Source organism: Macrotis lagotis, chromosome 3 (genome assembly GCF_037893015.1).
Source record: "Macrotis lagotis isolate mMagLag1 chromosome 3, bilby.v1.9.chrom.fasta, whole genome shotgun sequence".
Taxonomy (NCBI): Eukaryota; Metazoa; Chordata; class Mammalia; order Peramelemorphia; family Peramelidae; genus Macrotis; species Macrotis lagotis.
In genome coordinates, this window is record NC_133660.1 from 233,650,339 (window position 1) to 233,930,017 (window position 279,679).

General features: G+C 39.7%; 6 protein-coding genes, 1 long non-coding RNA gene and 1 pseudogene across 11 annotated transcripts in view; 5 read left to right on the forward strand and 3 right to left on the reverse strand.

Annotated features, from left to right (window-relative positions):
- USH1C (USH1 protein network component harmonin) overlaps positions 1-35,753 on the forward strand; it is a 60,327-nt gene extending 24,574 nt beyond the window's left edge. The window contains exons 12-26 of one of the 3 annotated variants that reach the window (XM_074230176.1): positions 638-780; positions 2,502-2,567; positions 5,475-5,599; positions 9,140-9,216; positions 13,422-13,574; positions 14,240-14,356; positions 15,510-15,992; positions 20,322-20,441; positions 22,084-22,134; positions 26,221-26,262; positions 26,788-26,841; positions 28,518-28,617; positions 30,890-30,999; positions 32,397-32,452; positions 35,003-35,753. In XM_074230176.1, the coding sequence (XP_074086277.1) occupies positions 638-780; positions 2,502-2,567; positions 5,475-5,599; positions 9,140-9,216; positions 13,422-13,574; positions 14,240-14,356; positions 15,510-15,992; positions 20,322-20,441; positions 22,084-22,134; positions 26,221-26,262; positions 26,788-26,841; positions 28,518-28,617; positions 30,890-30,999; positions 32,397-32,452; positions 35,003-35,015 (1,710 nt within the window). In that variant the 3' untranslated portion in view covers positions 35,016-35,753. The remainder of the gene's footprint in view (positions 1-637; positions 781-2,501; positions 2,568-5,474; positions 5,600-9,139; positions 9,217-13,421; positions 13,575-14,239; positions 14,357-15,509; positions 15,993-20,321; positions 20,442-22,083; positions 22,135-26,220; positions 26,263-26,787; positions 26,842-28,517; positions 28,618-30,889; positions 31,000-32,396; positions 32,453-35,002) is intronic. The other 2 variants (XM_074230174.1, XM_074230175.1) reach the window with 2 other exon arrangements.
- Positions 35,754-53,906: 18,153 nt separating this feature from the next.
- Positions 53,907-78,274, forward strand: LOC141518295 (ATP-binding cassette sub-family C member 8-like). Its single transcript, XM_074230180.1, has 6 exons — positions 53,907-54,223; positions 59,553-59,694; positions 68,543-68,664; positions 73,477-73,643; positions 75,044-75,286; positions 77,627-78,274. The coding sequence occupies exons 1-6, from the start codon at positions 54,076-54,078 to the stop codon at positions 77,828-77,830; spliced, it is 1,026 nt and encodes a 341-aa protein (XP_074086281.1). The 5' UTR covers positions 53,907-54,075; the 3' UTR covers positions 77,831-78,274.
- A 9,655-nt stretch (positions 78,275-87,929) lies between these two features.
- Positions 87,930-144,287, forward strand: LOC141518293 (ATP-binding cassette sub-family C member 8-like). 2 transcript variants are annotated; one of them, XM_074230177.1, is made up of 29 exons: positions 87,930-88,069; positions 90,461-90,566; positions 90,824-90,931; positions 91,376-91,451; positions 92,097-92,202; positions 102,542-102,574; positions 103,265-103,300; positions 107,291-107,323; positions 108,660-108,755; positions 109,656-109,743; positions 110,775-110,855; positions 111,557-111,694; positions 115,038-115,163; positions 117,360-117,456; positions 118,231-118,472; positions 118,778-118,947; positions 119,841-119,910; positions 121,815-121,972; positions 123,772-123,864; positions 126,387-126,489; positions 127,340-127,453; positions 128,290-128,410; positions 128,833-128,963; positions 130,397-130,475; positions 130,802-130,910; positions 132,244-132,347; positions 133,382-133,515; positions 140,858-140,920; positions 142,671-144,287. In XM_074230177.1, the coding sequence occupies exons 1-29, from the start codon at positions 88,026-88,028 to the stop codon at positions 142,806-142,808; spliced, it is 2,997 nt and encodes a 998-aa protein (XP_074086278.1). In that variant the 5' UTR covers positions 87,930-88,025; the 3' UTR covers positions 142,809-144,287. The 2 variants fall into 2 exon arrangements, with proteins under 2 accessions (XP_074086278.1, XP_074086279.1); XM_074230178.1 differs by lacking the exon at positions 123,772-123,864.
- On the reverse strand, positions 121,254-129,620 carry LOC141518297 (uncharacterized). The gene is made up of 5 exons (XR_012477149.1): positions 129,198-129,620; positions 128,152-128,983; positions 127,262-127,685; positions 126,362-126,503; positions 121,254-122,114 (listed from the first exon to the last, which is right to left on the reverse strand). It is a non-coding gene; the product is annotated as an uncharacterized LOC141518297 (long non-coding RNA).
- On the reverse strand, positions 135,786-204,380 carry NCR3LG1 (natural killer cell cytotoxicity receptor 3 ligand 1). Of its 2 annotated transcripts, XM_074230181.1 has the most exons (8): positions 203,854-204,380; positions 193,146-193,463; positions 177,818-178,171; positions 171,487-171,579; positions 168,996-169,178; positions 165,657-165,980; positions 145,922-146,093; positions 135,786-142,877 (listed from the first exon to the last, which is right to left on the reverse strand). In XM_074230181.1, the coding sequence occupies exons 1-5, from the start codon at positions 203,939-203,941 to the stop codon at positions 169,090-169,092; spliced, it is 942 nt and encodes a 313-aa protein (XP_074086282.1). In that variant the 5' UTR covers positions 203,942-204,380; the 3' UTR covers positions 135,786-142,877; positions 145,922-146,093; positions 165,657-165,980; positions 168,996-169,089. The 2 variants fall into 2 exon arrangements, with proteins under 2 accessions (XP_074086282.1, XP_074086283.1); XM_074230182.1 differs by lacking the exon at positions 193,146-193,463.
- Positions 147,579-150,435, forward strand: KCNJ11 (potassium inwardly rectifying channel subfamily J member 11). The gene is made up of 2 exons (XM_074230179.1): positions 147,579-147,666; positions 148,114-150,435. The coding sequence occupies exon 2, from the start codon at positions 148,128-148,130 to the stop codon at positions 149,334-149,336; it is 1,209 nt and encodes a 402-aa protein (XP_074086280.1). The 5' UTR covers positions 147,579-147,666; positions 148,114-148,127; the 3' UTR covers positions 149,337-150,435.
- Positions 204,381-209,422: 5,042 nt separating the features above from the next.
- LOC141519334 (testis-expressed protein 10 pseudogene) lies at positions 209,423-213,959 on the forward strand (annotated as a pseudogene).
- A 7,172-nt stretch (positions 213,960-221,131) lies between these two features.
- LOC141518299 (natural cytotoxicity triggering receptor 3 ligand 1-like) lies at positions 221,132-240,990 on the reverse strand. The gene is made up of 5 exons (XM_074230183.1): positions 240,668-240,990; positions 232,331-232,684; positions 231,189-231,509; positions 228,389-228,493; positions 221,132-225,629 (listed from the first exon to the last, which is right to left on the reverse strand). The coding sequence occupies exons 1-5, from the start codon at positions 240,750-240,752 to the stop codon at positions 225,478-225,480; spliced, it is 1,017 nt and encodes a 338-aa protein (XP_074086284.1). The 5' UTR covers positions 240,753-240,990; the 3' UTR covers positions 221,132-225,477.
- Positions 240,991-279,679: the final 38,689 nt, after the last annotated feature.

A 279,679-nucleotide genomic window follows, 5' to 3' on the forward strand; every position in this document is an offset into this window, starting at 1 on the left:
CTGTGAAAGAAGATGGGTTCCTCTTTTCTTCTCTCTCCAATATTTCCCTGGGAGGATCTTACCTTTTCTCATGACTTCAATAATCACTTCTATAAAACATAATTTACATATATATATATATATATATATATATATATATATATATATTTATACCTCTACTATCCCCAGGCCTCTAGTTCAACAATCTAATTGTATATATCAACATTCATTCACTCATTCATTCATTCATCTGGAGGTCATGACAGAACTTCAAATTCAATGTGTCCCACAGCTATATGATGTCCCACAACATTTGCCCCTTAACCATTAGTAGAAATGGAGAAGTTAGGGTTAGGAGTCAAATAAGACTCCACTATTTCAAGTAACTGGAAAGATGGCAACAACATCAATAGAGATGGGGAAATTAAAAGGAGAGGGTTTTAGGAGGAAGTTGATGATGAGTCAGGGAAAAATAATATTGACAACTGCATGCTGAAAGTCTAGTCTCATGTCCCTCCCTATCCCCCTGGTTTTGCAATAATGATAACATTTTGAAGTAGGGAAGCATGGGTTGCATGAATGCCCATGGGAACTGAGAAGGCACTCCATCACAAGCTGATCACCATGGAGTTGATCTCATTTATCCTTACACTGAAAGGGCCGAGAGCTCTTCATGACCGAGCGGGAACGACAGGCAGAGGTGCGGCAGCGAGAGCTGGATCGGCAAGAGCTAATGCTACAGAAACGTCTGGCAATGGAGTCCAATAAAATCCTCCAGGAGCAGCAAGAGAAAGAGAGACAGTGAGAACAGAGGGCTCAGGGGCAAGGGCTGGGACTAGGATCCTTTGCTACCTACTTTGATCTTTTCTTTCTCCCCCACTAACCTTACTAAAAAAAAATATTCAAAATTAAGCAAAAAGAAAAAATCCACATTGGTATCGTCCAACGATGTGTGATTCATCCTGCATATTTAGTCCATTGCCTCTGTCAGAAGACCCAACTTTCTTTATTGACATCAATCACCTAGAATCATTGTGTTGATCAGCATTCTCCTGAAATGTAATGTTGTTTTTATTATTATAAATTGTACTTCTGCTTCTACTCACTTCACTCTGCATCAGTTCACATAAGTTTTTCCATGTATGTTTGGTTTTTTTTCTGAAACCATCCCCTTCTTTGTTTCTTAGAGCACAATTATGTTATTTATATTTTTATTTATTTATTTATTTAATTTTGTTTATTTATTTATTTGTTTGTTTATTTATATATCATCTCAATTGATTGTCACCCCTATTAATTCTTTGCCACCTCCAAAAGAGATGTCATAAATTTTTTGATACATATGAGTTATTTTCCATTTTCTTTGGTCTCTTTGGTGTATATACCTAGTAATAATATCGCTGTATTTAAAAGGCATGCACAATCCAATAACTTTGGGGGAATAGTTACAAATTGCTTTCCAGAATATCTGGTCCAATTCATAGTGCATCTTTGTATCTGTTTTCATCATTATTTGGTATTTTTCTTTTTTTTAACTTTGTGAATCTGAAATGACCTAATAGGTTATAAGGTGTGAGATAGAACCTCAGGGGTGCTTTAATGGGAAATTCTTGAATTATTAGTAATATATGGAGTCTTTTTTCATATGACTATAGATAGCTTGACTTTCTTTCCTTAAGAAGTAGCTGCCTGTCCATATCCTTTGGCCATTTAGATTTCAAGCAGTTCTTTTACTTTTCTATATTAACTTTCTATATTAACTTAAATTCTCCGATTACTGCACTATCCTATGCAGGTATAGAGCCAATCAAAAGTGGATCTTATTCACTTATTCACTCAATAATCAATTAATTAAGTATTTATTAGCACTTACTATATATTACTCACTATGCAAACTTCTAGAAATATGAAAGAAAGCAAAATTTTCCTCTTCCATCTTCCGACTATAATAAAAACTGAACTTGGAGACATTAGGTTTCTATGGAGAAAGGAGCTGGTGATAAGAAATAAACATTAACCCAAACCTCTCCCTAGGTTAGTGTTGGTTGTATTGCCAATGATTATGAGAGATGGTGGTCATCTAATCTATCTCTCCACCTCCAGGGGGCATAACTAACCCAGGCCATGCAAAGAAAAACATTAGTTTTGAAAGCACTATGGAAGGAGATATTATCTTCCTTATAAGAGGTTATCTCTACTTACTGCAGTCCTCAGCTGAGTTCTTTACTCCAGATTGTAGCCACAAAATTATTTCCTGTCCCTTTCCCAACACCAGATCCATAAAACCCCTCTCCTCCTTGAGTCTCAGGTGATGGGACCAAGTCCACTCATTTTTCAGCTATAACAGGTCGTTTCCCTTTCTAATTTGAAATGGTGTCTACCTTCCAGCATACCCAAAGCCTGAATCTGACCAGAGAATCCCCAGAGGAAAATTTTGAGAGGGGAGAGCTTACTACTTTTCTCATGTTAATAATTAGATCAACATAAGATATTCTAGAGCCAACTTTGCTCTTGTTTTTCAGGAGGAAGAAGGAGATTGCGCAGAAGGCTGCAGAAGAGAATGAGAGATATCGGAAAGAGATAGAGCAGTGAGTTCCTTTGACTCTTTGTACACATGTATGTGTATGTCCCTGTGTGAAGGAAAGATAAAAACTTCATTCAGATGTCTAAAGAATAGTCGCCTTGGTTTGGAGGTATAATTGGTCTTGCAGGTGCCTGTTTTCAGTTTGGAGTTGTTTGTTATTTTCTGAAAGTCCCACATTGAAAGCTGAGTCGCACTGAACCCCTTGAGTAGTAGTCAGTGTTATGTGGTGATAGGTTCAATGGATGTGAATTCAAATTCTAGTTCTATCCCATGCTACATCACCTGCCCGCTCTGGACCTTGATTTCCTCATTTGTAAAATGAAAAAGTTTGACTAGATGACCTGTGAGGTCATTTCCAGCTTTGTCTATCCCCTAGTGGAGAACCTTGTTAGCTATTCTGGTGAAATTGTTTTGGGACATGATTTACCTACAGGGTGGCCACTGGCTGCTTAATGCATCAAGTGCAGAAAATTTGTTTGGTTTAGAATCATCCCAGACTAGGGAAGCTGGAAGCAGGATCTATATATGTGTACTATCCCAGTCAGCCATTAGTCAAATATTTCCCTTGGTTCATGTTAGTTGGATTGTCAACAAACATAAGTGACATGATATAGGGTTAAACCAACAGTTGTCTGGGGAGCAGCCAGGCTTACCTGATACCCTACAAAAATATATTGGGGGAAGTTGCTACTTCCTGTCCTCTCTGGAACAATTGAAACAGAATTAATGGCCCTAACTCTGGAGAATGAAAGAAAAGAATTGCCCCTCTCAGAATAGGGAAGAAAAGTAACTGCATACTAGGGCTAGAGACACTGACCACCTCTATCTAGACTCTCCTGAGGACTGTGTGCTGGGCACCCAGTTATGAAGGAAAAGTTATGGTGGACAGCCGGTGGGGATTAAATTCAAGCACCACCCTCACCTAGTTCCCCTGTGAGCTCAGGTCCACCACTCACAAGTAGAACTGGGAACATGGTCCATACTGTACTTTGGATTTTCAAGGTATTGGGATCTCAGATTATCTCTACCATGTCTTCATTGACAGTGCTTCTGATCTGAGTTTTGAGAGAAGGAAGAAATATCCTCAAGTTAGAATGAGGGATTCTAAGAAGAAAGGATTGATTTGTTTTATCTCTTTTTGGGGAGTCACAGACATACTAACCATCATCTTATCCTCCCATAGTTTTTACTAATTTGGAAAGATGCTGATTCCAAGATGCCTTGAGCCTCAGATTTAAATTTAGAGATAGAAGTCTTGGAATTACTGTTCCCTTCCCCCCAAAAAATGTGCCACCTCCTAAGAACAGCTTATGTGATATTGTCACTTTGCAATTCTTTCCTGATGCTGTATCTCATTACCATATATTTCATTAGAATCTGCTTCAGTAGCCCAACTCCTTTGTGTACAAACCCCATATCCTTCATTAGCATGTGTCCCAAATTCAGAGCTGGAAGGAAGCTTGCAGATCTGCTAGTTAACTCTTCTATCTTGCAAATGGAGAAAATGAGACCCACATAAAGGAAATGCCCAGGGTCTTGCAAAGAATGACAAAACCAGAATTAGAGTCCAAGCCTCTCTCAATTCACAGTCCAAGACCTTTCCCACCACACCATGCCTCCCTAGTTGTCTAAATATGTTCAGTGCCAAGAAATTCCTCTAGAGCATTGAAAAACTATGGGTACCACAGGGAAGCCAATTCACTTCTATTCAACAGACTTTTATTCAAAATACCCACTATGTGCTAGACTGTGGCAGGTGATGAGTCCACAAAGACAAGATTGAACCAACTCCTGCCTTCAGAGAACTTATCTTCTGCTGAGTAGATTCCACTTGTATACACTTGATAAGCATCAGGCCAACATGCTCTTGAGACATGGCTTCTTGAATAGAACAAAACTTCTCTACCAGTAAAATGTAAATTAGTTTTATTAGGGGACAGAGTGCTAGGTCCAAAGTCAGAAAGAGTCAAGATCAAAACCTCCAGCAGACACTTAATACCTGTGTGACCCTGGACAAATCACTTACTTTCAGTGTCAGAAACTATCAGAAATGTTCTGAGAGTAACATGGTTCTGTGGTGTGGAGTCAAAGGACCTGGGACATCTATAAATTATATGTAATATATAAATTATAGTCACTATAATTTCTCTGGATTGTTGTAGGATAAAAATGAGATAATATTTGTTGTGGGGGGGTAGACAATTGCTGTTAGATGACTTACCCAAGGTCACACTAGCTAGTAAATGTCTGAGGCTGTGTTTGAACTCAGATCTTCCTGATTTCAAGGTCAGTACTCTAGGCACAGCACCATCTAACTGTCCCCATAAGATACTATTTGTAAAATGCATTGCAAATCTTAAGTTATGCAATCTACAGAAATGTTAATTATCATCATCATTATTATTATTTCTAGTCTTGGTAGTTTATATGTATCTTTGTATTCTTCTGGGCTAGCATGGTGTCTGACAGTATCCAACCCAGAAGAAAGGAGAGCTAGAGCTTTGAATTTTGGTTCCATTAGTATGAGAGCTCCCAAATTAGGGAATTCCATCTCCCAATAAAGTGCAGTACTTTATCTGAAGCTTACAATCTTGGAGGTTTGCCTTAGAGGGAACTAAAGGGTTAAGTAACCTGTCTAGCATCACAGTATGTGTCAGTGGTAGGTCTTGAAATCAAGTCTTCTGGCTCCATTGTTTTCTCTATCCATTGTTTCATTCTGCCTCTAAAGCCACATGGAAGGTGTTTTATAAATGTTGTTTGAAGTATCTAACCCAGATATAGTCAACTCGTTTTTGGTGGGGTTTGGATCACCAATATTCTCAAAAGTCAGAGCCCATAGACTAGTAGAAGATGAGGGTAAGAAGCTATTAATTTGCCCAGGTCACACAGGGTGGTTTTGTTGGTCCTTTAGGATCACAGAAGATGAAGAAAGGTTCAAGAAACAATGGGAAGAAGAATGGGGCACAAAGGGCCAGATGCTGATGCCTAAGACCATCACAGCAGAGGTGCACCCGCCACCACCACGCAAGCCAAAGTGTAAGTGATAAGGGAAATTTGGGGGCAGTGGTTTGAAGAGAACAGTGGGGAAAGAGAAAGAGGAGAGTTCATCTGGGCCAGTCATTTCCAAGAAAGGCTGGGAACAGTGATAGTTTAGTTTCCATGAATCTCTGTTGTTCTGCAGGTCTTTTCTCTTAGGTACTAAAGCAATCCTAGTGTGTAGGTAGACAGCATACCTAAAACCTCTGTGTCCCAAGCAAGAATGGATCCTATTGGGGGAGGGGGCAGCTAAGTGTAGTGTATAGAGTACTGGCCCTGGAGATAAGAGGACCTGAGCTCAAATCTGACCTCAGACACATAATAATTACCTAGCTGCAAATTGGGCAAATCCCTTAACCCCAATGCCTTGCAAAAAAAATCCCCCCCCCAAAACAAGAGTGGGTTCTATGCACCTGTCTAACCTTAAAAAGATTTTTTTATAAATCTACTCTAAGGTCATTTGCATACCAGTAAACTGTATGGAGAGCAGTGAGATGGCAGCTGAAGGCAAAGAGAGGAATAAATGCTGCCACAGGATCATAGGCTTTAGGGCACAGTGAGAAATCTTGGCTTCCTTAGTCAATGTTTTCTCTTGTACACTTTCCATCCTGGAGTAAACTAGGAATAGAACCTTAGTAGAAAGCAGAGGTTAAGTGACTTGCCCAAGGGTCACATAGCCAGAAAGTGTCTGAGGCCATATTTGAACTCAGGTCTTCTTGACTCCAGGCCCAGAACTCTACCTATTGCATCACCTAGCAACCCAGAAAGAACATTATAGAAAAGCATTGCCCTGGTGTTCTGGAATTCAAATCTGAACTCAGCCATATGAACTTGAGCAAGTCACTGTATCACACTGGGACTCAGTTTCCTCATCTGTAAAATGAGGGGGTTGAACCTGATGGCCTCTTTTATCTCTAGGTCTTTGATCTTATGCTCTCTTCTAGTTCATAGTTATCCATAGCAGTTTTTTCATGATGGAGGATGGACCTAGTATCTTAGAAAACTTTGTTCCTAAATGATTGTGTAGCTTCCTATACAAATTTGGGTCTTCCCTCCAAGTCTGTCCTTAGCCCTTAGTTTAGCTGATCTCCCTTCTGTCTTTAGAGATGAGCAGAGCTACCCATGTCCACCTCAGGCTAGACCTGGGGTCTCCTTCTATCCCTTCAGTCATTCAGAAAAACCATTCAATGGCATTCCAAACTCAAAATGGTCTTTTCAGAACTTTGGAGATTAGAAAACAAAAAAGATAGTCAAGAAGGAAAATTCAGCGTTGACTAATGTTAACTTTGTAGAAATCTTCCAAGACTGTGGGCTATGATTTTATTCTTATCCTGCAGCTGTGAATAATGTTATTTTTAGTTGGCATGGGAAAATCCCAGCCTTCTTCAGACTCAGTATCCTCCTCGGGGCATGATGTGAATTTGTCCCCAAGAGCTTTGGTTGTACATCTCTAAGACAGGGCTGCTGCCCACGTGATATGCTCAGGTCCTTGACTCTATAGTATACCCCACCCCTTCAGGGGTACATGACCATGAGGATTTAGGAGCTCACCCATTCCTGCTGCTGGATTGTAAATAACCCATAGTTCAGACCCTCCTGATAATGGGTTGGCTTCATCTCTGAAAGACAAAACCTCTATTCACAAGCCTCATGCTCAGTGGTGTTTGATATTAGTTGGGGATGTGGCCAGTGATAAATTCCAGATGAATGACTTGCTCTCAAGACTTAAAGCTAATTTGTTTTCATGAGTGAAATGAGAGCTTTAATAGAGGAGAAATCGATTTTAATTGGTTCCCAGGAAAGTAATCCTAGGTAAATTCAGTGCATTCTTCTTAGAGACAGCCATGGCTCCTGCATATATGTGCTCTGCCAGAAACAAAATGAAAATCCATTCATTGGACATTTATTTGTTTAAATTTTTAACCAAATGAAGCTTTTCTTGGGAAGGAAAGGGAAAGTAAAGTGTTGGGTTGGGTTTGATTTTTTTTTTTTTTGCTCAGGATAAATGTTTTCTAGGGCTGTAAACAAGGGTCACAGCAGCTGCTTCCTGCAGATTGCTGATATGAGCTAATATAGCAGTCCCTCTATCATCCCCAAGAATATCCCCCCACTTAATTCCAGATTGACAATAACTCAGGAAATGGAGTCACTGAACTGGACCTGCTCAGTTCATGCCTTTTTGCTTTCCAACTCATTCCGATAAGGACCCAAAATCTCCATCCTCAATCAGAATCATTGGCCCTGTTAGTGTCTGTGTGTGTGTGTGAATGTGTGTGTGTATATGCATGTGTGTTTCAAGAGAAAAGCAAAAATTGCAATGGATCTGAAGCCTCATTATTCTAGATTATAAGCACAAAATTTATACTCTTTGAAGAGAATAACTTTTATTTCTAGTTGTATCCTTAGCACCTAATAAGGTGCCATAGCACCTTGTTAGGTGCTTAATAATTGTTTATTGAATGAATGAATGATAAACCAATGAGCAAATGATAAGTTTACTCCCAAAAGGGAATTATGGATGAATATACCATTTTAGGAGCTAATGGGAAATAATATAGAACTGGAAAGGGGGCTTCCTTTCAACCTCTCTGGAGGTCTTCATGGCTCCCCTGCTGGGTATCCAACTGCTCCTTGTCTGACAGCAGGAACAAGGACATTTCTCAGGAAAATTTAGTTCCAACTTCCTTTAAGAAGTTTTCCCTTCCCATGGGGAGAAGGATATTAGGAAAGCCTGGTATCCAACCCCAGAGAGATGACTTGGTATCCTCACTCTAGAGAGATGACCATCCAAGCCATCTGAATTGGATGATGTCAGCATTCTTTCCAAAGAGCTCTCAAAATGGAGACCCACTCATTTAAGCATTCATTACAAATCCTACCACTTGGTTATTAGTGTTGCTCTCTCATTCATCCCTCCTCATTTCCATTCCCAAGATATTCTGCCTTTTCCAGACTCTGAAGTCACCCATTCTCTACCTGCAGGAAACAACTCAGAACTTCCATAGGGAAAGAGAAACCCTGGGAAAGAGAGATGAGAAAGGTCTAGAGACCCTTGGCAAGTCCCTATAAATCCTCACACTTTTAGGCTGCAGCAGATGACTTCTAAGGTCCCTTGTTCCTCTAAGTCTATGAGTCAATGTTAACTACGACTACAATCTTCAGATTGCCTCCTGTCCTCCAGCTTCCAAATTATGATCCAGATTCCCAAGATTTTCCTCACACATTTAGGGACTTTATTGTCTAAAGGCCAGTAGAGTTAGGTCCTTTTGTTCTTAAGTAGGAAAATAATTTTTGAATGATTAAAAGAACTTCCATGACCCTGCAATGATCGAGCAGATCAGCTTAGAACTAAAACCCTGGATTCTCAATTCCAGTTCCCTATCCCCTAATTCTAACCCCCCCCATTGTTCTTCTGCAAACCTTTGTTTCTAGTCTCCCCTTGGAACCAAAAATGGGTTTTCTTTGCTACACCCTCCAGGTTGCCCTGAATTATCTCAGGGGTTCATTCCTCCTCATTTCCTTCCTCCTCTGTTTCCCTAGTAGATGAAAAGACAGTGAAGTTTTCGACACATGATGACGGTGACCTGGACGGAGGGACCAAGAATCAGCGAGTGCAGGTTGGCAGCCCCTGCTTAGCTCCCCACCAGCCTGATGCTAACACTTACTGCTTCTTGCTTCCTTCTGACAGTCAGCTGGGACCCTCACCCTCAATAGGCAACATATACTAATTGATAATCCAGTTCATTGACTGCCTAGCCCTGTGGGGGAGTGTCAACAGAGCAGATGATGTGAGCCCTGCCCAGAAGAAGCTTGAAGTCCTTGTTGGGTTAGGGCTCTTGTCATCCCTCCTCCCATAACAGGGAACCAGAATACTCTACCTTTTGTAAGCCTCTTTCTCTGAGTAGCAGACAGTGACTCCATGACCTTCAAATCTCTTCAGGAAAGTATTATTGCACCCCTTGCCCTGCCCTTCACTTGATTCCACCCTAGTTGCAACTCTTGTTGGCAGCATCTCAACCAGGAACCATGTGACCAATTGGTAAATAGCTGTTTATCCCTCAAATCTAACTCTAATCATTGTCTTTTCTTTAAATTCTGAAAAATCACTGAAGGGGGAAATGGAGGTACTTTGCCCTGTGCTATGTAGGACCCGATGGTTTTCAAATGCTTTCATTGAGAGTGAGACAGTGAGAGCCATTTCTTGGATCACTGGCTCACCTGGTTGAGGACCAGGGAGGGGGTTGTTTTTCTTTAAATCTTCCTTTGTTTTTGCTGGCTGGTTCTGGGTTAGGGAAAGAAACACAAATCATCTTCCAATATTTAGTCTTTGATCTTCTGACACCTACATCTGATGCCAGCCAGATACAACTAAGTAAGGCTTTGGCTCCATAACAAAGAGCTCTTCAAGTGGTTACCCTGGACCAGGCTTGCAAACCAGATATTTTTAGGTGAGTTCAAGACCCATAGTCAGAGGCCTTGATCTGCTAATACCATGCCTGTTGTGCTTTTATATTACACATGCTTCAAGTTCCCTTGAAAATGGATTTCCAGCCGTTGCCAGTGGATGCATTCTGACCACCCTAGAAAACATTTCTCTCACTGACTTCTTCTTTGTTTCTAGCTTTTGGGTGGTTTTATCGGTATGAAGGCAAATTCCCAACCATCAGAAAGGTAGGGGAGAACTAAGGGCCAAGTTTGCTGTGGAGTTTGGGGCTTTCAAATCTCCTTTCTCTTCTCTCTCCTATAAATGGCAACACTCTATGAACCCACTGTGAACATTCTCCAGAAACCTTCTTCCTCTAAATGATTCACCAGTGATGTCAATGGATGCACATGGGATTGTGAGAATGGCATCTTTGCACAATGCCCCCTCCTCTTAATCAGTTTTATGCACAAGTATCACTTTCCTAATGCCATGTTCTTCTTTGAATTACTCACTTTTGCTCATGATGGCTGGGGCTGTCACTGAGGTTGATAGGGAGGCTTCATATGTAAGAGCACTTCACAGGGTGATTCTGAGGATCAACTGCATTAATATATCTAAAGTTCTTTGCAAGCCTAAAAGTATTATATATCTATTGACATTATTATTATTATTATTATTATTATTATTCTCCCTCAAGTTCCAGCTTCTTACCAGCCCAGCATTCTGATAAGAACAGGGACAAGGGTGGCATGTGGGACTCTAGAATTTTCCCTTAGTAGAAAAGGAATAAAAGCAGACACCAAACTGGAGATGGGTAAAGATAAATAAATAGGAAGTGATTTTAGTAAACTTTAGTGGATTCAGAACTGTGGCAGTCAACCAGATTCGGAGGCTCAGGGAACTTCTTTGCCAAAGTTGATGCCATTGGGGGCGTGGTGGCACAGTAGATAGAGCACCAGCCCTGGAGTCAGGAGTACCTGAGTTCAAATCCAGCCTCAGACACTTAATAATTGCCTAGCTGTGTGGCCTTGGGCAAGTCACTTAACCTCATTTGCCTTGCAAAAAAAAAGAACCTTAAAAAAAACTAAAGTTCATGCCATTGGAGACATCCAAAGGGAACTTCTTTATCAAAGCTGATACAATTGAAGACAATGAAGTTTTGAACCATTTGGTGATATCATCTTGAAGATCCACCCTAAGGCATCATCTCTCCTGTCATTAACTTAGCCCTATAATTTTATGTTATTGTTCAATGTCTGATTGGTAACCAAAACTCATATCCCAGTGAAAATTAGAGCATATTGTCTCAGGAAGTCTCCTTCCAGAATCAGATCTCTGGTACCTGAGTGACCCTGAACAAGTCAATATCTGTTCCCCACCCCTCATCACAGTTTTCATGTCTACAAAATGGAAATATTCCCTTGAATAATTTTCCTTAGCCTTTTTTTGGCAAAGAGACAGTAAACAAGTAACTAATATTTAAAATAAGAATTATTCCAGATTTGGATTAAGTAGGGAAAGAAAAAGAGAGTTAAAACCATAATCCTTAATTCTAGATTAAAGACTCAAAAGACTTGATGTTCTGTAGCTACCCTGTGGGTTACCCTATCTGTGGAAATTCACTGTTTTCCCCTTGGCCTGGCATGACTATAATGAATTTTCAAATGTACACATTAAAATTAAGTAATCTAAAGAGAGTAGTGGCCACTTCAAAGTAGTCTCCTCGGGGACCAGCAGTGCTGACATTGTTCAAACTATTTCTGGATGCTTCTGGAATTGCCATTAGGGCCTGCAGCACATTCTTTTAAATCTCCCTTTTGGTAACAAGCACAACCCCTTTTGAGGTGGATTTGACTTTTGGAAATAGTCAAAAATCATTCAGAGTCAACCAAGTATGATGACCCAAAATGGAATTGAGCCATTTAACATTTAAAAATTAACTTAAAGGTCCCAATGACAACAGAAATGCTTTATGATGGACACCCAGGAAAATGAAAAGGGATGATCTTATTTAGGTTATAGAACTAGGGGAGCCCGTACAGTGATGTCAGTGGGAACAGGATGATGAACCACCTACAAAAACTGAAGAAGCTCTAAAAATGTTTGTGACCCACCTGAGTGAAGTTCTTCTTAATGCAGGAAGGAGGAGGGACTAAGGCTGATTCAGACATCTGAGGGGACTCATCAGCTATTCCTTTGTCTGACTCCTCTACCTAAAAGTAGAATTTCAGCCAGTTGCATATCCTTGACTCAGAATCTAAACAAGTGCAAAGAAGGTTCTCATTTGCAGAACTAGTAAAAATCTATTACTAAAACTATTCAAACATAAGACTGAATGAGACCCTATCAGGGATACTGTTATCAGGCAGGTGGTAGAAGTAGGTGACTTCTTCCAGCTGAGATTCTGGGATCTGCCACCTAGTACTCTCCTCATTTTGGTCTATGTTTCCATCTCTACCTCTCCTATCAGCTGTTTCCTTCATTTGTGTGCTGTGGAGTGATCCTGGAGTGACCTTGTCTTTCCTCTCCCCAAAATACCCTCCTTCCTCTATAGGTAGCTTCACCTACCCTTATCCCCCTGGGAGAAAAGAAAGTTGAAGTCTCTACCATTGCTGACTTCAGTAAGCAGGAACAGGAATTTTTGACTTGCCCCTGCTCCCCTACTAAAAATAAAAACTTCAAACTTAACCTTTCTGGGTAAAACAAACCCAGGAGCTCTCAGCTCTAACTTTGCCTTGTTACTGTTTTGTTTTGTTTTGTTTTTTTCAAATTCTCATCCACTAGCTCCAAATAGAAAATACTTTTAAGTTTTCACTTCTAGCTAGGAGAGATAAATTGAATCCTTGATGCCAGAAGGGGTGTTGTACAAATGCAAATATATGGCTTTGGCTCATTATACCCTTCTCTTACTGAGGTCAGAAGTTCCTCTTAGCCAAGATTTGCCAACTCTCCCAAATTATCTGGCATCTCCTGGACTTATACTATAAGAAGAACGTTGCCTCAGATCACAGGGTTATGAGCTATGTAACCCTGAGTAAATCTCTTAACTTTTTCATCTGCCAAATGAGATAGGTAGGATTAGGTGATCTCCATAGTCCCTTCCAGTTCTTTTTCTAGGGTCTCTTTAACCTATAAGCTCTCTGACTCCTGGATATTAAGTATAGTTCCCTCTGATAAGCCAAGGAGGAGAGGAAGGGACCAGAGCCTCTCCCAGAGCTAGGTGTATAATAGCCCCTGCTTCCCAACAGTCCTAGGGAGTGAACTGAGGCCAGCCCCTGAATGAAGAAGAGAACCTGTGCTTGAGGGTTTGGCTGCTGTGTTTGCGGGAGTGGCTATCTTATAGAGTGGACACCTCTCCTATTTGCCTGTTGTACAAACCACACTGTACCCTCCTAGAAAGGGAAAGATAAGAAGAAATCTAAACATGACAGCCTGCAGGAGCTGAGGAAGCACAAGAAGGAAATTGAGTTTGAGCAAAAACTTTATAAGGAGAAGGAAGAGATGTTGGAAAAGGAAAAACAACTGAAGATCAACCGGCTAGCCCAGGAGGTACATGTCTTGCTTTCCAGTGCTGTACTAGCCCCCTCTAGGGGCTAACTTCCTGCCCTTCCCCCGGGGGACAGGTCTGAGGCTATCCCTCCTAGAAGTTCGTCTAGATTTGTTCCCCCAGAATGTCTAAGCACTAATCTTAGCACCGTCCCATTTTCACTAGGATATAGAATTCAGGTTATCCCACGTCTGTCCAAACTGTGGGTCTGAGGATAGCCTCCCTCCCTCCAAGGTATGCCAGAGCAGAGTTACAAAGTCCTTTTCCAGATGGGGATCTTGTGATCTTGACTCACTCTCCTGGCTACTGCTACAGTTTGCTTCTTGTTAATCAAAATGTCAAAGTTGTTAAGTAGAGAATGGTACGGTGGAAAGAGCCATGGATTTGGAGTCAAAGGGACTGGGTTCAAATTCTGACTCTGCTACTTATTTATGTGACCTTGGCTATATCATTTCTCTGTGCCTTAGTTTCCTCATCTGTAAAGTGAATAACTTGAACCAGAAGATCTCTAGCATCCCTTCTAACTCTAAATCTGTGATACTATGAGAAAATAAATGTAGTCTCTGTTCTTGGGAGACCTCTAGAGAACCTAGTTCTTGTGACTTAAAGCTGCATGTGGTTGGAAAGGTGGTAATTATGATCTTTATGTGGTGGTCCTGTGGCCCAGGTGTCGGAGACTGAGCGAGAAGATCTAGAGGAATCAGAAAAGATTCAATACTGGGTGGAAAGACTTTGTCAGACCCGCTTAGAGCAGATCTCCTCTGCCGAGAATGAGCTTTCCGAGGTAACAGACCACTCTGTTCTTGCATCATGTTGAATACAACTTGCCCTCTGTGATCATACACTGGCCAGCCCAATAGCCTTCCTTCTCCTTCTCAGGGCTAGCTTCATTAGCAGCAGTGTTGGCACTTGGCCCCCAGATCCATGGAAGCATCTCTCTCCCTCCTGGCTACTCATAGCCCCTTCCTTTCACCCAATCTATGCTCACTAATATAGTGCAAAGGGGCAAAGGACCAATTCAAGCTAAGGTGATAAGGAGTGGCAGATAATTGGGTTATCCCTTCAGGGATTAATGACATTTTTTATAGAGGGCCATTGCTTTGCCCTAAAGGAGTAAAGCTAGAATGGTGGAATTTTAGGCATTGGCAGCAGACTGAGATGAAACAAAGGCAATTGGAAGGGAATACTTTCTAAAATCAATCTGATTATCAGACATTGGTAGCTGGATGTCCTCTCAGGTCCCTTCCAACTCTAACATCCTATGATGTGGGTCCATAGACTTAAGTTGGGCCAGCCATCTTCTTATGAGAAACAACTCTCCTGGCCTTTTGTAAGTCCAGTGGCTCACAGCTCTAGGCAAGGTTCCCTTTTGTAGGCTCAAATGAGTATAAGAACAAATTAAAATAGTCATTAGCCACCCAAAGACATCAATGTGGACACAGAGCACCAGCAAGCAGCAGTTATTACACACACACACACACACACACACACACACACACACAATACGCACATCATTCTTATCATTCTTTCTGATTGCCTTTGGAAATCATCCCGGTCATAATTTTGGAGGTGCTAGCAGATAGGAGTTCCAGACTTAGCCACAAATCCCATTCTGGGGAGAACTAATGCAATTTTTCACCTCGGATGGCCATGTGGCATCACTTTGTAATCACTGGAATCTGGAACTGACTTTCACTCCCAGAAACATAAGTCATGCTTGAGTTTGTTTAATGAAGGCTGTTCTGTTGTAGATGAGCTCCTTCTTGGCAAGCCCTACTATGTGATCCCGAGGATGGTGATTTGAGTTTTTGTCTACAAAATATTATATTATAGCCAATTATCATCATCCATTCTAGAAAGGGCAGGTCCCTGGTATATCCTCCTATTAACCTGCACTGGGACTGAGGAAGTCCCTCGTTGATTTTTCATTTCCCCAGATGACCACCAGTCCCCCTTCTTCTGTGACTCTCCTGGCCCCACCATTGCGACGCTTCGCCGGTGGCCTGCATCTCCATACCACTGATCTTGATGATATTCCTTTGGACATGTTCTATTATCCTCCTAAGCGCCCAGCCCCCCTACCACCACCTTCTGCACTCCCTGTGATGCCCCTCCCTCCAACCCCTAACTTGCCTTCCAAGGTCTCAGCACCCCCTGTCATTGTACCAGCTGGCCAGGCATCCTCATCTTCCACTTGGGTACGGCGCCCCCCACCCCCACTCCCTCCCCCTCCATCAGTTCCCACTCTGGACCTCAACCTATCCCGCTCACTCCCCTCTGCCTTGGAAGAGGCCCTGGTTAATCATGGTCTCCATTCTGGAGATTCAACTGAACCTGTGGAAGACTGGGAGCTCAAGAATTATAGCGGGAGGCCCGTGAGCTCTCCCGCCCCTGAACGGAACTTCGCTCTAACTCCAAAGGTACATGGCATGCTTGGGAGACTGTCTCTTGGCATCTCACCTTTAGAGTGCCTCTAAAAAGCCAAGAGACGATACCCCCAGTATCTGTATGTTGCTGGGTGCATGTTGCATGGACAGAATCTTGACTGAGTGTGATGGGCTAGTTCATCCTTGCAAGTTGCCACTCATTCTTCTCCCTGTGATTCTTCTTGGAAAAGGCAGGCTGGTGGAGCCATTAACTTTTAGCCTTTAATTACAGGACCATATTAGCTAAGAGTCAAAGCATTTTGACCATTGTCAGCTACTTGTTACAGTCTAATAGGTTGTAAAAACTTCTCTGTAAAAACAAAACTGGAGTTTTACTCCCCAGTAATTACAAAACATGTTAAAAACAAATCTTAAGTATTCACGGATATATTGGCTGTATTCCAGTATTAATACCAGAATAACATAGCTAGATGTATCTTCCCCAAAAGTTTCTGGTCAATTCCAAGTCTAAGAGAAGAATTCAAAAGAAACCTTACTTGTGTGACCTTGGGAAAGTCACTTCCCTCTTGGGGCTTCATCTATAAAATGAAGGGATTGGACTGGGTCAGTGGTTCTCAACATTTTCAAGTACTTCTTTTAATGTCACATACCACAAACCCCTCCCATTTTAGAAATATATGGGAAATATATGATGATAAAATCTGTAATAATTCAATAGATCAGGGATTGTTATCCTTTGTTTCTTAGATTCACTGGTAACTTTTGAGCCCCTTTTCAGAAAAATAAAATAAAATGAAAAACATAAGATTAATATAGTTATCAAAATACATTTTTTTAAAGTTCATGGAAAAGTTAGGAATCCCTACAATAAAATGAACTGCAGGATGGGAGCCAGTGAACTAGGTTAATGAGGTCAAACTTAGATAGAAAAAGATCCCTGTGGGCTCTGCTCTTATTATCCATATGGCTTTATATTTTGGTTCATTTTATTAAATATTTCCCAAATACATTTCTGATTCAGTCCCATTGGCCAGTGAGTTTGACATCGATAGACTGGCAGTGAATTAAAGTCCTTTCCAACTCTGATTTACAGTAATTTTGAAATTTTCAAAATGAGTGCCACAAATTCAAAGATTTCTTGGGATGGCAGGGGTAGGGTTTGAATATGTGACATTTCTTAGGCAATAAAAGATAGTCAACCTGATTCTTTTAGTCATTACTGAACCACTTGTAGACAAGCCAGATCCCTAGGGAAAAGACATAAACCTTTTGACCCATCCTAGAAGAAATAAAATGGCTCTCTGTGGTGGTCTCTGTGGCCAGTTAGCAGACCTGCCTTTACCAGCTAATGGCAGGAGCTTCTTTCAGAGATATAAAGCAGCGGTTTGTGAGAAGTTTATAACTGATCCTTCCTTGCATGAAACCTGGCATGATCAGGCATGAGAGTGATAGCTGGAGGGAAAGGATGAGGGTTTGTGAGTGCACTGTGTGGGGGACAGCTAGGAGTCAATTGAGATACCACTACTCTCAAGCAAATGGCTCTATATCTCCTCCGCAGGACTCCCATGCTGGGGATTAAGGATGCTTCAGTCCTAGACTTCCAAATTGAGACCAGATGGCCCTGTGGAATATGCTAGGGAGATGGATGAGAGTGTGGAATGGAGGGACAGACCCCCACATGCCCCTGTTTTGAGGATTGTCCTCACACTTAGAAGCTGTCAAAACTAAGACCCCATCTGAGCACCAACAGGAATAGAAAAGGTTTATATGGCAAGAGAGACTCAAAGTGATGCGTTTATCCCAGTCCTTAGGAAGGTCTGTCCAGCCAGGTTGAATGTAACAGAAACAGTCAAAGAATTGAGACCTGGAAAGAATCTTGAGTTTGATCTTAGAAATCAGATAACTCAAACCTCATTTTACTGGTGAGGAAGCTGAGATCCAGAGCACTAGGGTCACTTTGCCTAGGTCATATGGGCAAGAAAGACAGAATTGAGAGTCTGACCCAGGTCCCAAGAACCCCAAATTGAGTTCACCCTACTATAATGATTGGAAAGACAGGGGACTTCGGTTCCATTCTGGTTCTCCCCATAACTTGCATGACCTTGAGTAAGTCCCCTCTCTTTTCCATGCCTCAGTTGCCTCTACTGTCAAATGAGGAGGTTGGACTAGATTCATTTGTTCATTCAGGAAGCATGTATCCACTGAATCAAAGCTTGAAAGACTTGCTTGATTCTGTGTTCTCAAGCATCAAGCAAAAGTAGAGTTGCCAAGGCTAGAACAATCAATGTGCAATATAAAAAGCAAGATACTTGGCTTAGAAGATTCAGAGCTGGTCTTTGGAGTCAGGTCCTAGGTTCAAGTTCCCATCTCTGGACCAAACTGATTAAGTAGTCTTAGACAGGTCACTTAACTTTCCAGTATCCTTGACCACTCTCTAAGGTAACAAATTGCCCAATGGTTGCTAATCTGCATTGGGAGAAATTTCCTCACTCAAAACTCTTCACACTGATCAAGTCACAGGTTGGACAAAAGAAAAAAGAAAGAAAGAAAAGAAAGACATCTAAGGAACCATAATGGGCACTAGAGATACAAAGACAAAAATGAAACAATTCCTGTCCTTGGGCAGCCAACTGACCTCCATGTTTTGGCTTTCATCTTCTAATATGTTTTCAGCCAATCTCATTGGGTAGGGCTTCAAGTCCTCAAAGAAATGATGCTGAATGATTGAAGCTTTGACTTTGGAATTTTTATCAGGATTCAGAGAAGTGTAAACAACTTCTGGTATTAGAATCTCTGAAAAGCTGATAAAGAGTCTCACTGTTTAAGTAGCTGGAAATGATTTTTTTTTTGAGGGTGGAAATTATCGTATAGATTAAGAACAAAGGATGATAGAAGAGTTAGGTTCCATGTTTATCTTCACTTTGGTCAAGATAAAAGCTGTCTGTTGAGTTTTATGGGCCATCCAAGTAGTCTCTATGCCCTTAGGGTCAGAGTGTTGTGGCTGGGCATTGGGCAACCCAGCCAGGAAACCCCTTTGCAGAGATGTTGCCACCTGGACATCTACCCAATCTTTTATGTCATTGGGCTTTTTTTGCCAAAGCCTGACCTCTCATGCTTTGTCCTTCCATGGCTGGCTAAAGGAGATTTCCTCTATCCCTAGCCTTGAACTGCCCCAGGAATGTTATTATTTGGGTAGATGGGGCCATGATGATCCCATGGAGGTTTCTTAGGAACAACCCTATTTTCTCTCCCTTCTAGGCCTTAGTATTCTCATCTGAGCAATAGAAGAATAACACTAAAGTACCAAAGGGAGACAATGATGTGGTGAAAATAGTGCTAGACCTAGAGTAGTAAGATCTGGGTTCACATTCCCCCTCTGGCACAATGTGATTCTTAGTCTCAATTCTCTCACCTATAAAATAGGAATGATAATACTTGTGTTATCTAACTCACAGGAATAGTGAAAAGGAAAGTAGTGCAAACTTTTTAAGCACTGAGACAATATCATAGAGTGACCAGTGCCCTAGATTTGGAGATGGAAGAAGTGGTACAAATTCTAACTCTGTCATTAATGACTCCTGTGATCTTGGACAGGTCACATCAAATATTTACTAGTATCAATCTGAGCAAATAACTTAATTTCTTTGTGCCTCAATTTCCCCATCTTTAAAATGAGGGGCTTAGACTTGATGATCTCTAAGATTTCTTCCAGCTCTAAAACTACGGATCCTCAGTTTCTTTATTTACAAAATGTGAGGAGGTAAATTATATGCCAGTAATTAATAATTAATCAATAATATTATAAGTATAACATTAACGATTAATAGTATTATAATTATAGTACACTTATTAATAAGAAATTAGTAATACTAAAAGTACAATATTCTTATTAATAATAAATTAATAATATCATATTTCCTAACATCTCTTCTGGCTTTAAATATGGTGTTCCTCAATGCTATTAAGGGAAATAACTCTCCCAAGAAAGGAGTCCTCTGGAGAAGAGATTATTCTAGCCACAGTGAAGCAGAGACACCTTGAAGGATACCTTCTTCAGGGTCAGACTGGAGCTCAGTAGAGAACAGTTTGCCATTGAAAAGGTTCCATTCTAGACATTCAACTCCTAGGATCCTCTCAGTAGGTTTGAACTTCAAGAGATGCTAAATGTGGTCTCTTTAAGATAACCTTTGTAGCTCTCCTTATGCTATAAGAGTCCAGCCTCCAAGTATAAAGAGGAGTAATGACCCAGACTAACTTTGTGGGTATGCATGGACTTAGAAAGGATACCATCAGTGCTGTGAATGGGCAAGGTTGTCCTCATGGACACCGAATGAGACTCTCTCTTGAATTGACCCCTCCTAGCCACTTTGTCCGAGTCCGATGCCCCCGCGAGGCCCTGGTGTGTCCACCATCTCCAAACCCGTCATGATTCCTTATGACTTCAACTTCGTCGGCAGGCCAGTGGTCAGATCCGAGGTCTTGGTAAGCCCCTTCAGTTCCCTGTGTGGGCTGCACCCTCTGATCCAGGTCCTGAGATGCAGGCCACTGTCTTGCAGATGAAAAGAAGACTCTATGATTGTGGTGGGAAGGTTACAGTTCAATTCCAGGAAAAAAAGAGACAATATGAACTACATGCTCACTAACCAGGAGCCATCACTTCCAACTCCTGTGTGTGAGGATGTGTTGATGTAATGAGACCCACAGCATGCTTCATAAATGTATAAGGATCATCAACTAAGCTTCCAGTTACAAGTCTCCTCTGTTAGCAATTCTAAATCTTGACCTTACCAGAGAAATACTTACCTTAATATTTAAGGAATTCATGATTTTGTTGGTGTGAGTCCCTCCACTGATACAGGTTATGACTTCTTCACTTGAGTTAGATGATTTTCTTGAGCTACCATGGCCAAAAACCAGAAAAACAAAAACAAATGAAACCTAAAATCCAACAAAAATAACCCTAATCACCAAGTTAGCCAGCCATTTGGAGATGGCTCCTCTGAACTTATCTAGGTGGGTCCTTGGATAGGAGACATATGATCTCTCTCCAGGCCCATGATCAAAGCTTTTTTTTCATCTTGAGGTCATCCACTAGAGTCCATCTTTTCCAGGCATAACCATCAAGTACCTTGGCTGTTCTTCACACCTTAAAAGAGTATCAACTTTGATTTTAACCATGGTCCAGAGAAATGTGTGAAGCAAATTTAATTCTTCTGTTCAATTTAACTTTACCAGTACTGGGGGTCCCAAGAAGAATGTAAATTCCTTGGGGACAGGGAGTATTTTGCTTTTGTCTTTGTATCTCCAGTGCCTGCCCCAAAGTAAAATCATAGTAAATTCTTGTTGAATGACAAAAGACTGAATTTGGGGCACCAGAGAAGTTAAGGGAGAACAGGTGTGCCTTGTGACCCTTCACTCTACCTCATCAATGGTGACTAGGGAATTGGTGTCCCTCATGTCTTTCTGTCCCTGCAGCACTCACACTCACACACCCCCCAGTCCTACATAACATAGAACCACCCTATCCATGTATATCATATATCCACAATCCCCTAGCCCAGTGTGTATCGTGTATCAACTGGGTACTTACCCACTCACAGTCTAATAGGATCAGTGAAAGCATTTTCTATTTAACTTCCAAAGAAACTCTACCCAAATGTCAAGAAAGGTTATGTTTCATCACTTAGATTATTTTTGGTTTTAACTGTAGTATCAGCTTCCAGAGGAGAAAAGTTCACTCACAGTATATGAAAGCTGTTTTTTTTTTATAAGCATAGGCCTCATGTTTGGCAATTAGTGAAATATCCTTCTCTTACCTATATAATTTTGGGTAATTTGTGGATTAACACAGGTCACAGCCTAGAGAAAATCAATCTAACCACAAAAGAAATCAAGCTTCGAAGTAAAATAAATGCCTTTAGGCATGGTCCTACCCCTGGCCAGGATACAGGGACCTCAGCCATGGCTGTTGGGAGGATGGGCTACTTCTGAACTGGGTTAGATCTAGAAGTGTTTGGGGAGTGGGCATCTGACACTAGGGGGCAGACAGGTCTTTATTTACACCCATATGTGGACAGGGCCAAGTGGTTAACATCCAATTTGGAAATGTTCTTTTCTTTGGCAGCCACAGGAGATGTTGAAGAGGATGGTGGTTTACCAGTCACCCTTCAGAAAAGTAAAAAAGCTACACATTTTCCTCTTCTTTACTCAAACATTGCCTATCTTGTTTCTGTCTAAATGTGAGATAGTTCTTAGCTACCCTAAATGTCCATCAGTAAGAACCCCTAGAATTCCCACAGTCATAGTTTGGCAGTCAAGGTATATTGAAATTTCTTACCAAATACTTCAATGCCCATTTGCTTAGGAATAGTTGGCCAATGTGGGAGCAGGAAGGGAGGATTCTGTGATTTCGGTTCAACCTATATCTGAATAGAAACTCCTTCTATGATACTCCTAGATACCCCAATCTCCACGTGAGAAACTCACTGCCTGATGAGGAAGCCTACTTTGTTTCTGAAGAGATCTACTGATTCAGAATTCTTCCTTAGTCACTGCTCAAATCTGCCTCCCTGCACTGTTCATTTCTCCTCAAACTTTGTCCTCTGGGGTCAAGGCTAACAGGACTAATTGCTCTTCTATATGACAGGTCTCGAGTACTTGAAAATTATGAGCTTCCCCTAAATCTCACACTAGACAGCTCCGATTCCTTCAAATGATTTTCTTTTTTTTTTCCTAGCTATCCTCTGGAAGTTATCCAATTTATCAATGTCATTCCTAAAATACTTGAACAACTGAAGACAATACCCCAGATAAGGTCTGACAATAGGATCTTTGCCTCCTTCATTCTGGACACTGTCTCTTGGTTGGAAAGGATAAGACTTCAGCCCCAGGCCCACTCGGGGCCTCACTGGACTCTGCCCACAGACAGGACAACTCCTGGCTTGTGTGGCTTACCCCTTCAGCTTGGCAATCAGTTCAATACATCCTAAATATTACATTAGTTTGGGGAGGAAGCAGGTTACTGTGTCTCACTGCTGATTCTTCCTGAGTTTACACTCCATCAGAACCCCCAGAATTGTGACCTTGTGCTGTTGGATTTTTTTAACCCAAATATAGTTTTACATTTATTTCTAGTATTTCTTGGTTGTTTCCTTCTCCATTGAGCTCTCACCAAGAGTCATCCCTATCATTCCTTGTCTGGCTGAAAGAAAATTAGAATTTTGTTGTTATTTCTGATTTGATCATCAGCCTTCCCTAGAATAGCTTGAGCCTAGTTTGCGGTGTACACTTGTGATTCAGCTCTGACCTTGATGCTCAGATATCTCTAATTGCTCTCAGAATCAAATCCTGATGACCACCATCCTTGGGGTTTTAGCCTTCTGTCTTGACCACAGATTGAGGCAGGAAGAAATTGGACAAGGATGGGTAATATGAGGAAAAGAAATTCAGATAATCAAACAATTATTGATTGACTGCTATGTACAGGGGATAATGGAAGTTTTATGAATGGGCCACCCCTGCAACCATTCAGAATTGACTCAATCTCTATCATCAGTTAACAAAAAAAATGAATAAATGCTAATTAAATAGAATGCCTGGCCTCATCAACTAGTAGAGCATCCATTTTTAGAAGGAAAGGCAGACCTCCCAGAAATGTTCTTTATCCCTCTGAAAAAACCTTCTTTTTAAAGATTGAGAACAAATGTGTATGTGTGTGTGAAGACATTCACACACTAAAACTGAGCTACCCATCAGTCTGCATTGTCACAGACTCAATTTGGGAAGACTTTTTGATTCCTAGTAAATAGGGTAGTTCTTTCCTTGCATTGAATTATGGGAAAGAATAGAGATAGTCCCTATTCAAACTCTCCCACTTTATAGAGAAAGGCTCTCTGACTTGAATGTGTCCACACAGTCAGTAGCAGAGCCAAGGCAAGAACACAGGTCTGCTAACTTGTAGTCCGGGGCCACACCTCTCTGTTGCTAAATCTGACGTTGTTCACCCAGGTTAATGGCTGATTCCAAGGAGTGGTGTTTTCTTTATTATTCTACATGATCTCTATTCTTGGGAATCAGCTCTCCCCTTGTTTCTAAACCCAGGCACCTGTTGCCTGTTTGCTCATCAACCAAATTGCTGGTGCCCAGTGATTCCTCCCCAGAGATTTTCTAGTCTTCTGTTGGGGTGTTTTTCTCCCTTCCTTCTTGATCTTTCCTCTCGTCATGTCAGAGGGAGAACTCTCTCAGAGTTCTCAACACTAATAGGTTTCATCCCATTAAGAAATGGGATAAACCTAGACCAAGACAATTTCCCTCTTCTTGATTTTCCCTTATAGGAGGAATGGAACTTGAGCTGGTGTTTGTGTGTTTCTTTGTTTTCATTGAGGTTTAATAGCTTATTTTCCTGCAAAGGTTTAAGATCTATTTTCTACAAGGCCATTTTGCCTTCCAATGGCAGTGCCCCAGAAAACCAGACCTTTCTCCCAGATTATAACATAAAAGTAGAAAGGAGATAATGTAACCTCCTTCTTTCATGTATGTCTCCCACTCACACAACTGTAGAGTCTCAACTATGAACTCATCTGAAGCCAGTCAGATTAATTCTACTGAAAGCATCCAAAGGATTGGCAGAAATTGAAACAAATGAGACTGAACTAATATGAAATATTTTTATTTAGTAAATATATATGGTTCATCTGTTGCCTTTTCAATCCATGACTGGACCCCTCCTTTTCTGGTAATTTATGACTCTAATGATAGCTTCCATCCCCCTCTCTTCCATAAGCACCATTGGTAACTGTCACCTACTCTTGCTATTTACATTAAATGACATTTTATACTCCAGTAGTCTCTGATATGGGTGTTTCCTCCAACAATGAAGATCACTCCCCATCTGGTTTAACCTATCTTGTTCAATTTTCATCCATGTCCCTTAAGTTCATCCCCAGGGGACAACCCAGCTTCTGGGGGTGGGGGGTGGGGAGTAGGTAACAGGGATTTCAAGTTTTCTTGGCATCACTAAGATAATAGCAAAGTCCATGTTCTAGTCATCAATTACCCATCACTCTTGTCAACTCCTCTTTTTTCAGTCATGCATTTCTTATCATTTATAACTCCCTAAAATGCACTTGTGTCTTTATATTATATTATATTTTCCTATATATGTATATATGAACACATCCTTAGGCTAAGCTTCATGAGAACAGGATGGCTACATATCTAAATTCCATATCTTCTACTTCAGGCAAACTGCTCTTAATAAATGTTTGTTCAATTTAGTTCAATTGAATATATGCACTATTATCGGGCCAGATCCTTCATTTTTTGACCTTAGCCCAAAGAATATTCCCCCCCCCCAAGGATCTGTCCTTAGAGAGTCTTTCTTCATGAAGTGTTTCTATTTATTAGAAAACATTTTATATAAACTACTAGTCCCCAGGATGTTTAACCATTTATTCATTCAAAAGACATTTGCTGAGTGGAAATAACTTGCACTTCCTAGTGGGGAATCTAGAGCTTTATGAATAACATAGATATCTCCCCTTGGGGAGCTATAGGCTTATAGATGACAATAATAGCAGCTAGTGGTCCTAAATTGCCCTTTGATCTTTCTCAGTAACTCAAGTTCTGTTCTCAGGACTCTCCAAGATTGAAAAGCCTTCCAGAGTCAAAGGAGTGAGTCTATAATAGTGAGATTTAAATCTCAGTGACACACTTTAGGAAAAGTATATTTGACAAAAGACTCTTTCAGAGCTGTCTAACATAAGGCTCCAAGACCATCTGTGTCTGACATTCTCCAGTGAGCCCAGAACCAGATTAAAATGCAAATGGAAAATATCTTTTAATTAAATAAAAATATAAATGAAACTAGATAACACTATTTTTTAAAACTAAGTCATCATGCAGTCAGCAGGGATCCTTATGAATGGATTAGAAGGTCTCTTTTCTATTTGAGTCTGATATCACTGCTTTAAATCATTGTCCTCTTTAGGATTTGTATTTTCCTGACCTACTTCCTTAGTCAGGATTGGGGCTGCTCTGCCTGTGAGGGGGATAAAATTCAATTTTTTCCTTCCTCCCTTAATTTCAGACCTGTGCTTTTTGCTTGCTTCTACCTCCCTTCTTCCCCACTCCATAATGATGTGTATCTTTTCTCATTGTATTTCCATTTCTGTTTGTTTTACTGAACCTGGAGCTCAGTCTACTCCAAATTCTATTCCCTATAAGAAATGATAACCCCCTAAATTTTTCTCTTTGTCTCCAGGACTTCAGAAAATATGAGGAGGACTTTAATCCCTATTCCATGGTAAGAAACAGATGTCCTTGACTTCCCAGGGAGAGAGAGAGAGAGAGAGAGAGAGAGAGAGAGAGAGAGTATGAAGGGTAAACCTGGGTTTGAGTTGATCCACAAGGGCTTCTGAAATTGGACCAGAGTGATACATTTGTTACATGGAAAGACCAGGTAGGAATATGAAGGTAAGGTCTGTGTTAACTGCCTGACCCTTGAAAGCATTCATATCCCTTACTCAGTGCTTACGGTCCAGCTATTCTATGTGTGACTGTATGCTTTGTAATATGAATTATCTTGTATCTGTAACTTTCTGTGGAGGGGTCAAAGGATTTTGTGATGCTTGCAATATGATCCTGGAGTGAGAAACCAGGATCAGGACTAGAGAAGTTGGAGATAGGTGATGTGTATGTATGCATGGGACTTTGAAAAGTTTGTGAATCCTTATTCAAGAAACCCCATCTTCCCTCACCTGAAACTTTCTCTTCTCCATCCAATTTTTCCACTAACATTCAAAGGCCCCCAAATTATCTCTCTTTCCAGTTCCTCCCAGAGCAGATCATGGGGAAGGATGTTCGGCTTCTACGAATTAAAAAGGTAATACAGCTACTTGGTTAAGGGTCTTCTCTGCCATGTCTAGGTTCAACCACATTGTAGTCACCATGCTGCCTCTGAAGCAGAGAGAAACCGCCTATCTTACTCTTGCCCAGTTCAGTCATACTTTTCTTATAAATAGAAGACACAAATAATTTCCTAATCTGTCCCTGCAGTGCCTGCAGACAAACCCCTCCACTGTCACCCAAGTAAGGTCATGTACAATGAGATTTCCCTTGGAAGGAAAACTCCCCTGCCTGCTGATGTGTTTCCTCAAGTGTCTCATAACATGCTTTGTGATGTAGTGAAAGTCTTTCTTTCCCAATCCTTAGGTCCTCCAAACATTTTCATTATTATGATGCAGTATGAACTAGAAGTGATGTGAAGAAGTCAGATTAATATTCTCCTTTGAGGTAGAGATGGGGAGGATTTAGCTGAATCCTAGATTCCTCTCTTCCTTTCCATCACAAACCTTAGAGAAACAGATTAAAAGTTTTCCTGGAACTCCCAAATCTGGACTAGTCTGGGTTGCCTTCCCATCATTTTATTTTTCAATAAGCATTTATTGAGTGTTTACTATGGGTTAAGAACTGCACTAAGCTCCGTTTTTGATTCTCTCTCATCCATGTTCTGGCAAGGGTTACTGTAGCAGCAACAGTAGTAATAATAGAAGTGTTAGCAGTGATGGGAGTGGTGGTGATGATGATGGTGGTGGTAGTGGTGGTGGTGGTGGTGGTGGTGGTGGTGGTTGTAGTGGTTGTAGTAGTAGTAGTGGGGGTAGTAGCAGCAACAGCTCCTCTTTATAGAGCACATTTACAATTTACAATGTTCTTTTTATATGGTTCTTCACTTAGTCCCTTCTGAAAGATATATTTACCTTGATCCTCAGGTCTGTAGGGCAATACCAACTGCGGGAGACCACAGGGGTGGATAGAATAAGTAAGTTGTGCAGACTAAACACTTTTTGAACATTAACTTTGAAAAAAATCCAATGATTTGTCCAAGCTTCTATAATTTACAACTGAAGAAGCAGAGGCAAGTATAGGCTAAGTGATAGGTTCCACAGCCATTAAGTGTCTGAGGCTGTATTTGAACTTGGGTCTTCCTGACCTTGGGTCTATTGCCCTGAGCACTGTTCCTCCTGGTTTCTAAGTAACATAAATAGAAGATAGTTAACCATTCATCAGATTTAGGAAAGGGGTATTAATGCTTCAGGAAGAAGCCAGGTTTGATCATTTCTGCCATTGTAACCAATTCTAGGATCCTGTAGTTTAATGTGTGAGGACGGGAGCTGTAAGGTGGGAATGCAGCTTTTGCTCTCCTTGGGCTCTAGGGACCCTTCTGACGCAAGCTGTTTCTATTTTAGGATCTTTGGGGAGACAGGGTCTCCAGAGATTCTTGAACTTTAAACTGTAGAACTGTTTTTTAATAGTGATCAACTCATTTCATCCAGTTATTTTTCCAATTAAAAAAAGAGCCCCAAAACCATCCCAGGGCAGGATAACTGAGTAGAAAGAACCTCTCTAGAAGCAGGATCCTTCGAAGCTCTGTTACTTCACTGTGGGAGCTTAGGCAAATCATTTGACTTCAAAGGTCTCTTTCAACCATCATACAACATACTGAGCATTCATAGGCTATTTGTCTCTCCAGATCTCCCATCCTCTTTCTCTCCTTTTCAGGAAGGATCATTAGATCTAGCAGTTGAAGGTGGTGTCGATTCTCCAATTGGGAAGATTGTAGTGTCTGCTGTTTATGAAGACGGGGCTGCCGATCGTCATGGCAAGCATCATGGGGGACTATGTTGGGGGGTGGGGAGAAAAACCACCTTCACATGTTTGCTGAGAACTGGACTTGTATGTAGGAAGTATATACAGCTTCCTGAGCGAGATGATTCCTCGTGGAATGCCTTTCCCCATCTCCATATGTCAAAATTCTACCTGTTATTTGCTTTCTTTTTTTTCCATGCCCAACTCTTTGAGATTTGGTTCAAATGTCATTTCCTCCATGAAGCCTTTCCTGATCCCCTTACCCTTATAGGCATCTCCCACCACTCCATTCCCATAGTCCTTTGGCTCCCTCTGTTATGGTGCTTATCCTGTTTTAGTGACATCATTTGTTGTCGTTCCTCCTCTAGGATAAGTTCCAAGAATTATTCTAGTAAAAGTAGCTGCCATTTATATGATGCTTTGAAGCCTGCAAAGCCCTTTGCATAAATTATCTCCTCAGAACCCTATATTACCCTATAGGGGAGATTGGTCCTGCTGGGATTATTAGCCTTATTTTCCAGATGAGGAAGCTGGAACTAAATGAGATTAAATGACTTATCCAGTGTCACACAACTAGGAAATATCAGAGGTGGAATCTAAGCCCCGGTCTTCCTGCCTCCAAGACCACTGCTCTTTTGGCTGCTTCATCTCCCCCCTTCCCCCCAGCACCTACCCCTCAGTAGGCTCTCAGTCAATATTAAGGATGAGACCTTAGAAAACTACAAAAAAGGATAAAGTGTGCCTTCCTTTCTAGGCTCTTTTCCTCATTGATTCCCTTTCACTAGGACATAATCTTTCTCTAATAGAGAATCTTTGTTGTTGTTCAGTCATGTCCAACTCTTCATGATTCTATTTGGTTTTCTTGGCAAAGGTATTAGATTGGGTTGCCATTTCCTTCTCTAGCTCAATTTACAGATGAGGAAACTAAGGCAAACAGGATTAAGCAACCTGTCCCAATTCACACAGCTAGTAAATGTCTGAGGCTGGATTTATCGGGAAGATAAATCTAACTCCATTCATCCATATATCTCTTAGTTGTCTTAATAAAGAATCTATTAGTCTATTAGTCTAGGGGTTGTTAACCTCAGATCTGTTAACTTCTTACTTGGATATCTGTATAACTGATTTCCTTTGTAATTATATTATTTTACTTTATATGTTTTATTCTAAGTAGGATCCATAGGTTTCAAGAGACTGCCAAGGTTTAAATGAGACATTCTGAAAAAATCCAAAATTCTGATCTGGTCCAGTCACTTCATTTGACAGATGGGGTTAGAGAATATTTTTTCCAGAGGGAGAAGGGACCTCAGAGACCATCTAGTCCAGCTGCCTCACCCTGTTAGTAAGCATCAGAGTTGGGGTATGAAGCTTTCTTTCTTGTGAATTGATTAAAATAAGGGTAATTAGTAAAATCCCAGTCCTTCAGTTGTTACTAATTCACTTCAATAAGAAATTCATTTATCTAATGCTTTTTGTAATTTTTGTCCTTTGAGCACAGGAGGGATCAACAGACCAATCCAGGAAGCTAGGGAGGCCTTAGCAAAAGGCATGAAATCTGAAGTCGTGGGCATCTATTTTGAATCCCACCTTTGCTGCTTGCTACCTGTATCACCTTGGGTGAATCTTTGTCCTTTTCTTGGATTCAGTATCTTCCCTTGTAATGTGAGGACACTAGACTAGAATCTCTTCCCACCCTGATCTTATGATTCCCAACTGAAATCAGGACCTACTAGAACTTATGTCTTTAGGTAAAAGGGAGAGGCCAAGCAAGGAGAGTGAGAGAGGCTCAAAAAGAAGCATCCTTTACATTTTAGGGGGTTTTTCCAGATATTCTTGATGTTTGTATGGCTTAATTAGTGATAATTTCTTGTTTCCTCCACAAGAAGGGCATGACCAATCCATTGCCTCCACATAGGTGACTTACCTGTAGCTAGGAAGCATCCTGTCTGATCTGGTCTCTTCCTTTCTGTGACTACTTCACTAAATAAGGACTGGTCATCTGAGATGCAACTGAGGCTGCTCCCCCAGGACACAGCAGGGGAAAAATTGCTTGCTTAGAGCTCTCCCTTGTACCTTGGCTTGGGTTGGGGGGGGGAGATGGTGGTGGTAGTGTTCAGATGGTAATGGTAGTGATAGTGGTGGTGGTCGCTCTTTGTTTTTGAAGAGGACCAGTGCATAGTCATGGACTAGAACCAGTGGTGTCTTGTCATATGTGTGAGATGGGGGAGGGAGAATATCTCCTGTTGGCTAAAACTCATGTCTTATCCCTCCATCTTCCCTTCCAGGTGGCATTGTGAAAGGTGATGAGATCATGGCAATTAATGGTAAGATCATGATGGACTTCACCTTGGCAGAGGCTCAGACAACCCTACAGAAGGCCTGGAACCAGGGTGGGGTAAGAATAGACTTGTCTTTACATTAGAACGTCATAATAGGGCTAGGTGGCTCAGTAGATAACGCACCAGCCTTGGAGTCAGGAGTACCTAGGTTCAAATCCGGTCTCAGACACTTAATAATTACCTAGCTGTGTGGCCTTGGGCAAGCCACTTAACCCCATTTGCCTTGCAAAAAAAAAAACCTAAAAAAGTCATAATAATAATTATTATAATAACTCATACTTTTATAGTGCTTTAAGGTTTTCTAAGTATCTTTTGCATTAGCCCATTTGATCTTTCCTGAGAGGTATCTCCTAAGCAGCTTTTATCATTCTTGTTTTACAAATAAGAAGATTGAGACTGATGGAAGTTAAGTCACTTGCCCAAGGTCACACAGAAAATGTGTGTCTGAAGCGGGATTGGAACTCAGTTCTTCCTAAATCAATCCAAGTCCAGAATTCTAGCCACTGAGTCATCCCACTATCAAATTCCTTGAGGGTAGGGATTGGGTTTTTTGCCTTTGCTTTTGTTTTTCCTCACTAGTGTCTAGTATAATACCTGGAACATCATTAATAAATGCTTACCCATGGAGACCTACTCTACTATCTACCCACTCATAATGGAAATGAGGTCAACGTCTTTTATTGTGTGTACACTCTAATACAAAGGACAGTGCTTAAGGTCTCAGGCTTCACAGTATCATTAATATCTCAGAAGACACGAGTAATCCCCTGACCCAAACATCCCTCAAAATTAGTAAAATACCTCCCTTTAGGGAGAGGCTTCCCAAGACCCATCAGTCACTCCAGAGAGTAAATTTCCTTCCTCCTCCCAGTGAGAAAACAGAGAAGAAGAAACTTTCTTTCCCCAAGCAAGTCTAACCTTGTGACAATAAGGCAATAATTCATTCATAGGAACAGAGGCAGAGCCTTACCTCTATTCCCCAGGAGTATTCTGAGATCAGAATATATTACCAGTGGATTTTGAGTTCCTAGATTCTGGGGTGTTATGGAGAAGAATGTGTTACCCAGAATATGCCAGAGGCAGCATAGATTAGAAGAAAGAGGATGAGGATGAGGTCAAAGGCTCAAGTTAGATTCCATTCTCTGCTTATGATCTGTATGACCTTGAGCAAGCCATTTGAGATCTCTGCACCTCAATTTCCACATCTATAGTATCAGAGGATTAAATCAGATAACTTCAAAAGTACCCACCAAATATATTAGTTCGGTGATTTTAAAAATTGATCATTTTGGATGAGACGATATTTTGAATTATGAAGGATGATTTTAGGGTAGATAGAAGATTTCCTGCTGTCGTTTGAGGGAAGATGGGATGGGCACTGGGAAATGTCTTAACCACATTATCAGGGCAATAATAACTGTGGGCTCAGAGTAATGCCCATCTCTTCCTACAGGATTGGATTGATCTGGTCATTGCAGTGAACCCACCCAAGGAGTACGACGATGAGCTGTAAGTCCCTGTTGCAGTCTTGCCTTTGGCAACTTCCCACAACCCAGTCAATCTTCATATAAATCTACAAGTGGCTTAAAAAAGTATACCCTCTCCTTCCCTCCCTCTCTTCAGGCTTCCTCAGATACCATGTTCTTTGGGGACCATCTTAAAGTCCCATCATATCCATGAAGTCTTGCAGTGTATAGATTTGTCCTGATCTTTACAAATGATCATCTGCAATACCTCCATATTTAATCAAGGATCAGAGTGGCCATGGCCCAAGCCCCCAAGGACACACCTACCTCTTGCTTGCCCACCCCTTTACCTCTCTTCCCCCTCCTCTTTATTTTTTGTCTTCTTTCTTTCCTTTCCTCCTCCTAACTTTCTTTCCTCTCTTCTTCTATCTCTACTCTCCTTTTTTCCTTTCTCCCCCCATCTCCTCTCCCCTTCCTATCTCACTCTTTTTTTCTATTCTACCCTCCCGATTTTCCCTTTCTCTCTCCACCTTTGTCTTCCTTCCCTTCCCTCTCCCTTCCCTTTTCTGATTTCCCTCTTCTCCTCTCTCAGTTCCTCTACTCATTCCCTCCCCTTCCTTTTCCTCCTTATTACATTTTCTTCTTGGAAATCTGATGTCCTATCTCTCTTACTCCTGCAAGTAGACACCACTGCAGTATAGATTCACCATAATCACATTGTATATCAACATCAGACATCCATTGTTAATCTCAAAGCTGACATTCTAACAAAAACAACCTCTTATCTTAGAAAAAACTCTGGATTTGGAGTCTGGGCTCCAATGCTAGCTCAGACATTTAATAGCTATGGGACCTTTTTGTAACACTAGACTAATGAAATCATGAGACCAAAGGATTTTTGGAAGTCTCTGAATTCTAAAACCACAATCCCTGTTTCTGATGACTAGAGACCCCAGAAGGTCTTAGGGAGGCCAACACACTCAGACCTTTTTGACCTCTTAAAATTCTGGGAAGATGACCATGGTGGGGGTTGGGGACGGTAGGGGCTATGCCTGCAAAAAGATTAACCAGCCCCAAGGAAATAACACGAGTCACCATTTTGTGTGTTTTCCTGCTCTTCGTATGTAGTTCTTCTCTTCCCTCCTCTGCAGACAGCAGCCCCCAGCCACTCAGAAAGAGCCTTGAAGGCAGCGCCCCCGTGCACAGACATGGGTTTCTCCTGCAGCTGTAGCCCCCTGCAGCATTCCCTCATGGTGAATAGACAGTCCTTCCAAGGCTAGTCAGTATGCTGCTGACCTGCCATCTTGCTTAGGTTGACAGAGTGTTCTTTGGACTGCTGCCTGAGTCACCAAATGCTCTGGCGGACATCATCCCCCAAACATGCTACCGAGGTAGCTGTTTGGCTGAGGAGAGGTCCCTGATTCATATCTGACATGGCCAAGGTGATTGGGAGAACAACATGTCTTTGCTGTGTGTTAGGTCGCAGAGAGTTCTATCCTGACCTCATCTTCCAACTCATGGCCAACCTCATGCTTCTCTCTGCCATGTTGTCCTATGTAGCCCCAGTCAGAACTGGAATCACAGCCTGGAATTCTGGTGTTCACTATTCCATTCCACCTTAGGCATGAACAGTGTCACAAATCAGGACAAAGGCAGCATTAGCACTACAGAGAAAAATGCTGCCTCTAATTTCTCCCCAATTAAAAATGTACAGGCATATTTCTTGTCAAATCTTGATTATGTCTAACACATGGTAAATGAATTGTCCTTGCTCTTGGAGTGCAACCAAAACAAAGGGAATTATTCCTACTTAAATGGAGCCTCTATTCCAGGTACCCTGTATCCATTCCAACCCCAAAAATGCCAGTCAGAGTTGAATCGAATTTAAGAGTTTTTCAAGGCTTGTCCAAAGAACCAGAGCTAGTGTTTCCCACCTTGGGTCATACAAAAAATAAGTTTTCTTGTTTCTTCTCCCTCCAGTCCTGCTCCTGTTTCAAAAGACCTATCTCAGCTCTGTAGAGTGTGACTTGTGCCTCCCCTCGCCCCATGTCAGGGGGTTCCCATGAGCAGAACCAGCAAGCAGATGGGTGTGTCACCACTGTTTGGTGTAGCCTGAAGCCTAGATTCTTGGAATGAGCAATGATTTGACCCTGGACTGAGTCTGCTTGGAAAATTTGACTTTCTGTCATTGGTTTAGCTTATGGTTACCATTTCACAAAATATTAAGACTATACACTCCCACTGTTTTTGCTCTGATGCCCTGGTGGTCTCTGGGGGCCTCCCTCTGTCCTGGGGAGTGTGTCTGGCTTTAAGTTTTCTGTCACTTTGCAATCTCTGGTTTCCCTAGGTGGGTTTCTTGGCCTGCTTTCTATCCCTCTGCCTCTGCTCCTTCCTGATCTCATAAGAAAAAAGTTAACTCTCCTCATCCTTTGCCATCCTGTAGGCCAGAGCCTCTAGTTGGCTAGTGTGCCCACAGGCAGGAGAGAGAGAGAGAGAGAGGCTTTCACTAAAAACATGCATGAGCTTTGGTTGATTGTGAGTCAAACTCTGCCTGGAGGCTGGCATCATCTTTCTCTCCTCCTTTGTATTACAGGACATTTTTTTGAAGTCCAGGAGACACCAAATCCATACCTAACTGACGTCCAATCTCTGATTCTTCCATCTGAAACTATGAATGGTCATCTACTTTTAGGAATGTCCTACCTACCACTCTGATTTTGATCCCCACAGATCATTGGATCCTTTTCTGGGAGGCTCCACAAACAGCAGACTGTCTTTTCATCTCTCATTTCACACTAATGCTTTCTTGAGCCAAACTGGAACTGAGCAGCTCGGTCCTGCCCACCTCCTCTCCAGGTCGAAGCCCAGGAGAACTGGGAGGCAACACCCAGGAGAGGGCAGGGGAGGAATGACTTTGATGAGACTGAGGGGTGTCCTTTCTCAGCACAACATTTTGCTCTTCTTCACGTCATCTCTTTACTTGTGAATTTGGTTTCTCCACAACCCCCAATACTCCACAGAGAACTCTTAGGAAATAGGTTTCAAGGCCTTCCCACAAGCTCACCTCTCTTCCATCCTTTCCCAGAGTAAGAATTTAGAGGAAAATACCATCAAGTTCTGTAGGACCCTTTCCAGTGCTCTCTGAAATAGTTTACCTCAGGTTGCAATTACTTTGAGATTAGGGGTAGAGTACCCTCCTTGAAAATGGCCAATATAAAAAAAATGGCCAATAAACTATTATCTGATTGCTAAGTCAGCTAGCATTTTTTTAAATTTATTTTTATTAAAGATATTATTTGAGTTTTACAATTTCCCCCCAATCTTGCTTCCTCCCCCCACCCCACCCCCACCCCACCCCCCACAGAAAGCACTCTGTCAGTCTTTACATTCGTTTCCATGTTATACCTTGATCCAAATTGGGTGTGATGAGAGAGAAATCATATCCTTAAAGAAGAGAAGAGAAGTCTAAGAGGTAACAAGATCAGACAATAAGATATTTGTTTTTTTCATAAATTAAAGGGAATAGTCCTTGAACTTTGTTCAAACTCCACAGCTCCTTATCTGGATACAGATGGCACTCTCCTTTGCAGACAGCCCAAAATTGTCCCCGATTGTTGCCCTGATGGAATGAGCGAGTCCTTCAAGGTTGAACATCACTCCCATGTTGCTGTTAGGGCATACAGTGTTTTTCTGGTTCTGCTCATCTCACTCATCAGCTAGCATTGATTGATCACCTCCAAGGTTCCTTATACTGGACTAAGTAATCTCTGGTGCCTAAAGGAAGGAAAAAGCCTAGTCCTTTTATAATGGAGAGGATAACTATGTACATGTAAGATACCTGCAGGACAAATTGAAGGTAATCTCCAAGGGAAGTAACTAAGGTTAACAAAGGCTAGAAAAGACTGTTTTGAAGAAGGTAGGATTTTTAAATTGAGACTTTCAGTGGTGTCTGTGTTTCAGACCCATGTAAGGGCAAGTTATTGAATCACAGATTCCAAGCTAAAAAGAACCACACAGCCTTTTGTTGTGATTATTACATTTTAAGTTCTGAACTGTCTCCCTCCCTCTGCCCATCCTGAAGTAGAGAAGGCCAGCAAAAAAAGTATGTATATATATATATATATATATATATATATATATGTATGTATGTATGTATATATGTACATATATATACATACATATATACAATATATTATATATAAACATATCCATATGTATTTTACATTTGTGTATATCACATTATACATGTGAAACCATACTATGCCTCCTTCTGTTTATCAGTTCCTTCTCTAGAGATAGATAACATCTTCCTTCATAGGTTCTTTGTAGTTGATTTAAAAATCTATGAAATTCAGAATAATTTAGTTATTCAGAGTAATTCTGTGAACAATATTGCACAGTCTCTCATCTTATTGATGAAGAAACTCAAACTTCCGGAGGTAAAGTGACTTTCGCGAGGTCACACAGATAATGTCAAAGATTGGAGTTGAACACAGGACCTCTACTCCCTCTCCTTTGCCACCCTGCTCCCACCCCAATGCTCCACTCTAAGCCAGTGCTCTGTCCATTGTACCACAATTTAATAAATGCACTTCCTTTCTGCTTTCTAGCCCTTTTCTTCTCTCTGAGCTCCCTCAAAATCTAAATAAAATCCCATTCTAATCAAGGCTCATTCCCAGGTATGTTGATTTGTCTATAGAAAATGCTGAAAAGTCCTCAAGATCTAAAGAATTAAATTCCCTCCAAAGAATATGAATCCTCCCTGTGTAACTGTTGATGTGGCCTAGAATAAAGGGACCTTGATTGATGCCTACAAATATGGGCATCCCCATACTTCACCATCCCAGAGATGGGATTTGAACTTGGTTACTCACCTGGTAAAGAGCTTCATTTAGTGAACATCTTCCTGATTATCTCTAAAGTGACCTTCCTGTCTGAAAAATAGCTAACACTTTAGGAAAGTTTTCAGCTCTGGTGATAGTGATGACAATTCAACCTCAACAATATATGTTGTAAATGACCCCTTCTCTCCATTCTCATGGCCACCACTCTAGTGAATGCCCCCATCACTTCTTGTAACAGTCTCTTAATTGGTCTCCTCACTTCTAGTCTCTTCCCTTTATTCTCAACACAGAAGCCAAAATAATCTTAGAGCACTGCTCTAAGGATATCACTACTTAGTTTAATGCCACCCTCCCTCCATCAGTAACCTTCAATGGCTCTCTATTGACACTAGAATAAAATTCATACTGTTTAACCTGGCATTTTAAAATCCTTCATAATGGGGCAGCTAGGTGGCGCAGTGGATAAAACACCGGCCCTGGAGTCAGGAGTACCTGGGTTCAAATCCGGTCTCAAACACTTAATAATTACCTAGCTGTGTGGCCTTGGGCAAGCCACTTAACCCCATTTGCCTTGCAAAATTCTAAAAAAAAATCCTTCATACTATGGCTTCATTCTACCTTAGAGGCTTATTGACATCAGGCCTTTGCAAACACACTACAGCCAAGTTACTGTCCCCCAAACTTGGCATTCCAGGTCCCAGCCTCCTACTTTTACATTAACTCACCAGTGGAATGCCCAGCACATGCTTCCTCATCACCTCTGCCTTTCAGACTTTCTAGCTTCCTTCAAGCTTCACCTGTACACATTCTCCAGGAAACCTTTCATGATTCTCCCTAATAAATGCTGTTTCACACCTAAAATTATCAGATAGTACATATGCTTCTCTGTTTACATATTGTATCTCTCCATAGCAGTAGAATGTAAAACTTTCTTAAGACAAGGCTTTGACCTTGCAATTGTCCTGGCCTATTGTCTTGCACCCTCTCACAGAATCATAGAATTTGAGAACCTGGAGAGGCCCTAGAGGCTATCTAAGACAACCCATACACCAAAGGAAGACTCATTATAACATGCCTAACATGTGTTCATTCAATTTCTGCATGAAGACCTCCAAAGAGCATCTGTTGAGGCAGCCCATTCCCATTCAAAAAGTTTGAATTGTGTTGTAATAGCTGCTTAATGTTTTTTGGATTGAATTTAATTAATTCAGCATTTAAAAATAGGTCATTATGACATATTCTGGAAGACCAGCTGTCAAATAAATATATAGTGAGGGAAAAGTACATAGAAAATGTACTCTTGTAGTCTTTCATAGGGCAGAGAAGGGGAAAGGTGCCAAGAGTGCCAAGACCAAGATCCCCAGACAATGCAAAAAGGTAAGCTAGTAATTAAGGATTACATTTGGAAATTTTGCAATTCAGGGAACCATGAATGAATATGAGGAAGGGTGGATGGCTTGGAGTCTTGATGTCGTTCAGAGATCAGGAAAATTTGCTAGTGAGAGGTGAAATCCCTATGGGAACTAAAAGCAAGCATCCTCAGTGGGTTCTAAGAAGAGGAGCCAGTCTGGTAGGATGCCCACTATAGGAGTTAAGAAGGAGAAGCAAGATTCTTAGGTCAAGGCTAGAACCTTCTTCCCACCATACCAATTCAGTCCTCCCATTTTAAAACGGAAGGAGCCACAGTTGAGAGAGGGGTGTGACTTGTCCAAGTTCACATATTAACTTAATGACAAAAATGGGAAAAGAGCCCAGTTCTCCTGAAACTCCCAGTGCAAAGCGCTGTCCAATGCAGCAAATGCAGTCAAACAGATGCTGTAAAATAAATAACTTGTTGTATATGACAGAGGACGTCTGCCCAGATTCCAGACTTGGGAAAAAATAAACAGGAAAATGTTCCCCCTAATAAAACACTAAATGACTCTTCTTTTTTCTCCTTCCCTATTTTGGGGCTCTGTGGCACAAAACAAGGCTCCCTTGAAAGTAAGAAATACACTTTAAAATATTATTGTTTTACATTTGCAATAAAGACCAATAAATAATCAACTTACATTCAAAGTAGTCTCCAAATAAAATCCTAAAATGTAAACTATTTACATTTTTTCAAAATTAGTAATAATATATACAAATATGTGGCAGATGGGGATAGGAAGTAGACCAATAATTTCACTGGTATTGGAAATTGATGATGTTTTCCTTTGTAATCAAAGAAGACTGGGATATCAAATGAGTGATGGCATGACTTGCAAATTATGTTGGGACAGGGATGGAGCTTGCACTCAGATCTTGCTGGTTCCTGGGTCAGCATCCATCATTACACTATGCTGCCATGGAGCTTGCACTCAGATCTTGCTGGTTCCTGGGTCAGCATCCATCATTACACTATGCTGCCTAACCACAAAATTAGCACAAAAGTAGAATGCCAGATCTATGTTCCCTTCTGAATTGGCCTATTTACAAATATAAGCTAGCTGTCAAAGAGTCCTCCAAGATACAAAGGTCCTGAGTATAACTTGGGAGACTGTTTTGTTTACTTCTGTTGTCTGCTATCATCCTTCTCTGGAAACCTCAATAATCAATTTTCAAGGGACCATAGTGTTAAGTGAGAGGGTCACAAAGGTATTCATTGGCAGAGCTGGGTCTCCAACTCCAAACTCAGCATGCTTTGCATTGCACCATACAGCATTTTGGATGATTCAATTGGCCGGGATGACAGAATTCAAAAAAACCTTTGGGAAATATTTGTTATGTAAAAAAGACTCTGCTAGACACCAGTTACAAAATAGAAGGAGGACCATCTTTGCTTTTATGGAGCTCCTGGACTAGTTACATATTTGACCATTATAAAAATCAGTCTCTCACAGTAGAAAGAAGTAGTAAAATCTCCTATCCAATTTAGGAGCCCCAGAGGTTACATGATATAATCACTCAATCAGTAAGCATTCATCAAATGCCTACTGTGTTTCCATATACTGTGTCAAGCTCTGGAGATTCAAAGAAAGACAGCTGTCACAGTTTTCAAGGAGCTCACAGAAAAAGGCATATACAGAATAAATTGGAAATTACCAATTGAGAGAACACAGAGCAACAGAGTTTGAGTCTGGACCTGGGTTCAAATCCTGCCTCTGGCAACTTACTATGTGACCCCCTTGCAAGTCACTTAACCTCTTTGATCTTCATTTTCCTCAACTCTAAAATGGGAGGGTTAGACTTGAATTCTAAGGCAGCTTCCAGTTTTAAATGTATGAACCCTAGAATTGTTTCTTCAGCTTCCATGGCAGCTAGTCATCCAGCCTCTTCTTAAATAGTCCTGTTGATGAGAAGCTCTTGAAACTATAAGCCAGTTTATTCCACAGTTATACAGTGCTCAGAGTGAGTGCTCATAGTATGCAGTTCCTGAATTAGAATCCATTCTACAATTTACCAATAGTAGTCATTCAGGCACTACTTGAAGACTTTTCTTAAGAACCATGCTACTTGGGATCATAGATTTAGAGCTTAGTTGTAATTGAGTCCAACCATCTCATTTCATATTTGAGGGAAATGAGGCCATAAAGTGACTTGCTGAAGGTCATGAAGATATTAAATGTCAGAGCTGGGACCCTGATTCCAAACCCAGAATACTGTGCTATGTTTAGAATAGTTCAAATGGAAAGGACAACAAGTCAACAATCTCCAAGAAGAGAAGAATAATGTTCGTTTTTTTAATATTGAGCTAAAATCTGCCTTCCTGGAATTTTCACCCTTTGGCCCTAATTCTGCTCTCTGGAACCATACAGATTAAGTTCAACCTCTTATAAATGACACTTCTTCAGATACTTGAAAATAGCTATCACATTCTCTGCTGGAAGGATTCATCTTTGTCCTCTTGGTAAGGAGTGTTATATTCTATTTTTGATGTGATAGAATAAACTGTAATTGTGAGTGACAACTCTATCTCTAATCCCCTTTGAACAGAAGAATGGGAGATATGTAGTTCACTGAGTGATTGTAATATGAGCCGATCCTGCTAGTATTCAGGATGCTTCCTGGTGGACCAAAAGGGAGATTGGGATTATAGAATGGATCAATAAGCCTAATTCATGAGCACTAAATTAGCACACTCCCAATTGGTTAGGGTGTGTGGGAAAATACCATTTTCTTTTTGGTGGAACAGAAGGAAAGTGGAAGTCATGAGCAAAACTAGACCTGAGAAACAGTAGTGGTTTCAGAAGACCCTCATTACCTTAGGCCTTTGGGTTAACATGAAATTGGTTTATTCCTGGGGCCTGACTCCCTATGGATGATTTCCTTTCTTTGGTTCATTGATTCCACCTAGAAAAACTCTAGGAAACTTCCTGAATATTGCTTCCATTAGGTTCATGTCCCAAGTGCAGGAAATACCATACCTGGAGAAGTATTCAAGATAATAACATATAAAGATAGCTTTTATTTCACAGAAAATGCAGATAATGGAAAAAACACCTAGAACAAAACCCATACAAGTACAAAAATACAGAAAGCAGTCTATTATCTCCCCATCAAAGGGAACTGAACTTGGGGATCTTTCAAGACAACTTTGTTACATTCTGGAAGATTCCTACCTTTCCTACAGGTTTCTACACAGTTTCTTCCAGCCTCATAGTGTCAGCCTGTGGTTTGGATTCTCCCCAGAAAACAAACACATTTGGAAGCTTTTGATTCAATAATCTTCCCAGTGGATTGGCACTATCTGAATAACTCACTGGCTCATGTTCTTCAAGAAGGATGTTTTTCAGGAGTTACGTGATGTAACTTCTTCTCTCTCCAAGGAACAGACTACCACAGGAAATTATTATCTCTGCTTAGAAAGTCTATCCCCCAAATTCTGAAGTTTGAAACTGGAGTCAGTTTCCTCAGCTGTCATATAGAGATAATAGTCTTTGTGCTTCTTCATTTACAGAGTAGTCATGACAAAAGTAAATCAAAAATACTTAAAAAATATAAAATGTAGGGCAAAGGTGATTTAGTATGTCGTATGATCATTGTTATAATGGCCACTCCTACAAAGCAGAAAACTTCAAAACAAAATGCCGCCATACTTCTTGGCAACAATTCTCCTGATGTAGTTATACACTTGGCCCAGCATTTGGGCATGTTATATACACCACTCAGAATGGTATGCCTTCATCAGAGAGGGTGCTGTACTTTATAAGCAAAGTAGAATGGAAGCAGCTCAAAAGAAACATGAGATGCACAAGTTTAGAGAGCCCACCCCAGGTGTTCACATAGATATTTGTACCTGACCTACAGTAGACCAATCCAAGCTCATTTTGGTCTGATCAGCCCAGTCGGACACACTGTAACTTGTCTCTAACATAATGATGTCATTCTGGTCTTCTTCAAGATGGAAGGACTTGAACTAGCCAACCAACACTTGCCCTAGCAACAGTCAAGGGGTGTGTAGGGGTGTGTGTGTGTGTGTGTGTGTGTGTGTGTGTGTGTGTGTGGATGTGCATGGGTTGCACATGGGTACAAAAACACATTCAAGTACTTGTTAGTGTTTAAGGTTTACTGGGTGAATGCAGTATGTGGGAAGATCACAGGACATGAGCTCAGCACCACTGCCAAACAGTGAAGGTGGATTCCATGTCTGCAGGAACAATTCCTCCTTTCTTTAGCTTATATTTTGGAACAATGAACAATCTTTGCAGTAAACCTCCCTAGATTGGTGTTCCCTTCTGTCATATGTGTCACCAGGAAAGCCTCTCTGGGCCTCAGTTCCTACTTGTGGAAGATGATAGAATTGGAGTAAATGTTCTAAATTGTCTCTGACCCTCCACCCACCCTCAACTGCTAGTGGTTCCTCCTTTATCTGTATCTCTGTATATCTCTGTGTATTTCTCTCTCTCTCTCTCTCTCTCTCTCTCTCTCTCTCTCTCTCTCTCTCTGTCTCTGTCTCTCTCTTACACTGTGTCTCTTTCTCTACTCTGTTTCTCTCTCTATCTCTTTCTCTGTATCTCATTTTCTTGAACATGCTTCTATTTATTTACTTTATATTTATTTTGTACATACTTATATATGCCATGTCTCCCCCATTTGAATGCAAGCTCAATATGGTTAAAGACCGTTTCCTTCTTTGTACATGTATCTGACTCATCTAGCACAGTACATACCCATGGTAATTGCTGAGTAAATATACTTTATATCTATTTTGTATATAACATATAGATTTAGACCATGTGTGGACAGATATATGAAATATGTATGTGTGTGTATATATATATATATTATTTGTATAATATATATGTACTGATCTCCCCCAATATAATTTAAATTCCTCGAGGGCAGGGACTGTTTCATTTTGTCTTTGCAACCCCAGTATCTACTATAATATTGGGTGCAAAGTAGGTACTTAACAAATACTGGTTAATTCATTGAAATTATTATTGAAGGGTGCTTCCAGCTCTCACACTCTAGCTTTTATGACTCTGAGGTTGTATAATTCTACTCATTAAATACCACTCAAAGTCCTATATCCAAATGCCCATAATTGACTAAACAAATTAAGTAGGCAGTAATTTTAAAAGAGAACTCAAATTATTATGGTAGAAGACATTGATTGTAGAATCAACACCAGTGAATCAACACCATCTTATCCTAGTGAGAACTGTGGGAACAAGATGGTAGTAGCTACTATCAATAACCTTAAGGAAGGTACCAACATCACCAGCACAGAGGAATTAGATTTATAAAAGTCATAAATGGGGTTAGATTTATAAAAGCCACGGTGAGATTAGACTTATAATAACCATAAGAATTAGGATTTCCCTCTGGGGAGTTAAATCTGCCCCAGCATACTGTATTGCTTCTTGCCCTTTGTTGAGAAAGGAAGTGTGTCAGAGAGGAACCAATATTCACTGCAAAAGTTGACTGCAGTCATCTAGCCATCATCCTGGGTAGCTTTTCCTCTATGCCTTAGTGTTCCCTTATATTATACGCATCTTCAAAAAAAGTCTTAAGTGGTTGATCCTAATGCTCAACTGTTCAAGGTCTTTTATTTATTTAATTTTATTTTTTAAATATTTTTTAATATTTATTTATTCTCTTTTTGTACAAATAATGATAAAGTAAAGGGGAGAGAAAAAAATTAAAATAAAAAAATAATAGTAATAATTGTAGGTATGGCCAGGTGGTGCAATGGATGGAGCCCCAGCCCTGGAACCAGGAGCCCACATCTGGCCACATACACCCAACAATCACCCAGCCATGTGACATGCAAGCCACCCCAACCCCACTGCCCTGCAAAAACCCCCCCCAAAAAAAGAAAGAAAAAAAAAGACCCAAAATAAAATAAAATAGTAATAATAGTAGGGGTGGATGGGTGGCAGACAGAGCATTGGCCCTTGAGCCAGGAGCACCCGGGTCCACATCCAGCCTCAGACACCCAAGGATCACCCTGCTATGCAGCTCCAGGCAGGCCACCCTGCCCCATTTGCCCTGCACCCCTCCCCCAAATAATAATAATAAAAATGTGCTTCAGTCTTTGTTCCAACACCAACAACTCTGTCATGGGTGGATCGCATTCTTTATGTTAAGTCCATCACAAAAGTTACTTCCATATTTTTCCACCTTTGCCATTGCTGATCGCAACTCCCTCCATTCGTATTTCTCCACTTCCATGTACTATATTTTCTCTCTCCTTTCACTCTGACTCTGCTGTTCAAGGTCTTTTACCTCTTCCCCAACACCCAAGGATGCAGCTACTAACAATTCTGTGTGTCAATATATTTATGCAAACCCTAAAACTGTTCTTCCAACCAATCTGTGTTCCATTTTTCTGTATACTCAGATTCTACCCTCAGAACACTCCATGCAAACGATGCAGAAGCCAGTTGCCCAACAAATCTCCAACTACCAGACAGAAAAAGATCCCACTACTCTATCAATTTAGCCATAAGCAGCTGTAAGCCCTTTCCAGCTGGAGCACACAGCTGTTGCCTTTTCAGAGTCCATTGGAGGCAGACTTTAGACCAGGTGGAGGCATTCGATAACTCCATTGAAAGATTAACAATGATGAAGTATTCAAAAGTTCTAACCCACTTGTCCTTCCAGAATGTTGATCCCCTAAACAACAGTCGAATTTATGCAAGTCAGTTTCTTCAAATAATAGAAAGAACTCTCCTTGAGGGAAAGGAAATTACTTCTTGTGCCAGTCTTTAGGTCAATATTTTACTACTTATCCAGAGAAAATTAGATGCCACCACTGTCATTAAAGATATGCAGATAATAATTTTATTCCTTGACAAAGGAAACAGCATCATTCTTTTTTGGAGATTCCAAGTGAGATTTTTTTTTTAAATAGAGTGCATATTCTTACAAAAGTACAAGAATTCTCTCCAGAGTTGGTGTTAAAAATAGTTTCTCTTTCATTTGCATACTTGCTTTATATATCACTGGAAACCCAATTCACTTGCCTATTTAAAATTTTAATGTACATTTCTTCTATCTAAAAGTGGATTTTAATTATATACAACTGTGTACTTGGAAATGTTTTCTTAAAACCACTAGAAAAGAGAGTCTAGAAAAGAAGTCAAGATGCAGGGGAAACAAAAATTATGAATATTTCAATTTGTACCTAACCTATGGTAGACCAATCCAAGCTCATTTTGATCTGATCAGTATCTCAATTCATTTATGAGTATCTCAATTCAGTTCTCTCTACTCTTCCTCTTATTATCCATCCCATTTGATTTTATTGGCAAAGAAAAGGAGTCCTGTGTCTGACAGCACCCTGGTTCATGAATATGATGCTGATGGTGAACTTCCTCTACCAGAGATGAAATGGGCAAGTGAATATCACACCTACAGAGCATAAAACCAATATATAACCCCTGTGACTCTGTAGAACACAAGGATTATATATCAGTATAAATTTATCATTAGAGAAAGCACCCACAAGAGATCATAGATTCATTAAAGTATTGAGGTACACTTTGTGTCACACATATACCCCAGTAACAAGTATTCCCTAATCAAGAGGAAATAGCAGGCAAAGGGCAAAGAGGGAATTACTCTAATCCTCTTGTTTCAAAACCGAATCTGGAATCCTTGGGGCATCTCAGTGAACTGGTACCAATTTCATATTCATAAGCAATCCAGTCACTAAATATGGAAAGGAAATTTTGTTAGCAAAATAGTAGCTTACACATAATATGTTTGAAATTGTATTGAATTGAGGGGAAAAAGAAAAAAATCAAAAGACAAAACTAATTTGAAGAATCTTCATTGCCACAAAATTTAATCCCTAAGAATTTAAATCCAGCCTCAGACACTTGCCACTTACCAGCTGTTTGACCTTGGGCAAGTCATTTAACCCAGATTGCCTCACCTCCAGGGTCATCTCCAGTCATCCTGATTCATAAGACCACTGGAACCAGAAGACTCTTGAGGAGAAAGTGGGGCTTGTGTCTTAGCACAGCCTTCCCTCACTCAAATGCAATTCACATGCTTGTCATGGTATCACTTCCCTGATGTCATGATCTTCAAAAATGAAGAACAAATATTAATCCCTAAGTATTCACAGTGACACAGAACTAGGCTATTAGAATTAGAGCTCCAGAGCTGGAAAGGACCTCAGAGATCATCTAATCCCATCTTTTCATTTTATGACTAAAGAAACCAAGACCCAAAGAAATGAAATTATTTGCTCATGGGCACAGAGGTATCAGAAACAAAATTTGAATGCAGAACCTTCAGCAACAGAGTCAGTATGCCTTCTACTACATGACTGCTTTCCACTACCAAAAGGAAAATTACTTTCATATTTCAGATCCCATTGTTGTTTTCACAGTTCCCTTCTGTCTTCCTCTTCTAAAGCAATTTTCTGGTGCTCAGTTGGAAAATTGTCCTCTTCTAACTCCACCTCCAGAGTCTCTTTCAGCCATTAGGAGATTCACTCCTCTCTCAGCACTAACCAAAATAAGTTTAGCTGGGATGACAACTCTCCCTAACAGGGTTCAAAGTTAAAGAATTTTTTAAACCACAATTAGGGAAGCAGAGCAGTTAAGCTGTGGAATAGAAAGACAGCAACTGTTATTCTAAAGTAGTAACACCCCAAGCTTCTGGGATGATGATTGTCTGGCCAACTAGACTGTGATATTACAGCCCTAAAACTTGGGGAAAGTGAAAACAGAAGAACCAGGTGAAGCCTGGTTGACTTTCTTTGTGTGTTTATTAGATAATAAATGCTATTGGATTGGACTTTAGGAAGATCAATACAGCACCTGAGTGGAAGATAGATTGGAGTGAGGAGAAACTTGAGACTGAAAGGTCAATCAGAAGACACAAAATATAAGATATTTAGGACCTGAACCAGGGTAATGGTGTTTTTTTTTTAAAACAAAGATAGAGACAAGAAGACTTGCCAAGTGATGGGATATGGGGGGGGGGGGGGGTAGAGAAGAGTCCAAGATGACATCTTTGACTGGGAGCAGACAATTGGGAGGATGCTTTCAGAGGTAATAGAAAAAAGGAAGAGAGAAGGATTTGGTGAGGAATCTTGTTTTGGATGTGTCAAATTTACAATGCAATGAGATATCCAACTGGAGAATTCCAAATAGGCAATTGGAAATGCAAGACTGGAGGTCTTTGGCTGAATAAATAGATCTAAGAATCGTCTTCATAGGGAACTGAATCCAAGAGATTCATCTAAGGTCCTTTCCTCCTGTGTTACCAAGAATGATATCAAGGTAATACCCCCTATTTATCCAACTTATCCAATCTCTATTATTGATTTGTTTTTCTTAGCCAGTTGCAAAATTATTCAAACAATTAGAAGGTTTTCATAAATCTATACTGGTTACAAGCCACATTCCCACAAGGTTCTTTGTTTCCTGGTAGTCTCAAAGCCTTGAATCCTTAAGGCCCTATCAGTCTCTTTAATTAGCCACCTTAAGGGGAAATATGCAAAAAGATTCCAGTTTCTCTAGAAAAATCCTCTAGTTCTTCCTTTGCTACATGCCAACCCAATCTTCCTAAGGTAGAGAAATGATTATATCATGACCCTGTTTCAAAGCCTTCAATGAAACTGCATCGTGATGGTGGAAGCTATAAATTGGATTCCAATCAGGAATATGCTAATAACTGTTCAAAAAATTGATCCTTGGGATTGGGAAGGGAGATAAACACAAGACAAAAGTTTAATTTTAATCTGCCTTATTGATATTGTCTCATTTTCTTCATTACTTTCTTAAGTGAATGTAATCAATAAAAACAATAAATCAGATTTGTTTGCTGATTTCCCAACTATAAATGCTCACACTGAAAATTTGCCAATTGACTTTTGCAAACTATTGAAGCTGGCTCCAGCCAACCCTTGATTCCAAACTACTTCTCCAACCTGATCAGAAATCACTCTTTATTGAAGAGGAAACATACCTTCTGCTCCTGGGCAGAGAGGTCAAAGAATTGATGAGGGGAACTAGGCATGCTTTCTCAGTATGACCACTGTGTTGATTTGTTTTACCTGATTATACAAATTTGTTATAATAGAGCGATTCCATTAAGGGAGTGGAGAAGGAAGATAGATTTGGGAAATATCATTAGACACTGAAAAAAGATAAATTTATGATGCTTTATTCTTTGAAATTTAGAAGTGAAAATAATTACTAAAGATAGTTGTACTGTTGTATTTATGTTCAATATGAATTGACTTGAACCTGATCTTTTATTTTTAGGTGGTTTTTTTTTGCAAGGCAAACGGGTTAAGTGGCTTGCCCAAGGCCACACAGCTAGGTAATTATTAAGTGTCTGAGACCGGATTTGAACCCAGGTACTCCTGACTCCAGGGCCGGTGCTTTATCCACTACGCCACCTAGCCGCCCGAACCTAATCTTTATAGTCTCTCTTTCTCTCCGTAAAGCCATATTGGTTCTCAATTCATAAGGATAATTATGAAACCAAGACAAAGACTTTCCTGTGATTGCAGTTTTCACACTTACTTTTCATTGTTTACTGCCTAAAGACCTTACAAGCATAATTTAACAACAGCTCTCAGCTTGGTATTTCCAGGTGATTATCACAAAAAAAAAAAAGCAGATAACATCCTCTGCATCACTAATAGCCTTTTTTCTAACTATTTCCATTCAGTTGATTGAAAAGCCTTTATCTTACCCACTCTTGGGTAGGGCTGATTGGCACTTAACAAATCACGGGAAATGGACAGGTTGTTTTCAAATGGCCACTAACAACACTCCCTCTATACATCTATCATTCATTCAGCAGGCCACTGGACCCAGATGACTCTGGAGGAGAAAGTGAGGCTGGTACCTTAGCACAGCTCACCCTCACTCAGATCCAATTCATGTGCTTGCCAAGGCATCATCTCCCTGATGTTGTGGTCTTCTTCAAAAATAAAGGAACGCATTATTATTATTATTATTATTATTATTATTATTATTATTATTAATTGTGAAAACTATGTTATGGATCTAGAGGGGAGGGTGAGGGGACAATAAACATATAACTCTCCTCTGGAAGAGGCAGAATCATTTAAGAGGGAAGAGTACTTGCATTTAGGAGAGGTAAGGTTAGAGTAAGATCAGGAAAGGTTAGCATTGAGTGGCAAAATGACTGATGCCATTAATAAGTGTCTGGGAAATCAATTCTGGCTAGAACAACAAGAGACCTCTCTCATCCATGGAAGGCAGCCATGTGACCATAAGATTCTGGATTTGGAATCAAAGACTTGGGTTTTTTAATGTTTTATTTTTCAATTAACAAGCATTTTCCCCTCCTATCTACCCATCTCCCATATATAAAAGCAAACCAAAATCCTTAAAATAAATATGCATAGCCAAGCAAAGCAGATTCCCACACTGACCGTGTCCAAAATTGCTTCTCATTCTGCTTCTTGAATCCATCACTTCTCTGTCCCATAGTAGTGAGCATGTTTCATCATGAAGCTTTTGCAATGTTTGGCAATAATATCAATCACAGATCTGAAATATTTCAAAGTTGTTTAAAAGATCCAGTTTCCAGTTTGCCTCCACTGCTTAACCCTGAAATCTTGGGAAAGTTACTTCTCTGAGTTCTGATCTCCTTTTCTGAGAGATGTGAACAATCATTTCTGGTCTACCTCCTTCATGGAGCTGTATGATGTACAGCTGCAAGATAACTCAGAGATCAGATAATTCAACCCCTATATTTTTACAGTTGGAAGGAAGTGAAGCCCAAAGTTTGACAGTATACCCAAAGGTACCACATGTTGGACTTGAATCCAAGTCCTCACTGACTCCTAAACCAGAGTTCTTTCCACTATGTCATGCTTTCCTACAAATGAGATAAGGTATATAAAACCCTTTAATGTTATATAAATAGAAATTTTTGTTACCTTTGTAACTGCCTCAAGGAGACAGGTTGCATAGTGGTTAGATTGTTGGGTCTGTTATCAAGTAGTCTAGATTCAAATTCCCTCTTTGACATTTTCTAGCTATATGACCATGGACAAGCTTCTTAATCTTTAGGAGACTCAGTTTCCTTATGTGTAAAATGGAGACTTCCATTTGGGGAGTAGGGAAGGAAGATGGGTTTTATTATTGTGCCATCAATCTCATAGGGTTGCTCTGAGACTCATATGACAAAACATATAACGTGTTACTAAATAAATGTGTTAAAATCCTTATCTGTGTTTTGGATTCGATTTTATCCCTTGTGTCTGAATCACATATCTAACCATCACCCCTCCATTTTCCAGTGAAGCCCTGCTCAAAGATAGAGGAATCAATCTTACCAAGGAAATACCTCTGTCCCAACAATAACCCTCAAAGGTTTAAAGATTTTCTGAAAGTGAAAGGACTTCTTCCTAGAGTCAACTTTACATTATCCATGTTATATAGGGGAGATAAGGGTGGTACAAATAGTACAAAAACACATAATCCCAAAATTCTTTTGTATGTTTGACTTTGGGTATATAATTGGGAGAGAAGAGCATTTCCCCCCTCATTATTCAGCATTAAAATGAGTTAGCATTTCCTGCCCACATTCATCTATGAACAGGGGCAGCTAGATGGCCCAGTAGATAAAACTCTGGCCTGGGAGGACAGGAGTTTGAATCTGACCTCAGACACTTGACTCTTACTAGCTGTGTGACCTTGGGGAGTCACTTAACCCTGATTGCCTGGCATCCAAGGCCATCCATCTCCAGTCCTTCTGATTCATGTCTGGTCTGGTCACTGTGTGTGTGTGGGGGGGCAACTCAGTGGTGCAGTGGAGTTAGAAGGACCTGAGCTCAACAGACACATACTTACCTAGCTGTGTGACCTTGGGAGAGTCACTTAACCCCATTGCCTTGCCAAAAAAAACCCAGAAAATATCTGGTCACTGGACCCCAGATGGCTCTGGAGGAGAAAGTGAGGCTGATGACCTAGCACAGAATCTCCCTCACTGGAATACAATTCACCTACTTGTCATGGCATCACTTCCCTGATGTCGTGATCTTCCTAGAAAATGAAGGACAAAACATTACGATCTACAAGCCTCCCAGGTAGAAACGGCCTCCTTTCCATAATCCACTGCTGCCTCATTACAGAGCTCAAACTTGAGGCACCCTCACTAAAGAAATTCTTCTCTCCAGTTTCAGTCTGTGAGTTGGAAGGGAGGAGCTATGCATATCCCCTCTCATCCTTGAACAGGTGCTGAACGACTTTCTCCCCCTCCTCAAAGTCTTTCAGATCCAACTGTGAGAAATATAGCTTGCAGAATTGTTGGCTTGCCTACCCTAGAAGGGTGTCCTGAGGTACAGTATGGGAAAACAGTTGTGAAAATGCTTCAGGGAACAGAAGTCATTAGACACAGGGAAAAGACCGTTGGTGTGGCTATTACTGGGATTTTTTTTTCCTCTAGGGAGCTCATCTGACATCAACATTCATTAGGCAATTTTTTTTGTCTGGAGGATTTCCCCAAATCACAGCGTTTGTGCAGGATCTAATTTGTCATGCTATCTCTCTATGATCTCTATGATGGTACTATCAAACTAAGGGATGTATTCATAATAAAAGGTAGTTGAAGCATCTCCTGTATACATCTAATGCAAGCTCCTGGGGAACAGTTTTCATGTTTCCCTATCTTTGCATCCCTGGCAGCCAGGATGCTTCTGGTGTATACAGCAGGTGCTTAATAGATGATTTGGGTGCTTTGAGTTGGTTGCAGAGTACTGCTCTCGATGAAGAAGATAGAAAGTCTTCATGTAGCCTGTGGAACAAAAAAAAAAAACCAAACACAATAACTTTCTATGCATTGTTCCAGGCTAAGTTCCCTACCTAGAGTTAGCGAAGTTCTGAGAGAGAAGGCAGTTCTGGGAGAGGGATCAGTGATTGGTCACTGAGAAGAAGGGATTGGCGTTGGGCCCTTTTAAAGGACCCAGAAGAACTCAATAGGTAGAGAAAGAAGACTCGATTTGGCTTCAACTCGGCAGGAACTGGATTCATTGGGGACAGAGCCGTCCAGTCTGTCCGGAGAGGAGAGTTGAGCGGAGGGGCAGAACATTAGACGGGATCCAACAGATCACTGATGTCACATTTTAAGGGCTCTAAAGACTACTGAGTTTGCCTCGGGGAGCCCCTAAAGATATGGGGGCCCAAGAATGACGTAACCAGAGATTCTCTTCTCCACATTGGGTGATGGTAGCTCTCAGGACTTCTTTCTGAGGTCAGAATCATCTAGGTACAGGTTTTGGATGTGGGTTGCCCCCATTCCCCTACTCTGTGGACTTGGGGGGGGGGAAGGCCCTCTCGGTTCGACTTTTGGGAAAAGGCAGCCAGTTTGTGAGCAGGAGTGCCAGCGGCTCCGACACTGACTGTCCCTGGTCCTACCTTCCCCAGGTACCCCACCTCCGAAACGTACTTTTTTAGCAGCCCCGAGTTCAGCCCAACCCTGAGATCCCAAAGCATAGTCCCCCCGCCCCCACAAGCAAAGGGCTCCCCCAGGACCCCTACAGGCACACACACACACACACACACACACACACACATATATATATATATATATATATATATAGAGAGAGAGAGAGAGAGAGAGAGAGAGAGAGAGAGAGAAACAGACAGAGAGACAGAGAGACAGAAACACAGAGACACAGAGAGACAGAGAGACAGAGGGACAGAGGGACAGAGGGACAGAGAGACAGAGACAGAGAGGGAGAGATCTAAATATATGTGTATATATATATATATATAGGGTTCATGCTCCATTCAGCCAGAAGCGCACGCGCGAAATACTCCCTTGCACACGTCCACACGCTCATATGCACTGGCTGACACTAGCACATACCTCCTTACCTTATTCATCCGTCCATACTTGAGCGCGCACCCAAAGGCGAGTAAATCCCCTCCTTCCCTAAGCCGCGCGCGCGTACACAGACACACTCCAAATAGAACAGACACACACACACACACACACACACACACACACAATAAATAGGATACACACCATCACACACAGACATACACACACACACACACACACACACACACACACACACACACACACACACACACACGCTCCGGGGCCACTTCCTTGCAGGATCCAGCTGGGCTGGGGCTGGGGCTGGGGCTGGGGCTGGGGGCAGGGGGAGGTGGGGAGGGCCGAGGGGGCAGCTCAGGTAGCCGGGCCCCCGCGACTGGGCGGGGCCGGCGGGCGCAGCGGGGGTGGGGGCCCCCCGGCGGGCGCAGCGGGAGTGGGGGGCCGGCTGCCAGCTGGTCCGGAGCGCCGCGGCGCCGGGAGGCCGGGAGGGAAGCTGCTGAGCCCGCAGCCCGCAGCCCGCAGCCCGAGCCCCGGCCCGGCCCGGCCCGGCCGCCCCCTCCGCGCCATGCCCTTGTCCTTCTGCGGCAACGAGAACGATTCGGCCGCCTACAAGGTGGACCAGGGCGTTCTCAACAACGGTTGCTTCGTGGATGCGCTCAACGTGGTCCCGCACGTCTTCCTTTTCTTGATCACCTTCCCCATCCTCTTCATCGGTAAGCCGTGAGCGCGTCAGGTCGGGGAGCGGGGCTTGGGACCGGGGGAGGGTGGGGGACAGACTGGGAGGGGGGCGGGGGAGGGGGTGGCAGCGGGGCGCGAGCTGGGCAGCACGGACTTTCCCCTGACTTTGCCCGGCCTCCCCCTCCACCCCCAGCCTCTCCCTGCTCTCCTGCCCTTCTCGGTGCTCCCGGTCTGACACTTGTTTTCTCTCTCGTTCTTCTCGAGCTCCTTCTGCATCCTTTTGTCCTTCTTGTGCCTCCCTGCCCCATTTTGGTGCGTTCCAGCCCCCTTCTCGGGTTGCGTTCCTGCCTCTCAGCTCCGCTGCTCCTCACCTCTCCCCAGACTCCTTTTCCCGGGGTCCCGAGCCCCTGAGGGAGCCTAACTTTCCTAGGCTTTGTTCAGCTGCCTTGGTCACCCCCAACCCTAATCTCAAAAAGCTCCCGAGAAAATCCAGGTTCTTGCCCTCTTCCCCCCCCCCCCAACTGCTGGGGTTATAGTCATGTGGAGGGGAGGGGTGGTAGTGAACGTGGAGATAGAGGGGAACTGAAAGTTCGGATCCTCGGAACTAAAAGTGGGGCTACCGCCCGTTTTTTAGAAGCACCTGGACTCCGATTGGGTCCAGAGAAGTCCCAGGTAGCTGGGACTTTGGCCCATCCTCCAGCACCATTCAAGGTCTCCCTCTTCTCCTTTCCTGCTTTCCCCCCTTCTCTACTTACCTCTCTTTCCAAAGTGAAGTCCAGGCTAAGCCTCAGAGTGGTCCCCAAAAAGGAAAGGAGGCTGTTACGTCCATCAAATAAGTCACACACACACACATACACACACACACACACACACACAGCACACACACACACAGCACACAACACACACACAGAGCACACAATACACACACACACACACACACACACACACACACACACACACAATCACAGTCTTGAGTTCCCTATGGACTAAGTTCAGAGGAGCTGGGTGGGGACTTCGGGGAGAAGGGGAAACCTAGATCTGGAAGTGCCTATCCCCCGAGGGAAATTACCACTACTTAGATTCAGAGAGAGTAGTCAGGAAACCTGAGTTCGAATGCTCATTCTGTGACCTTGGGTCTTTTTTTTCCTCTTTTGTTTGTTTAAAAAAAAAGTATTTGGGGTTAATCTAGCCACCCTCTAAGGTCTCTTCCAGCTCTAGAAAAATGAACTTAAAGTCATTATGTCACAGGTGAAAGGACCTATAAGACCACAGATCATTCAATTAAGAAGTAACCTAACCAGCACTTGGACTATTAAATTGCCTCCCAGTTAAAGAATCTTTCCCCTTAAGCCATACTGCATGCCTCTTTTTTAACTTTATATCCAAGCTTAACGCTAATCTAGATGCCCTGATAGTCTGACCTAGGCATGATTTTTAGAGTTTAACCAATTACTGGCTATTTCTGTTTCCAAGCAGTATAACTTTTCTTTTAAATTGTATTTTTAATTTTAGTTTTACATCCTCTCTCTCTCTTCATAACCTCATCCATTGAAAAGACAAGAAATATGAGGCCCATTATACATATACAGTCTCGCAAAACATTTCCACATTAGCCATGCCCTCCTCTCTCCCCCTCAAAACAAAACAAAACAAAACAAAACAAGAAAAACAAATGCTTCAGTCCAGAGTCTGAGTCCATCAGTTCTTTATCAGGAGGTTAACAGCACTTGATATCATGGGGTGGCTCATTGCATTTATCAAGTCTTTTACAGCTGATTATCCTTACAATTGCTCTTCTTGTGTTGATTATTTTGCTTCTGCTCATTTCACTTTTCATCAGTTCATATAGGTCTTCCCAAATTTTTCTGAAATCAATCCCCTCATCATATCGTATAGGACAATAGTATTTCATCACATTTGTGTACCATAACTTGTTCAGCCATTCCTCAGTGGGCATCTTCTCAGTATTCAATTCTTTGCCACCACAAAAAGAGGTACTAAAAATATTTTTGTATATGTGAGTCAGGTCTCTTTCCTTTTTCTTTGGTTTCTTTGGGATATAAACCTAGTAGTGCTACTGCTGAGTTAAATAAAGAGAAGGCAGTTTTATAGTTCATTGGACTTGGTTCTACATCAGCATATACTTTATTATAGATCATCCTTTCACCTGTGACATAATGACTTTAAGTTCATTTTTCTAGAGCTGGAAGAGACCTTAGAGGGTGGCTAGATTAACCCCAAATACTTTTTTTTAAAACAAAAGAGGGGGGAAAAAAGACCCAAGGTCACAGAATGAGCATTCAAACTCAGAGGAGGTGAAACACTGAATCAGAATCTAGATGTTACTTTTTGGAGATACTATAGCAAGGATTCATCTTTAATGTTGGACTAGATCATTTTTCTAAGCTTGCATTCATGTAAAGATAGGGCTTTCTGAGTCTATATACTTATGCTACATTGCCCTCATAAAGGTATGCATGTTTCATTGCTTGCTCCATAAGGCAGTATAACCAACTCAGGTTTTCAACATGCCAGAGTGTTGGCATTATGTTGGTGTGTCCACGTTCTTTTAAATACCTTCATTTTGCTTTAATTTTCAAATTAAAAAGTAGACCCTACAACATTTTTAGATGGAAATCATGTTACAAAATTAAATAAATATGATTAGAGTGATGCAGCTCTCTCCCAGTTGATAAATACACAGGTTTTATAGATAAAAGTGTTCTGGAGCCAGCTCCAGTTGACTCGAGTCTATTATTAAATTTTCAGTGTGAACACTTATACCATAAGACTAATCTTTATTTCTTGTTTATTATCCAAACTTAAGGTAGTGGTGGGGGGAAGTGTCTAAGGAAGATTAAACTTAAAAGTGTGTAATGCATACATTTCTTTTAGAGAGTCAGTTGTTAAACACTTACTAACATATCCCTGCTTGTATATGATACACATACCTCTTGGTGAGCATTGGCCCTCAGTAAGTCAGTAAATATAGCCATCATTTATATTTATGATTTGTTTTGTTTTGTTTTTTTAATTTAATTGATGGATTCTGTCTTTAACCAACTATAGGATCATAGATTTAGAACTGGAAAGGATTTTCGAGACCATCCATACCCTCATTTTTACAGAGACACAGAGGAAACTATGTCAAAGAAAAGTTAAATGACTTGTCCAATTCTCCTAGCTTGTAAATTGTTTTGGAGCAATTTGAATCCAGGTCTTCCTGGAAAAAGCTAACAATGTTCAGTCTGGAAAAGAAGACATAATAATCATGACTGTTTTTAAGTATTTAAAGAGTTAACCCTCCATCATTCCAATTGCAGCCCATCCATGCTTTTAAGTATTTCTTGCCCATATTCTTCTCCAGCTATCTATGAGTTCTTTGTATATTAGGTGGGTCCTAGTGGAATGCTCAGGCTAATCAACTGTTGACCCTTATCCTCACCTCCAGTCTGAACCATCCAGTTTTCCAGTCATATATTTCCTTAATGATATTCCTTAAAGATGTTTTTGGTTAGTGATCAAGCTCCCTCCTGAAACAAAGCATCATCTTTTTAATGACAATATTCTTCTGAATATTGGTATTAAATATCTTCCTCTAGTAATGGTTATAGGATACTAGAATGTTATAGTCTCCAAAAAAAATTGAAGTTAAGTCACCCAAATGACAATTAAGATATGTGTGATCAGTTTGAGCGGGTTGCAACATATTACAGAGGAGGAGTTATAAAGAAATGGCATAAAAGATGGCACCATAGAAATGGACAATTAGGAAAAAAGAGATGGAGAGGTCCCAAAGCCAGAGGGAGGAATAAAACTAGTGGTTAGCCCAAGTATCCACTGGTATCCATGCAATGTTAAGAGATTTGGAGCAAGGATCTCCAATGTTGGGTAGACCTATCTCCCGTAAGAAATTTATTGGAGGGGCGGCTAGGTGGCACAGTGGATAGAGCACCGGCCTTGGAGTTGGGAGTACCTGGGTTCAAATCCAGTCTCAGACATTTAATAATTACCTAACTGTGTGGCCTTGGGCAAGCCACTTAACCCCATTGCCTTGAAAAAAATCTAAAAAAATGAAAGAAAAAAAGAAATTTATTGGAGAATATAGACGAATCACATTGGATATCTTGCCTTCTGCATCAATGGAAGGAAGTATCAGCACTGTCAAAACATTTTAGCAAGCATTCCTTAAGCCACCTAGAGAACTGGAAGCAATGGGTAGAAAATTGGTTGAGATAAATTTCAGCTCAGTGTAAAAAAGACTTCCTAACTTCTACAATTTTCAAAAACTACGGAATGCATTGCCTGGTAAAGTAATGAGTTCCCCATTGCTAGAAATATTCAAATGGAAACTAGATGACCTCTTGTCAGACATATTATAGGAGGTGTTCCTTTTCAAGTATAGGTTTGGCTAGATGCCATTTGAGTTCCCTCCAACTCTGAATTTCTGTGAATAGGCACCCTTAACAAACAGCTAAGAACTAAGACTAAATCCAACCCTTGATTTACATACCAGAGGAGACTTAATCCCTTTCCTGGCAGGAAAACTTTAAACATACATACCCCCACCCCCCCAAAACAAAACACATTCATCACATAGGTTCTGGGTGAGTAATGTCACCCTCTAGACCTTATGTTCAATATTGTCCAAGTGTCTCTTCATATCCTGCCACTTTCTAGACACTCTTACCTTTCCTAGAAATTTCTCTTCCCCCAAATATCTTCCCCACTTTCAGTCCTTCCAAGAGTATTTACAACTGTAAGAGCCCTCAGACAGCTCCCTTCAGATAGCTACCCTTAGACTATAAATTACCTAACAGTTACTAATCTGATTGCTAGAAGGAGTCCCTCCATGGATAGTTCCTTATCCTAATGAAATCATCAATTTCAGACAATCAGTTTATACAAACGTATTTTTTCCCAAATTGATAAACAAGTCATTATTAAGGCAGTTACATGGTGAGTTTAATATTACTCTAGACCCTGAGACAAGATAGAGCTGAGTTTAAATCTGACTTCAGAAATTTATTAATTATTTTGCTTATTAAGGACTTATTAGCCCTTAGCTTCCTTATTGGTAAAATGGGAATAATTATGGTGCCTACCTTCCAGGATCACTGTCAGGATAAAATGAAATAATATTTGTAAAGCAGTGTATAAACCTTAAGGAGCCTGATTGTTTTTGTTTTTATTGTTAATGGGCAAAGCACTGTTTTCAGATTGATGACATAAGAACAAAAGTGAAACAATTTCTGCCCTCAAAGAGCTTACATTGTATTTTTAACATCCACATGAATATTAATACACTGTTCTATATGAAATGATACTTCTGGAGTCTGTGACTGAGCTATTCATTCTCTTCAGGATGGGGAAGCCAGAGTGAAAAAGTTCACATCCATCATAATACATGGCTTCACTTCCCTGGCCACAATGTTCGCTGGATCCTGACCTTCATGCTGCTCTTCGTCCTGGTGTGTGAGATTTCAGAGGGTATCCTGTCAGATGGGTAAGTGGAGCCTTCTTGTGGCTGGGAATTATTTCAATGACTTAGCCTGGTATCCTGGGTATCTGTTGGATGACAGCTCTCTAACTCCTGGTTTCTTCCTCCTCCTACCTTCTAGAGCTGGGGAGAGGGATAGGTACTGGGAGAATACTAGACTTGTTAGGGGAAACCCAAGTTCAGATCTTACCTCTGACACTTATTATCTCACACTTTGTGATCATGGACAAGTCATTAACTCCTCTGATCCTCCATTTCCTTATCTAAAAAAATGAGAATGATAAAGCATGTAACCCCTACCTCATAGGCATAGAAGAACAAATGATATACCATTTGTAAGGCACTTTTTCAATCATTAAAATCTGCCATTGTATATTAAGCAAATCAGTCTCTTGTGGGCTGATTAGATCACAGATAGGCAGTATAGTTTGGCTGTATTGGGCAAGAAGATCTAAACTCTTAGGTTGTCAATTCTGGTTTTTGTGTTGGAATTTTCTTCTATCTAGATGGGGAGGAGATAGGCCCCCAAATCCCCTCCCTGCTGGACAGGAGTCTAAAATCTATGAAAGTTTGATTCTAATTAAGAGTCTTCAACAACTCACTCAGAAATAAGTCCTTTGCCCTTCGTGGGGGGGGGGGGGGGGGGTCAGTACATCCTTCTCCAATGATGGAGTTGGGCTAGAAGGTCTTTAAATCAGTTTTCTACCCTTTGTCATTTTATTGTCCTTCAATGATTATCCTAAACACACAAACACACAAACCTATATATGCACACACTTACATGCATCCCTCTCTGATAACAAATAATTATAGTCAAAATAAATGAACATACTGACCATACTGACAAGGTATGCTTCATTTCATACTTCTTTTTTTTTTTAGGTTTTTACAAGGCAAATGGGGTTAAGTGGCTTGCCCAAGGCCATACAGCTAGGTAATTATTAAGTGTCTGAGGTCGGATTTGAACCCAGGTACTCCTGACTCCAAGGCCGGTGCTCTATCCACTGTGCCACCTAGCCGCCCCTACTGTGCCACCTAGCTGCCCCTCATTTCATACTTCTAATCCACCAACTCTACCAAGAGGGATTGTGGAGGAGGGTCTTCTTTATCATCAGTATCATCAGTCCACTGGAATAATGACTGACCACCTTCTCTAATTTTCAATGTGTTGTATGACTAATGATCACATGGAACAGTTAATGTGCCAGGACCTAACATAATTGGGTAGGTAGCTGTTGGCTCAGATAACCATGTGTAGTAGCTATGATTGTTACTTCTGTTCTTTCTATTCATCCTCCTGAGCCTTTTTCCCTGGGATTAGCACATCTTTATGAGACTGGGATGAAAGAGCATATGACACCTGGAAGTAATGTTGATTGCACCCTAGAAATCGTGAGAAGTGACCATTTTGACCTGTTGTCCCCCTGTAGCCTGGAGCCAACTGGTCAGTAGCAATTCTCAAATTAACAGAAGTCCATTTGCTGGTGTAGATACTACAGATGTCTGAGATTTGGGGCAAGTAGATAAAAGCCTTCTGTAATCAAGTTTTCTGATCTGTGAATTGAGGAAAGCCCTTATGATCATCCTCTTTTTTGAAAGTAGAGATGAAAAGTGTGCTGTAGGGTAGATGTTCCAAAAATATAAAATTCCCAGTTCTAGATGAGTTCAGAGTCCTATTGTATTCATTTAACAAATATTTACTGAGCCACTACTGTATTGAGGGTTCTATGCTAACAGCTATTACAGAACCAAAAATGAATCACAAATAGTGTCCACTCTCTAAGTCTTTACACTATGGTAGAGACATGTTAGAATATAAGGCAGACCATGATCTCTGCATTTGGAGGGGACATTTTGGAGACATGTTGCCTGTGTACACACAGCCTCACATATGGCTGCCTTAGCTCTCTATTAAGGAACAAGCCTGCTGGCACTGGGAAGCAGATTTCCTGGCTCCACCATCCACAGCAAAGTCTCTGATAACAGATGCCAATGAAATGCTAGGGACACTAGCTGGGAACAGCCTCCTCTACTCTTTTCTCTCTAGAGTTGGCAAAGTCAGGACCTCTGGGCAGCAGCTCTTCCAGGGAATAGTGAGGTCTTCAAAGCTTCCAAGAACCTCTCAGGCTATGAGACTAATGAACCTATCATTCCCCTTACTCTCGTAACTCCTCAAGACAATCAAAGAAACTAAATCTCAGAGTCAGACGAGTTCTTGGGCTATCTAGTCAAATCTCTGAGAAGGAATGCTCCCTTACAAATTCCCTAAGCAATGGTCATCTAGAGAAGAAATAAGCAAGAGTTAGAAGCAAATAATCACAGTAACCTAGTGTTTGATAAACCAAAGAACTTCTATGATCCATAACCTTAACATGAAGTACAGGGTTAAAGATACCCTATTAGACAAAAACTGCTGAGAAAATTGGAAAGCAGTATTTCAGAAAATTTGGTATTGACCAGCATCTTATACCACATATTAAAACAATCTCCAATTGGATCTGTAACACACATACAAATAATATAAATATATTATGACACGTTAGAATTATATATAATATATACATTATAACAATATATAATATAAATATAAATTATAATGGGAAGAGATTGGAAGAAGATACCTAACTATCCTCTTAGAGAGTGACCATGCTGTAAAAGAATATCATCAATAAAGCATTTTTTTAGTGGCTATCAACCTCTCCTTCTGGATCTTCTTTGGATAGAACTCATCACCTCCCTAGGCCTTATAGTTTTAGTCAGATCTCATTGCTGGGATTTTTTCATGTGCTGTGCCCAGCTCTACATCTCTATAACTTCCATCCATTGCCCCTTTTTTTTTGCCTTCTGGTGTCCATTAGAAAAAACTTTAATCCCACCACATAATATTCCTTCAAATATGCAAAGATAACTAATACATTCTGATTCTCATAAGGCATAGTTTCCAGGTCTCACCTTCCTTGGATTTTCTCACTTATGCCCAGAGTCCTTTAGCTATTGCATTCAGAAATAAGCAAAGAACTCAACCTGTGATCTCACCAAGGCCGAGTGTCCTAGGACTATCAATCAATCAATAAACATCTGTTGAGTGTCTTCTGCACCAGGTTAGGCCCTGGGGATGCAAGGGCAAACATGAAGCATTCCTTGCTTGAGTTCTATCAGGTGAAGCAATATAAGAGATAAAAGTAAATGCAAAATATGGTGGTTCTTAGTGTACTCCTCTGTAAAATAAGGGGTTGGAACAAGGTAACCTATGGCTCTGTATCCAACTCTATAAATACAAAATAATTTAGGAAGAGGCACCAGACGTCAGGAGGGTAGAGAGGGTCAGGAAAGCCTTTGAGGGGAGACTTGAGCTGAGTTTTTTTAAGGGAGGCAGAGATGAGAAGAGAATGTATTTCAGACATGGGGAACAGCCTGTGCAAGCACAAGGAGATGGGAATTAAAATGTTACATGTGAGAAACTGCTAAAAAGTCAGACTAGCACAAAGGAAAGTAATAGAGCTAGGTTGTAAAGGGCATTCATTGCCTAACAAAGGAGTTTGTCTTTTAAATCAGAGGCAAGAGGGGAAGCTGGGTGGTGCAGTGGATAGAGTGCCAGCCACGGAATCAAGAGGACTTGATTTCAAATCTGACATTGTTTTTTAATTTTTTTTGTAGGTTTTTGCAAGGCAAATGGGGTTAAGTGGCTTGCCCAAGGCCACACAGCTAGGTAATTATTAAGTGTCTGAGACCGGATTTGAACCCAGGTACTCCTGACTCCAAGGCCAGCGCTTTATCCACTATGCCACCTAGCTGCCCCCCAAATCTGACATTTACTAGCTATGTGACCCTATACAAGTCTCTTTATCCTATTTGCCTCAGTTTCCTCATCTGTAAAATGAGTTGGAGAAGGAAATGGCAAACTACTCCATTATCTTTGCCAAGAAAACCCCCCAAACGGGATCATGAAGAATCAGACACAAATAAAAACCAACTGAACAGCTAAAAATAGGGATCTATTGGAACTTATTGAACAGAGGAGTGATGTGGCCAACTCAGTGATTTAGGAATATGACTTTAACAACTACATGAAAAGTATACTGAAGAGAAGGGAGACTAAAAACAAAAGGTTTTTATTATTATAATATCCTATTATAATAGTCCCATGGACTGAGCTAACAGGTACATGTGTGAGTGGAAAGAAGGGGACAACTGTGAAAGATCTTTTGATAGTAGAATTAACAAGACTCAGCAACTGATTGGATATGCAGGGCAAGGGTAATTGAAGAATCAGAGACAAATCCAAAGGCTCTTGAGGGTAGAGAATTATTTATTTTTAATCTGTATATTACCAGTGCCTAACATGACAGCAATCACTCAATAAATGATTAGTGATTGGAAGGATGGTAGTACCCTCAAAAGAAATAGGAAAATTGAGAAGGAGGAGTAGTTCAGGGGTGACAGAAGGAAGTGGGGGTTGGAGGGAAATAATGAGTCCAATCTTGAACAATGCATACGCCTTCTGAACATCCAGTAAAAAATATTTAATAGGCAGTTGGTGATACAGGCCCAAAACTCAGGGAAGAGACTAGGGCTAGCTATAAAAACCTGAATTGTATGCATAGTAATAACAATTGAACCCATGGGAGTTGGTGGCACCATTCTGTACACCATACTTGTATTAATGTATCTTAAAATTGCCTTAGTAGATGACAGGTTGATGGCTCTGTGAGTACACAATCTGATATTTCAAACTGAAAGTATAACCGAGATGTTTGGAGTAACTGAGCCAAATGACAATTCCCTCCCCCCCTCTTTTGCTGACTGGCAGCTCTTATAGTTTACTTGGCTACATTGGAAATCCTGATGTTTCTGGCTCAAAGAGATGTGTTCTTTGAAGAAAATTGGATTCTCATTATGAATTATTGTTATTCAATAGTAATAAGTCATTACTGAATGTTTCAAGGGTTTTGGGGCAAGTCTTGTACTAGGGCTTATGGGAGGTGGGGGGGAGAGGGAGGGGAGTCCCAGTCCCTTTGCTTGTTCAATAACTTTAGATGTCAATTGAACTTCCTGGGAATAGCACCTTTCCCAGACTTCTGGGGCTTTATTTAATCAATTAATTTATCAATCAATATTTATTTATTGAAGATCAACTACATGCCAGACACTATGCTAGGCACCAGGAGTAGAAATATTAAAACAAGACAATGTCTGCTCTCGAGCAACCTTTTGGTCTAAAAGGCATATACAACATATGAGGCAATGGTGGCCTTGCAAAGAAACTTTGATCTGGACAATGACAGGGATTAGGAACAGAGTTTCTTGGAGCAGTGGGAGTATCATTGTGGTGTTGTGCTATTTATCACACGCTATCTATAAGGAAGTTGGACATTCTGTAAAATGGAGATGAGAAGGGAATGACCTCTGGGCATGAAGGACATACATAACTATGGGTGTAGGTGTATGTCTGTGTAACAATGAAGGCCACTCTGGCTGGACCCTAGAATGAAGTCAGGGAATAATTTATGATACTGGAAAGATAGGTTGGGACTGGAAAGACAGCTTTAAAACCCCCAAAGAGAAATCTATATTTAGTTCTAGAGTGAATATGGAACCTCTGGAGTTTGTTGAATAGGAATGTGACAGGATCAGATCTGCATTCAAAGAAAATCATTTTGGCAACTATGCAAAGGATAGATTGGAATGGGGAGAGACTTGAGGCAGGGAAACCAAATAATATATAATAATAGCTAGCATTTATATAATGCTTTAAGTATACAAAGCACTTTACAAATAACATCTTCATAACAAACGAATGAGGTAGATACTATTATTATCATTATTACAGGTGAGGGAACTGAGGCAAACTGAAGTTAAGGAACTTGCCTAGTTTCACACAACCAGTAAATGTTAGGGATCAAATCTGAACACAAATTTTCCTGCTTTCAAGTTCAGAGCTCTGTCCACTGCACCACCTAAAAGGCAGCAATTAGGAGACCATTATAGTAGCCTAGGTAAGAGGTAATGAGAACATGAACCAAGTAACTAACTATAAGAATAGGGATTGAATGTGAGGAATGTTGTGGAGGACAAGATCTGACAACTGGTTGGATAAGTGGGTTGAGGAAGACTAAGGGGATGATGAGGTTATGAACCTAAAGGCAGCTAGGTGGCATACCTGGGCTTGGAATCAAAGATTCATTTTCCTGAGTTCAAATCTGACCTCAGATTCATTAGTATGTAATCCTGGGCAAGTCACTTCACGCTATTTGCCTCAATTCTGTCATGTGTAAAATTAACTGGAGAAGGAAATAAACCACTCCAGTGTCTTTGCCAAGAAAACCCCAAATGGGCTCACAAAGAGTCAGACATAACTGAAATGACTGAATGTGATCCTAGGAGCCTAGAAGAATAGTGGTGCCTTCAACAGAAATTGAGACATTAGGAAGAGTAGTGGACTTTCCAAAGGTGGAAGGAGAATGAAATTTGGTTTTTGGTATGTTTAATTTGAAATTCCTATGGCACATATGTTCAATAGACAGTTGATAATAAGGAACTGAAGCTCAGGAGAGAATCTGTGACTGAATTTGTGGCTCTGGAAGTCATCTGCATCAAGATGATAATTAAACTGGTGGATGCTGATGAAGTCACCAAAAAACAGATTAGAGAGAGAGACGAGAGGAGTGACCAGGCTAGAACTTTGGGAAACATCTAAAGTTAAAGGGCATGATATGGCTAATGAGCCAGCAAAGAAGACTGAAGGGTGGTTAGACCTATCATAACAGCACCAATGTGCATTAGATGACTAGTAATACATCTTTTTTTTTGAAACCTAAATCTATAGTCATTCAGATCATTTGCAGTAACCCCATACCTCTTTCCCTTCTAGCTTGCAGGTTGGAAACTACTGGACAAAATGATCTGCTTTTGCCAAGAAGTTGAGTGGGAAAAAGCTATTGGGGAGAGGGAGTGTAAGCTCCTCAGTTGCATTGCTACAACTTCTCTTTTTCCCCATTTATTCCTCATCATAGTACTTGCCATTCTCCACTGATACTACTTACCTGTTCTGAGCAGCATGGACCAATTAATCCTGACTCTCAAAAGGGAAATATCTAGCCCTTGTAGATGTCAGCTGATAATAATAGTATTAGCTGATAATTAGGTTGCTAACTGATCATTACAGTGTTAGCGAATGACAGCTTAAGTGATGACCCCTGGGGAATGGGAGGATGCTGAAAAGCCCTGCTTCCCTTTGGGTCCCTGACTGTTCACAGACCATAGCAAGTTGGAGGTGGAGAGGGAAGGGAGGTAGAAGGGAAGATGAAAGAAATAGTGAATAAGGAAAGTTTGGTGAATTGACTCTGAAAAGTGACTGGCCTCTAAACCTTGGCCTAGCCTACTCTTATTACACAGACCTGTCATTAATTGGCTCAGACTAGGAGGTTTATCTCTGCTACTTGAACTTATCAAACCATATGGGCCAGAGAAATTTAGGTTCTGATAACAAAGAAATGAAAGGTCTCCTGGTCCATTGACCTCAAGGCTGAAGCCAAGAGTGATAGTCCTGTCCTAGATTCCCCAAATTAGGAGGGAAGGAGGGACATTCTTCATTCTTCTCTAGATTTCCTCCTGACTCATCTCTAGGACTTTGTACCTTCACACCCCATTACCTTCAGTTTTCAGCTTCCTTTTTATATATTGTTTTCCCCCATTAGAATGTAAATTTTTTGAGGATAGGGATTGTCTTTCTGTTTGTATTTTTATTCTCAACACTTAGTACATTAATAAATGTTTGTTGACTTGACTTACTTAACTTCAGAGTAGCTTATGTAATAGTTCTTTTAGCTTTAAGACCTTGGTGCAATGGAAAAGGTAGTGGACTTGGAATCAAAGTTCAAATCCTTCAGGCAGCTATTAGCTGGGTAACTCTGGGTAAATCAGTTACTCTGAACCTCAGCTTCCTCATCTGTAAAATGTAGGCAATAATACCTGTAGTACCTGCCTCTCAAAGTTGTCCTAATGTTCTAGTGAAATCATGAAGGTGAAAATGCCTTCCCAATCTCACCATGGAAAGATTGTAGAAACCTTGGATAGATATGTCAGCACCCAATTTCCTTGGGTTGCTAGAAAGAAAAGTAACTTGTTTTTGTTTTTGTTTTTGTTTTTTGTAAGGGATTAAGTGATTTGCCCAAGGTCACACAGCTAGGTGTGTCTGAGGTCACATGTGAACTCAGGTCCTCTTGACTCCAGGGTCATTGTTCTATCCACCACACCACCCAGCTGCTCCAAGAAGGGCAACTTAAAAATAAACTACTTTGTAAATGTATTTTTCCTTCTTTTTTAGTGATTTTATTTTTGCTTTCATTTTCCACCACCTTTATTTCTGACTATGTTTCTTCTTTGCAGTCCTTGTCTCCGTTCTAGTTGGTCAAGTCAGTAAGCAGGCTTACTATGTACAAGATTTTGTGCTAAGTGCTTGGGAATGCAAATACCAACAGAAAGATAATCCCTATCCTCCGGGAGTATACAGTGGGGGAAGACTCAGGTACAATATACCACACTTGAGAAGAAGATTAATTTCTCAGTGGTTTCTTATTATTACTGAAACAAAGCTCTCATTTTCCCCTCTCTCCAAGCCCTAACTCCAAACTCCATCAATTTTGAGATACTATGCAGTGCAAACACCAAGAAAGCACTGAGTTTGTCAGGAGGCTATGGCTTTCATTGTCTCAGTGTAGACAAGATAGCATCCTAGTATTTATCATATGGGACTAGTACAACTTCTCTCTCTCTCTCTCTCTCTCTCTCTCTCTCTCTCTCTCTCTCTCTCTCTCTCTCTCCCTCTCTCTCTCCTCTCCTCTCCTCTCCCCAGGCTGACCAACTCCCGCCATCTTCACCTGTACATGCCTGCTGGAATGGCGTTTTTGGCAACTATCACCTCTGTCATCTACTATCATCACATCGAGACCTCCAACTTTCCCAAGCTGCTGATTGGTAGGTGATAGAGTCGTTCCACCATCATCATAACCTGCCTTTGTTTCCTCTGCATATCCATAGCCAGATGACAGTGGCCAATGTCAGACTCTAGAGAAGAGATTATATCAGTGCATGGGAGGTTGAATTAGACAGTGCCAGAGGTCATTTTCACTTCTGAGGATCTAGAATCTGAATTCTCTCTGTGAACCTCCTGCTAGGCCATAGTGCTGCTGTTTAAAGTGTCTGGGGCTCAGGTTGTATCTGGTTCAGCCTGTATATCTGGGGTTGAGAATAACCACTATCTGAGATCATGAGATGCCCAAATAAAGTCCAGAGTGTGTTGGACCCCATCCTTCTCTCCCTATTGAGCTCTGCATTTCTGTACTCCTGGAGGTCATAGTCAATACAGAAGACTCAGGAGAGACCATAGAAGTGCAAGGGGAACAAGGATACTGATTCACATTTGAGGCAAGTGTGGTACTCTGGGAAGAGTGCTGAATTTGGAGGAAGAGAACACAGCTTCAAATCCTGGCTCTTCCACTTGCTATCTGTTTGACCCTGGGTAAGTCACCTTGCCTCCTATGGCCCATCAGAGTTTTGGACTAGAAGGTCTCTCAGGCTCCTTTTCACTGTGATCTGATGATCTGAAGGAGGTAAGAGAGGAGTAGGTGGTAAGAATGGGGGAAGAAGGAATATGGAAAAATGGTTAAAATATGATAACAGTAGTTGACATTTATGAAGCAATTTAGAATTACACAGACTTTTTTTTTTACTTGATATCTCATTCAAGTCAGAAAATAGCATCTTTGGTTCCTTAAAGTTCTCTATAGTACCTATCATTATTGCTTCAATTCTTCAAGAATCTTTAATTTCTTAATGTGTGGATATGGGTAAAGGATTGCTTTAGTGTTATTGCACCAGTGTTATAGACTGCTTTATAACCTGATGGCTTGTTTTTGAGAAATGCTATGGCTGAAAAACTCACACTCATCATGTCATCTTCACCTTTCTTTCACGGATCTGAAGTGATAGGCAACAGGTAGCCTGGTGCGTTGGGAGAGTGTGGTAGGCTTTGAGTAAGAAGAGTTGATTCAAATCTTGGTTCTGCCTCTTACTTCATATACATAAGATTAAACTATATGATTATCACTTTCCCTTCCAGATCTAATTCTATGATCCTGTTATCATTTCTCCCTATTTCACAGACTAGAAAATCTGAGATTCAGAATTCTGAGGGCTTAGTGTAAGATTACATGATCTGTTGATTTTCCAGTCTGGGGCCCTTTATCTTAAATAAAATAATCTCACTTTGGAAGGACTTCAAAGATCATCTTGTCTAGCTCATACATGGTCAGAAATCCTTTTTGAAAATTATGCCTAAAATGATCATCCAGTCTTCCCTCAAAAAATTCTGAGGGAGATCCTGAAGAATGTTAAACTTGGAGGATGAGAACATGGGTTCAAATCCTGGATCTTCCAGTTGCTTTCTTATTTGACCTTAGGCAAAAGCTCTACATGTTAAGAAATTTCTCCTTCTATGAGACTAAGCTTACCTCTCTTTCACTTTTACTTATTGTTCCTAGTTTTGCCCTCAGGAATTGAGTAGAACAAGTCTAGTCCCACCTTTACAAAAGGAATAGACATTCAACTATTTTTCCCATCCTGGTCACCCACTTCTGCATATCTTTCATTTTATATATGCCCTCCTTAAATATGGCTCCTAGAATTGAGTATCATGTCTGAATAATACTGCAAACAGTTTGATGAAATCAAGGGCCAGAAGATAGCAGAATGGTCACCTCCTCCATGGAGAAACACTGCCCCTCTCATGCATGAGGCAGAGGAGCGACTTAGCTTGGAGCTTCCAAACTGGCATCCATTTTTTTTATTAAATTTGAATTTTTTATTAGGAAAAAACCATTTTCTCCCCTTCCCAACACATTTCCTGACTTGGGGGTGGGAGAGCCCTTTAAAACAAAAAAATATAATAAGGCAAAAATAAATGAATGCATTGTTCATATCCAAAAAATGTACCTCATTCTGCATCTTGAGTACATAACCTCTGTCACGAAGTGGGTAGCATCTTTCATCATTTTGTCCTCTGAAATCATAGATGATTTCATTGATCAGAATCCTTAAGTCCTTCAAATCAGTTTTCAACAAACATTATGCATTATACAAATCTGGAAGCAAAATTAGCCTTAGTTCTCAAAGACTTTACATTCAAAGAAGAAAGACAACATGCAAATAGTTATTTAATACAAGATATATATGTCTATACCCATATGTTTTTAACTATACATATGTTTATATACATATGTCTGCATAAAGTATGTCTGTATTTATGTATGTATATATGTATAGACGAATATCCTGGAACCAACTAGAAGGGGCTCATTCCTCTGTAAAATCAGCAAAGGATACAAACACACATGGGTCTAATTTGTTGTTTTCTTTATTATCTAGACCAGTGGTATTAAACCAAAATAGAAATGGATTCCTATTGACTTGAATCTGGCTTGGTGATACTTGGGAGTTTTGCAAGATTCATGTAACTGCCTGCCTTGACTTTGATGCCTCCAGTCTAGAATTAAGAAAGCAATGGAAAGAAATGTTCATAATGAAAATTAAACTTAAAAGTATGCCATGTGCATGTTTTATGAGCCATTTGTTAAGCTTTTATCAGCATTCCCCTGTAAATAATACCCATAGGTAATATATGTATTATAGAGATAGAGATAGAGATAGAGATAGAGATAGAGATAGAGATAGATACAGATAGATATAGATGTAGATGTAGATGTAGATGTGGATGTGGATGTGGATGTGGATGTGGATGTGGATGTGGATGTGGATGTGGATGTGGATGTGGATGTGGATGTGGATGTGGATGTGGATGTGGATATGGATATGGATATGGATATAGATATAGATATAGATATAGATAGATATGTGTTGTGATATGGATGATATAGATTATATATAGTTATAGATATAGATCTATATATAGATGTGTGTGTGTGTGTGTACTATGGATAATTGTTATTATATATTATACAAGATATACACAATCCAAACTGTGTAAATCTTGTCTCCCTCTGAGAAGTCTTAAAAGAAAGTCAGGCATCTCATATTAACCAGTTGTGGGTAGCAGGTAACTTAAATGGCAGGTATTGGCATTCCTGTCTCTAGCCTGGGCAGGGTGTAAAATACAGGCTGCTGACAGCAACATTGTCAAGGTCTAGTTTCTTAAGAGATCCTTCAATTGTCAGGGTCTAGTTTCTTAAGAGATCCTTCAATCACTGACCCCAAAGATCCCCACCATGGGGCAGCTCATGTTGAAGAGTCTATTTTTTTAATTCTCAAGTTAAGAAAAACAGTGAGTAACTAAGATTTTCTTTTTATAACCTAAGTTACCTCCTGGAAAAAGGGTTTAGTAGTTTCTAAGGAACAAGAAACTGATTCATCCTGTTTCTTCCAGGAGCTCTTCCACTGCCTTCCCCAGGAGACTGATCTGTAACACATAATGCATGTTATAGGAGGAAAGGGACTAGGGGCAGAACATAAGCTCCTATTGATAATGGCTTTTTTCATCCTTTGTATTTAAAGCCCTAGGATAGTGCCTACATAGTGATTAATCAGTAATTATTAATTGATTGATTGATTGGGGCAGTGAGTCTCAATTGAGTCCAATCATCATCATAACAATTTGCATTTATTTGGCACCTCGTGGTTTGTGAAGCATTTTATGTTATCTGATGCTTTCCAAAAACTTTGGTAGTTAGGGGCTATTATAATCACTATTTACAAAAAAATAAACTGAGGTTGAAAGGGATAAAGGTACTACTTGCTCTGGTTCACCCAGTCTGTCTGAGGTTGAATTTGAACACAATCCTTTTTGAAGCCACTGCTTAACACTTGATCTCAACTACATGCACTTAGGATCATGTTATCATAAATTTAGAGCTGTAAGGGACTTTAAAAGCCAACAAGTCCAACTGCATAATTTTATAGATGAGGAAATTGAAGCTGAGAAGGATAAAGGCATTTGCTCTGGTTCATCCACTCTAGTTGAGGTTAGATTTGAACCCAAGCCTTCTTGATTCCACTACTTAACACTTGCTCTCATACTTACATGCATTTAGGATCATGCTGTCATAGATTTAGAGCTGTAAAGGTCCTGAAAAGCCATTGAGTCCAATTTCATAATTTTCCAGATGATGAAACTGAGCCCAAGGTCATACAATTAATAAGTATCTGAGATGGTATTTGAACTCAGGTCTTCCTGACTCCAAATCCAATGCTCAATCCATTCTATCATGCTACCTCTACTCAACACCAACATCCCCTAATCTATACACACATACAGCTATATTTCCTGAGCAGACTCACAAACACATTGCAGAGATGTATATTTATACACAGATGCATCTTCCTATACAAATTCACACTCATGCATAGGTTCACATTGTTAGCCAGGATGTACAGTACATAGAATGTAAGACATCCCTCTAAATTAAAATCTGGCCTCAGACCAGTTACTAGATGTATGACCTTGGGCAAGTCACTTGACCCAGTTTGCTTCAGTTTCCTTATCTTCAAAATAAGCTAAAAAAAAAGGAGATGGAAAACCTCCAGTATCTTTTTCAAGAAAATGCTCTCAAAATGGGGTGACAAACATTCCAACCCGACTAAAACAATTGAACAATAATATAGGTTCACATACACACAGACCTACACCTACCCACAAAGACTCATAGCCCTTCCTATTTAGGTACACACACACACACACACACACGTGTGTGTGTGTTTCCCTTTTCTCAATTTCAGCCTTGTTGATTTATTGGACTTTGGCCTTCATAACCAAGACCATCAAGTTTGTCAAGTTCTATAACCACAAAATTGGACTTTCTCAACTCCGCTTCTGCATTACTGGACTGCTGGTCATCCTCTATGGATTGCTCCTGACTGTGGAAATCAATGTCATCAGAGTGAGGGTAAGTAGCTCCCAACCTGCCCTGTCACTGTCTCTGCTACTGTTGCTCCAGGGAGAGAGATGGCCTGGGCTTGGGACAGCTTTGAGTGAATTCTTGTTTCTCTTTGCCAAAGGGTATTCTCCCTCCCTCTGACCCCAGGGACCCCATCAAGTCTCTACTGGACTCTTAAATGGGGTTAACAAGAGTCACATGAATCAGTATTAGGGATGTAGGAGGATTTGAGAAATGATTGGAAAATCAAACATTCAAAAAAAAAATGATGCAAGAGTCCAAAGTAGTTTGTAGGAAAAAAAAAACCCACAGGTGAAAATGGATGGTGGAGAATTCATAAGATCATAGATTTAGTCAAATGGAACTTAGAAATTATTTACTTGTATCCCTTCATTTTTCAAAAGAGGAAACTGAAGTCCAGGGAAGTAAAATCTGGATAGGTGGGAAGTCACACACAAGTCATGACTCACAGATTTCGAGGTCTCCACTTTGAGAAGAAATGAAACCCCAAGGAACTGTCCAAGGTCACATGAACCCAAGTTGTAACTCCCAATACAATGTTCTTTCCACTACACCATTCTTCCTATTCTGTATAGGTCCTTGATTCTATGGAGAAATGAATAACTCCTAACATCACAAGGTTTGAAGCTTATAGAGAGCTCAAAGGTAATTTAGTTGAACCCTTTCATTCTATAGATGAGAAGACTGGGGCCCAGAGAAGGTAAGCAACTTGCCCAAGGTCACAAGGCAGTATTTAGCAGAGTTGAATTTGAATCCAGATCCTCCATCTCCAAATATTGCCACCTTGTAGGACAGGAAAAGTAAGAACAGTTTAAACTGTAGACGAATTGATTAAGAGTAGACCCAGGACATCCATATAAGCATTAAAATAAATGATCAAGGGAGGTGACGCATCACCTTTCCCAGATATCATTCATGGTAAATCAGAGCTCATATTGCCATAGTGTTTTTCAGTTTACAAAGAAATCTATTGTTTTATTGATTATTCACAAAAACTCCATCCACAAAAATAGGCAAGTCCGTTCATCTCCATTTTACAGATGAGGAGACTGAGGTTTAGAAATACAATCCAGCTTTCAATTCAGAAGACTCTGGTTCATATCCCTTGGGCAAGTCACTCATTTTTCCTGGATATCAGTTTCTTTAGGTCTAAAATGAGTAATTCAGACTGAGTGACCTCTGATGTCCTTTCCAGTTTGAAATTTAATTAACTTAATAAGTGATAAAACTTGTTCCAGAACTCAGCTATACTAAATTCAGAATTTAGGGCCCTTAACATCCTATCTCTCAGAGGCCAAGTTATGGACTCCTTTAACCTTACTTATTTGGGGAAGAGGAACAGACATCATCTAGGGTCATTCATTCCCCACTGTATGTGTGCTTTCCAGAGATATATGTTCTTCAAGAGTCCCAGGGAGATGAAGCCACCGGAGGACCTGCAGGACCTGGGAGTACACTTCCTGCAGCCTTTTGTGAACCTGCTATCCAAGGGAACCTACTGGTGGATGAACACCTTCATCAAGACGGCCCATAAGAAACCAATTGATATGAATGTCATTGGGAAGCTGCCCATTACCATGAGAGCCTGGACTAACTACCTGCGCCTCAGAGCGGTCTTCGAAGCCCAGAAGGTATGTGATGAACCTGGTCCTTCTTCTGGGCCCTCAGAAGGACTTAATGGTCTCTCTACAACCACAGAAAGGGCAGGGGCAGATTCTTCAGTCTGTTTTCAAAACCCATCACAGCTCAATTAAAAAGGACTTTGACAGAATCACCAGATTTCGGATCTGAATATGATCTTGGAGGGCATCTTGTCCAAACCTAAGCAGAAATCCCCTTTAAAGGTGCCCTCTACTAAAAGATTTCAGATGGTAGAGAATTTTTCTCCTGAAGTAATTTAGATAGCTTCAATAGAAGCAACTTAGCATAGAGTCTGGAGGACCTTGGTTCAAATGCTGCCTCAGCACTTTCTAGGTGTATGATTCTGGGCAAGACACTTAATTACTAACTACCTCAGTTTCCTCACCTGTACAATGAGGATAATAAGGGCACCTACCTCTCATGGTTATTGTGATGATAAATGAGATAATATTTATAAAGCAATTTTGCAAGTCTTAAATGCTATATTAATGCTAACTTATAAATAATTTTTTTTCTTTATGTAAAACAGTAATCTGTTTTCTAAAGTGTTTTATTTATGGTTTTTCTTTTTACATCATTGGTATCTCCCATTTCTACCATCTCTCCAAGTAGGACCCTTCCTTGTAACAATATACAATTAAGCAAATCAAAGACCTTGATTATGTTTAACAGCACATGCATCTTGCTGTACAGTTCTGACATCTTTTAGCATTGTTTTCTTTTTCTTAATTGTTGTTCTTGTGCATACAGTTGTCTTGGTTCTCATTTGTTTTTTGCAAGAGTTCATGTAAGTTTACCCAGGTTTCTCTGACTTCCTAAAACATAATGATATTTCATTATATTCAAGTACCATAAAAACTGTTTAGAAATTACATTCGTAAACTACAGAATTTTCATAAATTCTTTGATGGGCACACTCTTTGCTTCTGGATTCTTCATATCATAAAAGTTCTGCTATAGATATTTTGGTAGAGGGATAGGTCTTTTTCATCTTTGACTTCCTTGAAGTAAAAGTCATCAGTGGAACCTCTGAGTCAAAGGTATGAACAATTTAGTCACATTCCTAGTGCAGTTCCAAATTGTTTTCCAAAATGGTTGGACCAATTTGCAGCTCCACCAATAATGTATGAATGCACCATTCTTCCCATGGCTCTGTAGTAATCTTGCCAATCTCCTGGATTATAAATTATTCTGATTTGCATTTCACTTAGTAGTGATTAAGAACACTTATAAAGTATGACAGCTAATACATATATCACTTTTATAGTTTGTCATATATTTTTATATATGTTGTCTTATTTGAGTCTTGAAAAACTCTGGGAAGTAGCTACCATTATCAATTAGTCTTATTATACAGGCGAGAGAATTGAGGTTGAGGTTCACAACAAGGTTAGCAATAAGTATTTATCTGGCATCTTCTGTGTGCCTAGAAAGTATCTGAAATGGAATTTTAACCCAGGCCATCCTGAGTGGATGACTGTTGCTCCCTTATATAGTTCATCATTTACTTTTTTGTCTTCATTTAACCATTTATAGATTTTAACCATTTACTATTGGAGCATGACATAGATATGGGCCAATTTCTAGTGATCAGACAACTTTATCAGGGTTTTGAAGAATTTTGAAGATTTTTGAAGATTTTTCTCCAAGTGGCAGTTTCATTTCTAATCCTAGTTATATTGATTTTGTTTGTGCAAAAGCTTTTTGTAGTGATAACTGCCTTTCTGCAACTCCCATTCATTATTCCCCCTTAGGGCCAAGGAGAATAATAAATCTGATCACTCTTCCAGATGACAGACCTACAAATGGGGATAGCTTTTTTACAACCTGCTAACACTCTGATAAATAGGCAGAAGAAGGGAAATTATCCCCATTTTGCAGATGGTTAAACTGACCCCTAAGATAGGAAGATCACATAGCTAGCCAGCAGCACAGCTACTGATTTCCCATTCATCCAGTCTATTTTTGCCTCTCCTTCATGTGACTTCAACAAACACATAAACCACTCAGAGGAAGGTGGATAACAGCCCACTAACATGGTTGAGTTAAATATCTCCAGTTGCCTAGCTCTCCCCTGTTAAAATTGATTCTGTCCTCTTAAACTCAGCAAGCTCATCCAAGTCCAAGGAGAAAGCAGTCATGGGGATTTCAAATGCTGTATCTATCAAGCTGTTTTTATTATAGTGCCTGAGGATCAGTAGCCCAGTAGAGGTGGGAGGGAGGAGAGGATAATTTGGGGAGGTGGTGGTCATGGTCAATCTCCTGGGAACAATTTGTCCCATTTAATGTAAGAGATCTGACATGCTGTTGTGCTTTTTTTACTGGACCAGGGGAAGGGCTCCAAATATGCCCAGGGTCCCCGGGCCATCTGGTGTGCTCTCTGCCATGCCTTTGGGAGAAGGTTGATCCTCAGCAGCACATTCCGGATCTTGGCTGACATCCTAGGATTTGCAGGGCCACTGTGCATTTATGGAATTGTCAATCACCTTGCCAATGAAAATGGAATCTTCCAGCCAAAGGTAAGCAACACCTGAGAGCCAAATGGCCCTCTCCAGGAAACCAGGAAAATATGGGAGCTTCCATGGAAGGTCTTTTATCAGAGACTTTCTGTGAGTCTGTAATAGCCCCAGCCTAAACCACCTCCACCTGCTAAAGGACATACAGATAAATATATTGGAGAATGTAGAAAGAGAAGGGAAGAAAGGAATGTCCAAGCATAAAGACATAATAACCAGGATATACAGGGGGAAGAGGTCTGAACTTATTGGTTGTGTGATCATTTCTCTGGATTTCAGTTCCACCGTCTCTAAAGTGAGGGGGTTGGATGTGATGATCACTAAAATTCCTCTCACCTCTAACTCTTTGATACTGTGACTTGGATTCAACATTTTGTAGCCATGTGACCTTGGAAAAGTCACTTACAATCTCCGATTCCCCTTTCCCTTGTCTGGAAAATGAAATCAAATTCTACTACCTCTATTATATGGCTGTTGTAAGGAAAAGACTTAATAAACATTAATTTTCTTAATAATAATAATAATAATAATGATAGAGCTGGCACTTTAAAATTAGAAAAGTATTTTATATCCATTGCCCCAGTTGTATCTCATAACTACCTTCTGGGGCAAGTTTTGCAGATATTATTTCCATTTTGCAAATGAAGAAATTGGGATTCAGAGGGCTTAAGTAGTTTGTCCCTGTCAAATAACTAGTAAGGGTCAAAGGCAAAATTTGAACCCAGGCATTCCTGTAAATCCAATGCTTAATCCATAATACCAAGCTAAGTTATTATTATCATGGGCTGCATTTTTCTCTAGAGAAGTCCAGTCTCTTCTTTTTAAAAATGTATATGGGAGTAGCTTGGTCTTGAGTGGGTTAGATTGGTCTTGAAATAGCACTATTTCCTAAGAGGTGGGCTATACTATCAGGGAATGGGGAAAGCAAAGATGCAGTGAATTTGGGGTGACCTACACTCAGTCACTGGAGCAGCAGCTTTTTGATTCCCTTTGTCCCACAAGCATCCATGTACCCAATACCTTCCTGGTGATCAGGGAGCCAGGTCTGTAATGGATAGGTTGTTGTCTAGGGTACCATTGCTTTAAATATTTATCTTCATGCTAGGATAATGCCATATATCTGTGCTCTCACTGAGGTTTTTCTGCCATCCCCACAGATTACAATTCTTTGGTGCCTTTTCATTCTATAAAGTTCAAATCTGTGTCTTTCCTTAAATCCTCCCTAGAACAATCACCTATCCCCTGGAGGGCCCTTTCCGTAGCTCATTGCTATATTTAGGCTACAAATAAAACTGTTAAGCATCTATTATCTGTCATTTTTGATATACAATAGATCTATCTACTTTTTTAGTTGTCTATTATGATAACATAAATAATACCTTGATGGAAGTTTGGAAATAACAATACTTATATAGCACTTTAATGTTTGCAAAATGCTTTACATATATTATCTCATTGGATACTCACAATAACCCTGGGAGGCTGATGCCATTATTATACCCATTTTAAAGAGTGAAAATTGAGATGCAGAGGAGTTAGTTGATGGGCAGGGTCTGTGTAATGTCTGAGACAAGATTTAAACTCATGTCTTTCTGTCTCCAATATTCAATATTTCATGTTGGGGTGTAGGGAGAGAAGAGCATGAAGATTCTTATGTATTTACTATATGTAAAAATAAATAGGGTAAAGAGTCTGTAGTGATGTGGAGCCATAAGACCAGCTCTGCTTCCTACATGAATGACTTTGTTCTAAGTGATAAAGCCACTCCCTCAGCTACAAAATTAGAAGGTTGGATTCAGTGGTCCTCCAGGGTCTCTTCTACTTCCTAATCCTGTGATCCTATGTGTTTCTACCACCACATTTCTCATTCAAGTTACCATAAGTAATATACTATTTCCCATTTGGTGCCCACCATGAATCTTTCCACTGAACTTTAGGTTATAGTCAAGTTTAATTATTCTTAGATCATGGTGTTCCATGATTCATAGAGCATCACCGGAAGAATAGTAGTGGCAAAAAGAGCAGGTTTGCATAAGGGAACAGTTGGAGAGTTTGAAAGTGAAGCATGGTGCAGTCCATTCTTCTACTTGCCTCATTCTATCCAGCTATAGTACTTTCAATATATATACATATATATATATATATAATGTATTTATACATATTTATTTATTCATTTGTTTGTGTATACACCTACCCACATTTGTTCATTTATTTATTTATTTGTTTGTGTATGCACCTACCCACACACATAGAGGTGAACTAACCAAACAGACTAACAGTTCAACTGTTTTTCATAATCTGGGAAATGAATGTCATAGTTTGGGAGCAGTTAATTGGTGTGATTAATAGAGGGTCAGGCGTACAGTCAGGAAGACCTGAGTTCCATTTCTCCCAACTGTAAAATGAGGATAATAACCTAGCTCCCAAGATTTTTGTGACAGTCAAATGAGATAATAATGTAAAGCTCCTTAGAAGATGGCATTATATTATAGAGGGGGAGTCATCAATTATCAAATCCTCTAATTCTTGAGAATTTTTCTATTTTTATTATTCATTTAAAGGTTATAGTGTAGAAACAGCTAGGTGGTGTGCAGTGAATAAAGCACTAGCCCTGGAGTCAGGAAGACCTGAGTTCAAATCAAGCCTCAGACACATAATAATTGCCTAGTACCTTGGGCAAGTCACTTAACCCCATTGCCATAAATAATTTTTTAAAAAAAATTTAAAGGTTATTGTGTAATGTATATGAGCTAACAGTGGTTTGTGCATTTTCTACAATTATCAAGTCCTCTAATTGTTGAATTTTTTTATTATCCATTTAAAGGTTAGAATATAGTGTTTATAGACTAATATGGGCTTGATATATTTTTTACTTTCATTGATGGGTCACTTGAGTCCTTGGCAATGCCTACCTTTTCTATGGAGTGAAATAAAGACTATCTCATACTCAATTTGCATCTGTTACATTGAAAGTTTCTATGGAGTTGGGGACCTTGTTCTTGATGTCTGGGGAAGCCTAGACATGACCTGTGTGCTGATACCTCAGGGTAAATTCTGGATATAGGCAGCATAAACCAAAGGAAGACTATAATAAACATGGCTATAAACTATAAACACTATCCACACCCTTCCTCCCAAAGATCATCCCCGTTTGTGTGATTCTAGAGATTGATGGATCATAGGTTACAGTTATGTTATTTTGTTTTGCCTTTCCTGTATATAAATTCTTTGAACAAGGAAACATCTTCAGCACCTATCACAGTGTCTGAAATGTTGGGAGGGTTTATTGGACTGCATTATCCTGAGGATTTAAAAAAGCCCTAATCTCCATTCTTATTTTTCTTTTGGGTCAACATAATCATTCCAAAGGGAAACTTCTGAGGTCTCCCTACCCTGTTCTTCCCTCAACATTCTGCTGGTGTTTTGATTTAAAAGATGGCACTGCAGCAAGAGCAGCCGCCCCACCTCACCCCACCCCCAGACACAGCCTTATGGCTATTTTTCCCCTGGGTCTGGGAGAGATTTACTTCTTGCCTAGTCTGAGCTGCAATCCTTCCTCCCCTCCCTCTCCCCCAGCTACTATGGATCAGGCTGGTCAGCAGTTCCACTTTGTATTCTAGGAACCTGCTCTCCCTCCTTCCCTCCTATAGTCCAACATGACCATTACTGATGCAGGGGCTTGGACCCTTTAATCCTGCAGCAGGAATGCAATCTTTACCCTTTGGGGGTCATGGATACCTTGAGCAGTCTGGTAACGCCTCCGGTCCCCCCTCTGAATCATATTTTTTTAAGCACATGAAACAAAATATGTAAGATTACAAAAGAAACCAATTATATTACAATAGTTATTTTTTTTAAAAGTTCCTAGACTGCAGGTTAAGAACTCCTGTCCCAAAAAAGAAATAGACTTTGTTTAATGCTAATAATACATTCCCATTTTTAAAGAAATCCTCCTCTGATTATTTGGTTTACTAGAAATATCACTGAATGAGGAGTTGAGACATGGATGCAAATCACTAATTTGTGGCGGAACAAGTCCCTCCGTTTCCTCTTTTATAAATCAAAGGTGTTGAACTTGTGGTATAAGGGAAAGATCACTGAATTTGGAACAGGAAGACGTCTCTATATTGTTCACTGCTCTTTAGACCTTAGGCATTCTCTTCCCTTCTCTGAACCTCATGTGTAAAATTAAGGGATCAAGCCCCTTGGCTATCCCCCAAGGATCCTTCCAGAGCTAGAGCTATAAAATTTTCATTCAATGATCTCTAAGGGTCCTCCCAGTTTAAACAGTCTCTGGGTAAAGCTTCCTATTAGAAATGGAAAGTATCAGCACAAGGCTATTCATCTTACAAAACTCCAAGTCTTGGAGAACAATCTACACATGTGGATTCATTCATTCATTCATTCATTAACAAATATATTTCACTCTGTGAAAGGCCCTGAGTTGGTATTTTGTTTTGTTTTGAAACCAATCACTGATTATCTGAGGCAAAAGAAGTAATCTAAGAAAAGATGTTGATTCTGCCTAGTTGCTTTTTTTTCTTTTTTAATCTGAATCCTTTGTCCTTTCCTCTACTTTCCTATAGCCAGTTAGTTTCAGATGATTATAAAATAAGAAAATCACCACTCCTGATGATACTGGAACCTTATTTTCCGAATGAGGAAGAGATTCCAACCTCTTAACCACAAACATGTAGGAAAAGTAAAAGGAAGAGACATAATTAGTGACTTGAATAATTGATGGCCCACCCTCATGTAATGCTTTCCATCTAATGAGGCCCTAAACCTCAGGAAGCAGTTATTCTCACAAGGTTTTTATTAAATTTCGCTTTGCCCGAGTTACAATTAATCCTCCATGACTCGCTGCAGGGAGCAGGTGGTATAGGGAGGAGAGAGATTCCACACCAGAGAATATGAAATGTAATTTCCCAGGCAGGAGAACTTGTCCTCTGTTTAGGTATATTGGATGCTTTGAGAGGTTATATATTTTCAGTTTTTGCACCTGATCCCAAAAAGTGGAAGAATTCTGCTGCATAATAGCTAACTAATAATAAGATCTTACATTTATTTAGTAGTTTTAAGTCTGTACAAAGTTCCTTGCATGTATTATATATCATGAACTTTACAATAATTTTGTGAAATAAATACTGTTAACATACCCATTTTACAGATGAAGAAACTGAGACTGAGAGAAATTAAATGACTTGCTCAGAGTCCCACATCTAGTAAGTATTTGAGGAAGGATTCAAGCTGACTCCAAGTCTAGTGTTTTATTCGTTATGTCCTCTAGTTGCACTATCATCACTACCACCCCACTACCACCCCACTACCACCCTAGGGCAAAGGATCGTGACTTATTTTATGCTTTGAAAGGGTTCCTTATAGGACAGAGGAATGGTGAAAACCAGGATCCTACCCTTCCTCATGACTTGAGGCAGACAAATAGATTTTTCTACCCAGGGGCTTCTGAGACGCAATGATCCTAACTGAACTAAGAAGGCAGTACTTCTAGCCTACTGGAGAGATTTAGATATCTTAAACAGTCTCTGTTTTTTCCTCTTAGGTTAGGGTTAGAAAGCTTCTATTTCTGTTTTCATCAGAGGCTCCATTTTGGAGTCAATTGACCCCAGAGAAAGAAACTTGAAAGGCTTTCACAGAATCATAGAGCTAGAGATAGTCAGAAGGGACCTTAGAGACATCCGATGTCTATTTTACAGACATAGGAAAATAGGGTCAGGGCAGCTAAATGACTTGACCAGGGTCACACATTGATTAAATGCCAGAAGTATCATCTGATGAAGGGTCTTTCTGACTCTAACACTCATGTCACATGCTCATTACATGGTGATTCTCATTATTTAGACTTAAGGAAGAATAATAGTTTTATTGATATAATTTTATACAATTGATAATAATAAATGGTAATTGCTGTTATTCAGATTTTGAAAGGACTTTGGAGTTCTTTTAGTTCAACTCCGTTTTACAGATGAGGGATAATAGTAATTATTAATGATATTATTATTGAAATAATTATATATAATTGATAATAATAAATGGCATTTGCTTTTATTCAGAGTTAGAAGGGACTTTGGAGCTCTTTTAGATCAGCCCCATTTTACAGATAAGGGAATGAGTAATTATTATTGACATAATTACATATAATTGATAATAATAAATGACAATTGCTTTTATTTAGAGTTAGAAGGGACTTTGGAGTTTTTCTAGTTCAATCCCATTTTACAGATGAGGGAATAATAGTAATTATTATTGATATATTACTGATATAATTATATCTAATTGATACAAATATGTGACAATTGCTTTTATTCAGAGTTAGAAGGGAATCAGAGTTCTTCTAGTTCAACCCCATTTTGCAGATGAGGGAATAAGGACTAATTAACTAGTCATAAGTTATTATGATTATTCAGAGTTGGACGAGACTTTAGATGTCTCCTAAAGCAATCTCATATTACAGATGAGGGAATAGAGGAGCAAAGAAATTAAATGATTTGTCCAAGGTCATACAAATGAACTTGTAGTAGAGTCAAAACTTGAACCCAGATCTTAAACTCCAAATGAGAACTGAGTCCACTACACTATCCTGAGGGAAGGAAAAGAGAAGGGCTAAGTATTGGGTAGATGGAAGTGACCAATCCTCTTCCTTATGGGCTGGTCTTATAAATAGACATTTTGCTTTAACATCACAATCATTTCTGAATGGCTCTTCCTCTACTAGGAATAGAATCCTCCCTTGTAACAATAAAAAACAATGAGCAAAACAATATAGTAATTGTTTGACAAAATATGCAACATTCGTCCCCTTAGTCCCACACCTTTCAACTGAGGAATGGAAGTAATGGTTCACTATCATTTCTTCAAGTATTATTCAGTAAAGTGTTAAACTTTTGGACAGGGCCAGGATGAAAGGAGAAAGAGAACAGAATAAATGAGAGTGGGGAGGAATAGAGTGGAGGTACAGTTAGTAATAGCAACTGTGGGGAAAATATTGAAGCAACTTCTCTGGGAGACTTATGATAAAGAAAGCAGCTCACCCCAGAGAATCTGAACACAGACTGAAGAAGTACCTTTCTCTCTCTCTCTCTCTCTCTCTCTCTCTCTCTCTCTCTCTCTCTCTCTCTCTCTCTCTCTCTCCATATATTCCATATATATATTCCATATATATATATATATATATATATTCTTGAAGTTTCTCATTTTCTTGGGGGTTTATGTTTACTCTTATAACACATTCAATTTATATCAATGTATATCATGGAAACAATGTAAAGACTATCAGACAACCTTCTGGGGGATGGAAGGGGGAAATTATAAAATTAGAAACCTTACAAAAATGATAGGTAGATATTACTATTATATATAATTGGAAAACAAATAAAATGTTAACAAATAAAAAACATTTTAAAAAAGAGTAAAGTGTTGAACTTGAAGTCAGGAAGTCCTGAGTTCAAAGCATGCTTCAATAATTTACTAATTAATGACTCTCTTCGAACCCCAGTTTTGGCATTTGTAAAATGGTGATATTATCCTTACAACCAGGGTTGTTGTTAAGATAACACTTTATGAAACCCTAAAGCACTCTAAAAACAGGAGTTATCATCATGATTTTAGTAGAAATATTCAGCTCTTCTAAATAACTGTGTTTGCTTTGTCCACAGTTTTTATGAATACAGCAATCCCTATTGCAGCTGTCCTGATTGTAAGTATGTCCCTTTCTTCTAAGAGAAAGACTGGGTTGCAGGGAGGGGGAGAAAAGGAGGCAGGGGAGTGGAGTTGAAAGGAGACCCATTGTTTGGAGTTTCCCATGGTCACCTTAGCTGACTTTTGGGGAAAGGATTCTGAAAGTGACCTTGACAAAAATGGGGGGGGGGGGTAAATGAATGTTACTTTTATTTTCTCATCTCAAGTAACTGTCCACCTACCTGCTGAAAGAATAGGGGTAGGAAGAAGAAAGAAGACAAGTCAACGAGAATGCATTAAATATTTGCCAAGAACAAATGCTGAGGAAATTTTTTAAAAAAACTGTCCCTGCCCTCAAGTAGCTTACAGTCTAATGGGGAGACTACTAGCAAAACTATGTACAAACAAGACAGAAAAAAATGGAGAGACTCTCAGTGGGAGGGTAGTCATAATGGGGGATTCAAGAAAGACTTCTAACAGAAAGTACAATTTGATCTGGGTCTTGAAGGGAACCAGGAGATGGAGATGAGGAAGGAGAGAATTCCAGGTCCAGGAAGACAGTCAGTAAAAATGCACAGATGGTGATAGACAGTGTATCTTTTTCAAAAAACAGCAAGGAACCCAGTGTCATTGGGATTGCTGATTATATGAAGGGGGTGAAAGGCACAAGGGGATAGACAAATACTGAAAAAATATTCAGGACCAGCCCTGAAGGAGCCTCACCTTTATTCAGTCCTGAACTTGTACCCTCCAGCAGCTCAATCCAGCTATGGTTTTTAAAGAGCACAGTTCCCATGTTCACTCCCTATCAATCATGCCCAGGAATTTACTTTCCACAGACCTGCTTTGTCTGGGCTTTGCACAGGCTGAATGCAATTTGTTCTGCTAATAGACGCCTTTAGACCCAGCAAGGCAACCAAGGACTAGAGGGGAAAGGAGGATGTTTTATAATCACCTTGCTCCTATTTCCCATCTGACCATATAGAGCGCATAAAATACTGCTTGAAGGAATGAGCAGTGGTTATCTAATTCATTAGCTTCCTCCTAATGTTATTCCCCTGAACAAGAGAGAAGGAAGGAGGAAGGGAGAGAGGGAAGGAAGAAGAGAGGTATAAACATTAACATTGAAAGTCTGATTAAACCCCTTCTCTGAATTTTTAAATGCATAAAATAAAATACATAGGATTTCAAAGGAAACCAGTTACAGTATTTTCCCTCATCCAAGTTCAGAAACATCTTTGAAATATGTCTGCAGAGTTTATTGACCTCAGATTAAAAATCCTTGGAATAGAGAACTAGTGAGTCAACAGAGCACAAGACTCTCCTTAAATCAGAGAATTGAGTCAAATCTCAGCTCTGAAATGTAAACTGTTTGACCTTGATCAAGTTTCTTCACTGCCCTGGGCCTCAGTTTCCTCATCTGTAAAATGAGAGGATGAACTAGAAGTATCCAACACAACTGTGTTAACTACAACACACCCAAAAGATGCCAGAACCAGAATCAAGGTGACGTAAGAAAAAAATATACCAATAAAAAAAAGTTCCCCTAATGAGTAAAAGAATTAATGCCCCGTATCTCTCCTTCCTTCCTTCCTTCCTTCCCTCCCTCCCTCCTTTCCTTCCTTCTCTCTTATTCAGGGGAATAACATTAGGAGGAAGCTGGGAGTTGGGGCAGCAAGGTAGCCCTGTGAATACAGAATCCATCCTTGAGTCAGGAGGACATGAGTTCAAATTTGACCTCAGACATATAATAATTACCTAGCTTTGTGACCTTGGGCAAGTCCCTTAAACACTCAATGTTGCAAAAAAAAACAAAAAACAAAAAACTTTAATTGGAAAACATTTAACAAAATAAATAAGATCATAGCAGAATACAGATTAAGAGTCAACTGAGTGACTCAGTGGATTGAGTCTTGGGTTTATTGTCAGGTAGACCAGAGTTCAAATCAAGTCTCAGACACTGACTATTTGTGTGACCTTGGACATGTCACTTAACCTCTGTTTATATCTGGAGAAAGAAATGGCAAACCACTCTGATATCTTTGCCAAGAAAATCTCATGGAGGGTATTGGCATGATATGGTTCACAAGGTCACAAAATATTGGACATGACTGAACGATAAGAGGACACATAACATTAATATGTTTCCTAAGTCAGTACACTACCTGCATGGTTTAATTGCCCTCATACTATTTAAGTTGAATATAATTGGACCAGGGGATCCTCAAAGTCTCTTCCAACTACAAACCCATGGTTGAGTGATCCTATGATAAAGTCTCCACCACCTAAAGACTATCCCTCAGGCTCTAAAAGTTCATATTCCTCCTCAGATCTCACCCTTTCTTATCAACTCTCTTCTCTTTGGGTCCATACCCTAATCCTGCTTCCCAGATGTCATTTCTCTGTCCCCCAGACATTTGTGAGCCATGTCAGCTTCTTCAAAACTGCCAGCTTCTCCCCAGCAGTGGCTTTTGCATCACTCGCCCTCTTCCACATCCTGGTCACACCCCTGTTCATGCTGTCCAGTGTGGTCCGGTCTACAGTCAAAGCTTTGGTCAGGTAAGAGGAAACACCCATCCCTCATCCCTCCTCAGTTCCCTAGGCCCCCAGGTAGTGAGAAAGCATGGTTCCTTTTTCTAAAAGTCTGCCCTGAGGATTTGAGTGGAAAACACCTGGGCTCACCTGTATGGGGGATGCAGCTTCATTGACTGTTGACTTAAAGCAACTAGCCTCTCTTCTTCTGGACTACACCAGCTGTATCCCTGGCATCAGCCCATTAACCACTCAGCCTGAACTTCCTGGGGACCAGAAGGACCAGGCTGGCTATGTGCTAGCCAAAGTTGTGAATGAGATACCAGGAATGGGGAAGGGAAGGGAGGCAAGAGTAGGGCTTTCTTAATTTCCTAGTTAAAGGAATTCTTCTTAACCTACCCTCTTCCTGGACCAGCTAAACCTGCTAAAATTTTGAAATTTGCTGGGGAAAGGTGGTATCTTTCCTTATTATATTTTTCTTCCTCAAAGGAATCTTTCCCTCTCTTAGAGTTCTGGATTCTTTCTCCCTACCTAATATCTTTGCCAAGAAAATACCAAATGGGATCCATGAAAGCTGTGTCCTTATAACTCATAAACTGAAAACAACTGAACAACAAAAGCAAGCCAGAGGTCTGTAGATCTAAACTAGACTCTGAGTCCTCATGGAAAGTCTCTTCCAACTACAAACCCATAGTTGAGTCCTTTAGGCCAGCTCATTCCACTCTCAGTCATTCCATGGGGAAGAAAGTATGTCCAGCTCTTTCCTGAGAAACTGAGCAATCCCTCATAAGTCCTGGTCCTTCCAACCTGGGGAAATGTGACTCTTTGCCCACCTGGGCTCCTAGGTGGGGGACATAGCTGCCACAGCAAAGCAGTTGGCTACCAGGAATGGTATCAGAGAGACTAAGTTACCCTACCCTAATGAAGCAATCCTGTGTGGCCTTCAAATGGGTGGTAACACAGATAAGGGCATAGTGTAATCATCCAAAGGGTTCTATACGAAAACCACAAATGAAATTCTTTGGTCTTTCAATATTTTATTTGGATCAACATATAAATTTATACAGGCCTGGGGTTTTTTTTCTTGGGGAATTCATTTAAAATTTATCGAATTTCTCTTTTAGAGAGGAAAAAAGCTAGAATAACTAATGAATATTGATGTAAAATTTTGAATAAAATATTAGAAATCACCTACAGAATCAATTTAAAAGATCATTAACTATGACCAGGTTGAAATTATATTGGGGAAAAGCCATAAACATGTAGCTTTTTTAGCCTGCCCAGAATGGTGTGGCTAGATGATTATAAATCCAGAGTTTCTATATACAAATCCTCATAGGTACACTTGGTGTCCAGGAGACCAGAATCTGTAACTAGGCAGTTAGGTCACAAACCTTTTCAATTGGAGAGAAAACAAATTGAGGAGGAGGAGGATGGGCTTCTTCTCTCCCTTCCCCCAAGATGAATAGCCTCTCCACCTCTTCCTGGAATCATTGTGACTTGAATGAGTTTCCCTTAGGTCATTGGAATAGGCAGCTGGAGAAGGTCAGACTTGAATTCACGTAGGCCTATCAGCTTTTCCTTCCTGGGGATTTATAAATGCAGTGCTGAGTGGGAATTAGAGACAACTGGCAATAATCACAAGGACACAGCTGCCACATGGTTCCTCCATCCTGCTCCAACTCCCAACATATCTTTCTTTATGGGTTAGAGGACCCCAGGTTGATGCATGCCCATCTCCAAATCCAACTCTGAAGTAAAGATAAACACACACCTGGGCTCCTACATGTCTTCTGATTCCCTTCCAGAGGCAGATCCTGGGGTCATAGGTCTAGAAACTTAAAGGGACTTTACCAGTCATCTGGGACATCTTCATTTTATGGATGAGGGGACTGAGGTCTCTAGAGTTTAAGTGCTCAGGGTCACACAAGCAGACCTGGGACTTGCACTCAGGCCCACTGATAAAAGGGGGAATGAAAGGGAAAGGCAGAGGACAAGAGAGGAATGAGGAAAGGAAAGAAGAGCTCTTTGACTTCCTATGAGCCACTTCTCCTAGGCTCCTTCTAGTGACTTCCTCCACTCCAAGGCAACACCAAGACCATCTTACACATGATAATGGAAGGGATTCCATGGGATAAAGAGTGGGTAGGTAGGAAGAGAAATGCTCTGCTTGAGCCCTCCTGTCTTCATCCCAGCAATAACTCATTGATTTTATTCATAAAATTATTGCCCACCTTCCCCCCTCCCCAACTTAAGAAATATACCCACAGTGTTTGGTGGGAGAAACTGCTCAGTCCTGATTTTCTTCTGGGACAAGACACCTCCTCCCACCCCAGAATGAGAGGAATTGCCCTCCCTACCTTTGTTACCAGTCTATATACAAGCCCAGGACCTTAGAGAACTCTGCTTTCTCCACAGTGTCCAGAAATTGAGTGAGTTCTTGTCCAGTGAGGAGATTGGGAGGTGTCAGTTCCTCCAGCATGAGGCCACCTATAAGGACAAGAATTACAAATCTCAGGGAATGGTGAGTTTCTCTGTCCTTTTCAGGACTTTGGAGATCATGGCCAGACCTTCCTCCTCCTCTCTCCCCTCCTGTGTAATGAGGGAGAGAATGAGTGTTGGGGTCCCCCATTCCATATTTATCATATTTAGTACAATCCACCCAAGGCCACTCTGAAGTTTCTCCTCTTCACCTGTCCTTGAGATAAGGAAGGAACTCATCCATATACAGCACCCACCCATCCCCCAACTCTCTCCACCTTCTTCTCTTTCCCTGCCCAGACACTCAAAGTCGTGAACCGTAAGCAGCCTGCCACGGATGACTGTAACTTAATAGAGCTCCTGCATAAACTGGAGCCCGACAAAGAACCTGACAACAGTTGCTTAACGGTGAGTCTATACCCCTCCCTTCCACGTCCCTACACCTTAGCACCATGAAAAATCTAGTCCTTATGGGACCAGGGTCCCATGACCCTAGTAACAAATTCAGGAAGACCCAGAGCCAAATGACAACCCTTCCACCTCCTGGGTCACCAGTTTATTCAGATGTCAAGACAAGCATATCTTAAGTTTTGGGTTTTTTTTTACAACCAACAGAGGTCCTAATGTTCCTCCAAAAGAAGGGGATCAGTTCCTAGGAGGGATTGACTTTTAGGAAGACGAATGTAGAAAGGATGATCTCTTTCCCTCCTTCCCATTCCTTAAAAATAATTTATCTGAATCAGAGTACATGAGAAAGCAGAGGAGGAGGAAGGAAAAGATGGGGGATTTCAAGTCCTGTCTTTCATTCTTTGTTCTCTTTTCTTTCTGTGCTGGGGCTCTCTGATCATGAAGATCACAGAGGGGTTCTTCACCTGGACACCCGACGGAATCCCCACACTCTCCAATATTACCATCCGTATCCCACAAGGTACCAACTTACCCTCAGCTCCAAGGCTCTCCCTCCTTAGTTGTCCCCATGGGCCAAAAGAGTCCAAATTTTCATATTGATACTTAGAAGAACCTCTCACACTCCTTGAAGAGAATCAGATTCTGCCCTTTTTTTAATCAGTAGATTACAATATAGTGCCTCCCTAGTGGTCAACCTCGCTCTGGAAGGCAGGATGGAGCAAGGCAAGGTGGGTAAATACCTGCAAAAAGGAATTAGCAGGGGCAGCTAGGTGGCACAGTGGATAGAGCACCAGCCCTGGAGTCAGGAGGACCTGAGTTCAAATCTAACCTCAGACACTTAATATATAATTACCTAGCTGTGTGGTCTTAGGCAAGCCACTTTAACCCCATTGCCTTGCAAAAAACTAAAAAAAAAAAAACCCAAGGAATTAGCAAAGTGATAGGGTGATGGTGTGGGGGATGAGAGGAGGATAATGGCAAATATGAATGCATAATCAAAGGGAGATCACATTTTATGGGATGTCCTTAGGCTTAAGGGAAGATAGAATTCATTGGAGAGTTGATCCAAGAGATGCCTTTGAGAAAACAGAAGTAATTTTTGGCCCCAGAGATAGGTATGTGTGGGACACTGCCATTTCTGTTAGCCAACTCCTTCCTTGTGTAGGGCAGCTGACCATGATCGTGGGCCAGGTGGGCTCTGGGAAGTCCTCACTGCTGCTAGCCACCCTAGGGGAGATGCAGAAGATTTCAGGGGAAATAGTCTGGAAAAGGTAAGACAATTGGGAGATGGGCTAGACAGGGTGGAAGGTCTCTCTCAATCACCTCAGATTATTTTTCTTTTTAAAAAATGCCACTGATGCCTTTTTACATGACTGCTCATCACTTCCCAGTGACTCTCCTGCTCCTAATGGTACCTTGTGCTGGTATAAACATATACATCTAAGCAGAACAAACTGACATATTGGCCATGTATGGCACAAGGTATGGCACATCCCACATCCGTGATCCACCACCTGCCAAGAAGGTGCTTCTTTAACAATTCAATCAAGATTGGTCACTGCAATTAAAAGTTCTGATGACTTTCAATGTTGTGAACACTATTAAGGTCATCCTCTAACATCTGAGACTTTTCCAAAGAGAGAGAATCTTTCCTCCTGCCCCTCCTCATAACATATGATTGCTGAATTTGGAGTCAGAGAACTGACATCAAATCCTAGCTTTGTTCTCTGTTCCAAATTGGGCAAGTCACTCATCCTCAAAGGAACTCAGTTTCACGTTAGACTTGGTGGTCTCTAAGGTCCCTTCCCATTTGAAATCTACAACCTAATGATTTAGAAAGGGACACAGCTTTGCTTACTGGTGCCTAGATGGGTTGGGGGTGAGGACAATTTTCTCAGTGTTTGCAGATCTTTTGAAAGTCATGAGGAAGAGTTGAGGCTTACGTGTTGTTTTTGTTCTTGTTAGTTGCCCTTTGTTTTGAAGAAGATGGTGACATCAGGAAGGTGATGTGATAAAATTGGGTCTAAGTGAGGAAGGGCTGTGCAAAGTCACCAACCTTATTCTCTCCTAAAGATGGGACCAGAAGGAGAGGAAATCCTAGGGTCCTGAGGTTGCAATTTCAATCCCCTTTGTTTTATCTTTTCCAGAGCAAAAATCTGAAAGAAGCAAAAGATTTGGATAGACTTCATTGTTTTGCTGTCATTTCCCCAAGCACTTTTTCATTCCTTCTTTGTTCCTCTTCTTCCCCCCCAATATAGCTATAAATATAATTAGGGAATCCCCAAGTTGGAGCTCCTCCACTCATTCTGGACTCCTGATGTTATCCTTTAAACCCAGATCTCATCATTTGAGTTTGGTCCACAACTTTCTTGCCTTAAGATAAGTTCTCAACCAATTATGAAGTCTCTTATTTGGGTAAATTTTAAAATATTTCTCCCAACTCCCTACCTTCTCTTTAGAAAAAAAATTACGGTAATTTTTGTTGTTTTATTGACAGTAAAGGAAAACAGCATGTTTTCCTTTTATCCCAAGGAGACTATTTGTAGTATTCCATTTCCCTATCTTCTCATCACTGGCAATCTAAACTTCCTTTTCCTCCCAAGGGAAAGACAAAAAAAGGGAGGGGGGAAGAACATTGTTACCATCACCTCCAAATCAGAGGAGTTCAGCCTATCACACAAGATGACCTGAAATCTGCAAAAGACAATTTCTTTTCTTATAGATCCCCTTTGGATTTTTTCCCTTCTTTCTACAGAAATTTATTCTTCCTTTCCAAGGAGGGTGCTGTATCTGAGAAGCAAAGATGTTTCCTCTTGGGGTGTTTTCCTGATGCAGTTAAAAGTCAGGTTGTCCACTGTTATTTAGCTGGCGGGTCACCATGATGATTTTAGCTGAATTCTACAGAGCACTTTGCAATTACAAAGCACTTCACATACTAATAATCACAATGAAGTAGATCATCATTGATTGGCTGTTTTATTAAAGCAGATCTGGGATTGCATCAGTACAGAAAGCTCCCAGTAAGGAAACTCCCTTCATCTTCTCTATAATTTAGAGCCTCTGAGAGTTGCCTGGGGTCTGTGAGAGGTTACATGGCTTACCCTAGGTTAAAGAAGCACTTATCTACATCAGGGTCAGGATTTGCTCTTTCTGATTCTTAGACCAGTTCTCCATGATAATGACAAGAAACTTCATATTTGTAAGATTTACAGTAAACAAAGAGCTTTACATGTGCTGTCTCATTTAATTCTCACAATAATCATAAGAGATAGGTATGTCAGGGAGTATGATTTCCATTTTACAGATGAAGAAGCTGAGGCACATAGAACGTAAGTGATTTAGCCAAGATCATACAGCTAATAAGTTCCTGAGTAGAACCAAAGTCTTCTCAGCCCCTTCCTTATTCCAGACTCAATACTCCACTATATCATATTGCCTCTAATTCTAGTTCCTCCTCCATAAAAACTCTTCAGGGTTTTTTTGTTTGTTTGTTTTTTGCAAGGCAATGGGGTTAAGTGACTTGCCCAAGGCCACATAGGTAACTATTAAGTGTCTGAGGCCAAATTTGAACTCAGGTCCTCCTGATTCCAGGGCCAGTACTTTGTCCACTGCATCACCTAGTTGTCCCTACTTCAGTTCTTTTAAAGGATGTTACCACTTTACTCCTAAATCTTATCTTCTCCAGACTAAACATCCTACAACCAATCTTCCTCATAATCCTATTTTGGATAAGTTTGTTCTCCTGGTTCCTCTCCCTTGCCCTCTCCCTCACTTGTCAGTGTCCTTAAAGTTCTGAACATCTTTTTTGAGCCTATGTCATATAAAATGGATGTAGACAGATATAGTGAGAATCCCAAAGGGAGACCAAGGCAGCCAGGGCCACCTAGTCCTGCAAGGTCTCAGTTTCCTTCCTTACCCACAAAAGAGAACAAACTCTCTCCTGATTCTCCATGACAATTTGGGATGGAAAGAGACACCAGTAGGGCTTGTATGTTTTTGTCTTGGCTAGGCTATACCAAATAGGTAATTGCTTGAATGGTTTTTCTCATCTTAAACTCTGATAGAATTATGGAACTAGAATCAAAAGAAGCCTTCCAAGGCTTCTTCCAGGCCATGGAGTCCAACTTCATTTTACAGATGCACAGAAAGATTAAATTATTTATCCAGAGTTTACTCAACTAGTAAATATCCGATATAGACTTTGAACTTAAGTCTTTTAATAATCTAGTCACTGAATCTTAAAAAAAAAAAAAAAAGACAGGGGCAGCTAGGTGGCATAGTGGATAAAGCACCCGCCTTGGAGTCAGGAGTTCAAATAAGGGTTCAAATCAGGTGCAGACACCTAATAATTACCTAGCTGTGTGGCCTTGGGCAAGCCACTTAACCCCATTTGCCTTGCAAAAAATCTTAAAAACAAAACAAAAACAAATAATCTAGTCACTGGGGGCGGCTAGGTGGCACAATGGATAGAGCACCAGCCCTGGAGTCAGGAGTACCTGAGTTCAAATCCGACCTCAGACACTTAATAATTACCTAGCTGTGTGGCCTTGGGCAAGCCACTTAACCCCATTGCCTTGCAAACAAAAAAAAAAGGAATAATCTAGTCACTGCTCCACATTGTATCTCAACTCTCTAGAAGGTAATTGATGTTTCTATCCTTTTTAATGGTTTAAAGGATCCCTGACATCATCCTACCAGTGCAGAGGCCCATTCTTCTCTTGCTTTAGTAGAGGGGATTTATGAGTTTCTGTGACCAAAAAATGTATTCTCCAGTGGCTATAGAAATCAATGTCTGGGGGGCAGGTAGGTAGCACAGTGGATAGAGCACCAGCAGGCTCTGGGTTCAAATCCTCAGTCACTTAATAATTACCTGTGTGGCCCTGGGCAAGCCACTTAACCCCACTGCCTTGCAAAAACCTAAAAAAAAAAAAAATCTATGTCTGGTCCCCTCCAAATGACTATGGAATTGCCCATCTCAAGGGTACTCTGTCCCAAATTCATTCACCCTTCTACAATTCTAGGTTCATCTAATCAACCAAGAAACATCTTAGCCACAGTTCTCCATGGTCATTGGCTAATCAGGAACATCCCCTTCCTCTACCAAGAGAATAAAGGAAAAGAAAAGAACTCACATCTATTAAAGTGTTTCCCATCATTTAGGAAATAGAATAATTCAACCTGACATGAGTCACCTCTAGTGTTTACAAAAGATTTTGTCTCAGACCTATGATTCTGCTTGTGTAGAAAACTCCTAATGAGAGGATCCCCTCTCCTAATACAGATCAACAATCCATCTACACCCAAGAACCTTAGAAAGTTGTCTGAGATATTCAGAAGTTGTGACCTTTCCAGGGTCATACAGACTGTGTGTGGCAAAAGGGAGGCTTCAATCCAGGCTTCTCTCACAAAGAGTAAATACTTTATTCCATGCTCTCCAATACTGCACCACTAACTTCTCAAAGAAAACTGCCATCTAACAAGGTGGGGTTAGCTTTAAGAGGGAAGGACATGCCTCATATGACTTTAATGGATTTCTGTTACCAAAGTCACTATTCTAAGTATTACATGTCTCAGTAGCATTACTATACTTAAAAGACTGTTCACTTTCCCATTAGATACTCTATCATACAGATGCAAGATTCAGCTGTTAATAATCTTGTAGATGAAATGTGGTTCCTTCTTGAGTAGAGGGATAATTTCCATAAGGAAAAGGTACATATTTGAATTTAAAGGCAATCTGAGAAGAAAAGCAATCTATTAAAGCTTACAGAGTTTCTAAACTAGTTTCAAACCGCAATTTCATTTAACTCAAAAAAAAAAGTTTCATGTGAACAAATGACCAGAACTCCGAAAAAAAAATTAATATTATCTCATTTGATCTTCACAATCACTCACAATATTATCCTCGCTTTACAGATGAGACAGAGGCAGAAAGAAGTTAAGTAAATTTCTCAGAATCTATTATCTAGGAAGTGTCCACCTGTCTTCAAGTTCATCATTCTATCCACTTAATCACCTAGAAATTAGATCATAGGTCATCTTGTTCAATCCCCTCATTTTACAAATGAGAAAACTGAGGCCCAGAGAAAGAAAGTGACTTATCCAAGATCACAAAGAGGGAACTGAAGAGGAAAGATGTGAACCCAGTTCCCTGTTTGAGAACTTCAGGGCCAGTACCACTGCCTTTACAAGCAGGATCCCATCACAAAGTCAGCGACTATTTCTCTTCTTTTTCTCAGTGTTCTTGTTGCCAGATGATATTTAACATCAATTCACTTCATGGAAAGAGTGATTTTCTTTCACTGACTTTAATAACATAAGGCTTTAATTTCTCCCCAGAGCAGAGTTGAGTAGGGTCCATCAGGTTAACAGATGTCCAGGCCTCAGAAGTCAGGAGACCTAATATGCTGCTCACATAGCCATTTCTCTGGTTCCTAAACTCCCTCAATTCACTTACTCTTGTAAGCTCTAAGAAACTTCCTCTTTGACTCCTCCATGAGTGAAATTAGGAGTCTGCTCTCCGAATTTTGTGACCTTTGTGACCTGGGGCAAGCCATTTAACCTCTTATGTCCTCATTTTCCTCATTTTAAAAATGAAGGGGACTGGACTCTGGGACTTTTAAGATTCCCTTCAGCTCTACATGTCTTTGATTTTATTTTTTAAGACTGTTTTTCCACATCTCAGACTGGAAATGCAGGAGCTATTCAATGGCCAGTCCTCAGGGACTGGCCCTCAGGGAGCTTGCAATCTGATAGTGTAAGAAGATGAGACTACTTTGACCAGGATATGAGATGCGCTTCCTGAATATTATCGACAAAATGCCCCTGGAGTTTCTGCTCAGAAACACTCACCAGGATGAGTCAGGAACCCAGCTCTGTATTTCATAAGAGAATCAGCAATGTGTTTAATAATCATCTATCATCTCTGCATACATCTGTGATGAGAATGCAAAATCTCAGTTAGGAGGACATTAGCTGAATACCTGAATAACTTCCATAAATAGTTTTTCAGTCTCCCTTTGAAGATCTCTAATGATGAACATTCATTCCCCTGAGAAATCTGTTTTAATTTGGGTACGACTCTTCTCACCCTGCTGCCATCTGCCTCTATGCAGCCCTGACCCACTGTTCTATGATCTGCCCTCTGGCACCAAGCAAAAACTGTCAAATCACTCAACCAGTAGCCTTTCAAAATCTAAAGGCAGCTAGGTGGTGTAGTGGATAGATCCATGAACCTGAAATCAGAAGGATCTCCTTTCAAATCTAGTCTCAGCCATTTATGATATAACCCAAGCAAGTCACTTACCCTCTGTGTCCCTCAGCTTCCTCAGGGTAAAATGAGGATTTTTAAGACTCCTACCTTCCAAGGCTATTGTGAGGAGCTAAAGAGATAATATTTGTGAAGTACTTATCATATTCCTTGAAACATAGTAGATGCTTAATTCATATTTCCTTCCTTTCTTCTAATATTCTCTCCTCCTCAAGTCATCTCCAGGCTAAATGTTCCCATCTGTTTACACTGGTCCCCAGATTGCATTACCTCCAGCCCTTTCAGCATTCTATACCTTTCTCTGGAAGCATTCAAGCTTATCAATGTCCTTCTTAAAACTGACCTCTGGAAACTAAGCAGAGTATTCTAGCAGTCATCTGACCAGAGCAGAAGGTGTAAGTACCATTGCATCCCATATTTGGAACATGAGGGTCAGTAATGCTGGTTAAAATTGCCTTGGTTTCTTAGAATGTTGAGGTTGTTTTTGCTACTGTCACCCTAAGGAGCTTTCAATCTAGGAAGATAGACTCCCACACTATCCCCCATCCAGGGCTTTTTCATAGAAACTGTCACCTAGCCATGTCCTTCCTATCCCAGCCTTATGTAGGGTTGGTTAGTTTCATTGTGGTTGTTGTTGGGTTTTTTTGGATTTTGGCAGAGCCCTGGACTTTTCTGTTTTTCACTGTTTGATTTCCTCATTCTGGCCTGTTGAAGATATTTGTGGGATAATGTTTTATAAGCCTTTAATGATGAGTGTCTGGAAACATCTCATCTACAGAAGAACCAGTCATTTAGTGTTCATAAAAATAGAAATGTTTCCCAGACTGTCCACTGGGCAGACTCAGGACTCCTTTGTGGGACTAGGGAAGGAGGACTTCATGGGACCCAGGAGCCAGTATAGATTTCCAGATATCCAGGGGCAGCTAGGTGGCACAGTGGGTAAAGCACCAGCCCTGGAGTCAGGAGCACCTGGGTTCAAATCTGGTCTCAGACACTTAATAATTACCTAGCTGTGTGGGCTTGGGCAAGCCACTTAACCCCATTTGTCTTTGCAAAAATGTAAAAAAAAAAAAAAGATTTCCAGATATCCAATGAATATAGATACTTGCGAGGGCAGTGGCAAACCTGCTGTGGCACCTAGGTAAATGAATAGGATGTTGACCTCAGAATCTGGTTGACCTGAGTTAGAATAATTCCCCAGACATTTAGTAGCTTGGTGATGCTGTGACAATCATTTTACCTCTCTGAACTCCAGTGTCCTTATCTGTAAAATGGGAATAATAATGGTACCTGCTTCATAGGGTTGTTGTGAAAATCAAAGATGATAATACAAGTAAGCAACTAACAAACCATGAATCACCTTATAATTTCTATTAGTTATTATTTATTAACATTATTGTTATTATTATATAAGAAAATAGAAGCCTCAAAGATATGCCCAACTTGCTTGTTTTCACTACAGGACTCTGCTGGCTTTTGAAGCAGAGGGACAGGTCAAGGGCTATAAGGGGATTCTGTGAAGTTCTTCTCTGGTCTGCTAGAAAGAGCTGTCCAAGTAGAAAGGACTTTGGGCTTCCCTCCTTTCCAGATTGTTCTAAGAAAGTGGAAGCCCAAAGTCCTCTACCCAGTTTAAACCTTCTAACTATATTCACTGGTCCTCAAAGGACAGTGAGGGGCCAAGCAAATAACCCTAACACTCATTTTTTTAAGTTTTGGGGGTTTTTTTGCAAGGCATTAGGGTTAAGTGACTTGCCCAAGACCACACAGCTAGGTAATTATTAAGTGTCTGAAGCTGAATTTGAACTCAAGTACTCCTGATGCCAGGGCCAGTGCTCTATCTACTGTGCCACCTAGCCACCCCTCTAACACTCATTTTTAAATCCCAGTCATCAATAGAAAGTGGGATTCCTTTGCTTTTCAGCTCAAAAACCCAAGGGACCTTCTTTGCTGATGGGAAACTAATCTCTCCTCTGTGTCTATCCCCCTGTTTAGTAAGATTGGAGTTACCAGGTCCAGGTTCAAATCCTGGGCCTATCTAATGGATAGGCAACATTTTCTCTTCCTAATAGAGGAGACTGACTACCCCACCCTATTTAAATCCAACTTACATGCAAGTGAAGCCATCATCTATAATGCCATTGACCCTCTTCAAAAATTAAGGCGGAGCAACAAACAATAGAAACAGAATATGTCCCCTGAGGGCAGGGCTTGTTTTGATTTGATCTTTCTAGTCTTGTACAAAGAAATCCTTGTTGAATTACATTCAATCGAATCCCCACTTTTATAGATAAAGAAATTGAGGTTTGGTAAGTTATTTGTTGAAGGTCAAATAACTCCTAAATTGGAGCTGACATATTGTCACAGTGCTCCACTGCCTCCATCCAACATGCAATTAGGGAATGCTAACTACTCAGTCCAGATAATGAACTCATAGCTGATCAGCTCTAAGCAGGAGTTAGGAACTGGAGGAGATCCGTGTGAGTTGGAGGCTTCAAATAAAGGAAACATCTATTTTCATTTTGAAAAATAGAGCAGGACTGGGATTCAGGTAGGTGGCTCAGAGGATTGGAGTCAGGAAGATCTGAATTCAAATGTGACCTCATATACTTAGCTACTCTGGGTAATCCAATTAACCCAGATTGCCTAGAAGGAAAGGAGGAAGGGAGGGACAAAGGGAGGAAGGGAGGGAGAGAAGGAGGGAGGGAAGGAGAGGAAGGAAATAGGCTCCATTTGCATCTTCCTCTAACAAAAAGTCTTAGATATGGGGTCAGCAATTTGAGGCCTAATCTGTGGTCCTCCACGACTGTGATCATTGCTTCCCCAGTCTAAATCTGTAAAATGGAGATAATAGTATTCACGGTACCTACTTCACAGGACTATTGCAAGGAAAGCATTTTCAACTCTGTAAATGGAAGTAGTTATAAAGGCTTCTGGGATAGGGTTACCACTACTCTTGCTACAATACTGAAATTTCTAACCTCTCATTTCTGTAGTTTATGTCAAACAGGGTTAGAGATAGGAAAGTTTAGGTCTGGTCTGGAATGAAGGAATTCAAAGGTTGAAGAATGGTTCTCCAAAGAGACTAACCATGACTGAAACCATCAAAGTTTTTTCTCTTCCTTTTCTTCCTAATCATTGGTACCATTGGATGAGTACAAAATGGAACTTCAGTTTTTCTATGTCTATTTGACACATATTTTTGACCAGTTTTCCTAACTAAAGAGTGTATTACTAGCACTCTGTGGATGGAAATTTGGCAAAAGTCAGAGCCATAACCCAAGTGAAACAATCAGGCCTTTGGACCAGAGCACTGAAAGTTTCAGGCCTTCTACAAGCAGAAATTGAGCTTAGAACTAATTAGTAAGACTAAAAAAACCTAGGAGCTAGAAAATGAGTATTGTTTTCTTCCCTAGTATTCCCATCCCAAGTGAATTTCTCTCTGATTTAATTTTAAATCTTTTTTCTTCTCCTCTGGCAGGAGGCCTTGAGGTATCCCACAGTCTCTACCCACAAGAACCAGTGTCTTAAGATCTCTATCACCTCACCATAATAGGATCATGCTATGGGGTTTTCTCTCCCCAGGGACCTTGTACTGAAGATCTGAGTTGCCTTTTCAGGGTTCCTGCCCCTCAAAAAAAACCAAAAACACAACCTTGTCCTATTGCCGAGAATTGTTAACTACAACTCTCCTAAAGACATTTCATCTTGATAAGACAAGACTGTTTGGCAACATTTCATCTTGACCTCTTCCTCATCATTTGGGACATAAAGTATATATAGGCAGAATAAGTTTGAGGTTGGAGGAGATCATAGGAAGACCTGCCAATACAGTCACCTGCTGATGTCTATGGGTGGTCAAGAACCTTGAACTGAGAGCAAGTTGGATGTGTTTCTCTACTCCTGCAGTTCTGAGGGAGGTCAGGCTGGTGGATCTCTTGAGCTTGGTTGTTCTAACTCAGTGTCCCTGTTAAGTCTGATACTAAATGTGGTGGGTCCCCAGAAGCAGAGGGCCACCAGGCTGCCTGAAGAGGATTGAACCCATTTTGCATTCATCCAATGGTACCAATGCTTAGGAAGAGAACCATTCTCCACCCTTTGTATTCCTTCATTCCAGACTAGCCGCAACCTTTCCTATCTCTAATCCTGTTTGACATAAACTACAGAAATGAGAAGTTCAAAATTTCAGTTCTGTAGCAAGAATTGAGATAACCCTAACACTAAGGTTTCCAAGTCAATCAGTGGGACTGTGCCTTAGTGGCTACTGACTGCTCATCTCAGGGACTGAGAACTGACTCGTGGCAAGTAACCAATGTCTCTCTGCTTTCAATTTGCGGTTCTAGCTTCCTAGATGATGAGTCTGATGAGGATTCCAGGTAGGGAGAATGTGTATCATAGTAGGGGAACCCAGAGGCATTCTGGTTACATAGCTATATAAACCCCAGGCAACTTTGGACAATTTCTATTTTCCTTCTCTGTCTGTCTCTTTGGCTTTGACTTTGTCTCTCTGTCTCTGCCTCTCTTTCTCTTACACAGAGTGTCTATCTGTCTCTCCTTCAATCTCTGTCTTTCTCTATCTTTCTGACTGTGTCTGTCTCTGTCTCTCTCACTCTCCCTTTCCCCCTCTTCATTCTCCCTTTCTTGGTGTTTTTCTGTTTGTCTCTTTCACACACATACACAGAGCATCAATCTGTATGTTTCTCCTTAAAGCTTTTTCTCTCTGTTTTTATCTCTCTTTATTTCTGTCTCTCTCTCTCTCTCTCTCTCTCTCTCTCTCTCTCTCTCCCTCTCTCTCTCTCTCTCACACACACACACACTACAACCTACTGGCACTTTTCCTCACATATTTCCCAAAACCAGTATGTTTTCCCAGCCCTAATTCAGTGAACCCCATGGGCAGAAGGGCCCTAAGTATTTAAGTGGGCTTTCCCTTGGGGTTGGTTGGTAGCATATATGGACTTCAAGATTGAGCTCTGAATGGAGGGGGAGTGAACTGAGTATTTTTGGAGCAGCTTGACCACTTTTCTAAAAACTAAATGATGTCTCTCTCTTTCCCTTTGCCACAGCCCAGAAAGGGAAGCAAATGGTGACTTGGACCTCAGGTACTCAGTTCTCTCAGTTCATAGAAACAAGTATACAAGACTTTTCCTCTTGGAATCTTCCTCCCTTCCTTCCCAAGTGGTCCCGGGGTGTCCCCATAGAACACTTTGAGGCTAACATCTCTGATATATACTTACAGTATCTGAGAGATGAGATTTAGTGCCTGGCTCAAGTTGGGGCTCTGGAGGTAGTGAGTGCTCCCACCTTCTTCATCCTTCTTAATGCTCGTTTGGGCTTTGATTAAAAACAAATGTTCCCTGAAGTCATCTAGGATTCAGCCTTGTATCTGAGAAGTTTGTGAACCCTTTTGAGAGAGAGAGACCCCAATCATATTGTGGGGAGCAGGACTCACAAGCAAACTATCCTCAGTGATCTATTCCCATGCAGGTAGGAGGTGCCTAAAGAGACCTTTGTGCTCTCATCCTTGAGCTATTATGAATTGCACAGCAAAAGGGTCCCTCATGGCCCTAACTGTAAAGTGATCAGAATTCTAAAATCCAGACACTGACAAACCCCTGGCAAAACCCTCCTTCCTTCAACCACCCCCACTGCCATCTCCCTGGGCTCAGAGAAGTAGGAGCCAAGTTAAAGCAGGGCTCCCCTCAGCACGACTTTGATGAAGGTAAGAATATTTTTGTCCATCCCTCTTAGGGCTCCCCCTCCTTTCTCTCCACAAACCTATTCCATGATTCATTTCCTAGCAGCTTATTCTCAGCTGATTTTCAAGGGTTCTTAAAATATAGAGACAGACTGATAAAGACTGTTAGTATTTGTAACCTCTTGGGGTTATTTCAATCAATCAAACAAATACTTTTCAAGTACTTGCTAAAGATCAGTTATTTTACTAAACCATTGAGAGAAAGAAAGAAAAAGAAGGAAGGAAGGAAGGAAGGAAGGAAGGAAGGAAGGAAGGAAGGAAGGAAGGAAGGAAGGAAGAAAGGGAGGGAAGGAGGGAGGAAAGAAGGATATCTAATAACCTGTGTTCAAAGGTCCCTTCCAGCTCCAGAACTCTGTTCAAAAGTCCCAACTAGTGTTTTGCATTCTATGAATTCAGATGCATTCATGCTGACTTTGTTGGTCAGGATTGCTGTGTATCCTATTATGATTATTATTGTAAATATGCTATTTTCCCATCATAGAAGAACTCAATTCAATTCAATTAGGAAAAAAGGTCAAGTTTTTGCTCTTACCTAGGACCTTGGTAAGGAGAATGCACTAAAAAGATCTACTTTAAATATTTTTATTTATTTGTTTTTCCAAAAACATGCTATAATAGTTTTCACCAATCATTTTTTGCAAGGTTTTGAGTTTTATATTTTTCTTTCTCCCCACTCCCCCCTGACAGAAAGCAACCTAATATAGGTTCTACATAGAAATTATGCTAAACATAGATTCATATTAATCTTGCTGTGAAAAAGAATGACATCCAAACAGAAGGAAAAAATATTAGAGGGGGGAGAAGCAACATTATTTACAAGACAACTTTTAAAAATTGAAGATAGTAAGTTTTGGTTTCCATTTAAATGACATAGTTCCTTCTCTGGAAATGGATTGTATTTTTCATTGCAAGTCTTTTAGAATTGTCTTTGATGATCACCCCATGTTGTTGGTGTACAATGTTCTTCTGATCCACATACCTTATTCTTAAGAAATGTATAATCTAGTAGCAAGAGATGTGTCCATAAAAAGATGTCATACAAAGAAGAGTAAGTTAAGAACACAAAAAATGAGGTAGAAAAAAGAAATTGGAGGAGGAAATGTTTGCTTTTTCCAAAGTGCCTTGGGATGGAGGGCAGGCAAAGACTAGAGGAAAAGCTTCATGGAAAATATTGAAGGGCAGCTAGGTGGTGTAGTGGATAGAGTTCTGGCCCTAGAATCAGGATAACCTGAATTCAAACTCAGCCTCAAACATTTGTCAATTAATAGCTATGATCCTTTAACCCCCAATAGGCAGGGAAGGAAGGAAGGGAAGGGAAGGGAAGGGAAGGGAAGGGAAGGGAAGGGAAGGGAAGGGAAGGGAAGGGAAGGGAAGGGAAGGGAAGGGAAGGGAAGGGAAGGGAAGGGAAGGGAAGGGAAGGGAAGGGAAGGGAAGGGAGGAGGAAAAAAGAGGGGTCCTACCTGTACCTTGGTGGAGTCAGCAATTCCAGGTCTAATCTGAGGCCTTCTATGACTGTGGTCATCACTTCCCTTGTCTAAATCTATTTCTTCCTCTGTAAAATGGGGGATAATAATATTCATGGTACCTACTTCACAGGACTGTTGCAAGGAAAGCATTTTCAATTTTGTAAGTGGGAGTAGTTATCTGCACATGGCCAAAATATAAAGTCTTTTAGGATAAAGTTATCTCTATTCTTGTTACAGAACTGAAATTTCTAACCTCTCATTTCTGTAGTTTATGTCAATCAGGGTTAGAGATAGAAAAATTTAGGTCTGGTCTGGAATGAAGGAATTCAAAGGTTGAAGAATGGTTCTCCAAAGAGACTAACCATGACTGAAACCATCAAAGTTTTTTCTCTTCCTTTTCTTCCTAATCATTGGTACCATTGGATGAGTGCAAAATGGAACTTCAATTTTCTATGTCTATTTGACACATGTTTTTGACCAGTTTTCCTAACCAAAGTGTGTTTTACTAGCACTCTGTGGATGGAAATTTGGCAAAAGTCAGAGCCATAGCCAGGGTGAGGCAATCAGGCCTTTGGACCAGAGCACTGAAAGTTTCAGGCCTTCTACAAGCAGAAATTGAGCTTAGAACTAATTAGTAAGACTAAAAAAAAAACCTAGAAGCTAGCGAATGAGTATTTATTTCTTCTTTAGCATTCCCAGCCGAAGTGAGTTTCTCTCTGATTTAATTTTAAGTCTTTTTCTTCTCCTCTGGCAGGAAGCCTTGAGGTATCCCACAATCTCTACCCACAAGAACCAGTGCCCTAAGATCTCTATCACCTCACCATAATGGGATATGCCATGGGGTTTCTCTACCCTTGTACTGAAGGTCTAAGTTGCCTTTCCAAGGTTCCTCTTCCTCAAAAAAGAAAAAAAATAATCTGTCTTATTCCCCAGAATTGCTAACTACAGCGCTACTAAAGACATTTAATCTTGATAAGACAAGGCTGTTTGGCCATATTTCATCTTGATCCCTTCCCTCATCATTTGATACATAAAGTATATATAGGCAGGATAAGTTTGAGGTTGGAGGAGATCATAGGAAGACCTAACAAAACAGTCATCTGCTGATGTCTATGGGTGGTCAAGAACCTTGAACTGAGAGCAAGTTGGATGTGTTTCTCTACTCCTGCAGTTCTGAGGGAGGCCAGGCTGGTGGATCTCTTGAGCTTGGTTGTTCTAACTCAGTGTCCCTGTTAAGTCTGATACTTAATGTGGTGAGTCCCCAGAAGCAGAGGGCCACCAGGCTTCCTGAAGAGGGTTGAACCCTCCCAGGTTGGAAAATTAGAACACATTAAGATTTCCAAGCCAATCAGTTAGCAAGACTGCCCTTGAGTGGTGACTGAACTTCTGGCCTAGGTGACATAGACCAAGTCTCAAAAAAAAAAAAGCAAGAAGACCTGACTTCTATTCTTCCTTGACCATTGGCTTACTATATGACTCTAAGCAAATTTTCTCCTTTCAGTTTTCTCATTTATAAATATTTTCTCATTAATTTAGTTGCACTAAGATTTTTGGGACACCTTGCATATCTACTCAATTGCCAGATGACAACCAATACAAAACAGATTGCTTCCTGTCCCAGTCATAATGCAAATTAAGTCCTTCTGCTGAAAGTGGTTTTCAGAAAACCCCTTTAACATGCTCAGCCTTTCAGAAAAAATTCTGGCCATTGCAGGTACCTATTTCACCTCCTTTTCTGTTCAGAGACCATAGAAGGGAGAAATCAGGGACTGGGAAGATTAAAAAAAAAAAGATTCCTCATCTCAGGGTCTGAGAACTGGTTCATGGCAAGTAATCAATGTCTCTTTGCTTTCAATTTGTGGTTCTAGCTTCCCAGACAATGCATTCAAGGACAAGCACGGGTAGGTAGAATGTGTCTCATAGTAGGGGAACCCAGAAGGCATTCTGGTTACATAGCTATATAAACCCCAGGCAACTTTGGACAATTTCTATTTTCTCTGTCTCTCTCTGTCTCTGTCTCTCTCTCTTTTCTCTCTCTGTCTCTCTCTTTTCTCTCTCTGTCTCTGTCTCTCTCTCTTTTCTTTCTCTCTCTGTGTCTCTCTCTGTCTCTGTCTCTGTCTCCTCTCCTCTCCTCTCCTCTCCTCTCCTCTCCTCTCCTCTCCTCTCCTCTCCTCTCCGTGCTCTTTTGAGTTTTGATTGAAAACAAATGTTCCCTGAAATCATCTAGGATTCAGCCTTGTATCTGAGAAGTTTATGAACCCTTTTGAGAGAGAAAGAACTAAAGAATGAGACCCCAATCATATTGTGGGGAGCAGGACTCACAAGCATTCTATCCTCAGTGGTCTATTCCCATGCAGGTAGTAGGTGCCTGAAGAGACCTTTATGCTTTCATCCTTGAGCTATTATGAATTGCACAGCAAAAAGGTCCCTCATGGCCCTAACTGTAAAGTGCTCAGAATTCTAAAATCCAGACCACTGGCAAACCCCTGGCAAAACTCTCCCTCCTTCTCCCACCCCCACTGCCATCTCCCTAGGCTCGGAGAAGTAGGGCCAAGTTATATCAGGGCTCCCCTCAGCACAACTTTGAAGTAGGTGAGAATATTTTTGTTCATCCCTTTTAGGGTTCCCCCTCCTTCCTCTCCACAAACCTATTCCATGATTCATTTCCTAGAAGCTTATTCTCAGCTGATTTTAAACTGTTCTTAAAATATAGAGACAGACTGATAAAGGTTGGTAGTATTTGTAACCTCTTGGAGTTATTTCAATTAATCAAGTGCTTTTCAAGTACTTACTATGGATTAGTTATTTTGCTAAACCATGAAAGAAGGAAGGAAGGAAGGAGGGGGAGAGAAAGAAAGAGAGAGAAGGAAGGAAAGAAAGAAAGAAAGAAAGAGAGAAAGAAAGAAAGAAAGAAAGAAAGAAAGAAAGAAAGAAAGAAAGAAAGAAAGAGAGGGAGAAAGAACTCAAGAGAGAAAGAGAGGGAGGGAGGGAAGAAGGAAGGTAAGGAAGAAAGGAGAGAGGGGGAGGGAGAATGGAAGGAAGGAAGAAATTCTGGAAAATACAAAAGAATGACCCTCTAGGAGTAGATCTTAGGCTTTGATAGATTGGTGGAGATGATACTTGGGAGATCTATATAAGACAAGTCTTATATAGTCAATCTTATATTGTCTTATAGAGAGTCACATTTGAAACACTCATTGACGCTCACTAGAGCCCCTCCTTGGCTTTCTTTTTCAGGAGAGGTCCAGTGGCCTATGCCTCCCAAAAGCCATGGCTGTTTAATGCTACAGTGGAGGAGAACATTATATTTGAAAGCCCCTTCAACAAACAACGGTAATGCTTTTCTTTCATGGTGGGAGTTAAGGGGCTAGTGGAATCATGACCAGAGGAGCCAGGTCTATTTTCCCCTTACTGCTTCTTCCTACAGAACCACTATATCCATTCCCCAGAACTACTCAAGAGCTCAGCCTTCTAATGCCCTCCATCCAGCCTATTTTTAATTGACAATGGTCTATACATTCAGAGTATACTGTTGTCACCATACTTGCTGGTTCACTGTGTATGTTCCCATCCAGTTTATCTTCTTAACTATGTTTCTGGATAGAGATTTCAAAATTTTCTGAATGATTTATTTAGAAGTGATTTCACATGCAAATTCACTTTGGATATCTGGATCCAACTCATTCAGAGCCTTTTATTTGGGAAAGAGAGGAGGAGGGAAAGGGACAGGACAAATGGAGAATTGTTCAATCTGATACTGAGTCTAGATCAAGAGAGAGGAGACCTTGACTATTTTCTACTCTCTCTAAATAGGTCCTCCAGTTCAGTATTGGAGACACTTCTGGGGTAGGGGAGTTAAGTAAATATTTACTAGTCAGCACCGTCAATTATCACACTAGACAGACCAGAGGGATACAGAGTTTTGTTGGAGTTTTTCCCCCTCCCCTCTCTGACATGTAAAGATCACAGAAACCTATTATTGCTGGGGCACTGTGTATGTTCCCATCCAATTTAACTCCTTAAATATTTAACTAGTCTACTTATGAGTCTGAATAAGGTGCTGACCCCCCCCCCCCCCCCGTGCTTTCCTGAATCAGATGGTGTTTGTTCTCCCAAGGCCCATTAAGCCATCTGTGTCCATGGTAGTCTCTTCAACTCCAAATCCTTCTTCTATAAAATCCAGCAGAGACTATTGGGCCAAGCCTTGCTATGTCTACCTCTGTCTTGCCACAGGTATAAGGCTGTCATCAATGCCTGTTCTCTCCAACCTGACATCGACATCTTACCCCAAGGACACCAGACTCAGATTGGGGAGAGGCAGGTTAGTATTGGGTATTGAGATTCTCAAACTCACTCTCAGAATGGTTCTTCCCCTGACTGTCTTACTCCCACTTCAACCCAACCCATTTTCAGAGATCCATTTATTAGTCAAAGAGCTATCTGCTTTGGGGTCCAAAACTATTGCCAGGAGCCCTAGGTTATGCAGAGAATTTCTAGGGTGAATTTATGAGGAGGCAACTGGCCTAGAGACCAGCAAGAGAAGTGGTCATCTTACCCATCTTAGATACAAGAATTTCTTTTGCCCAACCTTGCTCTCTGAAAATTCTTCCTTGAGTCTAACCTAAATCTCTCTTCTCTGTTTCTTTCAGGATCATGATTATTTATAGTAGTACTAGCAACAACAGTTGAAAGCTCTTGCCTCGTCTTTGTGAGGTGGTTAGTGCAAGTATCATTAAAAGCCATTTTTATAGATGAGAAAATATGTAGTCAAGTCAAAAGAGGTTCATTGATTTGGTCAGGGTCATGCAGAAAAACCTGAGACTGAAACTGAAACTGGAACCAAATCCAATGGCCTTTTCCCACTGCATGCTATCTTTCATATGGAAAATAGATGTGGTGTCCCTTTTTGCTGTTCAGACTCAAAGACCATACCAGCCCTGCCTCCAACCTTTCTTTCTCAAATAAAATAATCCCAGTTCCTTTATTCTGACCAATTCCCTATAATTTAAAACTTTCTCAGAATGCAAAGGATTTAGAAGTGAGTTAGATGTTGAAAACTACCATTGTATGCAGTTGGAAAAATAAATATTAAAAAAGAAATGAGTTAGACATGAATATAGACAGTTTAAGATGAAGCCTGTTTCAAAATCCAACTGAAGATTTGGGGTCACTGGCAATATCTAGAAAAGAAAGATCAGGAATGAAGTTAGACAAGAAAAATTTAGATAATAATAACTAAAAATTTCCTCTGCCTTGGTATAGTCAACTCCCTTCACACTCAGAACTCAAAACCTATGACATGGCCCAGGGAGAGGGTAATGACAATGACCGATTTCTCTACATTGGTACCAGGGCATCCACCTGTCAGGTGGTCAGCGTCAACGAATCAGCGTGGCCCGGGCCCTCTACCAACACACCAAAGTTGTGTTCTTGGTAAGTTTGCCTAGTTGTTTCCCCCATTGCTGCCACCACACTGTACATACTCAGCCCCTGCCCTGCATTTCTGTACATTTTACTAGTATAAGTAGATGGTGGGGATATTATTGTAACTTCATTTTATAGATGAGGCTCAGAGAGGTGGTATTTGGGCCATGGTGATAACATTAATTCATCAAAAAGCCAGGATTCTAAGGTGGGTCTTTTGACTCCCAAGAATAAGATTTAGACTGGAGGGAGGAAAGGAGGGAGGAAGACAATACAGGTTGGGGACAGGGGGAACAAGTCCTAAGAAGCAACTTCCTTCCTCACCATGAACACCCCTTAAAGATGTGATGGGAGAAGAAAAGATGGTTATTCCGTGATGGCATTTAAAATGAGAAGAATGCTAATCATACTATAACCCTACATTTCTCTGATGATTAGCAGTTCATAAAGTCCTTTTATAGGTAATTTGTTTGATCCTCATAGCAGCTTTGTGAGACACATAGTATAAATTTTGTACCCATTTTACAAATGAAAAAAATTGAGTCCCTTAGAGATGAAGTAACTTTTCCAAGGTCATATAACTAAGTAGTAAGGTCTAGAACTAGTGTTATTCCTGCTATCATTATTATTATTATCTATTATTATTATTATCATTATCATTATTATCACTTTACAAGTTCCTGTCTCTAATCTCCCCTTCCTCTGCTCAGGATGATCCATTCTCAGCCCTGGACATACACTCGAGTGACCACTTAATGCAAGCTGGTATTCTTGAGTTGCTCCGGAAGGAAAAGAGGACTGTGGTCCTAGTGACCCACAAGCTACAGTACCTGCCTCATGCAGACTGGGTGAGGACGTGCCTGATGGGCACCAAGGATGATTTGCCTAGAGGGCTAAAGAAAAGAAGAAGGTGGGGGTGGCTAGGTGGCACAGTGGATAGAGCACTGGTGCTGGAGTCAGGAGTACCTGAATTCAAATCCGGCCTCAGACACTTAATAATTACCTAGCTGTGTGGCCTTGGGCAAACCACTTAACCCCATTGCTGTGTGGAAAAAAAAAAAAGAAAAGAAAAGAAGAAGGTGAAGGTGAAGGAGAGGAAAGAAGGGAGTCAACAAACAACTAAGATTCATTCTGATGTCTAGATTTGAGCCATTCTTGCCATCAAACACAGTTTATCCAGTTTTCCCAAGCTGGGATGAGTCTGATCCAACAGTAGCCACCTAACTAAATAATTGCTATTAGTCTTCAGAAGGGAGTCAGTGTTGAGCACAGCTATTATTCTCTAAAGTTCTAACATTCCCTAGTCCTGAAATGAGGTCCACTGTGTGCTGGGACCTGGAAAAAAATTCAGAAGATAAGACAGAGTCCCAGGTCCAGAGAGTCACTGTCTCTTTCACTAGACTAATTGTAACACAAGTCCCCTTCATCAGAAAATGTCCAATTTGAGAGGCAGAGACAACAACCAAGTCCTAAAGCAACTTCACATGAAGGATCACTCCTTTTAATGGAAGGCACAGTAATAATAAATAACACTCATATTTCCATAACACTTTAAGGTTCACAGATTTTTCCATGATTATCCCTATATTAGAAATGAAGTAAACTGAGGCCCAGAAAGTGAAATGACTTGCCCAAGGTCACATAACCAGTAAGTTAGAACTGGGATTAGAAGTCAGATCACTCCTGGGCTCTGTATCCAACTATTTTCCAGTGGCATTTATACAAAAAAAGACTGATCAAAGTCAAAGAAAATTGCCAAGAATGGTGCAGATGGAACCAAAGCTGAGACACATCAGAAACCCAACTCTTTCGTACCCCAGAACTCTAACTATCTAGAACACTCAGCAGGAGGGAACCCAGAACGATTTGAGGTCCAAATAGTGCTGCCAGACCTCCTGTGGCATCTTGAGAGAGCGAATGAAGTCATAGTCAGCTTTCACCCAGTTCAATTAATTGGAAGTCTGAGTGACTGAAGTCATAGAATCATGCAACCTTTAGAATTGGAAGGAACTTCAGAAAACACCTAGGCTGAAGGAGTATCAAAATCCTACAGTGGCTATGTGATTTTTACCATGGGGAGTGGCAAGTTCAATACTAGAATCCAGGCCTCTCAGCTCCCAGCCTGTAACTCCCTTTTCCAAACTTCCCTTCCTTCCATTTTATGGATTATTTTATTTTTTTAATTTTAGAAAGGTTTTATTTATTTTGAGTTTTACAATCCCCCCCAATCTTGCTTCCCTCCCCCCACCCCCCACAGAAGGTAGTTTGCTAGTCTTTGCATCATTTATAGATTATTTTCAAAGAAATATGGGTTAATTATGGCTTTCAGACAGGCACCATGATTAAAAACAGGACCTTGCAAATGTGTGCCAGATGTCAAAAGAGATCCCACCAGACTTAGCTTAATGACTAGGGAAGAATATCTTCATATTAATCATAACAAGCAAAATTGAAAATAGCCCAAAGACAAGGGGAGAGTAAGACATTGATTGTCATCACTCAGTAAGCATTTAAATGAAGCTCTGGAATACTTTGGCCCCGAGTCAGGACAAACTGATTCCTAATCCTGCCTCTGATACTAATTTTATGTCTCACGGGCAATCTCAGAGTCTCAGTTTCCTCATTTGTTATTAAAAGATAACACCTACAGTGTCAAGTCTCACGGGGCTGTTGGGAAGTTCAAGTTAAGTACGGTGTGTGAAGCAGTTTGGAAACTAAAACTAGATCCATTATTATTCTAACTACATCAACAATGACTTATTATATGTAAGAAGTAGTGTGAGGCACTTGATTAAGGAAATATAACACAAAACGATGTGGTCCAGTCATATTACAAGATTAAGGGTTAAGAGATGGGTAGCATGCTGGGACCCAAGGAACTCAAAAGGTTTTTTTTTCACATTTATTGATATCATTTATCTTTACATCATTTTTTGTTTTCAAATATATGCCCCAGCTCCCCTATCCACTAAACCACCCCTCCTAAGAAAGAACTGAAAAAGAGGAGGAAAATAGCATTGTGTGAGAAATAATCAGTGCATCGACTGAGACTGAGAATATATGCAATATTCCACATCTCTAGTCCAACACCTCTCTATAAAGAAGTGAGGGAGGTACATTTTCTCAACTTTTCTCAAGGGCTACACTTCTTGGTTATACAACATAGCATTCAGTACCCATGGGATGTTCAAAAGACCTGGGGGAAGATCTCCAGGTTAAGGGATTTATGGAATGTAGACTGGGCAAGAATCACAGCACTTGAGACTTGAGTAGGCTGCAATCTGTACAAGGAAAGAAAGTGTCAGCAACAATGAGGACATGAGTCTATCCTTTAAAATATATTAAATGTCTCTAAATGAAAAGGGTTATGTTTGAAAGTTATTTGAAATAATAGCTTCTTTTCTTTTTTAAAAAAGTGTATTGGTTTTATTTACACACACACACACACACACACACACACACACACACACACACTGCCTGCTCTATACAGAACATTATAGCAAGTACTGTGGGTATGAAGCAATCCATAGGTTTAACATTGGTTCCAGGTAAAAATGATAATTCAGACAATAGATAGCTAGTGGTTGTCATTCCTGAAAATATTAATGGATAAACCTTGTGGGTGACTCAAGAAGTTAGGGATGGGGGGAGAAGATGGGACTATCTGTAAGAGATAGAGGGATCAAGTCCTCACCCTTGCCTTCTGATCTGTCTGTGCCAGTATTTCAAGTGGTCCCACCCAGAAGCCAGACATCTTTATTAGCAATGTGAAACCACACGCCCCTTCTATCTCCAAAATCATCCTCCTCCCTGCCCCAAAAAGCATTCCCCTTGCAGTATATGACTTTCTTAAGGAAATCAAATATTTACCCTCCATCTGACTTTGACCTTTCATTTCCTAAATAAGTCTTTCATTTCTTACAGATAAGACAAAGATAAAGTTCATAACAGTACTCTGATTTTCCATAAACTCTAATGGGAATAATAAGATTTATTTAATGAGGTTAGACTATAATACAGTTTCCATGAACGGTAAACAGGAGGGGGAGGGAGAAAGCAACACCCTGGGAGCTACAACAGGTCAATTCTGCTGCTATGAGAACTCTCTCCCTTTCCCATCACTTCTTCCCCTGTATCCCTTCTTCCTCTCCAAGGATGGCAAGAAGACAAGTTGTATTCTCATTTTCCTAGATCATTGCTATGAAAGATGGTACCATTCAGCAAGAAGGGACACTCAAGGATATCCAGATGGCTGAGTCTCAACTATTTGAGCAGTGGAAGACACTCATGAACCGACAGGACCAAGAACTGAAGAAGGTAGAGCCCTAGGAACTTCTGGCGTGTGGACTTTTCAGCTCCCTCTGTAACCCAGCAAAGAGAGCAATACCCAACCATTCCCTAGTGTGCTTTGTTTTGATGAGAACTAGCTCCCTTCCTCCCTGGCCCAGGATGCCCACAGAAAATGAAGTCAATGTTCTCTTATTTTAATTAGCAATGAGCTATAAACCAGTTGGAAAGTGGGTGGTACCCAAGAACTCTGAAGCAGGATAAAGAGACTCTCTTTCCCTTTTCAGTGCCATAGCAGAGACAGAACATGAAGCTAGATGGGTTCTAAGTGGGCTCATCTGGCATTCTTGAGGTGCCTGAATAATTGACCCAGTGAAGGACAATATTATTTTTAAAATAACCTTATGGTCCTAATATCCATTGTCTAGATAATGATCAGCTCCTTTTTTCCCACTTTTTTTCTATATCTTTTGTTTTTAGATTCTCTTCATTTAAAATTATATCCATGTTCTTCCTTCACCCAGCAAGCTATCTCTGGTAACCAACATTTTTAAAGAAAGAAGTGAGGGGGAGGAGGAATGGGAATTCAACACAACCAACCAGAATTCTATGTCCAACATCCCCAACCTCTACAAATAAGGAAAGGAAATGCATTTTCTCAACTTTTCTCTGGGGTCAAGCTTCTTGGTCATTATAGCTACATAGCATTATGTTTTTATTCAGTTTTAGATGTTTAGTCTTTCCATTTACATTGTAGCATGATAGTATATATATTGTTTTCCTGGTTTTGCTTTCATCACTTTGTATCAGTTCTTTGAACTATTTCATGCTACTCTGAATTCTCCATTTTCATTGTTTCTTTCATTGAATTATTACATTAATTCACATACCATAATTGTCACTCCAATACTGATGAGCATCTACTTTGTTTCCAGATCTTTGCATCTACAAAAAGTCCTGCTGTGAATATTTCAGTGTATAGAAAGCCTTTCTTTTTTTTTTTATCACTGCCCTCTTTAGGTTTTATGCTAGATCACTGGGTCAAAGGGTATTTTGAGCACTTTTTTCTTTAGCAAAATTCCAATTTTTTTCAGTAGGGTTGAATCAATTCACAGCTCTACCAACAATATATTAGTATGCCTAGCTTTCCACAGTCCCTCCAACACTATTTCTAACTTTTGACATTTTTGCCAGTTTGCTGAGTATGAAGTGAAACTTCAGAGTTTCTGTGAGTTGCATTTTAACTTATTATTAATCATTTAGCATAATATTTCCTATGGTTGTTAATAGTGTATACTTTCTCCTTGAAGGACTTTTTTTCCATATACTTTGAAACCATCGACTCCTTTCAAATTGAAGAAAGGATAAAAAGGCTAGAAGTTCTAATGGTCCCCACATTCCCAAAGAAATCCACCTTATTTTCCATTTCCTAGAGGGAGCAAATGAGATAAACCAGTCTGATGATTGCTCTTTCTTATGCCATATACAAAGAAGAGGAGAGGATATAAAGTTTCACCACCTGGTCCCAGACCTTTAGCTTCTAGCCTACCTCTCAAACTCCTAAGTAACCAGAAATAATTGTTATTATTAAAGTATAAATGGGATTGATTAGTGATTTCATCTAATGACCTTACCCATAGAGAGGCTTTATTTGGAAATTTTTATTGTCTATGCCTTTCCATATATCTGTCAACTTGCTTTACAATAGAATTTGCCTAAGAAAAAGTAATCATAATTGACATTTATATAGCATTTAAGGTTTATAAAACATTTCCCTTATAATATCCCAGTAAGGTAGGTAGTGAGTAAATCAGTCAACAACTGACTTATTAAAGTCCATCAATTCAATTCAATCCTGATTCATTTCAATACAATAAAGAATTTAATCCATATGTACAAAGAATTTAATCCATATGTACATTCAAGGTTGAAGAGAAAATTTAGAAAAGATATGACCCCTCCTCTCATGGAGCTAAGTCTACAGTTGGGGTAAGTCATGCCTACTAATAACAACAGATTTAAAATATAATCAGAACAAAGGTCATATCCAAAATGTCATGGGAAAGTTCAGAAATCCTTTAAAGGCCGAGAACATGGAAGGCTCCAAGGAGGAGGTGGTCTAGAAACATGAATTTGTCTCATTCTTGCTTCCCCATCCTGGTTTCATTCCTGGCTAGGGAAGAGCAGTTGGTAATAAGTGGTTTTGTCTCCCTGGCTATCTTTCAGGAGACTGTGGACAGTGAGAGAAAGAACATAGAAGACAATCTATCCAGTGCCATGTCTTCCTGGCAGGAGTTCCTGCTGGATGAAGAAGAGGAAGAAGGTGAAGTAGCCTTGGTTTCCAGCTCTCAGGGTCAGTTCAGGCCTCAGAAAGGTAGCTGAACTAGAAATATGGTGATAGACCTCGTGAAAGCTAGTGAAGGAATGATCTGAGGCCTGATGTCCTTGGAATAGGGTTGGCCTGGGAATTGAGATCACTCGGGAGGTCAATCAATAGAGGGAGCAGACCTAGGACTTGGGGACCCTGAGGGGCAAAAGTCTGAGGTCTTGGGGTCCCAAAGAGACAGGTTCTTACAATTTGGAGGGCAGTTGGAATTGCATACTAAGACTATTTTGCTGAATCTGAGTATAGATTAACCCAACATTCTAAGGAGTAGGCTCAGTGACCCTTGATTTTCAGGAATTTTCTCATTCCTAAAGAAGTGACTATAATTGGAAGCATGGAGGAGAGGAGAAGGGTACAGCCTCCCTGTATGACTTGATGAACATTTACAAGAGCAGCCTATGCCTAAGATAGTGGCTGATATGGTCCATGGGCTGAGGCATTCCTGGAAACTTAAGAATAAGGGGAATTTAGACTTTGAAGTCCAGAAAGCTAAGTCTCAGACTCAGTTCCATCATCCATTTGTTGTGTGACTTTAAGCAAGTCACTAAACCTCTTTGTTTCTTCATTTATAAAATAAATGGCTAACCCACCTCCCAGAGCAGTTTTGTAAAAATTAGATTGGACAAATGAGATAGCAGAGACAAAACCCTTTGAGAGGTATAAAGCCATACACATGTGAGGTGACAGTAAGGTCATCCCTCCCGCTCACAGAGGATACATCGGAACATGAAAATGAAGACAACCTGTCATCTCTGCTGCATCAGCGAGCCAGTTTCCCATGGCAAGCCTGTTCCAAATACCTGTCCACAGCTGGTGTCCTGCTTTTACTCCTGCTGTTCTTCTCACATTTGCTCAAGCATATTGTGCTGATTGCCATTGACTACTGCCTGGCCAACTGGACAGACAGTGCTCTGGTCTTGACGTCGGCTACAAAGAACTGCTCCACCAGTGTGGTAACTTCAAACAGGCTAGAAGGACCAAGAAAAGAGGGAGGGCTTGGTATACCCTGGGGATGGGAGAGTGGTGGAATGCCAGAAAACTAGCAAATGTAGGTGGGGCTACAGACTACTAGGCTTACTAACATGGTGCTGGTGAAGCTGTGAATTGGTCCAAGCACTCTGGAAAGCAATTTGGAATTTTGCTCTTTAAAAAAAAAAGGAACCAAATTGATATTCAGAGGAGGGTATGAAGCTTATGATTATGGACCAGCCCTTTTGGAGGAAGACTCTTAGATAAACTTTTATGTTTTCAACCATAGCAAGATTGCTCCTTCGACCACAGGATCTATGCCACGGTATTCTCAATTTTGTGTAGTCTGGGAATCATACTGTGCCTAATGACATCCATCGCTGTGGAGTGGACAGGTCTGAAAGTAGCTAAGAGACTTCATCAAAGTCTATTGAACCAGATCGTCCTGGCCCCCATGAGGTATCTCCTTCCCCATTCTCCCCACTTTTCACTACAGACCTGCTATCTTGTCTCCTTCCCACCACACTGAGATGACTTTATCTTCTCTCCCTATCAAGAATTCTCATCCTCCCTTCAGGGCAGTGCCCTACCCTTTATCCTCCTTCCAGTGAGGACCATTCCACCTTCCCAGTGGAATCCTTTATTCCCCCCCCCCACCAAGATATTTGAGTTCCCTTTCCCATTCTCTCCTAAAAAGTTATCTTCTCCCTTGTCCCTCATCCCACCCCCACCCACCCACTTATTCAGGCTCTTCCTTCCATTAAAAACCCCAACTTGTGGCCATATTGGCTAATAGTCCACATGGCTACTATTCAGTCACTAAAACAATCAGACATTCTTACTTGAGATTTGATAAACACTCTACCTTCTAATGTATGGCTGATTTGTTTTTTTATTTTTGATGCTCAGATACTTATGTTGCTATCACGCTTGATTGTAGGGATAGGGATTTCAATGGTATAAGAAATCCCTTGTCTGGTGCAGACTGGTATCTTTCTGTAACTTATTATACTACCTATACTACCTATATACTACCCTTCAGTGATTTGCTCAGGTTCACACAGCCAGAATATGCCAACAACAGAATTTGAACCCAGAGCTTCTGACTTTCAAACTGCATCTCTATGCACTAGCCCATACAACTGCCTGCACTGATGGTTCCCATAGCAGCTTGGACAGATGGGAGCTGGAAAGGGCTGTACTTTACCCTGGGGTAGGAGGGGAATAGGGAGAGGCAGTTTCTGGGAACCAGAGCCTAGATATACACTTGAAATTAATTGCTAAATAAATACACTTTCATCATGAACAGGTGCTGGGATGAGTGGCTATCCTTTTCTCTTGCTGTCTCTTAGGTTTTTTGAGACAACTCCATTTGGAAGCATCCTGAACAGATTTTCATCGGACTGTAACATAATTGACCAGGTATTGAGATCTGGGGATTATTTTCCATGTGCTCAAAGGGGAAAGAGAAGCTGAGCTTCCTCCAGAATCTTTTCTTAGATCATGTCATCCTGTGAGTTAAGAGGGAAAATTCTTTGGTGGAAAATGAGTAAACATATGTTCCCCCTGATGCCTAAACCTGTACCAGGTCCCAAACCATTTAATACAGGTACGCTTGGAGGAAGGGAAGGACTTAGATGGTGATGTGACCTTTTGATAATAATCAATACCAAACTCTTTAGGGTAACCTGTCCATAAACTTCAGACAACTGTAAACATAGCCCAGTGTACCAAACCTTTCTGAGGATGCCCCAACACACACATACACACATGCAAAAGAGAGCCATTGAGGTCACGGCTTCCCACAAATTAAACTGTTGTATCATGGCAAGATCTCACCTGGCAATCTTCTTCACCCTACTATCAAAATAATCATTTTTATAGCCCTTGAATAAAGACCAGTTTAGAAAACATCAACCCCAAAGTTTGGATCCCCCTACTTTTATATTTTAGCTATAGAAAACCTCTGAGTAGGAAAGATTAGTTAGGGTCAATGAAAAAGCCACTACCTTTCTGCTCCTACAGTCTTGAATCCTTGCTTGTGATGATATACTGAATCCTTGCTAGAACCTTGTCTCCAAGACATGAGAAACTTTAGAGAGGACAACATTGTGACAAAGCCTGACCAGTACTTGAAGAGTTAAATATTTGGGGTCAGGGTCTTAAAGACCTACCCTATATTAAAGTCTGCTCCAATTTATACATATATTTGCATATATATGCATATATAAATACTGTGTATGTCAATCAAATATGTGATATAGATGACACGTATATACAAATATGTGTGTGTGTATTACAGTACTTTAAGGTTTGCAAATATTACCTCATTTTTGTCCTCTTAGAAACTCTGGGAAAGAGATAGTATTATAGATAAGGAACTGAGGCAGGCAAAGGTTAAATGACTTGACTTGTAACAGCCACAGAGTAAGTATCTGAGGCTCAGTTTGAATTCCAGACTTTCTGACTTGAGGATATACCCTCTATTTATTATGATAACTTCAATACAAGTCCTAATAATATAGCTAGTTTCAAAACAACATAAATAACTTTTTTTGTAGGGAGAACGCAATTCAATATTTACTGAGCACCTGTTATGGACAGTTATGCTGAGTACTTGGAGGGATATAGAAGGTTAATAAAACACAATGCCTACCCACATAGTCTAGGGAGACCACACATCCATCAGTGAAATGACTAGAAAGTAATTAAAGATAGCAAAGAAGCCAAATGCATGATACAGACGAAAGATGGAAAAGTTTTATTTAGAAATTTTTTCAGGGTAGAAAAAAATCAATTGGCACTGACCCAGAGTACAGGGTATAGGAATCATGGCAGTCCAAAGTTGGAGAGGGGAATTGTTGGCATACAAGGGACAGTTTGATGGAGCAGAGAGGACAGTTATGCAGTGGTATGAACAAGCAAAGATACGGTTGCTGTAGGAGAGGAGGCATTTCTTTGCCTAGAGACTCTGCCACTACCTCCCCCACTGGTGGGAAGGCAGGTGGGAAGAGAGGATCTCTTGGGGAGAAACCCTTGAAGTGGAAGCCTAAGTGAAGGACTGGGGGATACCACATGAGACCTATGAGATAGAGGAGATAAACAAACCTCCCACTCCAAAAGAAACACTCCACCATCCTCCCAGTGGTGGTGTTCTAAAACAAAGTTCCAGTCATCCCACCTGAGTAATATATCTGGGCTATGTCATGGGTTGCCAGGAAGGAGAAGATCATGGTAGGTTAATGAATTCTTGGAAATTAATAAACGCTTCCTATTTGAACATTAGCGCTAATTCTTCCTCTCTCTCTTTTCCAATCTCCTTTCAGCACATCCCTTCCACCTTGGAGTGCCTAAGTCGCTCGACGATGCTCTGTGTCTCCGCACTAGCTGTCATCTCCTATGTCACCCCTGTGTTTCTCTTTGTCATCGTACCTCTAGTCATCGTGTGCTACTTCATCCAGAAGTACTTTCGAGTGGCATCCAGGTGCCTTGTTCATTAGCAATATTTTTCTCCCTCATGGGAAATTGGTTCTGAAAGGCATTGTGTTAGTAACTCAGTTTCAAACTCCGGATGCAGTCATCTGCTTTTGGCCCTGGGGACATTTCCAACAGGAAGCTCCAATGACCTAGAGGTGGGAACCCAGATATGAAGAGAAGGAATAGCAGGATACAGAGAGAAAGAGCTTAGTTGTTAAAGATGATAGGTTTCAAGAAATGAAAATCTTTGGTAGTCTGCAAAATCTTTATAAACCAGTTGAACTCTGCCATAGTCCAGTGGTTAGGAAACACTGACCTGAAAAATGTATTCAGTTTCAAAGAAAAATATTTGCTGGCATAATCTAGATTGCCCAGATAATTTTTCTACCTCTGTAAAATGGATGTTCAAATGAAGAAATTCAACAATTTCTATGTTTGCAATTGGCAATCACTCTAAATACTATATATAGAGAGCTCCTCAAAACTCACTTGGGCCACTCGGGTCTGCCTTGATCCTCTGCCTTCCCCATTGGATGTAGAGGACTTACATTCAATAGTCATAGGAACAGCTGTCCCATCTACTCTGGATTGTGGCAGTGATACAGAGGAAATATGTTAAGGTCATTGAGATTCTACAGTGTATTTCTCAAAGGGTGCAGGGTGCAGGATGGGTAATCTTAGGTTGCTATGGGAAACTTTTCACCCTTAATGCTGCCAGTCATAGACACAAAATTGGTGTTGCATTGACAACCCTTTGCAAGACTTTTAACCTTTGTACCTCAGATCTCCAGGGCTATTCCTGGGTGAACTTGGATGAAATATCAAGAAAACTGTTTAGACTGAGGATTCCAGGTGGCATAATGTACCAGATTCAGGATTCAGGAAGATATGGTTTCAAATCCTGCCTTGAGCACTTATTAGTCTTGTGACCTTGTCAAGTCACTCGGCTTCCCTTAGTTTCCTAATTTTCAAAGAGAAGAGATTACACTCAGTGACCTCTAAGGTCCCCTCTAATTCAAAATCCGTGATCTTATGATCCAAGACACTTATTCCCCATTTAGTACAGGGCTTTCCCCTGCCTGAACAATTTCATGAGACTCAGTTCACTGGCCCATTGCATTGTAGTTAAGGATTAACAAACATAAATACTAGCCCTCTCTCTGCCACCTATCTGACTGTTTTCAAGCCTCACTTTCCACATTTGTAAAATAATAGTAATAATGTCTTCCTACAGAGATATCATGGAATCATAAAAAGCCAGCCTTGGAATCAGGAATTCATAAGTTATCCCATCTTTAGCACACACAACCTAAATCTCTGGGCAAATCACTAAATATCTGAGTGTCTCAGGCAATTCTCTTAAGATAATAAGTAGCATGTAAGTTTCTGATCTGCATCGGTGGAGGGGTTTCTCCATACAAATAAAATTATAAGCCTGATCTGAAAAGAAACCTGCCACCCCAGAGTGTCTGGGGTACGTACACTCAAAGCAGCTATGTGATACAGTGGGTAGAGTGCTGGCAGGAAGGCAGGAAGATAGTTCAGATCTGACCTCACTTACTAGTTATGTGACCTTGGGCAAGTCAATTAACCCTAGTTTGCCTCAGTCTCCTCAACTAAAATATGGATTACAGAAACAAACTCCCAGAATTGTTGTGAGAATCAAATGGATTATTAACATGGCAACTGATACATAGTTGATGCTTTATAAAGGCTTATTCCTTTCCCCTCCTCACTCAATTAGGTGGAAGGCAGGGCATCCATGAGTTAGGAGCTAAGGCCATCATTATTACCCATTTCTCACAGGGACCTGCAGCAGTTGGATGACAGCACCCAGCTACCCCTGCTCTCCCACTTCTCAGAGACAATGGAAGGTCTCATCACCATCAGAGCATTCAGGTACAGGTCCATCCTGAGAATCATACCATGGGGAGAGGGGTAGTCAGAAGGTCATGCACCATCTGGGTAATGGCCCCAAGACTGGCAGAGAGGTAACTGCCTGGGATCATTTTGCCATAGTCCATACAATGGCTGCTGCTGGGCATTTAAATAGCATGGGGAATGATGGGGTCAACAGAGATGCAAGGACACTATATTAGAAAGGCTATCACATGGAAAAAGGATCAGACTTCTACAGGGCCACAAAAGACAAAACTGAAAAACAAATATTAGTTCAATAATAATGTAAAATCTTCCTAATCGTTGGAAATAATTAGGAATCATAGTATATGAGGGAAAAAAATTATCTCTGGGAGCAAAGGATCTGAGGTTGGGATACTATTTTGAATCCCTGTGTTAGTTAATTAACCATTTTGGACTTCCATTTTCTCATCTGTAAAATGACTTGATGAGTTCTGAGATCCTTTGAACTGTATAAGGTTATGAAATATCTAAATGTAAAATGGTATGTCTCTGATGGTAGGGACTTCTCCAACACTGGAGGCCTTCCTCTGTCATGGAAACAGTAGGATAAGGTTTCTTGATCTGGAGTCCATGAACTTACTTTTTGTTTCATATTTTATTGATGATATTTCAATATAATTCATTTTTTATAATTCTCTGTATTTTATTTGATGCTTAAAATTTAAAGACATTATTCTAAGGAATCCAGATTGTTAGGTTCCATATCCAATTCGTTTGCCTCTAGATTCATGATTTCATCCTGAATCCAGCCCTAATCCATGGACCACACTGTTCTGAGTTTCCTCTGAAGTCCTTCCTTCCTTCTTAGAACTTGTTCTTTATTTTGGACCCTGAGGCTTTCACCTCTCATTATCTTCTAAATCAGCACTGACCATCAAAACTCTACATGAGGCACTACACTAGGCCTCTCCATCTTCCTAAGGTTGTTTCACTCCCCCGGGTTCAATCTGTTGCCCCACACCCTAGTTTCTTCTTTTTTTCATTCTCCTACACCACCAGCACCATAGCTAGTTCCCTAATTCTGACAATCACTCTTTGCTTCTATTTTAGTTGGCCCAGATCCTGTTCTTGGCTAGAAGCCTCATGCCACCATATCTAGCTCCCATATGGAGGCAGAGGTCCAGCAGTAACAGTCTATTTCGGTCTAGAACATTCACAAACCAACCTGATGTTTTTCCTACCTGGAGACAGGTCAGACTTTATTTGTCTATTCTTCAGTCCTGGACGTATTCTCAACCAATCAGGAAATTTTCTGAGTATTTAGAAAGCTGTCTTTGCTCTGCCCACATTTCTGTATAACCATTTTCTCTCTTATTCTTCCCATTACCCACCACCCTCACCAACAGAAAAAAAAGTAATATCCAACAGGTCTGGTCTTTTCCTGTCACTTCAAAAATCAGAATAATTTAACCCTATATATAGGCCAAATCAAAGTTTAGAAAAGATAATTCTTTTTCTCACAGGCAAATTCTAGTCACTGCCACAAATGCAAATAAATCTTGGTCACTTTGAAAAATTTCACCTGAAATGTATAGGAACCAATGTATCAATTAGATTTGTAACCCCAGCTTATGATTAGCATGAGGGGGCAGGAACAAAGCCTTTCAAACTGCATAAAAGATCTTCCATTTCTGGAATTTCTTGCCCCTCTCTCCCACCATGAGAGAGGTGTGCCATATTAAGATATCTTAATAAAAACCATTTTACTCACTCTGAAAAAAAAAAAGAAAAAACTTCCCCTTTCTTGACCTCAGTTTCCTCTTCTGTAAAACTAGGGGCATAGTCTAATAATCTCTTCCCTCCTGATTCTAAATCCTATGAACTATTCAGTCAATCATTCAATAAAAAAATTTTTTTAGGCATTTCCTATGTGCAAAGCCCTGTACTAAATTCTGAAAGTAAAGGTACCAAAGTTTACTGGAAGCTTGAAGAATCTTTGTTCTTAAGTAAATTATAATCCACTTGTAGGAATGAGATCTTAGTATGCTACACAAAGCTATAACCCAGGTGGAACAACTAGGGTTTCATACCAGGGCACTGGGATTGAGGGAATATAAATATTTAACCTGCATTTCTTCAACATTATAGAGTCTATCTCATTCTGTCTCCTGCTCAGCTGAATTTGTCTGAACTACTTTTTGTACTATTTTCATCTCATGAACTATAGAGTTCAATTGAGAGTATGTTTCATCCTATCTGCCCTGGGTGTCAAAATTGCTTATTATAGTTCTACTTACCAGGTACTGGGTGGTGAGGTGCTCAGGGTCAAATTAAAAGGGTAAGTTACCCTCTGGGATTTTTCTGATCACACACACAAATATACAAATACACACATCTGGATAGAGGCAAAATGAGTCTGATTCTCTCTTCATCATCCCCTGTCCTCATTATAGCATGACACTTTCCCACCCCATAGAATCTCAGGAAAGGAGTGAACCAGATGCTCACTCACTGACCCACCCTGCTTACTCACGGGTCTACTTTTCCTCCTCTTCCAGATATGAGGCCTTGTTCCAACAGAAGCTTCTCAGTTATGCTGATTCCAACAACATTGCATCACTCTTCCTCACAGCAGCCAATCGATGGCTGGAAGTCCGAATGGCAAGTCCAGATCCCTTGGGGAGTTCAAGAAAGTTTTGGGGGTGAGAGTCAAGGATATATCCAAAAGCAGCTGTTAGAGATGAGGGTGGGAAGTATATGAAGGCAAGTCATGTGTGTTATAACTGACTAGAATGAGCCCAGGGCAGGTAACTCGGCCAAAGTCTCACAACAAGTAGTAGCCGCCCTTCCAAACACCTTGACAAGACAGGATGCCTCCAAATTAGGGAAGACCAACCACACACCTCCACCAACACTTGTGTACAGGACCCTGAATGTCAGACCTCAATCACTCCACCATTTCTCATTTTTCCTCATCTGTCTTCTTGCTCCCTGCATTGTGTATATGAATATGTATATGAGTGAAGGGGTGTGTATCATGCATGGTATTGTCTGCTGCATTTTGTATGGATAAAGAGTGAGCGGGGCAGCTAGGTGGCGCAGTGGATAGAGCACCGGCCTTGGAGTCAGGAGTACCTGGGTTCAAATCCAGTCTCAGACACTTAATAATTACCTAGCTGTGTGGCCTTGGGCAAGGCACTTAAGCCCATTGCCTTGCAAAAAAAAAAAAAAGAGAGTGAGCAAAACTGTGTGTGAAGCCATCACTACTACTCACAGAGTGTCTGTGTGTATATGTGTGTGTGCATGTTGTATATGTCTGTGTGTGACGGTGTGTATCCTATTTAATGTGTGTGTGTGTGTGTGTGTGTGTGTGTGTGTGTGAGAGAGAGAGACAGAGAGAGACAGAGAGAGAGAGACAGAGAGACACCTTTACCTCTATAGAGTATGGTTCAGGGTGTGGTACAAAAGATTTTGCAGGGAGGCTTTATCGGGAGCAATCTTGTTTTCCCAGGAGTACGTTGGCGCCTTTGTGGTCCTCATCGCTGCTGTGGCCTCCATCACCAAGTCCTTAAATAAGGAGCTGCCTACAGGGCTAGTGGGACTGGGCCTCACCTATGCTCTCATGGTGAGTAAGGCAAAGTGGATCTCCTGCCCTGCAGTGGAAAGAATGAGGGACCCTAGCAATAATGGGTCACCAATACCAAATGATCAGTGTTCTCAGGATCCCCAGATCTTTCAGGCCACAATCACTCATGACAAGATAAAAAAGTTTACTAAACTTCATATTGTACCTGCCTTCCCACCCACCCAAAGGTGTCAGGGCTCACTGCTGAGTTGAGAAAAGAGACCTCCTGCTCCTAGGATGTATATTAAGAGTTTATAGTCAAATTCATAACCAATTTCTTCCACATCCCATTTAGGTCCCATAGTTAATTCTCTCCTATAACCTATTCTCCCAAACCCCCTTTCCCTAATTTTAGAATGTCCCCACATTCTTTTAGCTTTCCCCTTCTTATAACACCTGAAATTCCAAATCCCTTGCCCTTCCTGACTTCAGGTCCAAATTTTAGGACTGATTTCACCCATATTATCCCTATATTTCTCTAAAAACAGAGAACTAGATGAACATGACCCCTCCTCCCAAGTAAATTCATTAATATTGTATTATTATTTTTATAATTATATATACATAATTTATCATTTAATGTTATAATTTTATATGATATATAAATATAAAATACATAGTAAATAATTAACTAACATTTGATAGTTGACTTACTATGTGATGAATATTAAGCAAAAGAGGCAAAAATTGGTTCCTACCTTCAAGGAGTTTACAATCTAATGGGTCCCAAAGCCATAGCCTCCAACTTTTCAGCAATCCCCAAGATTACTTGTATTCTGTTCCATCTGTGATAAAAGATAGTGATCCCTTTCCCTGTGGCCTGGCTTTCTCCATAGGTGTCCAATTATCTAAACTGGATGGTGAGGAACCTGGTAGATGTGGAGATTCAGATGGGGTCTGTTAAAAGAATTGAATTGCTGCTGAAAATTGAAACTGAGAATTATGAGGGGCTTCTAGGTAAGGAAACTCAGTATGAAAGATAAATAGTCTTCTGGGTCAAGGAACTGAGAAAATCAGGGTCTTCTAGATGAGGTGACTCAGAGTGAGGGGGGGGCTGTTGGGTGAGGAAGGACAGGGGAAAGAAGAGAGACTAATAGTGAGGGGAGATATGGGTAATAATGAAGGACAGCTGGGTAAAGGAATGCAGGAGGGACAGAGTGAAGGGGGTGAGTGAACAAACATTAAGAAAAAAATGGGAGGCTCTGCTGGTTTGAGTGGGAAGAGCAAAGAAAGCTCTGAGGGCTTCAAGAGAGTGGTCAGTCCAGAATGGGGCCAGGATACCTGGTGGTCTGGGAACAAGACAAAAGCCTAAAGTAATTAAACAACTTCTGAGGATTCTCCTCTCCCTTTTTTGTCCTCCCCTCCCACCACCTTCTCAGCTCCATCCCTGATACCAAAGAACTGGCCGGCAAAAGGGAAAATTCAGATACAAAACCTGAGTGTTCGCTATGATAGCACCTTGAAGCCTGTCCTGAATCATGTCAATGCCCAGATCTACCCAGGGCAAAAGGTCAGTAGAGAATCCTAGTGCTGGGGGAAATGGGTTGGAGGGAGAGGGAGAGAAGCATGGAAGAAAGGGGAAAAGAAGAGATGAGTTCCAGAGCCACATGACCTCAACCAAGGTCTAGTCCTATTATTTATTATTATTATTATTCAATTTATTATTCAGCTGTCTTGATCCAGAATCCCACAACCTCCCTCCCCAGGACACTCTTAAATGCTTTGGTCTAATATACAGACTCACTGGCATCAGTACTGGTCTGTTTTGTTGTTGCCTCAGAGGAGACAGGTGTGGCAGACCCCTTTCCCCTTTCTTTTTATTGGAACTTGAGATATTTGATATGTGTGTCCCCTGTAGTGAGAGAAAAACAAAGAAATATTTTCTAGCATCATCTGTGTGTGTGTGTGTGGCACTTGCTCTTTCTGTCTTTCTCTGTGTTTCTGTCTTTCTCTATTTCTATCCCTCTGTCTCTGTCTGTCTCTGTCTCTGTCTCTGTCTCTGTCTCTCTCTCTCTCTCTCTCTCTCTCTCTCCTTGTCTCTGTCTCTGTCCTTTCCCTATCACTCTCTGTCTCTAAACTTTATCCATGATAAAACTGAGAGTAAGGTAGCTCCTTTTGTCCCAGATCATATATGTTCTCATAAACACAGAGCTCAAGACAGGGAGGCCAATATGCTCCCAGACCAGCTGACTTGAAAACCTGGGAACACTCAGATATAGACAAGTGCATATAGGCACAAACACACACAGATGCATATGCACTTTTTTGGTTGTTCCAGTCCTTTGATTTCATTATTGAAATGAATTCCCATTAAAGAAACTCTCTCCACTGATATAAAACAGCAGGGAACCAACAGGCCTATCAGTGTCAGAGGTAGGATCTGAACCCAGGTCTTCCAGACTCCAAGACTAGTTATTTCTTATGCTATATTGTCCTTCTACATACCTATAAATATATACAGGTGCTTTTACATGGACATAACATTCAGATTTATATACTGCATATACATAAATACACAAAGATGTTTCACATACATGCACACACATATAGATAAACAGAGGCATGCATGCAGAATCATACACTGACATACACAGTTATAGACTTACAAACAAACAGGTGTGGAGCCCATCCTGGAGGTTTAACTTAACCCCATTGCCTTGCAAAAAAAAAAGAAAGAAGAAAGAAAGGGAGGGAGGAAGGGAGGGAGGGAGGGAGGGAGGGAGGAAGGGAGGAAGGGAGGAAGGAAGGAAGGAAGGAAGGAAGGAAGGAAGGAAGGAAGGAAGGAAGGAAGGAAGGAAGGAAGGAAGGAAGGAAGGAAGGAAGGAAGGAAGGTCGGTCCTTGGCCAAGCTCTTCAGTGACCATGATCATAGATAGAAGGTAAAACTTTTCCTGGGAAGGCTTGGTCCACAGTTCCTCTCAAAAGCTACTCCTCCCTATTACAGATTGGGATCTGTGGCCGAACAGGCAGTGGAAAGTCATCCTTCTCTCTTGCCTTCTTCCGCATGGTCGACATGTTTGAAGGTAGGTCCTTTCTGACACTCCCAATACTCCCTGAGTAGTCACAGAGCTCCCTCCTTAGAAAAAGACCAAATTGTTACTATCCCCCTTCCTCCCAGAGTTACTCTTTCACAGTGATCTCTGTTTGTCTATCTGTCAAACTAGGAATGGATGCTCCAAGTTGTTTATTAGATTTAAATGTTTCAATGATACTTAAGGCCTCAATTCAGAAGGTCATCCATATGACCCACCCCTGCTTCCCAACCATTCCTGATATCCAGGCAGAGTGACCCCCCTCCCCAGTACTAAATGCAGTTCCCCTGGATGAGTTGACCTTTGATTAATAACAGGGAGAATTATCATCGATGACATTGACATTTCAAAACTACCCCTGCAAACCTTACGATCCCGACTCTCTATCATCCTCCAGGACCCCATCCTCTTCAGTGGCACCATTCGGTGAGTAACACCCCAGCAGAAACCAAGGAAAGACCAGAAATGCTACCATAGGGGAAGAGCTTCTCCCCCCCAATCCAGCCCCAGAATCTCATATTGTCCAAAGGGTTCCAAAATAGACCCTGGTCTGGAAATCAAGAGATTTCTAATTCTAGGGTCAAGCTGTATAACCTTGGAAATGTTCCCTCCCTTCTCTAGAGCTTACTTCTATAACGTGAGGGCACTGAATTACAGCTAGTATCTGAGGCAGAATTCCCACTTAGGTCTTCCTGATTCCAAATTCAGTGCTGCCTTGTTGACCCTATAGTATTAGCTATTGGCTAAAATTATGTCTTTCAATGGGCCTCATGCTTTCTTCCACTCCCTGGTATTATTCTACTGTTTTTTCAAATGGAAAGTAGTGTTTGCCTACTTCCCCCACTCCCTACAAAAATACTCTCTAGCCCTCAAGTCTAGACTCCAAACCCCTGGGGACTGTGTCCCATCAGAGACCAACACTTTCTTCCGGTCAGCTCAGAGCTTGAGCTAGATAGTCTCTTCCCTTCCAGCCCTGAGATTCTTTGCTTTTTTAGTCTATAAAAAGAAATCATTCTTCCAATGGCCTCCCATTCCACTTTAGAACAAATCCTGACTGTGAACAAGTTTTTTGTTATGTCAAACTGAAATCCAGCATCTTTGTGACATTTGCCATAGGATCCTAATTCTTCTCTCTGGGATTTAGCAGATTACTTTTGATCCCTCTTATCAGGCTCTATTCTAAATGAGTCTCTTCAGTGTTTCCCACCTAAATTTTGGCTTATCCAAGCTTACCATATCCAATCCTTTAACCAGTCCTAATGACAAAGTCTCCAGTTTTCATGGTTCCATGAAAAGATCAATGAATTTAGAATAAGGACCAATAGGTTCTGAGATAAAATACTAGTACTATGTAACATGGGGCAAGTTCCTTCAATTTTGGGGGCATCAGTCACTTCATCTGTAAAAGAGGGGATTGAACTATAGACAGGAGTCATGGGTCAAGAAGAGAAAAGAAGATGTTATCCCAGGATAGGACACCTGAAAATTACTTCCAGTTCTAAATCTATGAGCCCAGCTTATCTGTCTCTTCCTAAAATATAGTTTCCAGAACTGAGCACTCCAGATGGGGTCCGAACAAGACCCAGAAGTCTTTCCCTGCTTATATCAATTGGAAGAGGATTCCTAATCTTAGAACAAGATCATCCATTATCTTCCCAGTCCCAGCCCTGACCCCACTCTTTGCAATACCCTTAGGTTGGGTGGAACTGGGCAAAGCCACTCACTGACCATTCATTGAGGTCTCTGTGCTACTTTTCAGGTTTAACCTGGACCCAGAAAATAAGTGCTCAGACAACACCCTGTGGGAAGCCCTGGAAATCGCTCAGCTAAAACAACTGGTGAAAGCATTACCAGGGGGATTAGGTAATTGTTCCCACCCCTACCTCCCTGGATTAAGTTCCTACTAAATTAAGGAAGAGTCCTTGTTCTCAGGGACTATGCTGGGGTCAGTCTGAACTTTGGGTTCAAATCTATCTGCTGCCCCACAGATATCTCATACATATATAGCCCAACTCTTCCCTAAAATAACTCCTAGAATTCTGCTTCAAAGCTTGGGGGCAGCAAGTGCATCAGAGACCTGGATTTCCCGATAGTAATGAATGAATTGTTCATATTGATAATGTCACAATATTCCTGAATTCATTGTTTCTCTTACACCATCTCTCACCCTTACCCTATATCATTCATCTATTCATCCTTGGAACCCTGGGAATGGAAAGAGGGAAGTAAACTCCCTATATTACATGCAATGCCAAGAGATGGAAAGTACATGCCTTAGACTAGACAGTGAGTTAAGACCCATAGGACAATAGGGTCTTCAAACAACCAATAGATTAATCCCAATTATTACAACAAGGTAAAAGGAAAGGCTTAACCAAGGTACGCTTTAAGACGTGTCTCAAGGCAGCTAGGAGCACTGGCCCTGGAGTCACCACAAAAAAAAAAGGCAACTGTCTCCTTTCCCACATCGCACCACAACCAAGACCTCTGAAAGCAATGTCAGTCCAGTTCTTAGTGATAAAAAAAACACCTAGTAACTAATGATCAACCCATAAAAAGCAAATATTCATTCATTCAGCAGCATTTATTAAGCACCTGCTCTATACAAGACATTGAAGATGCAATATTCCTTGCCTTCAAGAAGCTTATATTCTATCAGAGAAGACAACACATACATCTATAAGCACATACAAGTCATATAAAATAAATATAGTACTTGTGGTATAAGGAGAGGACTAATAATTGGGGGGCAGGTGAAAAGGGACTCTCATAAGGGAATGGTACTTAACTTGAAATTTAAAGGAAAGGAAAATGGTAATTCTAAAAAATGGAGGTAAAGTCATACACTAAATAGATACATACACACATATACACACAAAGTCATTGATCTTTTGCAGATGCTGTTGTCATAGAAGGTGGAGAGAATTTCAGCCAAGGGCAGAGACAGCTCTTCTGCTTGGCAAGGGCCTTTGTGAGGAAGACAAGCATCTTCATTATGGATGAGGCCACAGCCTCCATCGATATGGCCACGGTCAGTCCTGGGGGTCCAAGATCAGTCCTAGATAGTGATGGTTGGAGAGTTGAGAAGAGGAGAAGGAGGGAACATTGTTATACAAGATGACACTCTACCCATAGTGTGACTGTTTAAAAACAAAACAGATGTATTGTGGAAATGAGATGGAGAAGAGAAAATGAACTATAGTGTTCCAAGTACATAAATATACATACACACACACAGATATAGGCATGCCATGTCATTATTAACCTTGTCTGGGACACTGTAGACCTTTGATAAAGTTGGTTTATTGAATGATTGCTGATGAAATAAAGAAAGCTAGCAGCCCTCCATATTGAATTTGACTTCCAGAGTGATGGTTGTAAAATAATGGAAGGCATAATAGTGAATACTAAGAATTGCAGTTTTTATGCAATTTAACCATGGGTGCTATAAATGAGAGATCTTTGCCCAATGACCAGAAAATTAGTGTTATCACCGGAAAAACTAAACTATGTCACTATAGATATTCTCATACCATCAAACATTAAAGGGAAGTTGTAGGTGAATAGAAGGCCAGTTCATAAGTTCTTCTTGGAGGACTAATAAATGAGTTAGCAGATTTGCTTTCAACATGTGAAGCATGGTTTCAACATAAATGGCATTTCATGTGAAACTCATACATATATTCTTGTAATATTTGTGTTAAACATAAGCAAAAAGAACTGTGATCTATGCACCAACATTAATTGCAGAAGATGAAGAGGTAGAGAAAGTCAGTGAAGAACTTGATAAGATCCTCCAAATAAGTCAAGGAATACTTTGTTACCTAAATATGAAAATGGACATAAGAGAGGGTGACAAAAGTATGTTTGGACAATTTTGCTCAGGTTTGAGAAATGAAAAAGTCCAGAAACATTTGGCTACCTAGAAACTTTACATATTTATGTTATGTTTCCCTTCTTAATTTTTTTCAGTTTATTGATTTTTTTATGTCACAAGCATTCCCCAATATTCCCCATTCTCTACCTCCCTCCCCACTCATTGAATCATTCTCTTTAACAAAGAAAAATAACTAAGAATAATAAGGCAACTACATTGACAACATATAGAATATCCCATATCTTCTTTACTAGCAAGAGGAATCATGTTTCATCCTCTGTTCTTGTTTATTGCAATTAATTTGGTTCAACTGCATTCTTGTTCCTTTTTTATCTATGGTAAAATATGTATTTTAGTTCTCTTGATCTTGCCTTTGTATTTTATTCCAGAAGAGAATCTTTTATTTTTAATGAAATTTTATTTTTATTATTTTTCTAATTACATGCAATGATAATCTTTCAACATTCATCCATTTGCAAATTTATGAGTTCCACATTTTTCTACCACTCTCCCTTCCCTCCCCACCTCCCCATGGTAGTGAACTATCTGATAAAATTTCAATGTGTACAATTCTTTTTAATATATTTACATCAAATCCTGTGGGTTTGTTTTTTTACTCTGAAAATGGTTGATATTATCCATAGTAGAACTCTCAGGGTTGTCCTGAACTGCTGAAAGGAGCAGTATTCATCACGACTGATCACCTCACAATGTTGTTAATGTGTACAATCTTCTCTTGGTTCTGGCTCACTTTACCCAGCATCAGTTCATGTAATTATTTCCATGCTTCCCTAAAGTCCAACCACTCTTGATTTCTTATAGAACAATAGGGCTCTATGACATTCATGTACCATAACTTGTTTAACCATTCCCAATTGATAGACATCCCCTCGATTTCAATTCTTTGCCACTACAAAAAGAGCTGCTATAAATATTTTTTTGAACATGTGAAACTTTTCCAATTTTTTATGATTTCTTTGGGATATAGGCCTAGTAGAGGTATAGCTGGAACAAAGGGTATGATCAGTTTTATTGCTCTTTGAGTATAGTTCCAGATAGTTTTCCTGAATGGCTGGATCAGTTCACAACTCCACCAAACAGTTTAATGTCCCAATTTTCTCACATCTTCTCCAACATTGATTGTTTTCCATTTTTGTCATCTTTGCCAATACGACAGATGCATTTTAATTTGCATTTCTCTAATCAATAATGATTGGGAGCATTTTTTTCATATAATTATACTTAGTTTTAATTTATCCAGAAGAGAATCTAACAAGAACTGAACAGCATCAAGAGAGAAGAGGAAAAGGAGGAAAAAGAGGAGAAGGAAGAGTAGGAAAAGAAGAGGAGGAGGAGGAGGAGGAAAAGGAGAAGAAGGAAGAAGAAGAAAGAGGAAGAAGTAGAAGAAAGAAAAGAAGGTAAGAAGAAAGAAGAGGAGAAGGAAGAAGAGGAAGAAGGAAGAAGAATGTGGTAGAGGAAGAAAGGGAAAGGAGGGAAGGAATTGATATTTTAATAAACATGAAACAACTGGTTACTTAATGTGGAAGTCTTCTCAAAATCAACTCTCCTTTGCAATCAGATCATCGATTAGTTAAATCAAAGGTCAAAATCAATATTGAATTAGAAAATTTTAGATATTGCAAACAATTGTAATAATTTTTACCTGAATTATTCACACAAGTCACCAATGCTGAGAGAAAAAATAATGGAAAAATGGGAAAAGGCAGAGATTATAAACATTTCCTACCTTTAATTAATAGAAAACAGTTGTTACTCTTAAGAAACCAACAAAGACTATAAACATTGATCTTCTTGACAAGTAGAAAGAAATGGAAGCCAAGAGAAACAGACTCATTTACAAGACAACTCAGAGGAAGATTGTGGAAGACTGCAAGGACTGTCCCTCATAAAAAATGAAAAGAAATCAAAGTAAAAATATATTCCCAGAAAACTTGGGATGAGACTCAGGATTATAGTCTCAGAGATCTAGAGGTAGAAGTGTACTCAGAAGTTAGATTATCTATTTAAACCACCTCATTTAATAGGCAATGAAACTAAGACCCAGGAAGTTCAGTAACTTGTCCAAGGTCACTCTAACCCCTGACTCCAGAAAGTTCAAATTGAACTGAGTCACAGTATCCTCACCTTACATATATTAAACTGGCAAGAAGATAATAAGAGCAGAAAACATAATATATTTATCACCATTTCCTTAACAATTCATTTTTGCCATCAATGACACAGGAACCACTATATCTGGAACCTAACACCTCAGTCCTTGACATGCTACATGACAAAGTAGAAATGACACTTAACAGATGGACCAAGTCAAGGTCCATTGAGAGGTTGTTTTATAAAGTATCTCAGGGAAGGGAAGACCTCAAAAGAAAAGGAAAAAAGTTGCAGACTATATTAACATTCAAAAAAAGAATGAAAACATCAATCATTACCAACTAATATGCTTACTTTCTCATCTTTGCAGAATCTTTTATGAGAATAATCTATATTCATATTTTTAAGGATTTTATTTATTGAGTTTTACAATTTTTCCTCCATCTTACTTCCCTCCCCTCACCCACCACAGAAAGCAATTTGTCAGTCTTTACAATCTGTATTCATATTGAAGGCATCCTTGATGAAAGTATAATAGTCAAACTTTTGAAAACAATTCTTGATGAAAGAATGTCCAATCTCAAGTTTCCCACAAATGACTGTAAGATGCAGAAGATGAAAGATCCTTCTCAGTTTATTGTTCATTTGGTTTGCATTTTAAGTTTGAATTGGTAAGACAAAGAGCAATCTTAAAGCTCTCCAACAAGGTTCAAGTATCCTTTAAGATTAAAAAAAGTATAGCAGAGGATTGACCAGAGAATCCCTGATCAACTGACTCTACAAAATCAACATTGAAATTACAGCACAAAAAAGGCAAGTAATAGAGACTATGATATGTAAGAATATGACCCTTTCTGTCTTAAGAGTGTTAACTCTCTTACATAATGTTAGGTCAAAGCAAAAGCATTTTCTGAGTTGAAATACTAATGCTCTGGCCCTTTCTCCCAGAGCTAGAGTCAGGGTTCTAGAGGATAATCATGAGATATTAGGGTATATCCCAACATGTGTTCCACAAATGCACAAATCATTAGCAGAAAGATTATATAATTTTAAATTCATAGTCATGTGTATAGGGAACACATATGTCTAATGTAACTTACATCCTAGTCTTTTAGCACCCCCAGATCTCCTAGCAATGTCATCATAACTGCCCCTTTCTTTTTTTTTTTCTTGAAAGGCTATTGGGGTCAATCGGCTTGCCCAGGGTCAAGTGTCAAAATTCAGGTCCTCTTGACTCTAGGACTGGTACTCTATCTACTACTCCCAACCACTCCTCATACTGCTCCTTTCAGAAAGCAGTCTCTTTATGTCATACTACTAAGACCCATAAGCCATCTCTGGCACTGAGGGAAAGACTCCAAGTCTAGGCTAAGATCTCTACTATTTCTAATTTCAGCTTCAGCTGACATCCTAACCTTGAGCATCACAGCATATATTTAGAAAGAAACAGAGTCTACAACCCTAGGGTCTGCAGCAGTGTCAGTACTAGGACCTGCTTTCTCCTGAGGATTCAACCTCATCTCTTTCAACAGTTCTCTTGACTCGGTTCCACAGCCGGACCTTGGGTCTGCCTTCTACCGGGCACAATCTCCTATGTCATATGCTTCTTTTGGAAGTGGTTGGAGATGAAGGAGGAAGAGCAGAGAGAAATCCCCTCCCCCACCTCACTGTCCCCTACATGAAACATAAGAACGTCTAGAGTGAGGTCTTCTTCCATAACTGGTTTATCTAATCCCAGAACTGACTAGTTTACTTTATAAAAACCACCTAGTCTATGGTTGCTCATTAGCTTCAGTTCCTGAGTCTTTCATATGCAAGTGATCCATTAAAAATCTGAAAGGGATTACCACTCCTATTCTGAAAGGGATGAACCCTTATGGCTTGAGGCCTCTGTTACCTGCCTCTTAATCTTGTAATTTTATTTTTAATTTATTTAATTTGGGGAGGGTTCAATTGATTAGGAATCCTCTGATCAGATTCCAGATACACAAGATTCTTTGATGGTAGCATTGTTGAATGATCCTCTAGTTATTAGCATCTACTAAGACATAAAACATTTGTATATTTGCCAACTAAACTGGAAAGAATTCCCTATAGATGATCCCCATGTTTTCTAGAGACTTTACATAGGATTTGGGAGTACAAAGGGAGCCCAGAAGCCATCTAATCTGAGTCATATACCAAAGAAATTCCCTCTGGAACATACGCAGCAAATAGTTGTCCAGACTCTACCTGAAGAGTTCCAAACACAGGAAATACACCATTTCTCAAGGAAGGTCCCTCAATTTTTTTTAACAGTTCTAATTGTTATGAAGTTTTTCCTTACATCAACTCTTGATATACCTCTTTGCAACTTCTACCTCTTTCCCTGGTTCTGGACTCTAGAACCAAACAAAACAAATCTAATTCCTCCTTCACAAGACAGATAGATAGTCCTTTAAATATTAGATACCATATCTTGTTTGAGGATGGTTTTATACTGATTGAATCAAGTTCCAGAGCATTACAAGGTCCCTTGATGATTATTCAAAAGAAATTACATTAGCAATCAATTTAAGAAAAAATTATGAATGAAGAATGTCTGTTGTCCAAGTTATGACGTACTGTTTAATGACTAATCTTATCAGTACAATATGCAATGAAATAAGCCCCAAAATTGAATAAGCCTAAAGTGTATTTTAGAAACTGTTCAGTGCTTTTAAAGATTTATAAGCTATCTATTGACACAAAGCTTCATCCTTTTTATTCAGTTTTCTCCATATGATGCATATCTTTGTAAATCTTGGAAAACTCAGTACTCAAATTTGAAGACATGGGGTGCAGCTAGGTGGAGCAGTAGACAGAGTGCTGGTCCTGGAGGTGGAAGGACCTGAATTCAAATATGACCTCAGATACTTAGCACTTAGCTGTGTGACCTTGGGCAAGTTACTTAACTCCATTGCCTTGCTCCCCACCCCCCCCCAAAAAAGTTGAAAGCAATTCAAATGTAGAAGTAGATGTAACATTTGTCTAAGATTAGTTCATGCACAAGGGGGAATTTGAGAAAGTGGATTATTGGAAAAGGTTGAGTTCATCATGTAGAAAGAGAAAAAAAATAAAGATTGGATAACAAGATGTTCCACTGATACCATATAAGTTACCCACAAGGACTTAAAAGGGAGGCCTCCAAGAAGGATGCATGGATTCACTATGAAATATTTGGGGAAGAAAATTAACAATCACAACTAACAAAGAAGCATGGATAAACTGGTGCCCCTACCAATGGAGGAAGTGCCAAAACAATTAAATCACCAAGGACTAGCATGGCATGATTGAAAGAATTTGCCAAAGCAGCCCCCTAGGACTACTTGACTGGACAACTCAGAAAATTGTTTAAATAATAAGTTGGCACATGGTGATTATTGCTTTTTTGGCTGACTTTTACATTTTTGTCTATTGTCTGAAGAGTCTATCTTCTGCTTTGGCTAGGGTAGCACAGTAGATAGAATGCTGGACAACTCTTTAAATCTTGGGTTTGAATCGACCTCAGATATTTAACCTCTCTTGGATTCAGGGGGTCGGAACTTCAAATTGGGCCTCAGTCACTTGAGTCTAACTAACTGTGTGACCTTGGGTAAGTCACTTAACCCTGATTGTCTCACATCCAAGATCATCTCCAGTTGTCCTGAATAATATCTGGCCACTGGACCCAGATGGTCTGGAGGAGAAAGTAAAGCTGGTGAATTAAGAGCACAATCTCTGCAGCTCATGGAAAAATTCCCTTCATTTTTTTAGGCCTGCTGAACCTTATTTTTAGTTCTCTATGATTCTCCTTACCAAATCTCCCCCATTATTTTCATGGCTAATTGCTCTGGTTTAGGGAGAGGGGTGCAGAACGCCTAAATAAGGCTTCATTTATTTCAGGTTTCCATTTGTTTTTTACTAAGTATACCTGCCTTTTTCCTCCCATTATTTAGCTTTCCTTGTACAGCAATGTTTGAGTTCCAATTGGAAGCTCAATGGCTATTCTAATATGCTTCCTATGAGGTCTTCTGTAGAAATCCAACTTTGGACCATTTCTTGCTTCTTCCTTTCTCTTCTCTCTTCTCATCATGTGTCAGGTTCCATATACTTGAACACCTTCATTTTTTGTTCAGTATTGGGGTGGAGGTCACAGCTTCCCTCCACATGACCACAATCAGTTCAGTCTCTATGGACTTAGAAATGATTCCATAATAGAAATGGTAACAGATAAGAGGCAAGTTGGGCAGAGGGGGGAAAGTGGTTGTGATGAGAGATTGTCTCCCTGAAGTACCCTCAAGTCAGGTCAGGGCCACTTCCTGCTCAGTGTCAGCCCTCCCAGGGGAATGACCAATAAATGTAACTTTCATCCCTTTTCCCACAGGAGAACATCTTACAGAAGGTAGTGATGACAGCCTTCGCTGACCGCACCGTGGTCACCATAGCGGTAAGGAGCATGATGCACAATAACCTCAGGAAGGGAAAGCCCAGGGAGTCCCAAGCTTGGGGGTTGGGTAGGGGCCTTTAGAGAAGCCACATATATAAGCCATCCTCTTATTCTAACTTTAGTAATACACAGAACAGTCTCTTCCTCCTCCCCTATCCCTAAACCCCAATCTTACTATATCATTAGATTCAGTTTAGAGTCCTTTAAGAACAACCAAGGATGGAGGACTGGCTCTGAAGTCAGGGAAATCTAGTTTCAAATACAACCTCTAACATATACTGCTTGTATGACGCTGGGCAAATCACTTAACCTCTTAGTGCTCTAGGCAACTCCATTAGACTATAATTTGTTGAGAAGGTTCCCAACTATTGGTAGGGAGAGGTTATCTGAGTGTTTCCTATACCAAGGAGCAGAAGAGTCAGGCATAACCTCCTCAATCTGATCTCTATTTCACTAGTCTTTCTAGTGAGAGGTGGGGGAACTTCTGATTGGAGCCTGCACTGTTTTGACTCGTGTTCCAATTCTCATTGGCATTTCTCATGGGTTTTCCTCCTTTGTGTTCTCAAGGCTCCTCATCTTTCTGGTACCCCAGGGAGGCTAGGACCAGGGTAAGGGAGAGGTGGCTTGAGGGTCCCTCCCTCCCTGCCTGTATGTTTCAGTTGACCCTGATAAAGTATACCCCAGACTCTGAGTTCTAAAGGGCTCTAGTCCCATTGACCAAATCTAACAACAATAATGGTGGTGAGGATGATAACAACAAATCAATATTTGTAAAAAATACTTTAAGGTTGGCACAGGACGTTTAAGTATATTGATTCCATTTTGACCCCACAACAATTCTATAAGGTACATGCTATTTATTGTCTCCATTTTACAGATAAGGGAGCTCAAAGAGGCTAAGTGATTTGTCCCAGAATCACACAGCTAATAAAGGGTTAGAGACAGGATTTGGACTTGGGTCTTCCGGAGCTCAAGTTCAAAGCCCAATTCACTTTGCCATGAGTTACTATTATCCCTATAGCAGGGAATAGATGGAGGTGATTAGTTTGTAATCATCTTGGTCATTCCCAGATATTCTTGGAGGGTGGGGAGGAATAACGTAAATAAAATGGGAAAGACGGGAAATAACGAAGTAGGATAGGAAAGAAAGACCGTAAGTTCAAGTGACTTCCCTGTTCAGTGAGTAAGGAGTCCAATGCCCACATGAAGCAAGACAGGCATGCACTGCATTCGAGTCTGATGTGGAATTTAATTATCTAATTTGTGATTAAGAAATAAAAAGACATAGTTAACTATTTACAAGACTCTGCCCTGCTTTGTGACTCTGGTTCAGTCACAGAATTTTCCCATCTTGTCAAGCTTGGCTCTCCAATCTTTGGGAAGGAGACATCCCCTCTAAAACAAAAGGAATCCCTGACCTACACTGGGGTATAAGCTTGAGTATCAGGGTACAGACTTGAGTGATGGGTTTTGTCTTTCAGTTCCTAGTGTAGACAGATTGTTACTTCTCTCTGTTGGTTCATCTCAGGTCCTCCTTCCTGCCCAAGCAACCTGAGCCCAGTTTAGACCACTTTCCTCATACCTCCTACCCATTCATGCCTTTCTTTTTCAACATTGAATACCTGTCCACACTCCCCCTTCACCTCACAACTAAGGCTTCCCTCAGCCTCTTCTTCCCCTTAGTATGTACATCAGAACTTCTCCTAGTTTGCCAAAGCATCATGGCCCCAACTGGGCTTTCTCTCCCCAGCACCGTGTGCATACCATCCTGAACTCCGACCTCGTGATTGTGATGAAGCGTGGTGTCATACAGGAATACGATAAGCCTCAGGTGCTGCTCCGTAGCCCAGAGAGTGTCTTTGCATCCTTTGTCCGAGCTGACAAGTGACCTGGGATGGATTGGCTCCACCTGCCATTTTCTTCCTCTTTATCACCTCCTCCAACCTGGATTTTCTAGCTGTGTAAATCATTTGTAAATAAAAAGAATAATTATTTCCTACCAGATCCCCCAGAATTCCTATGGGGCTCCTTCCTAGTCCTCTTCCAAATTTAGAATCCTGATAGCTTGGTGGGTAGAGTTCCTAGGGATGTAGAATCCATCCTCCCCTGCACAAAGTACTAGCCTCTTACTAGAGAAATGCAACTGTACCTCACCTAATAAGCATATTACTTTGCTTGGGTAAAAGCATGAAATCATAGATAAGAGAACTGGCTTCCAAGCCGGGATTCAAATCCAACCTTTAATCATGCATAATGACAATGTGACCCTGGAGCAAGTCAGTATTGCCTCCAGACAATTCTCCAAGTTTTTAAGTTGCATGGAAAATACCAACCTGCATTGGGAAAGGGATTTTCCTCCTGTGGGAGTTTTCTATACCACTGAAATCATTCGTTTTCTATTCACTATGTAACGCTATGGAGTGTGGGTGATGATTGAACAAAACCTGGTCACTCCTGTGGGATATATGAAGGATTTGTCAATTTGGAATGGTACAGCAAATCCTAGATGGTCTCTACATTCCCATCCCTTCAGGGTTAAGGGATGGGAAGAGAGTTGCAACAAACCCGTATCAGAAAAGATTGGTCACAAAACCAGATATGGCCCACTTAGGTTGTAAAAGAAGTTGCTCTGCCAGCCTTCTGACTCTTCTTTTCTACAGAATTTTTTAAAGACATCATCATTCTCTCTGGGATGTCCCTTAACCGGGTGAGGAAGAGATAAGAGGATGTCCACTGTTAGCATTATAATTTGCATTCAATCAACAAATACTTCTTAAGCTAACAACTAGTACATCAGTTAAGTCTGATATTTCAAAAACTTCTAATTTCATCAGTGTGGGTACTCCCTTCATCAGTACATTTTACAATCCCACAGTAATCGAAAATTTCAGCGCCTTATGACAAGTTAGTGATGAGCCTATGCATTTTGGGCATTGGATCATCCATCACTGGGCCCATTGGTGGAGCTTTCTACTTGGATAGACTCTGTCATGTACTATTCCAGATGCTATTAGCAAATAGTTTAATTAAAATCTCTGAAATGTTTTCTTTTTTTTAAAACGTGTGCATTTTTAAATTAACCAGTCTGTGATATCATAATCAAGTGAGCCACTCCCTAAGCACAACAAAACAGAAAAATTACAATCACAGAGGCAATACTTGTAGGCCAGAAGTTCTTATTTAACCTGAGATCCAGAACTTGGTTTTTAATATTTTTATAACTGTACTTCAATATAATTTGTTTCCTTTGTTATCCTATATATTTTATTTTATGAACTTTAAAAATATTAAGAGAATGGGGTCCAGATGCTTCCTCATTTGAGTCCATGACATGAAAAAGAATAAAAAGCCCTTGATCTGGTCAAAATGTTTAAAGTCACATACTTTATTTTGAATCTGTGGAATATGGAATCAAACCCCAATTTCTACCTGAATTCTTGCTTCCCTTTGCCTGATTTCATTTCAACTGTCAATCTTGTAGCTTCTTCACCCAGCTTCTATCTACAGGACCAAATAGCATTCCTAAATTCACTCCCAGGTTTTCACTGGTCTGCTAACTTTGCCTCCAGAGATATCACCTCTTCTGATATCTCTCCATGCTAAGGAGGTGACTGTGGACTCTCAAAGGTAAAGGCAATCAATTAGCAATATAGGCTCTGTTTTGGAGACAAAAAGACAAAATGAAACTACCTACCTTCTATTAAGGAATATACATTCTCCTACTAAACTGGAAAAACTGACTTCATCTCTATGGGTTTCAGTTTCCTTACTTGTAACATTAAGAGCTTGGCTAGTTAGACTCATTAATCTTTAATGACTCTTTCAGCTCTAGATTCTACAATGTTGTTAAATGGTTCCTGTGACTATCTCTGAGGATGTTGTCCAAGGACCTACCAGTTGGGTTAAGTTCAGAGGGGTTCATCACCAGTTTGACTACCCACACAGCTTGACTAATCACACAGAAGAAGTCATAAGCCATTGTTATTTTACAATGCTATTTAATTCTTGAGGCAGACTTGGAAAGGCAGCTTCTATATTAACATCAACTCTGACTTTCCACCCTTTGCATTCTCCACAACCTATTTCTTTCATCCTAAAGATGGTCTCCTATTTTGACGTTTACTTAATTGAATCATCTACTGCTGATGAACAGTTTCCCAGTTTAAGGCCCTGAGTGTATATTGTATGTGCTCATTTAGGGAAAGAAAATGCAGGCCTGCCTACTTGGAAAAATCAAAGAAGTCAAAATGGGCCATTCTTCCATGTCCATCCTCATAAGGTCCCATGAGAGAGGTCAAGGTGATGGCAGCTTGATCACAGACTATAAGACTGTCCCACTGGGCAGCTAGGTGAATAGAGCACTGGCCCTGGAGTCAGGAGCTCCTGAGTTCAAATGTGACCTCAGCTGTATGACCTTGGGCAAGTCACTTAACCCTTTAGTCTTATGACCTGTGATCAAGTGGAGGAAATTAGGACTGGACTGAGGAACAGAGTTGATTACAGCTCACATTCCCTTTCTCTCATGTCATGGTCCCAACAGCTCTGTAAAATAAGGATTATCACCCTTATTTTACAGATAATAAAACTAAAGGATGGGGTAGGTGGCAAAGCTTGGATGTGAATCCTACTCTTCTGATTCCAAGGGCAGTGCTTTTTACAAAGGAAGATATAGAAAAAAGAACACCTTTGAGCCTGGGTGTGGAGGTGGTCCTAGGACTTCAGACAATGCTAGATGAGGGCAAATTCAGGCAGGGACCACTAAGATGGGAACATCTTTCAACTCAGGCCTGATAGAGATTCTATGTACCAGACTAGCAATGCCTAGGCAGGCTCATCACCAGACAAGTAACAGTCTCATCAATCTGGACATGGAGCAACTCTTAAATACCATCTAATAAATTGTACTTTGAGTATCCATGCTAAAAAAAATTTATAGATACTAAATACAATTACATAACACTATCTTATCTTCATAACTACCTTGGGAAAGTAGGTACTAACCCCATTTTACAGAAGAGACAGAGGCAGACACAGAGAGACTAGATTTGAATTCAGGTCTTCCCAACTCCAAGGCTGGCATGGCACCACCAGACACTACCTCTTCTCTCAGTGTAGGTATTTATTTTTACATAGACTCAGTCATGTCTTCATTCTTCCAGGTGCCTGCAGATTTCTGAAATAATGAATAAAATCTAATATTAAATTTCACTATAACTTAGCATTTGAAAGAAAACCTATTGGGAATTGTTTGAAGCAACAAATCTTTCTATAAAGAGAATGCTTCTTTTTTTTTGGTTAGATTTTTCAAGGCAATGGGGTTAAGTGGCTTGCCCAAGGCCACACAGCTAGGTAATTATTAAGTGTCTGAGGTCATATTTGAACCCAGGTACTCCTGACTCCAAGGTCGGTGCTCTGTCCACTGCACCACCTAGCTGCCCCGAGAATGCTTCTTTTATATGATTTGTAGGTTTGGAGTATGAAATGAGAGAAGCTGGGTTATGTGATCTTTTAGGTCCCTCTCTAAATCTATGATCCTTATGGCCAGGCATCCAGGTTAGCTTAAAGAAAGGCAAACCTGTAAAATTGAAATCCTAATGGAAAAAGTAGCAAGACCTATGCCTTTAAGAATAAGCTGAATTTGGGGCAGCCAGGTGGCGCAGTAAATAGAGCATCAACCCTGGAGTCCAGAGGACCTGAGTTCAAATCTGACCTCAGACACTTAATTACCTAGCTATGTGACTTTGGGCAAGTCACTTAACCCCATTGCCTATCAAAAACCAAAAATAAAATAAAATAAAATTTAAAAAATATCCTGAATTCAGGAAGTGGGAAGAGCTCAGGTGAGCAGGCTTCAGGAAACCTGGGTCCTGGTTATACCACCCAAAACTCATTATCCGACTTTGAGCTGGTGCCTTCCCTTCCGTGGGTGAAATCGGTAAAATGTTCTCTACGGGCCTTTCCAGCTCAAGATGGATGAATCTATGCAAGGAATCCCTCCCGCCCTAAGCTATGAAATACAGACATAACGGTTGCCTGCTTTCCCTCAGCCGTGGGCATGACTCTAGGCAGCTGAGAAGCGGGCCAGGCGCAGGTAAGGTCAGGGGCTGTCGGCCTCTGAGGCATCCTCCACCACCTCCCGCGTCTTCTCCAAATAAACAATCTTGACCCTCCCTTGAGCGCAGACACGTGCACAGAGACCCCCAGCCCCCCCACACACACACACACAGGCACACAGGCGCGCGCGCACACAGGCACACACACACACACACACACACACACACACACACACACACACACACACACACACACACGCTCCTTCCCAGGTCGGCTCCAGGGGCTGGCCCGGGAGGAGGCGGAGCCGCATCTTTGCAGTCCATCCCCACTCCTGTCTCCTCCCCGCTCCCCCCGGCAGCTGCAGCCCATCCCGGGTCAGCGCCTCCCTCTGGCGGCCTCCGGGGCCCGGCTGCAGTCAGGGCTGGGGCTGGGCACTGCCCGTCACCCCGATCTCGCCCTCCGGCCGCTGCCTTCCCCTCCACGCCCCCCTCCCGCCGCAGCCCCCCGCTCTCCCTCCCTGCCGGCATTCCTCCGGGCCCCCAGCTCCTCCCTCCCCTCCCCGGGTCCTCCCGCCTCAGCCCAACCCCCCTTCTCTCCCTCGGCAGGGTGCCCAGCCCCCCTCCCTCCGGAGCTGGACCCCGAGGCGGGCTGGGACGCCAGAGCGGGCGGCGGCGGCAGAAGAACGGCAGCAGGTGCTGAGCTCGCGGGGCGGGGAGAGGAGGAGGCTGCGGTGGAAGGGGCGGGAGCCGAGCTGGGGGCGGTTGGAGGAGAGGTCCGAGGCCCGGAGCGGCGGGAGCCAGGCGCGGGCCGGGGCCGGGGCCGGGGCCGCTGGGGAGAGAGAAGGGGCGGGCGGCCGGGCCCGGGCCGGGGCGGGCTGGGGGGGGGGGGCGCGCTGGGGCCACCGAGGTGAGCCGGGGCCGGACGCCGGGAAGCTAGGGCCGGGCTGGGGGAGTCCTTGGGAGATGGAGCGGGGCGGCAGGAGCCACCGGGAGGGGGAGAGGGGGCCAGGGGCCCTGGGAGCAAGAAGCGGGGAGCTGCCTGCTGGCCTGCGGGGCTGAGCTGGGAAGGAGGGGTGAGCCTGGGGGGGGGGGGGGGCTACAGGGCCAGGCTGACAGGAGCCTCCCGTGGGGGAGTCCTAGGGAGGGCCTAAGCCATGTTGTCCCGCAAGGGAATCATCCCCGAGGAATATGTACTGACGCGCCTGGTAGAGAAGCCAGCGACGCCCAGATACCCAACCCGAGAGAGGAGAGTCCGCTTCGTGTCCAAGAATGGCAACTGCAATGTAGCCCATAAGAACATTCGCGAGCAAGGCCGCTTCCTCCAGGACGTCTTCACCACCCTGGTAGACCTCAAGTGGCCCCACACGCTGCTCATCTTTACCATGTCCTTCCTCTGCAGCTGGCTCCTCTTTGCCATGGTCTGGTGGCTCATTGCTTTTGCCCATGGCGACCTGGACCAAAGTGTCAGGACTCAGTCTGGGCCCCAGCCGGAGGACAGGGACTTCATACCCTGCGTCACCAAAATCGACTCTTTCGCTTCTGCCTTCCTTTTCTCCATCGAGGTACAAGTGACCATCGGCTTTGGGGAGCGCATGGTGACTGAGGAATGTCCCATAGCCGTCCTGATGCTGATCATGCAGAACATCCTCGGACTTATGATCAACGCCATCATGCTGGGCTGTATCTTCATGAAGACGGCCCAAGCTCACCGCCGGGCGGAAACTCTCATCTTCAGCAAGCACGCGGTCATCGCCTTGCGTCAGGGCCGTCTCTGCTTCATGCTCCGCGTGGGTGATCTCCGGAAGAGCATGATCATCAGTGCCACCATCCGCATGCAGGTGGTCCGCAAGACCACCAGTCCCGAAGGCGAGATCGTGCCCTTGCACCAGGTGGACATCCCTATGGAGAACGGTGTGGGTGGTAACAGCATCTTCCTGGTGGCTCCGCTTATCATCTACCATGTCATCGATGCCAACAGTCCCCTGTATGACCTCGCCCCTCAAGACCTGACCCACCATCAGGACTTGGAGGTGATTGTGATACTGGAAGGTGTGGTGGAGACCACAGGCATCACTACACAGGCCCGAACCTCCTACCTTGCGGACGAGATCCTGTGGGGCCAGCGCTTTGTTCCCATCGTGACCGAGGAGGATGGCCACTACTCGGTGGACTACTCTAAGTTTGGAAATACTGTCAAGGTGCCCACCCCAGATTTCACAGCCCACCAGCTGGAGGAGGACAAAACGCTGCTGGATGCCTTTTCTCTGGCCTCTCTCAAAGGGCCCCTTCGAAAGAGGAGTGTGGCTGCAGCCAAGTCCAAATCCAAGACCAAGTTTAGCATCTCCATGGATGACTTGTCCTGAGGGCTGCCTTCACTAAGCCTCCCTCCCAGTGCTCCCACATTTGTGTCCTGATGGGACAGACCTGATCAATCAATCCTGCATGAAGGAGGGGGAGAAGGATGGCCTTTGGTCCAGCAGGACCCTCTGTTTATTTTCTGAACTGCTAGGAGCTGGCAGTGATTCCAGGGCTTTAGTGTCTCCTGACTATTGCTCAGGAGTGCTAGAGGGTATTTATCACCAAGCTATTTATGGGCTCACCGGGTCTCAGCTGCAGTCAGTTATTTTTGTCTCTGCTCCTCCCAGCACCAACACAGAACTGATTCAGGTCCCCTCAGAGGCAAAGGAGACCAATAGGGGGAAGGGAGGCTGGAGACAAATGCTCAGGGCCGAGAGTTGGGGCCCAGAGTCCAAAGTAATAGCCCTGTCCCGTGAGCTAGCAATCAGCCCAGTCCTAAGGCGGGTGGGTACAGATTCCAAATTACAATCATTTCTGTCTCTCTCAATATCTATCTCTTCCCCCAGCATTACCATGGCCAAATGAGATTGCATAACTTTTCTTTCCCTGTCCCCACAATTTCCCATCTCTGTGGTTGAGCCATCCACAGAATGGGAGTCTACATCAGAGAGTGGGGGAGAGTCAAGCAAGGAATAGAAGGGTGAAAGTCTCCCCATAGAGTCCAGAGCCAGATAGTCAAAACCTTGTCTGTTGATACCCCCTTTCTCAAAACCTGTTAATGGTTCTTGACTCTGGGACAATAAGTTAACTTTGGGAGGAGGGTTCCAGGGTTTGGAAGCCAAGACGAGTTTGCTGCTGCACTATCAGACACAATACTACAGAAGGGACCTTAAGTGTGGGATAGAATGGGAGCATGGGAAGGGAGGGGAGCAGTCTCCCCAGGCAAATGAGTGCTGGGTGCTATAGGAGAAGAGAGTGTACATGCTGGTTTGGGATTTGATGGCTGTCTTGAAGCAAGAGGGAAGAAAGATTCTGAGCAATGTCCAATCTGGATATTCTTACCATGAACAGAGAATGTCCTGAACTGGAAACTGCTGGGTATGCTTTCCCAGAACCGTGCCATCTCTGATCTGTAAATAAAACCTCCCCTTCCTACAACCTTAACTCCTATGTGGTTCTTTTCTTCAGTGGTGGATACATCAGGGTGGAGAATGTGATTTTAGGGCAGTGGTTGACCTTTGATGTTACAGAACTGCTGGGTGGTGAGCTGGAGAAGGGAGACCCAAGAAATGGCAAGTTAGGGAAAGGACTTGGCTCTGGGAGAGGGAAGAAGCAGGGAACCATCCCCAGTTTGGGGGTGGGAGGGATGTTTTTCTCCTTCCCCTGACTAAAGAAAGCCAAGGACACTAGACTTCAGCAGAGAAGTTAAAGCAGCAATCATACCAAATTGCCAAATAAACCCTGAACATCTTTGTCATCTGGGGCAGGGCCCTGTTCTCCAGCCTCAAACTCAGCTTCAAAAAGTTAGGGTCTAGGTCCATGTCAGACTTCCCAGCAGAGAATGCCAATTTCACCCTTTTTTCACTGAACCTGGGACCCAGGGCACAACTTCATAACCTGCCTTTCTAGAGACCTGAGTTCTGATCCTGGTTTTGCCATTAGCTAAATCTGACCTTGAAAAAGTGACTTTTCCTTCCTGTTTGAGTTTCTCAATTCCACATCCATCTTCAGAATGAAGAAGTTAGATTTAGATCCGAGTTTCACCTCTTTCACCAACTACCTTTGTGACCCTGGGTAAGTTCATTCTCTTCTTTGAGCTTTGATTTATCCATTTGAAAAACGAGGGGTGGGAACTTAATCTCTAAGGCTCCTTCCAGTTCTAACATCATAGGAATGAAAGTTCCTCTGAGTATCAGTTTATCCCAGTTCTTTTCTTGGATTCTGTTCCAATCCCCCCCCCCCTCCCAGGGATTAAGGGAAGGAGAACTACTACAAGGTCTGGAAAAGAAAGGAGCTCCTGTCATTCGTGGGTCTGAACAAGAAGAGCAGAGAGATTATTGGAGTTGGGGAGAAGGGGAAAAGAAGGAAAAATATCTCTATATAAGGTAGAGATTTATTCACTTCTGTCCATCTCCTCTTTGTTCCCACTGTACTCTCATTGCATCTCATCTACTGCAGCATCCTTACAGCCTCTATTGTTTTAACTGACTTTGAATACATTCTCCTACTCATAAATCTTTAATTGCCAACAAGAGGAAGCCCAAACCTCCAACTAATTTCCAGGTCCTAAAATGTTTGGGGCCTATCTCCTTTCCAGACCAAACTGGACTCTTCATTATTTTCTATTAACCTTTGAACTTTCCTACCTCCACATCTTTGGAAACATCAATTGCTTCTCTAAAGTCCTATGATCTTCCATGTTTATTTTTTAATTGAAATAAGTTTTACTGATTACTTTTGTTTTTACAACACCTACACTCCTCTTTGTATCCTTTCTCCCTTTCCCAGAGAAAAATCCCTTTTAAAAAATTTAAAGAGAAACAAAAGTTCATCAAAAGTAACCAACATGTAAAAAAAATTGCTATATATGCAACGTTCCACACCCAGTCCCATATCCTGCAAAGAAGGGGGGAGTGGGGGAATGGTCTCATATCTCTTCTTTGAGACAAAACTTGGTTATTTAAATTTTATAAGATTCTATTTCAATTCATTTTTTATTGTTCTTCCCATTAAGTTATTATAACCTTTGTGTATATTGTTTTCCTGGGTCTACATCTCTTTGAATCAGTTCACATAAATCTTCCCATGCCATTTTTTTTACAACACGATATTCCATTACACTATACTTTTGCTTAGTCATTTCCTAATGAATCAGCATCTACTTTGTTTCTAAATCTTTGCTTCCAAAGATGATTTTTCACTGACCACCTTGAGGAATATGCCTAGCAGTGAAATCTGGAATACTTTCTTCCAATTCCAAATTTATCTGCTTCTTCTTAACTGTCTATGATCTCCTCCTTTTCTGGGTTCACATAGCTCCTTGTTGGCACTTCAGGCAACAAAGTGAAATGGAAAATGTTCTAAAAATCAGAGGGAACTGGATTCAAATTCTGACCCTGCCCACCTATTAGTCATATAACGATGGGTAAGTCATTTATCCTTCCTAGTCTTCAGTTTCCTCTATAAAATGAGGTAAGAGAGTCCAAAATTTCTAAAGTCCCTTCTTTTTCTGGGTTGCTGCTACTTCTGGTTAAGGAAAAATAGAGGTTTTCAAAGACTATCAGTCTCCTGGTGAACTGCTTTAAAGAGAGTTGCCCATTCTGATTGGACAGTACAGCATCCAGGTGAATAAATAACTATCTAGTCTAGGCTGGATAGTCCAAAGATAGCCAGTTTGATGACTTTAGAATCTTTCTAGATTAAAAAGAACTATGTTCCCATAAAAAGTTAACACCCTTTTAAGAGGTTAATTGAAGAAGCTTCAAAACCCATAATCAATTATGATAAAGAATGTTATCCATCCCAAAGTCAGAACTGATGATGTCTGAATACAGACTAAAGTATACTTTTTTTCCTTACTTTATTTTGAAATAATGTTTTTCATGGCTACACATTTTTAATCTTTATCAAGTAACTTGCTTTCTCAATGTGGGGGAGTAGGGTGGGAGGAAAGTAGAGAATTTGGAACTCAAGGTTTTGGAAGTAAATGTTGAAACTTGCTTTTGCATGTAACTGGGGGAAAATGTAAAAATAAGATAAAATAAATAAAGATCATAGGCAAAAAACAAACCAAAATGAAAAAAAACTATAGTCAAGTAGGAAAGCTCTCTCCCTAGCTGAAAAATGGTAAGAATCAATAGATCAAGAGTCCTGTTTCATGCTGTATAGACATTCCTGAATGGACCAATTATAATATAATTAATTTAATTAAAATTAACTTTAAGTATGATTATAATAGATAAAACCTGCAGTCTAGAACTGTGGGTTACCCTAAGAACATAATTTTTCCTCCCTCACAGATTCCTATAAGTATGTTTCAACCCTTCTCCATTGCTATGAGTGTATTAGTGGGAGATTATGACCTGGATTTCTATGTGTATGATGCTATACTAGCTATATAAATAATTATGTTTATGATCTAAAACTGTCATTTTTTTATTGTGAATGACTATACAGAGGAAGGAAATAAGCATCTTATAAGCTTATATACAAGCTAAAGTCCTTAGAAATATCATTTCATTTGTTCCTTATAACAATCCTACAAGTTTGTTGCACCTTTTATTATCCTTATTGAGGAAACTGCAGCAACCAAAGATTAAATATCTTGCCTAGTGTCACACAACTAGAATTTGAGACTGGATTTGAACTCAGATCTCCCTAACATCACCCCAAGCACTCTCTGCACTAACTGCTTACAATATATTAATTAAATAGGGACTTGAAAGCTGGATGATTGAATAGAGAAAGCATATTTTCCCTCAACAGCATTATCCCAAGGATTCTGAGAAGTGTGAATTTAACTATCAGGAAACTCTCGTCCCTGCAAAATCCTGGAAGTACCACCACTTAAAAGAATCCTTGAGTGGGAGCATACAGTTCACCCTAGTGCTATTTGACTGGCATGTAGAATATATGAAGAAAAGTAATATAAAATAAGGTGAATCCAGCTTGTAGAAGACCTTAACTGTCAGGCTAAGGAATTTGCATTTTATCTGACAGGAAAAGAGAGCCATTAAGTGTTATGATCAGCGGAGTTATAAATTTAGACCTATTTCTATGAAAGCTTATTCTGACACCTCTGTAAAGGAGTGAGACTTAATGGATGCCAGATAGGAGGCTAATATACTATACTAAACTAAGTGTCTGTCTTAGTTTGGCAGTCTGAGGTCTTATTGTATACAGATGAAGTTATCAGGCATTCTTATATATTTTCCCCACCATTTACTAGAATATACTTTCTAAATGGGTGATTTTTATGGTAAGTCACCTACTAGACCAGAAAACTGAAAAAGCCTACATACAAAATTTATCCCTCCTAACTGGAATTTACTGGAAGACATTTGGTTATACAGAAGATTGGGCCACACAGAGAGTAGGCAACATAAAGCACAATATATGAGCCCAGATTATAAATGAAAGCAGCAAAATGATCTCCTTAGCTTTCACCCATCTCTTGAGTTCCATCTCATACATAGGTCACTGTATCTTATAAGTTTCCCCCTGCTTCAAAATCTTTTGCCTTATTAATTTTTAGAGTCACAGTCCAACTTTTGATTTGGGAATCCCTAGGAAGTCAAAACAGTGGGATTATTAGAATTTATAACAGAAAAAAAGGATTAAAGTCATTTAAGACAATTCTATCAAAATGCTGATGCTGCTCTTCAGTTGTGTTCAACTTGTCATGACCCCATTGGAGGGTTTTGGGGGTTTTTTGGCAAAGATACTGGAGTGATTTGCCATTTCTTTCTCCAGTTCATTTTTGTAATAGATGAGGAAACTTAAACCAACAGGGTTAAGTGACTTGCTAGTGATCACACAACTAGTAAGTATCAGGTTAGATTTGAACTCATGAAGGGGAGTTCCAGCCCAGAACTCTTATCTACTGTATCACCTACCTGCTCTACTAAAATAATTCCATTTAAAGACATGCAGAAATTTGTTGGTAGAAGATTTTCATCTCCTTTAGTAATTTCACATTTAGAAGGTTTTGGTCAGAAGAGAATTGTTTTGTCCTAACAGGGTACCAGGAAGGCAAAATGGAAACCCTTCCAATAAGACGTTAAATATTTCAGCTGGGATAATGGTACTATTGTTACCTTTTACAGAAAATTATTACAATATGCATTTTTAAATACAAATGTTAACATATATATATGTATATACATTTCTTTTTTAATTTCTTTTTTTAGTATTTTGTTTTTCCCTGGTTACATGTAAAAACAATTTTAACATTCCTTTCTAATACTTTGAGTTCCAAATTTTCATCCTTCCTCCCATCCCACCTTGAGATAGCAAACAATTTGATGCAGGTTAAGAAGCTATATTCATACAAAGCATTTCCATAGTAGTCATGTTGTGAAAGAAAATATAGACTCCTCCCACTTAAAAACTCAAAATAATAAAGTTAAAAAGTATGCTTCAATCTGTATTCAGACCTCATCAGCTCTTTCTATAGGAATAGATAGCATTTTTTAAAATCATAAATCCTTCAAAGTTTTCTTGGGTCAGTGTATTACTAAGAAAAATTAAGTTATTCACAGTTGATCATCCTACAGTATTGCTATTACTTTGGATACAATATTTCACTTTGCACATATATACATTTCTACCTAATATAGATATAAATCTCTATTTTTGAAAAACAAGTATTCTATAAAACTCTACTTCCTTCTTGCAATCAAGGAGTTTTTCTCTGCTAAGTAGGTGTTTTCAAATGAGTTTCCCAAAAGAAGGGCACAAAGTGGGAAGAGACAGATAGAAGCTTTGACAAATAAAGTGAGTTTTAAAATACTTACTCCCTCACTAATAAATCTGTGTGTAACAAGGGAGTCTAGTTGGGAAAGTGGAAGGAAGGAAGGAAGGAAGGAAGGAAGGAAGGAAGGAAGGAAGGAAGGAAGGAAGGAAGGAAGGAAGGAAGGAAGGAAGGAAGTTTTTATTAAGTATTTACTATGTGCAAAACACTGTTTTAAGGTGTTGGGGATGCAAAGAGGAAAGTAAGACAGTCCCAGCTCTGAAGGAGGTCACATTCTAATGGGGGAGTCAACACACAGGAAAATTCTCAGCTCTTAAGTTAGAATATGCAGCTATGGAAATGAGAAGTAACTACTAGAAGCAAGAGCCAGCATGGAATAGTAGATAAGAAAGTCTGTCCTGGATTCAAGTTCTGTCTCCAACACCTACTAATTATCTGACTCTTGAAAAATTACTAGCCACACAATACTAAAGGCAACCCAGTATAACTATAATTTGCAGACCAGTCAACCAGAACCACTTAGGGCAAGGGAAAATTCCTCCCCCAGACGATCGTTATTGTCCTTCATTCTCAAAGAAGACCATGCATCAGATGCCATGACTAGCACATGAATTGGATTGGGGGGGGAGGCACACTATGCTAGATCACCAGCTTCACTTTCTCCTCCAGAGTCATCAAGGTCAAGTGACCAGATATGGATCAGAATGACTGAAGATGGCCCTGGATGTGAGGTAATCAGGGTTAAATGACTTGCCCAAGGTCACACAGTTAATGAGTGTCAAGCATCTGAGTCTGGATTTAAACTCAGGTCCTCCTGACTCCAAGGCTGGTGCTTTATCCTCTGTACCACCTGGCTACCCACCCATAGCTCCCTACACATAAAATAACAAGACTGGACAACAGGGGCGGCTAGGTGGCGTAGTGGATAAAGCACCGGCTCTGGAGTCAGGAGTACCTGGGTTCAAATCCAGTCTCAGACACTTAATAATTACCTAGCTGTGTGGCCTTGGGCAAGCCACTTAACCCAGTTTGCCTTGCAAAAACCTAAAAAAAAGACTGGACAACAACAACCACTACCATAGCAAATGATAGAATCCAGAGATGAAAAGAATCTCAGAAACCATCTGATCCAAGCCCCTCATCTTATAATTGGGGAAACTGAAGCTGGTGGGGGAAGGAAAGGAAGGGATTTGTCCAGCCTCATCTAGGTAGCATCAAAGATAGGATTTGGACCCAGGTACTCTGATTCAAAAAAACCCTAAAGGGAGAATTTTCTCCATTTTTTATTTGTCCAAGATCACAGATACAAAAAACAAAGACTTCTTCAAAGAATAAGGCAATGAAAATTAATCAATAAGATTTGCATTACTTGTTAGCATATAGTTTTGTCTTATGCTGCAGTTAATTGGCACCGTGTATATAAATTGATTAACGAAGTCAGGAAGACTTCAAATTCTGCTGAGATACTTAATAGTTGTGTGACACTTATTAACTGTCATCTAACCTCTCTCAGCCTCAGTTTTCTGATCTGTAAAATGGGTATAAAAATAGCACCTACCTCCCAGGTTTGCTGTGAGGATCTAATGACAATAATATTATTCAAACTTTGAAAATCTTAGAGCCGTATATAAACTCTAGCTATTTTTTTCATTGTTATCCCAGAAATGGATTTGCCCACAGATGGAGAGGGATTCGATTTACATATGTAAACACATGTGTAGATATACATATGTCTATGGATTGTTATCTATGTATACAAACCTACCCACCTAAGAGCTAGCACTGTAATAAGAGCTTTAGGAAAGTGGTCTATTTAGCAACAAGACCCTTCAAGCAATGGATATCTTCTGTTCACTTCTTATGAAGTGTGACTTTTCACATTAAAGCAATCACATTTGTGAAATGGTTCAAACACTCATATAACAAACAATGATATCACAGGAAGACAAAAATGGGCAAGGGAAGGGACATGAGAAGTACCTTTGAGAAGGAACGAGAGCCCAGACTAGGACAGATAATGGTAGTGTAAGCTAAGACATCATGAGAGGTATCATGGAGGCAATTTTAACAGAATTTTTCAACTTATTGACTACGGGAGGAAATGCAGGAAAGGGAAGATTCCAAGATAACTCCAAGGTTATCTTTTTTTTTTTAGGTTTTTTTGCAAGGCAAATGGGGGAAAACTGAGAGGATGGTGGTGTCACCAACAAAAAAGAACTCATCTCCAACCTCTTGGAAAATTGAGTGATTTGTCTAGGGTCACAAAGTAATAATCAGAATCAGAATTTGAACCTAAGTCTCCTGACGCCAAATTCAAAGTTCTTTGCCTTTTCCCCTAAACGCTGCAGATCTGGAGACAATTGTAATGGTGGCATGACTGGGCATCTACCACCACCTGCTGGTAGAAAGAGAAACGGTAACAATTTTGGATTGCCATCTAGTCAAAACATCTTTCTGTACAAATAAAGAAACCGAGACTCATAAAAATGAAATAACTGCTTTTCTGACTGGGAATTCTTAGCAAACTCATGAGTCGATAAGGAGATCCAGATGACATTAGAGCTCTCAGGTAAGTTGACCATAGAAGAGAAAAGCTTCAGAATTGTGTAAAATGTTTGAAGTCATATCATTATATTTAGAAATACCAAATAAAAATGTTAAATTCCCAATTTCCAATATAAGATATCAGAAAAGGATAAATGCTTGAAGCTCCCTACCTAAGTCGTTAAAGAACTATTCAGAATTTGGGATTATGGATCTTGACAAAAATTCGAGTTGGCTTATTAGGGACAGCAAATATTTAACTGGGGGGGGAGTATAATGAAGGAAGTTCTCCCCCTTCGATTAATATAACTTGAATGAAAGCATGATAAAACTTTCAATATGTAAATAGTACGTACCCTACAATCTCTTTAGGAAATATAAGCCTCTTTAATTAGATCAAGAAGGAATAATTTATTGGCTAATGAAACAAACTAATGGTCCCCATGCTTCTGAGGATTTTAAATAAGTGGAAGAAGTCAACTGGTAAGACAGTCAGATGATGGGAGATCTCAAATTTGTGGACTGAGGGTTCCAGTTGCAGAGTTACCTCCAAATTGAGTGAGACAGACAGAGACAGAAACAGAGAGGCAAAGACAGAAATCAAAGATACACAGAGACAGAGACAGAAGTAGTTAGATAGATGGTGAGATTCAGATTTACCTCATATTTTGGGGATGCATATTTCAAAAGGTTCAGAGGAAGAATAGATTGGATCCCATGGCCTAAAATTCTACTGAGGGTGTTAATCCAGGAGTGATAAATGAAATTCTAAAGATATTTAGAGAAACATATTTCAATGAAGAGGGAAAAGGGAGTTTCTGAAGGGACAGAGAACTAATTCATGAAACAATGGGGGGGGGTTGCAAGGCAAATGGAGTTAAGTGGCTTGCCCAAGGCCACACAGCTAGGTAATTATTAAGTGTCTGAGACCGGATTTGAACCCAGATCCTCCTGACTCTAGGGCCGGTGCTTTATCCACTGAGCCACCTAGCCACCCCATCAAGCAATTTTTATTTTTTTAAAAGAAATGTTCTGAAGGCAAAAGCAAGAGCAGCAACATGATGAATAACAAATAGTGACACAGTCCTGTAAAACTAGTGTTACTGGCTCTAGGGTCGGTGCTCCATCCACTGCGCCACCTGTCCATACCTACAATTATTATTATTATTATTATTGTTATTATTGTTATTATTTATTATTTAATTTTAATTTTTCTCTCCCCTTTACTTTATCGTTTATGTGGGTCTATATTTTCTTGGGGGAGGGGGAATTATGTTTACTCTTAAACAAGATTATTTTAGTAATGTAAAAAAATTATTTGTACAAAATAAGAATAAATAAATAAATGAATAAATGAATGAATGAATAAATAAATAAATAAGTAGAGATAGATGATAGATAGATAGATAGATAGATAGATAGATAGATAGATAGATAGATAGATAGATAGATAGATGATAGATAGATAAATAGTGTTAGGAATACTACAGCTCAGAAGGAGCTGAGATGTGAGGGAAATCAATGACAACAAAAAGAGAAGATGGGAATTAACTGTCCATTGCCAGCAATGGGACTCATCAGCTATAGTTGGCAAGATCTGTTCTCTTCCCTTTTCTGGAAAACTGAAACATTTGATTTTCTCCAGACCTGTGATGCCTCTCCTGTCTTCCATGATCATTTATTACTTAATGACAGTGTCTTAGTACTTCCATCTGCTAGATTCTTCAATCTCCTTGGATGTTTCTCATCTATACTTAATGACCTGACCTCATTGAAAACAAATGAGTGCTTCCTTATTATTTCCTTATTTATCTTAGTTTTTGATTGAATTTTTGCTATTTTTGTTCTTTCCTTCTCTGTCCAAAGATCATTTTTATGGTAGAGAAAATGGAAATGAAGTAATAATTGAGTGGAAAGGAGGAAAAGACATACACAAAAACAGAGAAGAAAAGATGGAAACAAGTGTTCTTTTAGTGTCAGTTAAATAGAATTATTATAAGGCATTATGATAATTGCTTTGCATTTTAATTCATTTGATTCTCACAACATCTTTTATTATCCTTTAAGTCAAGGAAACTGACACAAGCAGGACATTTGTGAGTTAATATCTGAGACCATGAATATCATCATCATCATCATCATTACACATTCCAAAAATTATTTTCTCTGAATTACTGTTTGTTGCCTTATATTATTCCAACATAGGACCAGAAATTTTCTGTGAACCACCTGGTTCAGGAAATTTACCTAGGCATTTTTCTTCCTTTCTTTAATTCTACATTAAAAGCCTCTAGATTAAATTCAGATCAACTCCAAACATTCAATTTTTATCTACTATATTGTAAGCCACTGTACTAGATGCTAGGCATAAAAAAAAAAAACAAATACCCCTGTCCCTATGGAGTCTGTATTCTACCATATGTCTACAATCAAATACATTCTTCCCAGTCCTTTTTTTTTTTATTTTTGCAAAGCAATGGGGTTAAGTGATTTGCCCAAGCAAAGTATTAGGTGTCTGAGACTGGATTTGAACTCAGATCTTCCTGACTCCAGGGCCGGTGCTCTATCCACTGTGCCACTTAGCTGCCCCCTTCTTAGCCTTTATTAAATAAACCCTATTCCTGGATAAAAAGCAATTGGCTGTCAGAAGTCCTGGTCCAGAAATAAAAATTCTTTTTTTTCTTCCATGAGCTGTTTGCTTCCCAAATTATCCTTTCTCTTCTAAAAATCTCTGTTCTCTGGGTAGTAAGGACAAAAACACAACCTGTGACCATTAGCACTTACAAACATTTTATAAGTACTTAATATGTCCAATGTACTCAGATGGTAGCAAGGAAAAAAGGAGGGGAAGGAAGAGAATACCAGAGAGAAAATTTATCTGGTTCTAAATTGTATTCAGTAGTATTGCCAGTTGCCTCTGACCACATGTCTGATATCTCTGGTGGAGGGAGGAAAATAGCAGTCTCATACATGATTTGCACTGTAGCTTTACCTGAATTACCTTTTTTTTAAGGTTTTTGCAAGGCAAACAGGGTTAAGTGGCTTGCCCAAGGCCACACATCTAGGTAATTATTAAGTGTCTGAGACTGGATTTGAACCCAGGTACTCCTGACTCCAGGGCCAGTGCTTTATCCACTATGCCACCTAGCCACCCCATGCCACCTAGCTTCCCCCTGAATTACCTTTTAATTCTCCTCCCTTCTTTTGTGGAGAGTGGAGATATGAGTCAAATCTGAAAATAATTTTGATATCTTTATTCAATTAGATCAGTATCTAGTGGATTGGCCTTGGAGTCAGGAGGATAAGAGTTTGAATTCAGCTCCAGACATTTACTAGCTGTGTGACCTTGGGCAAGTCACTTAACCCTGACTGACACACATACAGGGCCATCTCCAGTTGTCCTGATTCATATCTGGCCACTGGATCCAGATGTCTGTGGAGGAGAAAGTGTGACTTAGCACAGTAACCCCTCACTCAAATCCAATTCATGTGCTTGAAATAGCATCACCTCCCTGATGTCATGGTCTTCTTCAAGAATGAAAGATAAGGGGTGGGTAGGTGACACAGTAGATAGAGCACCAGCCCTGGACTCAGGAGGACCTGAGTTCAAATCTATCCTCAAACATTTAATAATTACCTAGCTGTGTAGCCTTGGGCAAGCCACTTAACCCCATGGCCTTGAAAAAAAACTAAAAAAAAAAAAAAAGAATGAAGGAGAAACTATTATCTACTCAGTTCATTGTCATCTAGTGAGTATATAATTATTAGTGAATTAAGTAAAACAGGATTAAGTTCAAGTTAAGCTTTAATAGTTAATACTATCAGGAAAAGAGTTGTGATTAATTATACCATCCTGTATTTATTTAGTTATTTATTTTTTCCCTAATTACATGTCAAAACAACTTTTAACACTTGTTTTTTCTTTCATTTTGCGAAGGCAAGAAATTTGTAATAGGTTATACGTGTGCAGTCACACAAAATATATTTCCATGTTGGTCATGTTGTGAGAGAAACAAAAAAAATCCAAGAAAAATCAAATTTTTAAAAAATATATGCTTTGATTTATATTTAGACTCTCTTGATTCTTTCTCTGAAGAGAGATGGCATTTTTCATCTTCAAATCCTTCAAAGTTGTCTTGGATCATCTAGAATCTCCTTCTGACTAGTTGTTTGACCCCTTTACCATCTATAGGCTGAGAACCCCAGAAGCAGCTATTGACTGCGCTGGTTCAGTGTCCCCCAATGTCTGCTCCTCACTATCAGTTTTGCTGGGGGGGGTAGGGGGGAGCAGTGCTAGAATGTGCTCCTCTCTCACTTGTTGTAATAGATATTTCCTGCCAATTGTCTAGGTTGTATTGGGATGGAAAATTATTTCACTCCATTATTTTGTGGAGTCTGATGCTTCAAAATTTGTTCTGACGTGTTATTTAAAATTATTTGGAGGGGAATTGGGAGAACTCATGGAAGTTCTCCTCCATCTTGGTTCCACCTCCATTACTCTATGATGTATTGATGATAATAGATGATCGATGTATACTGTGTAGGTTTGTAGTTAGAGATTTTTTTTCCTCTTCCATACTTAGGTTTTGTCATATTAAAAAAAAAAAATCTGAGACAACTAACTCTTTGTTCCATGTAGTTTCATTTATAAATTCTTGAAAAAAAAAACACTGGAAAAACCAGCCTTTGATAAAGTCCAGTAGGGCTTAAACTCAAATGATTCTGGCTCTCATTGACTGATTAATAATAGGTCCCAGTTCAAGTCTCATTTGGTCATTCTTGGGGTTTGATGACTCAGAATAAGCATATATGGCAATTCCTTCTGTTCTGACCAGAAACCCTAATGGTTTTCTCCTCCCAGATTGAATTTTTTTTGAGTAGGTATAGCCTAGGTTATCTTTTACTCATTTCTTACCTAGCTTTAAATCACCAAATTGGTATTATTCAGACCTTCTATTAAAAAGGTCAAAGTTTCCTACTGCATCTGGAGTCATTTTCAGTTCTTTCTGATCTGTCCTGCCACTAGATTCAGATGATCTTGGAGAAGAGACTGAGGCTGATGATTTTGCACAGCTCTGCCTCACTTAAATTCACTTTCTTTCTTTTTTCAAGGCAATGGGGTTAAGTGATTTGACCAAGGCCACACGGCTAGTTAATTAAGTGTCTGAGGTCGGATTTGAACCCAGGTACTCTTGACTCCAAGGCCAGTGCTCTATTCACTGCACCACCTAGCCACCCCTAAATCCACTTTCAAATCAAGATGTTCACCTCCTAATATCATTGATCTTTCTTCAAGAATGAAGAACAAATAATAATAATAGCAACCTATGTTGGGTATAGTGATAGAGCTTGCTACACTATCCCCCGCTCCTTTGTATCCTGGAAGCTGCCATGTTCCAGCAAACCACAACTTCCCCATCCTTTTGTACCAGATGATCATAACAAAGGATTGGAAAGTCCCAGAATCCCATAAGTCCCTGATGTTAAACAGAAAGAGGAAAAATTGAGCAACTCTTTTGCTATGTAGGGTTAGAAAGAGTGGGAAGTCAAGGATAGCACCAAGATTATGAAGACAGGAAACTGTTTCCTATGCACATACAAACATGGTTTCATAATCCATTCATGAATAATCATATAAATACCCAACACTTACAATACCCTACTAGCAGAAGACTGAGTCAAAGAAGAACTTAAAGACTGTCTCTTTGAAATCCATTGTTCAGGATCCCTGAGTTGTTTTTAAATTAATTAATTTGTAGAAAGTTTTTATTTCTCCCTCTAACTTCTCTTTACTACAATGAATAACTTAAAATAATTTTAAAATATAAAATTTTCAAAAAAATATTCATAGCATCATGAAACATATTCTTTCACTGGCCATGTTAAAACCTCTGTGTCTGGGGTGGCTAGGTGGTACAGTGGATAAAGCACCGGCCCTAGAGTCAGGGTTACCTGGGTTCAAATCCGACCTCAGACATTTAATAATAACCTAGCCGTGTGGCCTTGGGCAAGCCACTTAACCCCATTGCCTTGAAAAATCTTTAAAAAAACAAGAAAAAAAAAAACCTCTGTGTCTGATTCTGCCTCTTAGTCATATCACTTCTCTGGGAGGAGATGAGTGTTTTATCTTTACTCAGCGGTACTTCTGATTTATAATTGTGTTGATCAGGACTCTGAAGTCTTCCAAAGTTTGTTTCCAGGTCTCTGTGATTAAGTTTCAATTTGGAACTCAAAGGTAGCTGGCTTGTTGACCTTGTCACGAGTCATGACTCAGATACTTTAAGCTTAGCTAAGGGAAAAGGAAATATAGGGTGAGAGTTTGGAGTCTCACTTCCACCTGCCATAGTTTTGTTCACAGACCTAAGGAATTGAGATAATTTCCCCCAAAAAAAACACCACATAAATTTATATTAATTATCAGGATGATTCAGGCCAAAGAGGTTTTATGATCTGAGAAATTTGGCGGGTTGGAATTCTCACTGTTTCTTAGTATCTGGTGACTCTGGGAAAATTATTTTCCAACTCTTAGACTTCTCTCTAAAAGGAGCAGATTGTTGTAGACAATTTCTAATATTTCTTCCAGCTTTCAATTCCTTGATCTTATCATCACATACCTAAGGAAATATCTTTAGGAGAACTGGCTTTGCTTTATCCATTTTTTCACTCAGGAGTTTCTGTCACCAAGAGGCCTCCCAGAAGTTTGCTACAAATTAAGACTGTAAATTGGGATGCAATGAGTTAACCTCAGGCTGAAGAAGAATTGGAGTGAGCTAGATAAAGGAGCAATCATTCAAAGACCAAGAAAGTTCTCCCATGGGCCCAGTCCCTCCTGGTTCTGACCTGGAAACTCAAACTAGCTTAAGCGACAAGAGGAGAAATCCCCTTCCCTCTTACTGCAAAGCAACCCTGAATTGTATCTTCAGAGACTATCCCACCTTAGCAAGTTTAATCCAGGCTAACATCAAATGAGTATTCCTTCATTAAACTCACTACAACTGGAAGTGGAGAGAGGGGAAGAAATGGACTAATCTTAGATTTTAATAGCCTCCCAAGCAAAACTAGAAAAACTGACAATTTACATGGAAATGGAAAATCAACACTGTAGGTTGATCCACACTGATCCATATTTCTAAACTGAGTATATTATTTGTTAACAGTTTGCACGGCCATCATCCTCTTTGTTTTTGTAATGTTTTTTAAAAGTGCTCTCAAATCTGCAATGGCATAGACCCATACTAATTTTGTAGCAAGACCAATCCTTGCACAGAGAAGCAGGGCCAGTGGTGAGAATTAAAATGGACCTAACCCAGCTCAGCCTGAAATCAGCAGAAGGAGAATAAGACCCAACTGGTGACCCACTAACACTTACTGTAGTGAGGAATCAAACAGCACCTGTAGGACCCAGTGTTCCTCTACAGGTTTCCCTCCTTCTCCAACTGCTCTGCATGTGAAGGTCTTTCTAAGATCATCTCTAGTAGGAATAAAAGTCAACTTGCTGGTACAAAAATAGAGTGGCTCATTCTTCTGGGTCTCCACCTCTGACATCTCAAAACCTCCTGCATCAGTCTGCCCTCCTTATGCCAAGACACTGTGACTGCTCTGGGAAAGGAGTGGATCCTGCATGTCAAGGTCATTCTTCTTCCAACCTGAGGATTGTCTGAGGAACACTGGATCTTTCTCAACTTAGGTCAATCTGGAGAGAGGAAGTGCACCAAAGTTAATTCTTTGAGGCATGTAATAAATTGGGCAATAAAAATTAAAAAAAAAAAAACTAAAGCAACAATTCCTCGTATTTCCCCAAGCATTAAACACAGGACAAAATATATTTCAGGACAGAGGAAGAAAGCCTAGACTTGTTATTTTTGTACTTCCTCATCTGTAGAATGGGGATAATAATTAGAGTTGTGAGGATAAAATGATACAATATTGTAAAACACTTTTGCAAACCTTAAAATGTTAGTTTATTATTATTACTAATTTACTAATAATAGTAGTAAAGGAACTACTTCTGACAACATAGATCAACATCTCTGCAATTTATAGTCTTAGAACAATAAGAGATTAGTGACTTTGCTCAGGGAAACATTCATCCAGTATACAGTAGAAAAGGAACTGAAACCCTGGCTTCCTGGTTCCAAGACTAGCCCTGAAGAAGGTACTAATCAGAAAATAAGCTGAGTCTTGAAGAGAACCAGTGATTGCAAAAAGATGAAAAAGCAAGTCACTCCAAGCATGGGTTAGAGTCTGGGTAAATAGGAGGAAACTGCAGTGCTATATATGGGAAACCATGTATGGAGAACCACAGGCTTATGGTCTGGTACATTATCCATAGGAAAGCAACTGATATGCAATTGGCTTGGGAAGGTACCATCATCTCAACGTAGCTGGAAAGAACTTTATGAATAAAGCAGCTCATTTTAGAACTGAGAAAACTAAGGCAGACAGAGGCTAAGTGACTTGCTCAAGGTCACACAACAGGTGCCAAATTGTGAAAGCCTTTACTGCAAAAAAACCCAAATTTATCTTTTATCCAAGAGGCAAAATTGTAACAACTGAAATATATCGAGCAGGGGAGCAATATGATCAAAATGGTCCCTCAAAAATATCAGTTTGGAGGGGGATAGAGGGTGAATTGAAAAAAAAAAATACTGGAGCACAAGACCACTTAAGAGGCTATTGCAATAGTCTCGGGGAGAGATGCTGAAGATACAGAAATATATTTCACTCAACAGGAAAATGGGTTAGAAGGGAGAGAATGGGAAAAAGGAATATTAGCAGGAGAGTAGAATAAGGGAAGGATTAGTCCTAAGCCAACAGGCTGTAAGGTTGTACAAAAGCATTTATAACTCTTTGAGATGGCAAAGGATAAGAATCTGAGGCAGTACCCATAAATTGGGCAATGAATAAACAAATGATGATATTTAGATGTGGGAATACTATTGTATCATAGTATATCACAGTATATATCAAAGTGTTATGCCCAATAAGGATTTCATAGGACAAACGAAGAAACATGCTACCTACTTTCTGATACAAAAGTGAAGGAGGGGCAGCTAGGTGGTGCAGTGGATAGAGCACTGGTCCTGGAGTCAGGAGGACCTGAGTTCAAATCTGGCCTCAGACATTTAATAATTACCTAGCTGTGTAGCCTTGGGCAAGCCACTTAACCCCATTGCCTTGCAAAAAAAGTGAAAGAATAAGACTTTTTTGTACATAGTCAGTGTGGAAATTTTTGCATTAGCTTTGGTTTTTCTCATGTTTTCAGTGGGGTAAGGGAAGTTTAAGATAAAAAAGGGAGAAGGTAAATCTTGACTGATTAAAACAAAATATTTTTTATGAAAAGTAAAAGGAGAGTTAGAAAGAGAAGAAGGTTTGGGAGAAAATGAGTTCAGTCTTCCATACACTGATTTTAAGATATCTATGAGACATCCCATTCAAGTTATTCAAAATCAATTGGAGATGTAAGTCTTGAGGTCAGGAGAAAGGTTTTTACTGTTCAGTCATTTCAGTCATGTTTGATTCTTTGTGACCCCATTTGAGGTTTTCTTGGCAAAGATAGTAGAGTGATTTGCCATTTCTTTCTTTAAATCATTTTACAGATGAGGAAACTGAGGTAAACAGGGTTTCTGATTCCTGACCCAGTGCAGAATTCACTGCTTCACCTAGCTGCCCCAGGAGAAAGGTTAGAACTAGATAAATTGATCAGTGAGTCATATGCATTGAAATGATCATTGAATCCATGAGAACTAATAAAACTATAAAGCATTGTAGTATCTAGAGAGAAGAGAACCCAAGAGAACCCAAGAGAACCCAAAATTAGTGAACATGATGACCTAATTGAAGATTCCAGCAAAGGAGACAGAGAAGAAGTCAGACATGTAAGAGGAGAAACCATGAGAGAAGTGTCAGGAAAACCTAGGGAGAAAAAAGCAGCAAGAGAAGAGAGTGAGCAACAGTGTCAGAATCTGAAAAGACATGAAAAAGGGTATATATAAAAAGTTCATTAGATTTGGTGCTCAAAACTGATTGGTAACTTTGGAAAGAGCAATTTCAGTTAAATGACAAGGTCAGAAGAAAGATGACAGAGACTTGAGAAAACAATGAGAGGAAAAGAAGTAGAGGCAACAATTGACTAAAGGTCTTCTGATGATTATTACTCTTTGTATAATTACTTGAAAGTCACAATCCATCTGAGTCTCAGACACCATAAACGGGGTCAACCGTACTTATCCACAGGACTCCCTATGAAAGATGCTTTATGAAGCTGAATGCCCCACAGAAGTGTGAATAGCTGTTGCCTTTTTGTAGAAGTCTAAATTGGACAAGATGACCTCTGAAGTCCTTTCTGGCTCTGAGAATCTCAAATTTTGGAAAATATTTATGGAGTGGAATGGAGTCCTGGCTCCCTCTCATGGATACCTTCTTATTAAACTCAGCACTGGACACACAGAGTCATTGAATTTATAGGAATAAATTGAGAAGACAGATGACAGTTACTTGACATTCCAGGGTCACTTCCCAATGACTTTCAGAGGTATATAACTCCCAAGGGGGGCTTTGAGAGCAGAGTATTCCACGTGGAAGAGAAGTCTGGCTTCTGTGAATGTGGTCAAGTCAGGAGCAATGGAAAATTTAAAGAATGTGTTGAAGATGCCAAAGTCACTGATTTCTAGCAACCTGGAGATTTCTAAACCCTGCACATACTTACTGTCCTGAGAATTCCAGCTAAAGAGAGGTTCTTCTGGATTCTCTGTTCTTTCAGGAGGCTGGATCATGTAAACCTTTAGGGTCAATGGTTTGGGTCAGAATCCAGAAATAGCAAAAGAGAATTCTTTTAGTTCCTTATGTATCAGGTACTCAGGTTCCAAAGACAGAAATAGCATTGGTTTCACTGGGGGGAGAGAGAGAGATAAGTGAGGAGAGGAGAGGGAAGAAATCTCATAAACTAAACCTGATCACTCTTAGAGACCCCAAGTTTCATACAGTTAGTCAATTAGTTAGTTAGTTAGTAGATGATTGATGCTGTCATCTGAATATCTCATATGATTACATCATCATATACCATGATTGCACATTTTGTAATATTGTACAATTGCACAGTTATGTTTATTACAATGAGAGGGAATTCTGCACAGACATCTTTGTCACTTGCCCTTACCAGAACCATCTCACCCCATTGCCTGATTTCATAAGAAACAGGACTTATGGTGATGATCTGGTTCTACAAGAGTCCTTGGCCTTTGAATAGGAGCTTTTTCCACCCTTGTCAGGAAGGCTCCTCAGCATTCTAGATAGTTAGTTAGCTAGTCAGTCAGTTAGTTAACTAGTTAGAAGATGTTCTCATTCACAGACCTAAGGTAAGGAGACAACACCAAAGAAAAAACTCTGGATTAGGTGTTCAGTGATTCAACTTAAATTTAAATTATCTGAGACCAAAATCTTATAAAAATAAATGCTAAAAAAATGTTTTTACAGATAATTGGGAAAAAATTAATTTCTTTAATTGTAAAACAAGAAGTTTGGGTTATTTCTAGGTTCATTACAGGGCCAAGATTCTAGGATTCTAAGGAAAGGTTCATGTCAGTGACTGAGGGAAACTTCAGGATATGTTCTTTCAATTTTAGGTTGATTTTGATTCCTGGTAGAGGACAGTGGACATGACTCCTAATTATTCTAGCTCTGAGATGTTTGTCCTTCATTATTGAAGAAAACCATAACATCAGGGGGGGTGTGCCATGGTAAGCATATGAATTGGATGTGAGAGTGAGGGGGTGCTGGGCTAAGTAACATAGATTCTTCCAGAATTATCTAGGTCCAGTGGCCACATATGAACCAGAATGACCGGAGATGGCCCTGGATGTGAGGTGATCACGGTTAAAGTGAGTTGTCCAAATTCACACAGAGTCAAGTGTCTGAGGTCAGATTTGAATTCCTGTCCTCCCGACTCCAAGGCTGCCTCCTAGCCAGAGGTAAGCAGGATTATTCAGCCTACTTCCTTTAAAAGTATACCTAAATGTATTGAGCATAAATAGTTCCATTCATTCTCTTTAAGCTACAAAAGAGCAGATCTCATATCCCTCTTATATTATAGACTGCAAAACTGAGACCTTTAGAGGGCCAGTGACTTGGCTAGGGCCATCAGCTGAGTCAAAGGAGCAATTGGCTCCCTTTGTCCCAATACCCCCTGCATTGGAGCTGGTTTTCTGATATCAGTGTCTCCCATACTCACATTCATTTCCCTATTTCTTTCTCAGTACATAGCAAAGGCAGCCTGGCATGGCAGAAAAAGTTAGAAAGGCTGACTTCTAGTGCTGGCTCCCTCATGAACTCACTGTGTAACCTTGGGAAAGTCCTTCGACTTCTCTGATCCTCAACTTCCATTTCTGACAAATGGGCTTATGAGAACATTTGCCTAATGCCTCACAGGCCTGTCATGCAGATCCCATAAGACAATTGTATGGATAAAAGTACTCTTCCAAATAAAATGCAGGCAATCTTTATTAACATTCCTCTTCTAAATCCTTTGAAATTGTCCAATTGCAGCATGGGGATAAACTTAAAATCTTTGACCTTGGGCCTAGGAAGGGCTATTGTTCTCTCCTCTAAGGACCAGCCTAGATAAATGCAGATAAGCTCATCCCAAGAGAACTGGAAATCTGGAAAGGATTGCCTTCAGCTACAGAAAGTCTCTGAATGGCTTTCTACCAAAGGAGAAAGGACCTCCATAGGTGGAGATGGATGAAATCAGAGCTTTCAGAAACCACAGAATGAGACCTTTTATGATCCTTGAAGAGCCCACCCAGTCCAACTCCTTTATTGTACAGATGAGGAAACTGAGGCCAGAAAAGTTGGATGATTTGCCCAAAGTCAAACAGTTCCTAATTTGTTGAGATAGGATTGAAACCTAAGTCTTTCTAATCCAAGTCCAGTGTTTTCCCCTGAATTGCTTTGTTTTAAAGTCCTGACAAAATATTCACTTTGCTTCCATGCCAAGTGCTGACACAGGATCCTACCTGGTATCAAACAGTTCTGTTCCTTCAAGGAATGGGAACCTTCTCTGGAGCATCCCATACAGGACAGAGCCCTTATTCAGAGGCCACAGCCCTCACAGTGTAGATGCCCTTCAGTGGCTCTCTCCACTCTACTCCATGCTCATCTTAACCCTGGAGTGTCTGGACCAAAATTAACCTCTTTCTTACCTTTCCTGAAATGTAGAAACCAAATGACCCCAACCAAGACAAATAGAATCACTGTGATGATCAGCCCAGAGAAAATGGCATAATTCCCATGTTCTACAAAATAAGGAAAGAGAAAATGTTTACAGTACCATTGACAAGACTCCCCGTTCTTGGAAAGTGTTTGTTGGGAAGCCACTGGCCTCGGGGTTCTGTTATGGCACCTGCCCCAGTCATTGAGGCCCTGACTCCTCTTCTGAGTATACTGGCCTTTCCTCTACATAATAGCAATAAGCCAGACACCTCCATTACCCTCTGGATGTCCTTCTCTGGGCTCTTCCTCTTGATCTCCCAATAGAGGAAGAATCTAATCTCATCTCCCTCAGTACACCCAGACTCAAAATCCCACTGGTCATCTGATCCAGTTTAGAAGGTGAGGCTTTGCCCACTGTCAGTAATTCAAGTGCCTAGCTACATTAACTGCTTCTGCTTAGATCATGAGCATTCTCAATCATTTTCCTGTACATCATAAACTCTTTTAGCATAAACTCTGAAGAAGCCCATGGATCCCTTCTCAGTGTCATATTTTAAGTGCATAAAATACGTAGGATTCCATAGGAGACAAATTTTGTTCAAATACAGTTATCCAAATATCTTTTAGGTTTCTTTTTTTTTTTTAGGGTTTTTTTTTTTGCAAGGCAATGGGGTGAAGTGGCTTGCCCAAGGCCACACAGCTAGGTAATTATTAAGTGTCTGATGCCAGATTTGAACCCAGGTACTCCTGACTCCAAGGCCGGTGCTTTATCCACTGCGCCACCTAGCCGCCCCCCAAATATCTTTTAAAACAAGTTCACAGAAGATGGCAACAAGAAGGGATCGAGTTTTAGGAGCTCTCTGATAAAACTCATAAGCTAAGGACTCTAACTAAACTTTCGAGAGACAGAACCCACAAAGGGACCCAGAGAGGCAGTTCTCCTACTCAAGGTAACCTGGAAAAGAGCAGAAAGGCTCTGCTCCCCAGGGTCGGAGGGCTAGCCTGACAGAGGGGCAGCCCTCCAGAGTGAAAGAACTTCAGCCTCCTGGAGGCAGCCCCAGGGCACTGGGAGCCACAGCTCACAGCAGTGGGGGAGTCTCCTGAGCTGCACCCCGAGGAGCACTGGGCACAAAGTGGGGGAACAGCGGGGGACCTCTGCCAGAGCAAGCACGTGGAGTCCAGCCCTCAGGGCACACAGCTAGCAGCTTGGTCTTTCCCCAGCCCTGATCCAGGAAACAGAAGCAGGCTGAGCCAGTAAGCAGGAGCCTCCAGGGCATGAGCCCATTGAGCTAAGGGAGGGGAGTGAAGAGAGACTGCAGAGCTATGTCCTCTGCCTCTGGAACAGGACTCTGGGGTTCTGACCACCTTCAGATCCTGATAGCAGTCTAGGCCCCGCCATAGAACAGCAGGCCCCCCCCCACCTCAGCCCTGTGGCAGAGGGAGGCATTTATGGTCATTCACAGGCCAGGAGGGAGGACAGAGCCTCACACACTGAGACCCTTGTGGGAGTGTCCCAAAAGCTCAGGAAGCACCCCAAAACCAGGCCCAGGCTGGGAAAATGAGCAAGCAGAGAAACAAAAGGAAGACCATTGAGAAATATTTTGCATATGAGCCCAAGAAGGATCAAAATACTCAGTCTGAAGATGAGGAAGCACAAGCTCCTGCATCTAAAGACTCCAAGAAAAACAGAAATTGGGCTCAGGCTATAACAGAGCTCAAAAAAGACTTTGAAAATCAAATGAGGGAGTTGGAAGAAAAACTAGGAAAAGAAAGGAGAGAGATGCAGGAAAAACATGAAAATGAAGTCAGCAGCTTAGTCAAGGAAATCCAAAAAAATGCTGAAGAAAATAGCGTGCTAAAAACCAGCTTAGGACAAATGGATAAAACAGTTCAAAAAGTTATGGAGGAGAAGAATGCTTTAAAAAGCAAAATTGGCCAGATGGAAAAAGAGATAAGAAAACTCTCTGAGGAGAACAAATCCTTCAGACAAAGAATAGAATTCAGGGAGATTGATGAATTTACCAGAAATCAGGAATCAATACTTCAAAACCAAAAAAATGAAAAATTAGAAGAAAATGTGAAATATCTCATTGAAAAAACAACTGATATGGACAACAGACTTAGGAAAGATAATTTTAAAATTATTGGAATACCTGAAAGTCATGATTAGGAAAAGAGCCTTGACATCATTTTCTTTTTTCTTTTTTTTTTGACATCATTTTCAAAGAATTACTACAGGAAAATTGCCCTGATATTCTAGAAGCAGAGGGCAAAATCGAAATGGAGAGAATCCACCGATTCCCCCGAGAAAGAGATCCCAAAAAACCAACCCCTAGAAATATCATAGCCAAGTTCCAGAACTCCCAAGTCAAAGAGAAAATATTACAAGCAGCCAGAAGGACACAGTTCAAATATCGTGGAGCTGCAGTCAGGATCACACAGGACTTAGCAGCAACTACATTGGAAGCTCGTAGGACTTGGAATACAATATACTGGAAGGCAAAAGAGCTTAGAATGCAGCCAAGAATGAACTACCCAGCAAGGCTGAATGTCCTCTTTCAGGGGAAAAAGATGGACTTTCAATGAACCAGGGGAATTTCAAAGGTTCCTTTTGGAATGGCCAGAGCTGAACAGAAGGTTTGATCTTCAGATACAGGATTCACATGAAGCATGGAGATTGGAGGAGAGGGGGGAAATATGAGGGACTTAATGAGGATGAACTGCATGTATAGAAAAATGATACTGATAATATTCATATGAACCTTCTCAGTTAATAGAGCAGGTAGAGGGAGCTTTTATAGTTGAAGCACAGGAGAAAGCTGAATTCGAAGATAAAATATGGTGTAAAAATGGAGTCAATAGAAAAAAGGGAAATGGAATGGGAGAAAGAAAAAGGAGAGGGGGAATAGTCCAAGATATTTCACATAATAAGATTTTTTTTATTACAATGATATGGAAGCGGGGAGACAAGGGAGAATGAGGGAACCTTTGCTCTCATCAGAGATGGCTAGGAGAGGAAACAGCATATATACTCAATGGGGTATAGGCATCTGGAGTAAGAAGGATGGGGGAGCAGGGGGAAGGGGTGGGGATGTGAATAAAGGAGGAGAGGATGGACCATGGGGGGAGAGTCGTCAGATATGACACATTTTCTTTTTTACTTCTTGCAAGGGGCTGGGATTGGAAGGCCTGTCCAGGACCATAGGGCCAGGTGGATTCTGGGCCTAAGGGGTGGTATGGGGGCTCAGGGCTTCTTGGCCCCAGGACCAGGGATCTGTCTGCTGAGCCACTCAGCGACCCTACAGCAGAGTCAGAGTGAAAGGAGAGAGAAAATAGAGTACATGGTAGTGGAGGGAGTTGCAATCAGCAATGGCAACGTTGGAAAAATATGGAAGTAACTTTTGTGATGGACTTACCATAAAGAATGTGATCCACCCGTGACAGAGTTGTTGGTGTTGGAACAAAGACTGAAGCACATTTTTTGTTATTATTATTTGGGGGAGGGTGCAGGGCAAGTGGGGCTGGGTGGCCTGCCTGGGGCCACATAGCAGGGTGATCTTTGGGTGTCTGGGGCTGGATTTGGACCCAGGTGCTCCTGGATCAAGGGCCAATGCTCTGTCTGCCACCCAGCCACCCCTACTATTATTACTATTTTATTTTATTTTGGGTCTTTTTTTTCCTTCTTTTTGGTTTTTGCAGGGCAGTGGAGATGGGGTGGCTTGCATGTCACACAGCTGGGTGATTGTTGGGTTTACGAGGTTGGATGTGGGCTCGGGTACTCGTGGCTCCAGGGCTGATGCTTCGTCCATTGCGCCACCTGGCCATATCTACAATTATTACAATTATTTTTTTTAATTTTAATTTTTTTTCTCTCTCCCCTTTACTTTTTTCGCCCAAGCAAGTCTATCTATATTCATGGGGGGAGGGGTATTTTGTTTACTTGTAAACAAGAATATTTTATTAATGTAAAAAAAATTGTACAAAATGAGAATAAAAAAATAAATTAAAAAAAGAAAGAAAAAAAAACAAGTTCACAGGGGGTGGCTAGGTGGTGCAGTAGATAGAGCACCAGCCTTGGAGTCAGGAGTACCTGGGTTCAAATCCGACCTCAGACACTTAATAATACCTAGCCATGTGGCCACTTAACCCCATTGCCTTGAAAAATCTAAAAAAAAAAAAACCCAAGTTCACAGACCCTAGGTTAAAAACCTTTGCTTTCAATAATCTTTGACTTGCTTTACTTTTAAATATCTTTTTGTTCCTTTAAATGTCTGATTCTAATTTGTAAATCAATCAAAAGTCTTCTTGGAAATGGGTGATAAAGATGGTTTAGCAAATAGCTAAATAAAACTGACACCTATGCAGAAGCCCCATATGCCTAGATTGTGCTCCTCAAACCACTAAGTATTGTTAGGCATCCCAGGTGTCCCTCTATCTTTAGCAACACAAGAAATTTGAAGTCATTTTAAACAATAAGACCTTTAAATAACTAAATGAGATAATATCTGTAAAGTGTTGGCATAAAGTCGGTACATAATAATTGCTGTTTCTTTTCTCTTCCCTTCTTCATACCATGCATTAAAAAATTGCAAAAGTTGAAAACTCTTTTACATGTAATTGGGAAAAAATTAAATACAAAAAATTGAAAACATGATCAGATATCATTATGGGGAACCTTACATTAGTCTAAATAGAAAAAGAGCAAAGAAGGAAAGAGAAAAAGAGAGAGAAGAAGAAAAGGAAAAGAGGACAGGAAAGGAAAGTAAGAGGAAGAAAGAGAGAAAGAGAAAGGAAGAGAAGAAAAGAAAAGATCTTCTCATGGTCCAGAAGAAGAAAGGAATAAACATTTATTTGGTGTCTACTATTTGCCAGATACTATGTGAACCACTTTATGAATATTATCTCATTTGATCATGAACTGAACAGAGATCACTTTACTTCCAAAAGAATATTGGGCTAAGGGGACCCCAGTAGACAACAGAAACCTACTAGACAAACAATATCTACCCTACTTTCAGGTCCAATTATGTTTTAAGGCTATGTTCATTTTAGAGTAGAATTCACTAAATCGACAGTTAAACCTCATTTTGAAAAAAAATCAAGAAATATGTAATAACGCCTACCTATGGTAAACATGTATTCTATATGTTATTGACTGTTCTGAATTTGAGAGTCTGGTCACAGGATCAATCCTGTCAAAGATTCCTCAGGGATTCAGGGATGGAAGGAAGAACAATAATGTGTCACGGTCATAGGAACGCTGAGCTACCGTGAGGTAGACAGGAATTCGGAGACTATGCCACATTAATAGATGTCCCTATTGTCTTCCAGAATCATTGGTAGCATTGAACATACAACTTTGTTCTTAATAAACTGATTCAAAGATGGTGTCCTTAGGATCACTATCTGCAAGGTGATATGAATTGACTGATGATAGGACTACATATTGGTGCATTCCAGAAGGTGCTCTTTATCTCCTTTGATGGAGGGTTGAACTGCAAGAAGGGAGATCTCACCAATGACTAAGTGCCCACTGGAACCCAGACATTCCACCATCTTATCATTCATTAAATGATCTACACCTCCAAACTCCAAAGGCACACACACACATGTGCATGCACATATATACATATACACACATGGTCTTCACTTATATGGAATCTCCACAAAACCAATACATTCATACATGTATATGTGTGTGTATATATACATATATATATACATGTATATATATATATACATATTCTCTGGATTATTTTATGGGTAGTGAAATTGAGGCACACAAGTTGAAATTGGAGTCAAAGATAGAACTGAGACTGATCCACTAAGAACCTCCCTCCCTGATTCAAACTTCGATATCTCAAGTATCCATTATCCCATGATGGTGATCACTCCACCCTGACAGATTGTATCCCTTCCACACTATAGCAGACTGTTGGAGGAATTGTACTCAATAGGTGCTCAATAAATGCCTTTGGCTAAGAGCTAATGGTGAGCTAGAAAGACCACTGGGGTTAGAAATAGAAGACTTGGATTCTAGTCCCAGCTTGGATACTTCTTGGCTGTATGACCACAGCAAGTGACTAAAATTTATGGGTTCCTGAGTTTTCCTGTGCTATAAAATTGGTATAATGACTTTTGCATCACCTCTTGTGGGGAATATGCTTTATATGTGTTCTAGAAATAGAAGTTATCATTAATGACTGACCATCAACTGATCTAGAGAACTCTCCCCCAGTCCTCCCCTGCTTCCAGATAGACCTCTTACTATGAGCCATCCAACACCTAAGGAAATTTCAAACCAAGTCCCTGCACACTCACCCACCACATCCAATATGATTGTCCCCTGGGCTCTCCTAGGAAACTGGATCACCTCACACCTGTACTCTCCTCTTTCTTGAATCTGGATATGGGACAAGTAGAGTGAGGCATCTCCCCACCTCCGCCTTGACATTGATATTTTGGCTCCAGGTCTGAATGCAGTCTGGTGTCCTCTGTACAATTCAAAGACTTTGATCTCCTTGTCAGAGTTCAGACTTCTCAGGAACCACCTGATTTCAATATCTCTGATGTCCAGGGGTAAAATATCAGAGCTGGAAAACTCACAGAAGATGATTACATTTCCACCCAGAGAAACTACTTGGATTTTTCCATCCATCTTTGCTTGGAGGGAATCTGAAAGAATGAGAAAGAAAAGTGCATGAGCCGACACCAACCCCCTAAGTCGCCTTTGTGCTATACATAGAGCAGAAGGGTAAATCACATGATGAGAAAGATACAACTATATGGATAGAGAAGCTAGAAACTGCAGAAGTAGTGGCAGGACCAACAGTAGCAACAGCAGAACAGTAACAATTAACATTTATATAATATATTAATATTTGTAAAATGTTGCACATATGTTGGGAGACATCTGCTATTATTATCCACATTCCACAGATGAGAAAACTGAGGCTCATTAGATTATCATGAGAAATGCAAATAGAAGAGTAGATTTGGAACCTAGAAGACAAGTTCAAATTCAAATCACAGATTTATTAGGTATCTGAGGCAAGATTTGGACTCCTCTTCCAGGCTCCAACTCCAGTACTCTATTTACTATGCCATATAACTCCATATGTGTGTGTCACAATGAGATAAAGGTGATACAACAATCAAGAAGACTCATCTTCCTGGGTTTAAATCTGGCCTCAGACATTAAATACTTAATAACTGTGTGACCTTGGGCAAGTCATTTAACCATGATTGCCTCATATCCAAGGCCATCTACAGTCGTCCTGATTCGTATCTGGACACCAGATCCAGATGACTCTGGAGGAGAAAGTGAGTGGGGCAGTTAGGTGGCACAGTGGATAGAGCACTGGCCCTGGAGTCCGGAGGACCTAAGTTCAAATCTGACCTCTGACTCTTAATAATTCCCTAGTCTAACCTTGAGCAACTCACTTAACCCCATTGCCTTGCAGAATAAAGGACAAACATCATTATCATCATTGTTATCATAATCATCATCATCATCATCATCATCATCAAATGGTATATGTGCAAGGCCAGACTCACATGTTTGGAGAAGTTAGCAAATTTTTTTTCCACGCCCATCTACTCTCCCTAAATAAAGTGACCCTGCCCATGATGTCTCCTCTCTTCCCCCTCACACACATGGTTCACACTTGTCACCACATTTGCAGGTGGGATGTTACCCTCTTCCTATTCAAAGATGATTCACCCTTCAAGACCCAAATCCTCATATAGCCTATCTGGACTGATCTAATATTTGAAAGCTAAACTTCCTTTCAATATACTTTCATTATATTATATTACTATATCACATCACATATCATATATTATATTATATATTTCTTTAGAATTTATACTCAGAGATTATCTGATACACCCCTTCTCATTTTAAAGAGGAAAAAAGTGAGACCTAATAAAGGATTTTACTGAGCTAGAAAAAAATAGTAACAAAATTCATCTGAAGCAACAAAAGGGCAAGAATAGCAAGGAAACTGATGAAAAAAATGTAAAGGAAGATGGCCTAGCTTTACCAGATCTAAAACTATACCATAAAGTGGCAGTCATCAAAATTGCCTAGTACTGGTTAAGAAATAGAGTAGTGAATCAGTGGATTAGGATAGGTTCAAAAGAAACCACAATAAATGACTGCAGCAATCTACTGTTTGACAAACCCACAGACATCAGCTTCTGGGAGAAGAACTCATTATTTGACAAAAATTATTGGGAAAACTGGAAAATAGTAGGGTAAAAACCAGGCATAGACCCACATCAAACACACTATACCAAAATAAGGTCAAAATGGGTACAGGATTTAGAAATAAAGGAAGGGCAACACCATAGATAAATTAATAAACCAAGAAATACTCTATCAGATCTATGGAAAGGGGATAAATTTATGACCAAATAAGAATTAGAGTACATTTATAAATTGCAAAATGAATTATTTTGACTATAGTAAATTTAAAAGTTTTTGCATTAATAAAACCAATGCTGTCAAAATTAGAAGGAAGGCAGAAAGCTGAGAAACAATATCCACAGCTAGGAATTCTGATAAAGGTTCATTTCTAAAATATATAGAGAATTCATCAAATTTATAAGGTTATAAGTCATTCCCCAATTCATAAATGGTCAAAGGATATGAATAGACAATTTTCAAATGAAGAAATTAAAGCTATATGTAATCATATGAAAAAATACTCCAAATCATTGATTAGAAAAATGCAAATTAAAACAATAATGAGATATCACCTCACATCTATCAGATTGGTCAAGATGAGGAAAAAGGGGAAATGATCAATATTGGAGAGGTTATGGGAGGATTGGGACATTGATGTATTGCTGGTGGAGTTGTGAACGGATCCAACCATTCTGGAGAGCAATATGGAACTATGCCCAAAGAGCAATAAAATGTCCATTCCCTTTGACCCAGCAATTCCAATTCTAGTACTATATCCAGAAGAAATCATAAAAAATGGGAAATGCCCCCACATGTTCCAAAATATTCATAGCAGCTCTTTTTTTGTAGTGGCTAAGAATTGGAAATTGAGGGAATGTCCAACAATTGGGTAGCTAAACAAGTTATGGTACATGAATACTATGGAATATTATTGTTCTATAAGAAACCATAAATGGTCTGACTCTAGAGAAGCATGGAATGAGTTACAGGATCTGATGCTCAACAAAGGAAATAAAACCAAGGGAACAATGTACATATTAACAGCAACATTGTGAGATGATCAACCTTAATGGAAGCAGCTCCTCTCGGCAGTTCAGAGAGGCTATGGACAATGTTATTCCCATCCAGAGGAAGAAAAACAAAATAACCCCCCCCCAAAAAAAAAAACCACAACAAAACAAAAAAACCTTTCAGAATCTGATGAACACTTTATAAAAATTATTTCTTATGACTTTTTTCCTTAATTCTAATTCCTTATATCAAAAATGACTGATCTGTAAACACATTAATCAAAAATATGTATGTACAATGATAATCTGACTGTTTGCCACTGAGGTGTGTGGGGTGGGAAGGGAGGGTGGAAGGAAATTTTGTAACTTAAAAATATACATATGCATATGAATGAAAAAAAAAAAAGAAAAATGAAAGAAAAGGAAAGAATCTGCCCTTGGTCATCTAGAAAGTAAGTGACAGAGTCTCATTCAACTTCTAACTTCAAATCCAAAATCTTTTCTTGTATTTCTAACATTGAGACAGGCTAGTTTTACAATATTGTCACAAGTTTGTGGTCATAAAATTACCATACCAATGCTCTGACCAGTATTATGATAAAACATGGTGCTTCAATAATATGGTAAAGACTCCATCCAATCTGTTTCTTCATCTCAACAATTTAATCTTGATCTATGCATATCACGGAAGCAAATGTAAAGACTGCCTCAGATTGCCTTCTGTTGGGGGGAGGGGGAAGAGAAGGGAGGGAGGAAGAAGTTGTAAAATTCAAAATATTGAAAAAAAATGGTTGGCAGAAACTACCATTGTATGTAATTGGAAAACAAATAAAAATTTGTAAGTAGAAAAACGAACCAAAAAAGACCCTATCCAAAAGGCCAGGGTCTCCCACTGTATTTAGATCATTACCAGAAGTCCCTGCTTCCTATTAGTGAAGATGGTTCTGGAAGAGGCAGTGAAAAGAATGTCTTTGCTTACTATAATCAACCCAATGTCCTAGTCATGCTGTCATTTATATGATATTATGGTCTTCAAGAATGAAGGACAGTCATCAGCATCATCAACATCGTATACAATGGGATATGAGCAAAGTCAAACTCACAACTGGAGAGACTGGCAAAATTTTCTTTGCAAAGGATAACAACATATGTATCTCTAACTTTCTTTTTTTTTCAGTTTTTTTTCCCCTAAATTAAAGGAAATAGCCCTTGAATTTTGTTCAAACTCCACAGTTCTTTCTCTGGATACAGATGGTATTCTCCACCACAGACAGCCCCAAATTGTCCCTGATTGTTGCACTGATGGAATGAGCCAGTCCATCAAGGTTGATCATCATCCCCATGTTGCTGTTAGGGCGTACAGTGTTTTTCTGGTTCTGTTCATCTCACTCAGCATCAGTTCATGCAAATCCCTCCAGGCTTCCCTGAAATCCCATCCCTCCAGATTTCTAATAGAACAATAGTGTTCCATGACATACATATACCACAGTTAGCTAAGCCATTCCCCAATTGAAGGACATTTACTTGATTTCCAGTTTTTGCCACCACAAACAGGGCTTCTATGAATATTTTTGTACAAGTGATGTTTTTACCCTTTTTCATCATCTCTTCAGGGTATAGACCCAGTAGTGCTATTTCTGGATCAAACGGTATGCACATTTTTGTTGCCCTTTGGACGTAGTTCCAAATTTCTCTCCAGAAAGGTTGAATGAGTTCACAGCTCCACCAACAATGTAATAGTGTACCAGATTTCCCACAACCCTTCCAACAATGATAATTATCCTTTCTGGTCATATTGGCCAGTCTGTGTATCTCTAACTTTCAACAAGAGCAGTATTTTCCCCTTCTCTGACCTCTCACCCTAGAGAAATTATTATTGCTAACAATATCTTGGGGAGATTAATAAGTTCTCTCTTCTTGCAAATTCATAATTTTAAAAAGTTAATCTCTTGAAGAACATTACTGGAAATGAGACTGAATGAACTCTTCTCAATCAGAAAGACCCCATCCAACTTTGCAAGGAATTTAATTATTGTGTCCTATTCTAGCTTGGTTGGAGACAGATCCTTTTGTCTAAATAACCCAAAGTTGTGAGTGGGTCTGCAATACAGAGATAATTTCTCAGTCCAAGAATGACTAGTATCATCCTCAGCCCCTCACTGAATACCTACTATATAAACTGTGAGCCCTCCCTTCCATGACTGTCTTTGATCTAAGGGAGACAGTTAAATGATCATCCTTTTATTAATAACCGACCAGTCTTATTAACAAAATGGTTAAATTACTCAGAAACTATGTACCTTGAATCTTCTAAATTATTACACATCCATACTAGACCAATCAGAATGAAAACAGATGGGAATTATAAATGTCATAGAAATTTCTGGCAAAATTCCCTAAACCAATGCAGGGTAACTTCTTCTCTGTATTTATAGTCTTAAAAATTGTCAAAACTACTAAGCGGTCAAGTGATTTAATTGTCCAGGATCACACAGTCAGTATGTATCACTGGAAAGATTTGAACTCGGCTTTTCCTGGCTTTGAAGTCACCTCTCTGGATCAGGCCTAGAGGTTTATTGAAGATTGTAGTAACAGATAGTAAATGTGTATTTGGTGTGAAATATTGGCCCTTCATTTTGTGACATACAGAAAAAGTCCTGAACCTGAAGCCCTAAGGTTTTAAGGTCTTCAGTTAAGCATAGTAGATCAGTAATGATGGTCTGTGACTTGTTTGGGGGACACTCTGGCTCACAAAATCTTTATCTGGAAAATGAGGAAGCATCAGATCATTGACTTAGAGATGGAAAGGGATTTAGAGTTTTATCTAATCTCATTCCCTGATTTTTCAGGTATGTCTCTTGGTCAGAGGGCACTTTAAATCACAGTTCTGGGACTCTGAGCTTACATCCATTGATGTGAAATTCAATACTTCTATTATGAAACATTAGATAGCCTTGAAAGCCTTTCCACTTTGGAAGTTGTGTTCAATTCTGAATATCGAAAGAGAGGTTTGGGGGAGTGGTTAGGTGGTGCAGCGGATAGAGCACTGGCACTGGAGTCAGGAGTACCTGAGTTCAAATCCGGCCTCAGACAGTTAATAATTACCTAGCTGTGTGGTCTTGGGCAAGTCATTTAACCTCATTGACTTACAAAAAAAAAGAAAGAGAGGTTTGAGAAGGGTTTGGATTTCATTGAGATAAGAAGGATGTGAGATGTTATCAATGTCTGTAAACTTGTGAATATTCATAGAAGATATGCCTATTAAAAAATAAATAAATAAACAAACAAATAAATAAATAAATCAAACCTTCCCAGCATCAATGGTCTTGTGAGCCTCTTAGTTTGAGACAGAAAAATACAACAAATAGAAGTTATGTGTGGGGGTAAAAGAGAGTATGGGGGGACAGTATTTGGGTGGGCTGGAGGTCTGTGAAGGTATACTCAAAGAGGTAGGGGGAAGGGGGTGGGGTAAGAGAGAGAAGACCTTATAGCAGAACTACTGGACCCAACATCTTCAACTCTAGAGACTGCCTTGTTGACTCACACACCGGGCCCCTGGTCTGGGAAAGAAAAAAGAAGCCCCCAGATTCCATTTCTAATTCTGCTGCCTGTGTAAATTATTTTAACAATCTCTTTTCCTTTCTGGGTCTCAGTTTCCTCCAACATCAAATAAAAAAGCAGGACAAAGCAATCCCATAGATCTCTCCAAGCTCTGAGTTTATATATGAGGTCTGGGACTAAACCAGGAAAGATGGCGGAATAACCCCCCATTCAGCAACCAGCTTTACCTTTCCTTGGAGATTGTCTGTATGGAATCCTCCTAAATCCCTAATACCAATGCTTTAATCCCATAGATGCCCCAGAGGTGAGGGGCTAGTGAGGAGGCAGAGAGGAAAGGAAGGGGTCATGGAATGAAGAAGTTAATTTTGTACACATATTACCATTGTCTCTCACTGTTACTACAGATTAGGAAAAATAGAATCCTGGGGTTCTTGATTTCATTTTTTTAAGGTTCCATTTTTAAATCAGCAATAATTAAACAAATGAAATAATTGTCATCTCCATAATGATGACTCATTCATTGACATATTCACCTTCTGGGTCTCACCAGAACCTTAGTACTGCATTAACGTTTGCCTACTGGAGCATGACCCAGTTCAGGGAACAGAGATCAGCAACAAGCTCAGTGCAGAGAAGTCAGAGGCTTTCAATCAGAACAAAGATCAGCAAATGAGACCCCTGGATCCAGGCTCAACAGACCAATGGTACAGCAGGCCAGCTACAAGGGCTCCAATACCAGTGCAGATAGCATATTGAAAGCCCCAGAACTCCTATGCAACCAGAAGGACTTGACTCAGCCACCTCAGGACAGTGAGCAAGCTGCCAACATGAAAAGTCTGTAAGCAGTCCCCTTCCCAAACAAGAAACTTGGAACAGTGACCCTATGGTCCAGAAGCAGAATTCAAAATGAATAAGAAAAGTCAGAGAAAAGTCCTGACCATAGAAAGCTACTCTGGCAATAAGTAAGAGTAAAACACCATCTCAGAAGAGGATGGCGGAAAGAGTACTACCCCAGAAGAGAATGTGAATTGGTCTGAAGCCCAGAAAGAATTCTTGGAAGAACATGAAATAAAAATCAAGTAGAAAAATTGGGGAAAGAAAAGCAAGTGAAATTCAACAGCTTGGAAAAGAATCACAAAAATTGAATGAAGAAAACAACTTCTTTAAGCATACAATTGGTCAAATTAAAAAGGAAAAACAAAACCTAACTGAAAAAAAAAATCCCTTAAAAACTAGATTTGGGCAAGTGGACTTAGCCATAAATGATTTATGAGACATCAAGAATCAGTCAAGCAAAATTTTTTAAAAATGAAAAAATAAAAGAAAATGGAAAATATTTCATTGGAAAAACAACTGAGAGATAATTTAACAATTAATAGACTATTTGAAAGCCATGATCAAGAAAAGAGTCTAGACAACATTTATCAAGAAAACAATAATGAAAACAGCCCTGATATTATAGAACTACATGGTAAAATAATCATTGAAAGAATCCACTTATCAACTCTTGAAAGAGATCCCAAAATGAAAACTCCAAGGAATATTGTAGTCAAATTCCAGAATTATCAGGTTTAGGAGAAAATATTATAGGCAGCCAGGAAGAAACAATTCAAATATCAAGTAGCTACAGTCAGAATTATGCAGGCCTTGGCAGCATCAACATCAAAGGATCTAAGGACCTGGAATATGATATTCCAGAGGGCAAAGAAACTTAGCTTATAATCAAGAATCAATGATCCAGAAAAATTGAGCATACTTTTTCAAGGGAAAAGATAAGCATTTAACAAAATAGGTGACATTTGAATTTTTCTAATGAAAAGACTAGAACTGAACAAAAAAAATTGATCTCCAAATATGAGATTCAAGAGATACATAAAAAAGGTAAACGGGGGAAAAATGTTATTCAATAAGAATAAACTGGTTGCATCCCTTCACAGGATGATGATGACAATACTTGTTACTCTTGGATATCTTTATTAGAAGCAGTGTAATTATCGGGTATGGGGAAAAGTTCATTATGAAGGGATGATATGAAAATTAAGACAATAAAAAATCATATTAGGAAAAGGGGAGAGGGAAAAGCAGAATTGGGTAAATAACAACACATAAAGTGTTACAGTAGAAAGAAAGAAGGGAGGGGGTGAGAGTTGCTTGAATCTTAATCTCATCAGATTTGACTCAAAGAGGGAATAGACTCAGATAGTTTAGAAATTTATCTTATCCTACATGGAACCAAGAAGGAAAGGGGGAAAGAAAAGGGAGGCAGGGGTCCTGGTAGAAGAGAGAATAGATTGAGGAAGTCAATGGACAGAAGCAAAACACTGGTGAAGAGGGATAGGGTAAAAAGAAAAAGAAAAGTACAATGGGGAAAAGATAAGATAGAGGGTAACACAGAGTTATTAATCATAACTCTGAATGTGAATGGGATGAACTCTCCCATAAAATGGAAGTAGATAGCAGAGAGGAATAAAAAAACAGAATCCTCAGGGCGGCTAGGTGGTGCAGTGAATAGAGCACTGGCCCCAGAGTCAGGAGTACCTGAGTTCAAATCCAACCTCAGACACTTAATAATTACCTAGCTGTGTGACCTTGGGCAAGCCACTTAACCCCATTGCCTTACAAAAACCTAAAAAAAAAAAACAACCCTCCAATATGTTGTTTACAAGAAACACACTTGAAACAGAAAGTTAAAGAGTAAATGTAAAAAAGGTGGAGCAGAATATATTATGCTTCAGTGGAAGTAAAAAGAAAACCAGGGAAACAATCCTTTTCTAGACAAAGCAAAAGCAAAAATTGATCTCATTAAAAGGGGATAAGAAAGGAGACTACAACTTCCTAAAACATACCATAGGCAATGATATAATATCAATGCTAAATATATATAGGCCAACTGGTATAGCATCCAAATTCTTAGAGAAGAACATATAGACAGCAAAACTATATTAGTGGGGGGACTTCAACCTCCTTCTCTCAGAATTAGATAAATCTAACCACAAAATAAATAAGAAAGTTAAGGAAGGGAATAGAATTTTAGACAAGTTAGATATGATAGACTTCTAGAGAAAATTGAATGGGGATAGAAAGGAATCTTTTTCTCAGTGGTACAGGCACCTACACAAAAATTGGTCATGTATTAGGGGAATAAAAACCTCACCATTGGGGGTGGCTAGGTGACGCAGTGTATAGAGCACCAGCCCTGGAGTCAGGAGTTCAAATCTGGTCTCAGACACGTAATAATTACCTAGCTGTGTGGCCTTGGGCAAGCCACTTAACCCCATTTGCCTTGCAAAAAAACCTAAAAAAAACCCCTCACAATCAATTGCAGAAAGGCAGAAATATTAAATGTATTCTTTTCAGATTATGATGCAATAAAAATTACCTATAATTAAAGGACTATGGAAAAATTCACTGCCAATGAGGAGGAAATTAAAATAATTCAGTGCGATTTTGCTCAATTGTGTGCCAATAAATCTGACAATCTGGACAATTTAATTTTTGTAGATGTTCATCTATATTCCTTAGATTAACAGAAAAGGAAATAAAATATTTAAATAACTCCATTTCAGAAAAAGAAATTCAATAAGCCATCAGTGAATTCTCTAAGGAAAAATCTTCAGGTTCAAATATTCACAAGTTAATTCTATCAAATATTTAAAGAACAATTCATTCCAATTCTATATAAGCTATTTGAAAAAAACAGGCAAAGAAAGAATTCTACCAAATCTTCCTATGACACCAATATGACACTGATACCTAAAACAAGAATAGTCAAAATGTAGAAAACTATAGACCAATTTCCATATTGAATATTGATCCAAAAATTGTAAATGAGTTACTACCAAAGAGATTACAGCAAGTTGTCACTAGGATAATATACTATGATCAGGTAGAATTTATACCAGGAATGCAAGGATGGTGCAACATCAGGAAAACTTTCATAACAAAAATCTATCAGTTACAAAATTTACAGAAATTATATAATTATCTTAATAGATGATGAAAAAAGCTTTGACAAAATACGCATCTATTCCTATTACAAAACAGTAGAGAGCATAGGAATAAATGGAATTTTCCTTAAAATGATAAATAGTATCTATCTAAAATTATCAGTAAGCATTATATGTAATAGGGATACGCTAGAAGCATTCCCAAAAGGATCAGGTGGAACAAGGATGCCTATTATCACCAATATTTTTCAATATTGTATTAGATATGTTAGTTTTGACATAAAAGAAGAAAAAAGGAATTAGAGTAGGCAATAAGGAACAAAACTCAGTCTTTGCAAATGATATGATGGTATACTTAGAGAATTCTAAAAAACTACTTGAAACAATTAACAATTTTAGCAAAGCTATAGGATATAAAATAAACCTACATAAATCATCAGCATTTCTATATATTATTAACAAAGCCCAACAAAAGAGATAGAAAGAGAAATTCCATTAAGTAGCTGAAGACCACATAAAATAATTGGAAGTCTACCTACCAGACAAATTCAGACATCCATATGAATGCAATTACAAAATACTTTTCACACAAATAAAGGTCAAATCTACATTGGAAAAATATCAATTGTTCATGGGTTCAGACAAGCTAATATAATAAAAATGACAACTCTACCTAAATCAAATTGTTTTTCAGTGCCAAAAGATCAAGAACATCAATGTAAATTCTTTTGTTCTCTAATATTTAATATGAATGAGTGCTGTATTTTGTCAAAAATATTTTCAAGATTTATTGAGGTTATTTCAGTTAGTTTTGGTTTTGATATGGTCAATAAAACTGATTGTTTTCCTTATATTGAACCATTCCTTCATTCCTGGCATAAATCCAAAAAAGGAAGGTGGTCTATCTATATGAGATCTAAAACTGCATTATAAAGCAGCACTTATCAAAATTGTCTGATAGTGATTAAGAAATAAGAGTGGTGGGGCAGCTAGGTAGCACAGTGGACAGAGCGCCGGCCCTGGAGTCAGGAGTACTTGGGTTCAAATCCGACCTCAGACACTTAATAATTACCTAGCCGTGTGGCCTTGGGCAAGTCACTTAACCCAATTGCCTTGAAAAATCTAAAAAAAAAAAAAAGAAGAGCAGTAGACTAGATTGGGTACAAAAGAAATAGTAGTAAATGGCTAGTGTAATCAATTGGTTGATGAACCCAAAGACTCCAGTTTCTGGGATAAGAACTCACTGTTTGATAAAAACTTCTGAAATCGAAAGATTATATAGCAGAAACTAGGTATAGATCAACATTTCATACCCTATAAAAAGATAAGGTTGAAATGTATACAGAATTTAGACATGAAGGGTAATACGAGAAGTTAATTAGGAGAACAAGCAATAGTTTATCAGCTTTAAAGCGAGGGGAGAAGTTTATGAACAAACAAGAGATAGAGAACATTATAAAATGCAAACTATAATTTTTATTACATTAAATTAAAATGGTTTTGTACAAATAAAACCAATGCAACCAAAATTTGAAGGAATGCAGAAAGCTGGGAAACAATTTTTGCAGCTAGGGTTTCTGCTAATAAACTCATTTCTAAACTATAGAGAGAGCTGAATCAAATTTATAAGAATACAAGTCAATCTCCAATTAATAAATGGTCAAAGGATATGAACATGCAGTTTTCAGATGAAAAAAATTAAATCTATCAATATAAAATGCTTATTAATTTGAGAAATACAAATTAAAACAATTCTGAATAAGAAACAATTCCACCTCACACCCATCAGCTTGGCCAATATGCAGAAATGGAAAATGGTCTATGTTGGAGGGGATGTGGGAAAATTGGGACACCAATGCCTTGTTGGTGGAGTTGCAAACCAATCTAACTATTCTAGAGAATAATTTGGAACTATGCCCAAATGGCAATAAAATTGTACATACACTTTGATCTGGCAATACTACTAGGACTATACACCAAAGAAATCATTTTAAAAAGTAGAAAGAAGGGGCAGCTAGGTGGCACAGTGTATAGAGCACCAACCCTAGAGGCAGGGGGACCTGAGTTCAAATCCAGCCTCAGACACTTAATAATTGTCTAGCTGTGTGATCTCAGACAAGTCACTTAACCCCATTGCCTTGCAAAAAATCTAAAAAGTAAAGAAGTGAAAGACTCATATGTACAAAAAAATATTTATAGCAACTTTTTTTTGGTGGCAAAGAATTGGAAATTGAGATGTCCATTAATTGGGGAATGACTAAAAAGCATTGTAGTATTTAAATGTGATATAGTACTATTTTTCTATAAGAAATCATGACTAGGCAGACTTCAGAAAAGCCTGGAAAAACTTATATGAACTAATTCTGAGAGAAGTAAGCAGAACCAGTAGAACATTGTATACATGAAAGCAACATCATATGATGATCAACTATGACAGACTTAGGTCTCTTCCACAGTATAATGATGAAAAACAATTCTAAAAGACTTGTGATATAAAATGCCATCTGCATTCAGAGAAAGAACTGTGGGGTCTGAATGAAGACAAAAGCATACTATTTTCAATTTTTAAAACTTGTTTTATGCTTTTTTTTTTGCCACCACTCATGGTTTTTTTCTCCTTTTGTTATTCTTATTTCAAAATATGACTAATATGGAAACAGAGTCATATGTATAACCTATTTCAGATTATTGACTGTTAAGGCAACAGGATATAGAAGAGAGGAAGGGAGAGAATGTGGAAGTCAAAATCTTACCAAAAAATGAACGTTGAAAACTATCTTTGCATGTAATTGGAAAAATCAATTAATTTTTTAAAAAATATTAAAGAATTTGAACAAGTGGTTTTCAGATGAAGAAATTAAAATGATAGTCATTTGAAAAAATGCTTCAAAAATTATTGATTAGAGAAATGCAAATTAAAGCAACTCTGTGATATCACTTCACACTTATCAGATTGACTAAAATGACAAAAAGAAAATGATGAATATTAGAGGAACACTGGAAGGAATGTGGGAAAACTGTAATACCAGTGTACTGTTGGTGGAGTTGTGAACTGATCTAATCATTCTGGAAAGCAATTTAGAAATATGACCAAAGGGCTTTGATCCAGCAATACAACTTCTAGATCCATGCCCCAAAGAGATCAGGAAAAAAAAGGGAAAGACTCACATATACAAAAATATTTATAGCTGTTCTTTTTGTCATTGAAAAGTTGGAAAATGAGGGGATGCCCATCAATTGGGGAATGACTGAACAAATTATAGTACATTAATGAAATGGAGTTCATTATAAAATATAATTCAATAATAAATCACCAGTGGGAAGACTTCAGAAAAGCCTGGAAAGACTTGCATAATTGATGCTGAGTGAATTGAGCAGAACTAAGAGAACATTGTACACAATAACAGCAACATTTCTCAGCAGTTCCATGATCAGGGATAATTCTAAAAGTCTTGTGATGGGAAATATCATCCACATCCAGAGAAAAAGCTATGAATTTTGAATGCAGACCAAAGCATACTATTTTCACTTCTCCAAATTTGTTTTATGGGTTCTTTTTTTCTTTTTCTCATGATTTTATTTCCCTGTAGTTCTGATTCTTCGTTCATAAATTGACTAATGTGGAAATAATGTAAAACATGATTGTACATGTATAAGCTATATTAAATTACCTATCATTAGGAGGAAGAAGGGGAAAAAATGCAGGGCCCAAATGTTTATCCCCCAAAAAATGTTGAAACCTCTCTTTGCATGTAATTGAAACAATAAAATACAATAACATTAGAAATTGGCAACAACAAAAAAGAATCTACTCAAAAACCACATGAAGCCTTTCCTAATGTATTCAATTGCTCTCCAAAATTGCTGTCTATTTAACTAATGTGTATTTATTTCCCTTTTATTTATTCTGTATATTGTAATAAATGCACATATATTTAGATGTATATGAATTTTTTAAAAAGTCAGTGAGATGGCCTGAAGTTAGGAAGACTTGAATCCTACTTTAGACACTAACTAGCTATATTACCCTGTGTAAGTCACTTAATTTCTCTAAATCTCAGTTTCCTTTTATGTAAATTAGAAATGATAATACCAATTCATAGGATTGTTGCATGAAGAGCAAATGATGTATCATAGGGACAATGCTTAACAAACCTTAGAGTGAGTTTTTATATTAATGCTGTTCTTGATATGGACAAGAATGCTTATAGTTTTCCCAGTTTTAAGCCAACTCTGCATTCCTGGTATAGATCTAACCTGGTCATGGTATATGTTGTGACTAGCCTCATGTCACACAGCTAGTAAGTGTCTGAGGGCAGATTTGAACTCAGTTCCTACTGACTCCAGGACCACTTGCTCTATCCACTGTGCCACCTAACTACATTGTTAGATTGACTTTATGCCAGTAAAAGTAATAAGTTTTAAACCTGAAAATAAACTCAGGCTTGGAGACATTCTGTTTAAAATGACTTTTGAAAGATCCCATATTAGTATCATTATCATGATTTGATGTCTCCCCTATCTAAAGACAAGTTTCTGCTAATAAGGATTCTTTCATTTCATTTATTTGTATCCCTGACTCTTAACACTTAACTAACACAGATAAGTGCTTAATCAATAGTTCCTGATTGATTGATTGATTAATCAAAGAGAAGAACACAGGAGAGGAATAGGACAAAAGCAGGGGAAAGGGAGAGAAAACAGAAGCAAGAGAAGAGGGGAAATGAGAAGGGGAGAGAGGATGAACTGAAAGATGCCAGAAACATAGGAGAGAAGAAGAGGCAAAGAGAAAGAGAACAGGAAGAGAGAAGAGATGAATAAAGTATACTCAATCATTTAACATACAATTAAGTTTGGCTTTTTAAAAATGAAAATAATAATAATAAATAAAATTTTCTATGTCAAATTTAAAAATCCATAAAGCTAGGGAGGATAGATACCTTTAACAATCAAGGTAGTACTCCTTTGTAATGGGATCAGTAGTGACTTATGGGCAACCACACACTGGTAGATGGTTCCATTGTCTTCCAAAAGTGGCTGCAGAATTAAGTGACTGGTGGCATTGAAGGTACCATCATTGTTGGAACTCATGTTGAAGACCTCAGAATTGTCCACATTGACAGAGTGAGTCCCTGGAATCACTTTCTTCCAAATGATTTGAACTGGCTCAGGATAGAACCGTGCCACTATGCACTCCAGGGTGTACACTTTCTTTTCCTGCACTACAGTTTCTGGTGGCAACAGAATTAAAGGTTGAACTGTAAGGACATAGAATTCATTGTTAAAAGTCACATTAACAGCATATTGGAAGCTGTTCGGTCAATCAATATATATTTATTAAACAACTACTGTGAGCATGGAACTGTGGTAAGCACTGTCCCAGAAGATTCAGTCCTCATCATCCCAACATGCATTAAAGTATATACACTCTCACACCCCAAGACACAGATATACATATACAGAGAGGTGGTCTTCACCTGTGCTGACTCAGTATGAGACAAGAAAATTTTATTCTTCCGGATTATTTTACAGATAAAGAAATAGAGGCACAGTGTAGAAATTTCCTTCCCAGAAACACAGAGTAAAAGCTATAAGCACTAAAGAGAGTCACTGGAAAACTCTCTCCCTGGTCCATATTTCAATGCATTCCGAATTTCCTACATGTTACTACTTGCCCCACTCAGGAAGACAAGACAGTGGCATGAATTATATTCAGGAAGATCTCAGTAAATACTCTGAATTGAGGTACAAGTTAAAGATCAATGAACTTTAGGGGCTAGAAGCTCTGGGTTTAAGTCCCAGATTGGATAACTTTCCCTGTAAATGTTGGTAAATCACTTTTCTGATTTCCAGTGTCCTCCTCAATAAAATGGGCATAGTAATCTTTACTACCAATTCCTCATAGGTTTCTCAAGAGGAAATCTCTAAGGGCTCAAGAAATGAAAGTAATCATTACTGATTGATCAGTTAACAGATAGGCCCCACCTCAGCCCACCTCTGCCCAGACAGTCATCTCCAACTGTGAACATCTAACAAAAGAGAACAGCAGAGAATTCACTCACCCACTACCTCCAGCCTGGATGTTGCCTCAGCTCGGTTAGGTGGGATAATCATCTCACACCTGTACTCTCTCCTCTTTCCTGAAGTTGGATCGAAGGCAGGAAGAGAGAGGCATCCCCCCACCTCAGCCCTGACAGTGGGACATTCACTCCGGGTCTGAATGTAGTTTTTTCACCTCCATTGTACTCAAAGACTTTGACCTCATCAGCAGAGTTGGCCCTTCTCTGAAACCACCTGACCCCAATGCCATTGAGGTCCAGGGGTAGAGAACTATAGCCAGACAATGCACAGTAGATAGTGACATTCACATGGAGGGCTACCATCTGAGTCTTCTTATCCATCCTAATTTCCATTGAATCTACAATGATGAGAGAGGACAGAGTGTGAGCTGACACCAACTCATCAGTCCCCTGTGTGGACAGTAGAGTCACAGGATGGGGGAGATTTAATTCAGAAAGCATTTATTGAGCCTCTATTAGGTGCAAGGCATTGGGCTACCTACTGGAGATAAAAATAAAAACAGGATACAGTTTATAACAAAATAGAACACAGGCATGTCTGTTTTTATTGCATTTCACTTGATTATGTTTCTCAGATTGTTTTTTACAAATTGAAACTTCATGACAACAAACATTGAGTAAATCAATTGGCACCATTGCTCACATCGTGTCTGTGTCACACTTTGATAATTCTCACAATATTTCAAACTTTTACATTATTTTTAATATTCTATCTTTAAAGGAGATCTGTAATCAGTGATCTTCGATGTGATATTGTAATTATTTTGGGGTGCCAAGAATCATGCCCATATAAGATTTTGACCTTAAACAATAAATGTGTTTGTTCTGACTCTCTACCCACTGACCATTTCCTCATCTCTCTCTCCCTCCTCAGATTACCCTTTTCCCTGAGACACAATAATATTAAAATTAGGCCCGTTAATTACCCTACGGAGGCCAAAAGTGAAAGGAAGTCAAACAATGTGGCAAACTTCATTGTTATCTAATAGGAAATGTCCAGAGCCACCCCAGGTTTCAGCAACCACCACTCCCATCAGTCAGCAGCCATCAGCATCCAGGCAAGACCCTCCATCAGAAAAAAGAAAACAACTTGCTTAAGGCTTTGACAATCTATAGCTACAAAGTCTTTGTTCATTGAAGTATGTACATTTTTAAGCATAGTACTATTATTGCACACTTAATAGAATACAGTATGGTATGAATATAATTTTATATGCAATGGAACATCAGAAAATTCACATGACTCACTTTATTACAATATTGGCTTTATTGGAGTAAATCTGCAATGTCCCCAAGGTATGCTAGTCTAAATTCCTAGCCTTCTACTAGCTTATTCTGTATACCACCTAGATAATATTGCATAAATATTATATAAGGAAAATGAAAGCAGAAAGGAGCTCTAAGAATTGGTATTTGTAAAAGCTTCATGAAGAAAGTGACTCCTGAATCTGGGAGACTATTACATAGTTGGTGGAGCTGGGAACTCATCCAACCTTTCTGGAGAGAAATTTGGAACTACACCCAAAGGGCAACAAAAATGTGCATACCCTTTGGTCCAGAAATACCACTACTGGGTCTATACCCTGAAGAGATGATGAAAAAGGGTAAAAACATCACTTGTACAAAAATATCTATAGCAGCCCTGTTTGTGGTGGCAAAGAATTGGAAATCAAGTAAATGTCTTTCAATTGGGGAATGGCTTAGCAAACCTGTGGTATATGTATATCATAGAACACTATTGTTCTATTAGAAACCAGGAGGGATGGGAATTCAGGGAAGCCTGGAGGGATTTGCATGAGCTGATGCTAAGCGAGAAGAGCAGAACCAGTAAAACACTGTACACCCTAACAGCAACATAAGGGCAATGATCAACCTAGATGGACTTGCTCATTCCATCAGTGCAATAATCAGGGACAATTTTGGGCTGTCTGCAATGGAGAATACCATCTGTATTCAGATAAAGAACCAGGAATTTGAACAAAGTTCAAGGACTATTCCCTTTAATTTAGAAAAAAACTGATATCTTATTGTCTGAGCTTGTTATCTCTTACACTTTATGTTTCTTCCTTAAGGATATGATTTCTCTCTCATCACACTCAATTTGGATCAGTGTACAACATGGAAACAATGTAAAGACTGACAAATTGCTTTCTGTGAGGGGTGGGGGAGGGAAGTTAGATTAGGGGAAAAATTGTAAAACTCAAAATAAATAAAATATTTAATAAAAAAAAAAGAAAGTGACTCCTGAAATGATCCTTGAAAAGGAAGGCAAAGAATCTGAGGTAGAAGAGAGGGAAAGGAAATAGAAGATTCCAGATCTGGGGAAGGATTTAGGCAAATGCTTTGAGATAGAAAAATGAAATATTGAGTTTGGAGTAGAACTATTTGTTGGTATGGTTAGAACATAGTGTTCATGTGAGAGAGCTCTAGAAAATAAGGCTAATAGAAGAGAACTCCAAATGACAGATTAGAGTCTGTATTATTTCTACAGATAATAGTGAGCTACTGAGCATGTTTGATTGAGAAAGTGATAGTCAAACTAGAACTTTGGCAATTGGGTAGCAGAAGGTCTGGAGAGGGAGAGAGCATGAGCAGACAATTGATTTAGGTAGCTTTTAGAGTAAACCAAGTTAAAAGTGAAGAATGTCTGAACCAGGGTAAGGCCTATGTGAATAAAGAAAAGGGTTTGGATTCAAGAAATGTTATGAATGGCAATAGATGGTCTCTTAAAGCCTGGAGAGGCCTAAGGGCTCTCCCTGCCCAGTCTTTTTATATGTCAAATGAGATGGCAATCTCATTTATATAACACAAAACAAAGTGCTTTACAGATATTCTTTCTCTTGATCTTCAAAACAATGCTGGAAAATAGATGCTAATATGTTTCTCACTTTACAGATGAGGAAACTGAGGCAATCATAGGTTAAATGACTGGCCATGGTTCACACGGCTATTTCAGGTGGAATTTGAGCTCAGGTCACCTAATTGGAAAGCATTGGAATGAAAAAGGGGGCCAGTCTATCTCTAGCTTCCATGCCTTCATCCAAACTGTCCTTCATATCTGGGATTCCCTCCCTCCCTTCTCTCCTTTCACTGGTAAAATCCCCAGCTTCCTTCAAATTCATCTCCCGTCACTTCCTAGAGAAGCCCATCCCAAATCTAAACAAGCCCCTGAAGATGAGACACTGTGGGTTGGGGACACATGTAGAAGTCTCTGCAAAGAGGAGGAAAAGGGAAGGCAGAGAAGTGAAGGGAAGAAGTGGTTATTAATTCATTATATGTCAGTCACTTTGTTAAGAAATCTGACAAGTAGGATCTCATTTGTCCCTGACACCAACCTTGGGAGGTAAATGGTATTATGATCCCAATTGCCCAGGGTCACAAAACTAGTAAGGTTCTGAGGCCAGATTTCAACTTAGATCCTCCTGATTCCTAGCTTAGTGTACCACCCACTGCCTCCACCTAGCTACCAAAAAATAAAAATAAAGGAGTAAAGAATGAGTAAAATGTTAGTATTCTTGAGGTAGGGAATGGGGAATAAGGAACTTTTCAGTTTTTGATTCTTTTTTTAACACTTTAAAGAGTAATTCATTTTATTTTGCCAATTACATATCAAAACAATTTTTAACATTCATTTTTACAAGATTTTAAGTTCTGCCTACCTTCCTTTTTCCCAAAAAGTTGATATTTTGATATAGTTATACATGTAAAATATTTCCATATTATTCAAGTTGTGAAAGAAGAAAGAGATCAAAAGGGGGAGAAACAGAAAAAAAGAAGTAAGTGAAAAAATATGCATTAATCTGTATTCCGAATCCCTCAGTTCTTTATCTGGATGTGGAGAGTATTTTCCATCATGGATCTTCTTTTGTTTGTCTTGGATCACTGTATTGCTGAGAAGAGCCTAGTCATTCATAATCTTTCAAAACACAATGGACATGTGCTAAAAGAAGAGAGAGAGAGCTCAGGAAGCACTGGGGCTTTGGGATAGAAAGAGAAGCCACTGAGGAGAGGAGAGGAACAAAAATCAAGGAGGAGTAAATGTTTTAGCAGCAAGGGCTTAGGCGAGATTGGATTAAAAGAAAATAAATTGTATTGCTTGAGAGCAAGGATTGTTTAAGTTTTGGACTTTGATTCCAAGTCAAGACTGTGAAGAGAGGAATGTGAGTCTAGAACAGATGTAGGCTGGGAGTACAGGATGAATAGAAAGACTAGAGGTTATTGTGAGGGTGAAGACTAGGTTAAGGTGGAAGGAGACTAAGAGAGGAAGGAAAAACACTAGACTTTGATATGAAAAGGTCACTTCTGAGTTTAGAATCATGGCAGGAGCTGGCACAGTTGTGGATGTGGGTGAGATCTAAGGGGTGACCATCCCAGCCAGTGGCTTAGGTAGAATAAAGTGAAGGGCATAAAAAAAGAGGAGCTAGATTAGATCAAAGTTGTTGCAGGCACATGATGTCTCTTCATTTCTAATTCATCCTTTGGCCTGCTCCATCCCCCTCAGGGATATTTTTCTTTCTCAACCTCCCCCCTTCTAGGTCCCTGTTAAGTTTTGTCTGCCTTATTAGAATGATAGCTCCTCTAGAGTGCAGCCTGCCTTATTTTTTTTGGTTTTTGTATCCTGAACACTTAGCATAGTATGGGTCCCATAGAAAGCAATTAATAAATCCTCTATTTACCAAGCTGTCATCTATCTCTGTCTAACTCTATCAGTCTCTCTCTTGATCCATTTCTACCATAAATTCTCTCTATCATTCATCTCTCCATAGATATTTGAGGATGGCCATGTATATTGCAGTTCCCAAGGATTTGAACAAGAGTTGGGTTAGTAAGAAAAAACTTGAGGTCATGTACTTTTTTAGAGAAAGAAGGAAGAGTTATTTGAAAGTTAGCATATTAAAGCAACAAGGATCTGGACTGGGTGGTAGTTATTTCTAAACTATGCTGCCTCCATTCTGGCCATCCCTCTCATCTTCCTCTCATCTGCCCTGGGACCTCAAGGCCCCAACAAATGGGGGTCAGAACTTGGGCCACCACACACTTCCAAGCCATTTCCAAACCAGGATGTCTCACCCACTTGCAACTCTGGAAAAATGAAGATGCATCAAATCATTGGTTTAGAGCTGGAGAGGGCTTTAGATTCTATCTAATCTCATTCCCTGATTTTTCAGATACGTCTCTAGGAGGATGCATGCTTTGGCCAGAGGTCACAGCATTCTTAAATAGCTAATCTGTGATTTTGACCTCTATCTTCTGGCATCAAGTTAAATACTGCCCACTGAGAAAAAGTTAAGGTAAGTAAAGTATTGGATTCTGAGTATTGAAAGAGAGGTTTGAGGATGGTTTGGATCTCATTGAGGTAAGAAGAATGTGAGATGATTTTGATGCCTGCCAACTTGTGAACATTCAAAGAAGAAATATCTTTTAGAACTTCCCAGAACTGACAGTCTTGTAAGCCACACGAGTTGGAGCAGAAATGTACAGCAGGAAGAGGAAGCTGTGGGTGTGGAGAGGGCAGGGAGGGTCTCTGGGAAGTCTTACAAAGGAAAGTCAAGTATCCAGCACCTTCTGGAGATTTTCTCCAGAGAGTCCCTGATAGCGTTCCCTGATAGCCCTCTTCCTGACTCACTCCCAGGGTCTCAGTCTAGAAAACGAAGGGGAGGGACCTAATTTCTATTCCTGCTTCACCTGTGTGAATTATTTTAACAATCATGTCCCCTCTCTGGGTCTCAATTTCTTTCAATGACATATAAAAAGACTGGGCAGAGAGAGCCCTTAGGCCTCTCCAGGCTTTAAGAGACCATCTATGAGACCATGGACTAGGTAGGGAGAGAAAGAAGAAAGAGCCCAGCAACTAGCACCATCATCCTTCTGTATTAGGTTCTAACATCCTGATCCCAAGGACCTATCCCATAGATGCCCCAAAAGTGAAGGACAGAACAGAGCCAGGGAGGTAGAAGGACAGGGCAAAGGAGGTAAAAGATATGGTTCTGCAGACTTTCAAGTCTCTCCAGACCCCCAATAGGGACTGCAATTAAAGCCCTACAAACTCATCCTTCAACTCCATGTGTCTGTCCCTCCCTTCTCCCCTTCTCTTCCTCTCCTCTCTTCTTCCTCTGATATTCTCCGGAAGCCCAGGGGAAAAAAGAAATGGGTGTTTGATCACCTAAGCAATTGATATTCTTCCTTCATTATCAAAGAAAACCATGACATCAGGAAGGTGATTGATTTTGAGTGAGGAGATGCTATGCTAAGTCACCAGCCTCACTGTTTCCTCCAGAGCCATTTGAGTTGAATGGTCAAATATGAATCAGGATAAATGGAGATGGCCCCAGATACGAGGCAAGCAGGATTGAGTGACTTGCTCAAGGTCACACAGCTAGCAAGTATCAAGTATCTGAGGCCAGATTCAAACTCTCATCCTCCTGACTCCAAGGCCATTGCTCTGTCCACTGTACCACCTAACTGTCCACCTAAGGACAAACATTATCATGTAATAATTTGAAACACATTCCCTTCTGGGGCAGCCCATTCCACCTAAGTAATAAACTAAATAGCAAACGCTGGCCTCTGGAGTTTATTATCGTTGTTTGCTCTTTGTTCTCAAAGAAGAGCAGGACATCAGGGCAGGTGATGCCATGACGAGCATAGGAATTGTATTGGAGTGGGGGGTGGGAGGGGGGCTGTGCTAAGTCACCAGCCTCACTTTCTCCTCCAGAGCCGTCTAAGTTCAGTGGCCAGATAGGAATCCAGGAAGACTGGAAATGGCCCTGGATGTGAGGCAATCAGGTCTAAATGATTTATTCAAAGTCACACAGTAAGTAAGTGTCAAGGATCTGGGGTCAGATTGGAACTCGGGTCCTTCTGACTTCAAGTCCAATGTTCTCTCTCTTGGGTCACCTAACTGCCCTTCTTGGGGGTTTGCTGAGGGGGGATTGACTCAGTAAAACCTTGCTGTAGGAAAATGACAAGGCATCTGGGCTACAAAGACAAAAATCAAAAGAGTCTGCCTTCAAGGAAGCTCCATTCTAGAGGAGGAGAAAAGGTGTACTACTCTAAGGACCTAGAAGGGAGAAGCACCCTGAGGGATAGCCTCTAGTGGGCAGTGTGTAGAGTATGCTTAGAGGGAGCAAGGAGACCAGTTAGGCAGTCTGCAGGGATCTGGGTGAGAGAAATGGAGAGAAGAGAAATGAGAAGGGAAATCTGTAAAACAATGCAAGATTTATGGGATTCAAAAGCAAGATGGTGTTCTCCTGCTTAGGGAGAGTGACCCAAGAGTGACCAGGGTATAACTATGACTCCAGTCTGGGACATTAGGAGTCTCTCTGAGACTGGCAGTAAAATAGCTTCTCAGTTTCCAATCTGGAGGGAAAGCAGTTGCCTAACTCCTCCTCCAAGCACTGCAAAGGAATGGTCAGAAGGGGCAGGCGCATGGGGAAGGGAGGGATAAATCTGTATTTGCTTTCAAATTATCTAGAAGTGACAAGCCATTACCATAACCATGGAGGCAGTCTGAGACTTTCTTGGTCAGGCTGATAGAAAAGTGACTACTCAGTTTGGGGTCCAAGGAGTGGAAACCTGACTACCAGGAGGGGTACTGCAGATGGGGCCTGGGGTAGGGAGAGAGGGAGGGAATCTATGTTTTCCCTCAACCTCCCTGGAAGTAACAAGCAATGGCCATGACCTTGTCTGCAGGCTGAGCAACTTTCTGAGCCTCCCTTGGTCAGGCTGATAGAAAAGTGGCTGAGCAGTTTGGGGTCAAAGGAGTTGGACACCCAACTACCAGGAAGGGCAGTAGTATTGCTGACAGGGGACTGGGGGGAAATCTGTGTTTGCCTTCACTCTATCTAGAAGTGACAAGTCATAACCATGACCTTGTCTGCAGGCCGAGCAACTTTCTGAGCCTCCCTTGGTCAGGCTGATAGAAAAGTGGCCGGCTCAGTTTGGAGTCCAAGCAGAAGAAACCTGACTACCAGGAGGGGAAGAGCAATGGACCAAGGAGAGGGAGGTGAAATCTGTCTGGTCAGTATAGCAAATACAGAAAGCACTTAGTGCCCCTCCCAGAAACATGAATTCATTATTCTACCAAGTCAACTGCTCTCTTGTTGGGTAGGCAAGTGCCTTTAAAGAGAATCACCTCATTCACAGAGGAGTTGAAGGTGCAGGGGGTGCCCACCGAGTGAAGAAGAGTCAGAGTGACAAGACCACTTATTATGAGAATTAATGCTACCTTCCAAAAGCAGAAAGAAATTCCCTGATGAGCATTCCTTAGACTTCTTTGAGTAGAGGGCAGGTTACCTCTGAGGGATATGGCCAAGGGGGTGGCTAAAAGAGCTTTGAATTCCTTTCCAAAATGAAGGAGATGGTCGTTCTATTCCCGGACCTGCTAGCCTTTCTAGCTTGTAAACTCCCTTGGGTCAGAGCCCAGGCCCCAGTTCTTGACTCCCCTACACAACACAACCCCAGAATTCAGCTTCTGCCTGCTCTACCTGAAGATTTGTGACAAAAAACCCTTCACATCCTTCCTCTGCCAGCTAGGTACTGTGAAACCTCTCTGGACCCGAAGCATTTTTCTCCCCCTGGTCACAGATTTCGGATTCATCTAGTCTAAATCTTTCATTTTAAAGGTGAGGGCACCCAGGATGATTGCCTCGTCCAGGGCCACCTCCAGTCGTCCTGATCCAGGTCTGGCCTCTGGCGCCCGATGGCTCCGGAGGAGGAAATGAAGTTGGTGACTTAACACCCCCCCCCCCAATCCAGTTCGGGTGCTTGTCACGGCATCCCTTCCTGATGTCGTGGTCTTCTTCGAGAACGAAGGAAACCCGTTCATCGTTGGGACGTGATCACTTTCTAGCCCTGGCTCCTAGGCTGGGGGCAGAGTTGAGGAAAGGGAGGGAGATCTGGCTTCCAGTTTTCCGTTCTGCTACTTGCTCTCACTGTCACCTGTTCCTCTTCTGGATTGCTTCCCTTCGCTATTAAAAAGGGGTGGGCTTGGGGGCGGGGCTAGCCCAAATGATGCTGAGCGGCTCTGGCAGCTGTGCATTAGAGGAATGGGCAAGACTATTACCTTCACTTTTTTAAAAATAACTTATCCTGCGGACTGCATAACTGTGCTATCTCCAGGACTTTGTTTTTCCCTTAAGGATAGGATTTCTCTCTCAACACATTCAAGTTTGATCCATGTAGCATGGAAAGAATGGAAAGACTAAGACTGCTTCTATGGGGGAGGGGAGGGGAGGGAAAGGGGGGGGATATGTAAAAATTCAAAACCTTACCCAAAAAATGATAGGTAGAAACTACTATAGTGTAGAATTGGAAAACAAATAAAAGACTTAGATCAATAAACCAACAAAGGAATTGGGAGACGGGATGAGGTCGGATGCAGCCCATCTCTTTTAGCAGGAAAATGGCAGATCCCCATCCCGCCGGGATACATCTGGAGCGAGAGAGTTCAGTCCAGCCAATCGGTCAGCCCAGTGACCACCCGCCGCCACACACACTTAAGGAGCCCCGGGCCGATTTGGGAGCGCGGATCCCTCCCCGGCTCCTCTAAACCTGCTTCCTTGCCTACCTGAGGCGTCCCGGGGCCCCCACAGTGACAGGAGGAGTCCCAAGAATATCACGGCCGCTGCCAGGAAGGGCCCCCCCCCGTTCGCCATCGTCGGGATTTCAGCCTAGGACGGTTCGAAGCCTCTTCTTTATCAGCCGGCTTTTAAAAAGCGGGGCGGCTGCGCGGGCTCCGTTTCGGAGGCAAAGCAAGCTCTTCGCTTAGGAATAACAACCAGAACCAGCCCCGGGAGGAAGAGTAGACCCACAGCAGAAGGAGGGCAGGGGGCATCTGTGGTTGCCTTCACCTAGAAGCGAACTCTAGCTCTGCGCCACTTCCTTCATGTAGTCACCCCAGCTTTATGGAACTCTTCCTGTGTCGGTTGTTCTGGAAGTTGCTGAGTAGGTAAGAGCCATTACAAAGTTTTCTTATTCCTAGAGCAATCTGAGACCTTGGGGGGATGATTCCTGGATGATGAAAAGCCAAGGAGTCAAAAAAAAAAAAAGCTTAATATGGTAGGGTTGAGTGTTTAAATATATGTGCATATAATACAAAATATAATAAATAGATATTTATGTACTAATACAGGGGAGAAATCCTAACAAAGCTATGGTCCAAAAGACAAATGAACTGCCTTGCTGAATAGTGAGGGCAGGACTTTAGAAGAAGCTGAAGACCACTGGGGGAAGGTGGGGAGTATTGAAAAGTGGGTTGCTACTATTATGGGTTGGACTACAAGACCTTTGAATTCCCTTCGAATCCCAAGGAGACTAAGGTTTGTCCAGTGGCAGGGGAAATAGAGTCGTTTTACATTTTTCCAAAGGACTGAGTAAGGAAAACAAGTTTCAGTTTAACATGAAAAGTCTTATGACTGACAATTTCCAACAATGAAAAGGAACTTCCCATCCCGGAAAGTGTTCCAGCAGAGTCAGAAAATCAGCCCTTTAAAAATATCCTTAAAAGGAATCTGGAGGATAGACAAAAGTCCTCTCTGAACTTCTAAGGATAATGTTGGTTATCACCATAAAATGTGAATTCCACAGAAAGTTACACCGAACACATTTTAAGAATATTGTTAAAAGGAATCTTGAGGATAGACAAAATTCCTAAGTATAATCTTGGTTATCACCATAAAATGTGAGTTTCACAGAAAGTTACACCAAATCACCACATCTGATTTTCTGATTAATCAAACTTCAAACAAATCTATACAAAGGATGCCTGGAATAGCATTATTTCATCTTTAACAAATATTGCACTGGCGAATATTATTTTTAATTGAAATTTTATTTTATATTTCAAATTACATGCAATGGTAGATTTTAACATTCATCCATTTGCAAATGTATGAGTTCTCCATTTTTCTACCTCCCTCCCCCCCTCCACATGGCAGCAGTTTGGCAAACATTGTACATGTACAGAGAATATGATTTTTTAACTATGTATATCCAAAAAAAGAAAAGAAACCCACAGGCATCAGAAGTTAGTTGTTTGAATCTGTGAACAGTAAGGCAAGATGCTCTACCAGCAAAAGAGATTATGAAACACTGAAGGCTCAGATGATGGATGGCATTTTTTAGCAATACTAAATATAAGGGTTTTTCAAAAAAAAAATACATAATCCTATTGCCCATTTAATAGCCTATAGTCTTTCATTCACCTTATTTCAGGGTATCTTCCCCCCAAGCTCTAAGATTTGTCCATAGAAAAGGGAGTAAAAAAGGAAATTAGATTTTTATCTCCTCACATTTTGCAAGAGGTAATTAAAGATTGCCTTAAAATGCTGCTAGAAATAAAAATTACAAGTATTCCTTCCATGATGCTACAAGTAAGACAAGAAAAAAAGGACATTTTAAATTTAATTTCTTGATTCAATGTAGTCTCTCCTTGTAAACAAACAATAAAATGAACAAGAAAAGTATAATGTTTGAAGCACTGGGTGGTTAAGGTTGAATCTGGACATGTTCAGCATGACTGCTTCTTCCTAAAGAGAAAAAACAGGTTGTGGTTCAGCTAAGGCTGAAGGTGGTTACTGTCTAGAGAATGTTTTTCTGACTCAACAGAGAAGATAATACATCATTGCAACCAGTGGCAGAGTGGGACTCAAAAGACTTTTCTCTCTCAGAAATTAAATCTTTACTCTTTCCTTTTGAAGACTATACTGTTAAGAGAAAGTTTCAACCTGACACAATTTATGAGAAGTTTCTAAAAAACCATTTTCCTCTATATGTGAAAAAAAAGTAGATTTGTTTTTTTAAAAAAAAGAACAATTCAATTATGAGTGAACAAATTTGTGGGAAATTAAAATGCAGACCCATCGGGAGGCTAGGTGGCGTAGTGGATAGAGCATCGGCCCTGCATCGGCCCTGGAGTCAGGAGGACCTGAGTTCAAATACAGCCTCAGACACTTAATAATTACCTAGTTGTGTGGCCTTGGGCAAACCACTTAACCCCATTGCCTTGAAAAAATAAATAAATAAAAATAAATAAATAAAATGCAGACCCATGGTTCAAAATATTTCCCCATTTACTTCTGCAACATTTTTTTAAAAGTAAGAGGTAAGTATTGATTAAATTATAAAGAGAAGAAGGATAATGGATCTGATGAGGTAGTCTGGAATTCTTTCATTCATGCACTGTTGGTTACAAAGGGTTACAATGTTAACATTGAAGGTAATTACAAAGTTATTATTTTTACATGCAATATGTTGACAACAAAGACTTGAATGTTACTGAAGGTATTTACAGAGTTAATTTTTTTACATACATCCCTTTATATTATGTCATTCCTTAAAAATCATGTCCTACAAACTAAATGCATTCTTATAGTTTATAATAAGGTTGTAGTAAATTTTGTATCATCAAATAAAATGTTAGTTTTTGATGTGTAATTTTTTAAAATGTCACAATTCCCTAACTTCTGGGTGCTTAATGACTTGATCCAAACAAGGGAATGGAAGAAAAAAAAATCACCAGGATGGCCTGTTATAGGATATTTTTAAATATTGAATGCACTCTATTTAGCCTACTTCCTTCAAAGGGGCACCTAAGTGTGTGGAGCATAAATAGTCCTATTCATTCCCCTAAAGCTACAAAAGAGCAGATCTCACATCCCTCCCATATTATAGACTGGAAATTCGAGGCTTTAGAGTGTCAGTGACTTGACTAGGGCCATCAAGTGAGTCAGAGGAGCAGTAGCTGGCTCCCATTGTACCAATACTACCTTCATTGGAGCTGATTTTAGAGCATCAGTGACCACTGTGTCTCCCAGCCTGTCACATTCATTGCCTTATTTCTTCCTCAGTACACAGCAGAGGCAGCCTGGCATGGTAGAAAAAGTTAGTACTTCTAGTGCTAGCTCCTTTGTGAACTCACTGTGTAACCTTGGGAAAGTTCCTTAATTTCTCTGATTCTCAGTTTCTATTTCTGACAAATGGGCTTTTGACAGACATTTTCCTGCTATCTCATGGGTCCAGTCATGCAGATCACAGAAGGCAGCTTATATGGATGAAAGTGCTCTTCCAAGTAAAATGCAGGCTAGAATTAGGTCTATTAATATTTCTCTTCTATAGCCTGTGGAATTGTCCAATTGCAGCATGGAAATGATGATGATGATGATGATGATGATGGGCTCTCAAAGAGTTCAAACTTGAAGTCTGAACAAGGGCTAAAAGGGGCTATTGTCCTCTTCTTTAAGTACCAGTATGGCTAAATGCAGACAAATTCATCCCCAGAGAACTGGAAGGCAGAGGAGAATCACATCCAGCTACAGAAAAGTCTCTGGGAGGGGCGGCTAGGTGGTGTAGTGGATAAAGCACCAGCCTTGGAATCAGGAGTACCTGGGTTCAAATCCAGTCTGAGACACTTAATAATTACCTAGCTGTGTGGCCTTGGGCAAGCCACTTAACCCTATATGCCTTGCAAAAATCCTAAAAACAAAACAAAAACAGAAAAGTCTCTGGGGGCAGCTAGTTGGTGCAGTGGGTAGGGCACTAGCCCTAGAGTCAAGAGGACCTGAGTTCAAATCCAGTCTCAGACACTAATAATTACCTAGATGAATGACCTTGGGCACTTAAGTCACTTAACTCCATTGCCTTGCAAAAAAAAAAAGTCTGAAAGACTGTCTGCCTATGAGGAAAAGACCTGTATGAGTGGAAATGGATGAAATCATAGAATTTTTCAGGAATCACAGAATTAGACCTTTAAAGATCCTTAAAGAGCCCACACAGTTCAATCCCTTTATTGCACAGATTGAGGAAATTGAGGTCAGAGAAGTTGAGTATTTGCCCAAAGGCAAACAATTCCTAATCCGCAGAGGCAGGACTGAAATCCAAGTCTTTCCAATTCAAGTCCAGTGTTCTCCCCACTTCCCTGAACTGCTTCCTTTTAAAGTCTTGACAAAATATTCACTTTACCTCCATGCTAAGTCCTGGCATGGGATTCTACCTGGTATCACACTGGTATGTTCCTGCAAGGAATAGGTACCTTCTCTGGAGTATCCCACACAGGAGAGAGCCCTTATTCAGAAGCTGTGACTCTTATAGCATGAATACCCTTCACTGCCCCTCTCCTCTCTGCTCCATGCTACCTTCTACCCCTCCTGCACCTTCTCTGCAATATATAGTCTTCAATATTGTCTAGACTACTGAGGGGCTAGGTGAATTAATTGTCCAGGGTCACACTATCAGTATGTATTCCTGGAAAGACTTGAACCCAGGTCTTCCTGGCTTTGAGGTCACCTCTCTGGACCAGTCCTAAGGGTTTAGTAATGCTCTGACTATACATGTGTATTTGGTGTGGAAATAGGCCCTTTTTTTGAGATGTACAGAAAAGATTCTGAACTTTCAGTCCTAAGACCTCCAGTTATGTATGGTAGACTAGTCATGGTGGTCCCAGACATGATTTGCAGCTATTCTGGCTCACAAAATCTTCATCTGGAAAATGAGGAAGCATCAAATCATTGACTTAGAACTGGAAAGGACTTTGGAGTTCATCTAATCTCATTCCTTGATTTTTCAAGTATGTTTCTGGGAGGACACATCCCTTGGTCAGATGTCACAGGGTTATTAAATAACTGATCTGGGACTTTGAGCTTCCATCTTCTGACTCTAAATTCAGTAACTCTCTATTTTAAGACATTAGACAGTCTAAAAAGCTTTCCCAAGGAAGAAGTAGTGGAGGTAAGTGAAGTATTCAATGTTTAAAATTGAAAGAGAGGTCTAGGGGGTGGCTAGGTGGTGCAGTGGATAGGGCATCAGCCCTGGAGTCAGGAGTACCTGAGTTCAAATCCAGCCTCAGACACTTAATAATAATTACCAAGTTGTGTGGCCTTGGGCAAGCCACTTAACTCATTTACCTTGCAAAAACCTAAAAGAGAGAGAGATTTAAGGAGAGTTTGGATCTCACTGAGATAAGAAGGAGGCAAGAAGATTTTGATGCCTGAGAACTTGTGAACATCCATAGGAGTAATGTCAGTGAGAGTCAAATAAATAACTAAATAAAGCCTTCTCAGTACTAGAAAGTCTTGTAAGTCACATAGCACTTACTGTAAGTCATAGCATAGAGAGGAAGCTATGCTTGTGGGTATGGGAGAATGAAAGAATGTGGGCAGTTGAGGGTTGTCTGGTCTTCTAGAGTACAGTGCCAATCAGGTATAGGGTTTGGGCGTGGGGGAGGGAGGGAGAATAAGTAATACAAGGGAACTTCTGAAGCCCAGTGGCCTCATGAGACTCACTCCAGAGTCCTAATAGTCACTCCCAGACTTCTCCCCTGACTCACTTCCAGGGCCTCAGCTCCAGTAGTTCTGCTGCCTATGCGAATTAAGAATTTCAACCCTTCTCTGGGGCTCAGTTTCTTCCAATACCAAATGACAAGGCAAGACATTTGGTCTCTCCATTTCTTAGGTCTTTAAGAGTCCATGTCTGAGACCTGGGAGCAGTCAGGGAGAAGGCAGAAGGAAGTCACCCACCCATTCAGTAACTAGCTTTTTTCACTCTGAGGAAGATTGTCTGTATTGAGTCCCAACTCCTTGACCGCAAGGCCTTATCCCATAGATGCCCTAGAGATGAAGGGCCAGAGAGGAGAAAGCAAACCTAGGAGGGCACTGGGGTAGAATGAAGCAATTCTGCACACTTCCAAGCTTCTTAAGATTCCCCAAAAGGGCTACACCTAAAGCCCAGTCAACCCTCCCAACCTCATAATACTTCTATTCCCCTCCCCAATCCTCACCTCTCTTTTCTTCCCTTCCCTTCCTCCCCTTCAGTCCTCTCTCCTTTCCTCCCTTGCTCTCCCCTGTCCTCTCTTCTTCTGCCCTCTCCTGGCCTCTCTTACTCACCCACTCTACCCATCTCCTCTCCTAGCTGCCAGGTCAAGGAACAGCTGCTTTTGCCCAAGGCTGCTGATCTGGGAACTAGAAACCTGGGGATCTTGATTTCATTTTTAATAGGAAACTGGTGGGGCTTCAGAGAGGATCTCAGCAACATCTAATTCAACAACCATCACTGGTCTGTGGGGGGATTAACTCAGTGAGTCCTAGCTGTAGGAAAATCATGAGGAACAAGACTATAAAGACAAAAATCAAAAGAACTTCAGCATTCAAGGAAACTACATTCTATATGACTATAGGAACATAGGAGTTTCCCAGCAACTCTCTAAGCAAGCAAACATAAAATGGAGATCTGGTTTTGAAAGAATCACTTTCTTGATTTCATGAGTAATTTTCCTTATATCTACAAGAAATAATGTAACATAAAAGGAAAGAATCAAATAAAACCATCAAGTTCCATTAAATAACATAGATCATCTTTTATTAAATTTAATTTTGTGTGATTTTTTTTTTTTTAGATTTTTCAAGGCAATGGGGTTAAGTGGCTTGCCCAAGGCCACACGGCTAGGTAATTATTAAGTGTCTGAGGTTGGATTTGAACCCAAGTACTCCTGACTCCAAGGCCGGTGCTCTATTCACTGCACCACCTAGCCGCCCCAATTTTGTGTGATTTAATGTTGTCCCTGGCAAGTATCTTAACGTGACAGAAAGACTTTGGATAGAAATGATTAGGAAATTTGTTATTGAGAAGTGTGAATATGGCTACAAGTTAGTTAACAGATGACTTGTGGCGAGGTGGAAATTAAATGCAAATATGGTCAAATAGAAAGGCAAAAGAGATATTAATCAGGGTGGTTTCTACTCTTTATTGACAGAAAAATCTCATTATTTCTGAGCATTCTTCATTTTTGAACTTTTTTAGAAGCATTTATCAGAAAGAAGAAATGGGCCCTCATAAAATCAAAAGTCAAATGAAGTATTATCTCATTGGCTGGCTAGCTTGCCCTTGCAGCTTGCTCAACTTGACTGTAAAAAGTCCCTTCTGATCCAGGCCTTAATCTCAAAAGGAAGATAAAGAATTACTAAATAGTTTTCAAGGTACTGCTTTTTAGATTTATAACCCACAAGAATCACAGCATCTCAACATTTGATATATTTTCTGCCTTGTCTATCTGCAGATTAAATCTTTGCTGTATTGTGATAAGACAATTTAAGTTTGGCTGCTGCCTATATGAGGATGCAGCACATGAGAGCTGCATTTTCTTCATGGAAATGTTCCCTGCAAGCAACTACAATGAATGTATTGGACTATTTCAGTTTCTTATTTTCAACCCTTACAGAATTTCCAGCAAAGGAGATGTCATGACTTCAAAGCATCCAAGGAAATCTCCCTATCAGTCAAACACAGCTCTTACCAGTACTCCTCTGCCTGTCTTGGATTAGTTTTTGCATCACTGGGATGTAAAGGTGTGGTGGGTCACAATTTATCCATTAATTCTGTTCAAAGTCTGTGTTTGAATGTTCTGTAAAGTGTTATCAGTAAGCATAATAATAATAATAATAATGTTTGTCCCTCATTTTCAAAGACTACATCATCAGTGAGGTGAAGCACATGAATTGGATTTGGGTGAGGGAGTCCTATGCTCTCACCAGCCTCACTTTCTCCTCCAGAATCATCTGGGTCCAGGGGCCAGATATTAATCAGAACAACTGGAAATGACCCTGGATGTGAGGCAATTAGGGACAAGCTACTTGCCCAAGGTCACACAGCTAGTAAGTGGCAAGTGTGTGAGGCTAGATTCAAATTTCCATTCTCCTGACCCCAAAGCCAGTGCTCTATCTAGTTCACCACCTAGATGCTCATCAATAAGCATGCAGCTGGATTGTCTATGAGCCCTAGGAGGATTTATTTTATGTGGTGTCGGTAATCTCCTGGACCAAGGTTGTTTATTGAGACATTATATAAATTATATAAGACATCATATAAATTTCTGGCATCTTGCTTTACAATCTACTTCCTCAGCACTTGAGAAAAAAAGTGGATGCAGCACATAAGAGAAAGAGGGATGGGGCGGCTAGATGGCATAGTGGATAAAGCACCAGCCTTGGAGTCAGGAGTACCTGGGTTCAAATCCAGTCTCAGACACTTAATAATTACCTAGCTGTGTGGCTTTGGGCAAGCCACTTAACTCCATTTGCCTTGCAAAAACCTAAAAAAAGAGAGAGAGAGAGAGAGAGAGAGAGAGAGAGAGGGATGTGTTATAGGGATCCTGTATTGGCTCTCTACCTTTATTACTAAGACTGATGTTTTAGAATCTGCAAGTCAGAAAACATGTCAAGAAGTATTGTCAGTTGTTGCTTAACTGATTCACTTGCTACCATAGTATGCACCATGGAGGGCACATGTGACAACAAAAGTTCTTATGGTACAGCAGATTGTCAAAAACGTTAGGGAAGGAGCCGCTAGGTGGCACAGTGCATAAAGCACTGGTCCTGGAGTCAGGAGTCCCTGAGTTCAAATCCGACCTCAGACACTTAATAATTACCTAGCTGTGTGGCTTTGGGCAAGCCACTTAACCCCATTTTCCTTGCAAAAACCTAAAAAAAAAAAAAGAACATTAGGGGAGGCAGTTAGATGGTGCAATAGATTGAGCCCATTCCTGGAATCAGGGAGGCCTGAGTTCAAATTTGACCTCAGACACTTAATAATTACCTAGCTGTGTGACCTTGGACAAGTCATTTAACCCCATTACCTTGCAAACAACAACAACAGATTAGGACAGTGAAGCGTGAAGGAACTCACAGATCTCCATTACAGATACAACTTTACCTGGTCAGTCACCCCTAGGGCAGGTAGCACAGTCTGTTGAAAAGATACAATTTTAAACTGTTTCCTTCTGTATTATTTTGGAAAAAAACAGTTGGAATAATATTTGTCAATAAAGCTGAACTTCAAAGAAAAAATATCTCTGAGCTACTACCTCACACTTGACAGATTGGCTAATATGACAGAAAAAGAAAATGACAAAAGTTGAAGGGGATTTGAAAAAATTGAGACACTAATAATGCACTGTTTGTTGGTAGTTGTAGTTGCTTGCAGGGAACATTTCCATGAAGAAAATGTAGCTCTCATGTGCTGCATCCTTATATAAGCAACAGCCAAACTTGAATTGTCTTACCACAACACAGCAACATTGCATTCTGTAGACTAATTTGAAACTGTTCAAAGGGCTATAAAACTAGGCATTCCCTTTGACCTAGCCATAGTACTAATAGGTCTGTACCCCAAATAAATTAATAAAAAAAAAAGAAAGGACTTTTGTGTACAAAAATGTTTATAGCAACTCTTTTAGTAGTGGCAAAGAAATGGAAATTGAGGAGATGTCCATCAATTAGGGAATGACTGAACAAGATGTTGTATATAATTGTGATGGAATGCTACTATTGTGCTTTAATAAATGATGAGATCCTGCTCATCTGAAAAACATGGAAAGATTTACAAAGTGAATTGATGAGAACCAGGAGAACATTGTAATATTGATGGCACAGGACCATCAAGCATGGTACACTCTCATCAGAGAGGGTCCTGTGCTTTATGAGCAAGGCAGAATTGAAGCAGCTCAAAGGAAATGTCAAATGTTGAAGTTTAAAGAACCCACTCCAAGTATTCATACAGACTATTTGTGCCTAACCTGTGGTAGGGTCTTCCAAGTCCGTATTGGGTCTGATCAGTCACATGCAACTCATCTTTAACAAATTGATGTCATTTTAGTTTACTTCAATAATGAAGAACAAGAACCAACCAACCAACTAATATTGTAAAATGTGTTACTATTACTAACAGCTTTTCTCAGCTATAGAGTTCTAAAGACTTATGATTAAAAGTGATATTCATCTCCAGTGAAAGAATTGGTAAAAGCTCGAATGCAGATTAAAGATATTTTGTCTTTATTTTCTTTATTTTCTTGCATTTTTTTGTCTGTGATTCCTTTCACAGAATGGTTTGCATGGAAAAGTGTTTACATGAATACACATGTATAATCTATATTGAACTTTTTGCCTTTTCAATGTGAGAAGAGGGAGAGAGAGTTTGGAAGCTAAAATTTGAAAAAAAAAGAATATTCAAATTGTTTTGCATATAATTGGGAAAAAATAAAATATTTAACATGAAATAAAAGAATTCCCAAACCAAACTAAAGTGTGTGTACTGATCCTATACTTTTATAGGCTAATCTCTCAATCTCTTTAGTCCTGCAGATGAAGGATGAACCCTTTCCCGCTCCCAGCCTCTCCCTTCACTCAATCCACTGCAAGTAATGGTGCTGTTATCCTTGGATAGGGGAGTCTGAATACAGACTCTTACAGGTTCGGAGCACTTCAGGAATCTCCATAGTCAATAGCTCAGACAAGGATTAGATGGCATTTCCAGTCAGGCAACCCAAGGCAATAAACCTTTGTCTCAAGGACAGGGACACTGCTGGGTTACCACAAAAAATCCTGACATCCCATCCAGGAAGGCTTATCAAACCTGGTCTCCATTCATCACTATGACACCATGAGTCTTTGGTTGGAAACATAAACCCAAGGGATCAAGAGTCCCCCTTTTTATCCCAGAATTTGAGTATAAACCTTTTTGGCATAAATGAATAAATTCTACATAGTGAAAGATGTCACTTATTACATTAGAATCAATTTTATTACTGTACTCTAGAGATTACGTTTTCACTTTATATTACCAGTTGGCAACACTGGACCAAGTTAGGTATATCAGAGCTAGCTGTGCTTGAAAAGAAGGATAAATAACCAGAGATGGATGGTTCTGTCCTTTATAAAAATGAAAATCACTAACAACAAAGTCATGGAACCCACAAACACATTAACTAAAATAAAGCAAACAGAAAGAACAACTATGACAAAACAATTAAAAATCAATATTATAAAATTGCTACCCAAGTTTTCTTTGCTTCCTTGCAGTTTTTTCTCTGTTCTGTACTTTTTGCTTTCTTTTTCCTGCCTCCTCCAACACCCATAAGAAGGCTACAATTGGCAGAGCCAAGATGGTGACCAGAGTGGATCTTGTCTTAGGTGCTCTCTCATAAATCTTTGAAACTAAGGACTTTAACTAAATTTTTGAGAGACAGAACACACGGAGGGACCCAGTGAGGCAGTTCTACTCAAGGTAACCTGGTAAAGAACAGAAAGGCTGAGAGGGGTGGCCCGCCAGAGGGGTGGCTGTCAGAGCGAAAGAACTTCAGACTCTGGGAGACAGCCCCAGGGCACTGGGAGCCAAGGCTCAAAGCAGCGGGGGAGTTTCCTGAGCTACACCCTGGGAAGCACCAAGCACAAATTGGGGGAACAGCAGGGGACTTCTGCCAGAGGGAGCACGTGAAGCCCAGCCCTCAGGGCACACAGCTAGCAGTGCAGCTTGGCCACTACATTTCTGATCCAGGAACAAAAGCAGGCAGAGCCAGTAAGCAGGAGCCCCCAGGGCATGAGCCCATTGAACCTAGGGAGGGGAGTGAAGAGAGACTGCTGAGCTCTGTCCCTGGAACAGGACTCTGGGGCTCTGAACACATTCAGATCCTGATCACAGTCTAGGCCCCCCCATAGAACAGCAGGGGCCCCCTCCACCTCAGCCCCATAGCAGAGGGGGGCACATATGGTCATTCACAGACCAGGAGGGAGAACAGAGCCTCACACACTGAGACCCTTGTGAGAATGTCCCAAAAACTCAGGAAGCACCCCCAAAACAGGCTTAGGCTGGGAAAATGAGCAAGCAGAGGAAAAGAGGAACACCATTGAGAAATACATTATCTATGATCCCAAGAAGGATCAATATATTCAGTCTGAAGATGAGGAAGCACAAGCTCCTGCAACTAAAGACTCCAAGAAAAACAGAAATTGGGCTCAGGCTATGACAGAACTCAAAAAAGACTTTGAAAATCAAATGAGGGGGGCAGCTAGGTGGCATAGTGGATAAAGCACCAGCCTTGGAGTCAGGAGTACCTGGGTTCAAATCCAGTCTCAGACACCTAATAATTACCTAGCTATGTGGCCTTGGGCAAGCCACTTAACCCTGTTTGCCTTGCAAAAACCTAAAAAAAAATCAAATGAGGGAGTTAGAAGAAAAACTGGGAAAAGAAATGAGAGAGATGCAGGAAAAACATGAAAATGAAGTCAGCAGCCTAGTCAAAGTAATACAAAAAAAAATGCTGAAGAAAATAGCAATGCTAAAAACCAGTTTAGGTCAAATGGATAAAACAGTTCAAAAAGTTATTGAGGAGAAGAATGCTTTAAAAAAGAAAAATTGGCCAGATGGAAAAAGAGATAAGAAAACTCTCTGAGGAAAACAAATCCTTCAGACAAAGAATAGAACTCAGGGAGATTGATGAATTTACGAGAAATCAGGACTCATTACTTCAAAACAAAAAAAATGAAAAATTAGAAGAAAATGTGAAACATCTCATTGAAAAAACAACTGATATGGAAAACAGATTTAGGAAAGATAATTTAAAAATTATTGGAATACCTGAAAGTCACCATCAGGAAAAGAGCCTTGACATCATTTTCAAAGAATTACTATAGGAAAATTGCCCTGATATCCTAGGAGCAGAGGGCAAAATAGAAATGGAGAGAATCCACCGATCCCCCCAAGAAAGAGATCCCAAAAAACCAACCCCTAGGAATATTATAGCCAAGTTCCAGAACTCCCAAGTCAAAGAGAAAATATTACAAGCAGCCAGAAGGACACAATTCAAATATTGTGGAGCTGCAGTCAGGATCACACAGGACTTAGCAGCAACTACATTAAAAGCTCATAAGGCTTGGAATATAATATACCAGAAGGCAAAAGAGCTTAGAATGCAGCCAAGAACCAACTACTCAGCAAAAATGAATGTCTTCGTCCAGGGAAAAAGATGGACTTTCAATGAACCAGGGGAATTTCAAATGTTCCTGTTGGAATGGCCAGAGCTGAACAGAAGGTTTGATCTTCAAATACAGGACTCAGGTGAAGCATAAAGACTGGAGGAGAAGGGGAAAATATGAGGGATTTAATGATGATGAACTGCATGTATTCCTGCATGGAAAAATGACACTGATAATACTCATATGAACTTTCTCAGTTAATAGAGCAGGTAGAAGGAGCTTTTGTAGATGAAGCACAGGAGAAGGCTGAATTTGAAGATAAAATATAGTGTAAAAATGGAGTCAATAGAAAAAAAGGAAATGTAATGGGAGAAAGAAAAAGGAGAGGGGGAATAGGCCAAGATATTTCAAGTAAGATTTTTCTTTATTACAATGAGCTATTGCAATGATTATGGAAGGGAGGAAGACAAGGGGGAATGATGGAATCTTCACTCTCATCAGAGATGGCTAGGAGAGGAAACAGCATATATACTCAATGGGGTATAGACATCTGGAGTAAGAAGGAGAGGGGGGGGACAGGTGGAAGAGGGGGGATGTGAATGATGGAGGAGAGGATGGACCATGGGGGAAGAATGGTCAGATATAACACATTTTCTTTTTTACTTCTTGCAAGGGGCTGAGATTGTATGGCCTGTCCGGGACCATAGGGCCAGGTGAATGTTGGGCCTAAGGGGGGGGGGGGGCTCGGGGCCTCTTGGCCCCAGGACCAGGGATCTGTCTGCTGCGCCACTCAGCTACCCTATATCAGAGTCAGAATGAAAGGAGAAAGAAAATATAGTACATGGTAGTAGAGAAATACGAAAGGAGGGAGTTGTGATCAGCAATGGCAACGGTGGAAAAATATGGAAGCAACTTTTGCAATGGACTTACCATAAAGAATGCGATCCACCCATGACAGAGTTGTTGGTTTTGGAACAAAGACTGAAGCACATTTTTTATTATTATTATTTCGGGGGGGGGGGGGGTTGCAGGGCAAATGGGGCTGGGTGGCCTGCCTGGTGTCGCATAGCAGGGTGATTGTTGGGTGTCTGAGGCCGGATTTGGACCCGGGTGCTCCTGGCTCAAGGGCCAATGCTCTGTCTGCCACCCAGCCACCCCTACTATTATTACTATTTTATTTAATTTGGGGCATTTTTTTTCCTTTTTTTGGTTTTTTGCAGGGCAATGGGGTTGGGGTGGCTTGCATGTCAAACGGCTGGGTGATTGTTGGGTGTATGGGGCCAGATATGGGCTCAGGTGCTCCTGGCTCCAGGGCTGGTGCTCCATCCATTGCACCACCTGGCCATACCTACAATTATTACTATTATTTTTTATTTTAATTTTTTTCTCTCGCCTTTACTTTATTGCTCAAGTGAGTCTATTTTTGGGGGGAGGGGGTATTTTGTTTACTCTTAAACAAGAATATTTTATTAATGTATAAAAAATTGTACAAAATGAGAATAAATATTAAATATTTAAAAAATGAACAAAGCAGAAAATATAGAATCGAAAAAATTTCTGTAGAATTGAGTTAAAAGATTTATGGCTACTTCTAAAATGGACAGCAAAACACACACACACACACATATGGATTTAATATATTTTGTTTTTTCCCCAATTACCCATTAAACCATTAAAAAAAAAGAAGGCTACATTTAAGGGAAGATAAATATACAGAACAAATCTATAAACATTAACATATTATGGAAGCAAACTTATACACACATATGTAAGACTGTATTATATGGATTTCCATTTGTCATCTGTTTCTCTGGAGGTGAATAGCATTTTTCTTAGAAAGTCTTTCCATATTTTTGTAAATCAACCAGCTCATGATATCCTACACTATAGCAATATTTGCTTTCTTTTCATTAGTGTTGAGTGTGCCTTCAGAATCACCTTCTACTCATATAAGATCCTTTGGTGGGGACTTACCTATTGCCCACAGGACCCAATGCCTCTCCACAGGCTCCCTCCTTCCACCACAGCCTTACATATGAATTTCTTCCCCAAATCCTTCAACTGAGGAGAGAACTGCAGCTTGCTGGTGCAGGAGCAAAGCTGCCCATCCTCCTCAGCCTCTAATGTCTTGGTACCTTCCTGCATCAGCCTGTCCTCTCTATACCAAAACACCATGACAGTTCTGGGAAAAAAGAGAGGATCTCACACATGTCAAGGTCACACTTTCCCCAAGCTGGAGATGGTCTGAGGAACACCAGATCTTTTTTCAGCTTGGGTTGAACTAGAGAGAAAAAGAGGTTCAGGGTGAGAGTCAGGACACAGGAAAATGTACTTTGTGTTGACAGAGATCATTGCAGCCTTCTGACCCCAGCCTGCCATTCTTTAGGTCCTGACTGGCTAAGAGTAAATGCATGGGAGCAGATAAGATCACCAAGTAAAACTCCACCCTATTTTCTTCTGGAGACTTAGGGAGGCAGCACCAGGTCAGAAAAAACCCCACAGAAGTTGAAGATAGATGAACATAGAATTGAAATCTGAGCATTTACTAGGTGTCTAAGTGTAAGTCATTTCACCTCTCTGAAATATTATTTCTTCATCATGAGTCAATCACTCAATCAACAAACATTTATTTTGGGCCTAATATATACTTGGTACTGCTGAAAGCACTGGGATACAAAAATAAGCAAAAGAAAATTCCTGCCCTCAGGGAGTTCACATTTTAACTATTTATAACCTCCCTGTGTGGTTGTAAAGAAAACATTCTGTACACCTGAAAAGTACTAAGGAAATGGTAGCCATTATTATTATTATTATTACTACACTATAAGATTCCTGTTGCTTTTACTAGTATTATTATTGTTGCTATTATTATTACACTAAACACCCCTGAAAATAGGACTAGCTAGGCTTATCCCCCCAATGCCACCCTCTCCCTGCACCATATCTAATGTGTTCCCTGCTTAAAAAAAGGTGTCAACCTGTTCTAACATGACCCAGAAGCCACAATACAGCTAGCAAAACTTTCAGATATGGCCCAAACCAAACTAAAAATGAAATTGTGAAGTAATTTTTAAACAAATATTAATATTTTAACAAAATATTAGTAAACATGTTGATAAAATAAATAAAAACAATAGAATATGGATAACATTGCCAAGTAGTTTTCTAATTCAATCTTTATATATACATAAAGTGGTCACCATTTCTATTTGAGTTGGTCATAATTGAAGTATTGTGATCAGTTCTGGCTGTCACATTTTGGAAATGTCATACATTGACCAACCAGGCCATGTGCAAAGGAAGAATACAGAGGTAGAGAGGCAACCAGGCCAGTCATCAATCAGTCAGTACAACTGAAGATGTCTAGCCTGGACAAGAAAAGACTTAGGGGAGATATGACAGCTATCTTTAATTATTTGAAGGGATAGCCTTTAAAAAAAAGTGGTTATCCTTACTTCAGTTGACCTTACAGGTCAAAACTAAGTAGAATTAGCATAGGTAAACTTCAGTGAGGTATAAGTGGAAAAACAACTTCTAACCATAAGAATTATTAGAAAGTGAACCTGATGAGAGAATTATTGAGCCAGAAGAAATGACAACCTGAACAATTTTAGAGAAAACTGGAAAGATGTGTATGAATCGATGCAGGGGGAAGCAAGCAGAAACAAGAGAACAATTTGTGCAATAACACCATTATAAAGAAAAATGATACTTGCAAACTCTGATTAATGTAATGAACAATTGAGATCCAGAAGATTGATGACAAAGGGCACTACCCACTTTCTGACATCCTGATGGATCAAAATGCAAACTAAGATATGCATATTTGGGCATGGCCAATAGGGGAATTTGCTTTGCTTAACTGTACATGTTTGTTATGAGGGTTGCAATAGGAATAGAGACGGAAGGGAGAGAAAATAAAAACTTGCAAATGAAAGATAATAATAAAATAATTTCTAAAAAATACAAATGAGATTAAGAAAAATAAGAATAAAAAATTAATTGTAATAATAATTCTATTATTTAAAAATATAAATTGATAAGAAAATAATTTTAAAAGAAGAAAAATAAGAAGTCTTATTTAAAAAAATAAGACTGAGCTCTCTAGGTGAGTAAAAAATTCTCCATTATTAAAGACCTTTCAGTGGAGATTAAATGATCACATGTTAAGAATGTGACTTCAAATGCTTTCTATATGTGCTGTGTGATTATAATCAAGTTGCTTGACTTCTCTGTCTCCTCATCTATAAAGGAAGGTTAGTGAAACATTTCCTAGATGGTACAGTGGATGGAATGTTATACCTGAAGTCAGGATGATCTGAATTCATAACTTGTCTCAGATACTTACTAGCTGTATGACCTCAAGCAAGTCATTTAATCTCTGTCTGTCTAGGGTCCCCATCTGTAAAATGGAGATGATAAGAGCTACTATCTCCCTGAGCTATGAGGAGAAAAATGATATCATATTTATAAAATATTTTAGAAACCTAAAATGTTAAATTAATGCTACTTATTATTATTAAGACAAGGTTATTTAATGAAAATCTTTTATAAATCTTAGAGTGGAAACAAATGATAAGTTTTATTAAATCATTAGTGAATGGATTCTTACTCAGGTAAAGGATGGGGAAAGGTAAATTGGAGGTCTTTTCCAGCCTGACAGTCTATAATTCTAAACAGTTATGGACTTGACTTGAATGGAAAGGATTGGGCTAGAGTAGAATAGAATAGAATGAAGGACTCTTCACCTTTCCACAAACATGGCCATTGCTAACTTCTCATCAAGACACTCTAAAACCACAGAAAATGGGAATAATCTTAGAAAGTAGATAAAGGTCACCTTCCACCCTCAACTTACCTATGACCTTCAGATGGATCTTCCTTCTGAGAGGAGTCTCAAGGGCTGAGTGTTCTACCTGGAGATCTGTTTCTGTAAACCTAGCCAGGTCAGACACCATGCTGAGAGGGCCTGATATTCTAAAGAGAGATTATCTTTCTGGACATGGACCACAGGACTCAAAGTGAATCCTGGTTATTTCTCCCTCAACTGAATAGATTCTAGCTTTTTATTCTTTTCCAAATACTTAGTCTTCCAGAAAAAAAAAGGAGTTCTTCCTTATTCTCCCTCAGGGGATAGGTCATTAGGAAAAGCTTCAGTTTAAGAGGCTTGGGCTTTTATCCCCAAATCACAAAATAGAAAGTTCTCCACTTCTGGTGCTTGAGATGCTCTGTTTTAGGGAGTGTACTTAGCAAGGTGCCACTGAGGAGAAAGATTTATGGTCCTGCGTAGGCTAAAAACAAATCAAGCAACTGTACCAGACTCCCCACTCAACCCAAATCCCAGTCTATCAGGACCAAGGACAGAGGCTAATGCAGAGAAAAACCTCTCACTCGGAAACCCAGAGTGGAGCCCCAAAGCTATGCCGTAGAAAGATCTAGCCTCAGAAAACAAAGACCTAGAGGGGTGGCTAGGTGGCATAATGGATAAAGCACCAGCCCTGGAATCAGGAGTACCTGCGTTCAAATCTGGTCTCAGACACTTAATAATTACCTAGCTGTGTGGCCTTGGGCAAGCCACTTAACCAACCCCATTTGCCTTGTAAAAAAACTAAAAAAAAAAAACAAAAAAAAACCAAAGACCTAGACCTCTGCCATTGTCTGAATTTGTGAACTTGATCATAAACTCTCTGACTCTCAGATTCTTCACCTACAAAATGAAGGTAATAATGTTGACACTATTTCCCTGTTATGAGAAAAAAGGCGTTATGAACTGGACATCATGACAGAAAAGTAAGTTCAACATTCTAATTTTCAGAAGCATCATGCTGTGCATTTAGGGCAAGGGTTGTGTGCTTGCTTGGCTGTGAGTTTTTAAGTATTTCTTCCTCTCTGGACCTCTATTTCAACAACTGTAAAGTGAAGGTCTTAAATGAGATAAAGGTCCCTTACAATGATGATTCATTGGGGGGGGGGGGGATTTGAGAAGGGATGACAAAAAAGAAAAAAGACAATTACAGCATAATTTTGTTCTATATTTGAATGGAATAGCAAGATGTGTATAGTAGGTTTGCAGTTTCATATACAGTTATCTTTTTTAAGTCTTAGAAAGATTTTATTTATTTTCAATTTTACAATTTTCCCCTAATCTTGCTTCCCTCCCCCACCCCCCACAGAAGGCATTCTGTTAGTCTTTACATTGCTTCCATGGTATGCACTGATCTAAGTTAAATGTAATGTGAGAGAGAGAGATCATATCCTTAAGGAAGAAACATAAAGTATAAGATATAGCAAAATTATATAATAAAATAACATTTTTAAAAAATTAAAAGTAATATTCTTTGGTCTTTGTTCAAACTCCACAATTCCCTCTCAGGATACAGGTGGCATTCTCCATCGCAGATACCCCAAAATTGTACCTGATTGTTGCCCTGCTGGAGTGAGCAATTCCATTAAGGTTACTCGTCACTCCCATGTTGCTGTTAGGGCGGACAATGTTGTTCTGGTTCTGCTCATCTCAGTCAGCATCAGTTTATGCAAATCCCTCCAGGCTTCCCTGAATTCCCATCCCTCCTGGTTTCTAAAAGAGCAATAGTGTTCCATCACATATATAATCCACAGTTGTACTCTATTATAGAAATGATTTTATTCTGTGAATTAAAAATAAAATTTTAAATTTTAAAAAAGAATTCATGCCACCTTAGGATGTGTCCATTTGGTTTTGAGGCAAGGTTAGTGCCTGTAGAAAGAAGATGAATAAGGCTCTCTACATCTCCAAAAGAGAAAGAAGCAGGATCTTTATAGATATGTATAACCTGCTTCTGTCAGAGGAGTCACAGCAATTCTGAGCAAATTCACCTGCTCATTATCCCAGTTTTAGAGATTGGAAAGCTGAGGTCTAGAGAGGAGCAGTGACTTATCCAAGGACACCTGGTAAGTCACAGAAGCACTAGGTCTCTGAAATATTAGTCCAAGAATTCCATGCTTTGGATCTGAATGCATGATATCAGAGACTGGTGAATCACCCAGGTGCTTGCCTTTCCCAATCTGTTTCTTTCCTCTTGAATATAGCAGAGAAAGCCACCAGGGTTGACAGAGTCAAGAAACCGGAGTTCTAGTTGTGAATCTCTCTCATAATTTTTTCTATGTGAATGTTTAATTTAACCTTAACTCAGTGCCTGAAACATTAATAAATATTGATTGATTGATTAACCTCTATAAGTCTCAGTCTCCACATCTAGGAAATAGGATCAAGTATATTTGCTATTTACCTCACAGACCTCTGATGAGGGACAAATTAGGGAGAAATTATGCATGAAAATGTTCTTTAAAATATAAAAAAGAGGAGAAGGAAGTATAGAAGTGGGCACAGGGGAAGCTAGGTGGCAGGGCAACCAGGTGGCAGGGCAGCTAGGTGGTGGTACAAGGAGTCAGGAATACCTTAGCTCAAATCCAGCCTCAGACACTTAATAATTGTCTAGCTGTGTGACCTTGGGCAAGCCACTTAACCCCATTGCCTTAAATTAATTTAAAAAAAAAGAAGTGGACACAGGCACACACACACACACACACACACACACACAGGACAGTGTGAAATATAAAAGGGGATAGGAAGAGGAAAGAAATATGTGACTTCTTTATTACAGAGAACTCAGATGTAAGAAACCTCCCTCTTCTAATGCAAAGAGGCAGGCACCTTCCCTTCAATTTACCATCTGAGAACATTACCTAGAGAAATTAAATGTCTTATTCAGGGTCACACAGCTAATATGAGTCAGAAGCCTGACATGAACCCAGATCTTCATGGTTCCAAGATTGTTGGGAACCGTTGTGTATAGAAGTGTTGTGAATTATCTTCACCTAGTGTCTTTGAACATCAGAGCCTTATCCTACTAAGTGTCATGAGACTGGGAGTGGATTAGAGACTGGAAAGGTATCTAACCACTGGTGTTTTGGTGAATAAACAGAACACTTGGAGCACTTGGAGATCTTGATGGAGTACTTGTCTCCGTTGTGATCCTTATCTCCCGCCCCTCCAAAGCTGGCTTGGGAAAGATTGAAGGAGTCCAGAACTGGGACTCAACATTAAACTCTGTAATAGGGACTCTACATACGGTGTCCAACAGGTACTAACCATATGGTACCTGTAAAGGGACAATAAAAGAGGTATTATCTTGAGTAAAGTCCAGAATAAGATCATAGCAGATACAAGCAAGAGAACCAGGTGACATCCCAGAGAAGAGGACTCTGGAGAAAGTAACAGGTTGATTTGTTTAGGGGGCTGATTTTAAACAAAGAGGAACCAGCAAAAGTGGGAAAACTATTAAGTATTTAACTCTGTGGAGTCAGCCCCAGAGCCCCAGGGGATAAAGCTTCTCGATCAGCAGGAGTCCATACCAGCGCCATGAACTGGATGCAGAGGACTTGCTTGCTGCTCCTTTTGGCCCTGGATGCCAGCTTCATTGCACTCTGTGCCTTAAGTTTGAGCCAAAAAGCCTACGGACAACTCTAGAGAGTTGTCGTTGTTGAAGACGCAAAGCCTGATGTTGGCGCAGACCCTGTCGCCACCAATCCTTGCTCCAGCGGCAGAGGGCTGTGACTTGGGTGTTTCCTGTATTAAGAGCAAGAGTGTCACATGCAGTTGGTTATGGTGATGGCTGCTGTTCACAAGGTGGGGCAACTCCAGGTGGCACTGGTGTTAACTGCTTAGGTGATTTCAAAGGCTTTCTCTAATTCTCTGCCGTTCCCACCCTCTGCAGAGGGAGGGAGGGAGGGAGAAAGGAAATCTTCCTTTTTGGAACTTCAAAACTCAAGCTTGTGTCTCAGATGGAATACAGGCTTTGCTACAAGGACAAGACCCCTCCAAAAACTTATTTTGGAAATCAAGGAGCCCCCATGCCTTCTTCCTGGTTTGGGGAGGAGGGGGGACTGGGCAATGACTATATTTTTCAATAGGTTATTGATTAGGAAGCTTTGTGGTTCAATTAGTTAAAAGGGAAAGAAGATTTTTTTCCTAGGATTGGGAAATTTGGATTTTGTCTTATGAATTCTGTGCCTATGGCTTATATTTCTGAAGATCCATCTTGATTGGTTATGTGTGTATTTGTGTGTGTATTTGAACATCTACAGGACATTTTATATCTCTCTACTAGCCTGGAGAGGTGGGAAAATGTTTCTGTATTCTGAGATTTTGGTGCCAGCCAGGGTATCCAACAATCTCACTTCGATAAGTTTGAAATACAAAGTTGTTTTCTGTGTTGAGAGTGTGTTAGTGTCTAAACTCTGAAATAGTTAGGTAAAGTTAAATGTTACTCCTTTAAGTTTGATTTTTGAATTTGGTTGCTTTGAATGCTTTTTTTTGTTAGCAAAAGAAAAACTTTGCAATCTTTATCTGTTTGTAAATTGGAGATAAAAAGTATTTCAAGGAATTTCGGAATATTGATTTTTACTATTGCTTAATTGACATTTGTTTATACTATTTTTCAACTTTTGTTTACAATTTATGTGACGTTCATTATGTAATAATTTTGTTTCAAAAACAAGAAGGGAGATATATTGGGAACCGTTGTGTATGGGAGTATTGTGAATTATCTTCACCTAGCGTCTTTGAGCATCAGAGCCTTATCTAAATAAGTGCCATGGGAGTAGGAGTGGATTAAAGACTGGAAAGGCATTTAGGCACTGGTGTTTTGGTGAATAAATGGAGCACTTGGAGAAATTGGAGATCTTTTTTTTTAGATTTTTTTTTTTTGCAAGGCAAATGGGGTTAAGTGGCTTGCCCAAGGCCACACAGCTAGGTAATTATTAAGTGTCTGAGACTGGATTTGAACCCAGGTACTACTGACTCCAAAGCCTATCCACTGCGCCACCTAGCCAACCTGAAATTGGAGATCTTGATGGAGTACTTGTCTCCTTTGTAATCCTTTCTCCCACCCCTCCAATGCTTGCCTGGGGAAGATTGAAGGAGTCCAGAACTGGGACTCAACATAAGGGTCCAGAATAGGGACTCCACACAAGATTAGCTCTCCACTCACTACCTTAAACTACCAAAATTTCACATGTAATTTAAAAACGAGTTTTATGTAATGGAAACTCAAGGTTTTATTTCCAATCCTCTTCTGTACTCTGCATATGGAAATGTTCATGTTTGTCAAGGTCATAAAAAATGGACAATTTGTAAAATTAGAGAAATATATATACATATATATATGTATATATATCTTTATTAACATTTGTCCCTCTTCCAAGGCCTTACTTTATCACAATGTGGAAAGAGTGCCCCTGGATTTTCAGAGTCTGTGCCAGTGGTCCTTCTGAGTGTAAGTCTGGGGTGAAACATATTTCTTTCATCTAAACACAGGTCTAGCTACCAGAAGCTTATTACATGGGAGTGGGAACTTCTTTCATTGAGTTGTACCCTGCTCTCAAGAGATACTAATAATTCATTCAAGAACAAGCCAAAGTTACCCTGGCAAGTGTTGATGGTTAACACCACTTACTAAAATGTGAAAGGCCTGTGAGTGACATAAATTGACAGAAAGGGGGGTCAGCTAGGTGGCACAGTGGGGGTGGCTAGGTGGCACAGTGGGGGCAGCTAGGTGACACAATGGATAGAGCACTGGCCCTGGAGTCAGGACTACCTGAGTTCAAATCCGGCCTCATACACTTAATAATTACCTAGCCGTGTGGCCTTGGGCAAGCCACTTAACCCCATTGCCTTGCAAAAACTAAAAAAATAAATAAAAAATAAAAAATAAAAATAAATTGGCAGAAAGAGAACCCACAGCAATGAGGTCATGGATCTTAGAGCATCATGGACTACTGGAGCTGGAAAGGATTCTAGAGATCATACAGTCCAGTATCTTCACTTCAGAATGAGTGTCAGGAGGTCTAGAGATTTTAAGTGAATGGTCCAAATAAGATCACAAACAGGATTCAAATTGAGATCTTCCTAATCTACTTGTGATGCTTTAGGAAGTCCTTTTTTCCCCTAGTACATGACATTGCCTCATTTTGAAGCATGAGGATGGATTCATACTATGATATTTCCAAAAGTGATAACATCAAAGTCTCTAGTGTAACAAGTTTGTTATAGAATGAAATGTGTAGATTTTCTTGAGAGCAGGGGGCTGATGAAAGGAAAGACTTCCATTTGGGATGGGGACAGCCACCAACACAGTGAATTTCATTCAGTACACCCATCTCCTTCCTACTCCTCTCAGGGACCACACTGCTGACTGTGAAATGCTAGAAATACCCTGTTCAAACCATCACTTCTCTATTAAAAATGTAAATAAATTTTGCTACTTTTTATTTAATATTACCTACACCATATATTTTTCCCTCTTATCTTCCCAGAAAGTCTCTTACCTTTTGCAAAAGGTTCAACGAAAAACCAAACACAGAAACCTAAGACCATCACTATTAGCAGCACATACATAATGGTCTTCTCCACATCTGTAGACTTTACAAGCTCTGCAAATGGAAGAAGGAGGAAAAATTCAGATGGTTACCGCAATGATCATCACCACTAAATTTCACTTCCCTTGGAGGATACGTGCTGAGAACTACCTAGTATTTATGCTATGGTATTAATGTCCCTAGGTCTGGACCCCCAAGGGACTGACTCCCAATTCCTTCCCCAGCAAAACTGAGTGCTTTGCAGACACACCTGGACTAATAATCCTTCTCAAAACTTCTGATTCTTTTCCTCCTATGTGTCCTGGACTTTTGATTCTCTCAACAGAGGAAATACATAGTATCCAATTTTTCTAATTTTTTCACAATGACAAACAATTCTTCCTGCAAATTTACCCAGTTTAGAAGGCAGGGCTCTGACTAGTGCCTAGTTGAATCGACCACTTGGGTGTTGAGGAGAACCAAGACAAAAGGTATGTTCAAATCAACTTTGTAGTTCATTATAGAAAAAATAATTCAATTGAGTTGTAAATAAGAACTCAAGGCATCCCTCCCTCCTACTGTAATGAGGTGTAATACCAGCATGCAAGATCCCATGAGGAGAGACCTTGCGACTTCAACTCATGGTAGAGAGACAGGGATCACAGGGCATCCACTCCTATAGAGAACAACCCCAAGACTCTAAAAATCTGCTACGAGGGAGACTACCAGCATAGTAATTGGGGAAAGAGGTTAAGGGCAGGTCCAGGAAAAGCTCATCTGGGATATGGATGGTGAAGTGGAGAAAAACAAGTACACCATCTGGTAGTTTACTATATTAACTAAGTATCCTCACTAATTAAATACTAAGCCCAGTTTTTCTATTCTACCAGAGTTCATGTTCCTTAAAAAATGTAGCAAATTTTAAAATCACTGTTTTAAGTTATTGAGCCCATCAACCCTGCAGAAAAGCTCTAGTTATACTGCCATAGATACTGCTCTGTATCAGCATAGCTCCCCAGTTATCATAGTTCATCTTAGATGGTTGGCAAGAACTAATTCTTCTTTCTTTAGAGGGCCTCTGTTGTTTGTTAACTAAAAATATCTTACTTAGCACTCTGTTTTAAATTTTTACCTAAAGTCTTCTTAGAAATTGGTCATGGTGAAATTTTTGATATATTAAATGGGCAAATAGTCTATATTTGCATATATACATACATATGTGTGCATATATATGTGGTAGGTTATATGTCCACATGATTGGATTATGCTGTCATCCCCTACCTACTAAGAATTTTATGTAGTCTGTGGTAGAGCTGGAGGCTTCAGTGTCACCTTCATACTATGCAATGTAATACCATAAACTAAGATTTTTGTAACCAAATATCAAAATGAAAGATAGGAACAGAGAAGACCACAGGAGAGGAAGAAGACAAAAAGAGACAATGAAGCAAAGGAGACTAAAAGAGTCAATAATGGAAACAGAGGAAAGGAGGGAAACAGAAGAGCAGAGGAAAACAGGAGAGGAATAGAAGCAAAAAAGGGGAATAAAAGAAATGAGGGAGATAAGTCAAAAGATAACAGAAACATAGGAAAGGAGGAAAAAGAAGGAAAGAGGAGAACAGAAGTAAGGAAATGAATAAAATATATTCCATCATTCAATATACAATTAAGCCAAAATTTAAATTTTATTTATTTAAGGCAATGGGGTTAGAGTAACTTGCCCAAGGCCACACAGCTAGGCAATTATTAAGTGTCTGAGGCCAGATTTGAGTTCAGGTCCTCCTGACTCCAGGGCCAGCACTCTATCCACTGTACCACCTAGGTTTTTAAATAAACAGGAATACAGGGTAAAAATCTCACATGTACAAAAATATTTATAGCAGCTCTATATGGCAAAAAATTGGAAATCGAGGGGTTACCCATGAATTGGGGAATGGTTGAACAAATTGTGGTATAAGTATGTGATGGAACACTATTGTTCTATAAGAAATCATGGGGGGTGCAGCTAGATGACACAGTGGATAGAGCACTGACCCTGGAGTCAGGAGGACCTGAGTTCAAATGTGACCTCAGATACTTAATAACTACCTAGCTTGTGTGACCTTGGGCAAGTCACTTAACCTTACTGCCTTGCCAAAAAAAAAAAAATCTAAAGGAAAATTTAAAAAAAAAATAAATCATGAGGGACAGGATTTTAGAAAAGCCTGGAAAGACTTGCATGAATTGATGCTGAGTAAGATGAGAAGACCCAGAAGAACATTATACACACTAACAACATGGGGTAATGATAAACCTTGATGGACTTGCTCATGCTATCAAAACAGGGACGATTATAGGGGATTTGTGATGGAGAATACCATCTGTACCCAGAGAAAGAACTATGGAGTTTAAACAAAGACCAAAGCATATTAGTTTCAATTTTTGAAAGTTGTAACATATTATATCATTTTGCTATCTCAAATGCTTTCTTCCCTCCCTTTGGATCTGATTCTTCTCTCACAACAAGTTCAATTTCAATCTATGCTTATCATGTCAGCAAATATAAAGCCTAAAGCAGACTGCCGTCTGTTGGGGGAAGGCAGGGAGAGAAGGGAAGGAGGGAGAAAAAAATGTAAAACTCATAACTTCAAAAAAAATGATTGGTAGAAACTACCATTGTATGTAATGGGAAAACAAAATATTTATATAATTAAAAAAATGAAGAGGAGCAATATATAAAATTTTCTACACTGAATTTAAGAATCTGTAAAGTTAGGAAGGGTGTGTATACCTGTTACAATCAAGGTAGTACTACTTTGTAATGGGGTCAGTAGTGACTTATGGACAACCACACACTGGTAGATGGTTCCGTTGTCTTCCAAAAGTGGCTGCAGAATTAAGTGGCTGGTGGCATTGAAGGTACCATCATTGTTGGAACTTATGTTGATGGCCTCAGAATTATCCACAATGAGAGAGTGAGTTCCTGAAATCACTTTTTTCCAAATGATTTGAACTGGCTCAGGATAGAACCCTGCCACTATGCACTCCAGGGTAAACACTTTCTTTTCCTGCACTACAACTTCTTGTGGCAACAGGATGGAGGAGGGTTGAGCTGTTAGGAGATAGGATGCATTGTTAAAGGTCATGTTAACAGCATATTGGAAATCAGTCAGTTGATCAATAAATATTTATGAGCAGGGAACTGTGGTAAGCACTGTCCCAGAAAATTCACTCCTCACCCTCCCATCATGCATTAGAGGATACCCACTCACACTCCAAACACACACATACATAGATTTAACTATGCTGAATCAACAAAAGACAAAAATTTATTTTTCTGAATTATTTTACAGATAAAAAAATTGAATTACACAGAGTAGAAATTTCCTTCCCAGAGACACACAAAGTAAAAGCCATAAATACTAAGGAGGGTGCCTGGGAATCTTTTTTTCCTGGTCCATATATCAATGCATTAAGAATCTCCTACATGTAGATACTGACTCCAATCAGGAAGATTGTACTACTCCAAGGTGCAGCCCAATTTACTAGGCAGTAGCATGAGCTGTACTTAGTAGAATCTGAATTAAATTTCTGGGTTGAGGTACAGATTAAAAGAACAATGAACTTTGGGGGCTAGAAACTCTGGGTTTAAGTCCCAGCTTGGGTAATTTTCTCTGTAAATCTGTAAATCACTTTTCTGATTCTCAGTTTTCTCTTCAATAAAATGGGCATAGTAATCCTCATTCCAAATACTTGATAGATTTGTCATGAGCAAACTCAAAGGACTCTAAAAATGGAAGTTATCATTTTTGACTGACTAATCAATTAATATATAGTCCCCACCTCAGCCCATTCTCTGCCCACACAGACATCTCCAACTGTGAGCCATCCAACACACAGGGATCACTAGAAACCAGGTCCCTTCTCACTCACCCTCCACCTCCAGCCTGGATGTTGCCTGGGCTCTGTTTGGTGAGATTATCACCTCACACCTGTACTCTCCCCCTTCCTGAAGTTGGATCAAAGGCAGGAAGAGAGAGGCATCTCCCATTCTCAGTCCTGATATTGAGATGCTTGCTCCTGATCTGAAAGAAGTCTGTTTTCCTCCATAGTATTCAAAGACTTTGACCTCATTGGCAGAGTTTGTCCTTCTGTGGAACCACCTGACCTCAATGCCATTGATTTCCAGGGGTAGCAAGTGAAAGTCATACAATTCACAGTTGATGATGACATTCGCATTGAAGGATACGATCTGAGTCTTCTCGTTCATTCTCACTTTCAGGGAATCTACAAGAATGAGGAAAGACAAAATGCATCAGTTCTATAATGTGGAACATAGAGAGCTGGACAGTAGAGTCACAGGATGGGGCAGATTTAATTCAGAAAGCATTTATTAAGCCTCCATTAAGTACAATGCATTGGGCTACCTATTAGAGATAAATATAAAAACAGGATACAATTTGTATCAAAATAAACTACAGACATACCTGATTTTATTGCACTTCACTTTATTATGCTTCACAGATATTATGGGTTTTTGGTTTGTTTTTTTTTTTTGTTTTTTTTTTACAAATTGAAGGTTTGTGGCAACAAACAAGTTTTGGACAAGTCTTTTGGTGCCATTTTCCCAACAGTATGTACTCCTATTGTGTCTCTGTGTCACACTTTGGTAATTCTCACATTATTCAAACTTTATCATTATTATGATAAGCCAAGAATCAAACCCATATGAGACTTTGAACTAAATCAATAAATGTGTGTGTTTTGACTACCCCATCAACTAGTCACTCCTCTCTCTCTCTCTCTCTCTCTCTCTCTCTCTCTCTCTCTCCTAAAGCTTCCCTATTCCTTTAGTCACAACAATACTGAAATCAGGTCAATTAAAAACCCTACAATGACTTCTAAGTGTTCCAGTGAAAGGAAGAGTCAACAAATGTAACAAACTTCATTGCTATCTAATTTAAGAAATTGCCAGAACCACCCCAGTCTTTAGTAATGACAACCTCATCAGTCAGTGACCATCAATATCAAGGCAAGACTCTCCACTAGCAAAAAAGAAAGCAACTTTCTTCAGTTTCAAATGATTGGGGGGTGGCTAGGTGGCATAGTGGATAAAGTACCGGCCTTGGAGTCAGGAGTACCTGGGTTCAAATCCGGTCTCAGACACTTAATAATTACCTAGCTGTGTGGCCTTGGGCAAGCCACTTAACCCCATTTGCCTTGCAAAAACCTAAAAAAAATGAGTTAGAATTTTTTAGCAATAAATATTATTTTCATTAAGGTTAGTTCATATTTTAGACATAATACTATTATTGCACACTAATTATTTATAGTATTGTATAAACAGTATAGTATATGCATTGGAATATCAGTAAATTCATGTGACTCATTTTATTACAATATTGGTTTTATTGGGGTGGTCAGGAATGGAACCTGAAATATTTCCAAGGTATGCTTGCCCTTTTACTAGCTTTTACTGTGCTCAACCTGGATGCTATGAATAACCATAGTACAAAAAAAATGAAGACAGAAATGAACTCTAAGAATTGGGGGGTTCAGTAAAAGCTTCAAGGAGATAGTAACAACTGAAATGAGTCGTGAAGAAAGGCAAAGAATTTGAGGCAGAGGAGAGGGAGAAGATTCCAAGCTTGGGGTAGAATTTGTACTAATGCTTTGAGGCGAGAAATAGAGTATTGAATTAATAGAAGAATTATTTGTTACTTTCATTAAAACAGAGTTTATGCAGGGGAGCTACAGGAAATAGGGCTAGAAGGAAGGGAATTATTTAAAAAAAAACCCTCCAAATTAAAAGTATTTACCCTAAAAGTAATAGTGAACTATGGAGGCGTTTTGAGAAAAGAAGTGGCAGTCAGTTGTCATACCAGAACTTTTGGCAGCCAGGTAGCAGATGAACTAGAAGGGGAAAGGAACATGATGAGAAAAAGTGATTAGAAGGCTTTTATGGTAGTCCAAGTAAGAAGGGGAAAAGTACAGGTTAAAAAAACCAAAACCAAAAAAACCTGCCTAAACCAGGGTTATGAGATATGTGAACATGGAGAAGGGTTTGGATTCAAGAGATGTCTTAACAAGAGAGCTATCTAATTTAATTAATACTTTTAAGTTGCAAGAGGCATCTTCAAATCTATTGGCTATCTCTTTGTCAAAATCCTTATTCATCTATCTCTCTCTACTCCATTTCTAACATCCATTCCTCTCTATCCAGCTTTCTAGAATTCATCTCTATTAGAGGAAACATGGTCATCTATATTGCAGTTCCCAAGGAAAGAGGACAAGTGTTGGGTTGGAAAGAAAAACCTGGAGTCATGAACTCTTCTAGAGAAAGAAGAAAAATGACTTGGAGATTAGTTGATGAGAGCATCAAGGATCTGCCTGGATGGTGGCACTTCTTCAACTATTTCTAAGCTATAACTGCCTCCATTCTGGTCATCCCTCTCATTCTCCTCCTATCTGCCTTGAGACCCCAACAAGTGAGCCTTGCCCTTATCCTGGCCAGAATCTAGGCCACCATATACTTCCAAGCTATTTCCAGATTAAGGTACCTCATTCCTTGAAACTCTATGTTGCCATCTTCTTTTAGAATGTAAGTGATTTAAAGTAGGCACTACCTTGCTTAGTTGTATTTATATGTCCTGCACCATATGTGATAGATAAAATTATAAATAATGCTATATTAAGCATATAACTATGTTTTCTCATTCATGTATATATTTGGTAAATCTCAAAAGAGGCAGCAGCCAAGTATTGGAGCTAGAAGTGGAAAAACATATACCAGTGGCTTGGTATGAGGGAGGACTTGAGAAGAAACAATCAGTATTAGAGAGAGTATTCTGGAAAAAGCCAGGTTTGGGGGAGCAGAAAATGGAAAAAAAAATAGGGGGTTGAAGTTGGAGGGCAGATTCAAAACAATTGAATGCGGATTCCAGACAGTACATTGGAAAGAGTCAGAAATAGAGGAAGTTCTGGGCAGTGGTAGTACTGAAAGGGACAATGAGGGAAAGTACAAGGAAGAGAGGAAAGGGAAATAACTATCCCCAGGAAATATGATTTTTGAACTGTTGAGATTATAGGAACAGAAGATAGTAATTTGCTAGCCAAGGCTACCTATTGGTTGAGGCTTCTAACTTCCAGGTACTAGAATCAGAGGACTGCTTTGATTCAAGTGTTGCCTCTGAAACAAGGATACTTCAGCCATTTATTGCCATGAACCCTTTAACTGTCTTATGTAATCTATGGACCATTTCCCAAAAGTTTTTTTAAATGCATATAATTACAGGGTTATAAAGGAAACCAAGCATATTGAAACAAAGATGTATGTGTTTTCCCCTATCCAAATTCATAGACCTTCCCCACTCTGAAATTCATTTATGGGTTCCAGGTTTACATCTGCAAACAAGGACCTGGGAGGGGAGGGAGTTCAGGGAAGAGATCAGGATCTACAAACACAGAACTCACAAGGATCACCAGTTCAGTAGTTTAATCTCCAAAAGACATGGAATGGAGACACAAAAGTTATGAGAGGTAAAATGTGGCCTTGGTATTTTTGCAGTTCGTTGTGGTCTGAGGCCCCAGTTAGCACAAGAACAGAAAACCTGCACTATGTTTCTTCTAGACTTCAGACTTCTAAAGGAATATTCTAGAGTCATCCAATAAACATGCTTTCCTTTTACCCTCACCACCTCATTTTGCAGAAGAAACTGAAAATCACAGAAAGTAATTGTCTTTCCCCTGTAGTCCAATAGGAAGTAGAAGTGCTAGGATTCTAGTCAAAAGCTTCTAACAATGGAAATCACCTGATGTACTACTCATTTCCCATCCTTCCTCTGTCATTTCCTATGTACTGTGAAACCTCTCTGGACTACAATTATTTTTCTCTTTTGAAAATGAAGAAACAGTCAGATTTCGAGTTCATCTAAAGCCCTGATTTACAGGTGAGAGAGCCCAAGATTCTCTTAAGACCGGTGGCAGGGAGGAGGCAGAGCCAAGATGGCAACAAGAAGGGATCGAGTCTTAGGCACTCTCTGATAAAACTTGAAACTAAGGATTCTAACTAAATTTTCAAGAGACAGAACCCACAAAGGGACCCAGTGAGGCAGTTCTCCTACTCAAGGTAACCTGGAAAAGAGCAGAAAGGCTCTGCTCCCTGGGGTCAGAGGGGCGGCCAGCGAAAGAACTTCAGCCTCCTGGAGGCAGCCCCAGGGTGCTGGGAGCCACGGCTCACAGCAACCAGTGAGTCTCCTGAGCTGCACCCCGGGCACTGGGCACAGAGTGGGGGAACAGCAGGGGACCTCTGCCAGAGCTGGCACGTGGAGCCCAGTGCTCAGGGCACACAGCTAGCAGCTTGGTCTTTCAGCAGCCCAGATCCAGAAACAGAAGCAGGAGCCCGTAAGCAGGAGCCTTCAGGGCATGAGCCCATTGAGCTGAGGGAGGGGAGTGAAGAGAGACTGCAGAGCTCTGTCCTGTGCCCCTGGAACAGGACTCTGGAGTTCTGACCACATTCAGATCCTGATCCCAGTCTAGGCCCCCCATAGAACAACAGCCCCCCCCACCTCGGCCCCATGGCAGAGGGGGGCGCTTATGGTCATTCACAGACCAGGAGGGAGGACAGAGCCTCACACACTGAGACCCTTGTGGGAGTGTCCCAAAAGCTCAGGAAGCACCCCAAAACCAGGCCCAGGCTGGGAAAATGAGCAAGCAGAGAAACAAAAGGAAGACCATTGAGAAATATTTTGCAAATGAGCCCAAGAAGGGTCAAAATACTCAGTCTGAAGATGAGGAAGCACAAGCTCCTGCATCTAAAGACTCCAAAACAAACAGAAATTGGGCTCAGGCTATGACAGAGCTCAAAAAAGACTTTGAAAATCAAATGAAGGAGTTGGAAGAAAAACTGGGGAAAGAAAGGAGAGAGAGAGATGCAGGAAAAACATGAAAATGAAGTCAGCAGCCTAGTCAAGGAAATCCAAAAAAATGCTGAAGAAAATAGCAATGCTAAAAACCAGCTTAGGTCAAATGGATAAAACAGTTCAAAAAGTTATTGAGGAGAAGAATGCCTTAAAAAAGGAAAATTGGCCAAATGGAAAAAGAGATAAGAAAACTCTCTGAGGAGAACAAATCCTTCAGACAAAGAATAGAATTCAGGGAGATTCATGAATTTACCAGAAATCAGGAATCAATACTTCAAAACAAAAAAAAATGAAAAATTAGAAGAAAATGTGAAATATCTCATTGAAAAAACAACTGATATGGAAAACAGACTTAGCAAAGATAATTTAAAAATTATTGGAATACATGAAAGTCATGATCAGGAAAAGAGCCTTGACATAATTTTCAAAGAATTACAACAGGAAAATTGCCCTGATATTCTAGAAGCAGAGGGCAAAATCGAAATGGAGAGAATCCACCGATCCCCCCGAGAAAGAGATCCCAAAAAACCAACCCCTAGGAATATTATAGCCAAGTTCCAGAACTCCCAAGTCAAAGAGAAAATATTACAAGCAGCCAGAAGGACACAATTCAAATATTGTGGAGCTGCAGTCAGGATCACACAGGACTTAGCAGCAACTACATTGGAAGCTCATAGGGCTTGGAATATAATATACCGGAAGGCAAAAGAGCTTAGAATGCAGCCAAGAATGAACTACCCAGCAAGGCTGAATGTCCTCTTCCAGGGAAAAAGATGGACTTTCAATGAACCAGGGGGATTTCAAATGTTCCTTTTGGAATGGCCAGAGCTGAACAGAAGGTTTGATCTTCAGATACAGGACTCAGGTGAAGCATGGAGATTGGAGGAGAAGGGGCAAATATGAGGGACTTGATGAACTGCATGTATTCCTGCATAGAAAAATGACACTGATAATACTCATATGAACCTTCTCAGTTAATAGAGCAGGTAGAGGAAGCTTTTATAGTTGAAGCACAGGAGAAAGCTGAATTTAAAGATAAAATATGGTATAAAAAATGGAGTCAATAGAAAGAAAAAGAGGGAAATGTAATAGGAGAAAGAAAAAGGAGAGGGGGAATAGGCCAAGCTATTTCATACAATAAGATTTTTTTATTACAATGAGCCATTGCAATGATATGGAAGTGGGGAGGCAAGGGGGAATGAGGGAACCTTTCCTCTCATCAGAGGTGACTAGAAGAGGAAACAGCATATATACCCAATGGGGTATAGGCATCTGGAGTAAGAAGGAGGGGGGAGCAGGGGGAAGGGGTGGGGATGTGAATAAAGGAGGAGAGGATGGACCATGGGGGGAGAGTGGTCAGATATGACACATTTTCTTTTTTACTTCTTGCAAGGGGCTGGGATTGGAAGGCCTGTCCAGGACCATAGGGCCAGGTGGATGCTGGGCCTAAGGGGTGGTATAGGAGCTCAGGGCCTCTTGGCCCCAGGACCAGGGATCTGTCTGCTGTGCCACTCAGCGACCCTACAGCAGAGTCAGAGTGAAAGGAGAGAGAAAATATAGTACATGGTAGTGGAGAAATAAGAAAGGAGGGAGTTGTGATCAGCAATGGCAACGTTGGAAAAATATAGAAGTAACTTTTGCAATGGACTTACCATAAAGAATGCGATCCACCCATGACAGAGTTGTTGGTGTTGGAACAAAGACTGAAGCACATTTTTGTTATTATTATTTGGGGGGAGGGGTGCAGGGCAAATGGGGCTGGGTGGCCTGCCTGGGGCCACATAGCAGGGTGATCTTTGGGTGTCTGGGGCCGGATTTGGACCCAGGTGCTCCTGGCTCAAGGGCCAATGCTCTGTTTGCCACCCAGCCACCCCTACTATTATTACTATTTTATTTTATTTTGGGTCTTTTTTTTTCTTCTTTTTGGTTTCTGCAGGGCAGTGGGGATCGGGTGGCTTGCATGTCACACGGCTGGGTGATTGTTGGTTCTATGGGGCTGGATGTGGGCTCGGGTGCTCATGGCTCCAGGGCTGGTGCTTCATCCATTGCGCCACCTGGCCATACCTACAATTATTACTATTATCTTTTTTTAATTTTAATTTTTTTCTCTCCCCTTTACTTTATCGCCCAAGCAAGTCTATATTCATGGGGGGAGGGGTATTTTGTTTACTCTTAAACAAGAATATTTTATTAATGTAAAAAAACATTTGTACAAAATGAGAATAAAAAAATAAATAAAAATAAAAATATGTAAAAAAATAAAGCAATCATTTCAGCTTTCATTAAAGAAAATATCACAGTATTATTAATATACAGCAAAGGCCCCATATGATGTGGCAATACCAGTGAATCTTGCTTTAGGGGGTTGTTATCAATAGCAAATACTTAGAAGTAGATAAAGAATAAATTAGTCATAAAAGTTAAAAAAAAAAAAGACTGGTGGCAGGATAGTATTAATGTCCATGACCTCCTCCTAACTCTGATTCCTAGACTGAGGGGGAGAGGGTTGAGGGGAGGAGAAATCCTAAGTGAGTAGACTTTAGAAAAGCTGGGAAACCATGCACATTAACAACAGCACTGTGAGATGATCAACTATGGACACCGCTCTTCTCAGCAATTCAATGATCAAGGATAATTCTAAGAGACACGTGAAGGAAAATACTATCTGTAACCAGAGAAAAACCTATGCAATCTGAATGCAGAGCATTTCAAACTCCTTTTACATTTTTTTTCTTTCTTTCTGTTTTTCCCCTCTTGTTTTTATAAAACAGTGGGGTTAAGTGACTTGCCCGAGGTCCCACAGCTAGGTAATTATCAAGTGTCTGAGGTCACATTTGAACTCGGGTCCTCCTGACTCCATGGCCGGGGCTCGATCCACTGCGTCACCTAGCCGCCCCCCTTGTTTCTAACTCTTCTTTCACAGTAAGACTAAAATGGAAATATGTTAAACATGATTGCACTAATAAGAATCAAAATGTGATTGCTGCCTTTGGGGAAGAGGGAGGGAGAGAGGGAGGCAGAAAAGGGTGGCACTCATAAACTTACAAAAATTGGGAACAAGTAAAATAAAATAACAAAAAAAAAAGAGGAAGGAAGGGGAGGAGGAGGATTAGCATAAATGATTCTTAAGGGCTAGCGGCTCTGACCACGTGTATTCAAGGAACTGGGGGAGAGATCAGTTGAGGGGACGGATCTCTCATAGCAAAAGGATGGCAGGCTGTCCATCCCAGGGTGCCTGTGGAGAGATCAGTCCAGCCAATCTGCCGGCCCAATATGCTTCCATAGCCCCGGGGCCGACCTGGAAGCGCGGCTCCCTCCCCAGGTCCCCTGGACCCCTCTCCTTCCCTACCTGACACGGCCTGGGGCTCCCACAGCTTCAGGAGCAACCCCCCCAATATCACGGGAAGTACCAGGCAGTAGGCACGATTCGCCATCTCCGTGATGCCAGCTGGGACGTGTTGGAGCCTCTTCTTTATCACCACCCCCTCTTCTAAAAAAACATTAATAAAAGCCGGCTGCGCAGTTACAGATCTGGAGGAAAGGCATCCTCTGCGGAACAGCAGTCATCAGAAATTCGAGCATCCGCAAGAGCAGACCCACCACAGACCGAGAGCAGGAGGCATCTACCTCAATCTACCAAATACACTAAGAACTTTGGTCACTGGACCACTTCCTGCGAAAGTGAAATTCATTCAGCTAAGTCGTGCTGATTTCTTCCTGTGTCGCCTGCTCCATAAGGAGGAAAAGGTCATTAAAAAGTCATCTTTTCTGCAGAGGAATGGAAGGGCCTGGGTGATCCCTGGATGTTGAAAAGTCAACATAGGAGGAGAGGGGAAATTCTAACAATGAAGGGACTGCCTTGCTTCAGGAGAAACTGAAGCTCACCTGGTGGGGAGGGAGGGAGGGAGGGAGGGAGGGAGGAGGATATTGTAAACCCTCAGGAGACCTATCCCTCAGGAGACTTATCCTAAGGGTCTTCCTGTGGCAAGGAGAATAAAGTCTTTTGCATTTTTTCCAAAGGGCTGAGCAGAGATGGGAGTTAGAAAAAGTAGGTTTCAATTTAACATGAAAAATCATTTCCGTATGACTGATACCTGACCAACAATGAAATGGATTTGTGAAGTCCTGAGTTTAAAACTGTGCCATGAGGTGGCTAGGTGGTGCAGTGGATAGAGCACTGGCCCTGGAGTCAGGAGTACCTGGGTTCAAATCTGACCTCAGACACTTAATAATAATTACCTAGCTGTGTGGCCTTGGGCAAGTTACTTAACCCTATTTGCCTTGCAAAAACCCCAAAAATAAACAAACAAAAAAAAAAAACTGTACCAGCAGAATCAGATTATCTGCCTATCCAGAATATTGTTAAAAGGCTCCATAGGGGGATGGCTAGGTGGTGCAGTGGATAAAGCACTGGCCCTGTAGTCAGGAGTAGCTGGGTTCAAGTCCAGTCTCAGACACTTAATAATTACCTAGCTGTGTGGCCATGGGCAAGCCACTTAACCCCATTTGCCTTGCAAAGACCTAAAAAAAGAAAAGGCTCCATAGTATGGACAATATTCACCCGATGCTGAGTGGAGGGAGGTGGGAAGGTAGGAAATTATGTAACTCACAAATATGCTTATGCATGTGGATGAATGTTGAAAAACTTTCAAAATATGCAATTGGAAAAATAAAAAGCCATATCAAATTGCTTGCTTTCTTTATTGGGGGGGGGAGGAGGAGAGGAGGAATTGAACTACTTTGGAACTCAGTTTCTAAAAACTAATGTCAAAATTTTTTACATGTAATGAGGAAAATAAAATAATAAATAATTAAATGAATGGACAAAAGAATATCATGATATGGAATCCTGAGGTTAGATAAGAGGCCTCTTTGCACTCCAAAGTATACGGCTAGCTGACAGCAAAGACCACTATTGTCATTATTAAAAGTGAGTTCTACTAAAAGTCACACATTAGCTGTGTACTTAACAAGTGGAAGAGGAAATGTAGTTCATTTTGTGAAACATTCTTCATAAATCAGCTTGTTCAAATTCAATTGTTTTTCTTAGTCTTTGATTTTAAACATCTTTTTTTGGAAAGGTGATGCCAGAGTTTTATGTATCATTTTATAATTTCTTATCTTACTTAAATTCCCTCCCCCCCTTACCCCAGATTCTCTTTTTGGTATTAGGATAATAAATTATTAAACTATTAGAGTAGTAGCTTATTCACAATTATTATCCTGTGATTATTATTTCTTTGCATATGAATATCTACCATTCTACTTTATGTGTTAAGAATCATTTTGGGAACTTGAGGAGGAACCAAGATGGCAGTGTGAAGCTAGGAAACTCCCAGAGCTTTTCCTGAAACAGCTCTAAAACATACCCTAATATGAAGAATCCACAAAAAAACCTGCATGTTATCAACTCAAGATATCTTAGAAGAACTTCAGTACAGTTTTGTCTCATGTGGATAAAAGGGAAGTTTAGCCCAGCATAGACTGGAGAGCTGGAAAGCCAACTGGAGGCTATTAGCCACCGTGCAGCTTAGGTCCAGATTGAGCAAGCCAGTGGTGCAGCAGGCTAGCAGTGAAGGTCCCAAGTCCAGCTTGGAGGACAAATTTCAAGCCCGAACACTGCTGGGGCAACAGGTGGTACTGAGTTGGGCTACCCTAACACAGGGAATACCACTAGCATCTGAAGCACCATAAGCAAGCAGCAAGCAAGAGACCAAACCCCTGACCCCAGCACAAAAAGCTTGGGACTATGCCCCCTTTGTCCCAGGCAGAGCTCAACTATCCAAATGAGAAAAAATAAATAAATAAGCTCGAACTTATAAAAAGTTACTATTCTGAGAGATGATAAAAATGCCATCTCAGAAGAGGAAAACTGACAAAATGCCTATGTATGAAGACTCAAGTTTTAGAATTGGTCTAAAAACCAAAAATACCTCTTAGAAAAGATCAAAAAGGATTTTAATAACCAAAGAAGAGAGGAAGAAAAAATTGAAGAAACAATACTTTTAAAAGTAAAAATGGGGGTGGCTAGGTGGCACAGTGGATAAAGCACCAGCCCTGGAGTCAGGAGTACCTGGGTTCAAATCTGGTCTCAGACACTTAATAATTACCTAGCGGTGTGGCCTTGAGCAAGCCACTTAACTCCATTTGCCGTGCAAAAACCTAAAAAAAAAATAAACTGGAAAGAAACACTGTCAAAGAGACTTAAAGAGGTAATAATATGAGAATGCCCAACCCTAACCCCAAGGTAGAAAGGAGATGGTTCAGCATATGGGGGAAGAGGTCACGTTCCCATGTCTGATTTGGATGGTTCAGGGAGTGTGATTGCTCCCCCCATCACCCCTTTCTACCTTGGGGCATCCATAGTTGCAGGAGCAAGAACAAGATCATCACCACGTGTAAGAAAGTCGACCATGACTGAGACTGCAGGACGAGACTTTTTTTTTTTAGGTTTTTGCAAGGCAATGGGGTTAAGTGGCTTGCCCAAGGCCACACAGCTAGGTAACTATTAAGTATCTAAGGTCAGATAAGCTATTAACTTGTGGTGAAGTATGAGGTGAATGAATTTTTTCTATCAACTCAAAAACTCATTCAGTGAAGAGTCAGATTATACCAATTAAATAAAGAAGTCCACTAACTACCTACTATTAACCTAAAATATGTAATTTTTAATACAGAAAATTAGGGAAATGTACCATGAGTGTAGAAATGAAAGGAAGTATGAAATATGCATAGTAATTCTTTTTTCAATAAAAACGATCGTCATTTGATTAACAAGCAGTTTTAAGGACTCCAGAAGAAAGGCTATTATGCATGAAGAACAATATTATAAATTGTTGGCCCACAACAGAGCTGATAAAATGTATTTACATTCATTATAATCAAAGTTAGTAAAAATATTTATGGCAAAGGCTTTACATAATGAGAATCTGAAGGATCTGTAAACATGAATGATCATTACTGTCCTGCATAATTGTTCCAGGCAATTTAAAAAAAAAATTAAAGATCCAAAGGTTTGCTTTGAGGGGTAGATTTTAGTCTCAGAAACAAGTGGTTGGCAGTGTAAAAATGGAAGATTTGACCTTTAAGTACCTAGATCTATAGGTACTTAATCATCTTTTGTTGGAGCTATACACATATGTTACTTACGGTAATTCTTCTGAGATTAAGTTATTCACAGCTAACTATTGTTTTGTTTTATTTTGTTTTGTTTTTAATGGAATTGTATCCCCCAGGCATAAAGATTTTCCTTTAGAAAAGGGAGTCTAAAAAGGGAACAAATTTTTTAGTATCCTTCTCTCCCTACACATTTTTAAAGTTAATGTTAAGAAAGATTGCCTTAGCACATTGCTAAAAACAAAATTACAATTGTTATAGGTAGGGGTAAGAAATAAGTCATTTCAAATTTAACTTCTTGATTTACTTTATTCTCTTTTTAAGCAAATAAAAAATGAACAAGAAAAATAGAAAGTTGAAGCACCAGGTGATTAAGGATTATAAATAGCTGGAGAATACTTAGTCCAAAGTGATTAAAATAGTTTTTATTAAGATATCTTAACAAAATGGCACACCTCTCTCATGGTGGGAGAGAGGGGCGGGGAAACCCCAAAATACAAGCTCTTTTATTCAGTTTGAAAGGCTTTGTTCCTGCCCTTTCATGCCAACTATAGGCTGGGGTCACAAATCTAATTGATGCACTGGTTCCTATACATTTCCCCACCTTGCTCATTATACTAATGAGCAAGAACAGATAGATCTCCTTGAGCATGTGCAAAGGAGAAGGTCAAGTCCCTAAGTTACTCTTGACCAGTTAAGGACTAGTTTCTTCTAATCTTGGGTTTGTCATCTTTGGAATGGGATTAGGAAAGCTCTCCCAGTTTTATGATTGGCTGGGGCCATTCCCCCTTTATAATAGATTCCCTAGGGACTCCCCCCACACACACCCTGTGAAGACCAACAATGCCCTACATTCCTCACAGGATGCATCTGGACCCGTTCAATCATGGCTGCTCAATTCTGAAGAGGAGAAACATGCTGTGGTGGCAAAGGCTGAAGGTGATCACTATCTAAAGAAGCTTTTTTGACTTTTTCTCTTGGTGCTACCCAGTTGGAAAACAGAAAGATCAATACATCACTGCAACTGGTGGCAGAATGGGGATCCAACAGACTTCTCTCTCAGAAATAACATCTTTTTTTAAAAAAAGTTTTTTTAATTCTGTTTAAGGCAATGGGGTTAAGAGTGACTTGCCCAGGGGTGGCTAGGTGGCGCAGTGGATAAAGCACTGGCCTTGGAGTCAGGAGTACCTGGGTTCAAATCCAGTCTCAGACACTTAATAATTACCTAGCTGTGTGGCCTTGGGCAAGCCACTTAACCCCACTTGCCTTGCAAAAAAAGAAAAAGTGACTTGCCCAGGGTCACAAAGCTAGGCAATTATTACATGTCTGAGGCCAAATTTTAACTCAGATCCTCCAGTGCTCTATTCCCTGTGCCACCTGGCTTCCCTTGAAATAACATCTTTAAGGAATGCAAATTAAAATAACTATGAGGTTCCACCTCATACCCATCAGATTGGCTAAGATGACAGAAAGGAAAAATGATCAATGTTGGAGAGGTTGTGGGAGTATTGGGACATTAATGCTTTGCTGGTGGAGTTGTGAACTGATCCAATCATTCTAGAGAGCAATATGGAACTATACCCAAAGAGCAATAAAACTGATCATTCCCTTTGAGCCAGCAATTCTAATACTAGGCTTATATCCAGAAGAAATCATAAAACATGGGAAAAGTCCTACATTTTCCAAAATAGTCATAGCAACTCTTTTTGTAGTAGCAAAGAATTGAAAATTGAGAGAATTTCTATCAATTGGAGAATGACTGAACAAGTCATAGTGTATGAATATTATGGAATACTATTGTTCTATAATAAACTATGAATGGTTGGACTCTGGAGAAGCATGGAATGAATTACAGGATAAGGAAGGAAGCAGAACCAAGAGAACATTGTACACATTAACAACAACAAAATAAAGCAAAACAAAACCAAAAAACCCCTACAGAATCTGAATGAACACTACATTCACTTTTTAAAAATTTCTCTTGTGTATTTCTTTCCTATCTCATAATTTTCTTTCTTTTCCTTTAATTCTAATTGCTCATCCTGAAAATGACTAATCTGTAAACATATTAAACACAAGTGTGTATGTACAATATTCACCTGACTGGTCACCACTGAGGGGAGGAGGAAGGAAATTATATAATTTAAAAATATGCATATGCATGTGGATGAATGTTGAAAAACTTTCATAACATGCTATTGGAAAAATAAAATAAAATATCAATTGAAAAAAGAAATTACATCTTTATTGTTTCCTTTTGGAGACTATATTGTTAGAGAAAGTTTCAAGCTGACATTTATATGAAAAGTTCTGAAAAACTATTTTCCTCTCTATGCAAAAAAAGTAGGGTTTTTTTTTAAATTAGAGCTATTCAATGAACATCATCATCATAATAATAGTTCTTTATGAGCAAATCTGTAGGAAATTTGAATAAAGATTTCCCCACCTACTACTGCGACACATTTTAAAATAAGTCACATTCTTTTGAATAAGCCAGCAAATATTAATTCTTTTAAAAGTCCTAACAGTAGCATTACTATATATTGCTAAAGGGTACAACTCCTTTTGCCTGAGAGAAGACAGTTTCTTAAGATAAGAATTCCTTAGGTCCATAAATCAATTCAATTATTAATTCACCCTTGAATAATCTGGCTTATTACATACTTTATTAGAAAATGTGGAATGTCTGTTATTTCCCCATGTGAGGGGCAAAGTGCTGACTTTTCAGAAACAGAAACTAAATTAGTCTAAGCCATAGGCCTCAGTTTCTATTTCTCAAGAATCAGATGAGCATGGGAACCCGGATCTCCAGGTAGAAAAATCATGTCACCCTAACCTTATAAAATGTAAACAAAGACTAACTTTTCTGGGAACGCTCAAGTATACTCCCCTTCTCTTTAGACCATCAAGTTTGACCAATTGCCGTAAGGGTCGGCAGAAAAGAGGCGGGGGAATGGGTTGTGGTTTTTGTGGTTTTTTTAACCCTGCTTCAGCTTCTGTAATTTGCCTTTTCCTGCTCTCTCTCTCTCTCTCTCTCTCTCTCTCTCTCTCTCTCTCTCTCTCTCTCATAGTTAGGAACTACTCAGCATCTTGAAAGAACCGTATTAAATCTTAACTCTTTGCTGCCACTTGGAGAGTTCTCAGAGTAGTCATTTGGGGTTAGGGTTTAAATGCCCCACACACCCATTATTTTCATCAAACCAGTCTTGATGTTTGTTGGCAGACAAATTACACCTGTTCACTGTCCCACCTCCAAACTTGGAAAGTTTCTAATCTTTCCTCAAATCTGAAATCTGATTTGCTAGTGTTTAGAAGACAGACCAATGCAATCTCATTATGTTATTTTACCTCTGAACCTGGACTGCTATTATCCTTATGTTATTACTATAGAGATTATCAAGTCTATAACCTTGGTGTCACTTTTGACCCTTAATCTCCTTATCTGTTCTCCCTTATCTAATCAGGTGCCAAAGATGACTATTTCTATATCTTGGGGAGTGGGGTGAAACCACTGAGGAGGCAGTAACTAGAAAAAAGTAATAACTAGAAATTAAAATACCTACAAAGTCTTCCTTCACTACTTTCTCTCTGAATCCCAATATTCCTTCAAAGCTTATCTGAGATTATACCTTTTCTGTGAAGACTTTCCTGATATCCCTTGTTATTGCAGCTTCCTCCTTTCTTCAAATTTTATTTTAATCATAGAACATTGCTCTCTCCAGGAGAATGTAAGCTCCTATAGAGAAGAAGCTGTTTCATTTTTAGATTAGTAACCACACTTCAATGCACATATAGGTGTTTAATAAATGTATATCTGACTAAAGCAAGATTTTTAATTAAGTATGTCATTCCTAATTGGCATGTCTTTTAAAGAAAATTTGTGAATTGTTCTTTAGGGAATACAGTTTCTTTTAGAAATCTTGTATTTTTTTTTCTTGGGATCCAGTAAAGGTTTTACAGTTTTGTAGATGAGTAGAAAAAAAGCAAATATCTTAACCTTTGAAATTACTTTTCATTTGTTAATGTTCAAGAAAAAAATGCAATTACTTATGTGACTAGAATTTTAATTCTCTATTTTAGTTCTCTTGGAGGTACTCCTTGTTGGAGTTTTCTTTGCTCCCTCTGTTGTATCACCTGGCAAATGAAAAAAAGAAAAAGTTAAACATGGAAGTGGGCTAAGAGAGGGTTTCATTGGTGAAGACGTTCAACTCCTGCCCCATTTGGATGAAGATTAGACCCATTCTAAGGTTGAAAATAAAGCAGTTGAACACCAGCAAGAGATGAATTCCAAGAACTGATCTGCTCATATTTGTGTTTCTGGACGTGGAACTGGTCTTGCTGACTGGTGTTGTTACTTTGCTTTGGGAGATCTTTTGCTTCTGCTTTGAACTGATATTCTTGTTCATGGATGTGATTGTCTAATTCTTTCAGTTCTTCTTCTTCTATGAAAAGCTGCTGCTGATCCAGTGTCTAAGAAGGGAAAAAACAAACAGGATAAGGAAAGATCTGATTTCTCTTATAAAAAGAAGGGCAGGGCTGCTAGGTGGCACAGTGGATAGAACGCCAGCCCTGGAGTCAGGAGTACCTGAGTACAAATCCGGCCTCAGACACTTAATAATGACCTAACTGTGTGGCCTTCAGAAAGCCACTTAACCCCTTTGCCTTGTAAAAATCTAAAATAAAAAAGTAAAAATAAAAAGAAGGGCAGCAACATGAAGCAGAGAGCCAACTCCATGCTCCTCACATGGTGATCACTATCTCTGAAGGAAGCTTTCATGCATTGAGCACACAGGACTTCGCAAATCTAGGACTACTGCCTGTTTCTTGCCAGACAAGTAAGACCTATATCCAGACCTATTTCCAGGCTTGACTATTCCTGGTTACAAGAGAGAAATTCCACTTGGGAAGAAAGAAGTACAAAAGGAAGGAGAAAAGAAAAGGACATAAAGTAGGGGAGGGAAAGGAAAAGAAGGGGAAAGAAGAGATAAAAGAAGGCTTTTAAAGAGGAAGGGGGAAACAAAGGGGGAAAGAAGGAGCCTTAATGAAATATTAAGAAATACCTATGAGAGAAAAAAAATTCTATTGGAAACAAAGATAAGCAGGACAGATTTGTTAAACTGCTATATTACTATATTACACTTAATATACACTTTATAAAATTGTACATAGACAAAGGCAGGGTTTTGATTCAATCCTATTTTCTGTAATTTATATATAGAAATATTTTGTTTGCTAAATTCATTCTTACCTCTCAGCTATCTGGCTCTCAATTGCTTTTAAAAACTAATCCAAGGGGGCAGCTAGATTGTACAGTAGATAGAACATTGACCCTGGAATCAGGAGGACCTGAGTTCAAATCCGGCCTCGGACACTTAATAATTACCTAGCTGTGTGACCTTGGACAAGTCATTTAACCCCATTGCCTTGCAAAAAGCAAACAAAAAAGAGTCAGTACAGAGAGTAAACAGAGTTAAAATGAGATTAAAAACTCTTTGGTCACTAATTGGTCCTTGTTAATATCAATCTCATTAGAGGAAAACAGAAATAAATAATAATTTTTCCTTCCACCACTGAGACATTAGACATTCTCTTCTGGAAAGAAATACTAGAATACTATTTGACATCAGGGTGAAAGTAATACAGATTGCAAAACACACACACACACACAAAACATAACTAATCCCCTTTATATCAGCAGTAGGACATCTTTCACTTCTTCATTGTGTACCTTAGAATGTTGTTGATTTTATTTGAGCTTGAAGGTTTCTTTAAAGGTCCTAACCAATACAAATTTTTTTTATTTTTTTTTAGTTTTTGCAAGGCAATGGGGTTAAGTGGCTTGCCCAAAGCCACACAGCTAGGTAATTATTAAGTGTCTGAGTCCGGATTTGAACTCAGATACTCCTGACTCCAGGGCCGGTGCTCTATCCACTGCACCACCTAGCTGCCCCTACCAATACAAATTTAAACTGAGTACTTTTTCTGGTCTGAAATTTAGACTTTTTATTGCAAATAATTCCAGACTCCTTCAACTTTTGATTATCTGTATTAATGATGGGAATATATGACCCTATATTCACTACTTTTGATACCTAGCATTTAGTCTGTATTGATGCTTGAGTAGGATGGTGACTGCTAATGCTTCATATGCAGTTATGTATATAACAGTGTTTACACCTCCAGGGAATATGGGTTTGTAAGAAGTACTTCATTCTTTGGTCTCCAGGTCCTAGGACAGTGCCTGGCTCAGAGCAAGGACTTAACTCAATCTACCATATTAAGTTATAGGTAGATAGGTCATTTTATTCTATTAACTTTAAGTTCCTTGAGGGTACTTATTTTGAGATTTTAGTGGTATAATGGAAAAAATTGCAGCATTTAGCATCAGAAGACCTACATTCACATCATAGTTCTACTATTTATTACTGGTATGAAAGTTCTTGAAGCTTCAGTTTTCTCCTTTAATAAGCAAGAGGTTTAGGGGGGCGGAGCCAAGATGGCTGTGTGAAGGCAGCATTTCCTGGGAACTTCTTCCCCAAAAAACTCCAAAAGCTGTCAAATTATGACTGTAGCCAAAATTTAGAGGGGCAGAACCCACAGAAAGACTGAGTGATACATTTTCCTGGTCCAAGATAACTGAGAAGTTTTGGGAAAAGTGTATTTCACCAGGACCGCGAGCTGGAAAAAGCCCCAGTCACAGCACAGCCAGGGAACAGCTTGAAGGGACCTGGGAGAGAATTCTGCTACACCAGAGTAAGTGTGGAGTGAGGAAGCACAAGACGCAGAACCTGCAGTGAGAATCCGGAGAAAGCAGCCTGCACCCCAGAGCAAAGCCCACAGACACTAAGCAGGTCAGGGAAGACTGCAGAAATTTCTCTGTCCTCCCTTGGGGTAGGACTCTGCTGCTTGCCTACACTCAGATCCAGGCTGCAGTTTGGGCCTCCATACTAAGACAGTCAAGCAGGACTCCTCCTTGTAACTCCAGGGCAGAGGGAAGTGAGGTGGTCATCTACATATCAAAGCACAGGCAAGAGAGCATAAGATCTTGGAGGAATAATGGTCCCAGTTGGGTGTCCCCCCCCCCAAAAAAAAACCCAAAGCCTTGGAAGTGCTGTAAATTAGTCTTGGGCTAAGGAAATGAGTAAACAACAGAAAAAGAAGAATCTGACCATAGAGAATTACTTCAGTCCCATGGAAGATCAAAACACATACTCAGATGATGACAAAATCAAAGCTTCTGTATCCAAAACCTCCAAGAGAAATAGAAAATGGACTCAGACTATGGATGAGCTCAAAAAAGGCTTTGAAAAGAAATTAGGGAAGGTAGAGGAAAAATGGAGTGATGCAGAAAAATCATGAAAACCAAATCAATAGCTTGGTGAAAGAAATACAAAAAAAATGAGGAAAATAATATGTTAAAAACCAGTTTAGGGCTAATGGAAAAAGCAAAACAAAAGGCAAATGAGAAGAATTCTTAAAAAGCAGAATTGACCAGCTGGAAAAGGAGATGAAAAATCTCTCTGAAGAAAATAACTCCTTCAAATGCAGAATGGAACTAAAGGAACCTGATGACTTTGCAAGAAATCAGGAAGAAATAAAACTCTTCCAAAAAAGCCAAAAATTAGAAGAAAAGGTGAAATATCTCATTGAAAAAACAACTGACCTCAAAAACAGATCCAGAAAAAATAATTTAAAAATTATTGGGCTATCTAAAAGTCACAATCAGGAAAAGAGCCTAGACTTCATTTTTCAAGAAATAATATAGCAAAATTGCCCTGAGATCCTAAAAGCAGAGGGTAAAATAGAAATTGAGGGAATCCACCAGTCACCTCCTGAAAGAGATCCCAAAAGAAAAACTTCCAGGAATATTATAGCCAAATTTTGAAAGTCCCAGATCAAAGAGAAAATTCTAAAAACTGCAAGAAACAAACAATTCAACTACTGCAGCTCCACAGTCAGGATTATACAGGAACTGGCAGCATCTAAATTAAGGGCTCGTAGAGATTGGAATATGATATTCCAGAAGGCAAAAGATCTTGATTTACAGTCAAGAATCAACTACCCAGCAAAACTGAACATCCTCTTTCAGGGGAAAAGATGGACTTTCAATGAAACAGGGGACTTTCAAACTTTCCTATCGAGACAACCAGAGCTGAACAAAAAGTTTGATCTCCAAGTACAGGACTCTGGTGAACCATAGAGGGAGTGGAAGAGAGGAACTAACTATGAGGAACTTGACGATATTGAACTGTTTGTATTCCTGTATGGGAAGAAGATATTGATAACTCATATGAACTTTCTCATTTATAAGAGCTGTTAGAAGGAGCATATATACAGACAGGACATAGGAAAGAGAGGAATATAATGGTATAATATAGTAAAAAGATGGAGTCAATGGATGATAAATGGAAGTACTGGGAGGAAAGGAAAGGAGATAAAGAAGAAGCTAAGAAGTTTCACATAAGCGTCAAGAAAAAACTTTTTCAATGGAGTGGAAAGAGGGAAGGCAAGGGGTAATGAGTGAGCCTTCATTCTTATCAGAAATGGCTCGGAGAGGAAATAACATACACACTTAATAGGGCGAGGAAATCTATCTTACCCTAGAGAAAAATAAGAAGAAAGGGATGGGATAAGGGGGAATGGGGGGAGGGAAGGGGGAATAGGTGATAGAAGAGAGGGAAGATTGAGGGAGTAGGTACTCAGATGCAACACACTTTTTGACAGGGCCAGGATGAAAGGAGAGAGAAAATAAAATAAATAAGTGGGAAGGAATAGAGTGGAAGTACAGCTAGTGATAGAAACTGTGGGAAAAAATAGTTTAGCAACTTCTCTGGTTGATTTATGATAAAGAAAGCAGCTCACCCCAGAGACAGAGCCACTGGAATCTGAACACAGACTGAAGTACATTTTTTCCTCTCTCTCACTATTCTTGAGGTTTCACATCTTCCTCAGGGGGGTGGGGGGTATGTTTACTCTTATAACAAAATTATTGTAATAATAGTAATAATAAATTAAAGTGCACTTGCAAAAAAAAGCAAGAGTTTTGGTCTATATCATCAGAAAGCTTTAAATTATATATCAGTAAATTCATCCTTATGAACACTCCTTTCACCAACAGAGACAGCATGCCTTAAGTAGACTATTTAAATGAGTTACAGTTTAAAAATTCATCATTTTATGGCCAGTCTCTGATGACAAAAGCATCTTTCTATATATCTTCAGGTTAGTCTCCAAAAAATAGACATATACACACCTGGCCACTTTGTTCCCCCTCTTAATTCTTTACTTAGTTGCTAAGAGATTCCAGAAGTTGTGTTCTTTTGACAGATCTAACAGGAACTCAAAATTACTCTTTATACAATGATGAAGCATTACAGCAGGATTTCAGTGGACACCTTGCAGATATAAGAATTTAACAAATGTGTTGATTTCTATTAATTATTAAAAGTAAGGTTTAAGTGAAATACTTTAATGTTAAAGGCAACATTCATTTTTGCAAGATAACATCAATTTATTAATGCCTATTCTTTAGGCCTAGTCATTCAACCAGTTCTGAACTGAACTAAGATGATATACTATCATCTAATTACAAACTATATCTCTCTTTTATTTCTACAGCTTTTCCTGAACTACAACTCTTAACAGCCTTGTCAAAAAGAAAAGACAACTGGCATGGCATGGCCTTTTCTTGATGAATTCATCAAGATCTTTAATGATCACAGCCTTTTATTTTCTAAGTGTTCACTATGTGTTTAATTACATATTCTAGAATTTTTCTAATAATCTTATTTAATATTTTATTTTGCCGAATTAAATGTGAAAACAATTTTAACATTCTTTTTTTTCAAATTTTGAGTTCAAAATTCTGTTCTTCTCTTCCCATCCTTCCTCATTAAGAAAGCAAGCAATTTGAAATAGGTTATACATTTGTAGTCATATGGTTATTTTTTAGAGACAACATTTTTATTATCCTTAGCTTGCTTCTTCAACTTTACTTTACTTCATTCTAAGCATTTCTAACACAACTATTATTAGACCATGCACTGCTTTTGTGTTCATGCAGTGTTGATTTTTATAAAATCAAAAATTCTAGACAGAATTTGTTTCATATCAATTAATTATTCTATATCATAATAGACTTTGTTTCAAATACAAAGAACTTAGAAATTTGCTATCACTAGAATATTTTCATTCAATATTTGTACCCAATACAATATAGAAGTGATCTTTTGAATCATACCTCTTTCATAACATGTTTTTTGTCCTAAGCCTTTCTCCTTCCATTTCTACCATGTCATCCTCTTCATTTTTAAGAACATATACTTTTCCTAAATAAAAAGAAGATAAAAATATCAGTGTGAAACTAGTAGCAAAGTGAAATAAGCAGAAAAAAAGAACAATATAAATAATAAGTACAATGAGGAGTGGCTAGGTGACACAGTGGATAGAGAACCAGCCCTGGAGTCAGGAGGACCAGAGTTCAAATCCGACCTCAGACACTTAATAATTACCTAGCTGTGTGACCTTGGGCAAGCCATTTAATCCCATTGCCTTGCAATAACAAAAAAAGAAGAAAAAATAATAAGTACAGTGATGAAAATGAAAGTACCGCTAAAAGTAAACCGATTGAATTAATAGGAAGAGAAAAACAGGGAAAGAAACAAAAATTGGAAGAAAAAAGAAAACATACTTCTCTCATGGCAAAGAGGTAGAAAATTACCAGAAGAGAATATAGTGCTGAATGTTTTCTCTTCATTGTTTTGTTTTGTCATACAGGAGAGTTAGGAAATGACTACTGTAAAGACAAAAGGTATTAATAAAACATATATACATATATATATATATATATATATATATATATATATATATATATATATACATATATGCAAGGCAGTGGGGTTAAGGGACTTGCCCAAGATCACACAGTTAGGTAATTATTAAGTGTCTGAGGTCGGATTTGAACCCAGGTCCTCCTGACTCCAGGGCTGGTGCTCTATCCACTGTGTCACCTAGCCACCCCTAAAACATATATTTTCAAAAAGAGAAGTTCCATAAAAATAGAAGAGTAGAAGGAAGAAGGGAAAACAAAGAATAATAAATAAACTCAATAGGTTCCATTTTTACCTCTTTGGTAAACAGGGCTTGTAATTTTTGCTCATCCAAGAAGCCATCACTATTGACATCTAAATTTTGAAGTACCATATTTCCCCATGTAAAAGACACATCTTAATTTGGGGGCCTGAAATATGGGGGCAAAAAGTATTACATGAAGTTATTGAACTCAAGTTTTATTCATCAAAAAATTCATACAGGGGCGGCTAGGTGGCGCAGTGGATAGAGCACCAGCCCTGGAGTCAGGAGTACCTGGGTTCAAATCCGACCTCAGATACTTAATAATTACCTAGCTGTGTGGCCTTGGGCAAGCCACTTAACCCCGTTTGCCTTGCAAAAACCTAAAAAAAATTCATACAACTCATCACTATAAAACACCCATCCATTAACTTGTCCTCATCTGTGTTTGATGACAAATCACTGTCTTAGGAGAGGCTCTGACTGCTATCCTGCCTGTGCTCTGGTCTGTGGTTGACCACAAGCCCTACCTGGACATGTCTGGTGCATGGACACATGCTTAGTACATTCTATTTCAGGACCCTGAAGCACCAATTTTGTCCTTTTTTTAAATCAGTAACTTCTTTTTCATCTGTAATTCTTGCTTCCTGCTGAACCATCTTTGTGGATACAGGAATGATACTTGCCCTTTGCTCTTCAATCCATCTCTTTAATTCCCTCTTTAACTCAAGTCATTTTGTTGACTTGTCACTCATGGTCTTCTTCTGCCAGGGCGTTTACAGTAGAGTTTCCTTAAACCAATGTCGGATTGTTTTCTCAAGTGGAGGAAGACCAAACTGAGGTTCAGCAGCACAATTTCCATTCACTTTTGCAAATTGGATCACTTTGAACTTGAATTCAGCCCTGTATGAAAACCTTTTCTGAGCCATTTCTGGACAGAACATGGCAAAACATAACTTAATATACCAGTACCAAATGCAAAATAATAAGTACAAAGACAACCAATATGAAAAAGTGGGAAATGAAAGTAAAAAAAATCTACAACAATGAGCACAAAAACAAGCTCAAAAAAGCAGGAAATGTAAGTAAAAAAATCTCCAACCACTGTATAAGACACTCCCAGTTTTTAAACCCCAAATTTTTCAAAAATACATGGGGAAATGTGGTAACCAATGAAAAATAGTTTTTAATAAATTATAAAATAAATCATTAAAGATATAGTCATATTATGATGGTTTTGAAAAGGCAGCTTCTCACATTCAGTCCACATAGGATAGCTTTTTCATTTTCAACTGAACCACATTTCTTACTTTGACAAAGAATGAGAATGCCAGATAAGTCTGAGTCAGATACCACAATGTCTCCTCATAATTAAATATAATAATTATAAAAATAATTCTGAATAACTCACCTCTCAAAAAAGTTTTTAAACTGGGCACATGGGCAGATTTTTCTTTCTAAGCTCTGCAGAAACAATATTTAGTGTTCATTGTTTTTCAAATAATTATAAACACGTAAATCCATAAAATTATTCTTAGTTTATAGAGAAGGAAATAGCCTGAGTTAAGTCACATTATGATTTAGCACCAGGTTATAAAACCAGAAATTACTGACTTCCAATATTCTATAGCAAGGTTCAACAATAAAGACCATTATTCATTTTAATATAAGGGAAAAAGTAACAACTTCAATGTGAAAACAAGACAATAAAAAACTCTGGGTGAAATATATATTGAGCAATGGTGATTCAAATTCAAATAAAAATGGGCCTCTAAGCCATATATAGGAACTCATATTGGCTCCGTTTAAACTATAATGCTTCATTTTGATCTTTTATTGTATTTTTATCTATTTGGTCAAATACTAATTATTTTAGAATTTAGTTCAGATTATATATTGATATTTAAATATATTATAATATAATACTGATATTAAATTTGTTACCATGCAATTTGAAAAATGTTTTTGGGTCAAAGTCATTAGGATCCAGTCCAATTATCTCCTCCCATGCCTCTTTTTTAGCTGGTCTTTGCTTCCCTACAAAATCAACTTTTTTTTAAATTGATGAAAATCAGGTATCAGTCTTAACCATATTGGTGACATAAGAGATTTACAGTATTAAAAATCATTTAAGTGCTATAAATCACTATTGATTAGAGAAATGCAATTTAAAACAACTCTGAGGTACTACCTCATACCTATCTTATTGATTAACATGACAGAAAAATGAAATGATAAATGTCGGAGGTCATATGGGAAAACTGGAACACTAATGAACTGTTAGTAGAGTTGTACTGACCCAACCATTCTGGGGAGCAATTTGGAATTATGCCCAAAGGGCTATAAAACTGTGTATACCCTTTGATCTAGCAATATCACAACTAAGTCTATATCCCCCCCCCAAAAAAAATCATTAAAAGAAGGAAAAGTCCCACAAGTACAAAAATATTCATAACAGCTCTTTTTATGGTAGCAAAGAGTTGAAAATTGAGGGGACACCCATCAGTTGGGGAAGGGCTAAACAAATTGTGGTATATGAATGTTACAGAATATTTTTGTTCTATAAGAAATGATGAGGGTAGTTATAGAGCACTGGCCCTGGAATCAGGAGGACCTGAGTTCATTACCTAGCTGTGTAATATTGGGCAAATCACTTAACCCCATTGCCTTGCAAAAACAAAAACAAAAAGAAAGAGATCTGGTTATCAAATAGTTTGTTCACCACTTAAAAAGCAGAATAATCTTCAATTCCCAGGCTAAACCAGATATTCTGATATCTGTTTTCTTAATCTTCACTTGTTAAACATCATTGCCAAAGCATTTCAAACATCTTTACCCATAAGATCATAATTTAAATTGGCAATTAAAATTTTGCTCCTTTATTTAAATTTTATTGAATAAAAGTATTTTAATTAAGATTTTAACTTTTCACTCTAGCTAATTCAAATATGTATGCAGTGAGTTTTTTAAAGGTAAATTTTAATTCTTTCATAACATTGTCATTTTCTGATTAATATACTCCCTTTTAGGGACGGCTAGGTGGCAAAGTGGATAGAGCACAGTCCCTAGAGTCAGGAGTACCTGAGTTCAAATCCGACCTCAGACACTTAATAATTACCTAGCTGTGTGGCCTTGGGCAAGCTACTTAACCCCATTTGCCTTACAAAAACTAAATATATATATATATACTCCCTTTTAATGAAAATCACCAAATTACCTCCACAAAATTGCATTAGATAACATATCATGTCTTCAGCCTTCTGTAATCACAGCTGACCACCTCTTTCCATGGTTTCACAATATGTTTTTCAAATTACTCACTAACAGCAATTTGAGTTTGTCTGCCTTTATAGGATTGCTTTCTTTCACATTATTATAATCACAGTACATTGTTCTATGAGCTATATTTGCACTTAAGTATTTCACCTTCAATTGTTTATATCTTTACTTCCCTTTTAAACACAAGGATTTTATTCTTGTTTTAAAATAGCCTAATTTAGGGGCAGCTAAGTGGCACAGTGGATAGAGCACCAGCCCTGGAGTCAGGAATACCTGAGTTCAAATCCAACCTCAGACACTTAATAATTACCTAGCTGTGTGGCCTTGGGCAAGCCACTTGACCCCATTGCCTAGCAAAAATAAATAAATAAAAATAGCCTAATTTGACTTTTTCCTCCAGTAACCAACTACAGAATTTACTGTCAGGAATGATAACTGAATAGAGCAGCAGCCCTGGAATCAGGAGGACCTGAGTTCAAATCCGGACTCAGACACTTAATAATTACCTAGATGTGTGACCTTGGGCAAGTCACTTAACCACATTGCCTTACAAAAATGAAAAAAAAACAAAAAAGGAATGATAAATGAGAATATCACAGAAGTATACCAGTACTATAAAGGTGTACCAGCATGATCAATGAGAATATTTTGTATGCTATGATTTATTACATTTTAAAATATTAGAGTTGATATTTCACAACATGGGATTAAATGGTTACATTGATGATATATTCAAAATAGTTACAAGATGCATTATATTACATTGTAGATATAATACTTTAAGGATACTTAGTTAAAACTAATCACTACTAAAGTTGTACACTTCATCATGGTGAAGAATAGCCCAAGGTTCTCCCAGATACTACAGATCTTATCAATTGAAAAATAGGTTCAACTGGATACCCAGGGACAGAACCATTACTTCTGTGGTTCAAGGTCAAGTTGAATCAGAACAGAAAGAGTCATCACCAGAGGATATAGTCACCAAGTGTTAGAACTAGGTGTTAGAACTCTTTGAACCCCAACAACTCAAGAAAGCAAAAAACTAAAGCCAGCTAGGGTTGCATTCTCTGTGATGGGAATGCCTACATCAAGATAGTCTTGAATCTTTTTTTTCAGTTGTTTTTTTTTTTTGCAAGGCAAATGGGGTCAAGTGGCTTGCCCAAGGCCACACAGTTAGATAATTATTTAGTGTCTGAGGCTGGATTTGAACTCAGGTACTCCTGACTCCAGGGCCGGTGCTCTATTCACTGCACCACCTAACTGCCCCTAGTCTTGAAATCTTTGTTAAGGAAGATTTAAAGGATATAAAGATAGATGGCCATTTGGAAATCTAATCCAAATTTCTATACTGATTCAACTTGACCTTAGAACCTCAAGTTTCTTCATCATAATGAAGTGTCCAATTAGAACATGACTAGAGATTTATTATAGCTAATTACCTTTAATAATTAAATCTACTATGTAACATAATGCATCATTTGACCTGCTTAGAATACTAATGTATTTAACTGAATGGAATTTCTTTTTAATGTATGATATATAGCTCTTTTGTAGTGGCAAAAAATTGGAAATTGAGGGGATGCCAATCTATTGGGGAATGGCTGGACAAGTTGTGGTATAGAAATATTATGAAATACTATTGTTCCATAAGAATCACGAATGATCAGACTGTAGAGAAGCATGGAATGAATTACAGGAACTGATGCTGAACAAAGGGAGCAAAACCAAGAGAACCCTGTACACATTAACAACAACATTATGAGTTGATCAACCTTGATGGATGCAGCTCTTCTCAGCAGTTCAGAGAGCTAGGACAACCCTAGGAGACAATGATATCCCCATCTAGAGGAAGAAAAACAAAACAAAACAAAACAACCTCACACAATCTGCATGAACACTCACTTTTAAAAAATTTCTCTTTTGTATTTGTTTCCTATCTCATGGATTTCTTCCTTTTTCCTTAATCCTAACTCTTCATTCTGAAAATGAATATTCTGTAAACATGTTAAACATAAAGTGTATGTATAATGTTCACCAGACTGTTTGCCATTGAGGAAATGGGGTGGGAAGGGAAGGTGGAAGGAAATCATGTAACTTAAAAATATGCATATGCATTTGGATGAATACTGAAAAACTTTAATAACATGTAATTAGAAAAATAAAATAAATCAACTATAGGAAAAATATATACTGTAATAACAAGGTGAAATTCAAAAAGTGTCTTGTTAAAATTAAATAAAAATATAAACTGGGTGTAAAACATAAAGCAGTAAATTTCTTACCTTTAACAGAATAATCAAAAATAAGACTCAAGTAATTCTTGATGATAAAAAAGATTGCTATTTAGAGAATAAAATGGGATTCCAACCAACAATGTGGAGAAATACTGAAATAGATGAAATACTTATTCATTTCAATTATTAATTTAATGTGTACATAAAAATAATCTAGTGAAAAATTAAGTTTTCACTAATAAAATTATTCTTAATTCTCCAACAATTAAGAGGCATGGGGACATAGTGAAATATCAATGATTAGACCACACTTCAGAGGTTCTTTCACTATGAGAATTCTCTGATTTTGTGAATCAAACCAATGCTTAAACTAAATCAAGTCTGCAATAGTACTGAGGATTCTAATAAATATAGTCCTAGAAATGAAAATTTATGATTGGATATTTTATCAATCAAATGATAATTTTTCTTGACTACTTCTTGGGTACTTACCTGGAATAGAATTCAGGTTAGTTTTACTTAATATTTTTTTTTAGGTTTTTTTTTGGGGGGGGGGGTTGCAAGGCAAATGGGGTTAAATGGCTTGCCCAAGACCACACAGCTAGGTCATTAGTAAGTGTCTGAGACTGGATTTGAACCCAGGGGCTCCTGACTCCAAGGCCAGTGCTTTAACCACTACACCACCTAGCTGCCCCCTACTTAATATTCTTAATCTTACAACTTCCTGTCTCTTTAGTTCATCAAGTCTTGTCTGGACATGATGACTTATTAAATCAAATTCTTTGCTTAGTTTCCCACTCTGTCAACCAAATAAAAAAATTAAACAGTAGTAATCACAGATCAAGTAAGAAATCATCATATCAAACTATTCATATAAGTAATTCTTACAAACTTTAATATCCTTAACACTGATAACACCAGGAAGCATTATCTTCAGATTATATTAATTTAATTTAAAAAATCAAATCAAATCAAATCAGATTACAAACTATGAAATTCAAAATAGGCAAAAATTAAGATAGAAAGGAGAGACAAGGATATGCCTTGGCTCCTTGAAGTATTAGTCCCTTGAAGTCTTTCAAATTTCAAATAAATATTTATTTTTGGCTTTTTGAGGGTTTTTATTTCTTAAATCTATAAGACATGTGCTCCATAATCTTTATTTTATTTTATTTTTTTATTTTTTGCAAGGCAATGGGGTTAAGTGGCTTGCCCAAGGCCACACGGCTAGGTAATTATTAAATGTCTGAGGCCAGATTTGAACTGAGGTACTCCTGACTCCAAGGCCAGTACTCTATCCACTGCGCCACTTAGCTGCCCCTCCCCATAATCTTTTTAGAGAGTGCTAGTCATGTTTTCTCTCTCTTGTTCATGCTTAATTATCAATTGTCTTCAAGGGGAAAAAAATTCAACAGTCAGGTCAGAAGGCCCTTGATGTAGTTTGCAAACAATGAGGAAATTATGTCAACATTTCATTTGGTGATCAGAAACACCTTTAATAAATGTTCATTAAATATAAAGGAAAAGATTGATTTACACCTCTAATAAGAAGATACATTTTTCTATATCCTTTTTCAGTTTTGCCTCTTTGCTGCCACTTTATTTGATCTCAAAAACTTAGTTATTAAAGAATTTGATCAGCTCAAATTAAAAGCTTTCTAATTTTTCCCCTAACATTTAACCCCACTTTAATGCTTATCAGGGAAAAACATTAATTTTAAAAAATTCTTCAAGGAAAGGCCAAACTGTCTGCCTATTAACTATGGGGGGAGGGGCAAGGTAGAAAACTGAATCAGGAGTCATGGACTTCATAGTCAAACAATGTAGGATCTTGATACAAGATAAAAGGGTGAGTTGGAATTGATATTGTAAGATTTCCCAACACAGATAAATTTTAAAGTAAGCCTTGAGGACGGCTAGGTGGCGCAGTAGATACAGCACCGGTCCTGGAGTCAGGAGTACCTAAATTCAAATCCGGCCTCAGACACTTAATAATTACCTAGCTGTGTGACCTTGGGCAAGCCACTTAACCCCATTTGCCTTGCAAAAACCTTAAAAAAAAAGATTACTGAACTGATAGAGAGAAGATGAATATCTGATGAAGTATACTATATGTGAAAAGGTACATGGACAAAAATCTATACAACATAAGTGAGAAATTAATTTGATTCAAAGGCAGGAGACCTCCTCAAGTAAAGATGAGGTTCAAACATTTTAGAGGCTTGATTCAGTTAATGGTGGAGGCCAAATAATGAAGTTGAGTTTGGACTTGATACAATAATCAAGAGTATACGAAAGCCAATTTTGTCTAGAGCTTAACTTTTTTTTAGGTTTTTGCAAAGCAAATGGGGTTAAGTGGCTTGCCCAAGGCCACACAGCTAGGTAATTATTAAGTGTCTGAGACCGGATTTGAACCCAGGTACTCCTGACTCCAGGGCCGGTACTTTATGCACTGCACCATCTAGCCACCCCTAGAGCTTAATTATTAATAAAAGTACTTCATTTCACTGCCATAAGGAGGGCAGGTAGGACAATTTAATGCTTTACATATGATTGTAAAAACTTCATTTGGTAATAGTATTTGAAACACCCAAAGGCAAAATATATATATATATATATATATATATATATATTTTTTTTTTTTTTTAATTTGCTATCCAGGATCCCCAGATAGACTGGGAATTCCTGGAAAGCAAAAACTTTACCTTATGCTGCTTTACATTAGCTAGGACAATGTCATGCTCATAGCATACATCCAACAAATACTTATTGAATACCATTAAATAAAAATAATATTTTCAAAATTGACCTAATAGCAGACCCAAAGATAACTAAAATGTAAAATTTAAAGTTATCATAGATATGGCATATAAATTACAAATCTGGCATGCAATTGTGGAGTCCCCTTTTTGATTTGGAATATATTCCATGAAATTAGAAATCTTTTTAAAAATTATATGAGTCCTATTCATTTTATCATAGATTTCTCTATTTGAATCTTGAGAAATGTCTCACTCCTTATCATAGAAGATGAGCTTATGTAAGAAAGTAACTTGAAAGTGTTTTGTTACTACTTTTGTGAATAATATACAAAACTTGACTATAAATTAGCTGTTATAAGTATTTAAAAAGAATTTTTGGTGCCTCTTTCATTTAGGGAATACTTGAATTGTGATTAATCAAGGGAAAGAATTATGTAGTGATAGGCAAATTAGCTTTTTAGGAAAAAAGGTGACTTGAGTTTAAATCAATTAAACTACTGGGAAAATAAGGATTTTAATAAATTGTTAGATTAATTTATGTGCTAAAATTATAAAAGGAAATATTCAAAGGAATGAATATAGTCTGAAATTGGCTTGAACAGGAAAAAGAAAGTTGTTTAATCTGAATAATCAGTTTGATAGATCTGAAAAGAGAAATTATAAAGGCTTGATGGGAAAAAAATGAAAGGTATAAGAAGGTTTGAACCATAAGAGAGGTATATAAAAATGGAAGGTAATTTAAGCAGGTTAAGAGGGAATTGCAAGTTTGACTTTAAACACAAAGGCTAAGTATGAACATGTTGCAGATTGATTTGAAATTCAATGTAAGAAAATAAAAATTAGAGACAGCTATGAATCAATCAATAAGTTACAGAGTCCATCTGAGATTGTGAAACCCAGATGGGAATGAAATTAAAACATGCTCTAAATTGAATAAACTAAATCCTAACAGCACATTGTCACTTGCACAATCTCTAGAAGGTCACTAGCTGGAAATTGTAGACCCATAAATATGAAATGTGTGGAATAAATAGCATTTCTGTAAAATATCATACTGCAGTATAAAAATCATAAATTGGGGGCAGCTGGGTGGTGCAGTGGATAGAGTACTGGCTCTAGAGTCAGGAGTATGAATTCAAATTTGGCATCAGACACTTAATAATTACCTAGCTGTGTGACCTTGAGCAAGCCACTTAACCCCATTGCCTTGCAAAAAAAAATCATAAATTGGGATTTTATATAATACCATTTGGAACACAGATCCAAGTGTAATTGAATTCATTTTGGTTACATTTTAAGAGAAATGTGTCTCTCCTAATTAGATGTTTAAGATAAGTCATAATTTATGATACTATGTGACTTTAAGACAAATTAGGAAAATGCATGGATTTGAAATTTGTTAATGTATATGTAGTAACTGTTCCTCCAAAGCATTTTCCTATTTCCTGTTATTATTTCCAGTCTTAATTTTTCTCCCAACTCTACTTCTTTCCCTCCAAATATTTTCTACCAGGCCATAGTAACCTTTTGACCACTCTGAGCCTCACCTTCTTACAGTGACAGAAGTCTCAACCTCTAAGCTTCACTGGTTCCTCTGCTTAGTTGGTTCCTCCCAACCTCCATCTTATTTATTTATTTGTTTGTTTGTTTGTTTGTTTATTTATTTGTTTTTGAATTTTACAATTCTCCCCTAATCTCGCTTCCCTCCCCAATCCCCCACAGAAGGCAGTCCATTGAGGCTTTACATGGTTTCCATGCTATACATTGATCTAAGTTGAATGTGTTGAGAGAGAAATCATATCCTTAAGAAAAAATAAATAAAATATAAGAGATAGCAAAATTACATAATAAGATTACAGGATTTTTTTTTAAATTAAAGGTTCTTTGTTCAAACTCCACAATTCTTTCTCTGGATATAGAAGGTATTCCCCATTGCAGATACCCTGATAGTTGCACTGATGGAATGAGCAAGTCAATTAAGACTGATCATCAACCCCATCTTGCTGTTATGGCCAACACCTCCATTTCAGCAAAGTGCCCAGACCAGCCACATCTTCATTCTTCTTTGGGCTGCACTCATGCCCCCTCAACTCCCTTTTAGGTCAACTCCCTGTAAGATCCTCAAGGTCAAAGACTATCTTTCTGTTTATATCTATGGCCCTGAAACTTAGCATAGACACTGTTTAACTCAACATAAGAGGGCTAGGGTAATATTATATATTTTAAAAACTATACTAAAATTCATAGCAGCCCTCTTTGTGGTGGCAAAGAATTGGAAATCAAGTAAACGTCCTTCAATTGGGGAAGGCTTAGCAAACTGTGATAAATGTATGTCATGGAACACTATTGTTCTTTTAGAAACCAGGAGGGATGGGAATTTAGGGAAGCCTGGAGAGAGTTGCCTGAACTGATGCTGCGCCAGATAAGCAGAACCAGAAAAACACTGTACACCCTAACAGCAACATGGGGGCAATGATCAACCTTGATGGACTCATTCATTCCATCAGTGCAACAATCAGGGACAATTTGGGGCTGGCTGTAATGAAGTATACCATCTGTATCCAGAGAGAGAATTGTGGAGTTTGAACAAAGTCCAAAGACTATTTCCTTTAATTTAGAAAAAAACCAGATATGTTATTGTCTGATCCTGCTATCTCTTATACTTGATGTTTCTTCCTTAAGGATATGATTTCTCTCTAATCACATTCAATTTGGATCAATGTACAACATGGAAACAATATAAAGACTGACAAATTGCTTTCTGTGGGGATGGGGGGAGGGAAGTAAGATTAGAGGAAAAAATTGTAAAACTCAAAAATAAATAAAATCTTTAATAAAAAAAAAGTAATTAATAAAAAAAGACTATACTAATGTGAAGAAATCCAGGAATCAGAGAGTGGAACTAAGAGCATTTAGATGAATGTCAAAAGAGGAAAAACAAAATGATTTTAAGAGACTGTGACAGATTTATAGGTCATCTATAGAGTAAAAGGGGCTAGTGGAGAATTTGTAAAACAGATTACAAGTCTGGCACAGAGACCTGATGTAGATGTGGAACTTTAATTAAGTAGCCTCTATACAAACATCTGTGGCTAGCTCTATCTACCCAGAAAAGCCAAGTGACCAGGAGGCCTACGGGAAGCCCAAAATGAGCTTTCTCAAATGGCCAACTCCATCTGGGAGGAGCCCAAGAGTTTTTGAGGCTGAGGATGCTGAGCTGCAGACAAACCTACTGACCTCCTAAGTTCCCTGCCATGGAACTGAAACATTGTGAGCTCCAAGAAGTCCCAGGAGAAGTTTGTCAGTAAGATTTAGAAGGCTCAGGTCTCACTGTCACCAAACCCCCACTACCAGACCCTGGAACTAGGCAATGCCTAGTCCTACAGGAGTCAGATATAAAAGACTGAGTTCGACTCCCACCTTTCCCCAGATAGTGACCATGTACTTTTTTTAAAAGCATCTTCCAATGTTACACTACACCATCCAATGACTTGCTTTTAACCATCACTCCATACATTTTACAACATAAATAAAAATTACTGAAATAAATACATTGACTCATATGAAGTCAGAAGTGGTTTGGGTTTCATAGTGTGAAGGGAAAGGACTTACTGTGATGAAACAAGACAGGAAGTGCCTGTAGACAAGTTTTCAAGGGAAAACAAATGTGTCATTTGTGTCCTGGCTGTTTGTCCTGGCAATTTTTGGGAAGGGTGCTAGTCTCTCACTTTTAGTTCTGCTGGTGCCTGATCTCTCTTTGCAGTATTCTTTTTGTCCATTACTGATGAAGGTAACCTAAAAGAATGTCTTATCTGTTCTAATGGATACTCTCTCGTGGGAAGATAGACTGTCCTAGTAGTCTGTTCAAGGCTTTGCACACAGAATCAGCTTGAAATCTAAAAAACTGCTTTTCTTGTAGACAGGTAATATTTTTAAAAAATTTACCTCCTTTCTCTGTATCTTCCTCAGCTGCTGACACTGAAACCTGAAAAGAGAGTCTTAAGAGAGAAAAGGAGCTTTTGCTTGAAATAGAAAGAATGATAATGGATTAAAAAAAAGTTACTTGGATTACAGGGAATTGATGCTTAAGATAAGATAGGAGAATATAAGGGTATACCAAACTATCCTTGATGAATTCAAAATATCTAATGCAGATGATGAGTATTCTCATATCCTGAAAACACCAACAGATGTAATTATGAACCAGTCGATATTCTAAGTAAGTTCACAGAAAACTGGAAAGTTACATAAGATTGGAGAAGGGCAAGAGCTTCACACACTGAGATCCTTGTGGAGGGTGTCCCAATAATACTCAAAAACTCAGGAAGCACCCCAAAACCAGGCACAGGCTGGAGAAATGGGTAAACAGAGAAAAAATAGGAACACTATTGAGAAATACATTGTCTATGATCCCAAGAAGGATAAAAATACTCAATCTGAAGATGAGGAAGTGCAAGTTCCTGCATCTAAAGACTCCAAGAAAAATGGAACTTGGGCTCAGGCTATGACAGAGCTCAAAAATGATTTTGAAAATCAAGTAAGGGAGATAGAAGAAAAAATGGGAAAAGAGGGGTGGCTAGCTGGTACAGTGGATAAAGCACCAGCCCTGGAGTCAGGAGTACCTGGGTTCAAATCTGGTCTCATACACTTAATAATTACTTAGCTGTGTGGCCTTGGGCAAGCCACTTAACCCCATTTGCCTTGCAAAAAAACTAAAAAAAAATTGGGAAAAGAAATGAGAGGGATGTAGGAAAAACATGAAAAAGAAGTCAGCAGCTTAGTCAAGGAGATCCCAAAAAATGCTGAAGAAAATAACATGTTATGGGGGCGCAGTGGACAGAGCACCAGCCCTGGAGTCCAGAGTACCTGAGTTCAAATCTGGCCTCAGACACTTAATTACCTAGCTGTGTGGCCTTGGGCAAGCCACTTAACCCCATTTGCCTAAAAACCTAAAAAAAGAAAAAGAAAAGAACATGCTAAAAATCAGCATGGGTCAAATGAATAAAACAGTTCAAAAAGTTATTGAGGAGAAGAATGCTTTAAAAAGCAGAATTGGCCAGATGGGAAAGGAGATAAGAAAGCTCTCTGAGGAAACCAAACCCCTCAGATGTAGAATGGAGCTAAAGGAAGCTGATGACTCAATACCAAAAGAATGAAAAGTTAGAAGAAAATGTGAAACATTTCACTTAAAAAACAACTGATCTGAAAACAGATTCAGGAAAGATAATTTAAAAATTATTGGAACACCTGTAAGTCATGATCAGGAAAAGAGCCTTGACCTCATTTATAAGGAATTCCTACAGAAAAATTGCCCAGATATTGTAGAAGCAGAGGGCAAAATAGAAATTGAGAGAATCCACCGATCTCTTCCAGAAAGAGATCCAAAAAAAACAACCCCCAGGAATATGATAGTCAAGTTCCAGAACTCCCAAGTCAAAGAGAAAATATTACAAGCAGCCAGAACAACACAATTCAAATACCGTGGAGCTACAATTAGGATCACACAGGACTTAGCAGCAACTACATTAAGGGCTCATAGGGCTTGGAAGATAATATTCCGGAAGGCAAAAGAGCTTGGAACGCAACCGAGAATCAACTACCCAGGAAAATTGAATATCCTCTTCCAGGGGAAAAGATGGACTTTCAATGAACCTGGGGAATTTCAGTTGTTCCTGTTGAAAACAACCAGAGCTGAACAGAAAGTTTGACCTTCAAATATAGGACTCAGGTGAAGCATAGAGAGCAGAGGAGAAGGGTAAAATATGAGGGACTTAATGATGATGAACTGCATGTATTTCTGCATAGAAAAATGATACTGATAATACTCATATGAAACCTCTCATTTAATAGAGCAGGTAGAAGGAGCTTATATAGATGAAGCACAGGAGAGAGCTGAATTTGAAGATATAATATATTGTAAAAATGGAGTCAATGGCTAAAAGGGAAAGTTACTGGAAGTAAGAGAAAGGAGAGGTGGAATACGCTAAGATATTTCATATAAAAGATTTTTTTATTGCAATGAGCTATTGCAATGATATGGAAGGGGGGACAGCAAGAGGGAATGAGAGAACCTTCACTCTCATCAGAGGTGGCTCATAGAGGAAACAGCATATACACACAATGGGATATAGACATCTAGAGTAAAAAGGAAAGAAGGGGGAAAGGGGAAAGGGGGGTATGGGTGATGGAAGAGAGGGTGGATCGTGGGTGAGAGTGATCAGATATGACACATTTTCTTTTTTACTTCTTGCAAGGAGCTGAGATTGGGTGGCCTTTCCAGGACCACGGGGCCAGGTGGTTGCTGGGTCTCAGGAATGGTATGTGGGCTCAAGGCCTCTTGGCCCCAGGGCTGGTGATCATTCCACTGGGCCACTCAGCTACCTTACAGGACATTTTAGAAGAGGGACAGAGTGAATGAAATTAGAGAGAAAATAAAAGATAATCTGATTTTCAGAGCTGGAAAGGTTCTTAGATGAGAAAACTGAGATGAAGAGAGTTTAAGTGACTTGCCCAAGTCAGAAAATTGCCTTAGCAGAGGTGAAACTACAATCTTTATCCTCCTGGTTTCTAGTTCAATGTCCTTTCCACTGTACTAGTCTATTTCCTTTTTTAAAAAAAAATTATTTATTTACGGCAATGGGGTTAAGTGGCTTGCCCAAGGCCACAGGGCTAGGTAATTATTAAGTGTCTGAGGCCAGATTTGAACTCAGGTACTCCTGACTCCAGGGCCAGAGCTCTGTCTGCCGTGCTACCTAGCTGCCCCTATACCAGCCTATTTCATTAAAAAAAATCATTTAACAAAAGGGTCAGTAAACTTGGTTTTTGTATAAGAGTCAGTTATCTAAGAGAAATTTTCAATTTAAATATAAGAAAATTAAAAAATTTTAAAAGGTGATACATTGCCACAGTTTATTGATTTCCATCCTATGTTCAAAATTCAAATTAGGGATTTGGGGGGTCATTAAAAATTAAACCAAAAAAAAAAACCTCTTCAAAGAATACTTACTTTAAGGGTGGCTAGGTGACACAGTGGATAGAGCACCAGCCCTGGAGTCAGGAGTACCTGGGTTCAAATCCGGCCTCAGCCATTTAATAATGACCTAGTTGTGTGGCCTTGGGCAAGCTACTTAACCCCATTACCTTGCAAAAAATAAAAAGAATACTTACTTTACTTGGACAAGGTATGGGCTAGTCAAAGTCTTAGAGACCAACAATCCTTCTTTCTACTTGTTTAGGTAAACCCTTGTCTTTAACTCCTCCTCCAAGCCCAAAAGAGAACAAGTAATGCAGAAGTCAAAGAACCTATAGGTTAGTCTCTACTGCTGCTCAATTAATTATCCATGTCCAGTCCCCTGAACTTCTCTTTTTTTAGATTTTTGCAAGGCAAATGGGGTTAAGTGGCTTGCCCAAGGCCACACAGCTAGGTCATTATTAAGTGTCTGAGACCAGATTTGAACCCAGGTACTCCTGACTCCAGGGCCGGTGCTTTATCCACTACACCACCTAGCCACCCCATCCTCTGAACTTCTTTACAAGTTATTAAAATTTTCTTTGGAGAAGATTCAATGGGAATCTGATAGCTGTCTTGAACTAACTGAAGACTGGAGTGTTTAAGGATTAGACTTGTTTGGTTTGACCATGAAGGGCAGAATCAGCAACAATAAAGGGGAGTTACAAAGAAGTAAATTTACTATTGATTTAAAGAAAGACTTCCTAATTATTAGAACTGTCCTAAAGTAGAATAGTCTACTTCAATAGGTGATGGGTTTGTTCTTCTGAAAGATCTTCAAAGAAAACTGTTTCCTTTTTTTGAAAAATGTACATCTTGATGCACCAAGTGGTATAGCATCCAAATTCTTAGAGGAGAAGTTGAATGAGTTATAGTAAAACACAGACAGTAAAACTCCACTGGTGGGAGACTTCAACCTCTCACTCTCAGATTTAGATAAATCTAACCATAAAATAAACAAGAAGGAAGTTAAAGAGGTAAATAGATTTTTAGAAAACCTAGGCATGATAGACATTTGGAGAAAACTGAATGGGGAAAGAAAGGAATATACTTTTTTTTCTGTAGTACATAGCACTTATACAAAAACTGACCATGTACTAGGGCATAAAAACTTAATAATCAAATGCAGAAAGGCAGAAATAGTGAATACATCCTTCTCCTATATAATACAATAAAAATCACATGCAATAATGGGCCAGGGAGAAATAGATCTAAAACTAATTGGGAACTAAATAACCTCATTTTAAAGGATAGATAATGACAATAACAAAACAACATACCAAGACTTTTGTGATACAACCAAGGCAATTGTCAGGGGATATATTATATCTTTAAATGCTTACATGAATAAATTAGAAAAAGAGGAAATCAATGAACTAAACATTCAACTAAAAAAATTAGAGAAAGAACAAATTAAAACCCCCCAATTAAATATCAAATTAGAAATTTTAAAAATTAAAGGAGGAATTAATAAAATGGAAAGCAAGAAAACTATTGAACTAATAAATAAAACCAAGAGTTGCTTTTATGAAAAAAAAACAATAAAATTGATAAACCTCTGGTCAATTTGAATATAAAGAAGAAAGAAGAAAACCAAATTGCTAGTATCATAAATAATAAAGTTGAACTCACCACCAATGAGGAGGAAATTAAAGTAATAATTCAGAATTATTTTGCCCAACTGTATGCCAATAAATTTGATAATCTAAGTGAAATGGATGAATATTTACAAAAATATAAGTTGCTCAGGTTAAATGAAGAAATTAAATACCTGAATAACCTTATCTCAAAAAAAAAAAAAAGAAATTCAACAAGCCATTATTGAACTCCCTAAGAAAAAATCTCAAGGGCCAGATGGATTCATAGGTGAATTCTATCAAACATCTAAGGAACAATTGGTATCATTTCTATATAAACTCTTTGGAAAAATAGGTGAAGACAGAACTCTGCCCAACACTTTCTATGACACTAATATGGTGCTGATACTTAAACCAGGAAGAGTCAAAACAGAGAAAGAAAAGTATAGACCTATCTCCCTGATGAATAAAGATGCAAAAATATTAAATAAAATCTTAGCAAAACAATTACAGCAAGTTATCACTAGGATAATACATTATGGTCAAGTAGGATTTATCCCAGGAATGCAGGGTTGGTTCGATATTAGGAAAACTGTTGGTATAATTAATTATATCAATAACAAACCTATCAGAAATTATATGATCATATCAATAGATTCTGAAAAAGCTTTTGACAAAATACAGCACCCATTCCTACTAAAAACACTAGAGAACACAGAAATAAATGGATTGTTCCTTAGAATAATAGGCAGTATTTATCTGAAACCATCAACAAGTATTATATACAATGGGGATAAGCTAGAGGCAGTTCCAATAGGATCAGGATGAAACAAGGATGCCCATTATCACCACTACTATTCAATATTGTATTAGAAATGTTAATTTCTGGGAGGCTAGGTGGTGCAGTGGATAGAGTACCAGCCCTGGAGTCAGGTATGCCTGAGTTCAAATCCAGCCTCAAACACTTAATAACTACCTAGCTGTGTGGCATTGGACAAGCCACTTAACCCCATTGCCTTGCAAAAACCTAAAAAGAAAAAAAAAAGAAAGAAGCAATAAGAGAAGAAAAAGAAATTCAGGAATTGGAATTGGGGAGAGACAAAATTCTCACTATTTGTAGATGACATGATGGTATACCTAGAGAATCCCCCCAAAAATCTTAAAAACTACTAGAAACAGTTATCAACTTTAGCAAAGTCGAGGATATAAAATAAACCCTCATAAATTCTCACCTTTTCTATATGTGACTAGCAAAATACAGCATAAAGAGCTAGAAAGATAAATCCCATTCAAAGTAACCTCAGACAATATAAAATACTTGGCAGTCTATTTGCCAAGGCAGACTCAGAAATCCTATGAAAACAACTGCAAAACACTTCTCACACAAACAAAGTCAGATTTAAATAAGTGGGTAAATATCAACTGCTTATGGATAGGCTGAGCTAATGTAATAAAAATGACAATTCTACCTAAACCAAACTACCTGTTTAGTGCCCTACCAATCAAAATTCCAAAAAAATTAGTTTAATGAGTTATAAAAAAGTAAATTCATGTGGAGAAATAAAAAGTCAAGAATTTCCAGGGATTTAATGGGGAAAAAGTGCAAAAGAAAGTGTTTTAGCCCTGCCAGATCTGAAATTATATTATAAAGCATCAGTCATCAAAACTGTCTGGTATTGGCTAAGAAATATAATGATGAATCAGTGGAATAGACTAGGTGCAAAAGAGATAGCAGGAAAGAATTATAGTAATCTGCTGTTTGATAAACCCAAAGAGTCCAGCTTGTGGGATAAAAATTCTCTCTTTAATAAAAACTGCTGGGGAAATTGGAAGATTATATGGCAGAAACTTGGATTAGACCAACACCTCATACCCTAAATCAAAATAAGATCAAAATGGGTACAGGATTTATACTTTAAAAAGTCAATATTATAAGCAAACTAGGAGATCAAGGAACAGTCTACCTGTCAGATCTATGGAAAGAGAAGCAGTATATGACCAAGGAAGAGATGGAGAATGTCATTAAAAAAATTAGATAATTTTGATTACATTAAATTAAAAAGCTTTTGCACAGACAAAAACCATTGTAACCAAGATCAAAAGAAATGTAGTAAATTGGGAAACAATTTTTACAACTAATATTTCTGACAAAGGACTCATTTCTAAAATATACAGAGAACTGAGTCAAATTTATAAAAAAAAAAAAGCCATTCCCCAATTGACAAATGGTCAAAGGATATGCAAAGGCAATTTACAGATGAGGAAATCAAAGAGATTCATAGTCATATGAAAAATTGCTCTAAATCATTACTTATTAGAGAAATTCAAATTAAAGCATCTCTGAGGTACCACCTCACGCCTCTCAGACTGGCCAATATGACCAGAAAGGACAATGATCAATGTTGGAAGGGATGTGGGAAATCTGGGACACTAATACATTGTTGGTGGAACTGTGAACTCATCCAATCTTTCTGGAAGCAATTTGGAATTATGCCCAAAGGATAATAAAAATGTGCATACCCTTTGATCCAGCAATACCACTACTGGGTCTATATCCTGAAGAGATCATGAAAAAGAATAAAAACATCACTTGTACAAAATATTCATAGCAGCTCTGTTTGTGGTGGCAAAGAATTGGAAATTGAGTGAGTGTCCATCAACTGGGGAATGGCTGAACAAATTGTGTTATATGTATGTTATGGAACACTATTGTTCTATTAAAAACCAGAAGGGATGGAAATTCAAAGAAGCCTGGAGGGATTTGCATGAACTGATGCCGAGTGTGAAGAGCAGAACCAGAAGAACATTGTACACTATAACAATATGGGGATGATGATCTATCTTAATGGACTTTCTCATTCCATCAGTGTAACAATCAGGGACAATTTGGGGGTATCTGTGATGGAGAGAATACCATCTGTATCCAGCAAAAGAATTATGAAGTTTGAACAAAAACCAAAGACTATTACTTTTAATTAAGAAAAACAAATGCTATCTTATGTAATTTTTCTTTATATTTTATTTTTTTTTCCTTAAGGATATGATTTCACTCTCAACATATTCAATTTAGATCCATGCATAGCATGGAAACACTGTTAAGACTAACTGACTGCCTTCTGTGGGGGTGGGGGGGGATAAGTGAGATTGGGGGGGAGATTGTAAAATTCAAAATTAAATTTTAAAAAATTTTAAATTTTAAAGAAATGTACATTTTGGCAAATTTCCTATTGTGAATCTGTTTTGTTTGACTATGCTAATTTGTTATACGGAAGGTTTGTGGGGGAAGGAGTTTGTTTTTAATGAAGGGGAAGTGAATTGAGGTTAGGGGGAAGCAGTGACAGTGATGGTGAAAAAATGGAAAATGAATAAGAGCATTCGTGAAGTATTTTTTAAAAGACACAAAAAAGAAAAGGAGATTCAGAAGGAGACATATTAGCAAGATAACTTCCAACTAACATATTGAATTATATCCACAAATATATATATATATATATACACATACTTAAAAGGAAATAAGCTGTCATTGGAGATTTGCAGTTTCATACAATCCTCTTTTTCTGTTCTGTGTCTATTCTGAATATTGACATGTTAGTTCAAAATTAATAAAACATTAAAAAAATTCAGTTTCTCAAAAACTGTTTCAGGTCACAGCTAACAAACTTGCCTCAGGTCTTCATTATGTCATTCCAAGCACATTAATATAGACTAAAAATTTTCCAATTTGAGGATTTTCTACAAAAAATTTAAAATCCCAATCTTAATTTGCTCTGCTACCCAGTCTCCCATTACCAAATTATGCACTCTAAATTGGTTTTAGTAGTAAATAAAACAATTATGAAAGTAAATCTATAGGGATGACTACAATGATAGACTCTAGACCCACATACACCCAAACACACTCCTTTAATTTTCCAAGTTATCATTTATGCAGTTAATAAAGAGTTAACTATATATTGAAAGAAACTTTAAATATAAAATATAAAATTTCTTTTCAACAGGAATTACTGTGCTTCTCTTATATACACAAACCTAGGAATACAAAAGAAGTCTTAAGACTCGGTTCCTGTTTGTCACATCTCTGATAAGACAACATACACAATGGAAAAAATTAAATGCCAAATGAGTGACAGTAAATGTTACCCATAGGAAATCAGACCAATGAGAGAAGAGCTTGGACTAGAAGAGTCAAGCATGAAATTATGGAGAAGCTAAGAAGAGATCTGAATCTTGAAAGTTAGGAAAGGAGGTGTAACCTTCCCAGGTAAGGAAAACATTTAGAAAAAGGCAGAGGCAGAAATAAACAAAATCTAGAGAATGGTTTGATTTGACCAGATGGTTTTTGTTGAACATTAGGGGAATTAACCATGGGTAGGGCCAGATTTCTGAGGGCTTTAAAAACCACCTGAATAAGTTGAGAGTATATTAATCCTATCATTAGAGAGAATGATGACTATATCAAAGAAATATTCAAAAATCAAAGTGTTAACTGTTGGTTTGGCTATAATTTTGTCCCTTCTTTATTTCAATCTTCATTTAGATTGTTCCTCTCAGAACCCCTTGTTCACTCTCAGAATTAGCTCTTGTCAGGTACAACAAGAAACCTTTCTTGATTCACCAGATGTTAGTGCTTTCTCCCTCTACATTTACTGTCTATATATTTTGTATTTGCTTATCTGGAGACTTTCTTGTTCCCCTCCCCAAATATAAACTCTATGAGACCAGAAGAGAGAAAGAGTGAGGGAAAAAGAAAAAAAGAAGAGAAAGAGGGGAAGAGAGGTGAAGATAGAGATGAGAAGAGAAGAGAGAGTTAGGGAAGTAGAAAGGAGAGACAGAGGTAAAGGAAAAGAAAGATGGAGGGAGAAAAGCAAAGTTAATGAACTCTAGTGCAGAGAGGTAGTGGATATAAAGTACAGATGAACTAAACTTGTGCAAGGCATGATCTAGGTTCAAGATCCCTCTCGGACACTCTGGCCAATGAATTCAGACATCAAGTCACTTAACCTTTCAGTGCCCAAAGGAACTCTCTAAGAAGAATTGTCTAATAGTTGCTGATCTACATTGGTGGAGAGTTTTCTCACAAAAGAGTTCCTACACTATGAAATCAAAGGTCAGAATTTCAGTGAAAGGTGCTGGTGCTAAGTCACCAGTCTCACTTTCTCCTCCAGAGCCATCTGGATCCAATGACCAGATATGAAGCAGGATGACTGGAGATGCCCTGGAGGAGAGGCAATCAGGGTTAAGTGACTTGCCCAAGGACACACAGTGTCCATTGTCTGAGGCCATATTTGAGCTCCTATCCCCTTGACTCCAAGGCCAGTGCTCTAGGTAGCACAGTGGATAAAGCACTGACCTTGAAGTCAGGAGAATAGGAGTTCAAATCTAGCCTCAGATACTTGACAGAACATTCATCCTGATTTATATCTGACCACTGGAACCAGATGGCTCTAAGGGAGAAAGTGAGGCTAGTGACTTAACACAGTGCCCCCCTCATTCAAACCCAATTCCTGAACTTGTCATGGCATCATCTCTCCTGATCTCATGGTCTTCTTCCAGAATGAACAAACATCATCATCAAATGCTATAACCAAAAAGAAAAAATTCCAATACCTAGAAGAGTCCATTAGCAAGCACTTAATGAATATATAACATGTGTTTTGTGTTTACATAGTCATAAAACAAGACTCAATACTCAATATGAAATCTTTAGATGAGTTCAAGTTAGATTAGTTTCTGGGACATGGAGAAAGGAAGGGAATACTCACTTATATATTCCCTGTGTGTCAGAAGTTTTTATAACTATAATTTCATTTGATTCTCACAGCAACTCTGGGAGCTAAATGCTATTATTCTCATTTCACAGCTAAGGGAACTGAAACAGAAGTTAACTGACTTGCCCAAGATCATATAGCTAATAATCTGAAGCTGCATTTGAATTCAGGTTTTGCTACTTCAAGACATCCAGGCACTACCGCAGTTTAAAAGAATCCATCTGGGATTTTAAAATCAAGTAAATTCCAAAAGAGTCAAATAGGAGGAATCTCAAACTATGTGCTCCACACCCAAATCATAACCATTTATTAAGCTAGTTTAATCATTAAAACCTCCAATAAGGGGAAATTTTCTATCTGCCTCCAAAGGAAAAACATTGTTCAAAAGATGTTTCCTCAGTACAAGTAAGAATTTTACTGCAAATAGGAACTGTGGCTTCTTACATGTGCTGCTTCATCAACCAAATTTTACAAAATATCCTGTCACATTTGATTCTAAAGCATCTGCCTGACAAATGAAATGAGTTCAATGTTTGGTTTGGTTTTTGCAAGATAATGGGGTTAAGTGACAAGCCTAAGGTCACAAAGCTAGTATCCAGTGTCTGAGGTCTTATTTGAAGGCAGGACCTCCAAACGGTGCCACCTAAGTGCCTCCTTCACTTATTTCCTAAGGCTACATGGCCAGACCTGAGCCTTGATCTCTAGGTACCCCACCCACAGGTGACAACCCAAAGGCACCTTTCCCATCTCAGAGCACTACCCCAAGTCATCACTTTGCAGTTTTTTTCTTCCTAGAGACGTTCTCAAATTAGTGCCCACATTTCCCTCTCCTTAGTTTTGGGGTGATTTAAATAGTAGGGAAACAATAACATGACCGAGTGGTTTCGGCTTTGCTCGAGGTAGGCAGGGGAGGATTGCCTTGATTTGGCTGGTAGCATCCTTAAAGTTGGGGGGCCACTGAATGCCCCACTCTCCCCCCATTTCAGTTTCATAATCTCTTACCCCTCTGCGAATGGGGTGGGGAGCTTCCCTCTTCTCCCACGTTGCAAGGAATGGGAGGGGGGAGGGGGACCACCCAGCCCTCCAAGTTACCGACCTCACCTTGCCCGCAGGCTCGGCTCCACAAGCTGACAGTTCTCCCCTGCCCAGGTGATAGTCATTGCCCTCAACGGTCGGCGGATTGGTCTGGCCCGGCAGGCTCACAGGCTAAGTAGGACTCCTCCGTAAAGAGATTTACCTTTCTCTGGCTCTCTTCTTTCTCTCAATTTCTATCATTGATTCCTCTGTCATCCATCTCTCCATAGGTGTTTGAGGACTTATGGTCATCCCTACTGCAGTCCCCAAGGATGAGGACAAGAATTGGGTTGGAAAGAAAAACTTGGAGCCAAGCACTCTTCTAGAGAGAGAGGCTAACAGGACCATCAGGTATCTGGCCCGGATGATGCAATTTGCCAGCTATTTCTAAGCTAAGCTGCTTCCCTTCTGGCCATCTTTCTGATCCTTCTCCCATCTGCCCAGGGCCCCAACAAGTGAGCAGTACCCT

What these genes read in the sequence shown, in the direction of transcription:
- LOC141518295 (XM_074230180.1), top strand. Translation starts at nt 54,076, where the DNA reads ATGCCCTTGTCCTTCTGCGGCAACGAGAACGATTCGGCCGCCTACAAG. An exon ending in CTTCCCCATCCTCTTCATCG is followed by an intron (nt 54,224 to 59,552) that starts GTAAGCCGTGAG and finishes CATTCTCTTCAG; the next exon opens with GATGGGGAAGCCAGAGTGAA. An exon ending in GAGGGTATCCTGTCAGATGG is followed by an intron (nt 59,695 to 68,542) that starts GTAAGTGGAGCC and finishes TCCTCTCCCCAG; the next exon opens with GCTGACCAACTCCCGCCATC.
- LOC141518293 (XM_074230177.1), top strand. Translation starts at nt 88,026, where the DNA reads ATGCTGTCCAGTGTGGTCCGGTCTACAGTCAAAGCTTTGGTCAG. An exon ending in AATGGTGACTTGGACCTCAG is followed by an intron (nt 103,301 to 107,290) that starts GTACTCAGTTCT and finishes TTGTGGTTCTAG; the next exon opens with CTTCCCAGACAATGCATTCA. An exon ending in ACACCAAAGTTGTGTTCTTG is followed by an intron (nt 110,856 to 111,556) that starts GTAAGTTTGCCT and finishes TCCTCTGCTCAG; the next exon opens with GATGATCCATTCTCAGCCCT.
- LOC141518299 (XM_074230183.1), bottom strand. Translation starts at nt 240,752, where the DNA reads ATGGCGAATCGTGCCTACTGCCTGGTACTTCCCGTGATATTGGGGGGG. An exon ending in ATCCAGGCTGGAGGTGGAGG is followed by an intron (nt 231,510 to 232,330) that starts GTGAGTGAGAAG and finishes ATCTCCTAACAG; the next exon opens with CTCAACCCTCCTCCATCCTG. An exon ending in TACTACCTTGATTGTAACAG is followed by an intron (nt 228,494 to 231,188) that starts GTATACACACCC and finishes TTCCATTTGCAG; the next exon opens with AGCTTGTAAAGTCTACAGAT.
- KCNJ11 (XM_074230179.1), top strand. Translation starts at nt 148,128, where the DNA reads ATGTTGTCCCGCAAGGGAATCATCCCCGAGGAATATGTACTGACGCGC.
- NCR3LG1 (XM_074230181.1), bottom strand. Translation starts at nt 203,941, where the DNA reads ATGGCGAACGGGGGGGGGCCCTTCCTGGCAGCGGCCGTGATATTCTTG. An exon ending in GGGGCCCCGGGACGCCTCAG is followed by an intron (nt 193,464 to 203,853) that starts GTAGGCAAGGAA and finishes ATGTCCTTACAG; the next exon opens with TTCAACCTTTAATTCTGTTG. An exon ending in GTTTCTACATTTCAGGAAAG is followed by an intron (nt 169,179 to 171,486) that starts GTAAGAAAGAGG and finishes CTCTCCCCCCAG; the next exon opens with TGAAACCAATGCTATTTCTG.